Here is a 288,358-nt window from a genome sequence, read left to right as displayed (position 1 = left end):
TGCTTGCAGAAAGAATGACATGTATTGTGACTTGTAGGTCAGAGTTAAGGCACATTCTGCTTGGAAACTTTCGCACTTGCAGAAGCAACAGTTTTGTGTCCAGGATCTTGATAATCAGATAAGAGAGAAGAGAGCGAGCAACAGGAAGCACCTGGAGGGATGTGAAAGCGGCGCTTTAAGTGTGTTAAAGGTGTTAAAAGGTTGTTTACTGTGATGAGTAATATTGAAGAATATATATAAATAAAAGTCAAAAACCTGGTTCAGCGTGACTGACTGAATTGATATATTGTAGGGAGGACCTTGAGGGCCGATGGATAGATGCTAACACGCTTATACACATAATTAGGTTAATCCTTTTGATTACAGAGTCCCAAACATGATAGGTTGAACTAAGTTTGAATAATTAAGAGAACAGTTGATGAACATAATAAGTTAGGGAGGTGTAGTAGGGAAAGGTGTTTGTTTCGTTTGCAGGAGATTTTGGGACCACAGCGACCACAGGGGTGGCAAGACTCCAGGGAGCACCAGACCGAACGGAACCACCAGAGAGGGGCACCCAAAAGAAGCACAGAGCACCACAGTTGAACAAAATTTGTTGTTTAGGAGATTAAAAGCTTGTTAAGGTTAAATGTGAGCATAAAAGTAATGAAGAGTAATGAGAGCGACTTTAGTAATAGTTTCCAGGTTTTCTATGTTAGGTAAATTGCCCAAGAAATAGTGCTAAGACCGGATTTATGTTATCCATAGAGGGGGTGAGAAAACTTAACTCTACAGAGGCTGTTTCCAAAGAGTGATAAACGTAAGTAGGCCCTTTGACCAGGAAAAGCTAATTATATCTGTTGTTAGTAAACAGTAGTTATTGAGGGAGTCAGTTAATTAGTTTAACTAATAGAATTAGTTAAAGAGGGGGTCTGTTAGGTAATAAATATATAATCTTAAATGCTTATATGCTTATTATATTGGTTTATATAAGAGAGGCCCAGACTTCAGTCCGGCCAGGAGACGAAGGCCGGACGGGCCCCTTGGACTGTTCTGTTCATCTGGACGTAGTGTTTTCAGTGGGCGAAACGTTTCGTCACTCATCCAAGTGACTTCTTCAGACTGAAGAAGTGGCAATCTTACAGATCTTAAACTAAACCTGTTTGCCTTCCTGTTTGTCACTGATTTATCACACAGTGATCATTGCTCACAAAAGTTTGTTTTAAAAAATCTTATTATATGTATTTGACATCTCTATTCTTATGGGGCATTATTCTTGGGGCAGGGATAGCTCAGTAGGTAGAGTGGTGGCCCCATGATCGGAAGGTTGGGGGCTTGAATCCACTGAACAGCTACCCTAAGGTACCCCTGAGTAAGGTACCGTCCCTACACACTGCTCCCCGGGTGCCCAATGGCTGCCTACTGCTTCACTGAGTGAATGGGTTAAATGGAGAGAGGAATTTCCCCACAGGGATCAAAAAAGTATACATTATTATTATTATTATTATTATTATTATTATTATTATAGTATTGTCTTTTTGTACAGAATAGCACGCAGTGCCTACAAAATGTGTTAGACCAAAACCCTGTAAAAGGTTTTATGTCATCCTGTTAATGTGCCCTACATTAACAGGACTGGTAACTAACAAAATACTTTTTTGTGTTTCTATAATAGTTAACCCACCAATATATGCAAGGTCTTTAATCAAAATAGTGTTTTCAATGCTAAAACAAACAAGGTCCCAGCATCCTTGACAGGGCAGTGTTATTTTGTTCTCTTTCAGCCAAATATAAATAAATAAAATTTTAATAAATAAAAAGGGTGCTATATAACACAGTTCTTATACACAAACCTCACCTTGTCCAGTCTAACAAGAGCATTTAAGCTACACTCGACATGGACAACTAGCAGACAAGATCAAATAACCTTGAAATGACATTAGGAAACACAGTTATGGTAACATATATGTTTTAAAAGACAAATTGTTAAATTCATGCTAACAATCAGCTGATATTTTTGTAAAAAAAAAAAAAGATATATTAGTATAATATATTTAATTTAATCAATATCATTTTCATACTATGAACTTTTTTACAACTACCCCTAAAACTACACAGTTGAATGGAAATTTTACGCATTTTAAGTGTGCTTATTCTCTCCAGTATATTTGAGCTCTCTTCATTTCCTATGTCCACGAGACAGCCACATGATATTTTCAGGCCTGAAAAACCAGACCGTTCTCACTCCCAAGGCGCAATATCTCAACGTCCTGCAGCGTTCCTGTGGTGACTTTCCGCATTCTTATGGTACGCGCCAGGTTATAGATGAAATCCTGCGGTAATGAACGTTCCAGGCATGTATTCCAGCCCTAAACCTGACCTTATCCCTAACCATAACCTTATTCCTGACCTTAACCAGCACTTTAATGACGTTAAATAGTGTTTTCCCAAGCGATTTGAAGAAAATTAACAAACATGTGTGGATTGAGTCCAAACAATTTTCATATTTCCTCATTTTTTTTCCAATCTTGTCATTTAGGAACGTGTTGGGTGCCCGAAAACGTAATATTTTGACGATTTGTTACCTAGTGTAAAATGTTACGCTTTGAGAGTGAGAGCATGTTGGAAAAACATATCCAGATACTGCAACCAAACCGGTTTTACGCTCATTCCAAGTGGCACAATCTAAAACCAAAATCTCGAGCATAAAGATCCATGACAGTCATTAAGTTCAGTTTCTTGTTACCTTATGGAACATGCGTGTGACCTTATTTAATAACAAATGCGTCACAAAAGAGATTAATGAATGAAGCTATTATATTTAAAGAGCAATAACATGAAACAGATTGGATGAAGGAATGTGCAAGGGCATGGTGGTGATAAACTCTTGTTTAATCTAAAGATCAAACAAGAGAGAGCCGATCTTCCCCTGTGAACTTCATTATTGTACCAATACATGACTTAAAGTAACTAAAGTAACTATTTAAACCAGTTTTTGTTTGATTTCTTTTTCTCTATTTAGCCCCTAAAGTGCACACTTCAAATATGTAGGACGAAATGATGGATTTTTTGGGGGAATTTAAAAAAATGTATATGGTCTGAATTTTTGAAGACAGAATTGTTATCATGATCATGATCATCATCAGTTCTCATTTCCTGATGTGGGTGCAGCTGTATTTGACAGCTAGATAAGGTGCAAAGTGAAACTATGCAGTAAATCAGGCTTGTATATGCTTTGAGAAACCACATACACGTTCAGGGAAATGCTTTCCATATTGATCAAGGCTTTCCATCTACAGTTCAGTCATGTGTAGGCTATATTTATATTTTCATGTCATTTCAGTTGAGTGAATGAAATGCAAATGATTTCCTTTTGGTTTACCAAAACAAATTATTGAAGGAGTACCTTCATGTTGTGAAGTACACTGGTTCTAAATTGACTTGTGAATGTGAGTTAGTCTGTTTCTCTGTGTTAGTCGTCTTTTTACAGAGTGTGCGCTCCAGATTCCCTTTGGAAGGCAAAGCAACAATATGTTGGATGAATGGATAACTATACATTTATTTCACAAAGCCAGCCTAAATCATATTGGGTTTGCAGTGTAAATTCAAAAATACTCTTTTCTGTCTTCTGTTCTGAGAACTAAAGGAGGGTTTGGGATCACCTGATCCACCTTGATCTAAGCTTTATCAAAAAAGAAAGTTTTGAATCTCATCTTAAAATTAGAAAGGGTGTATGTCTCACAAATCCAAACCAGGAGCTGGCTCCACAGGACAAAGGGCAGAGAGCTGAAGGTTCTGGGTCACATTCTAAAAGTGCTCATTACTCATGAGCTTCTTGATCATGACTGCTGTAATAAATTGTAACCAATTAATTCCTTCAGCTGTGTCCATTAATTTTCTAGAATAAAACAATAATATATGAGTCTTTGTGTTTTCTAATCCTACAGCACCTTACTATAATTAAGAGCAAACATGCTGAATGTGTTCTGAACCAGACTGGATTTTAGTAAAAGGGATCATAAGACATTTATTTCCTGTAGGTATGAAGCCAATCTTTGCTTAGCCTAAAATTAAAATAACAACAACAACAACAACAACAACAACAATAATAATAATAATAATAATAATAATAATAATAATAATAATAATAATAATAATAATAACAAGCAAGAAGTTTCTTGAGTGATCTTGCAGCGTACAAAGCAGCACTTTAAAGGAGTGGTTGAGAATTTGGGTGTAGGGATCCATGCGTGCAAGAACAGGTTGTGTTGTGAAATGGAAAAATGCCTAACTGAATACTTAAAATAACCACATGCTGTATTAACAATGAGCCTTCGTGGCTGTGCTAAAAAAAAAAACAGCTCGACACAGGTTCTTCAGGACATTTAAAGTTAGCACAATTATGACCTCAGATGAGTCTCAAAGAATGCTGTAGATGAAATGTTTCTCACAGGAGGATCAGTGGTTTCAAAAGTGTAGGAGGCTGTGGTTGCCACAAGATGTGTAAAGGAAACACAAGTTGTAACCACACAATCAAGTAAAAAGATTGTGAAATGCCTGCCAAACCAAGCAGGCAATTGTTGTATAGATAAGATTAGATTTTCAGTATCCTTTACCAGAGAAACACTTGCAGGCGGTGAGATTTTATTTAGAACAACCAGTGTTAAAATGTTATCTGATCAATCAATATAGAAGCACCATGATTGTTTATCTATTAAATGAAAATTAAGGTTGATGTGAATGAATTTTAGGGGGGAAAACGACGTTTGAAACTGAATATTTGTCCTGATAATGGGTGATGATGGATAAACTGCTACCTGTAAAGTAAGCAGTCACTATTGAACATTAGGGCCACTCACATTAAAAAAGGCAAATGGCAGTAATTCCTAAATTACTAAGATTAAAAATTATGCCCACTGATATGTTTTTACATATGAAAGTTAAGACCACAGAGGAGTCTCGTAGATGTATTGAAGGAGGACATGCAGGGGGTTGGTGTGACAGAGTTATAGGGTGAGATGGAAGCAGATGATCTGCTTTAGAAACCCTTAAAGGAAGCAGTCAAAAGAAGAGTAAAAGTTAAGACTTTGTCCTGCGGTGCTTTACTTACAAGGTTTTTTTTTTAAGATTTTAAAAATTTGTCAAGCAAAATGTATAAAGTTTATATGAGATATTGTTTAGAATGGCTATGTTTAGATTTTACATAAAATCCTTGAATGTGATACACAACCTACACAAAAGAACACACCCACTTACACTGTACTACTGAGCGTTCAGACAAACCCATGGCGCAACACACCTTCCAAAATAGAAAGAGAAGAATCAGTGTAAAGAACAATAGCAATATCAACAGGGATTTGAGCGCACTGTACTCAAGCTTATATATGAACACACTGTCTCAAGGAATGAGGGGAAGAGTTGCTTTCAGATCACCACTAAAGTGTCTATCCTGACGTCAAGTTAGACCAAAGGCGCTTTATTTTTTATTGTTTTATTTTTATTCTCAACCACTTTCCAACCCCTTTTGATTTTGCCATGTCATTATAAAATGCATAAACACTAAAACAGTCCAGCTTGATGCATTGTCAAATAACTTTATTCTGCACTTACATAGCACCTTATAAATCTTAGCTTGGTTTTACTTGGTTTTCTCACTGAAACATTCAACCTCTCACACTAGTGACAGCAGAAATGCCGTGCAGGTGCTTGCCTACTATCGGGACTAAGGTGGGAATTAGTGTCTTTCCCAGGGACACCAGAATCTGAAATTGCTACACATAGTCAGAATCTGGTATAAACAATATGAAAGTGTGGATCCGTCCTGCCTTGTATCAACAGCTCAAGCAGCTGCTGGTGTATTAGCGTGTTGAATATTTAATGCAAATGCAGTTTTAAGGCAATGACTCATAAGAATATAAGAAGATAAATTTAAATATACTGCCTACCATTCAGGTTTATATATTGCTTCTTTTTTCATATGGCTTAACTAGCTGCCATGCTTTGACTAAGAGAATCTTCCAGGTTAAGCTGAATTTATTATTTGATCAAAGGAAATATACCAAAATTGCATGAGAATAATTTAGAAAATGCAGACATGTAAATTAAAGTGTGATAAGTGAAATTTAAAAACACATGTTTGTAACTCAAACAGTTCTCTGTAAATTATTTGAAGTTATCAGCTTACATTGAACAGGTTAATTGCCAGTTCTTTAATTACAGGTTAAGAACTGTCGTACTGTCACTTGGCTTCATTGGTATTCTGTTATGAAACCTTTTCACAAGAAGCAACTACGCCCAGTTTTGTTTACATAATTCCTTTGACAGTGACGCACAAAGGGACTGCTTAGCAAATAAAAATGTTTTAATAACTACTAGACATGACGCATAAAGTAATCTGCCATTTAACAACGGTTAATTTTTTTAATTTTTTTTCTTACAACAAAACCATTTATCTTAGTTTATGCGTATTTGGTTTCTTGTTTTGTTGTTTTATTAAACCTTGTTAATTCTCAGCACACCAGCAGTTTATTCAGACTGCTGTTAGTTGATCAGTCTTGCCTGATCAACTAACAGATGCTTTTTTGCATTGTGTTGCTAACTTTTCTCCACACGTATCATGTCAGTCTTTTCAAATCCTGCATCAGTTGTGATTATATTGATTAGATTTTTTTCAAAAAAGATGTACAAATGACCTTGTGAAATCATCACATGCATCACGGCACATGCATCTCTCAGGTCCTGTGTCAGATTTTTCCCCCTGTTCCTTAGGACACAAATTAAAGTATGTAAGATGTAAAATTAGGAAGTCCCCCTCTATTTTCTAAATATTTTCTTAAGTTTTGCTGACTCACACCTTACTTGACAAGCCACATTGAGATTGACTTGACAAGCCAATCTCTAAAGGTTGATGAGATGACTCAGTGGGTTTGTAATGAGATCTTGAAACTCCATACCAGTGAAGTCAAACATGAACGATTGTCGCTTTTAAATCTGGCGAGTTGACGGGTCTGGGTTTGTCATATAGCTCTCTCATTTGTCAAGTGGAATTTGTTTTATTTATTTATTCACTATTTTTTCACTTCTTTGCAAGCAAATGCAGAAAAGAAATTTAGTGAAGTAAAAGTTTGCTGGAACAAAATAAAGGAAAACAAAATGAAACTGTATAATATCTTTTTGAACAAACGCAAAAATCTTGAGTCACCCCTCAAATTACTTGTTATTGTTGTTACTTGATTTTATCTTTGACATTTTTTCATAGATTTAACTAAACAGCATGGGAATAAATGATGTGTTTTTGTGACAGGCTACTAATAACAAAGTGCCAAAAGATACCATTTAATCCTGATTCTTTGCTAAGTTGTCTGCTTTGTGTAGAAACAACACTGGTTCATCGTTTGACTTATGAGCATTTTTAATGCCATCCATCCATCTTCTTCCGCTTTATCCGGAGCCGGGTCGTGGCCTGGGAACGCCTTGTGAACGCCAAGAGATATAATCTCTCCAGCGTGTCCTGGGTCTGCCCCGGGGTTTTCTCCTGGTGGGACATGCCCGGAACACCTCACCCAGGAGGCATCCTTGTCAGGTGCCCGAACCACCTCAGCTGGCTCCTTTTGATGTGGAGGAGCAGCGGCTCTACTCTGAGCCCCTCCCGGATAGCTGAACTCCTCACCCTATCTCTAAGGGAGAGGTCAGCCATCCTTCGGAGGAAGCTAATTTCCACTGCTTGTATTCGCGATCTCGTTCTTTCGGTCACTACCCACAGCTCGTGACCATAGGTAAGGGTAGGGACGTAGATCGACCGGTAAATTGAGAGCGTCTCTTTTACGCTCAGCTCTGTCTTCATCACGATGGACTGATGCAGTGTCCACATCACTGCAGCCGCAGCACCAATCCATCTGTCGATCTCCAGGTCCCTTCTCCCATCACTCGTGAACAAGACCCCGAGATACTTCATCTCCTCCACTTGCGGCGGGAACTCGTCCTCAACCCAGAGTGGGCACTCCACCCTTTTCCGGCTGAGAACCTCAGCCTCAGCTGGCCTCAGATTTGGAGGTGACGATTCTTATTCCCACCGCTTCACACTCAGCTGCGACCCATTCCAGTGCGAGCTGGAGGCCATCACCCGATGAAGCCAACAGAACCACATCATCCGCGAAAAGCAGAGATGAGATTCTGAGGCCACTTAAGTGAAAGCCCTCCGCCGCCGGGTCTGTCCAGCGTTCTCCCCCGCCACCTGATCCAACTTACCACCAGGTGGTGATCAGTTGACAGCTCAGCCCCTCTCTTTACCCGAGTGTCCAGGACATATGGCCGCATCATTCCTCTGAGAATGAGTGAAAAAGCAACCAATGTTCAAAGAAAAATTTTGAAAGATCTTCATGAAGTCTACTGCTCATTACCATTTAAAAGTAAAGTACTACAAAGTCTGGCTTCTTGTAATAAAAACAGAAAGAAATGAAGGTGGCTCAAAGTGTCTCTCCAGCACTGTAAAATAAATAATTCATGAGTATTTGCCATTTGCTTTGGATAATCTTAACAATCTTGTCCTCTGTTGCATTCCCTTGAATAGTACAGACCTCTGGGAATTCCGCCTACATTTGTGCAACCCTGTGGACAGCTTTTTGTCTTTCTTTCAAGTCACCACAAACATCCAGGCACAAGATTACAGGGTACTCATTTCTGAAGCGCAACTCAACAGCATTCTTTGAGAGCCCTTTGCAATTAAAATGCTTTGGGGGGGAAAAACTATTGAGAAACCACTTATGAAGTCTGAGAAACCCTGTTGTACATCTAAGTACTGAATACCTAAATATATTTCTAAAGGTGCTACTGGCATGAAATTCTGTGGTCGGCAGCAACTCATCCCATCAAACAGGAAAGAAATCAGACCAGTAGATGTTCATATATTAAGTTTTGTGTAATAGTGAGAACTGACCCAGAGAAAAAGTATTAAACATGCTTACTGAAATGTATTTACTACTTTGTACAAAACACTTTGTTGGTGATGACAGCTTTAAGACTTTTGCACACAACTATATATAATTATCAGTTACTTACCTCAAGATGATACTGTTTTCATGACATGGATTTACCCCATCACACCTTTACCTACACATTACGCCTATTAGAAGTAATGTTAGTCTGATAAAGGCAAAACCATTAGGCTGATGATTTTTTTTATATGCATCTATGTCTTAACATAACTAAAATCACTCTTTTCAAAGAAAAAAATGGCAAAGCAGCAGCTTTTTTCATTAGACTACTACACAGATTGTTCCTCAGATCCAAAAAACAAACAATAAAGCACTTTAAATAAAAAAACAAAAACAAAAACACCACCATTGCTAGTGCAATGTGCAATGTGTGCAATGCATATTTTAATCTCATATTCCAAAATGTGGCAGCATTTCACTATGGTAATGACTGCTTCACATGTGAAGAATGAAAATTATTTGTGCTATGTATTATGATGACCTTTAACAGATGAAGGCTCAAAACCGGCTTGAGTATAATTTGAAGACGCACGTAAGCTGCACTCTTGTTCGTTAAGTTGTTTGTATGTGTCTTTTCTTTTGGTTTAGCAGAATTGTTGTTATGCAGGTTTAAAAGTATGCAGCAAGCCTAATCTCCCCTGAAGCGACAGGATCACTAATCCTGTTTGACTATCAGATGATATGTGGGGAAGTGCAAAGCAGAAAACAACACAGACATTGACACAACACTTCAAATAAAAGTTGTGCATACTGAGAACAAATGAGGCTTAATTATTCATTAGTTAATTAATGTCTGATGTAAAATTCAGCCAAATTATATCATGAAAGGTTTCAGTGGTTTAAGATACTTAAGAATGATCTGCTGATAAGTCAGACAAACACAATCTCAAAATTACGGTATAATCTGCTCCACTGTCTGTGAAGAGAAATAGGATATTTAAACTGATTCAGATATTATACAACTGGCAGGCTTTGTGTAGAAACTATGAAGTAGAAAATGGATCACTAAGCACAATACTGTGTTGAGATGAGCTTACTGCAACACGTGATCCCAGCTCTACACATAAATGATTGATCGAAAGAATCCCATATAACTTTGTGCAAAAGTCTGGAGCCGCCCTTTATTTCTTCATAGAGACAGACTTTGTAGCAATTTTTTTTATTTACTAGTCTTGAGAAATAGTATTCCAGGGTTTCCAGATGTCTTTCAGAGTTTTTTGTTGAACACTGACAGACACTTGACGCTGACTTTTGAGTCATTGGAGCATTAGAAAAAATGGCTCCTACACATACCAGACATCTTAGCAAAAGAGACTTGTACTTGCACTGCAAAAACAGCTCATTTGTCACCATTTCTTTATCTGAATCTATGACAAAGCCCAAGGATACAAATAAATAGAAAAAATAAAAAGTATGGGGGTGACTCAAGACTTTTTTACTGTATGACAGGATAAAATGAGCTATATGACAATAGAGACTGTTGGGATTAAATTATTTGAAGTGCCTCAATTCTATGCTTTAACTAAATGCCATATAACCATATAGTGTACTGTAGTATTAAGTGGACACGGCCCTGAAAAATAAGGGCATTAGACTACGTGTCCTTGGGGGGTAGAATGCTGTAGACTTTCGTTCTCGCTTGCCTGGGAGAAGGTAGATAACAGGGGACCATCTTCTAGTGGAAAGTTACTGAAAACACTGTTGTTTAGACTAGAGAGGGACCAGCAGATTGACTGTTTGATTGTAATTGATTGTTTATTCCGAGAAGAAAAACAGGAATGGGATATAACACTGTTTTATATCCCATTCCTGATATAAAACATTCTCTAACACTGAGAGAGAGAAAGAATGTGGATGTTTAGGTTTCATGACTTTGGAGAAATGGTCAGACACTTCGAGATTTGCCGGATACCCTCCCGTGCACATGTCCCGTCCGGAAGTTTGTAATACTCAAAGTGTCTATTGAATAAAGAGATTGTTGATTGAGCATTAAACACCAAGTGTTGTTTTTCCTTCAGCCCAAAGATCAAAGAATTGGGACATTCAACAAGACCAAGCACACTGAAAGACTTCCAAGCGATGCTTGTTATTGTTTGGCTACCAGTATGGTGTTTCAACACCTCAGTACAAACCTGTTGAGCCATCTCATCAACTTTAAGAAATCTAACAAATGGGGGTTGTCACATAAGGTGTGAGTCAGTAACACTTTGGAAAACATGAAGATAATAGAATTGGACTGAATAACGTTACATCTCATCTGCTTTTCATTCTGGGTAAGTTTCCTTTTATAGTACAATAATAGACAGCAGTCGTTGTTGTTTTTCCTTGTATGATGTCCAAGAAAAAGGCCTTGCTTGCTTTTTTTGTACATTTTGACAACATTTAAATTTAGTAGAGAAAGCAAAAAGGCAACAGATGAATACTGAGGGTACAGACTTTAGTCAGATTCAGGAGAATAGCATTTTAGTGAGAACATGCTCAAAGCTAAAATGTGATTGACTCATCAAATGCAAATGCCCATCATGCAAGAACTATTAAAAAAACAGCAGCTTTAAGTCTCGGTTCCAAAAGGTTAACTGACTTTTTTGTATAGTAACTTTTTTTGTTACTATTAAAATGGCTGTGCTTTTATTTTTGTTAAAAAATTACAATAATAAAGTAAACTGCTATTGAAATTGTATACAAGATCCTAACAACTGCAATAGCCGTCTTGTTTATCGGCACTTGAGAGACAAGTAAAACCGGCAACACCAAAAAGAAAACGCATAAACTAATTCCCAGCACTCACTGTGACTGTTGCTGTTGTTCTATTTTGAAACATAGTGACTCATTGACTTTTTGTTAGTCGATGTTAGTCTCATTTTGTTCATCATTTAAAAATGCAAAAATCACCAATAACTTACTGTTATTGACAAATAGTAGCAAACTTTTTGTTTCCTTAAACAGAAAACAAAGAAACATCACAGTGCATGTGTGTGTGTTTCAAAGTAACACACAGTGATTTTCTTGTACAAGTTACAGATAGATAGATGCACAGATAGACAGACAGACTGGAGACAGAAAAAAGGGAGTGTCTATAAATAAAACCTGTTGGCATGACATAGCAAGAGCGGCGCCTGTGATGTGTACAGTGGAAGAAACAGCTTCTTCAGCAGGGAAAATAAAGGCAACAAGATTTAAAGGGAAAACATAGGGAGGTGGACTGTTTGAAGGAAAGAAAGAAATGGTAAATGGCCTGTATTTGTATAGCGTTTTACTAGTCCCTAAGGACCCCAAAGCGCTTTACACATCCAGTCATCCACCCATTCACACACACACACACATTCACACACTGGTGATGGCAACATTGTAGCCACAGCCACCCTGGGTCGCACTGACAGATACATTTTCTTTTATTGTGAGATGGCTTTTTAAATACCCATTTTGTGTATTTTTGGATAGTCTGCATTTAAAACTACTCAAGGGAGACATGATAAGAATAACAACATTTGATCTTATTAAAAAAATACAAATATAAAACTAACCCCCTTATAGCAACAAATTGGCTACTGAGGCAAGAACAGTCTTTTTTTTAAAAAAACAAACAAAAACAAAACAGGATTTAACATGTTCATTTCAGCTGTAAAGTTGGCCATTTTTTATCATGGGAGTCCATGGTGCCTGATTAACTACCTTGCAAGAATGAAATCACCATTGGAGATTTTAAACGCGCACTCAATCGACCAGAAGGTCAACCACATACTCAGGGGTGCTTTCTATTTAACATTCACTACTAACAACTCACCAGTAAGCCTGCCCAATGTGGAGGGCCACGAGTGGCAAATTAATTAAATAAATATATAATTAAATAATCCATCACATGTGTCATTATTAAGATACATACATGTCTATTCATTTCATTTAAAACATCAGTGTACTTATTTGAAATTGTATTTATTTGATAGCACATTTTTGGGGTAGCTGTAGCTCATGTGGTAGAGCAGGTCACCTACTAACTGAAAGGTTGGTGGTTTAAATCCCTGTCTGCTCCAGTCTCCAGTCATCTGGAGTGTGAATGTTAGGTAGAAAGAACTTAAGAAAAAAAGTGCTTGTAATGAATGAGACAAGGTGTGTAAAGGTCTGTGAGTGCTCAGATAGAGTAGAAATACACTATATCAGAACCAATCCATTTAATGATATATTACATTAATTCATTTTAGCACTGGAGGCCCTGCGTAATTATAGGCCTACATTTGTACATAATAATTACAGGTTGTCAAAGCGTAGACCAAGTCTTGTTTTCTGCATACCACACAATGTGATTTTAATTATTGGGGGGGGGGGGGGGGGTTACGCATTCAATGCGTAAAAAATATAGCGCAGTCGGGTTAGATCGGCGGTAATAACAGTAAGCTTAAGACGCTTTATATTGTAAGGTAAGGACCCTACAATAACACTACTAATTTTAAAGGCATCAGTGGGTTTGGAGGACATTTTTCTAACGCGTAATTGACCAAAAATGTTCGAAAAGTAAAAAAAATAAAGCTGGACGATCACAGGGCAGCTTTTGAGACTAGCTAGTCCCAAAAGTCCATGTTTAACGAGGCAGCACTTTGTCAGCCACCAGGTACGCCAGAGGGGGGAGGGGTGGGGGGCGGTATATATGAAAAGAAAAAAAAGAAGGCTTGGACACTGCTAGCATAATGGACAGGTTTTTGACGGGGCTTTCACACAAACGCAAAGCAGGAGATGAAGCATCGCCAAATGTGTTTCCAAACCAACTTCCTTCCAAGCCAAAGACTAGAAAATATGGTGAAGCATATCTTCCCCTTGGCTTCACCTGCACAAGTGCCAAGGTAGGTCTCCCCTGCAGAATTGGTTTTCCCCTGCATCGGGAGCACGCGCTGGGCTGTCCAAATCACGGACAAACAGTATCCCACATTCTTGATTTTTAGTTCACAAACACTTCTTGTATAACTACTCCTGACATTTTGGAGATGTTAGCTCTTTATACAGTAAAGTTACAGCAGGATACAAATAATATCAGGCTGATCCTGCCACAATTTGTTCCCCCTGTCCAAATCACGGACAAACAGTATCCCACAATTGTTTATGTTTTTGAACCTATTTTGCACAGAGAGGCATTTAAAAAAAAATATTGATAGCAATTTTGAATATTATTACACAGGGAAAAAAAACAAACGCGATCATTTTTCTTGTAAAACAAAGGGGGGCCTAGCAAAAAAAAAAAAAATAGGTACGCGTTATTAAACGAGGCTATTTTTAATTTGTGCTGACCGGCGGAACCGGAAGAGAAAAACGCAGGGATTAGTGTGTTTACAACTCATAGCATCCTGGGTGCACTCGGCATCAACCTGCCATCAGACACATGCAATTTGCATTTGCAAGCTGGTGTGCTTAGCCTATCGTATAACAGCTTCTCTTTTTGATTTCTTTCCTGGGTTGTTGTGTAGGTGGTGGTGGAGGACTCTTGTTGTTCTGGAACCGTTGCAGCGTCGGGCCACCCACCATCTGTAGAAGTGGGACAAGGGAACAGATGGCGTATCCAAGCCGGGCTGCAGGGTTGCTGACGCTGAGCGTTCGTGCAGAACTGGAGATCAGTATCAATCATTAAAATAAAGCACTGCCGCCGTATACAGCACAGTGCGTTTTTCAGGGTTACCAATGCCAATGTGGTTGCGATAGAAGCGAGGGTGGGGGGACTGAAAGCATCGTATGTCGATCAAATTGAGGTGCAACGATCGGGCGACGATTTGACCGCTGGCATCAACTTAATCCCTTCTGACGTGTCTCTGTCTCGGTGAACAATGGTTGACAATCGCTACGCCACAGCTCTGGTCATCGCCTGCGTGTTGAGCATCATAGCCACTGTGTATCTGTCGGTGGCAATCGGAACGCAGCACTGGTACCAGTACAGCAGCCCCACGGTGCGCGGAGAGGCCAACATTTCCGAGTTGCGCTCGCTGTACGAGGAGTTCATAGACGGAGAATTCGATGAGAAAACCTACAGCGACACGCTGTTCCGTCTTAACGGGACTGTGGGCCTCTGGTGGCGGTGTGTGCTTGTTCCTGCCAACGCTCACTGGTACAAAGAGCCAGGTATGTATATGTGCTGACGTCAGTAGCACAGTGTCCTTGTAGCTTTACGTGTAGTTGGATCATTCACGTCTCAGATGGTTTAAACTATAGAGAGATGGCTTTTGCTGCTCTCTAATTGAGCATCTCCTCTCAGGCAGGTGTGACATATTCCCAGGCCTCTCCTCTGTTTTCATCACATCTCTATGCAGAGCATTTTATTTTGTTTCCCCACTACACAGACTTAGACAGGAAATCAATTCCAACCCTGTTCCTCCACTTATTCATTATAGGGTCACTGGGGGAGGGGGCTTGACCCTTTGCCAGCTGTCACGGGGCAAGAGGCTGTGTGCATCCCAGACAGATCTGCCTGTCCCCTGCAGGGCTGACACATACAAAAATTATTCATAGCTACAGCCAATTTAAAATCACCAGTTAACCCAACCCCACTAACTGCATGTTTTGGACTGTGGGAGGGAGCTGGCCTATTGGGAGAGAACCCATCTAAGCACGGGGAGAACGTGCAAACTCCAAACAGAGTGGATTTTCGCTTTCTGGTGCTAACGACCACACCAACATGCCATTCAATTTTAACCACTGTTGCCAATTAGTTTGATCACTCAGTTTTTTTGATCACCAATTTATACCTGGGCCTTACGATCACTTTCATTTGTAGGTGACAAGCCAACCGTACACTAGGTATTTCCTGTCGTGCTTAACGCTATATTTCTTTTCATAATGTGAGAAAGTTTTCTCAGGGCTTTCACATTTCCTTTACATTTTGTGTGCAGTTGTACAACCAGTTTCTCCACAGGTAGTACGAAACTCAGTGTTTGAAATGAAAATTTAATTCGAATGCACAGTAAATGGAGTATAAACGGGAGGCTGATCTCTTGTAGGTACCAAGACGGTGCTGGAGTGTCGAAGCTTCACTCTACCTCAACAATTTACTCCAAAGTACAAAGAACCAGGGAACCACAACAGTGGGGAGGACATGGTGCGCACATGTAAGCTCAGCCACAAGTTTATTCTTTTTAAAATATGCAAAAACCACACTTAGCTGTGAGAATATTCTATATTAGATTCAGCCTCTTGTCTAAGTAGTGCATTACTTACATCTGATGTTGAGTACTACATTAATCCCAGTCAGGGCAGAATCTTATCTCGCACATCCCTCTGTCTGTGTGTGCAGATCTGTGGAGGTGCCAGTTTCTGCTGCCGTTGGTGTCTCTGGGTCTAGTGGTGTTGGCAGGTCTGACTGGATTCTGTGCCTGTCTGTGCCGAAGCCTCACACCAACTCTTGGAATAGGAGTGCTTCACATGCTGGCTGGTAGGAGCAATGTTGAAATCCATACATGTTGTCAGACTGCGCAATTAAACATTTTAGTAAGGGTTCAGGGATGTAAACTTTTACATCTGAAAGTAACTCTACAAACTTTTTTAAATATAGTTCTCTCCATGGCTTGTTATTGCTTTTGTAAGGCATGAAAATCACAATGACATAATCTAGTCAGTGTTCATTTTTTTATGCACAGTCTGTGGTTATAGTGCATGTTGAGTCAATCTCACATTGTCATGACTGGGAACCAAGCAGATCTGTTGGCAAAGTGGACCTATCATGCACATTTTCAGCTTTTATTCTTGGTCACTAAGGCTACGTCCACACGTACCCAGGTGTTTTTGAAAACGCAGATTTTTCTATGCGTTTGCACCTTTCGTCCACATGTAAACGGCGTTTTTGGTCACTGAAAATGGAGATTTTTAAAAACTCCGGCCAGGGTGGATAATTTTGAAAACTCGAGAGAGAAACGAGAAAAACGGAGAAAACGCAGCGTCAAAGGTGTGCGCATCTTTTGACGTCACACTGTGCGCCACGTTATTGTTTCAGTGAAATGAATTTCTACAATACTGTTACTGTTAATTGTACTCTCTGCAGTGTTTAAATGCTTACATATACACACACAGTTACTGTCCCTCCACACATACTACTCGGTTCTGCTTCTATGCCCCAGCTTTGTTTACTTTTTCCCACCAAGGCTTCTAGACTTCTGATTGGCCAAAATGTCTGCACGGTTAGGAAGATATCGCCACCTGTTTCTTTGGCATGTTCCTAGCAGCGTTTTCCTTCATTTCTGTCTTTACGTGTGGACGGGATTATTTTTTAAAACGAAAACGGAAAATCTCCGTTTTCAAAAATACCCGTGTACGTGTGGACCTAGCCTAACAGAAACTTGATGAAACATTCAAAATAATCCTTATTTTTCCGTTCAACCACTGTCTGAAACACACTGTTTGCATTAAATTTAACAAGCAGAGTGTTTCAAGCAGTCTGGAGCTCAAGCTTTTAGCTCACAGCGAATACTTTTCCATATGAGAAGAAGGTTTCCATTAATACTATTTCCTAATAGTCGAGCTTTTTCCACATTAACCAATCTAATGTGAAACAAGCAGTGATGCTGCAAAATAATAAATATACTATCTGGACGCTTAGCATTTGACTTATTACGAAGTGAATATCAAACTATAAGCACAAAAATGTCTACCTAAACATAAATTTGAAATCTGATAAGTGATTAAACCCTAACTAAGTGTGTCTGTACGCCATGCAGGTCTCTGCACCTTAGCCACAGTGTGCTGCTACCTGGCGGGGATGGACCTGCTCCACAGGGTGTCGATGCTACCCGACAAGGTGGACGGCTCTCTCGGCTGGTCGCTGTACCTGGTCCTCATTTCTTCACCTCTCCACATGATGGCTGCCGCCCTGCTAGTGTGGGCGGCGCGCAGCCATAGTCAGAACTACTACCGCATGACTGCCTACCGGGTGGCATAAACTGATATTTAGCTCTGGATCTTAAGCCCTGTTTAGAGTCTGACACCAAGATTCATTTTCTTAATGCGTTGTGGGAGGTTTTTCCTCTACGTGTTTTTGTCTCTCAAGGATTAAGAATTTTTGCATGTACTGTACACTAATGACCCTTCTTGCTGCGTTAACAGATTTGATTTTTATCTCCTGGGGGATGGAAATTGTTTGCAAATCAGATTTACCAGAACAATATGTAGTATACGTGTGCTTCAGACTAACTTAAAACGAAGTAGAGAAGCATTAGCAGTGCCCTACTTTCATACAACATAAATTTAATCAAAATCTCCAAAGTGCAGGTCAGTCACATCGGAAAAGTAGATACATTGCGATTTAAGTTCAAGTTCTTAAATGACAGTTTACACAGGTTTCATGTGTACTGACTCCAGTTTTCCTTCCTTCTCATCCCATCTTATCAGATTACGGAGATTTTGTGATATTGCTGCTCTTCCTGTTCGTCATAAGGGCACATGCGTACAGCACATTTTTAAACATCTTTGATCTGTTGAAAATTGAACAGGATTTAATTTTATCTTTTAAAAACATCCCAGTTGTTGTCATAGTTTTCTTCAGTCCAAAATAAAGCTTCCATTGTAAAAAATATAATCAAGTCATCTGACGTATAATGGAAAATATTTTAAGTTGCGCAATTTTTGTTGATTTTGTTGATGACGTATTTTGCAAAGGAAGTCAAATTTGTAGGTTTTTTTAATTTAACAAAAAAAGCTGCACACTGACTACTGTTCCTTGATATGTGTGATTTTTATCATTTAAATGGCGCTGACAGAAGGCACTTTAGTGATAAGTAAGCACACTTAGTAGTAAAAGAAGTACTAGAGTCTGGGGAAAGTGTATTTACTGACCTCTGCTGGTGAAATTTTCTAGTCTGCCACACACGTGATTGCAGCTGAATGTGATGACGTTCCTGTTCGTTGCACTTGAAGAATGTGGCCACAGGTTTGTTGTATTTACAATGTTCCCATGACTAGAATTTAATTTAAAATTCTGTTTCAAATCCTCTGTTGTTGTTGTTTTTTTTACTTAAGTTTATTTATTTATTTATTGTTTATGGTAGTTATTATGTTCAGACTGTGTGTATAATTTGTTTACTACACGATGTATGTATTGCATTGCTTTGTTTGCTTTTTGATCACATTTATCATGTTGTGACTGATTTTTGTAGAAAAAAGTGAAAACCACAGTAGTGCTCATTTACTAATTTTTTTTTAGTTGAGCACATACATTCACAAAAGTAATTTTCTTAGTTCATATTTGGGTGTTTTTTGTTGTTTATTTGATCGATGTATGTCCCTCAGCTGACGGATTAATGTGCTGAAAAACAAACAAACTGTTTTAGTCTCATTTCCCTGGTTGGCACTATGAATGTACTTTAAAGGCCATATTATGATAAGCTACAGCATTTCTTTGCACCTAAATTAATTTCAAACATATTCTGACCATTGCTGTAGTAATCAGTAGTGAATTTCTATATTTTTAAAATGTAAATATTAAAATAATCACATACATTTGGAGAGAAAAAATACCACTATTACCCACAAATTCATGATATCTGTTTGTGAAATATCACTGCTGATAGAGATTTATGAGCTTCATGAATATCTGTGAAATGATGCACTGTTCGTCTCATTATGAAACACATTGTATTTTACACATTCACCCTTTAAATACTAGAAACTCAATCCCTGAATGCACACTACCATGTGTTGTTTGTGAAAGAGTGCTTAATCCCCCTGTTGTGAGCTGCAGCAGTTAATAACTGTGTATTTAGATATCGTGTGAGTGTGAACAAGCATAACACATGTCACCATTTCAATAAAAAGTTTTGTAAAAACTGAATTCAGTCATCAATCTCGTGTGGTTAACATCTCTTGATGCAAATTCCTGCTCATCAGCTTGTTGCTCCTGCTCCGCCTGCACTCGGATTGCAGGAATCATCACCGTAGCCCAACTGTCGCAGAGTGAGTCACTGAGTACATCCTGGACGCGGTGCCAGCCTCTTGCACGGCTTCCTTTTTTCTTTTACATTTGACTTGACTTATATTGACTTTGCTTGTACAGCCAGTTTCTCCTCAGGAAATAGAAAATACACCGAGATTTTAAAAAAAACAACAGCAACGTTTGAAATGAATGTAATTCACATGTACAGTAAATGGAGTTTAATGTGCTTAAACACTGAAATAACTGATCTCTTGTAGGTGCCAAGATGGTACTGGAGTGTCGAAGTTTCACTCTACTTCAACAGTTTACTCCCAAGTACAAAGGACCAGGGAACCACAACAGCGGGGAGGACATGCTGCACATATGTAACTTTAGCTATACTAGTGCATTAATTACATGTGATGTTGAATAATTACCCCAGTCCATGCAGAAGTTTGTGACATGCAGAGGAAGGTACTTAAATGCCTCATTTACTAATAATCTCACATCTCCCTCTCTCTGTATGCGCAGACCTATGGAGGTGCCAGTTTCTGGGCAGGTCTGACTGGATTCTGACTAAGAATAGCAGTTGTTCATCTGCTTTTTGGTAAGCGCAATATTCAAATGTCAACAGACTATATTAGTAAACAGTTTACTAAGGCTTCAGGAATGTGACCCAGTACATCTAAAACAATGTTCCCTCTAATTTTTCATGTGTCTGAGTGAACACACAAACTCCCTGAGCGATCCCTTGGACCACTGTGAGCAACAGTAGACGTGTGCACTGCGGTCACGGCAGCATCGAATCCATCCAAGTTACATGGTTTATTAAAATAATCAAATTACAGCATTTACATTTATGTTAGACTACTTTTAATTAACTGCTTTAGCCCACTTACAATGAAAATTAAAAACAATATTGTTCATGACCTGTATAGTATGTTAACACTATTGGAAGTAAAAATAACTTGAACTCCAATTTTGAAAACACAACTTTCTTTTTTTTTTTCTTCCTATAAAGCTCTGACTTGTATTATGAGTATGAGTCTGTGGTCTGGGAGAGAGTCTTGTAACTCTGTGTCTGCAAAATACAGTATATAATGACCAATGTTGGGCAATTAATTATATAGTTGCTTCTTCAAAAAAGTTACTGAGTTTTGCAAACAAAGTTTTTTGCAGCTGTTTACCTAAAAATGCAGCCAAGGTGTTTTTTTAAATAAACATTTCAAACTATTTACAGAACAATCAGCTGTTCTGCATCAAATTTGATGCCACACAAATTATTTGTGCCACTCCAAAAAATAATTTCTGTCCACTATGAGATAAAGGAGAACAACAGCCTGATACCTGCAGGCCTGACAACAGGAGATGTATCACTCCTGTAACACCTGTAACATTCAGCAGTCGCCTCATTGTTCTGACACACACAACAAAACTATTAACTACACTGCACACTAACTACACAAGATTTGTGCTAAATGTCGCAAGTCGCATGTCTCTGACATCTCTAAACACTCCTAAACTTCCCCCCTTCCTAAATATCTAAATGCCATGTTTAGGAAACCAAAATAATTTTTTGATTTTGGTTTGGTTTTACGTGGCCTATCAACACAATTTAAAAACTGGCATAAATTCCACACTTTTTCCGTCAATTGTTCCGTCTGTCCTGCTCACATCTCCAATGGTTGTACACATTGTCATTAATGTGGCTTTACTCCACATCAGCCATGCTGCTTTGCTAGCTAAAACACCGGTGTCGGCACATAAGCCTAGCCTGTCAACCACGTTGATTAGCTGCGAATGTGAATCGCATTATTGGCTGGACTATGGGATAAGGTGGCATTGTTCTAATCCCATATGGGAGCAGCCAGTCACTGACTAACACTGCAAAACAGAATTGTTAACGTATTTATTTTAATTTCAATTCAGGTTAGATTTCATTTCTGTACGCAGAGACCGTGCCGGCAGTGCGCAATTGCGCACGTGCACAGCTTAGAGGGAACATTGTTCTAAAAGTAGGTTATTTATGTAAATGTAATTTCAGTTTGACAAATACTTTCAAAGTAATTATAACATTGCAAATTATTTTGTATAATATTTTGCTTTATACCCAGCCTATTTTATGTCACAGTGAATTATAGATTTGCCATGCTAACTGTGGCAGCTAACAATATCAATAGTCAAATATCAAATGTCCATAGCTCCACAGAGTATGGTTCAGTCTGTTGATTTGTTTTACTTTTTAAAACAAAATGTCAAAAGGTTTGAAAACTATAATGATATAGCATGGTCACAGTGTCCATCTTTTATATACAGTTTGTGGTTGTTCAGCATGTCAGGATAGACGGGGAACAGAGCAGAGCCATTTTGAATGTGGACCTATCGTACACATTTCAGCTTGTAGTAGTCATCTGTAAAAGAATATCTTGGCATGATTCACAGTTGAAACTAATCCTTATTTATTTAGTTCATCCACTTTCAGCGTAACATACTGGGCACACCCCAAGTATAACAAAAACGCACATGCTTTTTGTCAGCTGGGCCAGTTGTTTCATAATGGGTCTTTTAACGTAGCTTCTTTGGAACAGACTGAAAGAATTTGGCCTCGGGAAGAACAAAGGCAGTGACACTGATTACTGTCTTTGCAGTATGTTCCCATGACGTCAGGGGAACGTACTTTGCATACATTTCCGTAATTGTTTCACTCAAGTTATATTTACTCATTTAGAATTTATGCTAGTTTTTAGGTTCAGATTGTGGTATAATTTGTTTACCCAGTGTACTTTTTTTTTTTTTTGATCATATTTATCATGTTTTCACGGATTTTGTAGAAAAGGGGGAAAATACAATAGTGCTCATTCACTAATTTGTTTTGCTGACCACTTACATTCAAAAAGTAATTTTCTTGTGAATTGGTTTTTAATCTGGTGTTTATGTTCTTTATTTGATCTATATATGTTCCTCAGTTGACTTATTAATTTCAAGGAACCTGAAACAGTACACAGTGACTGTACTTTAAAGGTCATATTATTACAAGCTTCTTTGCACTTCATTTTGAACATATCCTGATCATCGCTGTAGTAATCAGTAGTGAATTTCAATTTTTTTAATTTAAATATTTAAAATAATTAAATTGCTTATGAATTCATGCCATCTGTTTTTACACATTCAATTCTTACTAGAAACTTAATTCCTGAATGCACAGTGGCATGTCTGTGAAAGATCACGCATGCCGTCATTTCAATGAAAGCTTTTGTAAAAATTTAATTCAGCCATCACTCTCGTGTTGGGAACGTCTTCACTCCTCTTCTTCTGATGCAAATCCCTGCTCATTAGCTTGTTGCTCCTGCTCCGTCTGCACCCGGATTGCAGGAATCGTGATGCACCTCTTTCTTGCCAGGGAGAGAGCGATGCCCTTCTCGTAGTAAGCGCATTCGTTGATGAAGAAAGGATAGAGAGGTTCAGTGCCTTTATACCTCACTGTTTCTCCTGAGAACGTCTGGAACAGCGGGTCTTCAGGGTGGAGCAGGCAGAAGTCTCGGTCCTGTGAGGACAAGCAGATGGGTTAGGTGCTGAGCAGCACCTGTTGGATTTAACAGGATTAACCATAAATACATAAAAGTGCCATAACAAAGCTCCAGTGGGTTAAAGTGCAATATCATTAAGTGATGCTAGGTGCTTATTTTAAATGCAAATAAAAAATCATATGTCATATGTCAGGAGCTAAATTTAAGAAGTGCAGAACAGTTTAAAAATACAATATACCAGACTGATAGTTATGCAACCATCCCATTCTCAGTAAACATCTCTACCAAAGCCTCCTCAGGTTGGTTGTGTTGACAGATTTAATGAAACTCCCAGACATTTCCAGCACATTTTTATTTTTACTTCAGCTTTTTTAATACGCGCAGTCAGCTTTTTTTCTTATTTCAGTTTTCACTAAAGTTTCTTCAGTTGACTAAAGCTTAAAGCAGTTTAATCTATGTCGTCCACATTACACATTTCCCTTAAAAACCACAGAATGAAGTATAATGGATAAAGACATTTATTTATTGCGTTTATTTATTTTACTATTGAGGTTGGCATTGACCCAGTCAGCCTGCCTTTTAGCCACATGAATTAACTTAAAGTTGTTAATTTTTAATCCGGTCACTTTTGGCCATCTTTTTCCGTTTGGATTCCAAATAGGTGAAACAAAGATTTCAACTTAACACAAACCCTTGACAGGTATCATCTCTGGGACAAAGCTCCTTTCATAAAAGAGGCCTCACCTTGTGTTGTAATTGTTTAAGTAAAAGAAAACGCGCACTGACTGAATGAATCACTTCTGGACAGCAGGTGTGGCGACAGGCTAAATATAAAACTTGATTCATTCTTGCACAAACAGCTTTTGAGTTCAGACTGTGATTATTTTTCTTGGGACAAAGGGCCTTTCTTCTTCTTCTTTGTTTGCGTTTTGTAAATGTGTCGTACTTTATTGTTATAAAGTTTATGTTTCTGATGTTATGTGCGCCTCTTCATACTTTACAGCCTCCGTGGTTATGTCTAACTTACATAATTGCTTGGCAGTAATTCAGTGTTTTGTTCTGAGGAGTTTTTTGCTTTTAAGTGAAGGTATCTCAGGCCGTACCTGGAGACAAGGATGAATGGCTGCTGTGATATTGCGGGTCTCGCTGTCTCTCGGGTAGTCGATGTGTTTAACCATGGTGAACACGTCCACAAATCCTCCCTCAAACACATTACCTGGTAATAAACAGAGAAGGTGGTTGAAACCAACTGAGAGCCTCAAAGATGCATTGTTTCAGCTCAGCTCGTAATATGTCTATAAAAATGTACCTGAGTTAAAGAGGCGGATCCAGTCGAGCATGTGCTGGACACCCACTTTCATTGCTGTATAGATGTTTGACCTCACCACGCCGTGGGGCTGAGGGCCGATCTCCATGGCTGCAGATCAAGGATTTAAATTGAGAGTTATCACGCACTAATACCACTTTTGACTAGACTAGATTTATAAAAGCTGTAAAAACTTACCAAAGCCATGTTTTCCCAATGAATCAAGGGAATAGGACTCTTTGTTGGACACATCAAAATGTAGGAATCTCATTGGTGTATCTGGCATCTCCCTCTAAAAAAACCCTCAAATTTTAGCTCACAAACATGCAGGGCGCAAAGATTTCACTAAACTAAGGAGCTGGTTTACTCACTTGCAGGTGTCTAAATATGTGCAGGCAGATCCAGTCACAGTCAGAGTATCCGATGAAGCACAGGCCCATGTTGGCAGTGGTGTTGTGGAGGTCGCAGACCAGATCCACTGCCTCCGGACTGCCCTTGGGTCCTAGCAGGGCGTTCAGCTCTCGGGACCTGATAATCTCATAGGGGGCCATGTCTGAGAGGGGACCACTGGGGGATAAAAAAAATACAAAATAGCAGCCCGCTCTTTGATTTTACAACTGACACCGTGAGTGTTATCTCTGATCGCTGCCTTACTTGAGGGTGGCGTGGGTAAAGCAGCGGTTCAGATCAGTGTCTACGTATCGGCGACACTGCTGCATTGCCCGCGGGTTTGACAGCACCAGCAGCACCAACGCAGGCTTCGAGTCCTCCTCTTGCTCTTTCTTCATAACTTCTCTCTGCAGTTTCAGCAGCTCTCGCACCAAATACACACCGGACAGCTCGTTGCCATGGGTACCTCCACACACGGCGACCCGGGGCAACCTTGGCAAAGGCACCACCTGGTCTACCTCCATCTGACTGAGAGCTGAGAGACTTTCCTGACTTATTGAACACTGTAAAGGGACAATTCCAGCTTAAAGGCACTGTACTGTAAATCAGCACTGAGATCCAAGCCTCTTAAGGAGAAGCTTGATGTAAATCAGGGTGAACTGCCAGCTCAATATTCACAAATTATAGATGAATGAACGACAAGGAATCACACTGTACATCTTACCCAGTCTACCCCTCGCTGTTACCTTTCTCTTCCCTCTCCCCCTGCCGTTTACCCTCTTGCACCCTCTCCCAGGCTTTCATGCATTTTCACTGATTCAGCATTCCCATCCCTCCCTCTGTTCAGGCAGTTGCTGCCTGTTATACAAACTCTCACCGTTTCTCAACCACCTCCTGTCCACTGCACTGTACCACACTGTGTGGTGGGAAAGGGTGTGTCCCGAGTGTGATGGAGTGTGTCGGTCGCTTCCTGTAGTCACAGCATCAGTCAAGTTAGATGAGCTGAAAAGCCCCTCCCCAGCTTTCCCCGTATTCCCTGTTTCTCTCTGCCCTGTGTATAGGATGGTAGGTTCCAGTCTGCCTTTCAAAAAAAAAAAAAAACTGGCTAAAAATAAATCTGCTGGCATGACACAGCAAAGAGAGGCGCCTGTGATGTGTACAATAGAAGAAGCAACTCCTTTGGGAGCAAGCAGGAGATTTAAAGGGAACACACAGGGAGGCGGACTATTTATAGACAAGTACATATAAGAAGTCAAATAGATTTTCTATTATCGTCAGGTGGCTTTTCAAATACATATTTTCTGTATTTCTTTCTCTCTTTGTGGATAGTATACAAATTTATGAATAATTTTGTAATAGTTTTTACTAATTGTAAAAGTAGCTCAATCAGAACTGCGCTTCAAAGTGTTTGGATCAATCAAATGGGAAGGGACAGATAATTGTCACGCTATAAATGTAAAGAATAAATTTAAAGAAAAGACCTTTTGTTGGTGAAAGGTGATGAAAAGTGTAAGAAGTGTACATGAAAACTCCAAAAGCAGGAAAACCCCCACAGGAGGCTTGTTTTTACCCCTCTCGCCAGCGCTACTATGAAAATATACCAGTTTTGTTAACAAGTGGTTCATTTGGCTTATTTCCTCAGAGGGCATTTAAAGTCCAGTTTTATTTATTTTTATCAAGGTAACACACATCCATTCTGAGGCAGGAAATTTTGTGGTGAGTAGCACCCTCTAGTGGACAAACTATATAACAGCATGCCTGTACAAAGCACAATTTTTCCATTCAAACGTGATATTTATCAGATAATATACTCAGTGCTGACCTGTCAAATACACTAATCTGCTCCTCAGACTTTAATTTTGAACCTTTACGTGTAATTTGCGTTGCCATTATGTAGTATACATTGTGACTGAAATCCAGACTTTGAGCTTTAATTCAAGGGGTTTAGCAAAAGTTTCTTGTTTAGGAATTACAGCCTTACATATAAAACACAAAAAGTTATATAGTAACCTGGTCAACTGACTGAATGAAGTCTATTCCCGTATTATTTCTTTACAAATTAAACACATAAAAGATCTGGAGCTGAGTCCAAGTATTGAACTAGTGCTTGGTAGCTGTTCACTGGAACTTTAAATACAAATTCAAAGAGATGCAAGTGGAAGCAGCGTCATTGGGCTGAAAATCCCAAATAAACAAAAACACCTTCAGGATCAGCCAAAGCTTACACTGTGCACTTCAGTCACTTCCCCTTTCATTTAAAATCCACTGTGATAATGTACATTTAAAAGTTACCAAAATAAATAAATAAAACTATGTATCAATGTGTTTTAAAAACTAATTTAGTGAACCTTAAGAATGAAAACCTGGAAATGCAGATTTTAAAAAAAACAATATAAAGGTGCTGTTTGACATTAGAGCATTTATTTCAGTTTTTCTCTTTGTTAATACAAAATACTGAACAATGCCACGTCCCTCGCCCATCTGAGTCAAGTACTGAAACTCCCTTTTTTTGGAAAATGAAGACAGCCTACCAACATTATGAGGAACCAAAAATACAAGGGAAAAAAGTCAACCTTACTACTACAATATGAATTTCTATACATTTATAAAATCAGTTATTTGCAATGATTTTCAATTCTTTATTCTTCACTTTTTAAGTACACTTACAAACAAACAAAATTATGAAATGCACGCACACACTCACACACTCACACACATACATATATCCTGTGTTTTTGGTGTCAACATGTAGTTGCATATGTATGAACATGTATTTTTTTTTAATGTTTTCTTCACTCATTTGTCTGTTTTACAGTCAATACAAGAGCACAGCAAGTATCCTGCACTACTTAAAACCATTTTTTGTTTTGTTTTTTTGTTTGTCTTTTGTTTTGTTTTGTTTTACAGTAAACTTTGTTACCGTTCACTTGATTAACAAAATGTCAAAATATTATTCCAGCATTGTGAAAAAAAAAAGGGTAGTTTTATTATTTATTATTAAGGTAAACAGTTATAATGTGAGACAATTTGCAACAATTTTCCCCATTTCTTAATTACGTCTTCATATTTTGTACAAGAAACCAGCTGCAAATGTAAATATCGTATCCACTCAGGTGGGACGTAAATACAAGTGCAGGTTCTTCATTTCTAAGGCAAAGAAAGGGTTTTTTTAGGCCTTGTCACACTACAATTTTCACTGTCATACTTCCCACTAGGCCTTGGTAAAGAAAAATAACCTATTTATAAACATGATAGTGTGAAAGGTCATCTTTTTTTAAAGCACACTGCACTGCACAGGGGCCCTGTTGTCAAGTGATGGAAGAGCAGATAAGCAGTCATACATACGAGCACGCTACAACTTTCACTTCATTACGTTAAGACACTAAATCAGAGATTAACAAAAGAAAACTTGCTAATGTCTTGAAGGCCACCAGTTGACAGTTTAATGAAAATTACTTTTAATCATACCTGTATATAAATGTATATATTAATCAGGTTTTACCCCCCCGCCCCACTTTTTTTTTTTTTTTAGTTATTACCAAAGCAGACAATGCTATGGGTGACAACAGGAAAAACAAAAAACAAAAAATAAAACCCGAATCACCTCAAATCAAACACTCTTGATCTGAAAAGACTGAGCAAACTTGATTTGGAAGCACTGCTCGTTTCACATCCTCCCACTCATGCTCAGCGGGACAAAAGAAAAAAAAACACAAAAGCACCCAAACAGCAAAGAAATTTTCATTCCAGTCCTCTCAGATATGTGACAGCAACGAGGGGGAAATCAAATATGGGACGAGGGAGAGAAAACCCTGCTCTCCCTGTGGATCAGACAGCAGTGACCATCCTGGAGATCTCTTAGAACAGAGAGCAACTGGAGGGGAGCAGCCGTCAGAGAAGGGGAACAGCAGGCCTTTGATGGTGTCTCTTCACGGCACTTTGCAGTCAATGCCAAGATCAAAAGATGTTGGGACAGCTCTCCCAGCTCCCGCGCTCCTTAGCTTCCCAGTAGCCTCCCTTATAGATGTGAATCTCCTCACCTGTGATTGGGTCCTCGCAGCGCTCGAACCAAAGTGCAAGATAGCTGTCATGAGGTGCGCCTGAAAGACAGGGAAGGACAGAGGGGGGGAAAAAAAAAAAAAAAAAAAAAAAGATCCCCAGAAAGTTAATGAGCGTCTCACTAGAGCAACATGAATTTACACATGAAATGGTGACAGTTTAATCGATTTTTATCAAAAAAAAAAAAGAAAAGAAAAGAAAAGAAAAGAAAGAAAGAAAAAAAAAAAAAAGGAATACTTGCCTTTCAAGGAGGGATCAGTAACAGAGTCCTCATCGACAGCTTTTGGAAGACAAAAGGAGATCACAGAGAATCGTTTTACCCCTTTGTTCCATGATTTTCCCCATGCAGAGAGGAGAGGAGTGAAGCACAAACAAGTTCGATTCTAACCTTCTTCTGATTGACTCGAGGTGCGTTGGCTTGCGGCCTCCCTCTCTCTCTCACGGCGGGCGGTGCGCTGCTTCTCCTCCAGCCGCTGCTTCTCGGCATTGGCCTCGTCCCAGCGACCTTCCTCCATTAAGCGCTGGTCAGGCCGGCGTCGGCTGTCCGTGGGAGCCACGCCCTCCTCAGGCTCGTTCAGGGTCAAGGCCAAGGCAGTAAAGTAGTACATGGTTTCTGCTCCATCGCTGAGGAGGATGACAGAGCACAGCAGCGCTTTCAGTCGCACAAAACTACACCCTGATACTGGTACTGATGCCATCCATGTTTAGGTCTAATGTTTATTTCTGCTTCAGAAAGCTGTGTGCGCACCTCTAAATCGTAACTAATGCATTATGGCCCGGTTTTACTTTTTAAAACAGCACTTACGGTAAAGGGTTTCTTCTCCACAACTCTCTGGCTTTAAGGGTCTGATAGACCGTCTTCTGTTTGCCCTCAGTGCCGTTCTCGCCTCCTCGGCTGCTCTGCATCACCTTGGAGAACTCCATCTTCTCGTCCCATGTGCCCGACAGCACATAGTGCGCCTTTCCATCTTTATCCATTACCACACCTGTAACCTAAAAACAGAAGGGAGGGGAGGTTACCACAGAGAGCCAACGGAAGAGTAGAGCATCATGATCCATCGAGCACAAGCACAAATTTTACAACAGCAGTTTGGTTAAAATCATAACACACCGTAAGATGTTTTATTTTCCTGCTAAAGGGGTTTTTTTGTCAGAAGGAAGCAAAAAAGGAGACTGTAAAAGCAGCTAACACAATCAAATAATGTCATAAAGGCAAAGAAAAGCCTGTATATTAAAATTTGTCTGTTGGTTCAAACTTGATGCACCTACTGTGTGTGAGTTTTCTTTCAAAGCAAGTCAGAGAAAAACAGACTAAATCTATTCAGGTCTTCTGCATCTTTCTCACCTTTCTGGCTACATCCCTGGAGAAGTAGCTGTAAGGAGCAAACTTTAAGTGGCAGCGGTCTCCGGTGGTGTGGTTTACTACGTCTATCTCACCAGACTGGAAGGGAAACACAGGGATACACAGTGAGGAAGGAAAAATCACAAGTGGGGATGATATCGACTACATAAAAATTTTACGTCACACTCAAGTTAAAATGCTGCAACGCAATGCTCTTACTCTACTTTTTATCTGTAGAGTAAAAATTAGAACTGGAAGCAAAGAAATAGGGTATTTTAATGCTATGTGATGGCAACCAGCCATGGCAAATTCATTTATATAGCACATTTCATTACATGTGAACTCTTTGCGATTAACCAATAAAAAACAAATCAGACTTTGCAAAGAAATAAAATACACGGTAACACATACAAACACACAGAGTAAAATCCCGAGTCTGTCTGTGAAGGCAGGCATAGTTGCAACTGACCTTTAGGTCAGCAGGCAGCTTGTTCCAAAGAACAGGCGAGCACTAACAGAAAGCACCCTTAGCACACTCGAATCTAAATCTGAGAGGAGTTAGAAGAGCTGCTCCTGATGACCTGAGAGGTTTGAGGTTTGACCTTGTTATAGACACTAAGCAAGTCAGAGGTGTACCAGGAGGCCTAAAGACGGAGAGCTATATTAACAAAAAGGACTTTAAAAGGTAATTCTGTACTGAACTGTAAGTGAACTAAGTCACCGGAGTACAGATTCCTGGGTTGCTTGTTGTGTTTTAGAAAAATAGTCTCTGACAACAAATATCTATTTAAAAACAAAACAAAAATACAAAAATTTAAAGAGTAATGGACCAAGGACAGAGCCCTGAGGAACCCCAGATGCTACCAAGTGAAACTTGAAAACTTCTAAATTTTAGATAAGAGAAGAACCAATCGAGAACCTGACCTGTTAAATTAAGTTAAAGCTGTTAAACAAACTGACAAATAAATGGGAGGGCAGTATTGGGAAGGGCACCCTGCGTAAAAATCTGTACAGAATGAGTTATGCACATCTCTGATGACTAACATGTACACGTGTACATGCAGGAGATTAGATAAGTGTACGGATGTGCTGAAGTAAACCTTTTCAAAAGTTTTCTGTGTGTTTTGTTTTTGGTATCCACCCTGCATATTAATGTAATTGTGAATCAATGCAGTGATTAAAGGCGTCAGCAACTCTATTCAAATGTCACTTCTTTGTTAAAGTTACTAGCATGAAAACTTTTTATTGTCTCTCCATAAAAGACATCATGTCAATCATATCGTGGCAAAGCTGGTTGTACAAGATAAACCCATGTTTATTTTTCCTTGTTAGGAGCGTCATAACAAATCCTTTCTTGCTCTTCATTCCTGCCTCCTCTGCAGATCAGGCCTGCAACGAAGTGTCCGAGCGTCTCACCTGATCGATCCAAAGTTTTCCGACAATGATGTTGTGCACCGTGGTGTTAACTTTCTTCCATGTGTAGTGATTATTGCTCTTCTCAAAGACTGCATGAATTGTGCCTGTGACAAAGAAAAGAAATATAAAACAAACTAAAAACAAAAGCAAAGAAAAACCTTTGTTCATTAGTAATTACCGTTTTATGCTTCAACTAAAGAAAGGTGTGGGCTGGTACACTCTTTAGTCACTTATAAATTCTAATGATAGTTGTGTGTACATCTTTTGTCCTCGACACTATGGAAGACTGGTATGCTTTCTTTTCTAAACTAGCTTGCCTCTTACCCAAAGGCATAATGGAGAGGTATTTCCCCCTGAACTTGCTCGCAACTGTGATTTCTTGTCTCAACGTCCAGCCACGATCAGAGATAGCATGATGTGCAGCAGCAGGTGGGTGGTGACTCACCTGGAAAGAGAAAATGTTTTTCAGATGCAACAAAACATCAAGTCCTATTCTTTGTGAGTCTGAGTCATCCCTAATAGGTGTGACTGACATTTAGTCTCATAAATCTGACATGTGACATGAAAGCTATTACACACACACACACACACACACACACAATAAACCTCCATTTGATTTCCTCCTCTACAAATAATCTATTCAGGATCAACCAGTGACTTTAGATTGTTTTAGGTTGGTGTATTTTACGACAAGAAGGGGCAGAAATATGGCACTTTGTGATTTAAAAAAAAAAAAAAGTCGCCACTTCATGTCTCCATATTAAAAAACTAATAATAGTAATTCTGGTTCCCTGCCAGCATGTTCAACCCCAACTGCGCAGAAAAAGGAAGCAAGATTCTCTCCTAATGCCAAGTCAGTGGGATTTTTTTAATTCCTCCTTTCTGACATTCAATCTCTCTCTTGAGTTACACTTCTTGGTTGGAAAACTTCCATTCTCTTGTTTTTTTTCCTCCCTCACCTGCTCACATAGGGAGCGGTAGCCACTTTCTCTCTTGCGGTCCAACTCATACGTTTCTCCCAGCAGAGGGTTGAAAGGCTTTCCCGTGCGGTAGACTGTGGTGGAGTAGGCAGACACTGCGAAGGCGGCCACGTAGCACATCTGCTCCAAAGAGTTCTGACACTTTGCGGCCTTATCCAGCAACTCGTGGTACTCGAGGTCCTCAGACAACCGCTGCAGCATGGAGATGGGCTCATTGAAATTAACCTAGAAAGCAAAATGATTGAAATTTACTTTTATATTTGTGTTATGTATTAATTCCAGCAACGAACGTCACACATGGCTAAGATGTGGGTCTGAACCTGATTCAAAAAGCTAGACTGGGTAGAAGTGACCACAGCCTGATCTGTTCAATTCGGTTCTATACTGTCCTGTGTGCATCTGCAGCAGTGCACTGCTTCCTTCTGGAGCTTTGTTAGCACAGAGGAAGCTAATAGCAAAGAGTCAGCAGTTTTTGAGCCATTTCACACTTGCTGCAGTAGTTTGTGACTTAACCACAAACTGTGGTCAGGTTTGTGTTCCCTCTTCACTTCTTGGAAAGTTTTTATTACGCTTTCGGTGACCTTAAGAGTTGTTGTCAGCATATGCATCTGTCTCCACTCTGCTACACTCAATGTGAGCGAGGCCCATCACACACACTGACACTTGCTATGTAGTGTCACTTCAGTAAATGTATATATGTGTAGATTATTAGATAGGTGCAGGTATGGTTTGGGTAACGTCTTCTGTTTGGAAAGACCAAATAGAAAAGCTTTTAACAGAAAACCTGTATTGCCAATTTCTGAAAATCTGCTAATTTAGCTTTTGGCTTAAGCAAGACCCAAGCCATTTTCTAAACCACAACCATAGATGGGTCAGCAGTGACCTGGCGGGTAGTGTTGCTAAGCTACAGGAAGTCGACGTGTGTCAAAGTATCTCTGTAATGTGGCAGAGACAAAACTCTTTATTGTTAGAGTGGGGGCAGGGCGACACAATGGCAGTGATAAGTTGACAGAACAAAGCCAAATCAAACATGTGACCATTTATCTCAGCAGTGATCAGTCTGACAAATCAGTTTGTCTGGACTCTTATAAAAAGCCGTGATGGTAGCTCATTTTAGACCCACATCCTACAAGTGACCTACAGTCTACAAATAAACAAAATCTGGGCAGATTTGCCGATAAAGATCTTCAAAAGCTCTCGCAGAATGCTGACAACCCTTACACCGAAAAAAGGACAGGGATCAGTATCTACGTTCCAATTTCGTCACACTGAACTGACTGCTGCCAGACATTTTGGAGGCACTGCGGTGGCATTTAATGACGCGGTTAGCTTATCGTAGATTTTGTATTTTTACTGTAAACGCACACAAACCATATTTCCAATGTGGTTTTAACTTGGGGTAGGAGGGGTGTTAAAAGGCACCCAAATCTTTCATTAATTGAATATTATGAGTAAGACACAAATATTTTAACACGCAAACTCTTTGAGTCTGACTGTCCAAAATGAAGCTGATCAGACGTCTTCTTCAACAGGTGAACAACGAAGCACACATGGAAGAACAACAAGCTTTCAGTAACTCTGACTGGACGTTCAGTAAGAACAAGAAATCCTTACAGGCATCGGGATCTTAGACAGCTCTTTGCCGATGCAGTTTTTCATGATGCTCCAAAGGTTGAGGGAGTAGTTTGGTTTGTCTGGGATGCGTGTCCGCCTCTTCTTTAAGGGTACCAGCTCCTGGGAGGGGGACTCCTGGTTCATCGCAAGAGGCTCCTCGTTAAGCTAAGAAGCAGAAACGTTTATCAATATAACACGGAAATGTTTTTGATTTATTACCATAGCAACAAAATCATGTATAAAGAATATACATACAACACCTGTCCTACTGCAGCTTTTCATTCAGACTGTGTTATTTTAAAAGATGGGATACAGCATTATAATAAGATTTCAATGATTCGGACAGAATGAGGCCTACCGACTGATCATCTGCACACAATTCACTATTGAGGCCGCTGATATTACTGCTTGACCTTCTGTAAGAGATAAAAAAAAAAGCAAATAGATTCTGTTAGTGACGTGAACGTTACTAGTTAATCAGGTATTTTGACATATGAGGAAAGAGAGGCTTAAAAAAATGACCTGACACACACACACACACACGCCAATCTGTCATTACACAATTTGATTGACTTAAGATAAATACATACAGTAATGTGATACAAGGAAGTGGTCTAAATATATAAAAACAAAGACAAGCCACACACAAAGTCTTGGGGAAATCCCCCAACTAACTCCATCTGTCAATCTGTACCGACGGGTAAAGGGTAAAGATACCGACTTGTGAAACTGGGGGTCCGCAGGTACAGTGATAAACTCGGGGGCTTCTTCCATGGCATCAAAGAACTCATTGTCATCATCCTCATCACTGGCCTCACCTTTTCCTGGCCCAGCAGCACCTTAACACAAACAAACATCTAAGTTTTCCCTATACAGAAACTTAAAGATGATTCTCCAGGTATCACAAAAACAATAAAACAACATGTAATATAGAGCAGGTGTGTCAAACTCCAGGCCCCGGGGGTCTGTGTCCTGCAGGTTTTAGATGTGTCCTTGATCCAACACAGCTGATTTCAATGACTAAATTACCTCCTCAACATGTGTTGAAGTTCTCCAGAAGTCTGGTAATGAACTAATCATTTGATTCAGGTGTGTTGACCCAGGGTGATATCTAAAACCTACAGGACACCGGCCCTCAAGGCCTGGAGTTCGACACCTCTGATTCAGAGCATTTAAAGTGTTAAAACAAAAATTTAAAACAAACAAACAAACAAAACAGGAAGTTGCAATTCCTCACATCTGGTTACATGGAATCAGAATCAGGTAATCACTGGTACTGCTACTTGTAAAACTTGACTTAACATTTACCTGATAATTGCCAGTGGATTTCAAATTGGGGTTTAGTCAATAACGGAGTAATTAAAAAGTTTAATGAGACTGAAACTGATAATGTTCTTTTAGTTTCACATCTTGATTCTATTTTTCTTGCTAAGTGCTTGATCACAAGGACTCTCGTATGTCAGCCACAGAAAATCTTGGTCACCCAGGAGTTAGCATCTCCCTGGTTCCCCTGATAAAAAGCCAATGAAATTTTTCACAGGCTCTTGGATTACCACTGAAAAATATCTCTGTGGGAAATGAGGTTTAATGAGTTTTGTTCAGAAATCGAAGTCGAATGCAAACAGTTGGTGGCCCCACATCTTTGATTTCGAAAGAGTTGTACGCCACATGTACCTGATAAGAGTTATAATAGTTTAGTATTTTATTTTCATTTCATTTTGACTTTTGGTTTTGAATTCAGTTTAATTTCATTTAGTTTTCAGAATCGATTTTCATGTTTCAGTTTAGTTTTTGTTGTTTGAAAAATTTGTTTTAGTTTAGTTTTTATTATTTTCAGGGTTAGTTTACTCTTTTTACTTATTGTATGGAGGTCAGAAGTAAGATTTACAAAATAAGTGCTGGTATTACAATAAAAACTTTCTGAAAACATTAACTCACACTTCATTGTTATCTTGTCAGAATCACAACTTACCTTTATTGTCTGGACTAGCATTAGCCTGTGCGGCTCCTCTGAATGCTCGCTCGAGGTGATTGTGCTGTTTGGCCAGTTGCTCTAAAGTCTCCTCCAGCCGCACTCTCTGCTCACGCTCAGCCTGCAGGGCCTTTTGCCATCGCTTGCTGTGAGTTTGTGCCAGCGTCAAGAAGTCTCGGCACGCCTGAGAAGCATAACATTGAAACACTTTTCAATGTGTTTCATTGAAAACCTGCGCAGTAATACATAGACAAGGTCTTCTCTGGTATATATACATTATATATTAAAAACTCAGAGGTCAACACACTGAAGAAGGATGTCAGACTTACATTGATCATGGCGTTAGAGGTGATGCGGAACAGAGTGGCTCTTTCTGTGACCTGGCGAATCTTATCCCCAGCCTCCCCAGTCAGACGTAAACCATCCAGTTCTGCTAATGACCTGAAAAAAATATGAACTTTGGATGTTTGGACAATATGTAGTCAATTTACACATCAATGATTTTATAACAGGACTCTTCTGCAAATGGTACAAAACATCTGAATATGGCACTGAATTACCAAACCTACAGAATTATAACTTCAAATTTAGAGCTGTTTTTTACCCCTCACATAGTAGACTAGTAGAGACATGAGGCATAAATGAGACTGTTGTCTGAAGATTAAAGCAAAGAGCAAGGCAAAATGGGTTCAAGTCTGACCTCTGGAGGGCAGAGCCATGCTTTGAGATCAGATCGTTGCAGGTGCTCAGATCCTCCACTTTGTTGCTCAGGGTTCTGAGAGCAGACTGGACTTCTGAATTTTGTGACCCACCACCTTGTGTGATGCGTGGTGACGATGAAGGGAAGTCATCGCCCGAGTCATCTGTTAGGAAATCAAACAAAAGCAAAGAAAAAAAATATCTGATTAAAAAAAAGTTATCATAATTACTCCCGTGAATTATTTAAATAAATAAATAAATACACTTTCTAGCCACTTTCTAAGTTACACTGTTGAACTGCTTGTTAATATCAAATATCTAATCAGCCAATCACATGGCAGCAACTGAGTGCATTTAGGATTGGTCAGTGCGACGTGCTGAAGTTCAAACTGTGCATCAGAAAGGGGAAGAAGTGTGATTTAAGTGACTCTGAAAGTGTCATGACTGTTGAGAAGATATTCAGTGAGCAGCTGTTCTCTGGACAAAAAATGCCTTTCTGATGTCAGAGGTCAGAGGACAGTCAGACTGCTTCATCTGACAGAAAAGCAACAGTAACTGAAATAACTACTCTTTACAAGCCAAGGTGTGCAGAAGAGCTTTTCTGAAGGAACAACACGTCCAGCATCACATACAAATGGACTCCAGCAGCACAAGATCAGGCCGAGTGCAACTTCTGTCAGCTAAGAGCAGGAAACAGGGCTCGCAAAATTTCAAAATCCCTGGTAGCCCTTCGGGCAGAGACTCTTCAGTTTTTTGTAGCCCAAAATAAATTTAAGTGGCCCGAATAAAAAAGAGAGCAATTTTTTGATTGATGTTTTGTTTCCTGTTTTGTTTCTGTTACAATATTATACATTAAAGTATAATATTGTAACAGAAACAAAACATTAATCAAAAAATAGTTGAAACACAAATTACAACATTGTATAAAAATTACAATCATCAACTCAAATACCTGGTTCTAATTGAACAGAAATTTCTATGAACTTGTAAGAACTGTGTAGAACATGAATCAGTCTGTGTCAGATCCTGAATTTGAAATTTCCACTGAAGTCACGGGTAAGAGGCAAGTGGAACCAAGATCTAGGCCATTTGCTTTTTGACGTTTGCAAAGACTGCTAAATTTTGCCAGTGGTAGTTCACTCTTTGCAACATAGTAGCTGTTCTAAACAGATTTTCAGGTTTATTTTTAGTATGTTATTTGCAATTGGTGTTTGTTCTGGGAAAGATATTGCAGACTGAGCAATAATGTATTTCTTGCATTTCTCATGGGTTCTAATGGGGGCCTTTCTTAAAATGACTGGTCCCAGTAACAAAGGCGCTTGTCGACTCAGAAATCGAGGGAAAACCAACAACACACCCGGGAGAACATTATGTTATTTACACAGGTGCACATAAGGGGTCCGCATGTGCGCATTCGCTGTCAAAATAAAAGACGCGCACCAGATAAGAAGTTGCAACCAGCGTTTGCGTCCATATAAAAGGCAGTGTTTTTGTCCGCTAGAGTGGGATTTTCACGGCACATTCTGCGCCACATCTCTGTGCGTTCATCATTTGTTTGAAGCCAGCTCACCTCCTGCAACCACTTTTCCGAGAATACGCGCTTCTTTTGTGGTTCGGACTCCTTCTGACATTTCTTTGGAGGTGGAGGAACATCACAGTAATTGCTTAAAGGAGCTTCTTCGACATCTTTAAGAGTTCTAAACAAATGGCTGTTCTCCTCCACAAAATCCTATGTACGCAAACACGCGTTGCAACTTCTTATCTTGTGCACGTTTTTTATTTTGACAGCGAATGCACACCTGCGGACCACTTATGTGCAGCCCTGGTTATTTAGCTCGTCATATTGCAGCCACAGAAATTATTTTGTCCATGAAACCATAAAGCTGCACTTTCTTTTTTCCTTATAGTCTGATTTGTCATAACTTTTCCGTTTTGTGGTAAGCTTTTCTTTGGCTGTCACGTCTTCACCCTGACCTGTCTTATTTGGCTCAGCAGAACTAAAATATATATCCTGCTGCTTTTACACACGCACTCACATAACGCTCAGCGATTCTCTGCGCGATCAACCTCTAACATGTTTAAGCTTGCTGCGGGAGATTTCACTTGTCATGTTTGCGTAGTAAGCTAACGATTGATAACACGACGTCAGAGGAATTGGTGCGCAAATTATCATCACTCACCATTTAGTGCTGTCGCTCTCTATACACAGTTCGCGCGATTGCAAAGTGAAAGCAAAAAAACAAGCGCGATTTCAATATGTCATATATTGACAGTGGCTCACCGATGCCAATGACATAATTACCCAGCTACATTTCCGAAAGAATGCAAAAGCACTGACATATATTTTTCCTTCCTATGATAGCCCAACGGGCAGGGCAGAGATAGAGTTTGGTAGCCCGACTGGCAAAATCGCTAGCCCCGGGACGTCGGGCTAGCGATTTTACGAGCCCTGGGAAACTGAGGCTCCAATTCACACTGGCTAATCAAAGATTGGGACAAACATTGACCTGATGAGACTTGATTTCTGCTGCAACATTCAATGGTTCAGGCCGCTGCTGGTGTTTTTACTAAAGGTCCCAGAGTGTGTTCCATAGTACCAACTGAGCATCATTCAAACACCACAGTCTACATGAGTATTGCTGCTGGCTATGTCCAACTCTTTATGACCACAGTGTACCCATCTAGTACACTGCCTGGCAGGATAACACAGCGTGTCACAAAGCTCAAAACATCTCAAACTGTTTTCTTGAACACGACAATGAGTTCGCTGTGCTCAAATGAATCCAATCACCAGATCTCAAGCCAATAGAGCACCTTTAGGATGTGCTTAAACATCATGGATGTGCAGCCAACAAATCTGCAGCAACTGTGTGATGCTATAATGAAAATACAGACTAAATTCTCTGAGGAATGTTTGCAGCACCTTGTTGAAAGGAAAAGGGGCGTCCAGCCCAGTAGACACAAGGTGTACCTAACAAAGTGGAAATGCGTGTAAATATGTACAGAAGCACTAAATAATTCCCCTTAAGTCTGTTTTACCTGACTCTGCCTGCATGCGGACAGCCTTGGCTTTGGCCAGCTCCAGGGCAGTGATCCATCGCTGACGTTCCACCTCACAGCTGGCCTTGAGGTGATACGTTTGTGCCCCTCCATTGGAGATGACAAAGTTGCAGGCATCATCCACAGTGATAGTAGCTGTAGCCAAGTTGATGGTGCCCCGACACGTGTGACCCATCTCTGCCTGAGTCCTAATAATCAGAAGAGCCTCATTTGACTTTGGGAATAAAAAGTAACTAAAAAGAAAAGAGAAATATCCTTAAACTATACCAGTGTTCTACAGAAAGGTGTACCTGTAGTATGACAGCAGCCCATTGCTCAGCACAAACCACCTCCGCTGATAACCCTTGATGTAATTTGTCCACTTGAACACCCATCCTTTGTATGTGTCTCCAGGAGGGGTGGGAGTGGGGGTCTTGGCTTCTGACATCACACCCCCTAAACTTAAGCTACAGACTGGAGGGACCTTGAGGGGGAAGATGGAAAGTTTTATTATTTACATAACAAGACTGGCTGATACAGTAATTCAGTGAATCAATTAGGAGCCAGTTCCTTGAATTCTCAGGTGTGACCATTCTCGGAGTTCCCCAGGCAAGGCTTTAATTTAACTGAAATTGCTTTTGCAATGTGGGTGCACTGGGTTTGGAATAATCTGGTTGAGGACTAAGGTTGCAAAAACAGCATCTTGCTTTAAATCACATGCTTTCATCCTGTTTTTTTAGGCCCCCGTGTGAAGCCTTCTGGTTAACATGTTTGCATTTCATTCACCTTCTGATTACCTTTTTTTCCCCTAGCTCTCGATGTCATTTGTCAACCTCTGCTTTCCAAGGTGCTATATAAATACAGTCTTAGTATTGTGACTTGTTTCACCAGCACAACAATGGACAGAACACGTTTTTTTTTATAAAAAAGTTCCACAAATGTAATTCACTGAGCTCTTACAAAGTAAATTTTAACAGTTGTTATATAACCTGAATATATAAAACACCTGAATATCTCTGGATTTTAAACCAATGGTCCAAATTTAATGTTAGTTTGAACTGTGTGAAGTCAAATTCACATTTTCTGAAATTCTTAAACACCAACAATTTCACTTCTTTTCATTGACTACAACCCTACTTCCACGCTGAAAGTCTTTAATATTGATTATTAATGAGTGTCAACACTGATCTTTGAGTGTGGAATGACAGGTCAAAGGTCGGCCGAGAAATCAATACATACCGACTACTCGTGACACGTTTTACCAAAAATAATTATTATTTTCGCCTGATGAAGAGATTAAGAGGGAACTGACTTGTGAATAAAAACTTTTAGTGTTATTTTGTCTTCTTACTGATAAATAGTCCAAATATTAACAGTTTTGAGTCAGATTTGAGTCTAATTCAGTCCAATTCTCTTTTAGGGAAAATTACTGTAATTTAAGGGGCAAACAGAACAACAACAGGTTTTAACAACAGTAACTGGATAAATAAATCAGATAAATCTGAACATACTGACGAACTTGACAACAGAGGTTAGCCTACATTAGCCCCAGTTAAGATAATGACAGTGTCGGTAACAACAATTCATCGCTGATAGGAGCTTAAAGTGAATAAACTCAATCTGACACGATTGTCCCAAGTTATTTAGCTAGTGTATGCATATTTAAAAAGCATTGCGAAGAAGAGCAAATGCTAAACATTGGCTTCATCACTAGCTAGCTTTCAAACTCGCCGATGGCTAAATGTTTACCTTGACGTGTCCAAAATGAAAGATCAGGCAACCAGCAGCCGGGTGAAGTCACTGCTAACTCTGATACCCATACGACACTGGCTAGCTGAGGAGGCTAACAGACCAACACAAGGCAGCTAATGGGGCAAACAAACAGACCGAAGACGTCGACGGCAACAATAGTGCGACTTTAAAACGAAGTGACAGCAACACGTTTTATTGCTGCCCCTCAATATTTGCGTGTATAAGGTTCATTCTACAGCTGCGTACACCCACAAATATCTATAGCTAGCTAGCTACATCTAACTAGCCTAATGTTAGCTCGCTGGTTACACCCGGTGCAGCAGTGCTGGGTCTCCGTGTGGAAACACGCAGCTATGGCTAACTACGTTTAGCATTAAGCCAAACTACCCATCTTGACACATGTAATTCATTTATAAAGCAACAGTCGCTACACTGTTCACAGTTAAGGTAACTACGGTTAATACTTTATTCCACCAACAATGACTTTACATGTTAGTGTAACGCAACTGAGAGGAAAAAATAGACATTTACCCGTGAGGCAATAAAACATTGCGATTTTTTAATAATTACAATCACTGTTTTGTAATCGCTTGACACTCGTGACATGTAGTGGTATGTAATATAGGTGACTATAAACATGGCCGAAGTTTTCCAGAAGAAGTACAAAAATGCGACTCCGGTGGGACTCGAACCCACAACCTTTGAATGTCTGCATCTATGCCTAGAAGTCCAATGCGCTATCCATTGCGCCACGGAGCCACCTGTTGCACATGTTGAACACTATGGTATTTATAGTGTCAGTAGATCGAACTTGGGGTGATATTGTCTAAGGTTTTAGATTGTGATTTCTGGGGTTGTGAGTATTGTATTATAGCGTACATTGTGTATGAATAATGTGAAACTGAACCCTTACTTCAGAATTGAAACATCCTTTCAGACAATACCAAGCAATAAACGTTCATTTTCACCCTATCGTTTTAGAGAGGGCTTTCTTTTTTCATATTTTATCATGTTTTTAGATTTTTATGCCTTCTCTGCATGTGGGGAACCGAGGGAAACGCGAAACCCTGGGATTTTTAAAAAGAAAATGATCTCTGTGCGTCAATATGGTACATCAAACACTGGATGGCGCTACAATGCTGCATTAACCTGAATAACCCTCAAAAAACCACCAGAGTCGCACAATTTCTGGTGGAATGAGAAGCCACTGGATTTTAACCAAATTTACTTTGACAAACACAAATAAAAATCTCTGTACTTTATTTGCAAATAATGACAAGATCTGTTAAATGCAATCTCTAATCCTACTAAAGTACGGCTTCACCAAAAGGTAGATTCTGTTCATCTCGACGTAGCGTTTTCAGTGGGAGAAACATTTCATCACTCATCCAAGTGACTTCTTCAGTCTCAGCTGACTGCAGGTTTCCCCAATCTTATAAACAGTGCATTTGCACAATTACTGAAACTAGCACCACTGAAGGAACAATGGGCTTGGAGGTCAGTTCCTTGATCATTAATATGCAGATTCTTGTGACCATTGATCAACAACTACTGATCAAAGACCACTGATCAATGGCCATAATTACCATTCACAGATTTGGGGAATGGCTGCAATCACAGCATTGGAAGATGGCGAAAGATGCCCCCCTTCTCGATTCAGAGATGGCTTTCCATTTTCACATAAATGGTCTCCTTGACTCTGCGATCAAACCAGCGTTCCTCCCTGTCCAGGATGTTTACATCCTCATCATTGAAAGAGTGTCCACTGGCCTGTAGGTGTAAATAGACTGCAGAGTCCTGGTCTGACAAGGTAGCTCTTCTGTGTCGTGATATTGGCTTCGCTAGAGGTTGTTTGGTTTCCCAGATAAATAAATCATAGCAATCCTCTTGGCACTTAATACTATATTACTCTGTTTGTGTCGGGGGCCCGATCCTTGGGCAATGGGCTGGGAGGTGAGCCCATTGTTCCTTCAGTGGGCTGGTTTCAGTCATTATGCAAATGTACTGTTAATAAGATTGGGGAAACCTGCAGTCAGCTGAGACTGAAGAAGTCACTTGGATGAGTGAGGAAACATTTCTCCCACTAAAAACGTTACATCCAGATGAACAGAATCAACCTTTTGGGGATTTACTTACCTGGAAAATTGAGCGTGCATCAAGAAGATAAAATACGGCTTGTTTCAATGTAGCCATTTTAGAAACATTTCTGAAATTTTATTTTATTTTTTAGACACCATCACACCACTGAGCAAAAGTGACAAATGATATTTTTTTCAATTCAACTTTATTTATACAGTCCCAAATCACAACATCAGTTGCTTCAAGGTGCTTTACATTGTAAGGTAGAGACCCTACGATAATACAGAGAAAACCCCAACAATCAGATGAGCCGTTATCAGCAAGCACCTCCTGACAGGGGGAAGGGAAAACTCCTTTTTAACAGGAAGACACTTCTGGAAGAATCAGGCTGAGATAGCTGCAGCTCTCTGCCTGACTGGTTAGGGGTGAAAGGAGGGAGAATGGACAAGGACACGCTGTGAAGCCAGAGATTAATAATAACTAATGATTAAATTGAGAAATTGGTTTATAAACACATAATGAGTGAAAAAAGGTTAGTGAAGAAGAAACAATGCATCATGGGAAGCCCCAGGAGCCTACACCTATTGCAGTGTAACTAAGGGAGGATTCAGGGTCACCTGATCCAGCCCTAACTATATGCTTTATCACCGAGGAAAGTTCAAGACTAATCTTGAAAGCAGAGAGGGTGTCTGTCTCCAGACTAGGAGCTGGTTCCACAGAAGAGGGGCCTGAAAGCGAACACTTTACCTACCATTCTACTTTTAAATAGTCTAGGAATCGCGAGTACTGTCTTTGAGATGATAAGAGGCCTGATTATTCAAGATTGTTTGGGGGCTTTTTAAAAAAATATATTATTTCAACAATTTTAGAGTGCAATGTTTACAAATTAAAGCCATATTTTCAAATCCATTTTTAAAATACTTATTAAAAAATATAAATTATTCAGTGTTTTTTTTAACTAATGGGCCCCCAGGGTTGGACATGAATTCCTTCTACAGGAACATTGGCGTAAAACTCTGATAAATATGTGGAATTTGCTGTGGCAAACCTTTGTAATTAAGAGAGCAGCTGAAAGTTTTGTGTTCGTTTGTTTGTGTAACAATTCTGACCTGGCAGTTTGCTGCTTTTGCTGCATATGATGTTGTGCAGCGACGGTTAGAAATGAGAAGAGTTCAGAGAGATTTGAATTCCTCTGATAAATGATAAAGTGGAACAGATGTTTACAGAAGAGGGAGATGGGGATTCTGTGGTGTTAAAGGAAGGGATGGCAAGTCTCACAGATGAGAGTGTGCCCCATTTGGACTCTTCTGGGGACCAAGAACATGGGGAGGAGGGTGTAGCCAACTTGGCTCGATAAGGAAGACTGCTGGACAGCATTCAAACCCATTTAAATGGCCACAATAGACTATAAATAAATAAAATTTCAAGTGTGTTCCCTTTTCAACTTATCGTCGGGTCGCCGATGCCCTTTGAAGGGAAGGGTTGTAACAAGTGTCATCTGGCAGTTTGCTGCATTTTGCCATGTGATTGGCAGAGGAACTTGTGTGTGAGGTGAAGTCAGCACTCTTCTGTGGGAAGTTCCAGAGACGATTAACTCACTCTGGTGTGAGTGGCTATGTTGTTCAGTAAGAGACTTTTGCTGTTTTGTTTGGATTATTTATTATTGTAGGTGCCTATTTTTAATGTGTGTTGTTGGATTTATTAGTGTGGCCACAAGTTTTAATGGTGGAATCAATCAAGCTCTAGATCACCTGTGTGCAGGGAAATCCATCAATATTGTTGGTATATTGGGTGGTTTTTTTAGAGCTGTGATTTTGAATGGTTTCATAAAATTGATGTTTTTATTGTGTAACATTTTAATCGATAATCTTGTTTGTGTTTTGCAGCTGTTGTTGTGCTGCTTCTGCTGTCCTTTTGTTGTTCTTTTGGTTGATTTGTAATTTTGTATTGGTTAGTCCGTCCAGCCGTAAGGGCTGTTATTGAATGATTGAGAGTGAGTCTTGTAAGGACGAACTAACCTCTCTCTTTTTTGTTTTTTTCGTTTATTTGTTTGTGCCACTTCCTTTATAAACCCAGGTTGCAGGTCATGCATATCGCTGCTTCCCAGCTGTGCAGAGGTCCGAATTGTTTGCAGTGCATGCCCATAGGTAAATTGATTGCAGTATCTCTAGACTGGGTTTGCAGTGTAGCGCTATTTGCTCGCACCTTTGGTGTGATAGATCTCATGTGCAGCTGGGATGTTAGTAGAATGTGTTATAAGACCTGTCTGGGAATGAATGGGAAAATGTATATTTAATTGATGGAACAAATAAATCATGAATTTATTTTTTTTTGACATTTTATTCAACACCTTAGTGCTCCTTACATTTGTTTTAATTGACTTAAGACATTATACTTTAATTATACTCTAATAATCTTTTAAATATAGGACTTTGTCTTTCTGAATAATGTTCAGCTAAAAATACAAATAAAATAACATTAATAAGCCAAGAATAAGCGGAATACAATAAGTGTATTCCAGTATGTATAGTATATATGTGTATAATGGGCAATTGCAATGTAAAGGGGCGGTTAGGATACTCTATAATACAGCTAACCCCTTCGTGATATTGTGTAATCACAATGTAAGACAAAGAAACATTGCTTGATAAACCTTACTCCTAATATCAAGAAGCTTACATTAAATGAATGAATGAATAAATAAATAAATTCACATTTCCTTTAAAACTTCAAGTTCTTACTCTCTGCTTTTACTGTACATACGCCCTTACACTTTAAATTTAGAATAATGACAAAGATTTGGAAATTACGCCATATTGTATTACAATTGCACTGCATTATAAGGTGCTACCACAACATGAGACACAGCTCTGAGTAGTGAGCACAAAGACTATTTAAAAAAAACCCCTCTGCATATAACGATTTTTTAAAAAGACCGTATGTCAGCAAAATGTTTTAAAATTGTTAATTGTCATCAATATCTTTTCAAATCATCTTCATCTAAATTTGAGTTCAGATATCAGTTTGGGAACACGCATAAATCCTCCGAGAAACAGTCGATTAGGTTTTGAAACCCCAAAATTGATAAATTACTCCACATTTAAAGCCCTAATTAAAAATTAAGTGCTTAAATGCTAATAGCTTCAATTGAGGTTTGCTGATAGTTTGAGCTAACAGCGTAATAGCGGTCTGTTTTCCGTTTTTAGGTCTAATACGCTCGTCCCTTGGTGTTTTTATGTATGCACTTAAGGTGAATATAAACAGTACATATCCGGTCTGGCCGACGGGAATGTAGACGTAGACGGAGGATATCTCTCTTTACTCCTGCGTGTCTTTGACACATCCTGCCTTGAGCGGAAGTGTCTGGGATTCTGCTCGAGTCGTCGCTCCAAAACAGTCGTTTGTAAAGGGAGACGGGGACAAGCGGTGTCCGCATCTCTCCCTCCACCATCACCGGCAGCCGGGCTCTTTTTAGCGTGGCTTTATGAGCGCGGGACATGCTCTGTCAGGTTAGACCTCTGCCACAGCAGACAGGCGCAATTCCTAGCAAACTAACAAGAAGACAGCTGAGAATTGGATTAATAAATAAATAAATAAATCGGATTTTCCCCCCCTCTAATGAACACGTTTTTGTTATAGGTCTGCGCAGTCTACGTGAACGCTTGTCTGGACACAGGAGAGGATTAAGTTACTGCTGTTGGCGGCGGATTATTTTATTGGCCTCTTCTTGTCACGCCCGAGTCTTTGGTGATCCTTCTTCCAATTAAGGGAGGTCTCAAAAACCGCAGGTATGTGCGCTTTTGGACTGGAAGATAATAACGCGAGATGTGTCATTGTGGGACTACCTAAAACGGCTCCTTTGTTGCTCGTGTCTGCATTTGTTTCTTTTCAAAAAAAGAAGAAAAAAAAACAATTGCTGTCTCCTTACCTCCTATTGTGAGCAGACAATGGGAACACACAGAGAAATGGTGCAAGGATGCTGCATATTTACTAAATGGGTATATATAAAAATGAACATTATCGTGCAGTAAGATCGCGCTGTTTAATAACACAGGTTTAAACGCAGACTGGACGTAGTGGAATCCAGCAAACTGGATTTGGGGCGGTTTTATCCTCACGCTGGAGCCCTCTGTGGGCTTCATACCTGCTGATATGCCGTTTGCTTTGACCATTGGTATATGGCATATAGAGTTACTGCCTCCTCTCACAGCAGCTATGACTGCCCAACCCCCTTCTCCTCCCTGCACGGCATGTTTTGGTTTCAGGCGGATCATGCCCTTTTGTCCACTGAAGCCTGACTGTACTTTTCAGGGCAGGCTCCCAGTATGAAAGAATTTGTCCGCTGCCCTGGCTGCCACTTCTTTTTGTTTGTTTGTTTTTTTCACTGACCATATGAAGATGGTGAGGATTTACTAAACCAGCTGTACAGTAACAATGGCATTAGTGCAGAGTTTGGGGATTCAAAAGACTAAGACTACAGTTTTAATAAAGCATGCATACTCAGCCTGTTTTTATTTCTATGCAATTCCAAATATTTTCCCCATCCCAAGTGGGAAAGTGTAACTAAGTGTTTCTTGGTAACTCCTAAAAACAAAAATAATCTGTTTTCTTATGTGACACTCATCTTAAAAGAACAGGATCTTTATTTTTAAGTTTTATTGTCATTGCACATTCATTAGTTGTAGTACTTGTCCCACATTTGCGCAAAAAGAGAGCCAAGCAAATCACAGTAAATAAATACCATATATACAGAATAAAATATATATGATATATGCAGAAAATTAAATATGCAATATGCCTATAACAGCATTATATTTTTGGAGGTATACAGTGGGGTGTTATAATTGTCCATTTAATTGTCCTAAATATGGCAAATTCTTATTATTTTCACTGGAGCCTGAATTATATATTGCTGAGAGCTGATATCAGATATTTGCTGATATATCAGTATCAACATTTATATCAGGCCATAAATCAAAATTTAAAAACTAAAGAATAGATGGGAGAAACACCCTTCAACCATGCTATGAGTGCTGATGTTGCCTAGTTTGTCCACCAGTGGGCACTCTACAGCTTAACTAGAAGTGAAAACACAAAAACGGTAAAGTACTTAGTGACTATATACAAAAGAATATTTTTAAACTATCGTGATCTTATCAAGGACCAATAATATTATCGGTATGTGTATCGTTCTTAAAAATCCTATAACAGTTGAGATCTATTTTCCGTCATAAAATATACTGAAAAATTGAGATCTGAGTAGATAAAGAAGACATGTATTGTTGCTTGTTTGAGTTAACCTGCATTTTAAATAAGATATAGTCCATTTTAAAAGGTTACAATATTTCATTTTAGCCATATTTTACTGGGAAAAATATCTTCTTTTTTTTTCTCAGTCCAAATGATTAAACCAGAATTTCTTTTTCAAGCTTATTAGCTGTTTGGTTAATAATTATCCTGCTTATTTGATTACTGTTTGCTGACAGAAGCTTTTTACTTTTCAGCTGACGAGTTAATAATTTACTGTCATTCAGCAGCATCTGTCCATTTAAGGTTGCTGAATTGTAACTGTTTCGTCTGTGTAATCTTAATCTCCTCAGGTATGTCTTTCCGGCGAGGTGTGGTCAGGCAGAGCAAATTCCGCCATGTTTTCGCCCAGGCGTGGAAAGCCGAGCACTGCATCGATGATGTCAGAGTGTCCCGGGTGACGTGGGACAGTCCACTCTGTGCAGTCAACCCCAAATTCATTGCTGTTATCATTGAAGCGGGTGGAGGAGGGGCCTTCCTCGTGGTTCCAATCAGCAAGGTTCAATCTCCTACATTACAGAGTATTAGATAAACAGTAGATCGATGTTTCTTTCACTCTCCTACTAAAAGCATTATGTCACCAACTTTTTAACAGTCTGCTGCATGCCTGACTAAAGTACTTTCTACACTTACGAGACCATTAGCAGGACTGGATAATGCGTTAATGGTTGAAACGTTCTGTTTTTCTCTACAGAGTGGAAGAATCGACCAGTCCTGTCCCACGGTCTGTGGTCATGCAGCACCAGTGCTGGACATCCAGTGGAGTCCTCATGATGACAATGTCATTGCAAGTGCCTCAGAAGATTGCACGGTGAAGGTAAAATTTTCAAACCTTGTAGAAGTTCTGTGCTGGTGGTTTGTGGTCAAGTTATCTGTAATCTGACGTCCATAGGCATCAAACCCGCAACAACCTTAACCCACTAAAGCTGTGTTGGTCCTTCTTCTGCTGCTAATGAAAACACATCAGACTTCAGGGTGCAGACCTTGAGTGTGCTTCAAACTACTATAATAATTAACATTGTGTATGTAACACTTTCTTTATCATATTGTATGACTTAATTTTACTTATAATTGTAAAAGTATGTTAGTAGAATTCAGCTGAGAGGTTATGGGTCCCCTGGGTCCGTTCATATGAGGGTGTCCTGTAGTGTGTGGTATGGGGACAGAGGTCGTGTCATTTCTGAGGTTAGGTTGGAGCCTCGATCAACACTTTAGGTGCTTTGTCAAGTCATCCAAGAAATTCCAGAGCTTTTTTTTTTTTAAACAGTGATTATTCAGCTGAAGGAGACGACTGCCAGGGGTGTGTGCTTGGTTTGCAGCAGTGTTTAGGTGTAGGTAATATTGTTTCTCTGATCACAGCTGTGTAAACTTACGGCGAGGTCTCTGTAAAACAAGTTGGCATTCCTCAGCTGTTAGACACGGCTGGGCGAGGAGGGGGGGTTAAAAGAATGTCTCTGATTCCAGATAAATGATTGACGAGCACCCATAGTCTTTTCTTCAGGCACACCTTACCATTTTTTAACAGAAAGTAAATCACTTTTGATACTACTGAAAAGCTATACTGGGATATAGATACTGTTTAAAAAAATACATATATATTAACTAATAAAAATCTGAAATGTTGAAAGAGAACCTAAATGCATATTTAGTTGATATTGATAATTAAGGCCAGTGAAATGCTACGATTGACACCAAACCCAAATATGAAACTAAAGCCAACGCAAGCTGGCTTAACTTAGCACAAACACTAAGTGGGTAGTAGCTAGGCTAGCTCTGACCAAACGTAACAAATTAAGCTATGGAGCTACTTCAAAGGTCACTTCCTAAAATGCTTTTTTAATCTTTTAAAAGGTGTATTGTGCAGGACTAGCTAAGCTGGCTGTTTTTTTTTCCTTCTAACAGCCTTACTATTAAACAAAGCCAATCATGTCTTGGCTGTAGCTTTATATTTAACAGGTAAAAATAAATGTGGTATTGAGTAAATTTGGATGAAGAAATGATGATGTACTCCAAGTGCTGTCAGCGTTAATCTTGTTAAAATGACATTAGCGAGTTAGCGTGGATTGCCGTGTGCGTGGGGCTGCACGGCGTCAACACGTTAGCACGGTTAGATCGTTAACGTGTTAGCGCCGTGCAGCCCAATGCACTCGCTAACAGAGATTTGCCACGTTATTGCGGTTGTGGCGTTACAGTCATTTTAACGAGATTAACGCAAAAATGTACACAAAGGTGTATAAACTGGCAATAAAATAACCAATCTAAATCTTATATACAGAAAATGCAGGATTACAGAAATGCAGAAATGGATACCACAGAGTGTGCATACATTGCTGTTGCTGTCTAGCAGTGTGAAGCAGTGTGACAGTTCAACTGTTTAGGAGGGAGATGGTGAGGGGAAGGAAGGCTCTGATAGCAGTAAGGTTAATAATATGTCAGGAAAACTGTAAAAATTATACGACACACATATATATGTCTGCTTTATGTTGAAGGTGTGGCAGATCCCAGATGGTGGGCTCACAAGTCCAATGACTGATGCCACTGTGACCCTTGAGGGACACAGTAAACGAGTGGGACTCCTGGCTTGGCACCCAACTGCCTTCAATATCCTCCTAACTGCAGGTAGGACCATCTGTAGCATTGTAGTGCTCCCATTGTTCTCCTATAACCAAACATGGTTCACATCTGTGGAAAATAACAGTGATAACTTGCTATGACTGGTGTGTATTTTAAGTGTGTTGTGTAGAGAACATGGTCTAAACATTAAACTGTGCCACTGTGGAAGCAGGCTGGTGTAGTTTGTATGTTGCTTTACATATATTTCCATAAAAAAGTGATCTAAAACAAAGGGCTTGTGTTTGCACACTGGAAATGTATTGTACTTGAGTTTTATATGGTGAATTAAGGTAACCTTTGCCTTGAAATAAACATCCAGGGATCATTTTACCTTTTAACAAACTCCAAATATGGTGACAGTGAAACTCGAGGCGTAGCTTCCCCGTCCTAAACATTCCTCATTATCCAGATAAAAGTGACATACACCCGTCCATTTGTAAACAGTGAGAGTTGAGGAGCAGCTCCTGTCTTACTGTGTTGGTGTTCAGTGACAGCCAGTTCAAATACTGCTGCATAATACAAGTATGGAGTAGGATTTCCCTCCTAGGCAAGTCGCAGCATGTGATTAACCTGAAAAATAATTACACTTTGCTGAAAAGCTGCCAGAGCTGGTTTTCCATTGGAAATGTAGCCTACGCAAAGGAGGCACTACTATACGCACAAGCACATAAAGTAATGTTTGGCCTGCGGGATCCTCATGGCAGTGTAAGAATGTAAGCTATCCACTTATGTTAATGCATACTGAGAAGAGTGCATATTGTTCACGCTGCATTATTTTACCACCAGCTTTTTTAAGCAGCTCTGCAGGCGTTGTTGCTCCTCAGTATAAGTTAGAGTTAGCGACGAGAAAGGCAACACAACAACACACTCTATTATTTCCATAATAGAGTGAGATTAGAATTGTATTCAATTATATAACACTTTCAAATCACTCACATTAACTGCTGGTATCGTGATATAGCATCAAATACAGTGTATTATGTTATCTGTGTACAGTTATCATAATTATTTGATTCTTGATCGTGTCATCATGGCGAAGTGGCTCTGTTAATTGTTCACTTTGTCATATTCCTTTTGGGATCCACTGCAAGGACTCAGTCAGTTAAATAACATTGATAGGGGAAACATGTTTAAGTGCAACTGCTTGTTTAAATGAACAACAATATTTGCTACCAGGCTATCATTAATTGTACTGTAAAGGGGAATTAATCAAAAAAGAATATTGAGGTACTGACATCATGTCAGCGCCGCTGCTCTCACTCCATTTCAATTAAAATATTGGCCTGAAGACTCGTCTTTCCACTCTAGCTACATCTTCTTTAAACTAACAACACAAATAAATGAATCTTTTATGTGAAAGATCAACAACAATGACTTGTTCAAAATTAGGCAGGAAATGATGTGATTGTTTGTGACATTGCCACTGGTTGAGAAAAGTAACTACACCAGCAAGACGGATTCAACCATTTATAGGACACACTCCATGTACGACACATGTAGTTAGAAGTTGAGACTTGATGCAGAACATATCAGGGAGAAGGCAGAAAAGCCCAGTTTGGAATCAAAGAGCGAGCCGTGATACAATACGCTGAAAACGGCACAGATAAAACAAATAAATTTATATGAACATCTGCATCTGTTTATCCTCACATCCCTGCCCTGTACAATTTCAGGCTTCACGCCCTCTTCCTTGGATGTTGTCTTTCCCTCTCTGTAGGCTGTGATAATGTGATCTGCGTGTGGAACGTGGGCACGGGGGAGCTAGTGTACCAGCTTGATGACGCCCACCCAGACTTGATCTACAATGTCAGCTGGAACAAGGACGGCAGTGCGATATGTACCGTCTGCAAGGACAAAGCCCTGCGAGTCATCGATCCGCGAAGAGGCGCCGTCCTCAAGGTGATTTCACATTCATGCTGTCCGTGAAGATGTGAGCAAAGCGTGGAGCACGGCTCGGCTCTCATTTCTGGTATAACGCGTCAGTGATCAGCTTGTGACTGCTTTCCTAGGTCAGAGAGAAAGTCCATGATGGTACCAGGCCCATGAGAGCCGTGTTCCTCTCTGATGGAAAAATCCTGACGACAGGCTTCAGCCGTATGAGCGAGAGGCAGCTGGCTTTGTGGGATACTGTAAGTTTCTTGTTAGACGTGTGGTCTAATGCAGGTGAACTGAATTTTACACATGGAAAGGGTTTGAGACACAAAAAACATGTGTGATTGTTAAAGTAGGCATTCTAGTGATGTGAAAATGCTTTTATCTTACAGAAAGACCTCTCAGAGCCAATGGTAATACAGGAAATGGATACGAGTAATGGAGTTCTGCTGCCCTTTTATGACCCCGACACAAACATGGTCTACCTGTGTGGGAAGGTGAAGCCTTGGCATCATGTGGCAAATAGAAATTTAGCTTGTTCTATGCAGCGTCAATCATCGTGATTGTTTTGTTTTTTTGTTTTTAATCTCATGGCTTTCAGGGGGACTGCACCATCCGATACTTTGAAGTGACTGATGAATCACCGTACGTTCACTTCCTCAGCTTATACAGCAGCAAAGAGCCTCAGAGGGGTGCAGGCTTTCTGAGTAAAAGAGGTGTGGATGTCAATAAGTGTGAAATTGCCAGGTAAGAACAGTATGCGTACCCGTAGCTAGTAAAAACTACAATACACAGCTACTTCAGGAACTGACCAGTCTCCTAAAAGTGGGAAAGAATAATGCAGGATAACGTCAGACGGGACTTTCTCCTTGCTTTTTCGGCAGGTTTTATAAGCTTCATGAGAGGAAGGTGGAACCCATTTCTATGACTGTACCACGAAAGGTAAGGCACACACATACTTTAAAAGTGGACTTTATGAACTGCCTTTTTAATAGCTAATGAAGTTTCCATATTTCCTCTCCAGTCAGATCTGTTCCAGGGAGACCTTTACCCAGACACAGCCAGCCTGGAGCCAGCCCTCCTGGCTGACGAGTGGATCGCGGGGCAGGACGCGCCACCGCTGCTGGTCTCCCTGAGTGGTGGCTACACAGCTCCTCCATCCAAACACAGAGACACTCTCAGAAGCAAGCCCAAGCTCGTCTCTCAGGACTCTGGGACCGGGGCCGTCCCACCTTCCGCAGGGAACGTAGCAGCTCCCACGTCCACACCTACCTCTGCCGCCAAGGAGACAGAAGAAGAGACGCCACAGCCGACAGCGGCCACGAGGGAGACGGATGGAAACGGCGATAGGCCAAAGAGAGAGGTCGGTCAGCAGCAAGTGAGATGCTGATTTAAGATTTTTTGAAGCTATTTTTGACTTGTTTTTTCTCTCTCTCTCTCTCTTTTCTTTCAGGATGACGTTTTGAGCGAGCTGTTAGCAGAAATGAAAGCTCTGCGGGCCGTCGTGCTTGCTCAGAATCAGAGAATTGAGTTGCTGGAGAGACAGCTAGCACGGATTGAAGATGGGGATGTATGAGCAAGCGGAAGATTCACTACATTCAGATGGCTTTTTTTTCCCCCTTAAATCCATAGACCATAGCCTTACTAGAGTCAACAGTACCTTAAGCAGTGTGGGCTGAAGAATGTAGTGTAGAGCAGCAACTAATTGTGAATAAATAGGAGCTTACAGCTATTGTTTCCAAGACCACAATATGTGGGTGACAACTGGGTAAAGGATATCGTTGCCGCTGTGTGACGGTGCATATAATGCAGTTTTGATCTTTGCTTTAATTTCGAAGCACCCTAAAGGAGTTGCATCGGCACAGTTGCCTCAATTTGACGCACAAAGTTGTGTTGAAAAGGATTATATTGGAGCTAATGAAGGCTGACAGTCTATAGCAAAGCTATTAAGTACCTCCTGTACGTTTTTCTCTCTCTGACGCACTAACAAATGTAACCATTAGGGCTATTTAATCAGGTAGATTAAGCTGCTAAACTGTGATGTCATATCAAACCCCCGGTTGTTATCTCACTGCGTGACTCGTGCTTTGTTTTACTACTCCATAATAGAACACCACGTGTAAAGTTAACTGTCCTCGGCAGCGAGAGCTGTGTGAATGATGGCCGATGAGAGCGTAGCTGAATATTTATGTGTATTCGTAGCTGTGTGTAGTGTTTGCAGTCAGTGAGAAGGTGACACTTGTGATTTTGTACCTCATGTTGTCAGGCGAGAACAGCGTAAAGATAACACTATGTTACACTGTAACCTGTCATAAACACAACACAGAATTACTTTTTTTTTCTTTTCTTTTTTAAACACGCGGAAATGCCGCAGTGTCACACGACCACTCGAGAACCAATCAGGATCTGAGCAGCAAATGTCACATTTTGTAGTTGTTGCTTCCAATGATATGAAAGACCTGCAGACTGGGCATGGGACGGGAACCTTTTTTTTTTCCTTTTAAATATTCAACCTTACACTACAGTGACCGTGCAGCTAAGTCTGACTAAACTGTTCCAAATCTATTCCGGATTGCAGACCAGATTTGGTAGCAGCAAGAAAAAGGTTCAAGTGTGGAGGCTTTTCTACGTTTTTGCGCTTGTATTTGTGTTGATGAAAAAGCACTTTTAGATTTGTGTAGTTTTGTGTTTTTTGCTATTACATTTGACATTTACATTTAGAGCCATTAATCTGTTATTAATCTGTTCTTCTTACAAATGTAGAATAACATTGGTACATTCCACATAAAGACTACCCCTTTATTACTTTATTTATTTCTTTATGCACTGATGTAACATTGACTGTAAAAAAAAAAAGAAAAAAAGTAGCAGTTTTAATCAGACTACATTGTGAAAGTTCAATAAACATTAATTCTTACTTTATGTGAATTGGCCTTTTTCATATGAAGTAGTCAGATCACGGTGTGTGTGTGTGTGTGTGTGTGTGTGTGTGTGTGTGTGTGTGTGTGTGTGTGTGTGTGTGTGTGTGTGTGATCACATTCTACCAACAGAGAGTGGTCTGAAAATGAGAAAATGCTGAGTGAGCAGCAGTTCTGTGGGTGAAAATGTCAGAGGAGAATGGCCAGACAGTAGCTCAAATTACTACTCGTTGCAACCAAAGTATGCAGGAGAGCGTCTCTGAATGCACAACACATGGGGGTTATAGTAGCAGAAGACCACACTGAGTGACACTTCCTGTCAGCTAAGAACAGGAAACTGAGGCTTACAGCTTACACAGACCAAAGTTGGACAGAAGACTGGAAAAATGTTGCCGGATATTATGAGTCTCGTTTTCTACTGCAGCATTCAGATGCTAGTGTTTTAGCATAAACAGCGTGACAGCTCCCTTGTTTCAACAGTTCTGTGTGGGATATTTTCTTACCACACTTTGGGTTCCTTAGCACCAACCAGGCATTGTTACAGTGCACCCATCTTCTGCCTAGTACACTATCCCTAGTGGGATAACGCACTATTTCACAAAGCTCAAATGACCTCAGACTGGTTTCTTGAACATGACAGTGAGTTCAATGTACTCAGATGGCTTCCACAGTCTTTAAATCTCAATTCAACAGAACACCTTTGAGATGTGTTCTCAAAGGTTTCAAGGTGGCACGTTCCACCCTAAAATGATCCCTTGCCACCCTAAGTGCCACCCTAGTTTTGCATATGACAGTGTTGTTTATTAAAATAAGACAGCATTAACACTTTGAGCCTAGTTACAGTTAACCCTGAAATACACATTCTAAAACTGAATATATTGCATAGTGTTACCCCCCTCCCACCCACCATTAACAAATGGTTCAGCCCATAGTGCAGACCGGCTTTTTTTCTTGTTGTCAGTAGCAAGTGATGCCTATGATTGTGCCAAAGCACATTTTAAATCAACACCATGGTCATTTCAGATTTTACACACAAGAAACAGTGTGAAACTTAAGTTAGACATGTGTTTGTGAATGAGCCGCCCCATGGTGTGTATACTTAATCCATTTGAATCATTTTTTTTTTTTTTTGGAAAATATTTTTATTGAAAAAAGAAAACAACAGTACTTGCAGTTACCGAAATACAATCAACCTTTCTTCATTTTTCTAAGTAAATAAACTTATATATATATGAAAAAAAAACCCCAACGCATTCTAAAAGGAAGACCCCCCCCCCCCCCCCCCCCCCCCCGTCCCACACAGATCAACACAACCATCAAACATATTAGAGGAATATAACAGTAGCAGAAGTACATTTAAACAGGCAATACCTCTAGACTAGCAAAATAAGAGATAAAGGGTTGCCACTTGTGAAAAAATTTGGCTGTGCAACCTCTCAACGTATATTTAATTTTTTCAAGTTTTAAAAAAAACATGACATCTTTAAGCCACCGGGAAACAGTAGGATACTTAACAGACTTCCAATGCAACAATATTAGACGTCTGGCTAATAGGGATGTGAAGGCTATAATATCCTTTTGTGTGGAATCAAGTGTAAGTGAGCGATCAGGAATCCCAAATACAGCAATCAGAGGACAAGGACGAAGAGTTACCCCAAGAACAGTTGACATAATAGCAAAATACCCCGTCCAGAAACCTTGTAGATCAGGACATAGAAAAAACATGTGGCTAAGGTGACAAGGAGAACCATGGCATTTACATTTTAATCATTTTAATCATATGTAACACCTGCGTGTGTGTGTGTGTGTGTGTGTGTGTGTGTTTTGCCACCCCATTTGATTTCCATGCCACCCTAAGAAAGTTTCTCTAGATCCACCCCTGACACAAGATGAACATCAAGGACCAAAATCTGTGAGGAATGTTTCCAGCACCTTGATGAATATGTGCCATGAAGAATTAAAGCAGTTCTCAATGCAAAAAAGGGGTCCAATCCAGTATTAGCAATGTGTACCTAATAAAGGGCCAAGAGACTATGGTATTTGGGTTTGGTAACCGTGCCATCACCTGCTGCTTTGTGCATTTAAGCAGATGCACAAAACACAAACAAAACACTTTAACGTGTTGTACTTGACTGCTCCTCAGATCAATTAAAATTCCTCACATCCAGCAAAGGCCATTTTATCTGATTTGTACTAGAAAGCAGCTGGAGGCTTGTTAGAAAGGCTTATAACAACAATAAAAAGAATAACAGAACAACCTGTGATCTTTTTAGAATGAAAATCAAACCCAATCAACCATGCAAAAGCCTAAAAAGAGGCCACCCAGTTCCTCCTCTCATGTCAGCGTGAAAGTAACAATGTGGAGCTTTAGTATCATTTTGAAACGCAACAGCTCAAAGTGTTAACCCAAGGTTAGAACAGTAGATCACTGAATTATGTAAACAACACAAGAGTGCTTAACCCCCCCTCAAAAAACCCAAAACAACAGTTATGATTAGAGTTGTATAGATATGGATTTTCAGGGTTAACGGCCAAAAAATATCAGGTGCATAATAAGATAGAAAGATAATAGAAAAGTGAAATAGGAAACAGATGCAGGCTGGCTTTAGAGTGTAGTACAGTGCAGTATTACTGTACAGATTTGGTTTAGCTGTCTTTGTTGGGTGTAGGGGCTGTGGAAGGCAGGCCGGTGGAGCAAAAACAGGATGTGGCAAAGTGGTTTCATATTCAGCACAGCTTTTTGAACATGATGCACTCTTTTGATAGGTTCAGATATCACTGTTATAATATCTAATTAAGGCCTTTGTTTGGGGGTTGACTAAAAAGAAATCTAGATCAGGGTTTAGCTCTTAGGCTGCCTTCGGGTTCATGTACACCACCAGACTTGTTTTGTTGGTTTATATGTCCAATAAAGCAAAACCAAACCAAAATAACAAACTTCCAACTGAAAAAAAAAATTACAACTATATATATAAGTTCATTCACAGGCCTGTGTAACGAGTAATGAGACATGCATGTTCTGGATGTGTACTTCACAGACTTCACACCTGCAGTTTTCAAGTGACTTGTCAACCTCGCAAGGAACAAATTCAAATTTGCACCTTCCTCTTTCCATAAATAATTGTGCGTTTCCTTATCTGTGCTCATCACCACACCCCATCAAAGTCTCTCTTTAATCTCTGCTCTCACCGCCTCCTCAGAGGGCTTCAGCGAGCACTTTCTGCATCACATGTCATGCATCACCCCCCTGCTGTCTCTCTCTCTCTCACTTTTTTTCTTCTTCTTCTTTTTCTTCTCAGCGCGAACGCTGTCGCACTCGTTCTAACACACCCTAAATGACACAAGTCAGCCTCTTTGCCATTCTTCGCTCTCCAGCAACACAAACAGTATCTCTCACTCACAACTTTGGTAAGTTTTTCGGGGGTTAAGCTCATTTTTGCTGCGCACATCTTTTACACTGAAACTGCTTTGTCTGCTTTTCCCCTGTTGTGATTTTTAATACTTTGGATTTTGAAGTACTTGAAGCATTTATTTAATCTATGCTAAGCTACATGTGAGGTACAATTACAGCACCTCAGGCAATAATTTGCAACTTAGATCAGTTACTCTGATCCATTTTGGCTTTAATTGCTCTTTGTAAGTGGACCTGCTTTAGTTCTTGATTACTTTTGCAATAGTTGATGTCGGCTCTCAGTCTGATGAACGCCGAGTGAAAAAGTTTCCACCCATGGCGGGCTGACTGATGCTGTTCAATTATCATTTTGACAGGAAACCAGCAAACGCTCTGAGCGGTCTGCAAAGCTTCCTGTCATCCTAGTGAACACAGTTTAGAGTTTAACAAGGGCAGACTTCCTGTTACATCTCCAGTGTGAGTATGTATATAACTATAACCCGTGAGCCTGTGTTATGTTTTGGTAAAGATTGATTTAAAAAAAAATTCTAAATTTTAATGTGCAAAGAACACATTTGTATATGGAGAAAAAGTTTCAGGTTAACGCTGAGCAATGCATCAATGTTTCCTCTCGATTTAGAAAGCTACAATTAGTGATGCTTCATCGTAAATCGTGCAATATTGTGCACTTGCTGTTCAGATGATAGTGCATTTCAGTAGTACCATTGCCGGTTTTGTGCAGCGTTAAGTGATGTGAACCTCTAGCCATAAGCATGCTTTGTTAATTTATCTCTTTTTTAATTTCATGTTTAGATCCTGAGTATAAAATTCACCAATGGATCTCCTGATGACAAGTTCACAGCTGCTTTGAAAGCACCAGGAGTTTGTGACTGTAAAGTTCAGCCTGTAACTGAGACTCCAAGCCATCCGGGAATTTTTTTTCTTTAATTCAACTGTAACTTCTTCCTAAGGAGGTAATGCACATTTTTAATTACATTTAATTGTAGCAAAGTCAGATTTGTGTCGTTGCAAAAAGTTAAAAGTGGACTGACAATGAGTTCAGAAGCCCTACACAAAGTCTGTGACAGACTCTTGGTTTCCATGGTTTAAAAGTGCAAAGAGAGAAACAGCTTTCTGCTTTTGTGTTCCCTCAAGTGCACACACTGCATTGTTTTAAGTGATAAGGCACACCCTTGCTAAAATAAACAGTGAAAGCTGCTCTTAAAGCTAAAAATTTACCTATTTTTAGAAGCGCTTGTTTTTTGTGTGTGTGATAAACAGTGTTATTGACTTTCTTGGCAAGAGTTTGATAAAAAAAAAATCATATTACTGTCATATGTAGAAATATGAAGATGATGCAGACAGTTAGCTTTGCTAAGCAGTGTTAGAAAAAAACACACAGCTGTTGTGTTTGAAAAAAGGCCTAAAGCAGCTGTAAATCTTGCTTGCTATTTCTTTTTTTTAATTTGCACACAACGCAACTGTCAGATTTAGTTTGTTGTGTCAGAATTATTCTTAGCTGGTGTTCTTGGGACCGAAGCAAACTGTAATGCAGCAGACAACTGAAACAAACTTTCAAAAGTGGATATAAGTGCCAAGAATTGCGTCTTTGTCTAGAATTTTGAAAATTTCTAATTTATGCAATTTGATCATTATTTTCAGCCATTTCACTGCAGAATTTCAACTGGTGGATAAAGTTCACAGGTTTGACTCTTTTTGACTATAAGAGAGTCAAATTTATGAGTTAAAAAATGTCTTCGGAGCGCCTTTGTAAAATGAAATAATTGCAATGACACATGTTCATCCAACTTTAAACCACCAGCTAACCTCACAAGCACTTCTGCACACATTCAGACCCAGAACCTGCTTACTGTGAGGTGATTAATGCGCAGCTATCCGTTACAATGGGTCTCTCATTTAACGAATCAAGATAGACTATGAAAAGGACAAGGTTAGTTAGTACTTGACCATGGTTTGCTCCTGCTAGACCGAGCAGTCTTTCCACTGCAAGCTCCACCCACAGACACATTTTTAATGTTCACATACAAATCCAGATAAATATATATTACACCTCACACCCTGTTGGCAAGTTATTGATTGAATGCATATGATTTCACATTAAGATCATTCAAAGAGGCAAGCCATGGGGCGATCGTGGCTCAAGAGTTTGGTGTTCGCCTTGTAATCGGAAGGTTGTCGGTTCGAGCCCCGGCTCGGACAGTCTCGGTCGTTGTGTCCTTGGGCAAGACACTTCACCTACTGGTGTTGGCCAGAGGGGCCGATGGCGCGATATGGCAGCCTCGCTTCTGTCAGTCTGCCCCAGGGCAGCTGTGGCTACAACTGTAGCTGCCTCCACCAGTGTGTGAATGTTAGAGTGAATGAATAGTGGAATTGTAAAGCGCTTTGGGTGTCTTGAAAAGCGCTATATAAATCCAATCCATTATTATTATTATTGCTTGAAAGAGATTTTACTTGGCTATGTCGACAGCCATCTTCAAATGCCTAATGGATTTTATGAAGAAAAAAAATCATATAGGAATTTATACATCAGCTTTGGCCCTTGTGTCCACCTGTGACTGATTTCCTTATACTGCACCCTTCGTATTTCGCTAGTCTATCAGATTTCAGGCTTCAATTAAATGAAACGAGAATGATGTAAAATGTCATTTTTCTAATCTAACTCTGCAAGAATGTAAACATGTGTTTTCTGAAATCCTACATCACCAAAACATTTATGAAAATGAATTGATTCCCCATGTGTTCATACTTATTCTAAACCTCTTCTTTGTCCTTCCTTCAGGGATGGGGAATTCTGAACAAAACAGCACTCCATTGGTGCTGGGCCTTTTATTCCTCCTATTAGTCCTCCTTGTTGTGCTCTTTGTACTGTACAAGAAGCTGAACAGGGAGGCTAAAGGGGAATATACAGTCCGACGCATCGTCTACAAGGAAGGAGGTCTCAGGGACCAGGCGAGAAGTGCAGCGTTAGCTGTGGGGGCACGTCTTGGGGTCCAGCTGTGGCCTGGAAGTGATGAAGAAGAGGAAGGGGAGGAAATGCAGGAAGTCCAAGATGAAGAAGAACAGGTGGATAGTGGTGGTAGTCAGGAGAGTGACACAGAGGGAGATGAAGAAGAGGAGGACAACGACACGGACCGGTCTGGTAATGCTAAGGAGAAAGAAAGTAATACTTCAAATGATAACTCAAGTATTGGGAGTTCAGAGGCAGGAGAGCAAACCAAACTTAACGATGAGTCTGAGCCAGAGGGAGAGACGGAGGATAAAAGTGAAGAAAAGGAGGAGAAAGTGGGAGAAGAGCAGAGTAAAGCTGAGGCAAGTGGAGGGCCGGGATTGCTGATAGATCTAAAGCAGTTCTCTGGAAGTGCGATCTGGTCTGAAGAAGGTGGTGAGGGTAAAGGTGACGTGACGGCGTTGTGAGAATCACAAATAATGAATAAGACTGAGGAAACTGCCAAAATCAGGATTTCACAAACACCAGCTTCATCCCCTAAATGTCTCCCCACTGCAAATTCCTTCTATTAGTCTAAAAAAATTAAATTAAATAAAAGATACATGCACCCACCCATTAAACCCAAAGAGCTTTAAACTCTCATGACCTCACCGACCTTGCTTTCCTCTGGTCAAATTGTTTTGATGAATAAAGCAGTTATATAAACATACAGGGGTGCTCTAGATTGTAACTGTAAAGTGTAAAAAAACAATACTTGTTTATACTTTTTTGCTTTAAATGTTTATTTTAATCTACATAAGAAATTGAAAACTGGAAACTTTTTTTTAGTGTTTTCTGCTCTGTTTTTGTTGTTCTTTATGCCGTTTGTAGAAATAAAAAAAGAATAGTAATTAAATATAGTGAGAACAAAATAATGCTTTATTTGTTTTAATGAAAAACAAGTGAATGTAACCGATCAAACTTTAAGTCAACATACATTTCATATGGTGTGTAAATGGTTGAAAATTTAATAAACCACATACTGAAAATACGAATGAATTGTATACTTTAAAAATATATAAAACATGTAGTAATACTATCAGCGGAAGCATGTGTGCATAGCGTGATCATAGCATGACGAAGCTAAAATTCTTCCGTGTTTTATGTTTTTAGGGTTTTAGAGAAAAAACATGCTAGCGGTAAGCCACAAGTTTCCTGTAACCGGAGCAAATACATATAAATAACAATATAACTTTCAATATTAATGTCGTAATCATACCAAAATCAGCCACAATAGCGGTACAGCCATGAGTTACAGATAAATTCTCTCCTTGTTGATCATTCAGCCAATGGGGATGTAGCTCAGTGGTAGAGCGCATGCTTCGCATGTATGAGGTCCCGGGTTCAATCCCCGGCATCTCCAAAGATTTTTTCAACTTTTATTTCCGTATAAGTTGTAAATGCTATAAAGTGCAATATTGTAATAGAAGTCACAGAAGAAGTAAAAAATTTAAAGCAATACGGCATAACAATATCCCAAACACCGTCACCTCAATGTGTGCGCGAGGTGAGGTACGTTTGCGATTGGCCCAAAGCAGCCCGTGCTCGAATGTGATTGGACGGTGGATGCCTTGGAGGCGTGGGGGTGTTCATACACGCGAGTGTCAAAAATTTATTTTCGCCGGTCCAGTACCTGATAGTTAAGTGAGAGCTGGTCGATGGATGCATTTTGGATGAGCCAATAAGTAAAGCTAACTCCAAACTTAGTGTACCGAAAAGTTATTAGAGCGATTATGTAACACGGGATTTTACATCATTCTTACAGTGATATTGGTGGATCAATACTAAACAAACTACTCTACAAAGCAGTGTTTTTTTTGTTTTGTTTTTTTTTTTACAGGAGGGGACGATTTAACGGGGTAAATATTAAAAATCTATTTTTAAAAAAGAATCCTCCGTTTTTGGTCTGATTATTATTATTATTATTTTAAATCTTACAATTTACTATGAAAATCGGTTCATCACAGTAACCTAATTCACCACCGCCGCACCACCGTGAGCATCCAAGTTGCATTTTCTCCTCTCACCCAAACTTGACTGTGGCTGAGAATTGATTTCGGTAGACGTCACTCATCTGCATAGGGAGTAAAATGCAACCATCCTGGAAGGCTTCTGTTCTGTCTTTGCTTCCACGAAACGCTCTGTATCTCCCCCGTGCAATAAAAGGACCTAATAATTGCTGCACCTCCGAAACTACAAACATGGAAGGTACGGATTGCATGTGCTGTCATCCCGAAAGATGCACTTAGAAGCACAGATAGCACTGAAAACACATCTGGGTTGCAAACTGTCCAAGATGGATGCAGCGCCGCTGTGCGCAGGGCTGCGCGGCGGAGAGGCATCAGCGGGGTACCTTTAAACACCCGTCGCCCCGGCTTCTCCTTCATTTGTGCCTCGGTATTGTCATTTTTTGTTTTTGTTTTTGTTTTTCTGTCTTTCCAGGAGTAGGATGTTACTAGCATCCGCCGTAGTGGTATGGGAATGGCTGAACGAGCACGGACGCTGGCGGCCCTACAGCCCGGCTGTCTGTCATCACATCGAGGCAGTCATCCGGAGCGACCCGCGCTGTGGTAGTGTCGTCCTCGGTCAGGTGGACTCTCGCCTCTCGCCCTACATCATCGATTTGCATTCCATGCACCAGTTCCGACAGGACACAGGTGAGAAACGGGAGGGGGGAGAGGGGCGAGAGGGAGGGTGTGTTAGAGAGAGAGAGAACGAGCGGTGGTGGGGGGGTGTAATGCTGAAGCTGAGTCTGAGGTGGAGGCCTTTTTTTCTTTTTTTTATGCTGGCGGGTTGTTATTGATAATCATCCTGCAGAAGTTGATGGGTTTAGTGAGCTGCTGTGGTCTAAAGATCTCACTCAGTGACATAAATTGAATTATTTTCATCTTAAAATCTCAAATCATTGAATTGCCAGCTTCACCAGTTCAGTGACACCCCCCCCCCCCCCCCCCCCCCTTCCACACCGCCCCTAGATTTGTGCACTCCAGCATTGAAGAGGTTGGATTTTGAAAGGTGTCAGCTCTGAAGTGAGTCATTCCTGGCAGGAAGTGTGTGCTTGCCCATGCATGGGAAGGTTTTCATTGCAAAACCCGGCCCTCTGTATTGTCTTCCAGGAGACACAAGAGGTGATCTGCCACAACTTCACCGAGCAGGCCAGGCAGGGTGGTATAAGACAAAGAAGGGGATTGTCAGACCCCCCCCCCCCCCTTTTCCCCCCCTCTTTTTGGCAGACACCCCAACATTGGCCTTCTCTCAGCACTGGCTGATAAAAGCTTTTGTGTGGTTTATTTTCTAAACCCGAAACCAGGCTGAAATGAGGGAGACAGGCAGGGTGCCCCAGTCTGAAGAAGAAAAGCAGTAGCAGCAAGAGAGGAGGAGAGGAATTTCAGGAGTGCGAGGACACTGAAAAAATGGGGTTGACAGGAGCAGAATTCGTGAATGAGCCCATATTATTATGCGTCTGTGCGTGGCAGGCCTCGTGTGCTCAACAGTGCTTTATGTTTTGTGTGTTCATTAGTAGTGTGCAATGTTAAAGCTCCAGAGTCACAGTTGTGAAAAGTGTTATTTCACAGAATTTGTACGGTTTTCTGTTTTTCCCTGTTATTGTTGCCAGTGAAGAGGCTCTAGTGTGAAGCATCATTCTTAACGCAACGTATGCAGTGCTGTCGGAAGCCGGGATTTGATGTGGGGAGCTTTTACAGTATAGAGACTCTGTGGAGTTTCTCTAGACACCCAGGGAAAGCAAACACAGTCAGCTTTGGGTCGGATCAAGGCTGCCAGCCAATCGGAATTCAGAACACCATGTGCTGTTACCAGGGGCAACCTGTTTGCCCAAATTCTTAGCAAGCAAACACAGACATGTAGAATTTGTTATGGTTGTAATCTACTTGTCCGCAGCAAATTGTAGTGCATTCGCATTCCTCGTCTCGCGTCTACTTTTCATCGCCTGGCGTCATGTTGAGCAGACTCAGTGAAAAGTCGCTACGGAACTTCATATTCACAGTACAAGTCTTCTTTTTAATGTATACTAATATAGTTTACTGTTCAGTAATTCAGTCCATTGTGGCGTGTTCTTCAGGTACCCTAAGACCGGTGCGACGCAGCTTCTACGACCCCACATCAGCGCCAGGCCAGGGCTGGTTGTGGGAGTGGGAGAACGACGCTGGCAGCTGGACGGCATACGACACTGAGGTGGGCATTGCAATCCAGGCAGCACGCGACCGTCAGCAGCCCTGGCTGGACCTGGCGCCGCTGGGTTTCTGCTACCTCATTGACTTCGAAAGTATGACCCAAATCAATGGGCAAACGCAGCGCTGCAGACGCATCCAGCGCCGTTCTGATCTGGCTTACCCGCTGGTATCTGGGCCACTACCCAAGTCTCACCATGCCTGGGGGCCAACGTCCATGCCTGGACACGGAGGACTTCTAGGTGTTGATGTATCTGGAGTGGGCATGGGGATCCGGATGAGTAGCAGTGGGACTGGAAACGGGAGTGCGTACCCCAGCGGGGCGCTCCCGGCTTCAGCCATCACTTCCTTGGGACAGCCATGCGCCTGTCAGCAGTGTATGCTGGTGCTAAGTGTCAAAGCAGGCACTATGTCGACCGCTCACACTCTCGGTCGAAGACCACCACAGACTAAACCACCAAGTCCCAAACTAAGCAGCCTGCCCATCCCAGGAGGCTCTTATTCACTAACCCTCCCTCGGCCTCCAACCCTGTCGAGGTCGCTTTCCCCCCACAGGACATCCATGGTTGGGGCGACAGGTGGATTCAACATAGGTGGTATGGGAGGTGCAGGAGGTATGAGCATGGTTGGTGCTAGCAGCGTTGGCACTACGAGCCTTGGCTACGGAGGAGGCTTCACCCATTCTCTTTCCCTTCTTGGGTCAGCCACAGCTGGTCTCTCCATCTCCTCCACAAGGCCCCCACCTCCTCCTCTCCCACCACCGCTGCCACCGCCCCCCCCACCCTCCACTACGCTATCATCTTCCACCACCTCCACCCCTCACCCTTCCACCTCTGTCTCCTCTCTCTCCATTTCCTGTTCTGCCCCCACAGCACCTGCCTCAGGGCCACCTCTCATCTCCACAGCTACATCCACCTGCACCCCGTCACCTTCTGCCCGTGTCCTGGGTCCGGTGTCTTCATCCGGTGCTGCCGCGGCCGCTGCCTGCGCGGCGCCCCTGCCACCTCGGTCTAGCCTCGCAGGGCTGAGCCGTCCCGCGCTGCAGCGTATCGCCATGGCTCAGTCGCGTGCCCTTATCGCCTCTGGGTGAGTAGAAATACGCTGTAATGTTTCAGCACCTGTCTCTGTACGCAGAACCTGCTCGTATCCTGCAAAACCTATCAATGATGAGAACCCTCTCACTCACTCCACACTTCAACACGTCAGCTGTGAAATTAAACATGCCTTCCACACTTCTGAATGACAGGCTTATGTGTTTTTCTGAGCTTCTCTGTCATATGCTCTGTCAGCAAAACAAAGGTTGTAAAGTTCCTGTAAACCATGTTTTCAGTACATGGAAATTTAACAAATAACTTTCTAAGGTACTTGTATTTTTGTCACAACAATTTCACATCTGTTTTTTCACAGCCTGCAGTTCCTTGGTGTATTTTGCCTTGCATGCTCTCCTGGTATATCATGTGAATTGTTTCCAGATAGACCAGCAGTATAAAAATGCTCATATGATATGAAAGGTACCTACAAATCATGATCCAAGCACTAACACTATGTAATACTAAATACATGAAATGTTTCTGGTCATAAGATCTCATGCCAGTTCACTTTACACAAAAAAGCCCAATCAGGCATCAAGACATGTAAAAAGAAAATATCTTTAGACAGCAATTTCCTATTTGTTTGGGGCTGTCATTACGCCGTGACAGCCCCAAACAACCATGTCTGACATCGATGCTCATTAGTATTTCTGAGCCTTTAATCTTTGTGACAAAGTCCACCAGGCTCAATTACTTTCACGGAAATACAATGAAGGGCATTCATAGAGAACAAAGTGGGCTCTCTCAAGTGTTTGCACATTCCAGAGATTAATCACGCAAACAGCAAATGGTGGTAAAGCTCTACAAACACACAGTAGCACAAGTGTAATCTTAAATCAAAGTAAAGTGAGGATGTTGTCAAAACAGCGTCATGAATAGTTCGTATCTGTCACTTAAATAGAAGAACTCTGGTATTCGTTGCTAGTCTTTCAATTAATGATGACCTGATCCAGCTTTTTTTCCTCTTTATGTGTAAAGAAACATCAGGCTCAACTTAAACAGCTTTTATAACTTTGTAACATAAAATGTAAGAAATCCAGAATTTACTGAAATGTTGTCGCTGAGGACAGTTGTTGACTCTGGCTATATGTCTGAGCTTGTTTTAAAAGTACAGAATGAATGTAGGACCAGGAACCTGCCTGGATGTACTCATGATGGATAAAAACTTAGTTTGCAAGTACTTAACTCTAAGAGATGGGTTGGTAAGAGTGTTCAAGCTTGATTCACAAAGCAGATTTACTGAATTGTCTGGATAACATGGTTAAAAAACCCTTTGGTACAATTAAATATAAAAAATGTGGATGTGGTGTAATGTGATGTAAAGATACTCAAAGATGCATCAAGAAACATTTTTGAATGCTTGTAAAACAAGTCAGGGATGTCCAAAACGTGTCACTGAAAATCTTGATAAGAATTTAGAAAATTCCAGTAAGGAACATTTTAGTGGACAGACATCAGCTGTGTAGCTGCTAAAGTCGTAATTTTAAATTATTGTAAAAACAAATTTCTATAGTAAAATAATGAAAGTAACGTTTTGTCAAGTCACTCTACTGCCTGTAACTGTGCATCAAACAACATCATGGTGACCAAAATAATTATGGTAGCTAGCAGCCACAGTTATCATTAAAATAAAGGCCCTTGTATTTTGACTGAAGACAAGGAGCTCCCAACTGCTGATTGCACTCCTGTTTAAAATTAAACAAAATAAATAGATATATACATGCAACCAAATGTTTTCCTGTAATATACTGAAATCCATGAATCTACAGCAATTTCTATACATGTCATCTGGAACTTTTTGCATGGTGTTAGCTGTAACTTAAACTAAAAAGTGCCATGCAGTGGGAATTTATCTAAATATTTGCTAATGAATGCAATATATCAGGAGGATTAATGGTATAAAAACTAGGATTTAAAAATAGGCATAGGCGTTGCCTTTACTGCAGCACCACTCAGCAAAGAGTATACATACAATTAACAGTAACATGCTGTAGTGTCGCTTTATGACCGCATGATCTTCCGGTGTTGACGAACTGAGTGCATGAGGATTAATGAAGGAAGTCGCAGTATCCACGTGTCGGAGCCAGAAGGCGCTGGTTAGTTGGATGTCTGTTCATGGTCAGATGGAGGTGCACTGTTCTTGCTGTATAACTAGAATTTTTTTAAAAAAAAACACCGTTGTTGTGTTTAGTTTGCAGCTGGAGTTGTTTGTGGCGTTCACTGTGACTGAGTGAATGTCTCTTATTACTTAGGTAGCTGTTTTATATATAAAACTGCAGACATGCAGAGAAAATGCATGCGTGCATACTGCTCTGCATAGACCTGGTTTCTAGTTCCAAACATTAGACACATAACCACACACTGAAAAATCATTTCCATGTCACCTAATCCATTCGTGCCCCAGCACAGTGACCCAACTGTCTGAATCCTGGCATTAACTGAAACAACCTCAGTGAAACACCAGTTTTTACACCAGCTAAGCCTCAGATTAACACCAATCACAGCAGGATTAATATTTCTGCCTCGTTAATCTCTGCATTTTGTGTCAGGCGAGCTGTATGACAGAGCAATTCTTTAAACATATCAGGTGAGAGTCCAGCAGATGGTCACACCTGCTGCTGCAGTAAAACCACCGACGTCACCGATTCAGAATCGCTCTGATCCTGCCAGCCTGCTCACTGCTTTATCCCCATATCCATGAAACACAAGCGCGGTCACATCCAAACTGTTTTAAACCCGCTGAAACCAGTCATTATTTAAATCCATTGAAATGTGTGGATAATTAAGTTCACCCTTTTTAAAAAAGTAAGTAATTAAGAAAGTACAACAATCAGGAGTTATTGCCCCTGTGAGGCATTTAACATCATTGAATTGCTGCTTCACCTTCCAGTGGGACCTTTCACCTGCTGTGAAATAATATTATTCACAGAAGGAAATTACATGTCATTATTTTTAGCAAAATGAATTCTGCTGGGGGATTAGGGTAAAGTCTTAACAGAAATTACTTCAAATTGTAATTTTTCTTATCATTCAAAAATTTAAACTGTTACTGTTTGACACTACTCGGCGCCACGGTCCTCAGTTAATTTTAAGGTTGCATTCATTATATAGAGTAAACTGTCAACCAGGCTGTATATGAAACATGGGCTTATAGTAGTAAATTGTCAGTCACAGAGTAACCACACCCTAAATCATGCCCATGTACAAAATGATAATGATAATAAAATCATGTAAGAGGATATTTTCCAGACTTGTATATAGTCAGACTTCCAGTTTTGAAGTCTTAATTGTAGCGTGTTGGCCCCAGCAATTATGTTTTCCTTTATTCTTATTTTTCTTTTTGTGGCAAAGGATGGTGAGCTAAATTATCCACTGATGTTAGAAAGCTGCATCCAAAAATTGTAAAGGTGTAATGCGCAGAAACAGATAACCTGCTAAATAGTAATGAGTTAGTAATAAGATAGAAGTTCACTTATTAAGACTTGACTACAGACTTATTGGAATTTCTGTTAGTATGATTAGCTACCATTTTCAGATAACTGCATTAAGATTTCTCTACAAATGCACTTGAGATACCAGTTCAGTGACTCAGTTTAGCTGAAATGACGCCTAGCAAAAAGCCGCCAGTGTCACCATCCATCTGTTGCACTTATACAGTTTAGTGGTTAGTCACACAGACCTAGCGACCAGTCAGTGAGCGCCTTGGCAACTTTTGGCCACTAGGGAAAAATGTGTATTGAAAAATGTGACTGGTTACTGAATGCTTGCATGAAACAGTTGCAATGAGTGTGTTTCACCAAAACCATCCTTGCAGTTGCATTGGTTGCAAGCAGATTGCTAAATTCATTGACTGAAAGATGTCCGCTTGACTGCAGCTGAAACCAACACCTTTCCAAACTCACATTTTTCCATTTCTGGTTTGCATTGCACTCTTCAACCAATCTCACTGAGTGACAATGAGCAACCTCCAGCAATCCCCCACCAGCTGGTTGGCCAATACATTTTCCCTAATGACAGGTATGACTGGAGCCTTCTGAGAGTTTGTTATGAAGAGGAAGATTAAATAGAGTTGCCCAAACAATTTTTTTTGTACCAACTAGTAAACATTCCTGTTCTAAAGCTGGTAAAACATTAACATGGAAGTCTCTGGGCTTTTGGCGCCAGCGTGAAAAGGTATGTGGGTTATCACTACACTGATGACTTTTTGCCTTGCACATATCCTCTTTTGCTGTCATTGGGTCCAAAATATTTATCTGTTGAGCTTTAATTATTCAAATCTACAGAAGAGTTCAAGCTGCAGTGAATTTAACCAAGCAGCTCGCTTTTACTTTCTGAAGAGGATCAAGTAGAATTTCTTTAAGACCGCAAAAGATGAGCACATGCTGCAGTAACAAAGGAAGCACAAGACACATGTACATACAAACTGTAGCAAGAAAACATGATGACAAAGTGAGGAAGTGTGGTACTAGAAGATGTTAAAGAACTCTCATACTGGATTTAAACAGTCTGCTGAAAAAACAAAAATATTATAGCATTTATGCAGTTTAGTTAAAAAATAGTACTATGCAAGTTTGTTTTGTAAAAGAATTTCCTTTAGAAGATGGATTGATGAGCTGTTGTTGAGAGTTTGCCTGCAGTGAAATTGAGCAGATGGTTTGTAAGTGAGGCGTTAGCGTGTTGGGGGTCTTCAGCGTCACAGATGCATCACAGTGACGAGAGTTTCCGTTGGTCGGCGCACCTGCTGGGGGCCCTTTCTGCATTTTCTGCACTGCCTATGCTTGTCTCCATAAAAAGTAACGTGTCATCATTCGAGCCTGATGACTGGATTTACTTCTCCTTCGAGTTTTAATTAACCAATTTGTTTATTAGATTTGATTCAGGGTGTGAGCTTGTGTTGCCATATGCGGTGGCTTGTGCGTTTCCATCATCCAGTGCTCCAGATGGACTCCGCTCTAATGCCGATAGCTTAACCGAGATCAGAGAAACGTGACTGGCCGACACGCTCCCGCTTGTTTTCTTAACCTTTCTCCACTTTTCTTCCACCTCATACTGCTCACTTACTCCCGCCGGACACACAAATAAAATGCCAGTCAACATTTACCCGTTAGAGATCGAGTCGAGTTTTCTTAGTCACGTAAGGAGCATGCTCAGAGGGAGTTAATACCACAGCTAGGACACTTTGTTGGTAAACAAACAAATATAGAGCCACAGCACCGTGTAATCAGATTGACCAGTACAGGAACCTGAACAGTCCAGTAATTCCTTACTGTGAGGTTTTCCATGCCATCATCACATCATTTACTTAGAGAGGGAAATTACAGGTTTTTTTCTTGTCTTTTTTACATTTTATTATGTATTCTATTAACTGTAGAATAATCTGAGCTCTTCTAGTCACACAGGAGTCACTGTTCCTCAAAAGCTCAATTTTTCTTTAGTGACTTCAAGATAAGCAGGTTCAATTCTGCATATGTTAAAATGACTCCCAGATTTGTCATCACATCTATCTAAAGCTCTGTCCAAAGCTTTAAACATTTCACTTTCTTCTAAGTCACGATCACAAATAAGACGTTATATGAATCTATATTAAGTGAAGAAAGTATCAGTCATTTATCTTCAGCTCTAGAAATGCATTTTGAATTTGATGACTACCAAAAACACAATCAAGTTATATAAAGGAATAAAAGTACTTGAATTATATAGGGCAGGGCCACATACAGGGTAAGTCGACCTTAATGTAAATGGGCCAGATGGGTGAAACCCTCCTTTCAGTCAATGTGCAAGTGCAATTTCAACAGCACATCTCAGTTTTTCTACGTGATAAAGGAGTAAAATTACAGAAAATGTTCTGCCCAAACTGTCCTGTATTTATAAACAAAGTTTTTGTTGATTGAAAAAAAAATCTTTGAAATCTCTATAAATAGATGATGAGAAACAGAAACTTTATTGTTTACACTCACTTAACTACTTTGGTGTAGTATGAATGGCTGTGGGGGAGGGGTTTTTTTATCAGCAGGAAAAGCTTGAAAACTTAAAAGTACAGTTAAAAATCCAAAATGTATGCCCTCCTTCATATATCCAGTGGGCCGGATTGGAGTCTTTACTAGGCCAATTCTAGAACCAGGCCTTATGTTTGCTTTTGTAGTCTTACTCGAAACACTTTAGACTAGAAGCCACATTTTCAGTCATACGCAGAGTCCTTTATTTTACACTCTATATCTGCTGTGTTTACCCCACATGTAAACCAGTCACCCTAACATGCATGTCTATTTTGCTGTGGTCAAAACGACCTGCTGAACTTCAAACTGAGCGTCAGAATCAGGAGGAAAGATAATTTAAGTGACTTTGATCATGGTGTGGTAGTTATGTTTGTGATTTTCAGATTTAGTACATGTTGATTCACTAACGACATCAGAGTACTAAATCAGCTTTTTAAAGTCAGAGGGATTCTTTTGTATCGCCATATTGTAACTCGTACAGTCACCAACCTGGTGCTGCCTTATGGCAGCCTGGCAGTGTGATGTAGCATCTGACAGGTAATCCCTGCTGTAACGAATCGCTGGCCTACAACCAGAGTTTAGCCACCAGATGGAAACAGGTGGATTAGGCCTATAAAAGAGGAGAGCGATCTAACACCGGCACACAGGCAGAGGAAGAGGGAGACGGGGGCAGACACACTGACACACTAAAGAACAGAAGAGTGAGAAACGAGTGGAAAGGAAGCTTAAAAAACGTATCATCTGCGTATCGCTGCTGGAATATTTTTGACTCGTATTTGTATTTGTATTTTTTGGCACTTTCGAGCAAGAGCGATGACTGTTATCAAAAGTGGCAGACCGTAAGTACGCTCCTCTGATGGGTCAGACACAGCCGTGATGTTACTGCGCTCACTGCAGACTCTCCCTGTGTGCTATACACATTACAGCTGTGCTTAAAGTTACTGTAGCATTTCAATATGTTCATAACAAATTTGACATACTAAACAGCATTTTTAAATATCTTGAACTAGTGATGCATCGATACCGATACTGGTATCGGGTATCAGGGCCGATACTGTAAAATGTGTGTGTACTCATACTCGTAAAAGTTAACCGATACCATGAACCGATACTAACTTATTTCATTAATCAGAGGGTGGCTTGTCATTTTTGTAGTTTTTTAGATTGGCCACTAGGGGGACATCCCGCGCTAAACAGGCACAGGGTTAGGCGAGTGAGACTGGTGGCTCCAGATAAAAAAAGAGAAACTGGAGGCTGCTGTAGCTAGGCTAAACAAAATGTCAGCAGTGTGGACCGGAACAGCCAACTTTAACTCAGGTTTTGGAAAAGCGATGAAAAATGTCAAGAGAAAATCCACGGGCAGTTAAAATAACAGAGGCTCTGACTCATTTTATCACTCTGGATGACCAGCCAATGCCGGTCATGGAAAACAGAGGATTCTTCTCAGCATACTCGAGCTGCGATATGAAATTCCCAGCCGCCCACACATCAGGGAGATAATGGTGCCAAAACTTTCTAAAGAGGTAAAGACAAGCAGTGTGTGCGCGATGTCAGTCCTCGGTTTAACGGCACAGTGGACTGATGAGGAGTTTGTTCGTCAATGCCAAATACTTTCGTTATTTTGTTTGTTTGTTTACAATTGGACACTCTGCAATAATTTAAAAGTTTATTTTATTCTCAAACCTAATTTGTATTTATTTTATTCCAAACAGAAGTGTTTATTTATTATTCTGAAAGCTCGAGACAGTGCCAATAGTTCAGTGATATTTTGTTAAATTACAATGTGGAGACTCTGCAATAATTTAACAGAAGTGCTTATTTTTCACTTAAAATTTATTTGTGGTCATTTTTATTAAGATTTTATTTATTATCGGCAGAGAATAAAATAAAACCTGTCTTCCAATTCATTGCATTTGTGTGTGTGTGTGTGTATGTGTGGTAGAAGTATCGGTTTTTGTACTCTGTATCGGCGAAGTACTCAGATCCAAGTATCGGTATCGTATCGGTTTGAAAAAATTGGTATCGTTGCATCCCTATCTTGAACAAAAACTGGAGGTTAAAATGAACAGTAATGTCACCTCCTTGTATAAAAATCAAAGCTGCTTTTGTTGGAGTTGATGGATTTTAGCTTAAAGTGTTTATAATTTTGTGATCACCGACCCTGGGATATTACAAGTATTGTTACTGAGAAAATAAAGCAGCCAAGGCTCTGGTGCTGCCATTTAATCCCAAACATGTGTGGCAATTATAGGGCAGCATGTCGATCCATGTTTGTTTCTCCACTTGACTCGGCAAAAGCTTCTTAACCTGCTGACACTAAGTAAGGTGGAGGCGAGCATCTGCTGTATCTAACTGCACCTGTTCACAGGTGACTCATCAGATTTCTTCAGTCTGCGTGGAGGTGACCTGGCCTGTGTCAGCGATCAGTAGATTCATACAGCTTTGTTTTCCTTGTTGCAGAGTGCCAACAGTTCCAGTGAAGAACCTGAATGGATCCAGTCCTGTACATCCTGCACTGGCAGGTAACCTATGCTAACTACCTGAATCAATCCAAATGATTTAGACTGGATCATTCTCATAACACAAGAGCTCATCCAGTTTTGTGTATGCAATAGGAATGTATGAGTAGTATGTCTCATGCCCCCTCTCCTGGCTATATTCAGGTATAACAGGCATCTTGATGAGCGCAGCAGGGCTTCCTGTCTGCCTGACCCGCCCTCCCAAGCTGGTGCTTCATCCTCCACCTGTCAGCAAGAGCGACCTCAAACCTGTCCCGGGGTTGGGGCACTGCTGTCGCAAGACCACAAAGAAACAGGCCCGGAAAGGTGAGCTAGTTGTGATTTGAAGAAGAGCAAATGTGCTTTGTGACTATAATGGAATTCTCACTGAATTTTGTGTTTCTGTCTGTAGGCAAGACTCCAGAGGAAGTGGTGAAGCGCTACCTCCAGAAAGTGCGAAATCCCCCAGAGGAGGTGAGTTCTCTCCCTATGAAGGGCATTTATCTAGCAAGTCTGTTTATGATGGACACATCATAGCCTCCAGCAACATCACTTAGAAATCTAACATATAGAACAGAGCCCGTGTTTGGGACAATAATGACCAGTAAAATGATGTTGGACTTTGATGGGATTCATTATTAATAACTTTTAAAATACTTTCAAAGCAAAATACAGCAAAAACTTAAAATATTGTTTTAAAAATTTCTCCCTTTGAGGCTCAGGACTTATACTCATGATTATATAACTGAAAAAGTTGGGAGGAAAAATAACCACATCTGCACTATTCTCAGTTTCAGGAGCAAATTACATAGTAGAGTTGTTTTGGTGTTCATATTTTTACGTGGTAGAAGTGTAGAAGGCGTACTAATGCTACTCAAAGCCATGACACGCGCTGAAAGTTGTTGGGAGGTGATCAAACATTAAAAAAGAGCTGCGCAGTGTAGCCTCAACATTGTGTCGTGATATTTTAGGGAAATTTGTGACAACGATATTTCTGATGATATAGGGAAAAATACCTGAATAACATTTTACCTTTAATTGCAGCTTGTAGGGAGCAGCATTTATTATAGTGCAGTAGTAGTGACACAGCGCAAGTCAAATGTAAGCACTCCAATGTCTGGAGTCACTGGATTACAGATATGTGATAACATAAAATACTGGTATTATCTCAAACAGCATGAGGTGGCACGTGCTGATAATTTGAAAATCTTTCTGCATTGGACAGAACTCAAACTTTATCTTTCTATGTCAGGATTGCACCATCTGTATGGAGGCCTTGCCCGGACCATCGGGCTACAAAGGTCCTGGTGTGGGTGGCATCTCCAGGGCCGAGTCGGTGGGTCGTCTGGCACAATGCGGTCACCAGTACCACCTGCAGTGCCTCGTTGCTATGTACAATAACGGCAACAAGGACGGCAGCCTGCAGTGTCCCACCTGCAAGACCATTTACGGAGTAAAGACTGGCAACCAGCCACCCGGCAAGATGGAGTACCATGTCATCCCGCACTCCCTGCCTGGCCACCCAGACTGCAAAACCATCCGGATCATATACAACATCCCTCCTGGCATCCAGGTAGATTCAGTATATCGGTGTTTATGTGGTGCTAGCAGCAAAAGAAGCATAAATGCGTCTCTTTTTGAACGAAGTGACAAACTGTTCTTATTCTGGTCTTCAGGGCCCAGAGCACCCAAATCCAGGCAAACCCTTCACTGCACGTGGGTTCCCCAGACACTGCTACCTTCCTGACAGCGAGAAGGGACGCAAGGTAAACATAGAAATGTCTCTTCTTTTGAATTTCAGATGGGTAAGATGGTCATATATTAACACGTGTTCTTTATTAACCCTTTCCAGGTTCTGAGGCTGCTTCTGGTAGCGTGGGATCGTAGGCTCATTTTCTCTGTGGGTACGTCGAGCACTACAGGTGAGAGCGACACGGTCATCTGGAACGAGGTGCATCACAAGACCGAGTTCGGCTCCAACCTCACGGGCCATGGGTACCCCGACCCCGGCCACTTGGACAATGTCCTCGAAGAGCTCAAAGCTCAGGGCATCACCGAGGAGGAGTGTCTACCCAGAGACTGAGCAGAGACATTCACAGCACTGAAGACACAAGAAGATACCAGGCGTGAGTCTTTAAACACAATCCTGGGACGGGGATCCGCAGCTAGACGGACCAGTTCTTTTCAAAATGTGACGAAACGAACAGAGAAAACTTTTACACCAGATGATGGAGAAGGACTATAAAACAAAAGCCCCAACAGAAATAGCTTCAGCAGAATTTGCTGCGACTCAATTTTTTTTTCTCTTACGACTGCATGAGTCAGTTTTGATACGTACGTGGGGAATCATTTTCTTTCCCGATGCAGTAATGGTGTCAAGGTTGCCGATGTTACTCAGTGAGACATTTGAGACCACTGTGCACATACGAGTCATTGTTAGTTTGTGGGGGGAACAAAAACTGTCATTTATACTGTCAGACTTCATATCAAGAATGTAACTAACTGATTTTGTTTTTCTTACGTGATGAAGTGTTTACCACTCCTGCTGCTGCTGAACCGAATGGAAGTGAAATTTAAGTCGTTTTTAAAGTGTTAGTCCACAAGCAGAAGCAGATAAATCCTCCAAATGTTTGACTGGATATCTGAGCATGGATATTTGCTGACCTCTAGTGGTACTTTTCCAGAACTACATTCCTTTTTAGGTTTGATTTTTAACTTGTGTTCTTGTATGTTATGAATACTTCATATATTATATTATATTATATCAGTTCCATTAATTCATGTTTTTTATACTATAATTTCACATTTTGTTTAATATGCTGTGTTCCATTGTATTGTTTTTGGGTTTGGCTTGACAGACAAAGACATGGGAGGGAAGTTTAGATAAGCTGCTGGTGTACCAGAGTTTGCCTGATACTTTATATGCCATTTTCCAGCCCCTTTCTTTAAAAACAATCTTTTTTTTAGTATTTTTCTATTTAAGAAATAAGCTGACATTCCTGAATCCTTTGGCCCTGAGAGCATGGGTGTATTTAACAGCTTTCTATGTCTTCTTGTATCTGCATTAATGTTAATGACTGATAGGAAACCCTATCGTGGATTAATCCATTACCCCCCTAGGAGGCGTAAATTCCCCAAAAGCTAGGATTGGACCTCCTGCCTGAGCTCAGATTTGCACAGTGTTTTTTACTTAGTGTCAAAAGGAAACAGCTTGTATCTACTGTATTTTTTTCTCCTTTTATTGTGTAGGATACACACCAGCCTCAAATGCTCTAATCACACTACAGAATGTGGTCAGCGGTTGTATTTGTCATGTTTTGTGTTTGCCATGCGCGGTTCTAAAAGACTATCTTGATGTGGGTCCAGCTTGGGCCAAAGTGGTCCACTGTTATGTTAAAGAGAAATGCAGCAGTATGTGTCAACATACTAATGTAGGCCAACATCAAAAGCATTTTTACTTTATGATATTTTATGTATGCACTGTATTCTATGTATATGTTTTATGTGCATAAATTTGCATTAAACATTTTTCTAAGGTTCAAAGAGAAAGCCTGAAGCCTCAACTGGTTTCTTTTTTTATTTTTAAGAAGTGATGATCAAGTCTGACTGTTTGACTTTCTTGGAAGGTAGCTCTTTAAACTTTTGTTTTGCTAAGATAAAAACTTATTAAAAACAGGTATATTAAAAACAAAACAAAAAACAAATGATATCGGGGTTAAATTTTAGTGGCTTTTGATAAGAAGCAGTCCCGGTGTGTGACCAAGGACAGTAGTAATGTCTGTGTTGAGTCTGTTAACATTAGCAGTGAGTTGTAACACTGACGCTATTAAAAAGTTAGCTAGATATTACAGCTTTACTTATTAAATAAAGTAACTTGTTATTATAGTTATTTTTGTGATGACAAAAATTAACACCATATTTCTAACATTTGTTATATTGCTCAGGGGAATTTAGCTTACTGTAAGTGTGCTTCGGGATGCGTTGACTTTAGCTAATTTTACAGCTAGTTGATATTGGAAGCATTTATCAACTTTCCCACAAAATTTGGTGCCAAACAATTGTAAGTGAACTAAAAGTTATCCTAGCATTAGCACCATTCTCCTCATTGGTGTGTCATGAAGGTTGTAGAGCTGCGTTTAGCTAGCAGGTATGTCTGCTCTTTGCAGCTAACAGGTACTTTCCACTCAGGTACAATTTACATGATGCTTTTTTTCAATGCTACCAATAACAGGCCACATGATATCACTTAAGACAAAAAGTAATCTGAGCACTTCAGTAAGTTACCTGTTCCACCACATTCCTGAGTTCCTCTGTTGGATTGAGATCTGGTGACCGTGAGTACATTTGAGTATAGAGAACTCATTGTCATGTTCAAGAAATCAGTTAAGGATGATGTGAGCTTTGTGTTCCTGCTGGAAGCAGATATCAGAAGATAGTTACACTGCAGTCATAAAGGAATGGACAGGGTAAGCAACAACACTCAGGTATGCTGTGGTGTTTAAATCCCTGCACCATTAAACCACTGGCAGCCTGAACTATTAAGGCAAGATGACTGTACCATCTGAATGCTGCAGCAGAAATCAAGGCTCATTAGAACAGGCCATTTACCATACAGAGTGCATGAAAAATAAGCAGCATGGCTTATAAAGGAGACTGGATGTATTCGATTTTAAGTTGTTCAGTTTCTCCTGAAAACCTTTGTTAAATCGGCTGATAAGACATTTTAATCCAACATTTGATCATTTCTGAAATGCTTTATGTGTGAATACAAACTACACTGTGAGGGAGGTGAAATTAGAAATGAAAGATTCCTTAACGAGATCTCTGAGTATGGGTTGTTTACATATATACAATTTATTTATTTATTTTTACCAAGTGGCTCTATTTTACTGATCACTCACAACAGTGACTTCTGCCTGCAGACGTGAGCAGTGCATCAAAGAGTTTATCCGCAGATTAGTCTGGCTCCTGGATTACTAGTCTGGATTACCTCCACCTTATTGAATGAAAAAATGCACAATGGTAACTAAAATGCAATCATAAAGGACCGCAGAGAAAAGAGGGGGGGGGGGGGCAGACGTGATGCTGAAATAAGCCGAAGTGACAGATTATTTTTAATATTTTGAGGCTCATTTTGAGACTCAGTCAAAAAACGATAAACTGTTTAATCCGGAGCAAAAACGCGACGGGGCAACGATTGCAACCCTTTCAAAAGAATCTTTTTAAGTGTCAGTCACATTTCTTCAAGCACTCCGAGAACCTTTCACGTCAACTTTCGTTTGCGTTTCCATTTCTGCAACGGCAGAGATTTATCTTAAGTGACAGATGTGATGGATCAGGCAAAGCTGCCAATTAGCGGTATGAACATGCAGCGCCCGCCTGTCAGGTTAGTGGGGAGCAGATGGGTTAAAGATCTAATCAGCCTGCAACTGAGTTAAGCTGGACGCAATGCAGCTAATGGCACTAATGCACCTAAAGCGAGAATACATGATGGTTATTGCTGCATTGCCAGTTTTAAGGTGGAAAAAGTAAAAGAAATAAAAATAAAAATGTGGGAGACAAAGCAGGGGCTCAATTGCTGCCAACTCGCTGTCTGTGTGTGAACGACGGTGTGGCTTCAGTGCGTAAATGCTACTGAGAGAAACATGAGACCAGGGGAGGTAGAGGGAAAGGAAAGAAATATGCACATAAACTGGTTAATGCGCACAGGGGCAGGGGAGAGCCGCCCTTTGCAGAAACTGGAATGGGGGTGGGGGGAGGGAGTCCCCAAATGGTCAGAGAAACCCTTTCTGCAGGGGTCCATTGTCTGCTGACCATGACTATGAAAAGAAAGCTGTTTACAGGAGACAGCATGTTGTGTTGCTTCGACGGTTGCCTGCAGTTGATCACTACACGTTGCCGTTTTGTCTGATGTCTCCCTTTTGTTATCCCCACCTAAAAAAAAAGTGCTTCACAGCTTTGCGGTGCGATGCCTGGGCTTGCTTTCTCAGGTCTGAATTGCAGGCTGCGAGTGTTTCTGCTCTCTTTTTTCCCACATCCTGCCAGATAAAGCAAATCCTCCCTCTCCTCATCTCAAAATGACTTGTGTATTATTAAAAGCTTTTAAATGGAGCAGAGTGCTGGCTGACTACCAAATCCACTGCCTTGTTGCCAGGGAAACACATACCCATGGTCTCCACTCCTCCTCCTCCCTCTCAGTGCTTTTTTCCCCCTCCCACCCCTCCTCCCCTCCCCGGAGGCTCATATTTCAAAACCATCAGCAGTCTTGTGCGCTCACACTGCTGCCTTTCAACTAAAAGCTTTTTGTGCTTCCAGTGAAGCAGAATGGAGGGGAGAGAGAGCAGATGGGAGTGGTTAGAGGAGAGGGGAGGGAAAATAAAGGGCCTCCCTCACCGTTGCCAGGGCAACTTGATGTCACGGTGACATCACGCACCACTAAAAGCTTTTAACCGGATTCCTCTCCTGCCTTAGGCCCCATTTTGAGTCCTCTTTCAGCTAGACTAGGGGGAAAGGCACAGGCAGGGTGGTGGTGTGTGTGTGTGCCTTCCTGCTTCTATTCCTCCATTACTGGAGACTCAACACGGCTCTTTAGCACAGTAAAAGGCTTTCAAAACCAACCTCTAAAGCTCTGCAAACAGAACCAGCACAGGTCAAGAGAGTCATTTAAAAAATTTAAAAAAAATGGCATCAGAGGATGGTTTCAGCTACCTGATGCCAGGCCACAGTGAGAAACACAGACGGGCCCCGAACTGGACCGATGGCGAAATGAAAGCCCTCCTGTACGTGTGGGAGGAACACCACAACGAGCTGAAAATGAGCAAGAGGAACGCTAAGGTTTACGAGAAGATGTCCCAGAGGTTCTTTCAGCTGACAGGAGAGCAGCGCTTCAAGGAAGAGATCAAGATGAAAATCACCAATATGTCTTTTCAGTACAGGCAAGTGCAAAACCCCGGTCCAAAGTCATGGCTCCAACTGCTGCATGACCAACCCCCCCCCCCAATTTTTTTTTTTGTTTTACATTTTCTCTGCTTTAACAGGCGACTGAAAGCTACAGTTGGCGAAGGCAGCGAGGCGCCAGATTGGCCGTACTACAAGGCCATAGAGAAGATCCTCTCCAAGCCGCTGGAGAACGGCAGGGTGAACTCTTTGGAGTTTCAGGCCTCTGCAGCGGGTCCCTCCACTTCCTCCCAGTCGACAGACAACCTGGTGCCACAGTCAGAGGAGGGGCTGATGGGATTCTTGCCAGAGTACACAGGCTCCTCGGACGAGATGGAGATCAAACAAGAGCTGGACTCGCTGAGCTCTGATAGTGAGCACACACAGGGCTCCAGGTAACAGGAAATAGAGGAGACACACAGTGCATGTGTGTGTCATAGTGAATATGTGCACTTTTGAAACACTCATAAAGATAATAATAGATGAACTGACCTTTGTATGCTATTGTTTCAGAGAAGCAACCCACCAGATATACAGTTTTATACAGTTTTCAGCTTGCCAGCTATAACTGAAAGTGACTACCTTTCCTCAGCTGGGTTACTTGTTGTTATGCTTTATTTAAACCTTGAATGGTAAAATTATATACACGATTGCTTTTTTCTCTCTGCGTTTTAACAGTTTTGTTAGTTTCTGTAAAGTATTACTTACTTACTAATAATCTGTGTAGGTCTGTCTGTTCCTCTGATCCACTCCAGACTTGGTGACTTTAGCCATAACAGCTAAGTGCTAAAGTCTTAAATTCACCCTAATTCTTTAACCCTAAAACCAAGCCTTAGCCCTCAAATAAACTTTTGATGGGCTGAAAAATCGTCACTCTGATGCACTAAAATTCAATCTGGATGTGTTTTCTTGTCATTATTGTTGTTGTTGCGTTTTGCTGTGGTTTGCCACAGCAAACCACAGCAAACGCTCACTCATGCTTAGGGATGGGCATCGAAAACCGGTTCTTGCTGTTTCAATTCCTTGGAATTGTTTGCCAGTTTTGCAAACGATTTCCTTATCGATTCCAGTCGCCCCGAATGACGTCACCACGTTGTGGAGCGTCATTTACCTGGCAGGAAACATGGCGGCTCAAACGCTCAAAAGTTTGATTATACTTTACGAGAATGGATGACAACAGGGCAACTTGCAATACTTGAAAAGTAGATATTTCATTTAAGGGAGGAAACACTACGAATATGCAAAAGCATTTGCTCACAAAACACACGATGACCTTAAATGAATGTCGTGTTTTTAATTCCGCTCCGGACTCGTGAATCTCAACCCAGCAGCAGCGGTAACGTTTGCACGTCCTCTCCCGTTAATGCTGCAGGTAAATAATCAACTAACAGTGCATATTATGTTAGCGCGATCTGCCTTATTACAAAACCTGCCATTACTGTGCATTTAGGTGATGAGAGAGAGAGAGACAGACAGAGTCTGGCTCAGATGCTGGCAGTTCTTGCTGCAGTCTACCGGTAGCGTCTCCTTTCAGGCCAGGATAGACGAATGTCACCGAGCAGTGACTAAGTTTGTGGTAAAAGGCTTGCACCCATTTACCACAGCAGATGCCCCCGATTTTCGGTAAGTGAATGTGTTTAATTGTAGGCAGGGACATTACTGGATATTCTTGTGTAATTGCTACAGAATATTTTATGTTATACTTTGTTATTGCTACAGAAGAATGTTTATTTTATTATTTTACATTTACAATTTTTTTTCCTGGGGACCCTGTGACACCCCATTGAAGAGCCGTAGGCTGTGGATCTCTTAAGATCTCACTGTTGGGTTTGTAAGGCCATGTTACTCCTAAATTTCTATCTTGTTCAAAGAGACGATATAAAACAAAGTTCTAAGCTAATCGACCTTAGTGTTCTCCTTTTTATAAAGAATCGATAAAGAATCGAATCGTTAAACAGAATCAAAATGGAATCGGAATCGTGAAAATCTTATCAATACCCATCCCTAATCATGCTGCTTCTCCAGAAAGCTGCAGCCCACAATCTGCCTGTACTGGTTAGGCAAAATCAGAAACATGCATCCAGCTGATGTGTCCTCAGGGCTGTCTTCTTATTAAAACTGTGCCTCTCAATTGTCTGTCTTAATTGTCAGAAAAATCTGTAGATTGTAGCTACCAGTAATAAGCCATGTTTCACTCCCTTTAAATGCCGTCCAGAGTAGCTGGTTGTAAAACACTTGCAATGGTTTACTTCTATGATTTCTGCCTTCGGCGCGAGGAGCCGATGCACACACACCAATGTTATGTTGGAGGTCGTTGAACTAACCTGTGAAAATGCGAACCCAGTGTGATCTCTTCTTACCAGGCACTGCCTGCTCTGAAAGGTTCCCCTCTCTGCTCCCCCAGCTCACATCCTATCTTGGCCAGGAAGAGGAAGGCCAGCAAGCACCTGTCCTTGAAGCGGAAGAAACTGCGAGTCTTGCAGGCTATGCTGCAGCAACAGAAGAGGTCGAGCCGGGCCATGGAGGAGATGTGCAGGGAGGTGCGTCGAGCCGTGCACCAACAGAACCTCCTCCAGGTCCAGTGCCTGCAGCTGCAGGAGCGCATGATGAACCTCCTGGAGAAGATGATCCAGCTTCCCGCCACTGCATCAGCCACATGGGGTCAGAGCGGGGTGAAGGATCCGGGAAAACCATAAAGTGTTTTTTGTCTTGTTTTGTTTTTTATTGGGGGGCATTGCCTCACCTATAGCCTTGTTGAATACAAAAAAAATGATGTATTTTATTTTGGCATTCCAGGTTTATCCTATTGTGAGTAAAGCTCTGTGTAGAAATGGTAGAGACAGGCACGAATACAGGCTTTTACCATTTCTGGAGGAGCATCATTTGTAGAAGATAAACATGTTATTGCATTTGTTAGCACTTTAGCATAAACATTAAGTCAGGCTCCACTGTACATTTTCATTTTAGGAACAGTTGTATGAGATTTCTTGATAATTTGCCAAGTACCCTAATAAAAATCACTGTGGGAACAACAGCCATCATTTTTTTTCTTTGCCAGGATAATTACATGTTACATGGGAGGTCTGATGCCAAAACAGGGCAATTTGTAGCAACCATGAACCAGGAATTTAGGCGGTAATCCCCACTGTTACTGCAGTCATTTGGTAAAGAGCTGCCAGCAAATGGCAACACAAGCTGCTTGAGATTTCTCAGAAAAAGAAACCTTAACTATGTCTTTTTGTGCAAAATAGTAGCTTTAATGAAACATTCCTGACTTTCTTTTGCGTGAGAATGTGACAGAGTGATTGGTAACCTTGATATTTATAGTGTTATACTGACATCCACATAAAAATTTCTAGGAATATGGGTTATTAGTCATAATAAGACTCTTGACAAGTCAGACAGATTCTTCTATTTGTATCATAACAAAGACACTGATAGTGGCTAATCAAAGTCATATAATAGCATTTTTACAGCATTTAGTTTTAGGATTTGATATATACGGAAGCTTTCATTCAAGGCAGAAACCCTCAGATTTGTTTCTTGAGAACTGACAACTATGCAAAGATAACCTGCTGCTGTCTTTCACTCTAACATCCCCCATCTCCGTGACTCTACAGTACAATTACTGGGATGCAAAATACACAGAGGGTGGAGGCTGACGTTAGCTGAAATATTAAGGTCTTTGCCTTTCAGCCCATTTTAAGAGGATTTGGAGAAATAGGGGGGATTAGGCTAGTTCCATAACACATTACACCAGCTCAAAGGAAGTCACTCCTTCATGAAAATGAGAAAGCAACATCGTTTGTTTCCTTATAACACACTGAACTGTGTGGCCTGTGTTTGGATAGTATGCTCATTGCTCACAGCCGTAATAAATAAATCATAAAGTCCAACGTCATTGCATTAGACTTCTAATCCTGTTGTTATATAGTGGTTTGTCAAAACGGCTGTCAGCTTCTTGCAAATGAGTAAGCTACACCGCACATGAGTAGTAAGGCCAGGGGTGAGGCAACCGTTGCAGCCCTTTGACCAGAGTTAGTGTTTACACACCATCCGTCGTAAAGAGCCGCAGTCGAGTGGAGGGGAAGGAGTTAACCAGAGGCAAAGTGGATGAGACATACTGCAGTAACCGCAGAGTCATATGGGTAAGACCTTTTTTATTTTTACTTTTTGGTTTTTAAGTGATCAACTTATCACCATTGCATGGGCAGTGCCTTTTAACTTTCATTATATTCCTCCTTTTAGACATAAGTCAGGGGTGAGTCTCCAGAGAACTTTCTGTGAACTGAGCAGAGTTATTTATTAAAAATATCATATATAAATAAAAAAAAGTACATACATACTTTACTTTACTTAAGGGAAAAATGAAGCTTGTCAACTGCCATCATTGTCAGCCAATAGCGTCACTCCCACTGTTTGAATATTGAACGCAAAGGCGATGCTGATTGGCCAGTGGGAGGAGTCACATGTTCCGGAGACGTTACGCTGTCATGGTTACAGTGAAAGACGCTTTGTGATTTCCGTGGTGAGTGAATGGATGGAGGTGGTGCCCTCGAGCTCTGCCATATGGAGTACCGAATCACTGCAGGGAGAGAATAGAGAAAAAAAATGGACGCGTGAAGCGGAAAATGTAAACGTGGTAGACTCGTGTTAACGTAAACGTAAAACCCGTGGGCTTTTTTTTTCTGGCACAACTTTAAAAGCAGGTACTGTTAATTTTTTTTCTCGATAAGGTCTTAATTGTTGTCAAAGTTTCGAGCTAAGTTAACATTGTTTGTCGCTTTAAAGTTGCCAAAACTCTGAAAAAAGTCAAGCAGGAGCTAGCTTTCGCTATTTTTGTTTCGTTTTTTTTCCCCTCATAAAATGACTCGGGCGGTGACTTAAGTGTTGGAACATTTAAAAGCTGTGGCTTACCGACACCAGAGTCCTTCATTAAAGTGGTGGTGAGCAGGGAGCCAGCTGGCGGTGTGTTTTGGGGAGTGGGTGGAGGGGTGACTGGGAGTAATATGCGAGCTGTTTGCACATAAAAGCTGCCTCTGTTTTAGCTCAGACAGATAATTGCAGAAATAAGATTGATGTGGACCGATGTGGGTTGCGTTACTTGGTTATTAAATGAAACTGATTAAATTAAATTAATTTGTTGACTAGGTGAGAGCAAAGATAGAGCTAGAAAAACACCCTGCTTTTTCTAACACTACTTAAAAAAACGATGTTATTCTGTTTTCAGTATCTGGTCTTTACATTATTTATTAGCAGTATTCATCAATAAAATAACCATTTAATGTAATTAATAAAATGTGCTGTAGAACTTCTCATTAGTTTTCACAAAGAACTCTAGAGCTGTCGTTTATTGGCAAGTATTTTTGACATTTTAATGCATGAGTTGTAATTTATTAAGTCTTTGAACAATTTGATGTGGTGGAAAAACATGTCGTCTTCTTTACTTTTTGTCCTTGTGTTTTGCTTTGTGTTACCATAAGATGACAACAACACAATAGTGTTGGCAACGGGCAAGTGTTTCAGTTCCCACATGCGGCAACAAAGATGAGGATACAGGGACAGCCTGAGGGCGCGAGGAGGCGTCTGGATATGAATGCATCCGGTGAGTTCAAGAGCGTGGAGGTCATCCGTGGTCGGGCTGGATATGGCTTTACTATTTCAGGACAGAGGCCGTGCATGTTGAGCGGCATCCTGGAAGGAAGCCCGGCATACTTGGTGGGGCTCAGACAAGGAGATTGCATCATGGTCATCAATGGAAGTGACGTGTCTACTGCTTCTCATGAGGCTGTGGTGCAGCTGATTGGCAGCTGCAAAGGACCCCTGTGCTTGGTGGTGCAGGCTGAAAGCCGAGTGTTGGGAAACCCAATCCTTAATGATGTGAAATTTGGGTTTGCTCAGAAAAGTGGCGTTTTCCAAAAGGCAAGTGTTTTCCGCACCGTCTCAGATGACTCAAACAACTCCTCCTTTAACGCGAGTTGTTCGGTTGCCGCCAAACAGAGGCCGGTTTCAGAGCCGGATATGTCACAGTGGTCACAGCAGTGGAGTGCTTTAGCTGAGCAGCCAAGGGAGGAGACTTCCACGTCTGGGGATGCAGACTCTGTTATTACAGACGAAGCCAATCCAGACTGGGGTGTTTTGAACATGACTTTGGTGGTTGGCTACCTGAGCTCCACAGAGCTGATTTTGAACACTAGTGAATCAGAGGACTGTTCAAAGGCCATTCTGGAGAGAATCCGACAGCTGGGCACTGAGCAGGACACCCATACCCTGGTGATGATGAAGATCATGTTTGATTGCATTCGTCTTTGTGACGACGCTGGAGCTGTTTTGGCAGCTTTCCCTGCTGAGAACCTGGTCTTGGGGGCTGTGTGTACTGAAGACCCACGTTTTTTTTGCCTGGTCACCACAGGGCATATTATTAATGGCCGTGTGCCAGAAGATAGTCCTCTGCGTGCCTCCTGCCATGTTTTTTTCATTGACCCAGATCTGGGAAATCACAAGGATCACACTGGGATTGCTGGCCGTTTTGGTTTCAACTGCACTCCAGATCCAGATGCCTCGGGCTGCCTGGAATTCCCACAGACTCCCCAGGATGTTCTTAACTTTGTAACAGTACTTTACAGCGACATGGGGGAGGCTGTGGAACGACTAAGAGTGAAACTGGACGCAGAAGCCCACGAGCATGCCAAGGAGAACGTCAGCACTGCCAAACGTGGCAGTGCCAGCAGCAATGGGGACAGTGGTATTGGAAATGTTTCTCCCCCTGAGGAGAGAGCGGACAGGGATTTCCCTTCGGTGATCCAAAACCATCCTGGGGCCCACCTCCCCAGCTGTCCATGGGATTATCCTCCGGCTGAGGGCCTCACCCCAATAACCCTCTCCAAGAATGGCCAAAAACTTAATCCAGAGAACACTACCAGCACAGATTCCCTTTCAGAGTCATTACCTGGCCCAGATTCTTTAGTTAGCTTTTATGGAGGACCCCCACCCAGACTACAGTTCCAGTTCAAGCCCCCACCACCTCTTATGCGTTTGGATAAAAAAACAAACTTCTCTGGAGATCCTCTCAGAGGGAGCCAACGGTGGTTCTCAAAGCCAAAGTGGCCAAAAGTCATGAGTAGTGATCCGGCACCATGTGAAACATCCAACAACTGGCCCTCACACAATAGTCTTAGTGCCAGCACCAATAACCTGCCACCTCCAATGAGCCAGATACCCTCGGAAAGATACCAGTCAGCTGAAGTCATGATGCTGCCTCCCAGGGAGGAATGGACCAGAAAGTTTGTAGAACAGAGACAGAAGCAGCAAAAGGATGGCAGCACTAGAAATGTAAGTAAGACACTCTTTCTTGTTTTGTTTTTTTCACTTTAAAGCTGCAATCTAAAGAATTTAAAAATAAACATTTCTTATGCTGCCATTGAAGTAGTTAATAAGGTTTATGAGTATGTATAAATGACCTGTGATCTAAAATACAGGTTTCAGGCATTTAACTTCCACAAGAGTCAAATATGAAAAATCATATATTTATCATGTTTTTTTAACCCAAAAGGTTAAAATTTCTTGATAGTTATTTACAAAAAAGGGCAAAAATGTTAGAAAATATTTTTTTAATTTCACGTGTGAGGGGGCCATTATATGCTTTCCCCCCCCTTTTTTTTTAAAATCTCGTATGTACTTTTAAAATTGCAGATGTTCAAATTAAAAATGGCACACAGCAGCCCAACTACCTGCTCTTTGTATGCTGCAGCCAATCCAAGAAAGTAGTTTTAAAGGGGAGGACGTAAAATAGTTTATTTCAGACTGAGAATGAACTGAGCAACTGCACCAAGGCCCATCATCAAATTAATAAGGATTATTTTGAGGTGTGAGTCATGCAAAGCTCTACCAAGCTAGAATGCAAGTCAGAAATGACGTCCCTGTAGTAGGTCTTTAATATGTCCTCTTGAAGTACCCGGTGATGTTTATAGGATCTTTATAGGTGTCCTGACAGAGACATTTTATGTGATCAGCAACAAGCATGAGGTGTCCTGTCTTTCAGAAACTCTTTAAAAATTTTTTTTTTTGTATTCTTGTTGAACTAAACGCTTTTACTTAAGTGCTGTGCAGATTTCTTTGCTAAAATGTAAAGTTTATTATTCCTGTCACCTTGAGGCAAGAGCATCTGCTTCTGTGCTTATAGTGGCTCTGGAAGTATTAAATGCTCAGAAAGAATTGAGTTTCCCGACATCAAGGGGGTGTTAGTAAGTCTGTTTTTGGTGGCACCTAACATGAAATAAAACACCACTGCTCAATGCTCAGTTGGTGCAGTGTGTCAATTGAGCTCAGAAAACACCTGCTGAAAGTTAATGTGCAACTCTATAAAGAGGTTTTTTGTTTTTTTTTTTTACTGTTGGTTTCCTCTTTGTCCACAAGATGTCCCTGTGTATCCATGAGCTCCAAGGACCACAATTACTCGTCTAAAGTATCTCTGAAGTCGGCTTTTTCACTAAGCAACAGACTCGAATTAGTCAGCATGTAGGCGATCTTGTGTTTGTAAATAACTTTGTAATCAGGGACACATGCAGCGGGCTTTAGATTAAGTTTGGCTACAGAATGATCTCATGTGATATATTTTTTGAAGTTTTTATTTAAGTTTATTTCTTTAAGAGAAGCATTCCCCTGTGTTTCCAAGTCAGAGCTTGATTGCATCTTTTCCCAGCAGCTTGCATTAGATCAGAAAAAAAGACTATCTTGAACAGGAAGCCAGACAAATTACAGGGTAGAGCCCATGTCATGCAGCAGTAATTATCTGCAAGCAATAGACACAAAACCTCTCCAGGCACAAGAGTATGCGGTGGCTGGTTAGAATGCAGTATCTTTAAGATATTAGCGATTGTGTTTCCATCTGCAGTCCGAGAGACTGTTACATTAGTGTGCAATTATATCTGAATGTAGAATCACCAGGAGAGAAATCTGTCACATCTTGCGCATCATTTTAGATTCCCAGAAAGATGTGTTTGAACAAACTCATCTCAAATTCAATTCTTACTTTGCTTATACTGTTACATTTCCATTTTCTCCTATCCGCGAGTAACTCCATTATCTTTGACTCTCCGTGCAAAAACACATCACAAACACTTCAGTTCTCGGAAAATTATGACATTATCTCCGACAGTCATAGCAAATGTCGTGTTTTACAGTTAAATAAGCAAAAAATTTCTGTAGATAAATAGATGTCAGTAACAGTAGTTTAACAGTTACTAAGTTGTAGTTTGGTAACTTGATTTTCTAGGAGAGACAGTGTCTTGTGTTCAAAAGTTAAATCAGTAATGGTGATTTAAATACTCTTGCCTTCAGGGTTCCAGGTTTTGGGGTATAGGCGCTATTCGTGCGTCTAAACGTCGTTCTGCCAAACGTCTCAGCCTGGCGCGATCGCTGGATGACCTTGACGTAAGTTCTTTTTCCTTCCTCACCCTTTGTGCTATGAATTTGAAACATGGAAAGTGTTTTTTCATTTTAATGCTCTGATGGTCTTCTGTCCTTCCCATTCTGGTTGGCCTGTATGTACAAAAATTACCTTATTAATGTGGACGTTTGAACCATACCCCCTCCCTTTTACACTTCAGCTTTTTTTTTCTCTTCTTTTTTTTAACCTCACATTTCCGTTGCCTTGAACTCTGTGTTTGCAAGGGGGGGCTCACAAAGTGGTCTTTGTGTAAGCTAGAGGCATGTTCCTGTTTGTTTGGTGTCACTAATGAGCGCTGCTGCACGATGGAATATCATGCTCACATTTTCTCATATTGTTTCTGAGGAACCCTCTTTCTGCGGTGGGTCTGTGCATGCACGTATTACTTAGGCACACTGATTCTGATTCATATTCACAAAACTACACACACACGTGCTCTTATGTCTTGTAATTGCTCCGAATGCACACAAACAGTTGCAAAAATGATCCAGAAAGTGGCAGACTGTATTGTGGGTCCACATAGGAACACACTTGCACTGGGCAGGATCCACATTGCACTCAAAACATCACACCACAAATCTGCTCCTCAGGAATGTTTCAACACACACTAAAGAGCGCTGTTAATAATAATAAAATGTTTACCCCAAGATGTCTTCCTTCTTTACTGTTAAGCTACTTTCTTAATCAGCTATAGGTTATAATACCCCACCTCCTACTTCGTCTCCTAATCCTCACTGTATGTTCACATGTACGAATCTGAGTAGCTTTTGTTTTTAAGCGAGGTTACAAACTTTTACCAGTAAAAAAAATGTAAAAAATTAAAAAGTTTATTTTTATTTTATTTCATAACTTCTTGTTGGCTCTTGTGCAAAGATTTCCTCACCATGCGTGGGTCTAACGGTGTGTTTCATTGTTTACTTTTTATGACTTACCAGAAATAGCTAATTACTTTGCATCAATCAAGAGTAAAATTGCCTCTGAGTATGCCATCACCCCTAGCAACTAAGACATCTCTTCTCTAGTACTGTTATGAGGTGTCTATTCCTGCTTGCTGTTAAATTTAAAAGGGGATGTTTTGAGCTGTCATATACTCTGCTTATACAAAATAACATTGGCTGAATAGAAAGGTAGGTGTTCTCATGCTTGAAGCAGTCTGTGAAAGTATCTAATCTCTTCCCCTTGTCTCTCAGCGTTAGTTTGATCTGTTACATTGTTTTGTAGATCTTTGATATCTTTGTTTATCATCTCTATGCTGGAGGGACCTGCAGTGGCACAAACAAAGAGAGGCAGGCTTAGGCTAGTCTCAGTTGGCTCAGTTAAATACAGCATATGTTTGATATGTCAAGTGTTGATTATCTACAGACAAGAGTACTACATGACTTCTGTTAGTAATTACATGCTATCTAAAAGATAACTATAGCTTCATTGTCTGAAAAATGAAGCCATTGTAAAAGAGCTTTTAAACTTGCATTCAAAACAGACAGCGGGCCTATTTGCTTAAATGCTAGTTTCAGGAGATTTCAAATAAAACAAGGTTTCATTTTGTAAATTAAGAGTCAGAAAGGCTCATTGACTAACAGCTTTTCAGTCTCAAGTAGTTAGTTTTCCTCAGTTTTGCACTCACATCTACATCGTGCCCATTACTCCTGGTTTTAAAACACCAGCAGTGCCACAGTGAAAATAATGAGTTGTGAGTATCACAATGAGATTTCACTAATTAACGGGTAATCTTATGGTGGCTGTGTCCATGTTTTATATATAATCTATGTAGGGACACTATAAAATGACAGAAAAATGGAATACAATGAAATGAAAAAATGTAACTTTGCTTGTTTTAAAATATAGGGCTCATTTTTTGTGCTATGCAACAATATAAAACAAAATGGACAGGGGCCCGTTTAACGATTCTTTTAACATCAGTGTGAGTATTTCCAACTGACGACATAAACGCCTGTAGCTTAAAGCAAAATATTGCTCATCCTTGCTTAAATTAGAGCTGAGCTTCATAACAGGTTTGTTTGTCTTTGTTTCATAATGTGCCAAATGTTTTCAGCAGGTGGCAGTTTAAGACCCAGACTCTGTTTTACAGAGCTGTGCTTCTACATGCAGAATGCAGTTTGCATAGGTCCTCCTTTAATAAGATGTCTATATGATGATATATAGCTGCATATATTGTTCAGCATTAATGGTGCCTTCACAAATGTGTGTTTTACCCATACCACATGCACTAATGCACTTCCACAGATCGAGCCGTATGATATCACTACTCTTTAGTCAGTAGGATGTGGTGTGTGTGATTTCCAAAAATCCCAAATTCAAATTTTCAGTGATAAAATCTGTTTTTAATCTGTAGTTTTAAGTCACGGTACTGCTATACATTTCAAATAATAAGAGTTTAGGGAATTTATGGTTTTCAGAGACTTTTGAGTGTGCACCTCGGGCTCTGCTCTGGATTTTAATTTCACAAGCTTTCATCTTGCAGTCATGGCCAGATATCAGGTTTTCTATAAGCAACTCTGTTCTCCTATAGCAAATTAAAGCCATCCAATGGCACTAATTTGGTTCTTATAGACTTACACATATGCAGAATTGGGTGATGCCTCTTAAGCACCAGATTTGGAGAATGACCTGTTCCGGAAATGATTTTTAGCATGGGAATCTTTGAAGAATGAAGTGAAATTTAAGGACTTGTTTCCCCCCTACTTTGAAGGTTGTGATCCCCTTCAGACACAGCAAGCTGATGCACTGTAGGAAACTCTTCACCTCAGAAGACTCTTTAACCTCCTAAGATCTGGGCTCTTCCACGGCATTTTTAATTTCTCTTTGATATTTGGGTATATTGGGGCCCGATGAATGTAAAAACAAAGAATTACCAGATTTTTTTTTTTTTACCTTATTTTTGTTTTTATGAAAAATTAGAGCCACATGTGAGGATATTCGTTTAAAATCTTGATAGAACAGTAGCAGTATAATGTCCTCATAAGTGGATAACAGGCCCTTATAGAGCAAAATTGAGTATTTTGGTCTAAATAACCCAAAATGTGATGTCCAGGTTAATACAGGGAGAAACTCCTGTCCAAGTGTTTGGTTTCTGCAGGATTTTCTATCCTATCACATACTTGTGTATAGTTGTGAAGGACTGTTCTCATAGCAAGCCTTTTCAGAAAACATACGATAAGCTCTTGTTCAGTGCATCTGGACTCACAAGGACACTGTGAGGCTCTTTACGAGTTCCCCCTCATGGATAACTTCTGTATGCGTTCTTTTGTGGGTGTGTCCATAACAATCTGAAACTGTGGGTGACACAGTGGCCAGAAATGAGCATACTTCTGGAATCTTTCCTCACACGGCTCTGACATGTCATAGTAGTAGCAGTATTGTTGCTTTTCAGTGCTTGCCTTCCTTCTTCACCAGAAGAAGAAACTGCTATATAACCCTGTGCTTGTGTATGTGGTAATTCATTTTTTTGCCCCTGCTGCTTTTCCCTTAGAGACTACTCCGATGCTAAGCTTTTCTTCGTGCTGAAGAGCGTCCTGTTTTGTACATCCTTGTATTATTTCTCATTCAGAGCCCCACTGCAACCCCCCACCCCCACCCCACGCACCCACACACATCCCACTGCTCCGGTGCTGTAAGCCTGTGTCTCACTCATCACACACTCAGCTGCAAACAGATGCTTTGCGCCCTCCACGCTCAGCAGACGACAGTGTGTTCAACTTTGCAAAGATGACACCATTAGCTGACTGCTGCGACTGTGCTCAATCTGACTATGTTCGGAGGTGTTGCGGCATTTGAGAACATCTGTTCCTGCGAGCCGTTAATGGTTAATGCGCGCCGTTTGATTCGGGTAAATTTGCTGGGGAAATTTGTTGCCTCTTTGCTCCGTGCCTGAAGTTTCTCCCTCTCCTTTCCTTTTAGGTGTGGAAACATTAGCGGCTCTTGTTTACATGATTGTGGGTAAGAGATGTATTCTGTGGGCGTAGCAGAAACCCAGACAGGGCATGAAGACACATAGACGGAGAGGGAGGTAAATAGAGAAGGAATGAGGAGGAATTCACAGCAAAGAGAGCGAGAGAGGGAGGGAGAGAGAAAACGAGGGGAGGGATATTGATAGAGAGAGAGAGATAGAAAAGAGAGAGGAACCGGCAGCAGAGGAAGAGAGGGGGAGCTTTTGAACTCTCAGTGGCTGTCAGGATTTTCGGCTCCTCTGCACGCTCTCTCCTCCCTCGCTCAGCTCTGCCTCTCTGCACTGCAAACACAGACTCGCACACGCACCGCGCGAGATCCAGTGGATGGACTCTCTTACACACACCAGGCGTGTGGAGCAGCGCTGAAGACGGGCAAAGCACACAGCGCCATACATGGAGCAAACTTTAACGCTCAACTCCGTAAGTCACAAAAATCCTGCCACGCGTGCTATTTTTGCCCATTTGGTGATGGCACCTTCATCTTTCACACTAGGGATATCTTGGCTGCCACACTGGTACTTCTTCTTTGGGCTCTTTGTAGCTCCTGTTGTAGCTTTCTGAGCAGCATACAGTGGTTAGCTTGTGTGGTCTGTCAGAGGAATGTTTTGACCAGTGCCAGCTGAGACTCCCATGTGCTGTGTGACACACACTACACTGCTGTATGCAGGAAAATGTGGCATTGCGTCTAGATCAGGATGCACGACGACTTTAAATTAGATGTCGTACTGAAAGAGTTTTGTTAAGTGACTCGGAGGCTTGTTATTGTAAACTGCATGGGGCCTTTTCAATGAAGTGCGCTCTGTTGCACTTGCCCCGAGAAATGACCCTTTCCGCAGCGAGTCGGCAGCACCGGGAGAAGTTCGATTGAGCTGAAGCGACGTTGAGATCCGGCGTCGTCGCTGTCGGATGGTATTAAATCGGCAGTGAATTCTCTGTAGCTTTTTATTCTGAGGGAGTCATCTAACAGCCACAGTTTAGTCTGAACTTGAAATGGTTGCCTGTGGTTTTACCTTGCCCTTATTTGCTTTGTGCAGGCATGTCTCTGCGTCTGATTCACCAGCCATCTCTATAACATATCTTTTCTAACACATTTCACAACTACTTTCTTTGGTAATGTGGAATCATACATGAAACTAAGCTTTAGTGACTAGTGATTTAGTCATAGATGCCATACTTCATTATGTAAATTTGTGCCCTATTTTTTTGGTTATTATTTTTTAATGCGGATGTTGGGAATTGTGAAGATGAGCAGGTACCGAATCTTCCTGTGAATTAGCAGTAGTGTAAGGAGAACACGACACACTTTTATGTCTCTGACATCACATGGCCAGCTCTGTTAGAGTGGGTGGACAGCTGTGCTCACGATATTTGTCCTTAGGCTACACACACACACACACACACACACACACACACACACACACACACACACACACACACACACACACACACACACACACAAAAAGCCAGCAAACAAAAATGGTGCATTAACACAATAAAAGTTATTTTGCTGTCCAGCTGCTCGGCGTTGGAATATGCAGCGGCCTTTAACCAGCTGAACAGATGTGGCTGCGGTTGCTGACTTTGCTGTTTGACCCAACTGTAACCACGGAAAATACCCGCTGCCTCACCATCTCTGAATGCAGGCGTACTGCTGCTCCACTCTTGGCTGTTGTCACACCAACATTATGACATCACTTAGCGACATTTGAGACTATGGGAGTTAAAAAAAAATTGTTTTTTTAGTTAACCACACAGCCCTTCATCAATGCCTGTTGATTTTGTATGCGTGAATCAGAACGCTCTGAAGCTCATACATTCCCCTCTCTCTGTTTACCTCACTCACTATTACTATTATTATACTTATCTGCTTCACTGAAAAGGAACCTACTGCCAAGGGTGTGGAGGTTATTCAATGAGGAACGACTCTAGAGCTGCCAGACTTTTTTTAACCTCCTTGGTAACAGTTGAAACATGTCTGGTGTACAGTGGACTGCTCGTTGTGTTCAGCTTTTTACCTCTCGCATGAAGCTCAGATAATGCCGGGGCATGTTTACTTCCCCTATGAGACGTTGAGCAAGGCTGCAGACAGGCTTGGAAAGTTAATATTGTTGGCATCTTTTTGGCCTTGTATTGGCACAAGATGATGCCGAACCAGGCCAAGGTCTTGTCAATATTACACTGTGGGAGTCATAAATATGGCCCACTGGTGAAGCCTAAACACTGACTTTACCTCTTAAACATTTTTTTTAACATCATCTTTCTCTGGTCAACATCAAATGTGGTATTTTCAAAGCCTGGTTATTGCCTGATCTTGTTATTTTTGGCTGTGTAAAATACCACTTATTACTCAGTTTGCAACCTACATGTGTTAGGATGTTTCCAAGAAAAGGTTAGCCAAATTATGTAGTGCTAGATCATTCTCATATTGTGTAGTAAAGTTGACTTACTGTACCCTTTCTCGTTGTTTTCCTTTTTAAAATGTGTATATTGTTGCAGTGGTGGATGCCCAAGTTAAATATGGCCAGAGTATTGAATAATTAGGTCAGGGTACATACAAGTAACCTCGGTGAGTCAAAAGCTCAGGCTTCAGGCCCCTATAAAATTCCCAGTTTGAGAAAGTTTTTCAACTCTTGGCTCTCACTGATGTCACAGAGAGGGGGAAATCCCTAATATGGTCATCTTCAGAGCACAGCTTTTCTAGTTAGGAGGGGCAGCCAATCAGAAGAAAGTCTTCCAATGATGGCTGCATCAAGGCCCAGTATAATATAAATAAAGATTATTTTGAACTGGCAGTCATGCAAAGCTGCTCCAGTAGATGCAGTTAAATGATGATGGTAATTGTTTTTATAGGTCACCGTCACCTTTAAACAGAAACTGACTGATTGTTTTCAAAACAGAAATAACTGTCTGACCTATTTGTAATTTCACATTTGTGAGCTTTACCATACATCCTTACAATCTAAAGGACATCTTATAGCTGCTAGGCCTGAGTGATAAACATTGGACCAACTTGCCTTCACTTCTTTCCCATTTCACTAAAGTGGCTTTGGGTTCCCAGCATGACCAAAGGGATTAGACAGAGGGGTTTAAGGTCAGTAGGACTTAAAGAGGAAGTAAAGAATTATGCTACTTCTTGTATTCTGCAACATATGGCCTTGTTACATTTCCAGATGGCAAATAGTATTAGTATAATCTTATCGTCATAAAACAAATGTAGCCATACACCCAGACTTTTCAGAAAACTTAAAAAAAATTTTTAGTTTGGTAAAAAACTGAAGGGACTGTGAGCTAATTATAGGTGTCTGGTTTCAGGTTGGAAAGTCCATTTCTGGTGGTTTTTCTTTCTTTCTTTCTTTTTGTGGAAAAGAAAGGGAGCAGCAGGAGGGTGTGGTCGCGTCTTATGTGGTTTACTCACCTCCAGCCCTCCAGGCTCATGTGTACACAGCCCTTTCACTGTGATAATAAACTGCTGTGGGAAAGGTCCTGATCACTGGTTTTGGTTGCCTTCTCTGAAGTTGGTCTGTTTTTGTGGAGTTCAGCTGTGAATTGTAAATCGAAAGGCTTCTCATTTGTTGCTTATTTTGTATGCGGCCCTGCTTTAACACTGTGTTACTTTACAACAAATAGAGTTGAAGTCATGTTTTCATGTATGCTTTTAGGCTTGGTGGTCAGACCATTTTCACACATGATGGCAACCTGTGTAATTAATTTTATTACATTTTCATCATTACACAGTAGCTCTGAATATGAGAATGCAATATCATGCATGAAACTCTATTTATCTCGACTATAAGCCAGTTGATGATCTAATGGTTAAGAATAAAACAGGTCATTGCTTTCATTGCAATTGTGTGCCTGTTTGGTTTAAAGGCCTCGTGTCTAAATCAAACAGTACTTTCAGTAGTGAGAACTGATCTGACAACACAATTCTGACCATCTAACGAGTAGAGCAAAAGCAAAGCAGTAGAGTAAACACATCCATTTTGAGGAATGCTAGAAGTACCTTTCAGCTTTTTAAAAAATAGCAACAAGCGCACAAGCACACGAGTCGCACCACACAAACCATACAAATGCCAGTTTAATCCAGACAGAAGCAGAGCTTTACCCATCTGCTCTGACTAACCTGTAATTATTGAGGAACAGGCAATAGATTACTGCTGATCATTGGGATTAAGAGATGAAACGCAGCGTACTGACGGTCTCTTCCATGTAAATCACTCATACAAGTCTTTGAAGAGATAATTTGTTTACTAAATGGAAACTAAGTGGACCCTTCATGTGGCTAATAGCCAAAGGCCAGACATGTGACATTTCAGCAGCATTATACTGTTATGGATTGTTATCTGTTTAAATAAGAAATCGTTTCACTTAAACTTCCCAGAGGTCAGTAGCACAATGGAAATGTTGGCTTCCTACTCACGCTGGAGGATGAAGTGATCTTTGTATGCATGAATAACACAACAAGCTTAGATCTAAATTTCTAAATGACATTTACAGTATCTTCAGCATGTTTTTTTTTCCATGTATGTTTTTGTTTTGTGTTTTAATCTAAATTATTTCTGTGGAATAAGCAGATGGCGAGATGAGATGAGAGTCTTGATCAAAAAGACGATGCTTTTATTCTTTTCCACTCCTCTGTTAGTATAATGGAATAATTACACATTAACAGAGACCTTTTGCTGTAATGGTTTTGCCAAGTTTATATCTAGAAATAGTGGGGAAGAAAACCAAAAAACATTTTATTTTTGTCAAATTCAAATGCTGAATGGTTTGAGCGGTGTTTTTAGCGATGTCACATGCCTTCTAACGTCATGCAAGAATCAACAAGTTTCAAAACTGTCACTGTAAAATCAAAACTAACCAAGAACACGTGAAGCTCAGTTGGATCACAAGTCCAGCCTTCTTTTCTGGGCCTTATATGGCAAATAGCATTACTCAACAGTGCATGACATTAAGTCACAAATATGACTGTTTGCTCTGTACAAGTCATCAAATATCTTCTTCTCTGAAGGGTCTGAGTGTGGTTTCACAATCCTTGAACCACAGACATAACAGCGATACCAGATCGTACGAGACGGTCATTGTGTTCGTGTTTTTCCCATTCCTGCCCCTTTTGCATCACATAACCATGCTGACCTCATCAGATCCTCGCTAATTTGATAAGACGGCCTTGCAGATTTGTCGTGACAAATAAGATTATCACAGTAAAAACATTGGATCCTCTAAAAATCAAACACAGTGTTGCCTGTCAGGAGTTTCATAATTTTCCAAATCAGTCCCTTTCCTTGTCTCCCTACACTCCTTGCATGTTTGGAAAAGAGATGTCTTCCCTCTTATCAGCTGCCGCACCCTCAACCTCCCTCCCTCAAAAGGAAGTTGCCTTCATGCAAGGCGCTTTCTGATGTTATTTTCAGGGAATAGTTTGTCGGAAGCCACAGATAGCAGGCCTAGATTATTTTCCGTCTTGGGTCAGGGTTGGTTGTTTGAGAACTTACCATGCAATTAGTCTTGTGACAAGCAGCACTTATTGCTGTTGTAAAGCCTGTCTAGAAATCTTTCGTGTGTTGATTGAATTAAGTAGAAGCTCAGCACTCACACAAAACCTATTCACTTTGTGGCAGCAGACGGCTTCTTCAGTTGTGAATGCTGAAGCAAAGAACAGAAAAATGCCCTTTCTCAAGGCATTTTAACATGCTTTGTTCTTGTTGTGTGCTGAGACGTGCTCACCTGGCCGCAGAAGGTTTTCCGCCCGAGGGAGGTCAAAGGGCAGGAATAGACTTAAAGGGCTGAGGAGGGCTGTTCTGTGTCCTTTGTGACAGGAGCTATGGATGACTCAGCTCTGCACCAAAAATAGCTTCTAATTACTGCATGACAGATTTTATCCTTGCTTTAAAATAGAGTCCCACTTATATTGGTTTTTTTCATGCCATTGCTGATTTCTAGGGAGCAAAAAAGTTCCTGATATCTCTCTATGTGCAAATATTCTTGTATATACTGTATTTGCTCTCACGACAATGAGAGAATCTGGTGGCTCTGTTAAGTTCTTGTCCACTTAGAAGAAAATGCAAAATGACTGATCAACTTCACCCTATGTTGAAACATTTTTATCCTGATAGGAGTGGTCTCTTCTAGAACCATAATGATATATTGGCATGCCAATATATTGGTCGATATTAGCGGTTTTGTAATATGTGTAATTGTTGTCTGTTGTGGTTGTATTGAGAGTGTCCATGTGAGGATAGATAAATGACGACTGCAGAACAAATCTACCTATGGGTACAAAAAAAGGAACCTGAAACTGTTTGGCGATAGATGGGTATCTGTATTTATGATGGACAAATTCTAAAATTAAAAATGTAAAAAAAGAGATGGGAGACGCACCCTTTAACCAGATTATGAGTATTGACATTCCATTTGTACACCAGAGAACACTCTATGGCTTGCTGTAATAACAAAACAAGATTATGTTTAGACCATATTATAAGGATTCCTAACTAGCTACACATACCAAATGTTTAAATCGGATTTTGTATTTGTTAAGTAGTTTGTTATTTGGGGTTTCACTTGCCCAATAATGTACATTTATTTAAGAAGAATAGAAGTTCATACATTTCAGTCAAATAAGGCAACAAATAGGGGAGCCTCATGTCACACCATAAATTTCTAGGTAATATAAAAATCTCATATCATGACATCAATGATAAATCAATGTCATGCATTTATGTTTGCTAGTGCCCACAACAATGAGACAAGCCCAGACATGTCTGAGAATGAGAGGCCTTTGTCAGCCTCCGGTGACAATTTAGGACTGAAAAAAAGGAAGCTTAAATAACCTTAAATAATAAACTATACTCTGCAAAAAGTAAACTGTAAAATGTTTTCACCAGCTGAGTCGAAAACACAATGTTGACTCAAATCAGGCTATGATGGCACATGATGAAGAGAGGTGCTACTAGCTGGTGATGTTACTCAAATGTTCAGTATTTGTTTTTGTTTGTAAATGTATGTAAATGTCATATGTCATCATTTCTTTGAGATATTGCAATCTCATGTCCCACTGCTAGTAACGATGAATGAGGGAAGGCGCTATAAGCATTATTTATACTGGCTAGCAAAGGTTGACTCACTTAGTTTATGGTTTCAATCGCTATTTTTAAGATTTCCTGAATACAGAATGAAACTTATAATTTTGGGTGATTTTATGTAATCCAGCCCTTGCTTGGTTTAAAACAGCAGCCAGAATACCAAACTCAAGACATTAAAAAAGAGTCCGATAAACCATTTTCACGCTGCCTACGTCCATATTATATTATACAGTTTCTAGTTCTATCCTTCCAAAAACAAACAAAAAATAAGAGTAAATTTAAAGTAAGATGAACTGACAAAGAGTTGTAAACAATGCCAGAACACTTTGAAGGTATACAGATGGCACTTTTATGTTGGTTTCTCTATTCATCGAACAACTCTGCTGGATAAACTGTGCAATACCACAATTTTTACATTGTCCCAACATAATTCTTTACATTATGTTTTGTAAACTAAAGAGCAAGCACAAATGCTGACATCAGTAAGATAGACAAACCCTCTCCAGCTGACATATCAGCGTGGCTTTACATGAAAGCGTACACATTGAGCCTTTTAGTTCTGCACTACAGTGTAAAGTACAAGAAGGTACTTTCATCTGCTCTGTTATTTCCCGTGGGGTTACCATAGCGGATGGATCCGCATATTTGATTTGGCTCAGTTTTTACACCAGATGCCCTTCCTGACGCAAGCCTTCCATTTATCCGGATTTGGGACCGACACAAGGACACAAGGACTACACTAGCTTGTGATATCCTGAGGTTGGGTTTTGTGTCTCCACCATCATACCACTAAAGTATACAGAGAGATTATTGTGCTCAAACCTTACAGCCCAAATCTTAGTTGTTTGAGACGTTCCTGGAGCTGTGTCAGCCCAGTCTAAAATCATAACAATTTTCACCTGTGAGCAGCTTGTCTTATACATCTCCCTTTTTTCTTTAAATTTCTGGATAAAAGCAAGCTCTAGTAAACAGATTTATTAAATTACGGGCAGACATTGTTGCAAGATTTTTTTTTGTGCAGAATCCTTTCAAAAGATCCAGTTTAAAGCACAGTTTGTTTGTTTCTTTGGGAAGTGTGAAGTGCACACCAGATGATGCAAGGCTTTGTTCAGACCAGTAAATGCAGTTCCCACATTCACTTCAGGAAGACAACTTCATTAATGCAGAGGGCATACTTACGTAGCAAGCTCTGGCAGGAAAAAAAGGACCATATTTACAAAAAACTTAACTAAGTGACATTACGTGTAGTTGTTTTGCTACAACTTACAGCGAGAGGCTGTTTCTCTTAGATAAATGAAGGTGCAAATTCCTTGTGGATTAGTTTGGAGCAAATTGGTAGGTCTTGGAAGCATGCACTGCGTGGGTGTTTTGCTGCTGCATCGGTTCACAGTACCAGGTGCTAAAAGCCTGGGTGAAACAGGATATAAATTGTAGGGTTTGTGATTAAATAAATTCACTCTAAGCCTGTTAAGGCAGTGACTGCTTTGAAACAACAATTCAACAAATGGATACACAGATTTTCCGGGATTTGCACTTTAAACACATTGAAACGCAGGATTGATAATAACATACCAACCTGGTGCGTGTGGCACTGAATGGGGTAAATGGGGTAGTTTCATTTGCATTTGAGTTAATAAACGCAGCTGAAGATGTGCATGATCTCAAAGCAGATTCATCAACATGTGCTGCTTTTTATCTCCTGCCTCAAGATGCCTGCAAAGATTTAAAATGCAGAAGAAGGAGCTTTTGGCACAGCATAAAGCAGCTATGGGCAACAGGTACTGCTATGTTGTTGTTGTTTTTTTCTCATAGCAGACTGACACATTGAGTAGGTTTTCTTTAGTCTGAACATCTACTAAGACAGCCTTAAGCTTCCTGTCTGACAGCATGTCAAACCTGAGTTTGACTGCTTCTGAAACTTTTTAAAAAAACCATGCCAGGTGTGTGGAGGTTAAAACGCACAACTCAGGTTTTGATACTACAGGAAGTGATATATGTGTGTATATGTGAGAGAAAGGAAGGAGAAACCCAAGATGTGCATTCTAGTCTATTTGAAACAATACTCAGCAATTTCTTTCCCTCATTTCTATTTGTTTTTAAATGCATTTACATACATGAGCGCACACCCACTCCAGATATCCACAAGAATGCCACTACCATCCCTAACCCCAAACCCAAATAATCAGCACAGCCATTCAAATTAGATGTTTAACTTCCAAAGCGATCGAGCATGCGGAAATTTAATAAAGAGGAGAAATCTACCATGCAAACCAAGCTGTTAATGTTGCTGAAATGAGTGGATGAGATACAGTGTCTATTAAGTCCAACAAATGCTAGGTCATTTGCCGCGGGAAAACCTCAGAATGAGCAACTCCTGCTTTAAGAATAATAGCGGGTCTAAAAACAGTCGACATGTTGATTGTAGAGATTTGCCAGATATGTGGAGGCACAGTGTTGCAGCAGAGCAGAGAGGAGTGATGGCAGATTTGAAGGGGAAAAAAAATCTTTTTCTGGTACACGAGCTTTAATAGCCAGCAGAAAAAGGCCAGTTGACACGGCTGCTATTTGAAGTTTAAGAATAGCGCTCTGTCACAGCGGATAATGAAGCTTAGGGTTCGGCTTGTGGACTACAAACTTTTATTTTGATTAAACAAAATTCATATGGTCTCAATTTGAGCTGACTGGGTCATTCTTGTCTCTCTTTTTTTTTTTCTTGAGTGAATTGAGAGCGAGAGGGAGCGAGTGCCCCGGCTGGAAACAAAAGAGGGGGAAGGCCGGTGTGGTTTTCACATAGCGAGCGCGTGTTTTTGCAAGGGGTATAAAAGGGGGTTAATTCATCTGATTCCTTCATGCCACTGTGGCAGAGGCTGTATGTATTGTCAAGCGGGTTGCCGTAGCAACAGCTGCAGAGTAAGGAAATCTTTCTTTCCTCTCTTTGCCCCCCCCCCCCCCCCCCCCCCTCTTTCTCTCGCTTTCTCTCTCTCCCTCCCTCCAGTACCTTGTCAGATTTCTTCCTCATCCTCCCTCCCTTATTCCCTCTTCCCAACTTGTACAAACATGCTTCGCAAAGTTTTGGGTGGGGAATGTTCAGGTATGCGTTCACACACACACACACACACACATATTCTGTCTGCGTGCCGCTGGTGTTGCAGACTAGGGAACAATGAGTCTCAAAAAGAGACTTTCCTTCAAGAGGACTTGGAACTTCAACACTGTAAGTAAACAGTGGCTTGCTGGCCGAATCTCCTCTTCCTCTCCTGTGTGAAATGAGGAGACTGCTTGTGTTCACTCAGCTGTTTTTGTCATTAATCTCCCTCTTTGTCGCTCTTCGCACTCTCTCAGTCAGAACAGCTGTTTGAAGCGGCAGGGACTTGTCGGCTGTTTTGTTTTGTGGAGTGCTGGAATTGGCCATTATTTGTGTTAAAGTTTAGACCAGGCTTTTTGTACAGAAGTGTGAGGAATTTCTGGAAAGGCAACGTCTCGACCCAACTTTTTGAGAGCAGAGAAGTGCCTAAACAAGCTCAAAAGATAAAAGAAGTTACTTTTTAAACATGTGAAACACACTCTGTGAGAGGTGATAGCGAGTGTGATTAACTAGGTGTTAATGGAGTTGGTCCTTCAACCATTTCACACTGATAAAAGTTTCAGTTGTGGTAGATCACAAACAAAGATCTGTCGGTTTGATCCTCTACGTTCCTTCAGCATGTGGTGTCTTGAGATGCCAGACTGTATGGTGTGGGGGGCTGTACCCGAGTAAAGCTGAAAGAGTGGTTTCCAGCTGGAGAGCCAGATCGTGCTTTGTTTAGAGCCAGCAAGCTCGCCATGACTTCAGTTGTGATATTGGCCATTTGGTTGACAGACTTGCAGCTTTTTAGGGGAATTCCATTTGGGAAATGGGGTATTTTCACTTTTGACTCTATAAAAGGGATCAAAGAGGGCCTGCAGTGCTACTGCGCCACCCACAGTGCTCTTGCTGGTCACCAGAGGTGTCAACACAGGAAGGAGGTGTTACTGACTAGAGGTGCCAGGGTCATCACTTTGGCCTCATTGTTAGAGACTTGTGGGCAAGGAAGCAATAATGAGTTGGAAAAACACAACACACTGACATGTGTGCTTGTGTGTGGTCTAACTCCAGCAGCAGATATCAATTTCGCTTCTTATCTTGCCAACTTTTAGAAGTACACATTTGTACATCTGTCTTTGTATTTGACAAAAAGCTTTTAGATAATAAGTTAGTTTATTCATGTATGGAACCACTTCTGCAGAAATCATTATATTTAAAAAAAGGAACAAGCTGAACAGCCACATATTTGGTGAACCCAGTATCTTGAATCAGATTTTTGACCTCTTGGTTTAGACATGGATGAGATTACAACTCCACTGACTAATCAGCAGGCCAGTATTACTGGCTGATATTAGCTATTTTTTGATCTATTGTTGTTTTCATTATAACTTCTAATGAAACTTTTTGAAATAAGGAAGCGATTGGGAGAAAATATCCTTCAATCATGTTATACATAGTTGCATAGTCTGCCCACCAGAGAACACTCTGCACCTTCCCTGTTAAAAGAATGCCGCAAAAACCAGCTGATCTGAGGTGAGTTGAGCAGAGAGTGTATATAAGTAATTAACTAAACATCCAAATTTTGGGAAAATCTGTTGATGTTTTAAGTGTCTGAAAGAAAAACAAATATCAGCCAGTATATAGCAGTTTTAAACCACCAAATATCGGTATCTGTCTTAAAAATTCTATATCAGTCATGCTCTAGATGACATGAAAATGTGGGCAGAGCTTCCGAGTCTGTAAAATGAGACCAGTGCAAACCTTCATAAGTTCTAATGGCCAGCAGGGGGGTGACTCTTCAGCTTGCAATAAGAAGTGCAGTTGTATAAAAATGGGAAATGCATGTGTGGAAAAACGACACACATGCTTGCATATGTGTAACATCAGTAAGCACTTTCCTGAACAGTTTATGTTGTCAATAATTAGTTTCCACTCATAGCACATTAACACTAAGCTGTATCAAGTAAAGTGCACTCCTATTTACAATAAAACTGAGCGTAAAGCAGAGTATGCTGTAGGGTGGAACTGCTGTGTGATTAAAAGGGGTAGGAAAGTAAATTGACAGGCATTTATGTCTTCATTATACTTTAAGTGACCACAAGTCCGATTTGGTTTGCTTGGGTCCGAGTGACATAAACTTCGTCATCACACTGTGAGCCTGAGGTTCCTGTGGATGTCCGTTTGACCACGTGGACTTTACATTACAATGCTTCGACCTCAAAGATGTATAATAAGTATGACTAATCAGGTTGTGGTGTCTGTTCGTGCCGGCAACAGCGTATAATCAAGACTTAACATAGCAGTTATTTTTGCATGCAATGCCTCTATCTCGGTTTAAAGTTCGCTGTCTGGGACCTTTCTACCTCGTGAGCCACAGCTAACCCCCAAATCACTGATGTAAGAACTGCGTAAAGAACAGAGTCATTCGACTTCTCAGTGAGTTACTCTCCTCCTCGCTCGTCACATCCGGTTTTCAGACCATCAAAATGTGGCTAAACGTTCAACTTTGCTGATGAACGTTTGGTGGTTGAAGGTGGTTATGGCACAGTGATGCAGTCTGTGTATTTTTGGGACGATCGCATAGACAAAACAAGACATTTGAACCCACCGCCTTGGGCCTTGGAAACGTCTTTATTTTGACAACTCGCTGTTCCATTTCAAAATATGATGCGAATTTTAATTAATTTGGATAATAATTTATAATGTGGCTGTTAGTCAGATAAGATCAAATAATTGGGGTTTTGCAACATTTGAGTTTATTTGGGTGCTTTAAGACATTTAAGACTTTTCTGTCACTGGGATAAATCTGTCATGATTGTGGTTGGAACCAGGAGATTGCAACAAATGTCACAAGCGAGTGATTTACGCTGCTCTCCCACTTTTTGTGTAATTTCTGCTCTTGCACAACATGGATAGTTATCTAATTTGTCATCCATATAGATGTGAGTATTGAAGCACCGAGAATAGCTAAAATGTTAATTCTGTTTTCAGTATTTAACCTTTTGTTTGGTCAAAACCAAAATTCACGTCACAGTTTTTTTTTGGGGGGGGTTTCCCCTTTTTTTCTTAAACTGGACTCCAGCTGTGGTGCACTATATATTTAAGGTTTGAGGTTTAGCTGTTTTTAGACCCATAGGAACAGACAGATGGAGTGGGTGTTCTCTCTTTTCTCTCTTTCTTCTGTTTTGGCTTCACGTTGGTCCTCATCCTACCCACCCATGATTACTGTACACATGCAAGCCACCACACAAGGGGTGGCTTTTTTGGGTGTTGACGATTTAGGGGTTGGACTCAGCAGCGGCAGAGTTGTAAAGAAGGCTGTGATGGACAATTAGTGGTTTAGCGGTCTATGTCTGATAGAGCTTTTACATGTGGTCATTCCCAAAATGGAAACAAGCCGTCACGTCGGTGAGCATGACCGATCCCCCTAGTCTATGTGCATAAAGTGAATAGGTTGCCATCTGAGGTTGTGCTGAAGCTGACTGATTTAAAGCTCCTAATTGAAAAATAAGAGTTTATACAATGAGTATAATCAGAGTGGGGGGACAAAAACAGTCGACGTTCATTGTTTTCGTTGTTTATGTCACTCCTCTTATGATATTACAGCTCCACAATACAGAATTACGTGAGTGTACCAAAGCACAAAGTCTATTTGCTGCTGAAACCAAAGCTGGAGCGTGGCAATAAGAGCCTTGTTAAGTCGTATTTATCAGCTCTGAGTATTCACACTTTGAAGTGGCAGCTCAGAAAACACTCCTCTGGAAATAGTGCCTCCTTTTCAGATGAATCCTCCAACGCATGCTTTTTTTTCTTCTTTTTTTGGAGTTTTCTTGGACAAAGCCCTAAGATTCTGCCTCTCATATCCTCCCCTGCATGTAAATATATATTTATGCAGTGGCTCTCCAGTTTGCACGTTAAATCTTTCTTTATTAGTGGGGTTTACACAAGCCTAACGCCGAGGCAGTGATTTTAAATTGAAGTATTGCCAAGTTAATATTCACTTATCCATGTTAAGCTCAGACATGGGTGGTGTTTTTATTGAGCCTTATTCTCTGGCTGTAATTACACTCCAATTAGGGCTCTGAGTACAAATGATTTCCATTGGGATAAATAATATGTGGATTAATTCACAATCAATTCATCTTGCTTTGTCTCAGCTGAAAATGTGAAGATGGTCAGTCAAACCAGTAATCAGCTGGGGATTCCTAATGATAATTTCTCTCAATCTGCTTTCAGTGTATGGGTTAGTTCCTGCAGCTCTACATAAACAATAATAATAATGGATTGGATTTATATAGCGCTTTTCAAGGCACCCAAAGCGCTTTACAATGCCAATTCTAAACTTCTAAAAAGATGTCCGTGCCCAGTAGGGGAGCTTGTGTCATTTGCCTTTCTTAGGGACATCTACACATGCATAAAACTGCCACTCTCCAAATTAGCAAGTGAAAAGCTCATCGTTAAGCAGTCTGCCTTGATGACTCCTGATCCTGTGACTGCAGTTAGCAGGAATGCGCACGTTAGTTCAGAGCTGTGGGTGGGGTACCAGTGTGGAGGTGTGAACAGCTGTCCGTGGTACGGGGGTCGAGATCCACCCACATAAAGTAATTGTGTAAGCTCCCCCAAGGTCCAACCCTTTCCAAGCAGCACACTCAGTTTTACTTACAAACCAGGAGGACACACAGCTCACAGGGATGCCTGAATGGACAGTGCTACCAGCACAGCATTCAGCCTCTTATGTCTGCGCAGGAGGTCACGAGGGCAACTTCTCACTCATGTCTCTCTTTGTTCTCTTCCAGTCTGCTGCTTCATCAGATGGTGGTAAGTGCAACTCTTTTTTTTTTAATGAGAGTGTGGAGAGGAATTCAATCTGTGTGCTTATGAATATTTACAATCTTAAAACTGAAGTCTTTTTAGCATTCATCGTTTGGTTCATTTTTGTTGTTTTTATTTCACATTTTATATTCCGCCCTCAACACAGAACTTTGTAGCTGCTCAATAAAGTGACCTAATAAAAAGTCTTTTAGCAAGCATGATGTATTCACTGTAGGCAGCATGCCTCGTTAACAAATGTTGTTTACCCAGCGTGGTTGGGTTGCTTTCATGGCTAAGCTTGGATGCTGTCTGGTCTTCCCTTTCATAGCAGTTTTAACAGCGCTTGCTAACAGGCTGACCGAGGCTGTGTTGAGGAGTGCAGCTCCGCTTCTTTCACCGTTGATGTGGATCAGACATGCACGGCTGTTTGCTTTCTAAAGCTGTCTCATTAGCTGAGCAGCCAACAGTGTAGTAAACATAGGCCCTCAGTCCTAATACAATAAGCCAAGTCCAAACAAATAGCTTGTCAGAAAACCTCAGACCAGGACTCATTTGACCGTACTGTTAAAATAAATATGTTTACTCATAATTTATGGAAAACTAGTCTAATTTTAATTGGACATCTACTTTAACTAGGATGTGGTGTAGGCTTGAAAGGTCATACAGAGGCCACCTTATGTTTCTTTCCATTTGAAATGGGAATTTCCGAGTTCCCAGTCAGAATTTTCAATGGGAGCAACAGCCTCAAGTGGGACTTCCAACTCAGAAAGTCATACCTCCATTCCAGACACCTAGGAACCCATGAGTGACATCACTTCCCAGTTAGGTTGTTCCAGCTGTAATGTTAAAAAAAAGAAAAAGGAAAAAAAAACCCATTTGTTTTGGTTCTTAGCACCACAGAGCCTGGTATTGCTAACAATACAGCATAGTACTTTTTTTGTGTGCTTAAAAACAGCACGTCCTTGGATAGAGACTTCAGTGGTCTGCATATGGCAAATTTAGTGAGTCACAAATACACAACAGTGGCAGAAAGGATTAAAGGTTTTACAGGTTTACTACTGTTTACATTCACTGCTACTATCTTAGATTGTTAGCTAGCCGTGGGTGGTGCTGCCCTGACTTAACAAATTCAGACGGTGTTCCACATTCAGATTCCAACTGAGAACTTCCAGCTTATTTTGGAAGGACCCATCAGAGCGGCACCATTGAGCCCGACTTAACAATCCAAGATGACGGCTGTGCTTTTAAACATTGGTAAAGCAGTTTGTGCTGCTGTACTATTTGTACGTTTGCAGTCAGTACAACCACTGTTGTGTATTTGTGACTCGACAAATAAGCTACATGCAGACTGACCGTGCTCCACCCGCGAAAGCACAGTTTTTAAGTGCAACAAAAAAAAAACTACTGCATGGTTTTGCTAGTGATGCTTAAAGTGTTCCACCTCGCCAAGGAGCAAAATAAATCCTTGGTTTTCCGACACATTCCGGCTACTGGAATGTGCTCAACTTGGGAGTGATGTCACTACCCGAGTTAAATAGAACGCAGCCTTACTCACAGTCAGTGATGTCATCTGCTATTTAGAGTTCTTTTATTTCGTTTGCAGATCTAGCCCACTCATGCAGGTGGATTGGCAAGATAAAGATATGCAGTACTACACCTTACTTGCCCCTGCTACCATTCCTTTCTGAAATGTAAAAGCAACCGCTTAATTTCGGTCGCCTGCGCCAGCGAATTGACTTTCCACAGAATGACAACCGTGTATGTGTAACCAATTTGGCTGAGACCCTTTTTGTTTTTTTGTTTTTACTGTGCGCTCCTCACTCGATTTCCTCACAGCTCTAAAGTGGCCATCTGCCGCCATGATAGCAGGTACTGTGTAAGCCGAGGCCACCACTTTAGCTTTGTACCAGCTCCTGTATTGTCACCCACACTTCCCTGTGGCCTTCCCTGTAATCAGCTGTGTCGCCTCTTTCTTTCCTCCTTTTTATCCTCTGCGCTCTCTTTCTGCTGCTCCCTCGTGCAATGTGAGCAACCTCTGCTGTGTCTTTGTGCACTTCTTGCCTTTCTAGTCTAAAAAGCTTTAGGGTAAATTTTCCCCTCTCTAACAGGATCATTAATTTTCTGACAAATTGTGTGTTCTATCCTTTATTTCAGATTTGCTTCAGCTAAAGGAAAGGAAATTTTTGAACAGGTTGTGAGAATTTTGGGTGGACTGCATGAATAGCATTAGCACAAGCGCCAGATGTGATTGATGTACCTACCTTTGGAAATTTCTGATTAACGAGGATCTCATTTCCATTTGCCATGGATTTAATTGCAGTCCAACTGTAGCTTTCATTCTCTAAAACATTCGGTGAAGTTAAAACTGCTCAAAGGAAGTAAAACATACAAAACACCACTGTTATATTTAGAAAGGGTGAGAGGCCACAGTGGAGAATCTAGCTCTGGTAGCCCCCCTCTGGCTGGAATTACCCTTTAGCATCCGCGCTCTCTAACCTTTGCACTGCGCTCTCCTGTCTCGCAGACTATAGTGGGATCCAGCTGCAGAGCTGCTGCAGCCAGAGCAGCCTGAACAGTAATGGCAGCCTTCCAGGAGCAGGCAGCAACCGAGGGGCTCCAGAGCAGCGTGTGGCCAGCTGGTCCTCCTGCTTTGAGCGTCTCCTCCAGGATCCCGTGGGTGTGCGCTACTTCTCGGTAAGCTGGGAGAAAGAATCCTTTCGGAGGTTATCAAGAGTGTTATTAAGGGGTTTGCTGAAAGCAAACTGTGCTTTAGATTTGAGTCACTGATGTAGATCAAAGTCCTGTAACTCCAGATGTTACTTTTGGGGACTAATGAGCAAAAAAGGAAAGAATATTTTGAATACTTGAGGCATTATTTAATATTTCTGAGATTAATAGAAACAAGCTCCAACTGCAACATGGACAGACGTGTTAGCAAACACTTCCAAATTATCTCTCTGCCAGTTTATTTTAGTTCTGTACTTGTTCAACTGATGACTAATATGCATCCATTTTAGCTCAATTCTGAGCTCCACTGTCTTCAGAGGGAAATATTTACATCCAGATGTACTATTAATATTAGTATTAAAGAGTTGATATATATATATAGTGTAAAAAAAGCTGTAGTGTGATATAAATGAATTCTTTTCCGTCTGGTTAAAGTGAAGAGCCATTTACCAACACTAAACCCTGGTGAGTGAGTGAGTTTATTGTCATGTACCATTTCCTCCCACATAAAAGATGTGCTTTTGAATTTAGCCCACAACACCTTCAGAAAGCTCAACATTAAGTTCTTCCATCCCAGAACCACCTCCCTCCTCACCTTCCCTCAGCACTGATCAGAGCGGCGCTCGCCTACACCATCCTGCGCCTACACTTACACCAATCTTGTTACATTACACCCAGTAATATCTGCCCGCTCGACTGGTCTCAACAGCAGCAGAACTGGAAAGATGAGAATGTGATCACCAGTTGAGATCACATAGACAGAGGAAAAAAAACCCTCTTTTACTGTGTGTTTCCACAGGAATTTCTCAAGAAAGAATTCAGCGAGGAGAATATCTTGTTCTGGCAGGCCTGTGAATACTTCAGTCATGTCCCTGCAACAGATAAAAAGCAGGTAAGCTACAGTGTGCAGCTGCAGATCCAGTCACAGTTTTGTTTGGGGGCCCACTGTGAATTGGTGGATTATCCCCTTTAACCAAAGATACAGGTCATACTAAAAAATATGAAGTGTTTAAGACCTGAGTTTTCTTTTTTTCCATAAATCATTTGTCACACAATTAAATAAGTATTATTTATATATTCTATTTTAGCTTGACAGTCTAGCATACTTTAAAGCACACTGCTAATTTCCTATAACGTATGTGGAGCTTTTATTTTGAATGGTAAATGGCCTGTATTTGTATAGCGCTTTTACTAGTCCCTAAGGACCCCAAAGCGCTTTACACATCCAGTCATCCACCCATTCACACACTGGTGATGGCAGCTACATTGTAGCCACAGCCACCCTGGGGCGCACTGACAGAGGCGAGGCTGCCGGACACTGGCGCCACCGGGCCCTCTGACCACCACCAGTGACTCAAGATTCAGCTACTCTAGCTAATCTACGTACTTCTCTCTAAAAGGTTCAGACTAAACCCAAGCTGCTCACTTAGCTGATGTAGACTCTTAAACTGGACTTTTGAAAGGGAAACCAAAAAGAGAGGGAAGGCTCTAACATGGTGTGGTCGTATGCACTGCCTACAGACGGCTTTACAGTTGAATCTACATCATAGTTAGGTAGCCCCCCTGAGACCCTACAAAGTAACTTACGCCATGACCTGATGTGCACGTACCTGGAAATGTAACTACATAAACGCATCTACGCAACCGGCAACTATTGCACTTTTATTACTGAGATATTATCAACAATGACTTTAGTATAAGGAAGAAGTCATACCCTCATTATGAAGGTTCACAGGGGAATAAAAGCACAAGAAAAAGTGAGAACCCCGGAAAGAACAGTGTCCCAGGATTTTAATTTCTTTTTATTGTGGCTGGCGCTGCATATACAACACTTGGACATACGCACAAGGTCATTAAGAGCGTGCAAAAGTATAAATGAATGCTGCCAAAGACATAAGCCACTTACCCAGGTTACAAGAAAGGTTCTAAAAAGAGTTGTGCATACGTCTAACTGTAATAGATATCGCTTACATGTAGCTGATTACTGCACTAGGGGGCAGTGTCACAAACAGCCAGTATGTGGGCTAAGTAAATTTTTTGGTCCTTCAGCCAGCCATAGAAAAGGGCAAACTTATAACATGCGAAAAGCTGAAGTGAAACTAAGTGTTAAAAACAGTCAAAAAAAGTGCTGCGGCCACCATCTGTGCTTCTCATGCTTTATTTTGGTCTTATTTTGGATTTTTTTTGTGCTTTTTCCCATTAACTCCCCTGTTTCGGTCCACTTTTTCAACCAATCACCTTCAAGCTATGTAGAGCTGCATGGTTCTGGGTTGTTTAAGGACTGCATGCAAGCATGTTTCCATTAGATGCATACCCTTTTTGGGGGGGAAATCGCTAAACAAACCATAAAACAAGCATGATGGTGTTTGGGTCACTGTAGCATAGCATAATACACACACTCATCACATCTTGAGGGTCATTTATTTGCCTCAAATGCATCACTCAGAAAGCTGGTGCATTTGGCAGCAAAATGTTCTGTGGTTTTTCTTGAAATTCTCAACAATTCTCTCCTGCAGCTGTCCCAGAGAGCAGGGGAGATCTATAACAGCTTCCTGTCCAGCAAGGCCACCATGCCGGTCAACATCGACAGCCAAGCCCAGCTGGCCGATGACGTCCTAACCTCCCCAAGGCCTGACATGTTCAAGACCCAGCAGCTACAGGTAGCAACGAGACAGCTGTTGAGTTTATTTATTAGTGTTCCAAATGAGGCAGCGGATAAATAATGCGGTGCTCCCGCAGTAATCAAAACATTCAACAAACAGTTTGACTTTTAGTGACAGGCCCTTTGTGAGAACCTCATTTGAATTCTTCAGTTGTTTGGTATCAAGCTGAGGATCAAGCCTTTTCTAGACAGTATTAATGGAGGAGGGATTCTGCGTGCAGTAGGGGGTTCTGTTCTCATCTAGCCTTTAGTCACTTAGCACAAGCATATTGGCTTTTTTTTGGTGGCCATCTGCATTTGTTTACAAAAGGGCTCTGAGGCTTTACCAGAGAGATAAACACAAACTGGCATACACCCACAGAGAACCTAGCACATACTGTACACACAGCCCCATAGACACACAGTCAGAGATCTGTATATTTTCAGTGTGCACATGAGTATGATTAAATTTTAACCGTTAAGGCCGCTGTCAAAACACGAGCTGTAACCATATGTTAACACTAGCAGCTTTTTGTCTATCGCACATCTTCTCTTCTCTTTTTATTTAGTTATGTTTTTTTTTTGGTCCAAATTTCTCAAATCCTCACTTGCAATGTCTTACTCATCGCCCCCTCTTGCCACGTCTGCAGATCTTCAACTTGATGAAATTTGACAGCTATTCGCGTTTCCTCAAGTCCTCCCTCTACCAGGAGTGCATGCGTGCTGAGATGGACGGTCAGCCCTTGCCGGACCCCTACCAAATCCCCTGCAGCCCCGCCCCCTCAAAGCACAGTGCCAGCTCTGACCGCTCCACCTTGTCGACCCCCAAAAAGGTATAGCATTTATTAAAGACACCTCTCACGGAGTTGTGCGGTTGTTGTCCAGACTGACGGATAACGGGTCTATTTGCCTCCCAATCCACAGGACGTCAGAAAGCAGCGCTCGGGGAGGTCACTGAATGAAGACTGCAGAGACGAGAGCGCCGACAAGAAACGTGGCTTCTTCTCTTGGTCGCGCAACAGGAGCTTTGGGAAGGGTCCAAAGAAGAAGGACATCGGAGACATTAACCTCGGTAAGGGGTGAACTGACAACGGTGAATGTTTCAAACGTCCCCGACACAAACGTCTGCAGTGCTCAACTGTCCTTGAATAAGACACCAAATCAGTGCCAGCTCCAGGGCTGGAGTGAGATACATGCAGGGTAGAAGTGAAGAAACACAGCTGGAAGTCTCTCACACACTGAGAAACACACAGACGTACCACTGGTACCCTGGCAAAAACATACTTGTTGCGTCCTGACACACTGAGGAGGCCCAAGGAAGGGTTTAAAAGATAGTCTTAGTGTTTTTTATTGTTTTGTTTTTAAGTTGTTATTATGTTTTGGGTTGATTTTATTTAAGACTATGATGCAAAATGGCCATAAACTTTAATCTTTTGTGAGGTTTTAAAATCAACTACAATTCCGTTTTCTGACTTTTAGGCTTACATCAGTAATGATTACTTGTAGTTTCTTTCTCATTCTCATTCTGTTCTTACTTAATGTGACTAAATATACATTTTACACTCTCTAAATGCATTTGTCCTGAAATGAAACTCCAACTCCCACTCATATCCTTTATTTATTCTCTTTGATAAAACGCGCCTTTCTGTTTGCCAAAATCTTCCAGTGACCAACTTCGATACTGAAACACTGTTATTAGTCATATTACACGTCGGTGTTGCATATTGTAAGTGTCATGTAAAATGAGCAGTGCGCTCATGTCTCTCTGACGTGCACTAATCTGTCGTACTCTGCGCTGCTCTGTGCAGATTACTGGGGCAGTAATGGGAGGAGGGAGTCCCAGGGCTCCTTGTCATCCGGTACCAGTCTGGAGATGCCCATTTCCTGCTCCGCTGGCAAGATTGAGGTAAGACTCCTATGGACAGGTCACCATGGCAACACAGAGCTCAGTGTCTGGTGAAGCTATTATTATAGGGCCACAGCAGTTTTTTATATACTTCTCAAACCATGGAGTTTTTTTGTTTATGGGTCACATGGAAGAAAACACACACACACACACACACACACACACACACACACACACACACACACACACACACATATACATATATATATATATATATATATATATATAATATTAAAAAGTATTTATTTTTTATTTTTAATTCTTTGACCATAGTCTGATAATCGCCACTCGGTTGGAGCGTGGGAACGTGCTCCCAAACAGTGCAGCGTGCTGCTACCCAACGGCTCCTGCTCTTCTGTCAGCCTTCGGCCAGGTGCCTCCATCAGGGAAGTCCTCCAAGAACTCTGCCAGAACATTAGTGTCAATGTTGCCGCCGTTGACCTTTTCCTGGTGGGAGGAGATAAGGTGAGAAGAAACTGCTGACAAATGCTGCATACATCTGCTGCTGCTGTCCCAGTAAGCTAAGCACTGCTACAGAAACAATTTGAGCGGAGTTATTCAGCTGTGCTTACACTAAGAAAATAAAATGTAGCCTTTAGGAGTCTCTCCCAAATAGAGACTTTTGACGTTCTGTAGAACTTATCAGAAGGAAAAAGACAAAGCTTTGGTTCCAAAAACTATCTGAGAGTCATCAAAGAAAGGGTAGAAGAAACACATTATCTCACATAGAGGTCACATTCTGTTTACTGCTTACTCTGACTGATATAGGATTTTTAAGACTGATAGCAATACCAATATTCGGTTACTTGAAAAGCCAATATGTTGGCAAATATTTCTTTTTATTTTCAGATACATGAAACAGATGTATTTCCCTAAAATTTGTTATGTGCAAATATTTGTGATTCCTTACTGACATAATATGACAACGCAGTTTAAACGTTATCTTGTTACAACGATTCACAGATTACTAATTTACACTCCTTGTTTTGCTGGGATCAGCTGATTGTTGCATTTGTGGCGTTCTAAAACTGTTGCCAATACAGATGCTCCAATGTGTCCTCTGTGGACAAAGTGTGTAACCTCTTAAAATTGTCTTTCATTGGCCTTTAGAAATACTGATACCGATAGATCAGAAAATGATCAGCCTTCTGAGAAGCTCATCTATGCCAAAACCCAGTTTTCAAAAATCTAATTTTAAGATAAAGGATTGCTTGTGTCATGCTTAATAATATGAAGCAGGTGTGCTTCCAGGAACCCCCCAAAGAAGTATTAGCCCTATTGATATATCTATCAGGCACTGGATAGTACAGGGAGGTGTGTCTCTCTAATATAAGCTGGGGCACCCATAATTATTCAGTAAAAGCTGATGAAGTTTGAAACAGTGAACATGATAATCATTACTTTGAATGAGGAGAGTGTCAAGCTGACATTTTTCACAATTACAAAAACAAAACAAAACAAAAATGCACATAATTACTAGAGATGGACCGATCCGATATTACGTATCGGTATCGGTCCGATACTAACCTAAATTACTGGATTGGATATCAGAGAGAAATTAAAAAATGTAATCGATCCATTAAATATCAAAAAAGCACCTCACAAAACTTGTGACATGGCGTAACTCGGCTCATAACCGTAGCACGTCGGAGCAGTGTGCGTCACGTGATAGAGCGGCTGTGTGTATTTGTAGCCTCGCTAGCAATCCGGCATTTCATCTCCGAGGAAGTGATTCCAGAGAGAAGTAAAGCAAGTGTGTAAGTTCGTCTCTGAATGTTTGTAAAGCATTCCAGCGTTAAGCTTAACAACTGATATATATGGAGCGACTGCCTCTTCTCTCTCCCTCCTTCTCCTGCTGCTACTTCAATCATGAAACTGATCAATGATCAGCTGATCGGCTTTTCTGTCGTGAGTCCGTCTCTCTTCTTGTTTTTGGCCCACTTCGCGCCAGAAAGAGGAAACCAGAGGCTGAACAACAGCAGCATGTTTAATCTGTTGTTAGAATTTATTTAATATTACTTTGTACACCAGGATCCTTTTCTAGGTAGCTGACGGCTGGTAACTGTGCAGGGGCGGATCTAGCAAAGTTTAGCCAGGGGGGCCGATAGGGCATGAACAGGGAAAAGGGGGCACAAAGACATACTTTTCCTTCTTATTCTCATTTAAAATGTCTAGCTTTTAATAAATAATTATCTGACTCTTACACCCAAAGTTTTAAACTGATGTAAAAAGTATAGAAGTCCATTACTGTATATAGTAACTGTTAAGTCTAATATACCCTAGTAAGCTATAGTACTTTTTCCTTTGGGAAGATACCATCTGTGCAGTCTGCAGTTCTGTTGAAGAAAGATGTTAAATCAATTTAATCTTGAAAAATAATTGATATCTGTGCATTTTTTTTCCACATTGCATCAAATTAAAGTTAATTACGTCGATTAAGCATCATGAGGTTGTGGGGGAGTTTGCAACCTTATTGGTTAGGTTGCTTACTCTTTAAAATACCAGAATAGGGAGGATGGAGTAGGTTTAAGTTCATTAGATTGATCAGTATTGCTGAACTATGAAATATTTTGGGTGCAGTGTACTTTTTACATACAGGTATAACAGAATAGCTTTAGTGTTTGTTTGTTTTTAAACTTGAGTATGAACTTATACAAAATGCAGCAAGATAAAAAAAACAGTTTTATTGATTAAAAAACACTATATCGGATTCATATCGGTATCGGCAGATATCCAAATTTATGATTTCGGTATCGGACATAAAAAAGTGGTATCGTGCCATCTCTAATAATTACCTTGAAAAAAGAACTTCAGCAGGCCGGGGTGTGTCTTGTGACTTTATAATTTTTATGTCATCTTGACAAAATTAGTGTACACAGTTTAAAGATGATGGATGTATAAATACCACATACTGCATGAATGTATGCACATTTTATGTGTTTTTATTTGATGTAGGTTTGGGAGAGAGCAGGGGTGGAAGGTGAGGGGGGGGGAGTGTTTTTACTACTGCTGCATATTACTGTGAAAACAAATCTTTGTATGCTGCTGCAAAAACAACAAAAATATTGTTTAAAAAAAGATGATGGATGTGCCGCAATCTTGGCCGTGTGACCTCGTAAAAAGATGACGGAGAGAGAAAGAAGCAGAAGATTTTTCACTAGGCCGTTAATTCTAACAGCAGCTCGTTAGAGGTGCATGAAAAGTCACTGATTCTAATAACGGCGAGAATGAGGTGAAGTGAAGTGTGATGATCAGGGCTCAGTGTGAAACAGAAGCCTCGTACTCGAGCTAAGATGGCAGATATTTTTCATATTTCCAAATCCAGACACTTAAATATTTGGGTACAGCACACCTGAGGAGTCCTTGTTAGCAAATATAAGTTGTGAAGTGAATCAAAAAGAGAATTACAGACAATTTGTTTTTTTCATTGCTGTTTGTAGCGCTCAATGCTGTGTTTGATCCTGGCTCTTTGTGTGCTGCTAATGTGCAGTTTTATGCTTTTTTCCCCTCTTAGCCTTTAGTGTTGGACCAAGACTGTATGACACTAAGCTCCAGAGACCTGAGACTGGAGAAGCGCACATTGTTTAGGTATGAACAACCGATCAGTGTTCCCTTGAGTCTGTTAATCGCCTTCAGTTTCTCATTTTGCGTTTCTGCTTTCATTGCTGTCACATTTACTTTGATGCTCTCGGCTCACTGGTAGGTTGGATCTGGTGCCCATTAACCGCTCCGTGGGGCTGAAAGCCAAGCCAACCAAGCCAGTCACTGAGGTCCTGCGGCCCGTGGTGGCCAAATATGGTCTCCACCTCGCTGATCTTGTTGCCAAAATAGTAAGTTGTCCCCAGTGCCTTAATCCTTTTGAAGCTCCCGTGTGTCCAGACAGCAGCCTGTGTAGTGTGTGACTGTGCCACAGGGTGGAGTATCATGGTTAGGGGGGTAAAACGACCGCATCCTTTTCCATCTCTACACAGTGGTTAGCACTCTGACTCAGCCCAGCCTGCTAAGACGAAACACCGGGGCTATAATTAAGAATGACGACACTCCTCAAACATGCCGACTCTCTACTCCTCCCCCTAAACCCCTGTCAGATTTATTTTAGTCCTGTGGGTTTCCAGGCATTATAACTGTATTATACAGTAGACCAGAGCTGAAAGGTGGTTTATAAACTAAGCAAAGGAACACGCGCGGCAGCAGTATTTAGATTTCCGCACAACAGGTGAGGATACTAACATGTTGACCTTCAAATTTTGTTTTATAATAGAGCGGCGAGACTGAGCCTCTGGATCTGGGTGCCCCCATATCGAGTCTGGACGGCCTGCGAGTTGTGCTGGAGCGAGCAGATCCCTGTTCAGTCAAAGGTAGAATGGAACAAAAAAACAAAAACAAAACTGGTTTGTCCTTTCTCATCAAGGTACCAGAAAAATGTAAATCACGCCCACCTCTGTCATCCTGCTGATTAACGTGTACGAGTTTTTGCAAGACGTCTCTCTCATTACGCCTCAAGCACCCTCTCCTCCCCTCTCTGTCTCACGCTCTTCCTCATCAGTTTCTCACCCCAATGACTTTTTCATGTACACATCTCTCTGTTTCTCTCTCTCTCTCTCTCTCAAATAGACAAATCCAAGTCTTCCTCCTTAAAAAGTCACCCAACCCGGAGTTTTTCTGCGACAGTGAGTACTCGTCACATCTTTATTCTCACACAATGATAAAAAGAGAGGTGTTTTTGTCTTTTTCTGCTGCTGCTTCTGCAACATCATTTAATAACATTATTAACACTGAGCCAATGCTAAGCTATCAGTTGGTGTTTACTTCCTTTTTTTATATTATTATTATTACTGTTATTTTGGGGTCTTCCTCTTCCTAACACTGCCTATGGCTGACTCACTCGCTCCTGTTTTCTCCGCTCGAGTTATTGCACCATATGAAGGCAGATCCTGCTTAGTCTGGATTCTATCAGGGTCCTTAAAGACACACACCCGACAGATGGACCAAGCTCATCTTTACCTGAAGGTCTCATTAAATCTGGACAAACTGCTCAGTAGGGTGCTTAGCAGCTCGTGCTTAGCTTCGCCCCATCCCACCCCACCCCTTACGACCTCCCCGCACACCACATCGTCCCTCCATCCCCTTAATAGAGTGCCTTGTTATTGTTGAATCTGCAGGGAGATGAGAGGTCAGCACCAAAGGACTTTTCTGTGAGGCCAAGTGGACCAGACTCAGCACTCCCAAGGGATAAGAGAAAACAGAAAAAGATTAATATAGATGAAGCTGAAGGTAAATCCCCCTTTTTCTCCTTATTTGTCTTTCTTTCTTTTCTTTTTTTCAACTTGTGGTGGAATTCTTAGCTTTGCTTTGCCTTTAGGACTAACTCGTGTCTTTGTTAGTTCCATGAGGGTTCTTTTCTCTTAAGAGGAGCGAGGCCGCTCTGCTGCACGTCACACTAATCCTATTCTTCCGTGTGTTTGGAAACTTTCAAGTGAGGAAATGTGTTTGAACTGTGTTTTCCAGAATTCTTTGAGCTGCTGAGCCGGGCGCAGAGCACCCGAGCCAACGACCAGCGTGGTCTCCTGAACAAAGACGACCTAGTGCTTCCCGACTTCCTGCGACTGACTCCGCCCACTTCCTCTGTCTCCATGTCCTCTGACCTGGCCTGCTCCACCCCCAACTCCCTGAAGCCGATTCGAGAGAATGGCATTCCCTCCCGGAGCCCCCTCACTTCCAGCCTACGCTCGGAGAGCCTCGACTCCTCTCTTAGCTCCAGTGCGAACGGACACTCCAGGCGGTGCCTCATGCCGCCTCCACGCCACCCAACCTTCGGCACTCACATGTCCCCCATCCTCCGGCCCTCAGACACCCGTCCAACCCTCCGCACCGTGGAGGAGGACGCCAACACCGACCTGACTCTCATCGGTGAAGGCGACATCAGCAGCCCCACCCTGCTGCCTCCTTCACCATCCCCTGTGTCGTCCTTCGATAGCAGCCTGCCTGCAGCCAACTTCACCCCGCCACCGCCCTGCTCCCAGGCTAAAGACACGGGTGAAGAGGGAAAGTCCAGTTCAGGTATTTCTGCAGTGTAACAACCTAACACTCGGTGTGTTTGCGTGTGTGCTTGTGCGTGTGTGTGTTGTACATGCATGTGTGTGGTCAGGAACAGGACCACTTTGACAATAAAACTCCCTCTACACTGACTCTGATGCACTTTAATGACAAATTGATATCGACTCTTTCTCAGTTTGCCTGATTCGTCTTTATCAAGCTCAGCAAAGCATGTGTGTGATTGTTCATGATGATTACACTACTCAAGATTGATCTGTAAATAACGACCTGTGTATTTTGTTCCGTGAGTAACGTTTACTTGTACATCACCTCCCTCGCCACAAATTGTTGAACATGTGACTGACATTAGCGGATTTCCAGTGATATATTTTGTCCTTTTGGGTGCATGCAAAATGTGACTGATTGCAGATCTGTTGAATATCAATGAAATATACACAATGCGTAGAGATTAACGATCAATATTTGACAGTTATGTGGACGCTAGATGTTGTACCGAAGGTTAGAAATCAGAGGAGAAAAAAAAAAGATCAGCTTTCATGTACAAAAAAAAGAAAATTGAGCCAGACTGCTGCACAGTATTGGACCTGCAAATACCTAACAGTCGGTACATATAAATGCTGTATCCCTATCCATTCCACCTCCTCTAGTTAAGAGCAATTCAACAATGTCCGTGTCAAAAAGCTAGATTTTTTTTTCTTTCTCTTTTTACGCAATGCTACAAATCCGGTGAGCCATTAAACAGCTCATGCTGTAGCAGTTTGAGTAACGGTGAAAAATTATTAGTCATTGGAGGACAAGTGCTCCTTGGCGTTCGTGACATTGTTGAAGTGCCTGTCATTCTTTACCAGGCTCATTCGCTCTCTAGGTGCCTGTTTGTAGATAATCACTGCCAATAATCTCTGTACCTGTGATTGAATAGATCTAATAAATGTTAGAATTGGAAATCACTCTCGTCTGTCTTTTTACACGTTTGTGACATCAGTCCCCCCCCCCACTCCTCCCCTCTCTCCCCGCCACCCGCCGCTTGTCCTCTCCACCTCCACATGCCTCCTCCTGTTCTCTCTTAGCTTTTTTTTGTTTAATTTGTTTTTTCTTTTTCTGTTTTTTGTTGTTGTTCTTGTCTTGTGGCTTCCTCCTCTCATCAGCTCCCACTCCTCCGTGTCCTTCCTCGTGCGCGCTCACACAGTGTCACTGCTCGCTGGGTGTCTTTATTTTTTTTACTCCTAGGATCTCTCGGTGTGGTGTGTGTTTATTCGGTGTCGTTGCTCAGCCGACCTGCTTCTTGTTGTTGCTGTTGTTGATGATATAACACATATTACTTTTATTTCTTTAAATTGGGCCACTGCTGATCGTGTGTGTGTGTGTGTTTCGCATTGGGTTTGCAAAGCTTTGCCTCGGCATTGGTTCATCGTGCTCTGAGTGCATGGCCATCTCCCGCCTTTATGTGTTTTTTTTCCCCCGCTCCTCCGTGCATATGTGTGTGTTGTCTGTGATGCTATGTGAAGTGAAGTAGTGATTTGATCTGTGACAGTGTTGCTTTGATATCCTACATGTGATGATCGCGGCTTTGAGTTGAAGCCTTTCCTGACACGCTGTGAAGTCGTCAGAAAAGAAGATAACCACACTCCTGTGTTCCAGCTACAGAGCAGCTCTGGCTGCTCTTTTTGATGCACCTCAAAGCACTTTTTTTTAAAGGGGCACAAACATGACCTTATTGCCTTGTCTTCATATCTACGCTTTTAATGCAAAGCAGGGCTTACACACACAAGATGAGGAGGATAAATCGAAGCTTTTTCAGCTTTCATACAGCCTCATTCCTCTTTTCTGGTTGCTAAGCACATCAGGCTGATTCTTCCCACCACCGGGCGCCATGGTAACCTTATCCACGAGTTGTCTGAGCTACAGATAGAAACTGTCACTACTGGTTTTCATCTATCTCCCTGCCTCTTTCTCTCCGTTTCTCTTTTCTCTCGCTTGCTAGAACGGGAGCAGAGCAGTGATTCGGTACGGCCACGCTTTTAGCGCAGTTTGCCACCTTGGTATCACCGAGGCTGTGCTGGGATCTGTACAGCGCACAGCGAGCTAAAACGCCTCCACTTTCTCACTTTTTAGATTTTATGAAGTTGTTACATTTGAGTTTGGGTGGAAAGTTAAGCTCGCTGGCTTTCTTTATAAGTTTAAGACAAAGTAAACCACCCACAGAGTACAGTTGCATCTTTAATTCCAACTGCAGCGAAGCCAATGTTGTGCAGTAGCAGCGTTCCTTTTCTTTTATCTGTCATCCTGCTGACTTCAGGCACTGCAGAGATGTCTCCTCGCTTTCTGTATTACTGTTAGACTGACGCCCTCTGCTGTTCTGAGAGAATAAGAATACAGTAATTGCTGCTTTGGTAGCTCGACATGGATCTCATTTTAATGTCATGCAGAAAGTCAAAGACATCCTTTCTACAGCAGCAGAAGTGCATCACGCGGTACCATTTTTCACATTTCCTCTAATTCTACTGGAAAGTCACCAGTGTGCACACATGACAGTTACACAAATATCTTGAACTGCATATAGTTTGAATCCAAAAGAAGGCTAAAGTTCTTCAGTGATCTGAAGCTTTTAGTACCTTTAATGGGCACATCAGTCTAAATTAAAGCCCTAATTAAACTATAAAAAACAAAACCAGAATGGAGAACCAGGGCTGAACTTGATGCTCCCTCTTACTCCACGGCTCTGTGGGGAATAGAATGCCCACTAGGGGGCGACATTACACAGTGTATCTCTACGCAGCACTGATTCAGACTCAATTTAAAGTGTGTTTAGTTAAGTCAACAATAATGCTGCCCTCTTCATAAACAAGAACAGGTGGCCATCTTTGTCTGAATACTAAGCAATAAATTACAGAAGTGAATAATTCAGCAAGTTCACGACAAGAGCTTGTTTGTCCTGAGTTTTCTTTTTCTTCTTATACACTCATGCTGAGGGAAGATTAAAGGATTCCTTGGGGTAGTTGAGACTCTATCTCAGGGCATTACAAAGTGCTTTGTAATGACTCGATTTCAGCTGCCTGCACCTGAGGCACCATGCCACTGAGCTGTCCTTCAAGCCCGCTTCACCCGTTTCTTCCTCTTCTGTCCTCGAAGCCGACAGCTGCTGATCCCCGGGCCTGCCTTAGTATCCATCTGGCGGTCAGAGGAGAGCTTGATGTGGATCTTTTGCAGGGAGACTAAGTGAGGACCGGAGCTGGTTCCGTTCCATTCTGGCTGCTCGAGCTCAGCGCCCTGCTGCCGCCATGGCTGCTGAAAGGAGTTGCCACAGGAGGAATGGCCATGTTAAACAGTTGTGCCTCATTATCACATGGTGCAGAGCAATCAGCAAGCACACTACTGAATACATGCATGAGAAGCGTGTATGTGTAAATGGTAGAAGTGCACACACCAGGTCCAGAAATTACATTTGAGTAATGGCTGCATGAGTTTGATCTCCCATGACTAAGCAAAATAAAACTTATGTTATAAGCAAAAACCATATTTAAACCCTATCTTGTAGGTTTATTGTGAGTAGTATTAAAAGGTTTAACATATCAGTACAAAGCCAGGTGGCTCAGTCAGTGGTCTTTAACAAACTGTGATATTAACAACCTCACTGTGGGGGCTGAGAACAGAGAAGCCTTTCCCAAATTTTCTAGTTTGTGACTAGAGCTAAAACAAACTGCGACTTCATTATTCTTTTGACATAAATTAATTTTTATAGCTGATTAATTGTTCCAGCCAGGCTAAAGTTTGTCTGTAGGTGTGAGGGTTTGCTGTGTTCCTCTTCTGTGATTGTGGACTGAATTACCCCCAAATTATTTTGTACCAACAGAATAAGACTTTAATTAAAGGTAGGGTTCGTGAAAACCTATGTCTTCACTATTTTCTCTCACATTCTATAGATTGCGTAAAATAGCCATTAACTATTATTTAATAATTGGCCTGAACATAATCCACTTGTATTGCCCTATTAGCAAGCAAAGCAAAATTCAAGTAACACTAGAAATGCTTTGTAAGCAAAATGAGGTAAAACCAGCAAACGCGAGTGCTGGAAACTATTACACAACCGGAAAAGTACTTGTAGGTTTTCTCCCCCACCCCCCAAGTATGATTGTTCAAGCTGTTGCAGGATAGTTGGGTTTGCTGAGGGTCTATGAGGTCAGCTGTTGGAGCTCACTGACAGTGTTTACATATATATCGGACAGCAACGTATAACAGCCAGTCGAGTTCAGAGCATCTGTGTGTTGAAGTGTAGTGCTTATGTCCGTGTGTTTACAGTCTCTGGAGGCCACATGGTTCACATGAGATGTGGAAAGTTTATCACCCGTAGTTGTAACACCAGCATCAAAAAGAAACGCTGGCTTTGTGGCTTCTTGAGTGCGCTTGCATTAGCGAAGAGAGGGGAAGTTTGAGCATGTTTTATTTATTATCCTGTAGGGGACTCGCGATGAAGTCATGCATCTCTGGGGTTAAAGGAAATAAAGACAGTAATGTTCAGATGTATCGCATCAGATTTTATTGCACTGAATTACTGTACAGTACATACATTACAATGTACCTTACAATACTGTACATATTTAATCCTGTCAGTTTTTAGTCCGATCTTTCTGACGAACCAGCTATAAAGTTGAGCAAGTTTAAGCAGAAGTGGTTATGTCATCAAGTCTATCATGACAACAGCTGGGATGATTACACAACTATAGAATGCTTAAAAAACAAAAAAATAAGCCCACTATTCAACTTAAAATCAAGCAAAGTGGAGTTAAAATGTGCACTCGCACGGTGTGACAGATTTTGCTTGAGTGCTTTTGAAATCTGGCCGTCAGCCAGTGTAATGAGAGGTAAAAGAGATGTGAAGGCCAAGAATGAATAGTTTTGCACATCTGTGCAGTCACTCCTGTGTAAATGAACATTTTTGGAAACCACATTGATTATCTAAAGCTGCACTCAGTGTTTCTGTTAAACAACAGATCAACATATAAAGTATAAGGTAAGAGGAGCTGCACTGAGCCCGGTGTAAACGGACTGTACCAAAAAGATGAAAGTAGCTACCCAGACAAAACAAATTACCAAGTTATTGAATATTGGTTAACACCAGCAAGCATGGTTGTCAAGCTGCGAAACTGCACAAAATGTGTGGCTGCACATCGCGCTAATTAGATAGCTGCTAATTAGATAGCCACTAATTAGTGCTAACAAATTAATTAATACTTGAAATTTACCCACCGAAAATGGAGTGCAGTGTTTTCAGGCAGGCTGTTTGTACATTATTTGTCAAAAAACCCCAAAATGAAATGCTGTCAGGAAGAGGAAATTAGCTGAGTCCAAATTGTTTAACATGGCAGTCTCTGGGGAGTGGAGTCAGCTCCAATTGGCCATTAATGGAACTGCGGTTTTTTAGCACTTCCTGCATTGACTTCAGAAAGCGGGTGTAGCTTACAGAGTATTAGGATTTCTAAAGCGTGATTATACCTTCTGCTTGGGTCAGACAGGGTGATGGTCCGTGTGGACATCCATGTGTTTCACTTTTTATTTTTGTGGCTCATCCATCTACTGCTAACTACACGCGCGCCTGAGGCAGTGGACTTCAAACAAGTATGATTACTTGGCTGTTGGGTCTGCTTATTTATTTCCCAACATCATCCTGCATATAACGTTAGAAAACTATTCCCCAGGATCTTTTGTTGGTGAACTTGGTGGACATGGGCGCTCACACTAGAAGCAATTTGCCTATTGGCTGCTTTTTAGTTGACGGGTGATCACTGGTGGACTTTCCAGGCTTTGGTTGCTTGTCCTTCATTCTTATTGGTAATCTCACACCTCAAAGTTGAGAAAGGTTTAACTTGGCACCTACCTACTTTTTGCATTCACTAGCAGAAATTTTGTTCTCTGTTGCTTACAGTTACTGAATGTCACTTTTGGTGGTCTGTGGTTGCCATGTTGGTGCTAGTAACTTCCTGGGTGGACAGCACTTTAAAGTACAGTAAATGGTTCCTTATGATGTTATATAATTTGAATGCAGAATGGGCCATCCCACCCATCATCTGCAATATCCAAGTATCTCTTGGATGTCCATTATAAATCTTATATCTTCCATGTTTTGTTTTGTTTTTCTCTCCCTTGCACAGAGGCGACAGAAACGATCCCTAATGCCAAGTCACCTAAAAAAGCCAACGCTGCACATACCATTCAGGAGGTGATGGATGTGGAGGGAGTACATCTAGAAGAAGGAACAGCGGAGACATCCCAGGGTGAGGACTCTGAGCTGAGTCTGAGTTTTCAGGGCTATGTCGCCGAGCTGCGACAGTGCCAGAGCAAAATGAGAAACGCCCAGATGCCCCAGAACGGCCGCAACCCACCGGAGGGCCAGGACTGCAACACAGATCTTTACAAGGCCACCATCGTCTAAAGGGACTCCCCCCCCCCCAATCCCCACTGCTGCACTTTTAAAGCCTGAGCGACTGTTGTTTGAGGAGATGTAGTCGAACAATGTGCTGCATGTACAAGTTGTCAGTTTTCTTTACTAAAGCATCAATATTATGGTGATGGATATTGTATATTTGTTTAAAAACAGTTCAGGCATCTTGTTGACTTCTAGTACCGGTTGTAATTTTGGGACAGTGATATGTTTTGTTATTGGTATGCTTTGATAATTAACTATTTTGAGCCATGTTAAGCTAAATAATAATACCACAGAAGAAGCCTGAAACTCACTTTGGGGTACCAGTTGATAATAATTGTACACAATTTAAAAAGTGGAAATGACTGAGAAATAGGACACTGCTTGATAAGAAGCTGCTTAACATCTTCTAAACAAAAAAACAATGTAATAACCGGCAGCCTTCTGGTGGTGGAAACCAAAAAGTTAAAGCTCAGGAAAAACGCTTGTTCAGGTTCTTGATAACAATTTCGAAACCATCACCAAATGATTTAATGAGCTGTTAAGCTGTTTGGGTATATTGAGTTTTACATTAAAGTCCCAATTAACTGTCCACCCATTACCTTTTTCTGCTAGTCTTGCGCTGAGAAAAGTTGTGAGATGCAATTGAAATAGCAATGATAATTTAAAAATCTAGAAAGTAAAGCTTGACTTTTGTTTTACGTGTCCTGATTAGAAAGTAGGACCACATGCTAGGAGAGGACTCTTAGATATTTGACTATTTCTTGTTCATATTGTCTTCCTGTGTTGTACAGATGACACATAACAGTACCTCTATTGTCTGTACTTTCTGTTTCTGTGGTTGTGAGGTTGTCCAAATTGTTGAACAATTAAAAGGCTTCGATGGCTCTACTTTCAACCAACTGTGTGTCTTTGCTTTTGTGCTTTCATCGGGTAAACGAGGGGGGGAAAAATACTTCAAATGTTTCTTTGTTGTTGTATCTAATCCAAAGTCTTCATTTCATACTTGGTATATTTGACCAGCTCAATGTGTTTGCTAAGTCAGTTAGAGCTGTCAATAATTAACAACGTAGTCTTCAAGGCTGAACGATTTCCCATCTGGAAAGTTCACCTTCACTTGCTACTTATGTGCTAGTTAGAGGCCCAGCCTCCTCTTTGTATTTTTAGCCCAACATCTGGAGGAAGATTATTACAGCTGGTGAAAATTAGAGGTTAGATTGCATGACTGGGGACTTTGACTTGATACAGCATGTCACTGCTGGAATGCTGACAAGATATGAAACTCTTGGATAGTTGACTTCCATGCTTTACCTGATTTCAGAGGTATTTTCTTTAATGAGTTCTTCTTAGGAACAACAATTCCTTTGAGGTCCCAAATTATCTTCCCGATTAGACATTTCCTTATCTTGAGATGTTATTGAGCATAACACCTGTGAATATTTTACAGCAGACACTACTTTTCATAGTCACACACACTTATTTCACTTGTATTTTGCAACCTTCAACTCCAGATTTAGAAAACTCATTGTGTACATTTCAGGACAGAAACCTTCTAGATGACAGATTACCTGAAGAGAACTGCAAACTGAATGAAGGGAGTGCTGACAGGAACAATAATGCTTGAAAATGCACATTAAAGATAAATGTGCCTTACTTCTTTGTCCTTGTATCCCCAAATGGTCTATGGTGAAATGATTAGCAAAACTGAGATAATTCCAATCACACCACAGCAGCTCAGTGAATTTATTAGACTGACATGGTCAGGATGACTTGCTGAAGTTTAATCTGAGTATCAGAATAAAGCAGAAAATTGATTTAGGGACTTTCATGGTTGATGTCAGATGAGTGGAGCTGAGTATTTCAGAAACGGCCGATGTGTTCCTGCACTCTCTATGGTTCATAGAGAACGGTCTGAAAAGAGGAAATATTTGTAAGTGACGGGTCTCTGGGTGGAAATGTCTGGAGAATAGCCAGACTGGTCCAGGTGGATACTAACCACTCATTACAACCAAGGTATGCAGAAGAGCATCTTCAACAACACTTCCAACCTTGAAGCAGATGGCCTATAGCAGCAGAAGACCGCACTGGATGCCACTCCTGTCAACTAAGGAACTGCCAACAGGAAAGTGATACTGCAAACAATATCTCACCACAACTATTGGGACAACAGAAGATTGGAAAAATGTTGTCTCGTCTGATGAGTCTTCGTTTCTGCTGCGACATTCAGTTGGTAGGATCCGTATCTGGCGTAAACGTGAAATCAATCCCGAATTGTATCCGCGGTACAGACTGCACCACTTAGTGAGCACCATTGAGACACCGCAGCCTACCTGAGTATTGTTGCGCTCTATGACCACAGTATGTCCATCTTCTATTGGCTGATAATGTGTCGTGTCACAAAGTTCAGATCATCTCAAACTGTTTTTTTTTTTAAACACGACGATGAGTTCACTACTCAAATGGCCTCCACAGTCATCAGATCTCAATCCAATAGTGCATCTTTGTTGTCTATTGTGGTAGCACGGAACATTGGCATCGCGGATGTGCAACCGACAAATCTGCAGGAACCGTGTGATGCTGTCATATCCCGCGTCGATATGAAGCAAAATCTCTGTTAAGTACAGAAACGACGCACACCTACACCACAGGTGAAAGAAAAGCTAAAATTTGGCGACTTTAGGAGAAAGCAGTGTTAAACCTAAAAGGGGTAAGGATTGAGCGGTATTACCTCTCTGCCTGCCTCTGTCTCAAGAAACTTCTTGTTTCTTTCGTGAGTCGATAAGTCGTAATGATAAACCGTGGGCGACCGCAGAGGGGGAGCTGAGGGAACACCAGCCGGGATACAGGATGCCTCAGCGTCAGACAAGCCTAATGACGCAACGGGTTTACTCAATACAGCTTCAACTTGTGAGGGACAGGATAATACTTGCAGGATTTCCCACGTTTCCTATGACCAAAAACGGGCTGAGGACTCTGACACTGACAGATATTACGTGACAGGCACACGGGAAATAAGCTTAAATAAGCTGAAATAAGCACCAGGGAAACATCAGATGCAAACTTTCGCGATGGCAAACGCCGTGATGCTTTTTCTCTCGTGCGTTTTCGCAGGAGTGGTAAGTTTTAGCCACACTTCTCTACTCAAGTGAGTCTGTGCTTATTGTTATTGCGTGTTTTTGAGAGCGTGAAAGGAGTGAAATAACGTCTCTCCCTTGATTTCAGCACACATTAGCACCTACATATGAAGCAGAGACGGTGAGGAAGAGCCATACAGGCGAGTTTCTTTTTGTTATTGTTTGTTTTTGTTTGTTTGTTTTTACTCTGGTCCTAAAATAATTTTTTCTATATTATTATTATTATTATTATTATTATTATTATTATTATTATTATTATTATTATTATTATTATTTCACTTAGTTGGTGCTGCTGCACTCTTAAGTCCTGAGTGAGCTGATGTTTGCATAGGTGTTACCTGTAGGGGAGGGGGTGTAGCTTGCTTATGGATTTTTGTACATTCATTTGAAGTGAAAGGGGTCTTTGTGTGTGAAAACCAGCGAGAGAGTGGGTGGGTCGGGTTTCCAAGACAGTTTCTGCTGCTAATGTTTTGTGTTTTCCCCTTTACGTCCTCTGCAGTTGTTACCACCACGGGCAAAGAATGTAAATTCCCTTTTCGTCAGGGTGGAAGGATTCATCATCACTGCATCACTGTCCTGTCCTCAAGACCATGGTGAGTCCTTATTAGCCAGCCTGTGTGTCTGGATCTACTGTTTTGGTTGCACAAACAGTCTGTAATGTGTGTGTAATCAAGTCAAAACACACTGTCAGATCTCTCTCTCTCTCTCTCTCTTACACACACACACACACACACACACACACACACACACACACACACACACACACACACACACGTTGTTTGATACGCATGATTTGAAATTTTTATTCCACAAAATGTAAAAAAAAAATCATTGGATAATTTACAGATTATTTGATTGCATAGTTTGTATTGAACTTATTTTCTTAATACATCTTTTATTTTTTTGCTGTCTTGATGATGCGTGTTTATCATTGCCTTTGTCACTTCCCACTTAGTGTTGTCACTGTATATTTTAATCTACCACAGCGACTTGAAAGCAGCTCCCGCTGCTTTTAAATGTGCTAATTAAATAAAAGCATCTAGCCTTGACTTGACAGTACCCTTAGCACGTCAAGGCACATGTAGCAGAAGAGCATCGTGACTGATGGAGCGGAGTCAGGCTGTGTGTTTTGATTGCTTGATAGTTAAGAAACAATGAGCCATAATCTTCCCTTTTCAATCTTAAACTTACTGTATACACACAGGTCAGACAGTTAGCTACACATGCATGATGCAAAACTCCGCGGTGCTTAAATGATGCTCATTTAGTACTAAAGGACCCAAAGAAAATATCCGGTCACAACATTACACCGCCACCACCATCAGCCTGAATCATGGACTCGAGGCACAGATTCATGCATTCATGTTTTCTACACCAAATTCTGAGCCTACTCATCAGACCAGACAGCATTTATCTTCTGTTGGCAGGCGTTTGTGAATTGTAGCCCAAGTTTCCTGCTTTTAGCTGACAGGATCATGTGTTTTTTTTCTGTTGTTGTTTTCCATCTGCTTCAAGGTTTGACGTGTTATGCGTTCAAAGCAGTCTGGCCGTTCTCCTCTGATCTCTGTTATCAACAACACATTTTCACACAGAGAACTGCCACTCAGTGGATATTTTCTGTTTTTTAGGCCAGTCTTTGTAATCCCCAGAGATTGTTGTGCTGGGATATTCCCAGAAGATCAGCAGTTTCTGAAATACTCGAGCCAGCTGGTCTGGCATCAATACCATGCCACATTCAAAGTCACTTAAATCACCTTCTCCCGATGCTCGGTTTGAACTTCAGCAGGTTGTCTTGATCTTGTCTACATGTCTAAATGCATTGAGCTGCTACCATGTGAGGTCGGGCAAAATATCGATATTTTCATATATCGTATACCGCTTTCTTGTAGTACATTTATTGATGTACTGGTTTCAGACATCAGTATATGTATTCATTATACCAGACACTACTTCAGTCTTTGTGGTGGCAGTTATCAACTGAAGAGCTTAAAATGAGCTTAAGTGAGCTGACAAACAAACTCTTTACTTCTTTAAGTATAGTTCTTCTTGTTAAGTCACACAGATACGGTGTCATAGATGACTGTCTTGCAGTGGATTACAGTATTACTGGAATATGTCTGTGTAAAAAATAAAAGCCAATATATTTATATCAGACTTTTAAATTCTATAACTTTAAAAGAAAGCACCGGAAACAGTCAACCTTTGTGGGGTTGGAAGATACAAAGTGCAGCTTTCTTCTCAAGGGAGAAATGTAGAGTTAGTGTTCTTATTTCTAATTGGTGGATAGTTCCTGGCTTTTTGCATGCCCTTAAAAGAACAAACACACTGGTTTTTTCCATCACTGCTGTAATAGTAGTGATTTGTACACTGATGCAGTGTCTTTGGGGTGTGTAGTCACACCTGATTACAGCTCGCGGGGATGAGGGATTTATGCGACAGTGCCATCTGATCACAAATTTTAATGAGGTAATGAGCGAAAAGGCTTTAATAAAATGCTTATTGCTCAATTGCTGCTGGGGCCTGTGATGATTTTATCATAATACAGTGTTATCATTATTAACTGTGAAGATAAAATGCAGAGGTACTCTGTGAAACTGCAACTATAGCTGAAGTTTTGCCGTTTCACAGCGTTTATCCCGAGGGTGCATAAACAGCTGCCTCAGTAAAACCATCATGGTGCAATTTGTTCTTTTTATTTAATCGCTTCAGATTGTGACACAGCAACAATCATCTTATGATTTTGGAAAAAAAACAAAACAACAGGAGACACGCTGGCAGGGTTTCAGTCTTCACTACTTGGAAATGATGCAGAAAGGGTGGATGTCAGCAAGCTGGAGCAACGTTTATGCAATTATACATGGGCCAATATTTTCTGGTCCACCTACATGTAAAGTTGCGGCGGTTTGACCCTGCATGTTTTTGTGATGTGCTCATCAGCTCACCGTCAGAATGGGTTTGTCATTGAGTGTTGTAGTTACAGTGAGTGGAGAAGAGGTATGTTAATGTTACGCAGGTTAGATTAGTGGATGATTGACAGAGTTAGTTAGTGTGTGTTGGCAGAAGATGCAGCGTTCTGGAGCAGGGTGTCAGTACTTGTGGGTTTGATTAAGGGTTGGGTAAAATCCTCTGCACATGGTTTACGCAATTTTATGTCACAATATCTATATGCCCAAATCCAACAGTATAGCATGACTAACCGTCAGCTAACTTACACGCTTAGTCAGGATGCTTACTAAGGTTGTAATCAGGGTGCGATTTGTGAAAAAGTCAGAGACGTTTGATGATTTATTTATTTATTATCTATTTATTTATTTTTACATGAAAATAATTCAGAATAAGAGTGGTCCTGTATACTCCTTTATACAAATTCAGAACAAAAACATCGAACCATACTTAAAGAAATTACAGAAACTTGCTTAAGAGAGTTCAGGTTATGTTGAAGAATAAAGGTGATCATACCAAATATTAACTTTCAAGCTTGTTAGAATTGTGCAGACTCTGTTTTTGGCATATTTACTGCATTTGCTGACTTGCAGGTAACTCTCTTCCTGTTTCCTTTGTCCCAGGTGCTCTCTTACACACAATTTTGATCGGGACAGGAAGTGGGGTTTCTGCACACCAGAGAGAAGCCACCCAAATGGTTAGCTCACCAAACCAGCTGCAGATTGAATTTCCACTGCTGTTTAATTAGAAGCTACAGTGTTGCGGTTGTTCTCCTGCTGATTATGTTTTGATGTTTTGATTTCAGTTTTTGTCCACACTTCACGCAGAATCACAGATCCGTGTCAGGCGAACCCGTGTCAGAATGGAGGCGTCTGCACAGCGATCCCACACAGACGCACATTCGAATGCTCCTGCCCTGAGAGCTTCTCTGGGAGAATATGTGAACAAAGTAGGCACCTTTATTAATATTCTATGAATTAAAGGCATAGTGCTTGTCATCCATTCATATTTGGTTTTGTCAGACTGTCTTTTTTTGACTGTTCCCTGAACATATTCACATCAAAGTGCACGTTAGGCAGCCCGTTCTCATTCATCTGTTGTCCACAGATGTAAACCAAAATCAAAAGCTTGCCAGCTAAAAACTCTGTAATCAAATTCATGTTTAGTAAAGGCAGTTGAGTGTGAAGAGTTAACTCCTTCTTCTCTGGAGACCAGTGAGCCACATAGAGAGGCTATATTTGTTAAAAATGCTCAACTGTTGACTTTTCAGAAAGGTTGCAGATTGTGGGTCATTATGCAAAGAGGCCACTCATCATACAATGACTAAATTGGTGTGGCATTTGACGTGCTTCATTTCTGTTACATCTGCTACATTCAATAACGTTGTAGTTTACTGGCTCACTGGTAAGTGCTGTTATTTACACTGATTTACAGCTTTGATTAGGAGGAAAATTGCTGTCAGTAATTGTTGGAGGTTTTAAAATTTCACTGGTGACAAGAATAAGGATACTTTCATCCACAGGGCCCAACGCTGTTCTTTGTGAGCTTACCTTTTGTTAACAACTAAATTTGGAGATTTTTCATAGATAGAAAATTTACATTATAATCTGGACTCGCTGTGCTTGCACAAGGTTTTCTATGGGAGTCAAAGAACATGCTAGGTTATAAGGCTGCCCTTATGGTCCCAAAATACACTCGCAAAAGAGACTTTTGATCTTAATTTCCTGCATAAATAAAGGTTGATAAAAAAAGGAAACAAACCGTGATGACAAACAAAAGCATAACAGTCTAAGTTCACTCTTGATTATCACAGTATTTAAGAGCCTGTGTACCAGTTCTCCTTGGCTTTCAACCCCACCTCATGTAACCCTGTTCTGCCGCTGCCAGTAGCACCACCCCATCTGTTAGTTCCAGAGATTTACACATTTACAATAAAAAAAGATTGTGGCCGATGCCAAAAAGCTGCCATTAGCAAAGCACCACAAAGTTGCCGTGCCCAAAGGTGGAATCACTGATGTCTGACGCAATAAATTCTCCAATGACTGGCAGCTGTGATTATCAATTTTTGTAATTATTGGTTCCCAAACTTATCTGGGCAGGAATTAAGGCGGAACTGGTTACAGACCAGCAGTGACACAGTGATTTCTCTCTTTTTTAGCAGCAAATGTAGTTTGTTTAATTGACTTTAAATTGGTTTAGCTGCATTCAGCTATATCCTTACACGCCACTGACAGACGTGACCTGATGCTATCAAGATGACAACTGAGCAATCTCTATTTGCTGATATAGACACTGAGATGTGATTGAAAGATTTGAGTGACAGTCTTACGTTCGCCACGGCCCTATAAATGCGGCATACGCTTCAAAATAACATGACGTGTATAACATTGAAATGACATGCCAGTTTCATTTAATCTGTGTTTTCCGTTAAAATGCTGCTGAAATTTTGCGTGATTGCCTTCAGGCCAAAATAATGGCAAATCAGTTATGAGTCACCTGTAAACAGGTTTCACTTTTCAGCTGAAAGCAAAGCAGTGAAAGAAGATGGAAAAACACAGAAAAATGGATCCATCGCAGCAGCTCAGCCATCGGAGATTCGCTCCGCACGCTCCATTGAGCTCTTCAATCTGCTCTCCCATTTCAGCCCCGACGCCTTTCATGTGTTGTGTCGGCTTTTTCAGAGAAGTGCTACGAAACCGTACACCTGCGCTATTATGACATCGGAGAGTCTTGGGGACGAATTCACCTCCGTAACGTGGAACAGTGCACATGTGTGGCAGGGGAAATTAAGTGTGAGAGAGTCCACTACACGAGTAAGACATGCTTTCTGCTTTTGTTGTTCTGCTCTGAATGTGTCCAGTTTTCTTTTTCTTGGCCATTTTTTGCTATTGTTGGGGTGATGAGAGCAAAACTCAATACAATAGGCTGCAATGACTTCAGCGCTATTTGCTTTGACAGCTGCTTGAATTGATGTTCAAATCAGCGAATGACAAACGAAATATTGCTACATGTTGGAATGTTTTGGGGTTTGTTTGTTTTTACATTAAATAAACATAAAGATAAAAACCTAGCAACCTTAGCAACTCATATAATTTAAAAAAGTATTATACAACTTGATCTCAGGCCTCCCAAAAAGTATCAGATCTCTTCCTAGCCTGAAGAAATGTTTTTTTTTCACTCTCATAAGAGGGGGTTTGAAAGACGTGCCCTACCCTTTCTTTGATCACAGCTCCATAGTTACAAGAGTAACTTTGCATTGAAGAAAAGGCAGATTATATGACTCACTGTGACTCAGGAATGGTGTTTTAGGACACACCCCATGGGTCCATAGGGTGCTTTCATCTCAATGGGGGGGATGTTCACGGGCGTTTAGCAGATTCCCCTGGCATAAAGGAGATACAATCAGAGAGGTATTTTCATGCTTCTTCAGCTGAAACTGCTTTTGTCATGATGATAGGGGCTCAGCTTACAGGAGTCGCAGAACTAAAAAAAAAAAAAAGTTTTCTAGCTTGAACCTGACCCTTAATGTGCTTTACATTGTTTTTCTTCAAAGCACATCAGGACCGCTCACTTTCAGTAAAACCCAATAAACTCATGGCATCTCTGATCCCCAGCAAATTTTCTGTATGTTATATTATTTCACAAGAGGCTGCTCAGACCCAGATATATTACATGTACATAAGAACACAGATGCATGGGTGAGAGCGAACCAAAACCAAAAAAATGAGACCGGGAGATGTTAGTAAGTCCACCTGAGCGGAACTGTAGAGTCAGGTTAAAATACTCAGAGGTTTCTTTTGCAGTTTTCTTTTGGTAATCTAAGATTTATTGATAATTACATTTAAAACCTGCGTAAGAAAAACCATGATGGTGTAGCAATGCTAATTATTGCTGAATAAATGTACTATTACAGTGATTTCCAATGATTGATGCCACAATACAGAAGTTTTAAATAGCGAGGTCAGTGTATGTCAGACTAATCCCTGTGAGCCAAAAGCTCAGGCTTCATACTGCTCTAAATGCTCAGTTTTACACAGTTTTTCTTTTCAGACGTGGCCATGCATGATTTAATACATATAGTACATATATAAAACGCATACATACATAATACATAATACATATATATTATATACATATATAATTCATACCTCATACACAGAACAGCAGCAACCACCTAAGTGCTGTTTAAGCTTTCTCGTTATGAGGGGCAGCCAATCAGCATAAAGTTCCCTTAACACCCCAGTCGCACACGTCTTCAAAGTAAAAGTTGTACAACTTATGTTCTCTAACACTTTGCAACTAGCCGGTGAGTGTTTGCAGATGAGTCTGTGGCTACCACACAAATTACTTGTGACTACAGCAAATTGCTAGTGTCCAAAAAGAATCACAAGGAAGTTTTAATGCATCAACAGCAAGCAACAGGTCAGTCAGGCAATACACTTTTTACCTTAGCAACTGGTGGTTTCCTTGGTTTAGTTCCAACCGGTTGTTCCAAAGTGTAAAAATTGCAAATGTCTGGCCATTTGCTACAATTTTGTTGGCATCTATAGGAATTCTACTTCAGGACTCTACATTAACTGCTTACATTCAGAATTCGGAATCTCATAGATTTGAAACAGAAATTCCTCCAAAGATAGTAATGTAGGAATGGCAATTTTAATAGTTGCAATTTCCCAACAAAATGACCTAGGTGCTCGACAACCTTTTTATTTTACAGAAATATAATCAGAATACAACAACCTGGCAACCAGTTGAGTCTAGTCACCTAATGCAAAGATACACGCGGTAGACGAGTTGGCCTCATTGACACAGACTGACTCAAATTGATTGCAACATGTTGAGAGTCTTTCTGAATTTATAAATTAGACAGCAATCATTTGGAAACGATTATGGTCTGAGTCATACTGCGATTGATTGGAGACAGGTTGCCACCTACTAAGCAATCACCTTCAATTGACCTGTTGGTTGCTACAGTTACTTGCAACTGTTTGTCATATGTGTAACAAATTCACTGCAAACACTCAGGAAGGAGGTTGCCACTGTATTTTTATTCTAATGTGACTGAGTCACAAGGGAGATAAATAATAAACTGAGGGGCCACACCAATGCTCTTTTAAACTGTGCATAGCGACTATCATAATGGGTCCGTTAAACAAGCTAAATGTTAATAAAGTTTTGCTGAAAAACAAGCATTTTAAAGAGAATGGCATTAGGATGTGACAGTGTGTGTCTTGATGTGTCCAGTGTGCCGTACAAACCCATGTCAGAACGACGGAACGTGTCGACTGATCGTATCCACCGGAAAGGAAGTGTGTAACTGCAGGCATGGCTACAGTGGACCTCACTGTAGTCTCGGTGAGTCATACGCTGAGTGCTACGTTCCTGTTCATTCAAATGGAAATGCAAAATTTGCAGAAATCTGAGCAGAAAGCACAGTTCACATGAAATGATGTTTGTATCGGGCTAAAAATAGCAGAGGGCAGATTTTCTAGTCACTGCAGTCTGCATAGAGCCAGAGTCTTTGTCATATGCGAGAGCAGATGTATGGAATCCTCATTGTGTCACGTATGCACAGACGCATGCTCGTGCATGTGTGGATGACAATAGTTTGATTAATGGTCACAGGTGAGGGCGTGCTGGTGAGCTTGTACCCAGCTGTCATTGACGCGTTCAGAGAGAGGTTTTAAAACGTGTTCTGACTCATTCTGAAGGGAAGAGAGCTGTCATCGCACACACATATCTGCTGCATCGGGAGTTTGTGTGATCGCTTTCATATTGTTTACATACCTGTGTTTTACTGTGGTTACGGCTGGGATTATTTCCGTGTCTCTCTCTCTCTCTCTCTCTCTCTCTCTCTCTCTCTCTCTCTCTCTCTGTGGCTTGTGTGAGCAGAGCCAGAGACAGAGTGCTATAGCAGCAGGGGCACAGGTTACAGAGGCCTGGTGGGCACCACCGTGTCCGGCGCCCGGTGTCTGCCGTGGAACTCAGACCTGCTGTTTGATGAGCTCCATGTGGGCACAGTGATTGCATCACCTGTTAAAGGCCTTGGGGAGCATGCCTACTGCAGGTGTGTGTGCTAAATCATCCTGCCTTAATAGCAGCTATGGTAGATTTTCTAGTAGTTGTTTCTCCAACAGTTAATCAAAATGAGATATTAAAGCCTTTGTCGGTTGCTGTGCTGCAAACAGTCTTATCTGGAAGGCCACATTTCTATATAGTTTGCACATAATTTCTGTTTGAAAGCTGCAGTATCCAACTTTTTTTTTACCCTGAGCTAGCAAAAACCGTATGCTCCTTATCTGTCAACTCCATGTGTCAACTCTTGTCATTCGTGTGACTTACGAGCACATAGCTACTGAGGAGAAACCCTGAAACCATCATGCCAAAAGGCTTATCTCTGGCACATTCACTCTTAGTCCATTCCTTCCTGCCTTCTTCCGTCAGCTGATTTCTTACTATGACTTCTCATGAGCAGGAAGACATACTGACAGCAAATGGCACGTTTCCCAAATTGTCCCAGGCCAAAGCAAACAATGGGACTTAGACTTACACCCAGGCTCGGACAGATCATTAATTATTGGTAAGATTGCATATTGCAGCTTTAAAACTAAAACCTGAATCCTGGTTGTTAAAACGTGAAACGAATGTAGAAAGAAAGCGAATTATCCGGGTGTGAGTGTGTGGATTTGAATGGCAATGGAGGCCCTGTGAGACATTCAGCTAATGAAGCAATATATAAAGATAGGAAGCAGCGAGGCTACACGCACACGAGCACGCACACACTCTGTCCGTTGTGTATCTCTGTGTGTAGAAACCCAGACGAGGACAAGAAGCCTTGGTGTTACACAATAAAAGACAACGCCATCTCCTGGGAGTACTGTGGCGTCCCCTTCTGTGTGATGGCTGCGTGTGAGTAAGCAGGACGCAGGGAAGGAGTTTGTGTGCAGAATGTAATTATGATGTAATTGAGGTGGTATATTGGAGTGTGGATATGCTTTAGCATAAGATTAAGGCATACATCTGTTAGCTTGACCAGACACCTGAGCTGTTCTGCAGTTTAAATCTGTACATATTCTAATACCAACCATACCAACCATATCCAACTCTTGGCTTAATTTTGTTTCCTCATTAAAAGTAGCAGATTTATTTAGCTGCCACTCTCTGAACATTCATTCCATCATTACAACATGCAATAAGTAATGATCTTTCACAAAGGTCACGCAGTGCAGCAGCGTCTTCTCTCTCTCGGCCTCGTTCATATGACATTGACACTGACGCTCCTCATTCGAGAAACATTTCTCGAATGTGGAGACTTATTAAATGCCTTCACATTTAATTAAAATCCAGTTTTAGATTTAAAATCAAAAAAAAGTGCAGAGAAGGCAGCTAATCTGTGCCGCTGAGTCACGCTGCTCTCGAAAGTTAAATTCAGCCAAGCTGACTGGTTTAGTGAAAGAACTTTTTTTTTTTTTAAAGGAAAAACATTGTCTAGGTTAGATATGGGGGAAATAATAAAACATTACTCACCCTGAATCAACATGTCACGTCAGGTGGAGCCAAATGTTGATGTGGTGAGTGGGGTTTGGCACAGCTGTCTGTCTGTCATGATGCCAGGGGTATGCACCAAATTCATAATCCTCTTCCTGATCATCCTCAACACATGATTTGCAGCAAGAGGAAGCTTTGCCACACTGAACGTCATCACCTTATAGAAATACCTATTTTTGTTTTTTGTGCTTCTTGCAGGGGGAAATCAACCAGCAGTAGATTCGAAATTATTCAGAAGAGGTATTTAGGAAGCTAGTAAAAAAAAAAAAGTCTAAATTAAGCTAGTTGATTGATTTGTAGTTTCTTATCTGTTAGTATCTTTTAGCTCTTTTTAGAAAGTGGCATTTTGCTGTGTCCAAGTTAAGCTGAAAATAATCCTCTGTTTGAACTTTTCTCAGCTTCTTCTCTGAGGTTTACTCCATTCAACGTCCTGCCCACCATTGAAAATCCCAAACCCTTCAAGCCGGCCAAAAAACCCTTATGCGGGACAAAGCACAAGAAGAGGTTATCGACAGCCAGAGGGAGGATAATGGGTGGAAATTCGTCTCTGGAAGGTAGTCATCCATGGATGGCAGCCATTTACATCGGACAGTCAGACTTCTGCGGCGGCACTCTCATCTCCTCTTGCTGGGTCGTGTCTGCGGCCCACTGCTTCTTCAGCAAGTATGTATTGAATTCTACCGCTGCAGAGGATGTTACACACATTAGTGGAAAAAAGGCAACGCTATGAGTTTTTCCAGCCATTTTGACCCCTCTGCACAGTGTTATCTCTTAACCTTGGAAAGTGTGAGTCTTTTAAGAAATTGTATCCCCTTTTGAGTCAGTCTATGAAAGACTAAAGGAAGCTTGACAAAAAAAAGTCACATTTCTTGAATTTTAAACAGTAATATATTCTCTCTATATTATATAACAAACGTGTCTAAATATGCATGTTGTAATGTTTACATGCAAATGTTAACACCTTCCTCTGATGTCAGTAAAACAGATTTACTGTTTACTGACATCCACAAGTTCAAATCTTTAGCTAAAGCAACTGAATGTTGCACTGGACCTACACAGCAGAGTGCATGTAGTAAAATACAATATATGGTATCTGCAAGGCTTTCTTTTTAAGCCCCATGTCTACTGCTACAACTGTGTTTTAGTACAGTTGGGGCATGATTGGATTTCTTATTAGAAAGTATTAATTAAAATTCACAATATAAAATAGCATTATCAACACCACAGGGGTTTAACTATCTTATAGCCAGCATGGTGCTTTAGGAAGGAAAATTACAGAATTAAGTGGATTTTTTTACAGCACAAGTGACATTAAAATCATTAGATTTTAATTATTAGACTTTAAAGTAGTGTAAAAAAAATTTAAACTGATTTTTAGCCTAAGTGACGCAGTGGTAAGAATGCATACCACATGGCTAAAAGATCGGTCAACTAGTCTGACTCCCTTTGTGTGTCACTGTTCTCTTCCTGTCTATTGTTGCTACTATGGTTCCTACAGGTGTAACAATCATGATAAGAATGGTCTTTTTCCCATCTTGAGTGACCACATTTGGATGATAGGATGCTGTTCTAAATTATCAGCTAATGATTGGTTGGTAAGCTTGGTTAGCATCCTGTAGCTATATACCGCTCCTGGAAAAGTAATGGCTAAAGCCCCAGACACACAGGGCTAGAGACCAGTCACTGAATCCTTAGCAACTGCCAGTCACCAGCATAAAATGTGAATTAATTAGTGAAAACCTCTTTGTTATTACTTTGGTTGTGTTTTCAACTTGTCTGCAAACACTTTCCAACTACTTTGCAAACAGCAGTAAGATTTTACAAAGTGCGATGCCAGAAATGGAGACTGTTTCTGGTTTGCGTTGCACTTTCTCCAAGTATAAGTACCGCTTTGCTAGCAGTTAGCAATTATACAAAATGCTGTCTTTCATGCAAACTGCAAAGAATCTGCTTGCAGCCAACACGTTTTTTGATACAGCATCGTCTTTGCAACTGAGTTTATCTAATGAGGGCTAGCAGTCTCCAGCAACCACTCACCAAGTGGTTGCAAAATGCAGTTTTCCTGAGTGACACGCAGTTATATCACATCCAAAAGGGCAGGCAACTCTCAAGCAATGTAAGCATAATGCCAAGCAAGGGCTGGTTTAAGGCACGTCTGCATTTGCTTCACCTTTTAGACCTGGAAGCTATATTCTCTTTAATAATGCATAACTTTAACTTTTGGTATTGTTTTGTTTGCTAGCAAATTCATGCGTTCGTCCATAGTTTGCACTTAATACTCGAACTCGTATGCAAATACTCATCGACTACTTTCCAAATGGCAGGAAAAACACCTGTTTAATTGCAGCATTTGGAAGTTCTGCATTGGCTTCCTTTTTCACCCCCTTAAAGGCCAAATGTGATTGACTGTGCTGCTAAAAGCTCAAACAAATGTTTTGTGACGGTATTTTGGGTTCTCTAATTTTCCCACCAGATTTCACGAAAAACAAGGTGAAGTACTCCAGTTACCTCAAGTTTATGTTGACTTGATGAGCTTTGTGAGTGTGGACTTTGGTATACTAATGAATTAATTAAGAATGTCTTTCTTCAGCCCCCTGAAATCTCAAATCCGTGTGGTCCTGGGCCAGCATAGCTTTAATACCACCGGTCCCAACACCAGGACATTTGGAGTGGAGGACTACGTCTTTCCAAGGCACTTCTCAGTGTTTAACCCAACACTGCATGACATTGGTAATTATTTAATGCATACACACACACGCACACACATATGCCAGTGACTCACATAAACTGGAAGACCTCTTGTCCCTGTTCAGAAACACACAAACCCACTTAAGAACCCAGTCTGTATGCACAGCTGTGCTTCACTGAACAGCTGTGTCCCTCTGCACCCCCGCAATAAAAACACGCACAAACACAGATGCACACATATATGCATATTGACAGTTGGGTGTGGCATTTTCCCGAGGCGAAGTCAGCCACTTGCTTCATACCTTTGCTTCATTTCTTTGCCGGTTTTATAACATTTCATTTCTGTTTGGCAGTTCTAATCAAACTGAAGAAGCAGGACGGGCGATGTGTGAAGAAAACCCCGTTCATCAGGCCCATCTGTCTCCCAGACAAAAGCATGATGTTCCCCGATTACTACTGCTGCACCATTAGTGGCTGGGGACATACACAAGAGAGTGAGTAATGAGGAGGTCATGGCAGAACTGTGTCATTTCCGTTTTGTCACGATGACAACTATTTACATTCGTGCATTGATCACAGGGAGCACATTTGTCGTGCACCTCCAGTGAATGATTTATTTGTTTACACGCTTAAACCGTGACGGTGGGGCCAAAATTGCTTGCGCTGCTATGTGTCTTTGAGAAAAGTTTCAGATTTATTTTTAACGCACATAAAAGAAACATTTTGTCACTTTGGAAAATAGTAATTTGCTTTAATCTTGAGGGCTAAATCTGTCACAGCCGGGAGACGATTAGCCTAGCTTAGCTTAGCATAAGGACCGGGAAAAAAATATGGGGTGACAGCTCGGTGTTACTGGACTATCTAACACGATGACTCATTTGTGTTTTATTTGACAGAGGGAATGGGATACTCCACTCTGCAGGAGGCTGGAGTAAGACTGACTCCTCATGATAATTGCAAGAAGCCAGAAGTGTATGGCAACCATGTCACCAGTGACATGATTTGTGCAGGGATTAACGGCTGCGTTGATGCGTGCCAGGTAGGAAAGCATTTTGAGGACTGTCATGTTTTAATGTAATTCTGCCAAGGAAGTGCTGGTGTCCTAAAACAGAGTCCCATGATAGAAACGTCTTTTTTAATTTTAAATTAGCTCCTGGCTCAGTGTTATATTTGCAGTTGAGACACCAGATTCACCAGCACTGTAGAGCTCAGCAGTGAGGTCCTGGAAATAAAACTCATAGTCACGTTCTGATTATGAGCCATAATACTATAACTATACATAGTAGAGCTGCTGCGACATCGTGAAATGATGATATGTGTCACAAGAAACCACAGGTCTATATGATAACAACTTTGTTTTTAGGGAAACAAGTTTTATTTACAATGTCGTGAAGAAAGGAAGGTTAGAAGAAGGTTAGAAGTCGTTTGCTGTAAATTCAATGAATTGCAAAACATTATGGGATGAGTAGTTCCTTCACTGTTTTAACTAATCATTTTTTTAAATTTTCCTTTAATTTTTTATCTGAATCTTTTCCTTTATAGTCATGATTCACCTCATAGCTGGTTGGCTTGGTTAAAAGCTTAAAACTCTATATAAGGCTTTTCGGAAACATCAGTGGAGTAGATCCATCCATCCATTCTCTTCCGCTTATCCTTATCAGGGTGGGAAATTCACTTGGGAAAGTGGGCGATTGAGCGCAATAGTGACAATATTATGGCTTATTATCAGGTTATTTATAAAGAATATCAATAGGACTTTTCTGTCATTACATATTTTTTTCATTTCAGATTCTGCTTCACTTATTTTACTCTCAGCCAGAACCAAAAAGCTGAGCATACTTTTTACATTTTTTTTATTTTATGGTATATTTTTGTTAGTTTTTTTCTTTAATTATTTAACAGTATTTTAATTAAGAGTTATATTGTGTTCATTATTGGTGTTTTATATTAAACACCTTACTCTAGCTTACTCTTTCCCAGTGTAAAAATAATTTGACATAAAGACCAGTACCGTACGCACCTCTTGGATCTCTGCGTCCATACTACTTCTAACTACACTCTTACACACTGCATCAAACAAACTTTGATGCATAGTCATGTGATCCCACTGCAGGTCATTGCAATTATATGAAGCTGCTGGATGTTGGAGATATGAACTACTTTGCTTCATGAAGATCACAACATTTCAACCAAAAATCTATTTTACAATGACAGATTTTAGAGTTTAAAAAAAAAATCAACGTTACCTTTTCAACATCTCATTTAATGCATGACTATACAAACTTAAATACACGTGAATTTAAGAAAGAAGAAAACAAATGTCTTTATTTCACTGTGTCTGGGACGGTACAGTACTTAACCTCCCGCCTTGGCTCTGTTGGGGATGACATCAGAGGCCAGGCTCGAGGTTTCACAGTAATGGAACAGCACTTAAGATGGCAGGAGGGATTCCCCTGAGTGAAATGTTGGGGGAAGGCAACGAGGGTCTCAGTGATATTCAGAGATGTCTGTGGTGTGACATTACCCCCTCATCCTGCTGTGTAAAATATTTGAACTCCTTCCTGTTAAATGAAAGGAGACAACTGACTGTTTAGCTCATAGGTAGAGAGCAATTTTGAGGAATATATTCATTTTTGAGTGTGTGACTCAGCCGTTTGTGTGCCTTCACTGTGATCTGCGTGTATATTCATGTGTACATCCACTTGTGCGTTTCCTCAGGGCGACTCCGGGGGCCCGCTGGCTTGTGGGAGGAATGACGTCAGCTTCTTGTACGGGATCGTCAGCTGGGGGGAGGGCTGCGGCCGCTCCAATAAACCCGGAGTTTACACAAAAGTAGTGAATTACATAGACTGGATCGATTCAGTGATCAAACGCAAACCCAAGCCTTCACCAAACGACATTACCTGGAAATAACCTTTCGTGCATGAGATGTTTAAAGATATTATATATGAACTTTTTACAATTTTTTTATTATTGTAAAGCTTCTGGAAGTTTATAGGTTATTTGTTTAACTGTGAAATATTTTGAGACTGAATAAACCTTCAATGACTTTCAGTGACATCAAACTTTGAGTGTCTTTGTTAAAGAGCTGTGATTTGTTGTGAATGTAATTAAAACAAGCCAGTCTCAAGGTTCACTTACAAGCTGAATACTGTGATGTTTTTCTCCAAGTGGACTTTTCTCTGTTATCATGAGGCTGGATTTTCTGAGATTTGATATGTATTGTTGTTCAGTTCATTCATCAGATATTTCTCTCTTTAGTTTTTTTTAAAAAAAATTAAGTATATAAATGGGCTTTAGAAATAATACATGGATTAAAAATAGCTCATCTCAAGGTCTTGAGTCCTTTTACTGTACTAGTTAAGCACATTAGCTTTGAAACAGTGAAACAACTCTAAGAAAATAACAGAAACTGGGTAAAAAACAATATATATTTATTGCTGATATATGTACAATTACATAAAGAGACTGTATAGACTTGATGTGGTACTTTTAATATGCATAGTTCAGTTTTAAGGTTGTTTTGTGGATAAACTTTCCAGATACCTAAAACTATGAAGCCAAATACAGAAAGTAGCTCCAAGAACAACTGAATGTAAAGATAATAAAGGGGCATTAAAAGCTTAAAATGACCTTAATAGGTCCAGAGACACTGAGTGTATGTGATTAGCTCCAGGGTCTGGGAGACCTTGGGTGGCACCAAACACACCCCTGAAGTTAGACTGCCCTGCTTTGGTTCTCAAATCAATGAAGTGCACGGATACAAATTATCTCGGGGTGTGGGTGACCTTTTTTTCTGGAAATTCTAAATACACCTTCATGGTGTTTGGGTGTTTAATCCATTTAAATTGAACTTCAGATTGCTTTCCTCCCTTGGTGTGGTTCTTTTGCACAGGTGTGCAGACTAAAACAACTATACCAAGGCCTTTCAGAGGAGGTGGACCAAACAAACTGCAGAGCAGTTCGCGTGTGAGAGTGCGATCTCACCTCGATGCAACCCAGTTACCAGGTATACACTAATCAGCAGAATGCCACAGAGGTACACTGAACATTATTGGCTGAAATAATAATTAACAGAAAAATATGAATATTAGGACTGAAGTCTCCATGTTACCACTCGTCCAGAATACACAGCTGTCTTCCTGTTTTTGCTCTTGCTGCTCCCACAGCAGATGTGTGGCCAACAATCAAAAGGAAACTTTGCGTTTTTGCAAACTCATCAGCTGATAAGTGGGCTAGAGTAAATGAAGTATATGTGTATCAATGAGTACCCCTTCACACGGTGAATCAGTGCCTCCTGCCTCTTTTACTGTGCAAAGGTTTTGTCCATTTTTTGGTCACATCTACTAATATACATTTACACAGGCTGGTGATATGTCCACAGTTAAAATCCTTATAACTTGTTTAATTGTCAAACCTTTTTCCAGTGGTTTTGTGTTTTTTTCTGGTTGCTTTCCATTGACTTAACCTTCAGCCCAGTGTACTTCCATTTGATGCAATTCAGACTCAGATTTATTTATATAGTGCCAAAACACAGCAACACCTCAAAGTGCTTTATACTGTTAAGGACCTACAGTATTTTGAAGAAAACTCCAACGATCCATCACAAAGTGGTTGCTTTGTGACAAAGCAACCACTTTGTGATGGTGGGAAGGAAGAACTCTCTTTTAACAGGAAGAAACCTCCAGGCTCAGGAAGGGGCAGCAGTCTGCTACAACCGGTTGGGTGGAATAAATTAAAAGACAAAAACAGAGCACAGTGAGACAAAAACAGACAAACAAACGAACAAAAAACAACCCACAAATCCTGGCAACTGCTTAGTTTAACTCATTAACATTTTGACCCCACATGAACACAAAAGGGTGGTGCTACATTCAATGGCCACTTTATTAGAAGATTAGTACACATATTGATCCATACTGATATGATAGCACTACACATTTGCTCCACATGCATCTCCTCAAAGGTGCACTGCTGGATTGAGATCAGGTGACATGCGAGTACAGTGAGCCGGCTCATTGACATGGTGATGTTTTCCCGCTGGATCATTTTTTCAATCTTCTGTTGTCCAATGTTGGTGAGCCCATGACAATTATAGCCTCAGTTTCCTCCCAGTGTGGTCTTCTGCTGCTGTAGCCCATTTGCTCCCAGGATCACAATGTTCTTTTATGCTATTCAAGTTACTGTTTCCTTCCTCTAATCTCATCAACAAGGTTAAAAAGGATGTTTGGTTTTATTCTCCGTGAATCTTAAAGATGATTGCTGCCCTGTGATTGGTTGATTAACGAGCTGTTGAAAAGGTGTACCTAATAAATTGTCCGGCGAGTGTATATGTCTAGTTTGATGTATTAACGTGCTCGGTTTTACTGTTAGAGTGGCGTGTGGGATGTTAAACACGCGGGAGAGTCTCACTGTACCAGCCCAGGTGGCAGCAGCAGCATGGCCGGCAGACGGACACACAGGCAGACAGACAGACAGATACTGGTCATGCCATTTTCCATGTGCCTTCCTTGCTGGGGGGCGAGTTTGCGCCCCGCTAGAGGAGAGCGCAGCTATTTTGAAAGTGACCCCTCATTCAGGCAGCGACTCTGCAGCTGTCAGGAACCATGACTGAAGATGACGGATTCTGTTGTCGTGGAGGGATACGCCAGACTCAGAGACGGGAAAAAGGTTGCTTTTACTTTGTCTTAATATGCGGATATCTCCTATGCACACTTTGACCAGTGCTTTAAAAACCCCCAAAAACTTTTCTTTTGTTTCACAGTGGAAAACTAGGTGGCTCGTGCTCCGCAAACCGTCGCCTGTAGCAGGTAAAAAAAAAAAAAACCTTAAAAACGAGCTAATTTTGTTTTTAGCATTTCTCGCTCGCATTGTTGTTTTGAAATTAAATCTGACAGCGGCTACACAAATCTGCCGCGACAAGCTGGAGGAGGACAGTGAGCTGGTGTTGCACTGCTTGTGTTTTCTGTTGCATGAGAGCTCAACAAGCCTCGGCTTCAAAGGGCCTGCGTTTGTGTTCAAATACACAGCTTTGACCCAGGAGGCTATGGCGTCCAAGGAGGGACAAAAAGACCTAAAACCTTTAAAATAAGGCTTACTAGCAAGGTTGAAACCTGTGGCTGCTGTGTGACAGTTTTGCATGAGAAATTCAATACATTTGAATTTCAAAATCAACATGTGTGCAAACCACAGTTGGTATTAAAATACGTGTGTGTGTGTGGGGTGATACTGCAACTTGTGTTGTAGATTCGATACCAAGTAAATACGGGGTCAGTGTTGCCGATACTTTAAAACCTAACCTATAAAGGCATTTTATCTAGGGGAGATTTGGTGAATTGTTGTTAATTTGTAAATTCTGAACACTAAATCAATGATTTTAACTTTTCCCAATAAGTAATTACCAGAGCAAAATACAATTATTAGGTTTTCGTGCAGTTTCGTGCAGATAAACATTTTTTTTCTTCTATTTTGCCTGTAATGTAAATGTGCCACTTTGGGGAAACTTCAGTTGTTTAAATGTGTTATGGGGTATAAATAAAATAGACGTGACTGTCAACACAAAAAAGTCAAGACGTTTTTAACAGTGGATTTTTGACATATGTATATTTTTTTTCGTTTCCAAAATAATAATAATTTATTTAACACAGTTCAGCAGGCTACATACTGAACTTAGTGGATAGAAACAAAGTATGGAGCCTATTATTGAGCTAGTATCAATCTGACACCAATACCAGAGATGATATTGATACTATCCACACTTGGATCAACTTGCCCACCTCTAGTAAAACCTATATTACACAATGGTTCTGAAAAAGAGCTGAAACATTAGCACAAGCTAAAAGAATTTCATTAAAAGCTTTTTAGTGACTCTTTGCAAACGTTTAACGGTGGGATTGTGTTTTAAAAAAACGGGAAAACTGATGCCAAAGGTGCTTTTAATCCACACACTGTCTTTTTCCCCATGCTGTAAACTCACTCTTGAAAGCTTTTCTGCACAGTTTACTTTTTCTTTTTACACAATTACATTTATAAATTATTTATTTTTACCATGTGTACTGCTTCTGCTGTACAACAGCAGGCTTTCAGATTATTTCTAAAACAACATCACACAAGCTTCAAACCTGTGGTTCTTATTTGATCCCATCTTCAAAGCTAATGTGCTAAAGTCTGAGCCAGAGACTCGCTGTATTTTAGATGTACCATGTGAACAGTCATGCTTACCTGTGAGGCTTCGGCTCTGCGGAAATAAAATCTAGTAGTCATTATATTTGCACACATTTTCAAATATTTTATGGAAAAGTGAGTGGATTTAGCGTGGACTTGTATTTGTACTGCATTCAGTTTTACCACAGAAAGGTTTCTTGGGTATGTTGCGCTGCACAGCTCAACATGCTCCACAGGTTGGAGTGAGGCTGAGTGCTGCTGCTCTTCAAATCTTTGATGTCATGTTATCCCAGCTGTCTGTGCTCATGCCTCAGTTATGCGAGTGTGTGTGAAGGAGAGGGATGATACACGGACCCACACAGTGTTGTTTTGTCAGTTGACACTGATTGTTTGAAAGGTGGCAACAAACAGAGGACACTACAGTAGCTACTGTGGGTCAAAATACATCCTGTTAGTAACTGTCAATGTCATTTGGGGATTCCAGTATTGACTTTACTTATTTTTTTTAATAAACTGTTACATCTAAAAAAAAAAGAGTAGAATTTAATAATGTTTTAATGCAGACTGTGTTCTTCTGTCTTTGTTTCGTCTCCTGCTCATTGTCTGTCCTGCAGACTGCCTCGTGTTGCTGGTTTTTAAAGACAAATCAGAGAAGGTTCTCGGCAACAAGGAGAAGGCGAGCATCACCTTGGAGGAGATCTGCGGCTTGGAAGCTGGACAGTGGTATGAGGGTGTGGCTTTTACTCTGACCATCCTCTGCCTGAATCAGGCTGTTTTGCTGGGCTTTGACAGCAGGGAGGCCCTGCAGGCATGGGACGCCCGCCTGCGATATAGCCTAGGAGAAGGTGAGAAGAAACATGAGTGTGTTTGTTTTACTTGTGTTTAACATCCAGAGTTTCTTTTTCTTTCCCCTCAAAACCTTTCAAGGAATTTAAATGATGATATTTGACGTTCCTATCCAGCTGTTCAAAATTACCCCCGTGCAATCATCCACATGCTTCTGAACCAATTTCCTACATAAACAAATGATTTTTGTCTTTAATGAATATCTGTTATCTACTATCATACTACGTTTGTTGTCTAAAGTGATATTTTAACTCTAAAGCTGTTTTTTTCATGTCTGATTCCTCTTAAGAATGTCATTTAGTCAAGCACTGACTCTCTTTAGTGTGCATATTGTTTACTGTGTGGACTTGTTATATAAGTTACATGCATCATGAAGCAATAGGAGCTATTAATAGCAACGAACTGTTCAGCAGGTGGCAGCTGAATTTTACATCAGCATTAATGACAGTGCTGGGGGACCTGATTGTGTGGAAGAGGCCTAAGACAAATTGCATTGCAGTTGTTCCTTCCAGTTTGTCGTTTGTTTTGTGTTAAAGTATGCGTGTGCATGCTTGGACAGATGCACTTGTGTCTGTTCAGGCTTGCATTGAGAGTTAGATAAGTGTGTGTGTGTGTGTGTGTGTCCTAATGTCACTGAGTGGAGTGCATCCAAGCTGGCAGAAATGTCACCTGCCAGCCGCTGGGCTGAGGGCCACCATGCACAGAGCTTTTGTTGTCTTGAATCCTTTTTAACCTGAGCGATGATGTGCCGCACCTGGCCAACATGCCCTCGTCGCCGCCTCCGTTATCAATCTCCCTGACCAAGTTTGTTCAAATCCGCGAAAGTTTTTGGTTTAGTGTTGTTGAGGAAGATCCACAAGATCCACACTTGCTGTGTGCGAAATTTAGCAAAGTCAAAGGCAGAAACGCCAGTGAAGTGTTGGGATTCGCTCTAATTTTATACCCGACTTTCTTCTTTTTCTTATTGTTGAGACTCAGACTCATAAAACACAGATGTCTGTGACACGCTTTGATTGATTGCGCTGGGCTTTAGATCTGAGCCCGTTGTGCTCGGCTTGCTGATTTCATTCTGTCTGCAGCTGTTTCTCCTTTTTATTTGTGAATGAAATCAAATCCATGCTGAAGTAATCATCGTGTGAGGACACTGTGTTTTCTGCCCCTTGTGAAGCTTTTCTTCTGTTTTTGTCAGTATGCAAAATTACATTGACCGTTGTCTTTCCATTACTCATTAGTTCTGCAATCCTGCTCACTTTAATCACAGTGAATCCCAGTAGGCTGTTTGGTGGTTTCTTTGATGGTTCATTAGGACAGAGTTGTAGAGCCCTCAAAAAATTCCTATAGAGATAAACTGCAGCCATTGACTGTATGTAAAAGATGGATGCAGCTAATGTTGCACCCTGTTTGTGAGCTTGCAAACGGAAGATTTAGCTAGCAGCCATCTTGTATTTTTCTTTTGATAAGGAATTTGAGCCTGAAGTTATCATTTAATGCAAGGTTAGCAAACTACATCCATAAACTGTATATACGGATACATGTGCTCATCAGTCATAAGTAACAGATTAATAAAATAATGTGATTTCACTCACAAAAACAGGAGTACTGTCTTGACTTTTAAGTACAGTTAACCATCACAACAGTGTGTGTTATTTGTTAGATAATTGCAAAAAACATCCTACAAAGAAACAATACCACTAACGAGGTTCAGTACAATGGCTTTAATCAGCCCAAATACTATTACTGACCTAGCTGCAACATTATGCTCCAAAACACAGCCTAAAACATGGACGTAGGTTCTAGGTTGGAAAAATAAAGCTAATATAAAAGTGTCTCAAACCTGCATTCTGTCTTAAAGACACCAGATGGACAGCTTTAGTTTAGTTTACTAGTGTAATTAATTTAGTTAATTCCTTTTTAAATCTTTGTCTTGCTCTCTGACAAAATGAATGATTATCCGTAGTATGCTCATTGGCTGATGACTTATGATTGACCAGTTGTTAGCCAATGAGCAAGTGGATTTCAAAAAGCAGGATGCATGGGGATGGGCAGATCTGACTGTGAAACTCTTTTTTTTTTTTTTTTTTTTTTTTTTTTTTTTTTTACTTATTTGTCAAATATTTTTATTGAAAAAAGAAAACAACACAGTACTTGCAGTTACCGAAATACAATTAACCTTTCTTCATTTTCCTAAGTAAATATACTTATATATATACATATACATATACATATACCCACACTCTAAAACAAAGAACCCCCCCCCCCCCACACACACAGATCAACACAGCCATCAAACATATTACAGTGATATAACGATAACAGAAGTACATTTAAACAGGCAATACCTCTAGACTAGTAAAATAAGAAATAAAGGGTTGCCACTTGTGGAAAAATTTGGCTGTGCAACCTCTCAACATATATTTAATTTTTTCAAGTTTTAAAAAAACATGACATCTTCAGGCCACTGGGAAATAGTAGGATACTTAACAGACCTCCAATGCAACAATATTAGACGTCTTACTAATAGGGATGTGAAGGCTATAATATCCTTTTGTGTAGTATCAAGTGTAAGTGAGCGATCAGGAATCCCGAATACAGCAATCAGAGGACAAGGATGAAGAGTTACCCCAAGAACAGTTGACATAATACCAAAATACCCTGTCCAGAAACCTTCCAGCTCAGGACACAAACATGTAGCTAAGGTGACAAGGAGAGCCATGGCATTTATCACATTTATTTTCCACTTCTGGATACAATTCAGAAAGTCTAGACTTAGAGAAATGCGCCCTGTGTATGACCTTAAATTGAATAAGTCCAAGACGAGCACAGGAGGTGGAAGATCGTACCCTCGCTATAGCCTGTTCCCAAGACTCCTCATGTATTTGAATTCCTAGTTCTCCTTCCCATGTATGCTTAACAATAGAGTGGTTACTAAAAGACAGGATGGTATCATAGAGTTTCGAAATGGTTGACTGTGAAACTCTTACTCATTGGCTAAAAACATCTTAGTCATAGTTTGTTAGTTTGTTTTCCGTGAAACTGCACACCAGTTTCACGTAAACCTTCATGAAATTTAATTTTTTTATTCATTATGACACAAAACGAATGACTGAGCCCATAAACCCATCAGAAAGCTTTTAAAGATGTCAAGTCAGAAAGCCATTTTCCCGTAGACTTTTTGTTTGTTTGTTTGTTTCTTTACTTGCTTGCTTTCTTTTTTTAAATACCAAGATAGAGATTGTGAAAATGCTAATCCCTAGCCTTCAAAACAGGACTCTAGAAAACCAGTCGACGATGTTATATTAGCTACGTTTTATACCATCTATGCCTGCCACTTAAAGTGGCCACACTTTAAACAATGGAAAACAGAATTGGAGAAATATATTCAGGGTATATCAGTTTATGAAAACAATTATCTCTTCAGAAAAAGTGTTTATGCAACCTTCCTGGCTCTGAACAGTTCTACTCTAAACTTGAATATTTTAACATGGTTGCTGTGTGGATTGAATTACTTCTGGACCAGCCCCAGTGGACACTTAAGGTATTGCAGGGTTTCTGTGTTAGCTTTATTTTTCAGCCTCATACCAAAGTGAGGCTAAAACTCTTACAAAATACCTACACTTCATTATACCAGAGGATGTTTTTTCCAGCTCCCTCTTGCTAATTAGCTGCTAGAAGCTAATGTTAGCGATGTGTTAGCAAGCTACTATATTTAGGTAATGTACTTGCAAACATAATTACTCATAGCTTTCTAAATGGTGCATATTTCACTGCAATGCAAGTCGAACGCTGATGCATCAGATTTACTTACAAAAATATATTCACCCAGAACGGACATTTGGGTATTTGAGAGTGACAAAATAGGAGGTATTTCGCAGCTTATGAAGAAATGTGTTCAGGGTTATTTGCCTCATTTATGTGTTCCTCTTTCCACTCTTTCTACTTACTGTAAAACTCATTTACAGTTATTGAAATATGCGTTAAATTTGAGGATCTGTGTGTTTCTCAGTTCACAGATTCAGTGTTGGAGTCTTACCAGGGACCAAGTTGGAGAGCGGGCCTGCAACTCTCCATTTGTGCAACAATTTGTTGGCTCTTGCTCGGGATGTCCCTCCTGTTATTATTGGCCACTGGAACCTTCCAGACCTGCGTAGATATGGACCTGTACCAAATGGATTTGTGTTTGAAGGAGGAACAAGATGTGGCTACTGTAAGTTTATAGCTGCTTAATTATTGTCTGTTTTGTGCAACATTTGAGTGTGTTAAGTTTATGTAAATGGGTATTAAAATAATATTTTGTGCTTGGCAGAGGGTTTAGGGGATAATTAGCTATTAGGCTGCACAGTGACAAAGAAAATGTCATGCAAAATTTAATCACTGATTGTAAAGTGAGGCATCTGAAACACATAAACAGTAAAAGACATTAAACAAAAATGTAATAATGTTAAAATAACAAAATTGGAAGAAAAAGCGCATGAATGTTAAACCCCGACAGTGAATTTCAAAGAAAATGTGCTTTTAAGAAAAGACAGAGAGACTCAAGTATGACTGCGTTAAACATCTCCATCCTTTCATAACATTAATATCTCTCCATCATTAGAGGCTAATGGCTCATTAAATCACGATACGTGCTGTGGTTTGTGTCTCTCTCTCTCTCAAAAAACCAAAATAATCACCGGCTGTGATTTGCGGTGATTCATGCTTATCTTTCTGCCTGTGAAAGAGAAGCTCTTTCTCAGTACAATAAATCTGACTCAAAAAATATGCTTTATAGCCTGAGGAAATATAGCTAGAAGAGGAGAGGAAGTTTGAGTCTTTGTTATTGATGATTAGTTTGTCCTTGCCTTACTTTTACAAATGTGCCTTGTGCAAAATAGAGTGGACCTAAAACCTTTTTCCTGTGACAGGAACAGTAAATAGTCTGCCGGAATAATATTTTGGTCCAGCAGTCCAGAGAAAATTAATCTTTCAGGCTCCGTTCTTAAGCGTAGAACTTCTTGGATGAAAACTCATCCTGCAGCGAAATAATAATTCAACAGTTTTTAATGTTGACCATGCTGCTGTCCGTACGATTGGGCTGATGAATAATTTATCAAACGTGGGCATATGAAGAGAGCAACAAACAGTATCCTCTGCTGCGTCCTGCAAACAAATTTGACTTTTAGTACTTTGGTTTAGCGCTTTTAAAACCCCGTGGTCATCTGTTAAGCATCCGTGGACCTGATCCTGTGTGATGCTCAAACTTTGAATTTGCATGTTTACATGGAGAAGATTGCTTTAAACATCAGGATTAGTGGGTTGAGGTCAGTCACTGGGTGTGTTTTTTGCTCTCTGGTTGTACATCTGGCATCCCTCGGGCGGGCACGTTGAGGAAGATGCTCAGTGGAGTTTCATGAACCAAAAAAAGAGAGTGCCCTCAGCAACTACATGTGCTGTTATCGTCACGAAAGACTGTATGGTCCTTGTTTTCCTGCTTCCTTTTTGAAAGGCTTCTTATAGAAACTTTTATCAGGCAGCTGATGGTGTGAGTTGGTCCTTCGTCTTTAGATGTTTTATTGTAATACAGAATTTTGGTTTTCTTTAGTATATTTAGATTTTAGGAAGTGTTTTCCTGACTATGATGATTCCTGCCATGATTTCCCAATGTAGGAAGATCCTATAGTGACTGTTTTCAAATGACATCATGTCATTGCAGAAAGTGCAAGCAAAGCATTAAGTATAATAACAGTGTTACTATAGCAATGCAAATGAAACACAGTTCTAAAACCCCTTCCACCAATGGCAAATCCCACCAATCCATCAGTCTGTAAACTATGTTGTGTCAAACATAAGGCCCAAGGGCCAGAAACGGCCTGGGAAACACAAAGGAGTACATAGATTTTGGAAGCTGTGTTTTCAAAGGTTTTACAGCCTTTCCTACAGATAAAGACTGGCACCATACCAAAGTAATTAAATAATTTTAAAAACTATCCACTATAGAAATTTCAGTTCTTTACAATAGACCCACAGTAAAACAAACAAACAAAAAAATAGAAATGAAAAATTTCTGTGAATTAATGAAATAATTCAGTTTTGTAATTACAGGAGAGTCTGAGCAATGAGCTACCAGAACCTTTTCTGTAATTTTACACATTTATTTATTCATTCTGGCAGATGTCTTCCTTTTCATTATCTTATTAGCAGCTTGTCATTATCGAGTCCTACTGTTAAAACTACACTTCTATTTTGTGGATTAGTTGTAATAGATTTGTAGTTAAGGGTCTTTACACTGACACAAAAGAGAGTTTTTCTATTTTGGCCAAATTAAGATCAAAGTGTGCTGTATGTTGCACATGATGTGAAATGAATTTAACATCTCAGCTCAGTGGCTCTAAACTGACACTGGAAATATGTTTTGATTTGTCCATATAACCTACCAGAAATATTGTTGTCTGGTCATTACTGATGAATCAATATTAGCTATTAGATAGCTAAAAAGCAGCCACTATTGCTTTAACAAATGGGAGCGTTACTGGCCAGTTTGGCTCAGCATTACACAGAACGTTATATATTTAGCACATTTAGCACTGGCGTTCTTGTCATGCACTTTAATCTTGACAGAAGTAGAAGGGATGTGTGTAAAACCATTGCTAAAATGCTTCAGTGGCAGATCTTTTCTGTTTTTTACTAGTTAAAGTGCTCCAGCAGATTGTCTGTGTGGCTCTCAACTGCTCAAAACTGTCAGTTTGTTGTTTTTTTTTTTTTAATCTTTGCAGGGTGCTTTGAATGTTCATAGATTAAAACAGATGATATATTGAAAGGCTAGTGCTGCATTTGTATGGAGTATCCAGTTTCTTGGAACGGTGCTTCACCCTCCAGGACTTCGAAAGCTATGAATCACACAGTTGTGTCATTAAGTAAATCACAGAGCTGTCCACACTTTGCTTTTCCAAACTGTGCTCATTGGAGCATTAAAGCAGCAGATGAGCAGATGTGAATCGTTACTTCTGATCAGAATTTCCAGAGTATAATCAGAGCAACAATATGATGCAGATATTTTAAGTTTTGTCGAAGCGCCTGGCTTTTTAGTGACGTAACAAGATGAGTACACAATCATCTGATCACACGTGTTTGGTTAAATCTGAGAGGAAATTGGATTTAGATTGATTCCAAACCCCACAACCTTTTGGTTTTTTTTGTCTTTTTTGCCACATAACCCATTTTAACACTACACAGTAAAAAGCATCTGGAGTAACGATGTCACAGCACATGCTAGGTATCAGCTTACCATAAAGACAACACTTGAATCCACACTGCTGTCTGCTCAGCTGTGAAAATGGTAAGAAACTGAGTTGGAGTTGCTCTGCTGGTCAAACTATAGGGTGACACGTTCTAAGTTGTCTGTTGTTCTCATTATGCTCTGTATGGTACATATGGTACACAGGCAGCTCCTTACCTTTGAGTCTGTCCATTTAGTCTGTAGGTTTAAGGTTAAAAGGGTTTTGTTCTTGAAATTGCAGTTTTATTGAGTGAAATTAGGTTTGACTTTATTATGTCTTAGTCAAGCCCTGCGACAGACTGGCGACCTGTCAGGGGTGTACCCTGCCTCAGGCCCTAAGACAACAAGGATAGGCCCCTCACAACCCTGAAAAGGATAAGTGGAAGAGAATGGATGGATGGATGAATGGATGTTTTAGTCGCATGCTAGAAGAGCACATATTCAGAAACTTCAACATGTCACCTTAGAGATGTCATGTCATACATGTATTTTGGCCTTGTGGCTCTTCTGTTTTTTAAATAACCCCCTTCTTTGAAGTATTATGTAATCACCCCACTTGGAGGATGTTCATTCAACTCTTTGACTTTGAACCAAATAAACAAACCACCACAGATGTGACGCAAATGCACATTTGTTTAAAAGCCAAACATTCTGGCTTCATGAAACATGCCCCAAACAAGTTAATTTAATTATTGATCTGTTTTTCCCCAGATTAAGCACAGAGGAGGGAAAATATGGAATCACTTTGTGATTTGGATGTGTAAAACAGACACTTTTTAATATTAAATATAGTCAGCAGTTAAAAGAGCGTTTGCAGACCTCAGCAAGCTGCTACACCCGATTGAGAGGAAGCAGCTCTCCAAGAAGAGAGCTGTCAGTCAAAAGGATTATACAACTCCTTGTTTTTCCCCAGTCAGCTGTGTCTAAGAAAAGTGCAAAGTGTTAAGAGTAAAAAAGCAAAATTTAAGGGTAGATGGATGATGTCAAAGAGTCAGAAGAAAATTGAAAATGCTCAAAAAAAAAACAAAAACCCATAAATGGGCAGAAAGAAGAATCAGTGGTTTTGTGATAAAAGTGTAAAAAATGGGATCGCCAAAGGAAAGCCAGCATTAACACATAATGGGAAGAAAACAAGGTTAGAGTGGGCGAACACAATTGTGCGCTGTGGATGATTTGCTAAGAGTCACGTTCAATGATGAATGTGCATTTGCCAAAGGGGATGATGCTTGGACTTTTTTGTGGTGCCATAAAAAAGATGAAGGCCTTGAGAAATTAAGCAAAAATGGAGCAGGAGAGATGAAAGTCATTACCTCAACAGTAAATGCACAGGTGTAGACTGCTTTACGTTTTTCTTATTGCACTGAGGGCGTGGTTTTGGTTATGATTAGGATTAGTTTTCGACATCACGATGATGACGATGCGTCTTGTTGTCACAGAAGAAAGGAAATGCAGACAGACTCATTGACATGCTCAGCACACAGTCCAGATCTTAACCCAAACAGAAAATTTACAATGTCTGGAAAAAAATGTGCCATTACACAAAAGTATTTAATTAGTTTGAAGTTTGTTTCATGAAGTCAGAGTTGTTCAGATAGTAAACAACAAAAGGAACAAAAAACAACACTTTATCACATCTGTGGTTTGTTTATTGCTGCAAAGTAAAAAAGAGTTCAGTGAACATCTGCCAAGTGTGACGACTTCATGTTCTTTGCCAGAGGTTGTAAGTTTTTCCATGTAGTCTAAAATTCATATCCAGTGGCATACACTCCAATAAGGCCACATCGGCTAATAATATTGTATAGCTTATGTTTAGGTCGGGCTCTGAATACTACAGCGTATGATTACAACGCAGTGATCACAAGAACGGAGACGCTGTGACTCATGTGTAATATTTTTTACTTTGTTCAGATGTTCTTCATGTACTTGCTTTTTCCTTTGAGATGCAAGATTGTTGAAATTCTGCTTTTGATTGCTCGTGCTTCCACAGAAATGTAATACCAAAGACCCCAGGTAACTCAAAGTACTCTCTGAATGACTCACATTCAAAAGCTTCAACTCGACTCGACTCATTTTTTAAAAAAAACAGGTCATGACGCTCTTTCAAAAGTGTTCCGGTGGCCTTTACTGCTTCATTAATCTGATTTCTAAGCTTTGATTTTTGCTCTGTGCCTTTTTTCCTGTCCACACACTTTTGATCACGTGTAATATCAGTCAAAATTCAAAGAGTGGGCTTGCTGTGGCTGCTTTGAATTGCTTAGAAGTGTAATGGAGATCACGCAGCGTGACAGGCAGCAAACTATGTTTCAGTCGTTCTTGTTTGTTCGTTGCGTTTTATTGACTTGGCAGATGAAGCATTAGAAAAACATCTGTTCAGAACAACAAGAAAGGAAATGATTCATAATCACCCCTGCTGTGCCCAAAACTCAGCAGCATGCATCGCTCTGGAGTTTTCCTTAAGGTCTGTTTGAACACGTCGGGCCGCGTGCGTCCCTGTGATAAGATAACGTTTGAAAAATTCAACAGATGTGAAACTATTAAAGTGAAGAGGACCGTATGTGAACACCTGGAGGGGACAGACAGAGACATTGGAGCATTAAAGATACATGTTGACCCTCCTGGAAACATGACATTTTTAAAAAATTTTTACATTTAAGAACCAATAAGCCTTCAGTAGTCTACTGGCTTATCATAAAGAAGGTCAAACACTGCTTTACTTTTATACAGAAAAGGGGGAAAAGGAAGGCTGCATCTCAGTGTTTGTGTGCGGCGAAGGCCGAGCATTCCTCTGACATGTAATCCCTCGGCACAGTTTATCCACAGCACGGCGAGAAGTGATTTAGCTGTGCTGGGTGTCTCACTTTTGGTTAGAGCAGCTGTAGAACTGCATGCTGCATTTGTCCTGCCTTTTGTCCACGCCATGGGCGAATGGTCATTTAAGTAATGTGTAGGTGTGCGTGTGAAATGCTTAGCGCTGAAGTGACAGATGGAAAATAATGGACGATTAATCAAGATGAGAAATCTGTTGGATATGATACTTTATTAAATCACAGAATAACACAGGATCACTCAAAGAGGTACATGAGAGAAAGTAGCAATTAGATTTATACCTAAAATTGCATCATCCTTCAGTAATTATTATCAAGTAAAAGAAAACCAAACAAAGGCTAATAGCAGAATACAGTTTTCGTGGGCACAGCTATTTCTTACAAATGTGGCACCATTTAAGGGGAAATAATCAGGCTTTCCAACTGTATAAAATTTATTTCCAAGAAGCATTGTTACAACAAAGAAATGATCAACCAAAATCACACTTTGGTTTCAGTTTAGTTGCTAGAAAAAGTAGAAAGTATTATTGTTCATAAATATATATAATGTCCAAAACATACGACTGCACATAATTGCTTGTTTTTAACCCCATGTGTAAGCAGCCAGCAGTAACAAGTTGTCAGTATAATAATTATTTTGTAACCCTTTGCTGTACCAAAGTGTTCAGAAAAACGATTTTCTCTAAACGCAATCAAAATGACCTCTCAGTAATTAGTGCTTTTATAGTTTTGTTACTTTATTTACTTTCTTTATTTGTCGCTGAATTTTATCGTCCTGGAATAGTTAAACTGGATAATGTTTACATGCATTTCTGAAGGTTGCAAACATGGTAGTGAAGGAAATCTGAATTTCACTTTAAAGTAATTAAAGTTTGCTAGACTTTCATCTTGAGCCGTTTGGATGACTCTGCTGCTTTCGAAATAAAAATGCCAACCTTGGCTCTCGGCGCTTGCTCATTTACACTTCCCACTTAACAAAGTTGGATTTTATAAGCTGTGTTACTTTGTATGGATGCTGTGTTTTTATCACCTCTTGGAGCAGAGACCAGAAGGGTCCATTTGAGTTGTTTTCATTCCTGCAGAGATTAATGTGAACTAAAAAGCTTTGCCACCTGTTCTTTGTTTTGTTTTGAATGTTTGTTTTTTTGGATTTTTTAATTTTTTTGGTAATCGTGCATTTAGTAGTGTAACTAAAATGCAGTCACCTATCAAAACCAACGTGTATATAAATTTGTAACGTTGCAAGATGAACGTGTATGAGGTGAGATACCACTTAATCAGCTCCACCTTCAGCCGCAGAATGACACAACAACACTTGTTGCACTTGCGCAGGCCGTTGTGCTGTCAGAGGGAGGTCAAGAGACCTCAGGAGAACGTGACCTCTCTGACCTCTCCATTATATTAAATCCTCCTTTATTAGACTCTAAATTGTTGAAATAGACAAACTGGGAACCATAAAGAAAGAACTTTTTTATTATGTAATACTCTATAACCTTTCTTCCTGAAAAGGTTCATGTAGTGCTCGTTTACATATACTACACACTATAAATAATCTGTCTATGTCTATCTGTATCTATCTGTATCTCTATGCCTATCTCTATATCCATTTCTATATATCTCTATCTACATCTCTATATCTATCTACATCTATCTATTGTAACAAATTCCACTTTTAGGTGGTATTTTATTCAGGAAATAATTTTTATATTGATATGAAAAATAAATCATTTGATTTCATAAAAAAACAATAATAACTAACAGATGCTCTTTGATTAATTGTTATTAATAGCAGCTGTATTTGTAAAATATCTGAGTGGTCCATGATTCTGGCGAGCTGTTGACTTTCCTTGTAGAACCATTGAGGAAAGTTGTGGCTTGGAGTAAAAACTTTATGTCCCACTTACGTAAAGATTATGGCCGCCATTTTTTTTTTTTTTTTTTTTTTTTTAAACATCAGAATTAAAGCTGTTCTCACTGGTCCCGGATGAAAATGGTGTTGCCGTAATATTAATTTGCTCATATAGTAAGCTATGAAAACAGAAAGGGTCAAAAACATCTTATGACATTGAGCGCATGTTAGCGTGTTGATGTTAGCACTTACCTCAGAGCACTTACCTAAGTAACCGTTATGAAGCTATTAGAATGACTGTCCTGGTTTAAAAGTAAAAGACAAATAGTTTTTAATTTTAAATAGTAACCAAATATATCTCAGTTTAGGACATTTTGATGGTAGTTGAAAAGTAGAAATGTTTTTTTGCAAAATTGAAAAGTTTGTCTCGTTTTACTGATTTATAGCAAGAAACAGCCTGTTCTTTTTTTATTATATTGGCATCACCAATGTTGCACTCTTTCTTGTTCATCATTAACTGTAAAATACACTTTCATAAATTAGCTTAAAACTAATGAAGTCTATTTTCAGGGGCTGGTGTTTTTCTGCTCGCATCTGCTGAGAGCGAGCAGATCAGCTTTCTATTCGACTGCATCGTCAGAGGCATCTCCCCCACCCGAGGCCCTTTTGGACTGCGGCCCATTTTGCCAGGTCAGTATCAGAGGTGTTTCATATTGCTTGGCTGAAAAGGACTGAAGTTATACGGAGGGGGATGTTAAGATGAAGGAGTAATTGGTTTAAAGCCGTGCTTCTTGGGGAACGCAAACGGCTCGCTGACTTGTTGCACTAAAATTTAACTCTTAGCCTTTTAGCGGAGGCTGGGGGGAGTGACTTCTGAGAATTCCTGCCTCGAAGACAAGACGTGGACTTCTAAGTATAAATACTAAAGTCAACATTTACCATTATAATTTTAGCTACCTCTGCTTGTGTTGCTTATAGAGATTCATCATGGCTGACATGCTCTAGCTTCCTGAAATCCACCCATTTTTGGCAGAATAAACCCAGAGGATTTCTTTGATGATGGATACGCTTTGATCTGCCTAAATTATGTCTGGCAGCTGTGTTTTGGTTTTTTTTTGGTTTGTTTTTAAATGCAATTACATAAATCCCCATGAACCGATTTATCATTTTAGTCAAACGTCCTAACCCCTGACTTAAGTGATGAATGTAAAGCTGTAGGTCACCTTAAACTTCAGTAAGAGGATGACTATTATACTCTGATTAGGTAACAAATTCAATTGTATTCTATGTATAGTCCAGGGTGAAGTGCTACTGGTGGGCACGTTAGAGGATGGATCTAGTTCCAGATTGCTGTCAGGTTTCAGTTTGTGAAAGATGCCAAGCACCAAAGTGTAAATGGTTCTTCTGTTCCTTTGCAATCTGCTGTGAAAATCTGACACATGTGTTGTCTTCACTAATGGCAGTTCTGCCTTTTGTGATATTATATCACTATTTATTTAAAATACAGTAGTGAAAGTAGATGAAAGGAATTCATCAAAAAATGTGAAGTGAAAAAAGTCCTGTGCCCTGTGAGTACTGTGAATCATTTCTTAATCAGAAATCAGGCAGTTGAGGTAATTTTAAGGTGCCAGTGTTAGAGTGTGATGCTCTACTTTTTTTTAAAATACTAACTAGTAAGTCTGAAGACTGAAGAATCGATACATTATTTATCAGAAACATGACAAATGCTACGTTCACACTGCAGGCGAAAGCGCATCAAATCCGATTTTTTTGACCCGATTTTTTTTTTTGTCACTTTTGTATGTGGTACTGAATCCGATACATATCCGAAGTTTTAGAAAGTGACTGCTGTTTGAACGGTCAAGTCGCATTACAGCCAATTACCAGCTCCGGAGAAGACATCGCGAACGCTTCCTGGCCATCCAGTGTAGATGTCAGTGAAACGTGAACATTTTATTTGTACTGCATATTCTGAGATTCTGACGGAAATCTGCAACTATCCTTTGAAGCACCGCTCCTCTCTAAAACAGCATTAAGGATCATTATTAGGTTATTTACAAATAACTTAAAGCAAAAATTGGGAAACATAAAGTCCGAAGTCTTTATATTAAGGGCCATCAGTCAAACAATGCTGTTTGCTCTGGGTCTAAACAGAGCGCGTTGTGTGTGACATCTTCTTTTGCGCATGCCGGCCGCTTTGAGGGTTCACACTAGAGTGCGTTTGCTGTCGCATTTTATTTGTAGTGTGAACACGCAGACAAAAAAATCGGATTTGATCAAAAAATCGGAATTGAGCATTAAGACCTGCAGTGTGAACGTAGCCTAAGAGAAACAGAAAAAATGAATTCTTAAGCTCGTTTGAGTTTGGTGTTTTAGTCAGAGATGTTTTGATTTTATGGCGTGAGAAGCAGTGTTGATCAAGTTACTTGAAAATAGTAATTAGTTACTAATTACTGATGACTTATTTTCAAAAGTAATTAGTTACTTTATTACTTTTAAAAAAAGTGATGCACAACCTTTTATATGCTATAAAGCAATAGACCTTTCAGGCCAATTCTATTTTTTCTGCATAATCCATCATAGAAAATTGAATCAAATGGAAAAATCTCTTTATAAAACTCGTTTTATTAGTTTTAATCTTTTAACTTTATGCACATTGAATCAAGAAAGAATTAAATTATATGCAGAAATTTATTTAACATTTAAACCTATTTTCTGCATATTCCAGCATATAAAATAAAATAAAATATTTTTTTGTGTCTACACTCAAATAGATGCAAATAAATAAAATCATAGATTCAGCAGCACTAAGTCCTGTTGCCCTTAAATCTATTTTCACCTGTTTAGCAGGAGTGGGGCCTGTGAAGGTTTGCCCAGTACCGCAGCGTTCATGTCAGTGGGGGGATCTGAGCGTTTCTCTGTGAATTTCACATTCCCACCGCAGCGTGCTCGGTGCTTGCTTAGATTTGAAGTTTAATTTTTCGCTGTAGAAAGAACTTTTATTCCCACGCAGAGTGAACAATGTTTTTGTCGCTTTTTACTAAATCAAACGCAAAGTATTGTCACTACTTCTGAGCTTTAAACGCTGCTTGGTCGTACTCTCTCCTGCACTCCATATTATCCACTGTTGATCTAAACACGTCTGTTGCTGCCACGGATGTCGCACACTTGTACGTCATTGTTATGAGACACTCTCACAAACAAAATCAGGGTTTAGTACCGCAGTAATGCAGAGTGCTTACGTTAAGTAACAGTAATCTAATTACTGTTTTTCCAATAATAATCCCTTACTTTACTCGTTACTTGAAAAAAGTAATCGGATTACGCGTTACTGCCCAGCTCTGTTGAGGAGTGACCATTTTTGAGTGGGAGGCTTCTGTGCTAATTTATCTCGCAATGCTTGCTAGCTTGTTGTAGAAAGGGCATCCATGAATTGCATGTGTGTATCATATAAACACCAATACCTGCTAACAAAGTTTGACTGACTGTACAAAATGGAGCACAGATCTCTTGTCTTTGTCTCATGGTTACCGTTCCATCCATCCAATCTCTTCCTGTTATCAGGCTCACGAGGAGGCATGAGCCAATCCCAGCTATCATAGGGCGAGAGGCGGGGTACAGTCTGTCACAGGCCTGTTACAGTTACATATATATATACATATTTATGTAAATGAAAACTGGTAATAGGAGGAGATTCACTTGTGATACAAACTTATTACTTTCATCTACATTTACTGCTTTTTCTTGAATTTTGATTAGAGTGAAGATTTAAGATTGGGTGGGCCTCATGGGAATTTTCTGGTTTTTAAGTGGGCTGAAACATTCTCCACGTTGGGAATGGCTGTGTAAGATTATCTGAAAAAACATGCACAACAGGTCCAGTAAGATAAAAAATAAAATATAAGTTGTAATTTGGTACAGCGTCATGATCCATGTTATATTTGTTCAAACATTAGATACAAAACAGAAAAACCTGAAGCCATTCTTGGATATGTTTTGTATTTTACATTTCCCCATATTTGGTCACTTCCTTTAAACGCTTTCAAATGTTAGATTACGTGTTACTGAAGTGGTTAAACATTATTTGGTTCCCCGCTGTTTCCTGCAACACTTTTGATTTTCCACACTAGCAGTTACAAAAAAACCAAAACATTTCTCACCCAGCCTCCAACTTAATAGGAAATGTTGAGAGAGTAGCTGCAGGGCCTTGTGGATATTTTGGTTTTCACACATCTTACCGCCCAATCGCATGTTGAGCTCATATTCCTATTATTGTGATGCATAGTAGAATAAATAGTAGGGAGGATGTGGGTTGGGGTGGGGGTGGAGGGGTCAAAGTCATGGTGGCAGAGCAGCCAAAGCCTCCTAATCGCTTCGGGCATGTGTGTAACCTCATCCACAGCATTCCACTGCTGCCTCCCCCCATCATTCTTGGTCACAGTGCTCTTGGCTCTCCCCTCCCCTTTTTCCTCATCTTTCACTTTGTCTCATCCCCCTTCGCAGTCCTTAACCGCGCCTCTCGTTCTCACTTACCTTTCACCTCACAGTCCATGTCCGAGTCTGTCTGTGTCGCATGATTAAATCTCTGTGCTAGCTGCTATTTTGATTAATTGCGGTTAATGTTCTTGGCTTATTAATGTGTCTTTTGTCCTTGGATGCTCCAATGTGTCAACCTATAGTTTTCCTGCTTTGTGTTTAGTTCCCAGCATACAAATTGTTCCTGCAGTGCTTCTTTTTTGCATTTAGTCATAAGTACGTTTGTGTGTAAAGATGAAACATGTAAAAGCAGGTGGACAGGTAACCTACATGCATTTTAAGCTGTCAGACAAGGAAAAAAACACCTCAATTGATGAAAGATTATGTAAAACGCTGATGGCTGGTTAGATTCACCTTCATATAGGGCTAAACTAAGATTGACATTTGATCATTTGTACTTATCACTGTAGATTTATTTCATGTGGATTCTTTATTCCACAACCAAAGACATGAAGCCTGTTTACAGTCTGCCATCTTTGCCAACTTCTGGAGCCATAAAATCCAAACATGGCCAAAGGGGAGTAACCCTGAAGGCCTGAACAGAGCTCAGCTGGGATGTGCAAACCTCAAAAGTATTGATGACCTTGATAGATAGGATACCTGTCAGTCAAGGAAGCATGACCTGAGGCTGGCTTAGTGCTTGTTAGAAGTGCAAATGATTTTCACTTAGTTTAAATTTAGCACACAAAACAGCAAAACTATGCCTGAAGTGAATCATCAACTTAAATATGAGAATAAATTGATACAAATACAAACTCCTCATTTTACACTATATACAATCTGAAATACTAAGTGCAGCTGATTCAGTAGCAAAAACCTTACAGCATTAACTTGGTGATCATTTTCTGTATCAGTCTCTCATGTTGTTATGGTTAGGCAGACCCTTTTTCAGTTTCAGCATTTGTTTATGCACAGCTCTCTTGAGGTACTACCACAGCATTTTAGTCGGGTTGGACAAACACATTCTTTTCCTTTTCAGACATTCTGTTGTAGATTTGCTGCTGTGCTGGGGATCATTGTCCTGTTGCATGATTCAGTTTCAGCCAGGCTTGAGCTTTAGACAGATGGGCTCTAGAAAACTTTGCTACACAGAGGAGTTCATGGTGCCAAGATCCTGAGGTCTGCAAAACAAGCCCAAATCATCACCCCTACACCACTGTCATCGACAGTTGGTATGAGGTGTGCTGATGTGCTTTGTTTGGCTTTTGGCAGACGTGCACAGCCAATAATCTCCACTTTGGTCTCATCTGTGCAAAGGAAATTGTTCCAGAAGTCTTGTTCACATGCAGCTTTGCAAACCAAACCTCGCTGCCATTCTCCTGCAACCCTTCCAAACACATCACACTTGTTGAGTCCTTTTCTAAATGTACTGTTATGAACTTTGACATTTAACATACTAACTGAGGCCTGTAGATTCTAAGATGTAGTTTTTTTGCAGTTTCTACAGTATTGCTTCAATATTCTGTTATACTGCCACAATAGGGGATGCTCATCTTAAACATGGCCAAAATTTCAAGTAATGAGGTTTGTGTATGTGCCAGTAATCTCTGAGCCAAAAGCTCAGGCTTCAGACTGCTCTAAACACTGTGATGTCAGAGGATATCTCAAATATGGTCGTATGAGCACTGAAACTCCACCCAGCTGCTGTCCAGACCTTCTGTTTCTGAGTGGCAAGCAATCAGAAGAAAGTCGGCTTAAAGGGAGAGGCTATAACTGCTTGTTTCAGGCAGAGGATGATCTAAGGGGTTACAACAAGGCCCTAACTTTGACTCATGCAAAGGTATGTTGTAGTCCAGTAATGTAAGCATGGAGTTCAATCAGAAACAGGAAAAATCCACAAAAATCTACAAAATACTTAAAGGAAAAATAATGGAGGAACCTCAGCCTATATGTATAAATATAAATATATGTATATGAAGAAGCCTGCTTTCTCAAGCGGCACCATTAAAGGAATGTGTGGTCAACATGTGGGGAAAAAAGACTCTGCGACCTTTTTCAAACACCTTTTTAGACACTCCTGTACACTGGAGGTCAGTACTCATCACCTGGGATTTCAGACTTATGGTATATTTACCACTTTACTGATGCAGGATTCAGATGGATATAAAAAATATATCAGCCCAATGTTAGAACTGACCTTGATGGTCCAAGGCGCATTAGATTCATGCACTGCCGCCAGCAGCAGAACGCGTACCAGCAGAGCCACGTGGCAGCACTATTAATACACCCCTCAGTGTTGCACAAATACTGCTAGGTGTTCCCCTGTGTGACCCTTTTCTCTGCCTGTCCAACAGCACGCTACACTCAGGGATCAAATAATAGCACACGTCCGCAAAGTTGTTTACTCCTTTTCACTTACACCTTGTGGCTGACACTGTTTGCTCGTTCACAGACAGTTGAGTGAGACCGTTGCAGTTTAGAGTGTCCCCTCTCATGTCTTTAGAGTAGCTGGATGTGTTTTCGCAGCTGTGCCCGTGTCACCGCCGCGGTTCAGCTACGTCACATTTGATCCCATATCTCATTGACAGTGTCGAGATTCATCACACTTAGCACTTACACTTCATTTTTCTCTGCCCGACTTTTCATGATTGAGATCATGCTGGCTGCTATTTATAATACAGCCCTTTGTTTTTTACAGATCCCAGTGGCAGCCAGACCACTTCAGAGGAAAAGCTGAACCTCGAGGCCCAGGAGCTAGAGAAACGACTGAGCATGCTCTCTCATGGGAGTGGCACAGGTAGAAAACACGACCAAAGTTTTTGGGTGCGCTGGCAGGTGCTTTGATTTATTGTTCCGTTAAGTGGAAGACAAAAAGACTGAGGCAAAGACAGTGCGTCATGATTCCTTAATGTGCTTTGTTGATGAAAGCAGTGTTTTTGTTGATTAAATTCGTCAAAGGTTTAATTATGTTCTGCTCGTCTTGGCAGTCTCTTTGACTTACTGCCCGTCTGCTGGGGGCGACGACCGCAGCATTTCCGGTTCTTCTGACACTTCAGACACCAGCCACTCAGACTGCAGCATTGGCAGCCGGCTGGGAATTTGGACTGAACCGGCTTCCAACCCACCTGAAAACGTCAGCCACACGGGCGCTAAAGTGCCACTGCAGATCAGCGAGAAGCTTTCCGCCAACCAGGGAGGTGGACACCGGCCTGCAGCTAAGCCGCCCCGGCAACTTCAGGAAATCGGTCGTCAGAGCTCATCAGACAGTGGCATCGCCACTGGCAGCCATTCCTCGTACACTGGCAGTTTCTCCTCCTACACAGGCAGTCTGGATATGACCCCCGGAGAGGACTTTGGTTCTTTTTTAAGCTTGCCTCCACATTTGGCTCAAGATCTCAGCCCTTGCACTTGCCCTGCTGTTCCTGGACATGACTACCAGGTGCCAACTTCACTTAGGTATGTCTATGACACTCCCAGGAGTGTTTTACAGGAAGCAGGTGGAGGTGCCAAAGACAATGAAGCCTCCGCCGCAACTAAAGACCCTGCAGCCCTTTTAGGGTTCACGGCAGAGGCAGCAAAGCAGGACAAGAGCAGTGCCACAACCCCTGAGGCTCACTCAGAAGCTACTGAAAGTCAGTCAGTCAGTGAACTCTTGCAGGGCCTTTCAGTGACGAATAAGAAAACCAAGGTGGCACCCTCTAGTGACTCTTGTAATACCTGCACCTCCCTCACTTCTGTCTCCAAAACCATCGTGACCATCTGCTCTGTATGCGGTGGAGTTAAGGTAAGTGGAAACACAAGTATTCTGTTTGTTTTCTGGCAAAAGGGAATGTTGATCAGATCTGGGTTAAGCAAGCGTAGCTGCTCTCATGAACCATCTGTTTTTCCATCAAACTTCAAAAAACGAAGGCAAAAAAGTCATCAGTCCTGTTCAAATGGTCTCGTGAACACGCTCCATTGTATAACCTGCTGTCACGCAGTAGCAGCTTGTGTGCACAGGCTTTATCATCAGTGTATCATCTGTTCTGTAGCCCGCTTGTCAGTGTGACCTTTGTGGTATCGTGCGGGCTGACGGTGATGCCGCGCTGCGTTTGGTGTCAGAACAACTAACAGTCCCACGGCCCATCTGTCCAACACGTTAGTGTTTCTGCACCCAGTTCAGTTTTACACTGTCACTGAATATGGCAGATTCACACCTTGTAAGTTATGAGTGACTTGCAATTTTCTATCCTTATTACACCTCTGCATCTGTATATCTGTGTATGCATATCTAGGTCAAAACACACAATCTTTATTTAATGCCTTTAACGCCCTTTAGGCTCACTTCAAGGTGTTTAACTCCGTGCGTGCTTCACTCGCCTGAGAGCGCCGAACTATTTTGCTGTTTTTTTTTAAATACTCAAGTACAGACTTTGGTGGTATTCTTTGTTTGAGCTTTGGCTTTGGCTGACTTCTTCTGTGGTGTCAGAGTTGGTGTGAATTTTTCTTTTTCAGAGTGTAGTCTTTGTAAGGGGTACAGCTGATAATTATTTATCTTATTAATGAATCTGGGGACTATTTTCACAAAACTTTTGTGCATATTATGTGGATAAAGTACTTATTGTAATTCATTCAGGGCTAGAATTGGAGACAGTTTGGCCTTTTTTGCTTTTTCAGAATTGCATGATACATAATGCATGTTCTGATTGGCCAGCGATGGCTTAAGGATTAATCATTTGTTGCCTTTTGGAGTAACAGGGAGTTATACACATATACAGTGCATTATCTGATGGCTTGCTGCTTTCAGGTACAAAAGTAACTGCGGGTTTTTTCTGTTCCTTATTAGTCACTTTTACTCAATACAGAGAGCTCCACCTGCTGGCAGTGCATTTATTTAAGAGTGCAAGCTGCATTTGTTTGATTGGCTAGATAAAAAAAATAAATCAGCTCTGTATTTTCCGTTGGTCTAAAATATATAAAATATCTAAATATATAATTTTGAGTCATTTTAAAGATTTTTGTTCTCAAAGGAAGCAGTGGGCTTGTGAGCCATAGCCAGGCTGTTGAAGCGTGAAGTCCCTGAGTCACTTTTGTTCTTTTTTATCAACTTTGTTGACAAAAAATAAACTAAAATGTAGGTCATTGCGAGCCTTTCCCTCATATTTCAATACTAGAGTGGACTGTTAAAATAAAAGTCATTTTTTTTCGTCAATATTTCACAGGGGAGTCCATACAGCCCTTGTAGTTCTTCAGTGATACCTGCCACACCAGGTAAGGATACTCCTCTGAAGTGCATGCACGCTGCGTGTGGTTTCTCTTGCATGCATAAACGGTTTTAAAGCACGCTGGGGAAAAAACATTGATGTAGCAGCCACAGCTTGCTGTTTTGATTTGGGACAGAAATCAAAGTTGTTGTAGGTTTTTTTTTTTTTTTTTTTTTTTTTTGCCTCCAGAACATCATATTTTCAATCCAGCAGATCAAAGTGGTGACAAATCACCATGCAGACCCAGTACCAGTGAACACGCTGTTGCGGAGATGAAAATTCAGGAGACCTCTCCTGGCTCAGAAATTGTCCACAGTGCGGAGATGCCAACTGTGAAGATGAGTGAGGAGTCACGGCTGCCAAAAAAAGGAAGAGAGAAATTAGCCTGTCTTTTAGCTGATCTGCTCGGCTTTCCAGGCACAGATAGCCAGCCAGAGGCAAAGACACACAGATTGAACCTGTATGAGTCAATGAGCCCTGCTTTTGGTAATGAGCTTAATTTGGCATCAGCAGTACCATTGCAAGACAAAAGAGCTGTCATTTATGAAAACTGTTTGAAGTGTCAAGGAGAGCACTGCCAGCCTCCACCACGGGCCGTGCCCGCTCAAAAGTGGCGCAACAGGAACATTTCCCCTTTAAAAAGCTTTCCGACTTGGCTGCACCTGAAGAAAAGCCAAGAACATCCAGCTAATGAGGAGTTACTGTACCTAAACGATTCATCACTGAGCGCGGATGGGCAGTGTTGGTATGAAGAGATAAATGGATCGACGGTGACCAGTGAAGGTAAGAGGCCACCTTCGACAGTTTCCTCTTCAACTGATCGCAAACTTCAGATCCTTGGCTGGCTTCCTCTTTTTCCCCATTCTGTTTCTTTTGAGGATATTTTTCTGTCCCATTCCTTGTGTTTCTCTCAGTAAAACCACTCTTTCTTCCTGGCTTATTTTCTCTTATCAGTCACTTGTGTTGCTTTGTAGAGCTGAGCTTTGAGGTGAGCTTTGCCGCAAAGTTGCAAAATCAGGAATGATAGTTTATCCTGAAGACTGTCACTGTGCACCAACTCAGTCATTTACAGTCAGTCTTTTACCTGCTAGAGCAGAGAGAGAGAGAGAGAGAGAGAGTCATGTCTCAAATCAAACACAGCAGATTGTGTCCTTTTTGGAAGTTTGCAGTAGTTAACTGTGATCGTTAACTGTTGTTGTGGTTGTGGTACTTTTGCATTGAAGATGTTTACGTACAACACTGAACAAAGCCACAAAAAGCCTTATGAGCAATGCTACTGTTTGATAGCAACTACTGCTGTCAACAACGTCCATAATTTTAGCTTCAGCTTTAGCATTAGTAATACATCCTCTTCTCATGGTGGTCTCTTCACTGCCTCTACCTCTGTAGTTAACATGGCAAAGGTGCACAGAAACCAACACTAAACAGTTTGACCATTACGTTACATTGCCTGGGTATTTCTAGTGCCATGCATGTATTCTCGCAGAAGTGTAATAAAAAATGACACAACTTTTAGAGGGTTTATACGCTCACTGGCCACTTTATCAGGTACACCTTGGTAATACTGTGTTGGAGCCCCTCGTTTGCCTTCAGTGCGTTCTGAATTCTTCATGGCACAGATTCAACAAGGTGCTGGAAACATTCCTCAGAGATTTTGGTTCATGTTGAAATTATAGTGTAACACAGTAGCTGCAGATTTGTTGGCTGCACATCCATGATGGGAAACTCCTGTTCCTTCACATCCTGAAGGTGCTCTGTTGGATTAAGCTCTGGTGACTATGGAGGTCATTTGAGTACAATGAACTTATTTTCATGGGAATGTTTGAGATGATTTGAGCTTTGTGACATGGTGTGTTATCCTCCCATTAGTGTACACTGGTCATAAAGGGATGGATATGTTCAGCATCAACGGTCAGGTAGGCTGTGGTGTTTAGATGATGCTCAGTTTGTACTAAGGGGATCAAAGTGTGCAAAGAACATGTCCTCCATACCATTACACCACCGGCAGCCTGAACTGTTGATACAAGGGAGGACGGATACACGTTTTCATGTTATTTACACCAAATTCTGACCCTTCAAAACTCATCAGAGTAGACACTGTTTTTCTAATATTTTAGTATCCAGTTTTAGTGAGCTTGTGTGAAGTGTAGCTTCAGCTACAACAACAGTGCCATGTCAAATGTCTCTTAAATCATCATCTTTCTTCCTCATTCTGATGCTCAGTTTAAACTTCAGCAGGTCGTCTTGACCATGTCTGAATGCACTGAGCTGCTGCCGTGTGATTGGCTGATTAGACATTTGTATCACTGATCAGTTGAACATTATACCTAATAAAGTGGCCAGTGGGTGTAAGTGGTCTCTCGTGAATTTAATCCTGTTTACAGAAAGATTAACGAAGACTTTTTAAATGAAATGTCATCTGTAAAGTTTTAAAAGTTTTTTGTTAGCACAGAAAGATCACTTTTTAGGAAAGGAGTAACCATTTATTAATCTATTGTTGGAATTATATATGTGTGTTATAAGTAAATTTTAGGATGGGGCCTGTTATTATTTGTTCCACAAATCAAATGATGACAACATGATAAATTTCTTTTCTTTTAAAGATATTTATATCTATAAATATTGACAGTAAATGAAGCCAAAATGACACATCTTAAACATTTTAACAAAATTCAGGGTGCAATTTCTGTCCTTTGCACATTATCCATGATTCATACTGAGTAACAAAAGGATCCTATTTAACTATTTGTTCTTTAAAAGAAAAAAGAAAAAACTCTTAGTATTGTGTGATGATGAATCAAGCCTTTGTTGTTTGTTCTCACCACTCAATCTGCACGAATTCCTCCATTTGCATGGAGAAAATTGTGTCCGCTTTGGTTCACAAAGTGCATTTAAAGAAAAAAAGAAAAGAAAGCAACACAATGTGGTATAATTTTCTTCCGATGAGTTACAATAACAAAATGCGTTTTTGATTCTTATATTTAAAATGCACAATATCGTCTCTTTCACCAGACAAAAGGCTTAGTAGTAAAGAGGAAAGACGCAGAGCCGATCCTGCTTATGAGATCATGGAGAGTCGGATGCTGGAGAGGAACCCAGAGGTAGACACATCCAAAACACTGTAATCCGCTTTACACTATCAACAACTCACACATTTTTACTTTGCAACTCATTGTGCTCTTACTTCAGCTAAGCATTTGGGGGAAATGTCTGATATCATGAGAATATTAACTGAATACACAGAATAAAGGGCAACCCATAGAGGTTTGTTATTAAGAAGCTTCAGTAGTAAATCTGAAATTAGACATGGAAAAATATGTCCAATAAGCATTTTGTAGTTTTGAGCCTATTGTCCTGATATTATTAAGCATTTGGATTAGAATAAGCGAGTTTAAGGGTTTGTATTTTCTCTATAATGAACTGAAGTTTTAGCATGAAAACAATGTATTTAATGCACTCGTTCTCGTGTGCTTGCTCAGTTTTGTGACAGTATCTTGCATGATTACATCACTATTATGTTTACAAATTCTCTCCAGGATATAGATTTTATATACAGTCGTGTGTAAGAGAGTTTTTCACAGTTGTGTGAAAAACATACACAAGAACTAAGAGGGTAAGCAGCAGCCGCAAATACACTTGATTACGTGATCATCATCAAGCATGAACAAAAAGCAGACGTTTTGGCAGTTTCTTGGTTTGATGCATAACACACAGGAAAAGATATCAGCAGTGATCTTAAACAAGCAGTTGTTGCTGCTCATCAGTCGGAGAAGAGTTCTGGGGTATTTCAAAACATTTTGAAATCCATCATTCTGCAGCAGACTATTGACAACCAGAAAATACTCAGGATGGCTGGAATTCTTCCCAGGAGTGGGCTTCCCAGCAAACTCACCCCAAGGTCCGATTGTGCAGTGCTCAGAGAAACTGCAAAAAGCCCAAGAGCTACACCTTAACGGCCTCAGTTAGGATTTTAAATGTTAAAGACATGCAACAGGGCAGTGATCCCGAGCACAGCAGCAAATCTACAACAGTATGACTGAAAAACAAAAGAATCAAGGTGCTGCAATCATCCTGTCAAAGTCAAGACTCCACCCTTAATGAAAGGATGTGGTGGGACCTCAAGAGGGCTGTGCATAAATGATCTCAATAGTAGATCTCAATGAGCTGAAGTGGCATTGTAAAGAAGTGTGGGCCAGAATTCCTCCACAACAATGTGAGACACTGATAAAGTCACACACGGAACAGTTACTTTCACTTACTGCAAGCGTATTACATGTTCATGTTTGTCCTGTGCTGTCGTTCTTTTTTTATGTGACTGTAAAAGATGGCTACCATTATGTCACCTACTAGTGTCTGGACTCTGTATTTTTAAACTTTAATATTAACATCTATAGCGGAGAGAGTAAAGTGCTAAATATCATCATCATCATCATCGTTGTCGTCATTTATTTATATAGCACTTTAAAAAGGCACCAGGCAGACCAAAGTGCTGAACAATACAAAAACAAAGAAAAGCATATCAGGTAATGTTAGCATTTAATGCTAACAGTTCATCATACAGACATGGGTAAACTCACTAAAACTGAAGCACAATCTTATTTAATGCTCTGCACTGCAGTGGGCCTAAAGTTCATGGTTATCTGTCTGTAGCGATGCTGCACAGTGTTCACACATGTAAGATAGCCCTGAGTTCTGAGTAAATTCCAAATGTCTATAAATACTCCTCATGTGCCCACTGAACAGTCATCGTCACACTTATGTAATAAACTTATGTCACTCAGTGCAAGTTATAATCAGCAGTGCTTACTTTAATGTGTGTTGCAGGCACAGGAAAAACACAAGTATGAACTAATGGGCAGCTACGGCCAGCAGAGGTTCCTTCAAGAGACTGAAGGTGAGTGAGACTGACGCCAGGCAATCAACATCACCAGGCTGTTTCAGCGATTTGGTTCATTTTTTTTTTTCTTCAGCCAGGCTATTCAAACATATGCAGATTTTCAAGTCCGTAGCGGCACAAATGGATTTTTCTTTTTCTGAATGGACCATTTTCGTTTTTTAAAGTGCTCTGAACACTTTTCAGCTGTGCATTACCCAGGCTTCTTACAATAACCGGGCCCACTTACGGAAAGTGAATTAAATTGATGAGTCATGCGCCTGAATCAACATCGCTGTAAACCATTACCTGTTGCTTGAAATGAATAAATAAAACGAAGCTCATTCAGAGTATGAAAAGCAGACTGGCACTAAGCATAACATCCACATGGCTGAACATAGGAAGATGTTATACCTCGGCGCGCTCGCCATACACCTGCTTGACTTCAGTCAGGGCAGTGAACTGTAATGCTGATGGGGAATTGCCTTCATGAAGTGGCTATTACTACATAGCACATGAAGCGCATTACAGAGACTCTCTGCAAGCACCAGCTGTCAGATTAGTTTAAACAAAGAGGGAATTAGCACTTTATTACATGTAAAATAGTTGTGCCATGCAAACTAGTTTGTATGGAGAAATTTGTTGCTGCTAAATGTTTAAACCTTTTCATTGCAAATTCGCACTGTAGTAAAAGTCACTGTATGGAAAAAAGCTACACTGCTTTAATAATGTTGAGCTCTGGGCTCTGGGGAAGCCAATTGATGACTGATGGTGTCTGATTATGAGTTTTTCTATCCAGGTCTGTCTATCTTTTACTGCATTGGCAGTGTGCTTGAGATCATTGTTATACTAAAAAATGAAGCCTTTCCTGATGCTATTGCGTGGATGATAAAAGTCTGATGTTACTTTTTGTGTTCATAATTTTATCAATTTTGACAAGATCCCTACACCACTGGCTGAATTATAACTCCAAACCAGGACAGAGGCTCCACTGTATTTTACAGGGTTCCACTCAGCTGACCTCCTCTATACATACTGATAATTTAAACTTTTTAAAACATGAATGTGTTTTATTTATATAAGACTTTACAAAATGTGTACAAAAACAAACATAAAACAAACAATTGGTAATGATAAAAGAAACACTGAAGACCAATACACTGAAAATGTTAGAAATTTGAATATTGAGGAAATAAAAGAGAGATATGTGTCTATAGTATATACATATGTATTAAAACAGGACTTAAAGGAAGTGACTGACTCCATGACTAGTTGGTTCTGTTCCTGATCCTGGCCTGATTACCACTGAAATTAAAGCCGAACCTCCTATTTATTCAGATAGGGGCGTCGAAATAACTGCACAAATAAATACGATGGCTACTGTGTGGCAAAACTTCCAGACACACTTCTCTTGTAGATAATGTAAAGTAGTAAAAGGATATGAGAGAGTATTCACTCTTTGAACTTTAAGAGTTATACTGTTGAGCTTTTAGCGCACATTTTACTAATGACCTGCTTTTAAAGGAAAAAGTTCTAAGAAATTTGTAAAACTTTCCAAAGCAGTTCCCTTTTTGTTAAGTTGATACTAATTAAAGAAATGCTATGCAAGCGCTATAGCTTTTATTTGTTTAAAAGGAACCGTAAAGCCTGAGGTCCAAATACCAAATTAATATTAAATTAATGTGATGTTTACCCGAGGTTAATTTCAGCATTTGGCTGTTTTGTTTTGTTTTTCCTTTTTTTTTTTTCTTTTTTTCTTTTTTTTTTTGCACATCATTGTGTCCTTTTGTTTCTTTCCAATGTGGGAATGAATACACAAAGGGACAAATTAGGGCTAAACAGAGGTGTAATTTAAAATGGCATTAATTTACCCCATCTATGGTTAGACAGATAAATCGCATGCAAAACAGACAACGGCATGAGTCACAGTCTTTGCTATTTGGTTTTTTTTTATGTCTTCATTGGCATTTTATCCAAAGCCATAAACTCGAGTTACGTAAAGGCCCATTGTGTGCTGAGAAAACTCACAGATGTGTAACCAGAGAGTGCAGTGATGTGTGACGGGCTGCCTCCCCTGATATGAGGCGAGAGGACAGTTGTCAGGGAACGTTTGGCCACTTAAGCATCCCACACCCAGAAACATGCCCTCAGTCAAACACACACCTGCTCTACAAAGTCCCAGCAGCTGTCGCAGTGTGGCACCAAACCCATCAGTCATTTTCACGTACCTACACACAACGACTCACGACTCCCTCGTCATCTTTCCCATCATCCCGCTTCAGCAGACACTTAATGGATGGGGGGCAGACCGGATGTGGCTAAGTCCAGCAGCTAAGGTATGTGGCCTTAGTGGAAGATGAGCTACAGAAAAGCTGTTTTATGATTTAAGAACTTTTCATATTAAAGCAATGCACACAGGTCAAATAAATAAAATATCAGGTTTGAGGCATTCCAGACTTTGCAATAAATCATAGCACTATGTGATGAAAAATGCAAGCGGACACACACATGCTTGCATCACGAGTGCATCACTGTATCAGAACGCAGCTAAACAAACACAGCTTTGCCCGTGGCACTTTAGATGCTGCTGTGTTGGTCATTACATGTTACACATTAAATGGTTGGCTTGGAGAGGTGTGAATTGCACCTAAGGACAGTTTAGGCTAAACACTGCTAATCCATTTCTGAAATGATATTTGTAGAACCAGCTCATAGCCATTATGTTGTCTTTAATTATTTAAATTTCACTGTTTATTGAATTTATCTCCTACTCTTTGTTTCCCACTGAAATACTCACACTGGTGCTGACATGAAGAGAGTATCTCATTGATATTAAAATGATTACCACCAAGTCTCAGGTGGGAATTAATACAAATACACCATATTATGCTAAAGCTTTTAGCTCACAGGCAGGAGCTTCTTTCCAAGTTCAGCGGAAGAGGCATCGTAATCAAAAACCTGCCAACGGCGTGACACCAAAGTAAGCAGTTAGTTTGAACCCTTGAATTACTTGAATCTTCTTTATAATGTTGCTTTAATTCATTGAGGTTTCCGGGCATTTGTTTAGGCACAGCTCTTTATGTACCTATCACAGTATTTCAGTTAGGTTCAGGTCTGGACTTGGACTCATTGCTTCACCTTGATTCTTTTCCTTTTCAGCCGTGCTGTTGTAGGTTTGTTGCTGTCTTTGGGCTCATTGCCCAGTTGTTTGAGTCAGTTCGAGACACGCTTTGGCTGTCAGACAGATTGCTTCACTGGAATACTTTAGTACACAGAAGAGTTCATAATCAGGTCCCATGACTACCAAACAAGCAAAAATCATCATCCCTCCCCCTCCGTGCTTTACGCTTGATACAGTGCAGACATTATCGAAAGAAGATGGTTTTCCACCTGAAACTTTGCAAGGTCTAAACAGTATGTCGTCTATAAATCTGTGTATTATTCAAATAATATTCTTTGACATGTTTTCAAGATTACGCAAAAACTGTCAGGCCAAGTTTCATGAAACTATAATTTTTGGTGCAGATCTGAATAATTTCTTTAAAAGGGGCCACCTTTGCTTTGGTGCCCTCCAAGTTTTGATTTCTAAAAATCAGCCTTTACTAAGGACCACATAGACTACACTATAATAAATAGGATTTTGGTAGGACCGTCTTTGTGGCTCGTGCACATCTGTGATGTAGTCTTGCTCTCAAAAACTCTATTTTAATTTCACACACCCGCCTCTTCAACTTTTTACATAAGTTTATCACATCAAAAAGTGGATGTTGTTGTCCTGGTGAAGGTCTCATTTAAAGCTGAAACTGGAGAGGGAGAGAAATGGTAAGGTGTTATAGTCAAAGAAAAACAAACACCTACACTAGGGCATTTTGCTTTCCCATTCCCAAAGGTTTCCACATGCATACGTTGCCATAAATTGTACATTGTGGGAGGTTTACAGGTCTTTGTAATCCTTTTCGTGTACATACCACAGCTTAGTGTCCTTCTGCAACAATAATGTGGGAAAGGTGCAAAACCCACTCACCCTGAATACACAGTTATTATCTGAACTGTGTTTTCCATCCAAAAGCACTTGACTTTTTAAGCTGGGGGGTCACTAAACTCTGTCAGGTATTGCCTCTAACTTCTCCCCTGGAGGTTTTGCAAAGTGTATTATCGAGACGTCCCCCGGCCTTAGAGCTGCGGGCAAATCCACTGTTGTAATGGAAGCCATTATAAAGCACCACACTCTTCTGCAAGGGCTGGTTGGTGTCTGATCAATTAGGTTAGACTTTGCCAAAGGCTGTACCCACTGAGACTTTGCTGGCGTCTAATGGCTTCTCACTGATTTTAAGAGTGTCCCCTGGGGTTGATGCTTCTGAGCTGCGGGTAATGGCCACTGCCTACTGCCATTTAGGAAGAGTCAATAGCAGGGGAAATCTTTTCTTTCCCAAATGTTGTCTTCTATACAATCTGTATGCCAATGGTAACGCATCTGTGACAGGGTAATTGCAACAAGAGAAATATGAATCCATGTTGGCACATATATAATACTGTAGGAATCCATTGTTTTATTTACTATAAGACGGTTATAGGCATTCTACTACAGAGTCCACACTTTGATTAGTGTTTCTGTTTGTAGTTGTGAAATGTCCTCAACCAAGCTGCTTTGTGTTGCTTTGACTAATAATGACAGAAGATAAAAACAATCTTTTCTGTGATCCAGATCTACTCTTTAATCTTTAAACATCAATGCACACACAGCAACGGACTCAAAGAAAGGTAAATAAATGTTCACAGGCTCAGATCAGCAGTGTTTGCATTGTTAGGAACACAGTGCGTCTGTAAGGGTCTGGGCTTTTTGAATTCTTTTTGTTTTCTTTTTAGTTGATGATGAAACATTTTTTGTTGACATTATACTTGAAAAAGATAACACAGGCTCTGTTTGTGTATTGTAGCTCAACTATGATCCTTGAGGGTAAATCAGGGAAAAATGTATTTGCATTGGTGTGTTTTTCAACAATTCACTCTTTTTTGGGGGGTCAGATATTAATATAAAAACAGATATTGTTTTTCCCTAAAATAATTTCAAAGAAATTATATATGATTTACTGTTTGGACTCCACTTTGTACACAATGAATACGAGACTTTGTGTGTTTTTTCATATTTTTTTAATAGTGCTGAAAATAAAGTGAAACTATAGTATTAAATAATTAGTTAATCATTTGATCAGTTTTGCATTGCATTTCAAAAATCAGCAGATAAAAAAGATATCCATGAACAATAGGGATGGGAATTGTAAACTGGTTCCTGTTCCCAGTCTTCCAATTCCTTGGGATTGTCAGTCTGCCTGCCAATTGATCCCACTTATTGTTTCTTGCACTCTTGCAACGATCAACTGTTTTCAGTTCTCGTGTCAGAGGAGGGAAATGGCGACACAGTCTAGAACGTGGATATGAACAAAGACGAGATAAATGGTCTTTGTGTGCAACGTCGAAAACTGCATCCAGGACAGAAACAACCACATTATGCCAACACGCCGCAACACGTTCTCACTCCCAAAGCGTAACATTTTACGCTAGGTGACAAATCGTCAACATATTACGTTTTCGGCTGCCCACCACGTTCCTAAATGACGACCTTGGAAAAATGAGGAAATATGAGAACCGTCTGGACTCAATCTACACATGTTTGCTCTTTTTCTTCAAATCGCTTACAAACACGCTATTTAACGTCATTAAAGTCCTGGTTAAGGTCATTGCACTGGATTTCAGCCATAACCCGCCGTGTACCATAAGAACGCCGAAGGTCTCCTTTCGCGTTCCTCAGGAATGCCGCGGGACGTGACAAAACGTCGGCATGTTATGCCTCGGGAGTGAGAATGGGCTGATTATGCTGCTGACTTTTTTCTTTTTGGAAGCAGTAATAAGCCTGCAGGGCCTGTTCCAACTTTCACAAGTTGATGGAATTGCCTTATCATGATCCAACACCACTGGCAGAAATACAGCCTCGAACCATGACACAGTATTCGCCATGTTTTGTAAATGGCTATAGATACTCACTGTTGTCTCTATCTCCTGAACTTCTCCATGTTTGAACAAAAACATTTCAGCTTTAGTTTCATCACTCCATGAGGCCCACTCCACTGATTCTTAGTTCAGCTGTTGCATAATTCGGATACTTTAGCCTTTTTCTTCCTGTTTCCCTTCTTTAAGAGTGGCTTCTTGACAGCAACGCTTCCACTTAAACCATTTCTGATGAAGCTTCAGTGAACAGTCGATGGATAACCTGAAGGCCCATATGCATCTCTCAGGTCCTGTGTCAACTCTATGTTGGGTTTATTAAGGACTTGAATTGCAGCTACAGCTACAAGGACTGGAGTATATGATGTGTTTATGATAATCATTGAGTGCAAACATGTGAGTTGGCACTGTTGTTATGTGGTCACTGCAGGCCATAGTGTACGACTTACATGCTCATCAAACATTCAGTGACCCCTCGTGCTCTGTGATTGAGGATAGATTAGAGTCCTTCCTTCCACGCTCTGAGTTCAGTTGGAAAACAGTCCTCGGGTCTCAAAATCTTTCCTTTTTTTAAGTTATGGACCGCTAAAGATGAGAGGCAACATCTGGCTTGCTGTCAGCACGCAGTTAAAAAGCCAGCATCTGTGATGGTATAAAGGGTCATTAATGCACATAGCATGAGTAACATGTTTGGAGGCACCACTAACAATATGTTGAAAAATAGACACAGCTTTTGGAGCAACATATGCTGCCATGCAGATGATTTGATTATCAGGGAAAAGTCCAGCCTGCGATGCCAAACAACATTCTGCATGTTTACAAGAAAACATCAAAGTGAAGGTGTCTGAAAATTGGATGTATCCAATGTATAGATCGGATTTGGTGCATTATGAAACAATGAATTTTAGGTGAGTCTGTGAAAATGTTTATATTTCAACATTATAGTAATTCTTTCCCTTAGTTCCCAGACGCCGTGCTGATAATCATGCCCCTGTCCCAACAAATTTAAATGGGCAAATGTGTTAAAAACAACAAAACAGATATTTATACATCGAAACTCTGATAGTGTGTGACTGGCTCATCTATTTTGTGCTTGTAGACAACTTTTTGTACCTGTCATGTAAGCCCATCAACCGGGTTAGATGATTCCTATGAACAGTACTGCAGTACTTGTTGTAGTAAAACCACAAAGCATGTAGATTCATTTAGCTTTCTTGACTCTCATTTACACAAAATTAAAGTGACAGCAAACGTTTATATCACCGTTCAGGAGAAGTGATTTTCACTGGTCTCTATTCACAGAGCAGTATTCAAGTTATGGTAATTTCAAGATATCCTTGAGTGTACTGTACTCTGGTTTTGAAGGTTGCAGCTATCACTGCATTAATGCATACCCAGGCACCACAAAAAAAAAAAAAATATGTGATGTGTGTCACAGAGCTGAAATATGCACATATTTTATGTAGTGGTTGTTCTGAAGCTGTATCACTGAGATGCTGAACTAATCATTTCTGCAGCCAGCAGAAAACTTGACTGCAAATCTGCCTTTTTCAGCTTTTAGCTTTATGAAGATAAAGCTGTGAGCTGTTTCTTGTGATTTGAAACTATTTTTCCGGCACAATTAATTAGATGTGCAATCCACTGTAGGCAAAAAATCTGGCAATAATGTGTGTTTGACAGGGAAATCAAAGAGGTTTGGGTGTTCCTATTCAAGTTTTAATGAACTTTTGCTAATAGAAAAATGAGATTTTGCTCCATAAACCCTCAGATATTTGATCTGGACACGTTCATACACTATACAGCCACATGACAAAACAGCTTGATGATGATTAAAAGAACAATTGAGTTTTACTTCCTCAAAGCATTCTGTGCTTCGAGGACGTAATGTGTAGCCCATAAATTATCTCTGGGGCATATCAGCTAATTTCACCATAATTAGTCTCTGGGGCGGGGAGAGAACCAATTCATCGTGAAACGCTGTGTTCCTGTGCGACTGCCGATCCCATTAAAGCTACCGTTGTTTTTACTGCTGGAAACAGTATTGCTACTTGTGTTGTGGACGTCTGTATTTGAATAAATCTAACTGACACTGGGCTGCAGCCTGGAGAGCTGCTCAGACTGGAGGGTAAGTTTGGCTTTTGATTAAGGTTATAATGACAAAAACAAATCCAGTTTCAAAGAAGTGTCAAAGTGTAAGTATGGTTCAATTTAATCTTTTAATTATTATCAGTTCTGAGAAAGACTTGATTGGTACTGTGTGCCGGCATAGCCCGTTTGAGCTTGTCTCTCTGTGCCACGGGAATCCTCACGACAGGAAATCTAAACATGGGCTGTTGCACTCGGGCAGCATTTATCATAATAAGAAACACAAACTGTCTAGAAAACACAAGTGAATCTAGAAATACGTGTAGTGTGTGTTCATTGTGCTGAACCCAGGTGGCATTGTTCTTTTATGTTTTTAATAGATTTTAGTTGACAGTGAAGGCTTGGAGGTGCAAAAAAAACCATAGCATATTATCAACAGGACAAATTGCTTGTTATTTTTAGTTTCTGTGGGGGATTTTTGTTAAAAACAAAGTGTTCACACGTTAAAAAAAGAAAAAGCATGACAGAAACGAACCTAACACCGTCTGAGCTTAATTTACTCTCGCATTTTCAGGGGCCGTGTTTGTGTTCCCCCCAGAGGCTCCGCTTGCTGAAAGACCTCGCGGTGAAGGTGTGACGTATGTGAATATTCCTGTTAGCCCCACGTCCAAGAAGCAGCTCAACTACATGGAGCTGGAGCTGCAGGATCCTGTGCACGGCACTAAGGCGGCTGCCGCACATCTGCCAGCTCAGAGTAAGGAGGCATGAATATCTTCTGGTTAGTAAAGGAGATAAACGCCAGATAGTTGGTGTCTGAGGGATGAATGTTCTGCTTTCGATTTATACATATAACTGCAAACGGCAGCTGTGAGGAACAGTCAGGGTGGACACTTGGAAAATTGTCATGTTACAAGATTATAGTTTAAAGGATGTCACCAAGACTGTGTTTTATTTGTCCAATAAGAGCATTAATCTGCAGAGAGCTTTTTGATTGGTGGTGCAGAATTGCTTATTGAAAGCAGGTTTAAAGGGAACTGATCTAAGAAGAGACGGTGGCAATTCACTGCAACCACCACATGATGCTGTAAGCTTAAGTATAGAACAGAAAAAGTTTGTCTGATTAATAAATCTTTAAATTTTAATAGGCTGGGTATTGAAGTGCGCTGTTGTCTTTTTTGGCACAAGGAAATGTCTTCAAGACCGGCCGTTAAACTGTCAAATATTACAAACTGAAACAAATTCTCAGACTTGTGTAGTTATTTTCAGTCGGTCTGCAGCGCACGTCTTCCATTAAACTTTGAACAAACTACCAAGAAATGTTGTAATCACATTTATAACCCACAAAAGATGAATCCTAATGACTCTGCTAATCCTGAATTTTTATGTCCACCTCAATGCACTTCTTTTACTGGCTGCATGTTACAGCACCACCAGCTAGTAAGCAGGAACATTTGTCCAATGTTTTCATTTAGCACCAATTTCCTGTAAAACTTCCTTACTAACCTAAGCTATAGTTTGTCTTTAGTGCCTGTTACCACCATGGATTGCTGACAGTGTGAAAGCTGCCTGTCATAAAGCTTGTCGTGGGACACATTGCTGTGTAACCCCAGGCCGCGTGATCAGAGTGCGCAGCACATCCTGCAGTCTATCCATTTTATTTATGCAGAGCAAATTTAAAACAATGTTCATCTAAAGCTCATCAAATGCCATTACAGACAGAAATCCAACAATCCAAAGATCCCCTATGAACAAGCACATGTTGGCGTGAGGGGAAGTGGACGAACTATTAGAGTTAGTGTTAGTCAAATCTGATGAACCACGTCCTGCGTTTTTAGAGAGTAAGCTGTAAAATCATTGTTTCCTTTTATTCTCTCTTCAGATTGTCTTTGTATATTTGTGAGATTTTCCCAGTACTGTCCAAAATGCAAATTGTTGAATTTTAGAGACCACCTCCTTGATTTAAGAAACAAAATGACCTCAGTAATGCCCTGATACTCATAGTGTGAGGTATTTTTTGCTTTTGCTCAATGTGCAAAAGTGTTCTGCGCAGCCAACAGATGCAAAAGAACCAACTTATAGTAAGCTGGTGTATCAGCGTTACGCAACGATGAAAGCCATTGTAGTTACATATTTATGTGTAATTCTATTCGACCTACTCAGAGTTACTGGAATCGCTCGCAAACAATTGAGATGATTTCCTCTCATCTTGGTAAAAGACAGCTGAGTCCTTGTCATCGGAGCCGTAATTGACGGACAAGTTGGCCGCTAGCGTCACTGCCCTCGAGAATACGAACAGCGCGGCTCGAGCTCTGACATGAGGGAGGTTAATGTCTAATGTCAGCAATACAGTTTATATCCCGGCATGCGGCCTCATTAATCTGTCACCTGGGAGGAGGAGTGTCCTATTTCGGCACTGAAAGGGGGTCGCAGGGCATTCAGATCACAGCTGTAAACTCAGTGGCCCTAATGGGACCCTCCTCCAGGGACTATTTATGTGTTGTGAGGAGCCGGTTTTGATGTCCTCAATTCTGACACTGTAAGGCGACAGGACTCTAAGAGGAGACGCATTTTGGTGCACGAAGACTGATTTTGTGGGTTTAAACTCTGACATTTTGCTTATATGATTTTCAAACAAGGTATACATTATGGTAATGTGCATATGGAAGACAGTGCATGACATGAATGTTAAAAGCTTCAGCTAAATCATTTGCATATGATTTGTGTTGTGATGCGCTGTCTCATTCTTGAAGCAGGCAGACTGGCAGCGAGGGCAGAGGTGTGTGTGTGTGTGTGTGTGTGTGTGTGTGTGTGTGTGTGTGTACCGTATTTTCTGGACAATAGAGCGCACCTGTATATAAGCCGCATCCGCACTATTTAAAAAAAAAAAAAAAAGATATACAAGTCCAGGACATTTTCAAGTTCGGGCCACCTGCTTTTATGTCCTCTGAAAGCTTTTCTCGACTTTTGGCATTGCATGAGCTCTTCCCGCTGCCGCCTCCAACGTCTCACTCATACGAACTTCTTCGTGTGGTTTCCACGATGAAGGGGCGAGGATTTGAAAATAATTAATAATAATTACACCTTTGTATAAGCCTCATGGTTCAAAACCTAGGAAAAAAGTAGCGGCTTAGAGTCCAGAAAATACGGTGTATATATGTATGTATTAATGTTTTAAGATGATCTAGGAGTGTTTTTTGTCACTTCCACAATTAACCCTTTAAAGCCGGTGGGAGCGGGCACACTCCGTTTTGCGTAACTATTTTTAAATCCTGGTAGCACTGCAACCACATAAGCTAGCGCAATAATTTTTGTTGCATATGAAACCAGAGGAGTTGTACTTACATCTTATGCCATTAGCTTGTCCTCGGTCACGGTTTCCTTCCACATATAGCTTTGCAAAAATTGCATAAAAACCACCTGCAGCAACAAAAACATAATATTCCAGAAACACGCTTTGCCGATCCGATCAGCTGTTCATAACACTTCCTACGTCCATCAGCGCGAACTATTGCATGTCCGCCATGACCTGGCTGAAACCGGAAGTAATGTCATTTTGCGGAAATGTAGTTTTTTTTACCTTCAGGGCCTCATGAGCCTATACTGGTGTTTTTAAAGGTTATGTTTGACTTTATAACTTTCTGTGTCGTTTCTGGGATGCTTAGAAGTCAAATTACACTGCTGGAAATAGTTTATTTTGATGCACATGCTGTTTTTTTTTTGTTTGTTTTTTTGCAAATTTGCACTATAATATTTATTTTTGTTTTTCATGCAGTATATAAAAATTGGTGCATTTAAAAAATAAAACTATGAAGACACTCAAAATAAATTTCCTGTGGTAGGAAACTATTTTGTGCAACTTTTTTGTATTTACAGTTTTGAGGGATAAGCCTCTTAAATTTCTCTAACTAGAAATATATGTTAAAAAAGCAAAAACGATTTTCGAGTTTATTGCACTTTTTTGCAATTTATGTAATTACTATGCACTTAAGGCAGACATATTATTAAAATTTGGGCTATAATGGTTGTATTGATGTATAGCAACTTGAAATGCTCCCAAAAATGGCTCCACAGCATGTAAACATATAATATAAGCTCTGGCGGACTTGGTTCTATGGTAGGTCTTAAAGGGTTAATGATTCAAGTTCAAGAAATAATTATATCCCCTAACAATTCATTTCCATAATCTTGTTGACAAAACAATGTTGGGATTTAATGAAAAATGCCCAAAGACATCTGCAAATGTATAAACCAAAGGGAAACAAAAGAAATATTATGGAGTAAAATTTATAAACAACACTTTGCTGATGCCACCTTGCAGCCTTTTATATCAGGAAAGTGAACTTGTATACTTGTATATGATTGATGGCTCATGAAGGGAAACCAAAGCCTTAGGCTAGATGCTTATCTCCGACTTAGCTAGGCTAATCAGTCGCTACAGGTAGGAGTGAAAGAATCTTAATATTATAAATGAAATCATAATTTAAAACTACATTTTATATTTACTGAGTTTATTTTTGTTTAATATAAAAATTTGATTGATGATTTGTAACATTTAAGTGAGAGAAAAAGGCAAAAAAGCTAATTAATAAAGAAGGTGGGAATTTTTTTTTCACAGCACTGATATAAGAAAGCAAAATTTATTTATATAGTGCTTTTCAAGAATAGTATAAATTGCTTCACAATGTCAGACAGTAGAGCATTAAAACAGCATAAAAGGATAAAACCAAATAAAAGCACGTTTGCACAGGTGGGTCTTCACCTTCCTTTTAAAGGTATCAGCAGTGTCAACAGATCTTTAGTCTAGTGGAAGTGAGTTCCACAACATGGCAGCGAAAACCTCCTTTTATCCTCGACTTGGACTGAGGTACAACCAAGAAGCATTGATCAACTTACATCAGAGACCTAGCAGTTATGTATGGATGTAGAAATTCACTAATATAGGGAGGCACCACAAAGAGCTTGGAAAGTGATAATCAGAATCTGAAGTTGAACTTTGTGGTGAGCCAGTTTAAAGAGGGCAGAATCAGTGTCACAAGGGACCTTTCAGAGTAACTGGTGAGAAACCTTATGGCAGCATTCTGGGCTATCCAAGGATGCGATCCAGAGATAATTTGGTCAGCGAAAGTAATAACAAATTACAATAATAACAATAAAGTGAGACAAAATACACAATTGGCTGCCATCTGGTTATTTATAAGACAAATAATTTGGTAACATTGAATGACATGTACAACTGGGCATCATCTCAAACAATGATATGAGATGTCTTCAAAGAAGACAGGCCCCAAAAATGAACCTTGGGGCGCACCACAAGATAAAATAGTAGAAGAGGACAGGAATTTAGCAGAAGCGCCTGAAAAGCTTCTGTGAGTGAGGTAAACGTACGATATGATATTGTATGATACTGATGCACTCGTTGGAATATTTCTAAAATGACAAGCTAATTTTCAAAATTTCCATTGTCAGATTAATCATCTAATAGTTTCTGTTCTGTCTGTAACCACATGCAGCTGGTTTTGTGTGCAGCACAACACTGATGAATAATTAAATGGTACAACGATTGAGTTAAAAGAAGTCCCACTTTTGTGTCTTGACAGGAAAGAGCTCCACCAAGTACGCCCAGATTGACATCACTGCCACAGAGATGGCCCACAAAGTCGGCACGTTGCACGCTCTGGGTCGGCAGGAGGGCCTGCACACTCTGGAGCTGAGAAGAAAGGGGACGCCACATTGAATTTTCCTTCACTCAAACGTTGATCTCAGCAGGATTTTCTTTCACAACAGCAGAACTACAACATCAGACTATAACATTAGCAAGAAACGTGGCTCTGAGGACCTTACTGTGGGATTCCTTCTCTATTCTGTTCCATCTTTTGAATACAGATATCTTTGAAAGCAACCTCAGTTTACAGAACCCAGAATCCCAGAAAAATGTATTCCGTCCAATGTCTACTTTCTTAGATCGAGACTGTAGTCACAAAGGAGCTGGAATATGGAGCTGGCTTTAGAAAGGTTTGGCTCTTAGTCATGAGATTTCACAACATTTTTTTGTGAACTCCAACATCTCGTTAAATGGCATTACGCTGCTCCTCGAGCTCCAGGCTCTCTAGAAGTTGGATGAGCAAACCCTGGGCTGAGTCAGGGGCCTCACTAATACCCCAGAGCAAAGGCACTTCACAGCTCACTCAAGCCATCACTAATTGTGTGCTGTTTTTGTCCTTGTGTGGGTAAAAAAAGAAAGGTAGGGTGTTGGCAGGAAAGGAAGTGGAAACAGTGTTTGTTCTCACAAGGAGTTCACACACATTTATTCCTCAGTAATCTGTAATTCCATATGTAGTTGCACATAACTCTTTCTGTGTTTCAAATTTAGGAAAGCTTACCAGCCGGTCTTACTCAGAGCGATGCAAAATTCAGAGCAGCTTGATGCGTAAAAAAAAAGAGAGTTTTTGTGTAAAAGTAGCACAAGTACTGTATTTTCTGGACTATAGAGTGCACCTGTATATAAGCCGCAGATATCTTTGTTGAAAAATTAGATATTTACTGCATGTACAGAACGATTTTGTACTGTAAATGTACATGTATGTACCTGAACAGATTCTTTCAGTGCCTTTTAACAGCAGCAACTTAGCTGATTAAAACGAAACAGAAACAAAAGAAAATAACAGGTATTTACTTACCTTCATTTCTCCTGTGTTTGAAACCACAAGTCACTTTAATCATCTTCGCTAAAACCCATGAAGTCGTCTTCTTCAGTGTCGGAGTTGAACAGCCTCAGAAGCGCTTCGTCACATCTGTCTCCATCAGTCTCCATCAGTCTCGCTCTTTGTGTCACTGTCATCCTCCGATGAAGCGTAGCAGTCCAGCCTTTTGGAACCCGTTGGTGATGGTGGATTCTTTCACAGCACTCCACGCTGTTAGGATCCACTGACAGACATCAGAAAAGGATGCTTTTCGCATGTGGCCAGTTTTTTTTTGAATGACTTCTCACCACTTGTCATCCAAGTCTCCCACTCAACCCGGAGTGCAGCTTTAAATGCCCGATTCACACTGATGTCAAGTGGCTGCAAATACTTTGTTGTAGGTTTAGGTCCAGGTTTAGGGCCTGGATGGCTTGGGGATAGAAGCTCCTCTTGAGTCTCTCTGTCCTTGCCCAGATGATGCGGGACCTTCTACCGGATTGCAGAAGTTGGAACAGTTTGTTGCCAGGATGGGACGGGTCCTTCAGTATCTGCGCTGCTCTAGTCCGGCATCTCCTGGTGTAGGTGTCCTGAAGTGGGGTGAGAGCAATCCTGCAGCAGCGTTCTGCTGTATGGATCACTCTCTGAAGAGCTTTTTGGTCCTTAACACAGCTGTTCCCAAACCGGGATGTGATGTTCTGTGTGAGGATGCTCTCCACAGCGCCTGTATAGAAAATCCAGAGGATCTCTGAAGAGACCCTGAACTTCCTCAGTTGTCGTAGGTGATACAGGCGCTGCCTAGCCTTTTTGGTCTGGACCTGAATGTGGGCAGACCATGTCAGGTCTGAGGAGATGTGGACACCAAGATACTTGAAGGACTGCACCCTTTCCACTGGAGCTCCATTGATGATAATGGGCTTGTAGTCTCTGTGCTGACTCCTTCTGAAGTCCACCACCAGCTCCTTGGTCTTGCCGACGTTCAGCTGGAGATGGTTATCCTGGCACCATGATGCCAGATGGACAGGTTTTTACGTCTCATAAATCTGAAACACCACGACGGCCCAGCTTTGAAATCTTCAATATTAATTTCGCAGATGATTGTTTTGGCTTTCAGTCGGATCTGTACAGTGAGAACACCTCGGCGACCTGCTCTCTGTGTATTCACCCAGTCCTCCAGGACATTTTCAAGTTCAGGCCACCTGCTTTTATATCCTCTGAAAGCTTTTCTCGACTTTTGGCATTGCATGAGCTCTTCCCGCTGCCGCCTCCAACGTCTCACCATAGATTCATTGACGCTAAGCTTGCGTGCAGCAGCGTGGTTTCCTTCCTGGATAGCAAGATTGATGGCCTTCAACTTAAAACTCATACAAACGTCTTTGTGTGGTTTCCACGATAAAGGGGCGAGGATTTGAAAATAATTACCAGTTGGTAATTTGTTGTGCGTGTTCTGTCTGCTAAAGAAGAAGTAGCATATTCTTCTTTGCATTGATTTTTCGTCTATCTTGTTTTTGATTCCAATTCCGGTGAGAGCACCCCTAGCAGTGGAAGAAAAATCCACAGAATAGCCGCGCCTTTGTATAAGCCTCATGGTTCAAAACCTAGGGAAAAAGTAGCGGCTTATAGTCCAGAAAATACGGTAATGGTTCTGCATAACACTTCCACTCTATGCGTGGTGACTCTTGTTAGCCTGGCTCTAACCAATGGGAAAAAGATCAGTTGCTGCCATACATTTTCCCTCCTGCTTCCGAGTTCATATACAATTGGGTTTAATTTGGGAAAGTCTTCATAAATAATGCAAAGCTAAGAAGAATTGTTTTTGTTTTTTTGTTTTTTTTTAAATCAGTGGCTGTTTTTGTCAAAATTATATTATAAAATGGTTTTTTTCTAATCACCTCCCTGAAGCTATTAGCATTTTTGTTATTCCATACTGTGTGTCTGTGTGTGGATATTGGCATTTTACTGCAGTATTGAAAATAGCTTGTATTTGTAGCGCTACTCATCTTGATAAAGCCAGTATTGCTTTTTTTTCATGTTCTATTCACATACCACTGTTTTGATTAGCTGTAAATATATTTTCTTTCTATTTGGGTGGACTGTCATAAAATGTGAAGGTGTTTCTGTACAGTAAGCATGTATGGAAAGGGTTCGAGGATGGCATCTGCTTCCTAAGGATCTACTTTTTTTCATGTGATACTATTTCTCTTGTAAATTATTTATGTTAACACTGCTTTGATGTGTTCTTTCTTTTTCTTTTTCTAGAACAACAGTAGATCTCATATGGCTCTCCCTCCATGTACAGCTGTAAACCTGTTGGGTACCATATTATATAAATCAGCCTTACCATTGATGTGTTTGCTTCATTCAACTGTAACACCACTGGTTTATAATGCAGATAGCACAAATAATATTAATACTGATCATCTTATTACAAACTAGCTATACATATCTAACTTTTTTTATTATCATGCTGGAAATGTTTTTTTTCTGTTAACACTGAAGACTTAGGCTTGAAAGCTGAGTCAGTAACACTAAGGGTGCAGCTTGCAGACACTCTGTAGCTCTAATTTTTACTCATTTATTACAGCAAGAAAGACGAGATGTTTTGATAATTGCTGGGCAAACTGGGAAAGTAAAACATAAGTAAACAGAGAAGTATTACATTGATAATACATTGAGCATAAATGTCCAGCTTTATGTGCAGAAAACGTGAACATGCACAAATTAATATATGGTATTATATGTCACACTGCATTGATGGACAGAGTTTCAATAATGTGAGGTGATTACGAAACGCTCCTCCATGTACAAATTTGACTTAAAAGACTTAGTAGTCTTTGCCCAGATTTGAAGTCAGTCATTAAATAATTGGAAAAAAAAAAACTGCAAAGGTGCCTTTATTGATCTGACGCAGGAATATCAGCCAAAGACAGACATGATAATGGAGACTGCCCGTGTGACCTCATCATGCATTAGCTCATCTGCTTAAAGGTTCAACATGTTGTGCATTCAGAGATACTCTTGATTTTTACAAGTGGTTATTTGAGTTAGGGATCTTTTCCTATCAGCTCAAAGCAGTCTGTCCATTCTTCTCTGGTGTGTCCAACAAATTGACAGAATGTAATGTAGTCAGCAAGGGTAAGGTTATTAAACGTTTAATTTTAAGAAACTGTCTTACCGAGACCAGATATTGATTAATCTGAGTTTCAAAGTGGCAATGCTCTAAAACTCTGATGGATGCCAAACTTCGTTTGTGCCTGAAATGCAGTGTATGCATGGACTGAGCCACAGGTCCAGTGCGGGAGCATACACTAATCGTCTCCAGTCAAAACATCTATCCAGGAAAGGATCTGTGAGCTGCTTGCCATTGCAGGAGCTCTGGGAGAGAAAGTTCCCATACAGTTGCCCATTATTCTCAATCTAAGCTGCACATCAGCCTTTACAAATTTCAAATTAAAAGCTCCCTTACAGAGAGATTATCAATGGGGATTGTTCCCGCTCCACGTATTTTTAAGGTAGTCGTATCTTATCCACCAACTCTTAGTGAAAAATGATTAACAGTGACTTGTCACAGACTTGCACCCTGTTCATTAATGTCACTGAACTGGAACGGAACCATATGGTGCAGTGAAGTGTTTCATGAAAACTCATTTACCTTAATAAATTTAAATGGAGAGAGCTGTTAAATTCATAAAGCATAATGGAATGCCTCTGTGGACAAATATTGATATAAATAAATTAATGTTAATGCCATTGAGAAAGTGGCAACAGTTTAATGAACTATGCAAATCCACAGACAGCTTGTAATTGCAGGACCTGCTTTCAAAGAAGGAAAAGTGGTTTTAATCTCTCCCACTGTGCCTACCAACAGCGACATACACCACAGGCCTAATTCAGGACTACCATCTGTCTGCAAGAGCTGGAGACCTGGGACTCTAGATCTAGATTTGCGTGGCTTAAATTACTTGAGACTTCTCTACCTGAAGATTTCCCTTGCAATATTATGTGTAGGTGTTGACCTGAGGAAAATCAAAACTAGTATTTACACCACATGAGCCCATGAACGCCAGTCCACCATCCTGATTTTCTGAGTCCAGGAATGAGTTCATATAAAAAGGGGCTGTGCTGGCACTGGATGCTTAATCACACACGTCGGCAAGTTAGGAAGCAGACTTTTAAAACAGGTAAAAGCAACACATTTGCAGCAGCCAAAACCTGGAAGGAAAGCTGGAAGAAAATGTTCAGCTGGGCTTATCTATATCACTGCTCAACATTAAGCCACGGGTAGATCTAAATAGAATTGTCTTCCCATTAACTTAATGTGTTGCTTAGATACTGTTCTAAGCAACTATTCCTATGGCCTCCCGGGAACATTTAACACCGTGATGGTGTTAAATGTTCCTGGGAGCACGTAAAGAACAAAAACACAGTTTAAAACATGAAATAGTCGTACTTACAAATTGTATAAAAGGTGAACTAGTAGGCTGCAAGGCTTTAGTGCTCTTTTATGTGTTGTTGTACAGAGGCCAGGTGAACAGTGAAGTAATTTTGGAATTACAGGAGCTGCAGCCATCTAGAATAAAATGAAGCAACAATAAAGTTATTTATCCTGACAATCTGTATTCCTCATCTATCCCGGACTTTAAACCCTTCATCAAGCCAAAAGGTTTCAAATTGTCTATAAAAAAAGAAAAAGGAGCAAAATGTCCAAATGACATTCTACTGAGAAAAGACTGCATATTTTTCCTCTGGGCTTGGTTTTAAAGATCTTTAGACTTGTTTGACATGCCCCGAAAGTCATCTTTTATGCTAGACTTGAGACTCGACTTAGGACTTGCTGTAAAATCTTGAGTGGCACTTAGGACTAGACTGAAAACTTGACACAGGAATTCAAAAAATTTACTTTTCAACTTACTTTGAGAAAACGCAAGGAAGTATTTACACGTAGTTCACTACAGTTCACTGACTCAAAACCATTAGTCAGAAGCCAGGTATGACCTAAAACGTCCATTTTTACACATGCAGCCAGTTTCAAATGTAGTGGCTCTGTAGTGTAGTGGTTTACACATTTGCCTAGCAAGCAAAAGAACCCCAATTTGTTTTAAGGAGGATATATAAAGGCTATATCATTAAAACTGAACAGAACATTGAATGGAGTAGAGCTATAGAAGTGCTGATCAGTTAATCAAGTCTATTTGATAGCACCTGACTTGTACTTAAGCTCTTAATACGGGCGACTGTGGCTCAGGGGGTGGGAAGCATATCTGTAACCGGTAGGTCGCCGGTTCGATCCCCGGGCTCTCTGTCCTGGTCATTGTGTCCTTGGGCAAGACACTTTACCCTCCCGCCTACTGGTGTTGGCCAGAGGGGCCGATGGCGCGATATGGCAGCCTCGCTTCTGTCAGTCTGCCCCAGGGCACCTGTGGCTACAACCGTAGCTTGCCTCCACCAGTGTGTGAATGTGAGAGTGAATGAATAATGGCATTGTAAAGCGCTTTGGGTGCCTTGAAAAGTGCTATATAAATCCAATCCATTATTATTAATCCCTATGAAGCATCAGGGGACCACATATTTTTTTCATATGTTTTGTTACTTAAAGCCTTAGAACTGAAAGAGGGTTTACTTTCTTTTTCCTGGGCGATCGTGGCTCAAGAGTTGGGAGTTTGCCTTGTAATTGGAAGGTTGCCGGTTCGAGCCCCAGCGTGGACAGTCTCGGTTGTTGTGTCCTTGGGCAAGACACTTCACCCGTTGCCTACTGGTGGTGGTCAGAGGGCCGGGTGGCGCCAGTGTCAGGCAGCCTCGCCTCTGTCAGTGCGCCCCAGGGTGGCTGTGGCTACAATGTAGCTTGCCATCACCAGTGTGTGAATGTGTGTGTGAATGGGTGGATGACTGGATGTGAAGCGCTTTGGGGTCCTTAGGGACTAGTAAAGCGCTATACAAATACAGGCCATTTACCATTTACTATGACCGATGGCTGTGCCCAGGAGGTAAATTAATGTGGTCTTCACTCCAAAATATTTGCAATAACTGTAAATGCCACTGTTTTTAGATTTACATGGGCTACAGTGTGTTAAATACAGACAAAGGCTATGTATTAAAATCCAGGATCATTCAGCTGTGTTCCTTGTGCCTGTTCATTTATCTGAAATCTGGTTCTCCGCCTCTAACTAAATTACATCTACTGAATAAATAATTAGTCTAATTTGCGTCACCATTCTTATACTTGTCAGAAAACAAATTCAAACAACTCCGTCTGTTTATTTATTAATGTAAGGTCATTTTTCTCCCTCTGCTTTGTGATACTTTATCATTGATGTTGCTGTTTTCATAGGACACATAAAACCTAAATGTAATAAATTACGCAGAAACCATGCAAAGCCATCGTGTTAAAGGCCAAACAACAAATTATTGTGCAATGATGATTCTTCAGGAACATAAAGCCTTAAAGAGTCCGCTGTCTGCAGTGGCTAATACAGCTGGAAAAGTGGGTTGATTACTGCAAACATTGATTAGGAAATTTTCTACATCATAGGGGTAAAAAAAAGAAAAAGCCCAAATGCGACACCTTAATGAATCTGTAGCAGCACTGTGTAACTTGAAGCTGCATTGATCAATATTTTTCTCATAACCACGAATCAAATGAGTATGTGTGAAAAGCTAATGTTCTTGGTGAGTTTCTCGCTGGAGTTTCTCCTTTCTTTGTCAAAATCTTTGTCAGTGTTGACAGACAAGGTTAATATCTTGCTGGTGAATAAAATGGAATATTTTGCACTGGAGGAATAGATAGAAGTGAAGAGTGTAGACATGTGGTGAGAGCTTGGAGAAAGTTAATGTGTTTCAGACATCTGATTACGATGCTTCCCTCTGGGAGGAAAGTCTGTCCAACTGGGAGGAAACGATGGTTAAAAACTTACAGTATCTCTACAGATCTCTAGCTAAAGAGATGATCTTGTCTGGCCTGGGAGCGCCTCGGGATCCCACAGGAGGAAGAGAAAAGCTTTGCTGTGGGGAAAAGGATGTCTGGAATATCCTGCATAGCCTGAAGCCACCATGACCTGACTTTGCACAAGTGGATGAATTTAGCAGTGGAGGAGCAGAAAATAACAAATAAAGTCAGTCTTTTAAAAAAACTATTTAAGGATTAAAGATCCTGTACTCACTGATGATATGCTTTTATCACTCCACCACTATTTAAAGCCTCGTCTATAAGTGGAGCATGAAGCACAGAAGGCTTGAGGAGGTCAGCTCTCTCAAAGACAGCTATATCTCAGCATGAAAAACCCAAAGTGGTTATTTTAAGAAGAAACCCTCCAATATCCCATCCTGGTGTATCCTACTACTATCTCCCTGTTACAGCATCCTCCTCTGGCAGCCCAACACCACTCCACAGCACCAGCCTCCAGCCTCCTCTTGGCCTAATCTACCATCTATGTCACCTAACAAAGAGCACCATGCCAGAGGCAATGAGAAAAGTTGGATAACTAAGCAAAGGAAAAACACGTCTCCTTAGAGGGCAAACCACCACTATAGGGGAGCACCACCTCCAGCTATGCCCTCATCCCAGCAGCTCATAGACGGTATTGTTGTCAAACAAAACATTGGTTACACACTGTAATCTCAGAGGAATTTAGCTATAGTTCAAAAAGTTTTGAGCCCCCACAGCTCAGTCTGTATCTGTCAAAGAACTAGGGTTACAGTGTGTAACCAATGTTTCGTAAGCATCCAAACAATTTCCAACTAACTCAATATATTAATCTGACTACATGATACAGTTATTCACATACTTCTTTCTTCTTGTTTAAATCGATTCCCATTTTCTGTTGCACATATTTTCATCAACTTTTATCTGGCAAAGCACAAAAGACACTGAAATGTGTTGACTTTTAGCTTAACTGACCTTGCCTTGCTGTACGCGGGATTGAATTAAAGTCATTCAAAGAGAATATTTTACATTATATTAAACAGTTCACAAAGGTGAGGCTATGTCTCAATGAGACAGTTTGGCAAAACCCGAAAGTATTACATGGCAGAAGTGTTGAGTCCGCTAAGCAATAAACTACAGTCTCTTAACTCATGATGCACTGATGCTTGATCCCACAACCTCAGAGCATCTAAGTAAATGTTATGCATCCACAAATAGCAGCTGATCAGTTTATCTGTCGGAAGTGATTTGTTGCAATGGTCAAAGCCTGCAGGGTTTGGTAGCATTTCCAAACGCCAACCCAATAAACTCGAGCCACTGACCTTTTTGCTCTGGTCATTGGGCCTGGTCATTGGCCTTGTTCAGCCCAACTCGATTATGACCCCTAATGTCTCACACAAACACATAAAGAGCCTCTTGCAGTCACTGCCCACAAGGCATCTCAGGAGGAAATGCCTTAATTTTGTTTTTTTTCTCCTTATGCAGCCTTCATTCTCATTGCACTGCAGCTGCTCTATCGCCTGACGCTTTCATTATTGCCTTCTTTGTGTTCACTTTCAAAATGTGCTCATATGCTGATAAGAGTGTATTATAATTTGCAATAATCACATTATAGCTTAATTAGAGTCTTCCAGGCATTAAGCATGGTGATTTATAGACAGCTAGGAATACAAACATCATCATTATCTCTGCAGGATCTTATTTTTGAAGGCTGAAAAAACACACTGACACACACATACACGCCAAACTGTGCATCAGCGCTGGTACAGTAGCTCTTTAATGTGTTCATTCACTCACCCTGAATATTTCTCAGTGTGCTGGGTGCTGAGTGTTCATTTCAGGGGTTACACGTTGCGTAAAAGTGGGCCCATAAATAATACAGCTCCACTGAAGTTTCTGCAACAAACTTTCTTATAGCCAGTTGTTAAAAAGGTGGATTTGACTGAGAAGAAGATAATGACAGTATTGTCTGCAGGCTAAATGTTCTCTGTTGGGTCTAATCACCCCAACATAAAACACATTAAGATGTGAACAAATTCGATCTTTCAATTCTCAATCTCACATATCATCAGCTATGCAGCTGCAGGCTGGACTCACTCATTTATAGCTTTAGGACAGATGATTAAGGTCCCAAATATTGTTTGCCTAACACTGCCTTGAGCTTCAAAACTTTGTGATATTGCTGCAGGAGAGGTGCGAGGAATGGACTAGCAGCTGCTACATTTTACTATGTGTAAAAAATTAGCCAAAGCTTTAGCAAAGTCAGTCAATTTGTGACCTCTCCTTGGCGCATTCAGCTGAGCTGCGATGCTGTAGTAAGCTTTGTTTGGGTGTGAGTTATGTAACGAACCAAATGGAGGCCTGTTATTTCTCTGTCATATGAGCAATGAGCATTCAGCCAAACATTTCAGCTTATAAATCGATGCTTCCTTATGAGGCAAAGACAACAAAATTGGTCAAATGGTTGACAAAAACAATAATCAGCTTAGTGGCACCACTTTAGCACAAAAGCCCATTTTTTCTCTGAAGCCAGCACCACTTTAGCCAAAGAAAATAATTTCCATGTGCATAATTTATATGCATTTTGGAGACAAAGTTAGAGAGGCAAGGCTGAGATGGTTTGGGCATGTGCAGAGGATGGACAGACAAAGGATGGTGAAGCTACCAGGCAGAAGACCACAGAGGAGGTTCGTGGATTTAGTGAAGGAGGACATGGAGAGGGCTGGTGACACAGAAGAGGATGTAAGATTGGATGAAATAGGTACAAACAATCAGCTTGGGGGTGAAGAAAAGAGGAAGCAGTAATTATATCTTTGTTGTTGTGGACCTGTTTGGCAACCTACCAGGAGCCTACAGCAGACATCAGTAACAATAAATATGAGACTGAGCAGGTCAGACACAGCATGAAATAGAAGAGGTGGGTTGCACAGTGGCTTGTAGATTAAGCAGAAATAATATAGGCAAACTAAAGCAGCTTAAGTAACATTCTCTGTGTGAGATTGGTTGGATATGGAGAGAGATTTACATGCCCAAACTAAGATTTTCGCCAGGTGCTAAAGATAATGTTGCTGCTGGCATGTTTGCAGAAAAAGGACGCTGTAGATACTTTTTTACTTTATAAATGTAAAAAAAATATCTTCTCTCTTGTCTTTTTAAACCAGCAAACATTCCCTTTATTGTCACTTGTCTTTAGCTTATCGTTAATCAGTTGAAATCTCTCTGTGTTTGCCTGGATGATAGAAATGTGTCAGAAAATTAGCTTTTTCATGCAGACTAATTATCGCAGTCACAGCTGTGTGACACAGTGTGACTCATCCCAGCAGGATACAAACGATCTTTTAAATGGCTTGCTGATTTTTTGAAAAGTTATCACGTATTCAAAAAGAATGGGAAAAGGAAATCTGAAAAATGATGATGATTGTGAGCGACGTCTATTACCTTCTTGGTACTTCGTCCTGCGGTTTTGCTTGTTTTGCTTTTTGACACTACTTGGGATGTATTTTCTTCAATTCAGCTGCTTCCCACCATTAAAGTAAACAGTCACTGTAAAGTGTTTTCAAAGCAGCTGGGGGCGAGAATTAGCAGTCGAGTCCAAGGAAAACATGTATTTTTAAATAGTAAATTAAAAAGCTGAAAGTCTAATACGGTGCATAAACATAGATTTTATTTCCGCGTCATTCTCTAATTTCTGTTTTTTATTCCACTCGTCATTATTCCCAACAAATACACCCATACCCAGAATATTCTCATCACTTTTGTCTGACGTGCTGCCAAAATCAATATTTTCACTGTATTGTGATTAAGTTTGGATTACTTTTCTTTTATTTACGGAAAGAATCTCAAGTATATTAAATGAGAAGTGATGATATCTTTATGCTGCAAAATAGGGCATGCAGCACTTAGTGCCCTATTGAGCTTAAAGGCCTTGACCCTGTGAAATGTGACAGCAGGTCTGTCTGATCTTTGTAAACATCACATATGATGAGGTGAATGAAAATGGCATACAGCACCATCAGGAGTGAGATCAGAGCAGGGGCCTTGTTGTTGAGTTACATTATGTCTGACATTACGTCTGGCGCTCTCTCAGTAAACACTCTGTCATCTGTCTTTCCAGGCAGATCTTGTGGACCTTTGCAGGCTTTAATGTTTAAAATATCTCTGCATAGTATTTGGTTTTATAGTCTCTGCTTTGTTGAGGCAAAGCCCCAGTTGCATTCAGACGTCTCTCTGCTCAGCTGATAATTAACTGTTATCAAAGATAAATAGCTTACTAATGTCGCAGATGGGGTTAAAAAGTTGAGAAAATACTGTTACCTTTAGCAGGGGTGTTTCTTCCCTGCTGGGCTTTCAGTAAACTGAAGGGGATCCCGGCACATTTGTGTGAAGCAGAAGCATGACCTTTGATTAAACCTTCAAGGCAGATGAGACACTCATCACACTTTCAGAAAGACTTGGCATTTTAGAAATGAGTCACAAGGTTTCAGTTGAGTGGGCTGGAAGGAGAAAAAAAGACAACCATTGCTCAGCGAAATGTTTGTAAGATTATCTTTGTTTAGCCAGTGAAGGTGACTTGTGTGCAGATACTGTCCAGCTGACGATGTTAAGATGACACTTCTAATCCAAGAGGGAAGCTTCAATTACTGATAATGTCTTTTGCACTATTGTGTTTTTAATTGCACAACAGGTTCATTCATCTCATTTGATGCTGTAGCTGTTTTGCTCTCCTGAGACTTCCAAAAATTAAACTATGTCATCGTCTCACACACTTTCTTAATCACTATATTTTCAACATCTGGAGTTAATCTACAGACATTTTTCCCATCTATTTTAAATAATAGTTTGGAATTTGGAAAAAAAATACAAATTTGCTTTTTGGCCAAGAGTTACAATAAAGTTAAAATAGTCTGACAACTGGCATTTCAAGTGGTTGTTCTGCAGATTGATCCACAGCTGAATACAGTTAAAGTTTGCTGTCTAATATGTTATATATAGACTTGGGGAGTGATGAATAAATATCCCTCCTGGAGGCTGCAGGTGGATGCTGGGATAGTGGAGTGGTTAAAAATGAGAAGTGAGAAATAATTTTTTTATCCCATAATTTTGAAAAAAGATAAATTGCATAAAAATTGTAATACAGATAAATTGTATTTCTGGAGCTGTCCTTGTGGCAGTGGGCCTGAACGAGTCTGTTAAAGAAGGTGCTCCGCTGCCTGCCCAATAGGTGGTGCAGAGGGTGGTCAGGTGGTCTGTGATGAACAACAGCTTGATCAGTGAACTCACACAGAGCCAGCCTTCCTGATCAGTCTAGTCAGTCTGTTGGTGTGATCAACTCTAATGGTGCTCCCTCAGCAAAGTGCACAGCACTCACAACATCTTATGGCACACACTGAAAGGACTCAGGATTTGTCTTCCAGTTCAGCCTGTGATCGATGTAGACGTTCAGGTACCTTCAGGTAAATATAGCGATCCTCAACATCTCTCTGACCTTTTTCACATTCAGAGGCCCATAACTCCCCCTTCCAGACCACTTCACTCCACAAAATCATTCACTTGTGCTCTGTACTCCTACTCTCGCCCATTAGTTATACATCCAACCACTGCAGAATCATCAGTATTTCTGTTGGAAAAGCGTGAGCTGGAGAGATTCAGAAAGACTTCAGAAAATCCATATAAAAATGTCTCTTTCACATCTGCAACAAATTTCATTTACCTGAGCAAGTAACTGCTCCCATACACAAAATACCCTGCTTCAAAAAATCAAAAAAAATCAATATAAACTGAAATTTCTAACTTGGCACCTTTGCAGTTAGGTTTTTATATGGGATTACTGAACAAAAGGTGCTTGTTTCTGAGCCTCAGGACGTGCTGGAAGGCATCTTTTTTTTTTTTTTTTTTTTAAACTTTGAGACAGGCAAAGTACTTTTTCCCTCACTGCTTCCAGTGTTTATGCTAAACTAGTGTAATCATTTTGCGAGTGTAGATATTTGACCTTACTTTAAAAAACCTAATATTTTGTCAGCTTAATTTATGTTCATTGGCTGATATTTGGAGGACTTTTCTGTTTATTAAAGCAGGCTGATGCATTGGATTAATTTGCATTCACTTGCATGAAAGCAAATCATTTAGTTTCCGAAAATGTTAGATCAGCTGCATCAGTTTAAGGAGGGGATGTCAAGCTCATTTTACATCATGGATCACTTACAACCCACATTGGTCTTCAGTGGGCCGGATGACTGAAACTCCCCTCTCTGTCTGTAAACAAGCATAACTACACATTTAATCCCTGAGATATTGCAAGTGCACTTTCAACAGTACATTTCAGTTTTTCTATGATGAAGTTGCTGTAATGAAAGAAGGAAATCTGTCAGCATGGCTTTAAGTGTAAGAAATATTATGTGTAAAATAACAGAAAATTCTGGCTTCGTATTTCTCAGACTGCTAATTCACATAAAATTCCTTATTTTTACTATTTTGTTTACTTACAGCAACTTCTCTGTTATTTAAATTACATTTAAAAATATATCCATGCTGTCCATCCATCATTTAAACGATCCTACTGACATAAACTCACTGCGTAACATTAGAAGTCACTTCTCTCCTGTTTATGCACTACTGTGTGTGAATCAGTGGAACAAGATGAATGACTTTCCTCTGACAGTGAATCGGCTGTTTAAGGCGGTATTAACACATTTATAAAAATATTGGTGCTCGAGGTTAAGCAGATTCACTCATGCTGTTGCTTCAGTGTGACTTTGATTTTACTTTTGGTGTCTCAGTGAGAGATGGCATACTGTAGCGGTGCACGATTATCTGTCATCACAGCTGGAAATAATGGGCAAGTTAATGGCAAGACAGATCGACATTTAACATGCTCTTTTAAGAACTGCAGGCCCCTTTTATGTCTTTGGTGCTTGGCTGAGAATACTATATAGAAAACCTGATATTAACTGTGTCTGTAGCTGGAAACGAGGGGGCATAATGGAGGTAAAGTGTAAAATACAGTAGCACATTGATGAAACAGGAACATTATTTAGAGTAGCCTGGTGCTGAAATCTCTCCACGTGTCTCTGTTTTCTCTTCACTTGAACAAGAGGATGAGTGGGAGTTGTCACAGCAGGCCACCTCAAACAGATTTGCACATGGACCTACGCAAAAAAAAAAAAAAAAAAGAGAAAAAAAGATGGGACCTCTTTCAGCAATTAACACTCGTGAATAATTGGAACAAATAGATTTGGATGCAGGGTTTCAAAGAGTGCCATTGAAATAGCCTGTTCACTGAAGATAATGGGCTGGCTTACAGTAGCCGCAGTAAAGCCTCGGACATATTCCACTTTGATGAGGTGTCACTGCAGACTCGCAGAGCTGATGATCAGCGAGAGACACAGTAAAAGGAAACCATACCAGTGGAGACAAGTATCAACTGTTAGGTTGTGGATCTGCAAATGATGATATGTTTCACTGGTAATATTTCAAAGCTCATAAGATAAGACATTTATTTGTGTGGGAGTTTTTCCAAAGCTGCAGTATGACTTTGATCCACAGATTCGTATAGTAGCAGAAGGTAGCACTTCTGGTTGCTACCTTATTTCCCCAGGGGGTGTCCGGAGTGGATCCACATGTTGATTTGCCGCAGATTTGACCGTGGGTGAGTTTCCAGTTCCAACCCTTCCATTTATACAGTGTGCTGACGCCCTGAGGCTGGGTCTCTGTCTTCCTCCAGGCTCAAACTAGTGATGTTTTGGAAGGCAAATCTGTTAACCAGGGCGATTATAAAAGACCACCTCCATCCTAACCATCACCTCTTCAAAATCCTGCCCTCTGGAAAACGGTTCAGATCCATCAGGTGCAAAACCAATAGACTAAAAAAAAACAGTTTCTTTCGGTGGGCTGTTTGAACTCTTAATGCAAAGTGTGAACAGACTTCTTTTCCATACAGTCACTCTGTCGCTGCTATTGACTATGTTGCTGCCATTCTCTGTACAATATTCTGGCAGATGTGCAGTTACCATACCCATCCTAAATGACCATAGCCCTTTCACCCCCACAATGTTTCTGTGACTCATACACCATGTATATAGTTTACTTATTGCTTTTCTTTGTTGTATATTAATTTCTTTACTTTTGCACCTTTGTGGTCTTGCTACCTAATTTCGCTTTTCAAGAAACTGTACAATGACAATAAAAGTTCTAACGAATACATCATAGGATGCTAGCACATATGATTGAATAACTAGTTTGGGCAATTTTTATTTTTCCTCAGCATTATTTGAGGAGACCATTGCCAGAAGTGCCCTGGGTGGAACAACTAAAGACTAACAGCAGCTCTAAAGCTCACTCATTATTAAACATGTGGTCCTACACAGATAGTTATATGAAATTTTTTATTTGTGGCTTTAGGTGTTCAATCAGCAGCTGTACAATTTCTTCATTAACAACGGTTTGTCCTTATCTTGACAGGCTAGCCTTCTTGCTTACTCAGCTGCTGTAGCCTGGAAGCCATTCCTCTTCCTAGAGCCTGACCCTAGGATGGCTGCCACACCTGTTTCCCATTCCTCATCTCCACTGGATCACTCTCAGCTTGTCAGAATGGAAACCTTGCTCACCTGGCTGTCTGTAAACTTGTGGCTGCTGTCTGGGTCTGCTCCCATAGATGAGTCCACCTATTCTGGTTAAAAATTACACAGTGGTGTTCAATGGCAGTTTTCTTGTTGCAGATCTAATTTCCTTTTCAAAACACCATGTTAGTAACTAGTAAGTGGAATAAGGGTGTGAGTGTAAGCAGCTGAATTACATTTTGTCTCTAGGGTGGCTGGGCTCAGCCTTTACTGATACCACGATGAGCTGATCTGGAGAAATCTTGGATTAGAACCTCTGCATCTGTGTCAGACTGAACCAGCTGAAGAGGTTCAGTTTCTGGTTCAGTAGACCAAGAATTTGCCGGAGAGTGTGCCTTGAGATCCTGTAGGAAGAGCTGGAAATTGTTGCAGAGAAAAAGGATCCATTTTCTTCTGTTCATCCGTTTCAGTTCTCTGGATGGAGCGTTGGAGCCTGTCCCCTCTGTCAGAGCAAGAGACAGGGTACAAACTGGACAGGTTGCCTGTCTCAGGGTTATTACATAGACAGACAATCATTCGGTCAATTATGACTCAACAATTTACCTAAAAACAATCTTCAGGCTGTGGGAGGAAGCCAGAGTGGGAAAAAATACAAACTCCACACAGAACAGCCTCAGGTTGGATTTGAATCCTGTGGTAACTACCACAGCCTGTGCCAGCCCAAATCCAAATGGCTTTCTAAGAAAGACCCGCAGGTACTGTTTAGAAACCCAGAAAAACTCAGGGAGACTTTTGATTACTGTTTTGGTTACACTGCGGGGAATTACTCCAAGCTATGAAAAGTGCCACGTCAGAATAATATAACTACAAAGAGAGCAAAGGGAAAGCAAAGTCATTATAAAGTAATTATCAGACTTAGGAGTGTAATTAAGACACCAGGCTGCAGGCATATAGGAGTCACTTACTGCTTTGCACTGCAATCAACAATACCGGAACAGAAGTAGCAGGTGTGTGTGTCTGTGTGTATATGAAAGTAAAAGTAAAGCTTCACGAGGGAGCACACTGATACAGAGACCACCCCATTATAATTGCAAAGTTTGGTAGCTGTTTTCCAATCTGCTTATAAAATGGGAAATCAGATAACCACAGGCTTCCTGGCTGTCTTGATAGCGGCTTGATAATGGATTGAAGAGGGGGACAAAATCGATACGGCTGTCCCTACTCTGGGCCAGGAAACCATCACCAGAGAGCCCACTGTACCTCCACGAGGAACGGCCTGGATTGCACAGTCCTCTCAGAAACCCCAATGAAAACGAATGCAAGCAATCTATCAAAAGCAATCAGGAGGCATTTGCAACAGTGAGATTCAGTGGCGAGTCATTCTTTTTCCATTTCTGCAAAAATGCCACATGATGTCTGAGTGGGGGTTTCATCAGTGGTCGGCTCTCTTTTGTAACTGGAATCCAAAGTTTAGGATAGACTTGCAAAAAATGTCATAGTGTTCAAATAGTACGCTCTCTCTCCTAATACAGACTGGCTCAGCTTTCCACAGGAAGCAAAAAAAACAATGTGCATTTATACACAGATCAGGTAAAGTAGGAAAGCTTGAAGCTAAAAAATGTTTTTAAAAAAATCAAATTGCACCTGAGGCTCAGGTGGTCGAGCGGGTTGCTACTAATTGGAGGATCAGTGGTTTTGAAACCCTGCTTCTGTAGTGTGCATGTCAAAGTGTCCTTAAGCAAAACGCTGAACCTCAAATTGCCTCTGAACTAGTGTGTGACTGTTCGTGTGATCGCTATGAAACACTGTGTGAATGCTGCTTGGGAGGAGAGAAAATGCTTAGATCCATAAATATGTGGACCTAAATCGTTTTTTGGGGTAATTTGTTATGGTATAGTAAGTGAACAGGCCACACTTAGCCATAAAACTGTTGGTGAGTCACCTGTGAAAATGGGGGATTGTGTATAAAAAAGGCTGTAATTCTTAAAAGGTCAAAGCAATACTTTTGTTAAACCACCTGAATTAAGAAAGCCTGAAAAGGCTGAAAGTTTGCACGTCAATGTCACCAAAAAAAGATCACAAATAATGTGTACTGTAGCAACTCTAATTATCAGTCCATTTGCTAAAAGATACATTTTTTTTACCCATCTATGACAATTTATTGAGTATAAACTAATTTGCTGGGGAAGTTCATGACATTCTTCCCCAAATCACACGACTGTCACATGACTTCAGACTCATCTTTTAGATTTTTATTTTCACTGTTGACTGTTGATGTTCACTCGCTGTTTAGTTAGTTTCACTGGCTTGTTTGGTGGCTTGTGTAAAAATGTCATCCATGAGTAGACCTGGCTTTTGTCTCTTTCTCTCTCCTGTCTCTGTGCACGAGTGTGTAGGTGGAACAAACCACAGTCATCCAGGAGCAGGCTGTCCTGGGAGGAGCCAGGCCGGCACACCTGTTTTCCATCTCCAGTCACTGCAGTATTTAAACCTACTTGTTGGCAGATTGTTTACTTACTTCAAGCTGTTGTACAGCATCTGTACTCAACCCCTTGTCTCCTTCTTCTCCTCTGAGAGAATCCTGTTTGGTGTGCTTGCTGGAACAGTCACTGCTTTTCTTCCCTGACTGCATCAGAAAATCACTAATCTGGGGTTTTAACAGAGAGCAGTAAAAGTAAAAAGAAAAATTAATATATTTATTTGAATACTGAGTGCACTCTCTTTGTTGCTGTTTATTTCTGACATGATTACAGCTCTGAAAATGCCTTCCAACACTAAAAGCATTAAAGATTACTATTCTATAACCTAATAAAGGAAATGTGAAAATCAATTTAATCTGTCTGCAGAGCAATGTGAAATTAATTTCATTGATTGAATAGGCGATTGATGATAAATTTGATGATAACTTTCTACTCTGCTCTAGTAGAAACAGTTTGAGCAGCAGATTAGAATCAAGAATAAGTATATTTCCTGTATAACCAGCTGCGTGTGTCATATGGAAAATCCCGTGTTGCACAGTTTGCGTTGCTGTAACTTTCCAGCTGTGTGGCATCTTCTGCACTACCAGTAGTTAAAAGAGGGCGTCTACTGGACATACGGGAGTGATCACAACTGATAACAGCCACTCGGGCTTGCAACATTCAAAGCAGCTGCTTAATTGTAAGAACCAAAGCATAGCTGTGGCTAAAGACACAATCACAGCAGCAGCTTCATCTGATGGTCATAATCACAGCTATTTCCAGCTTCAAAAGGCTTTGGCAGCAGTCAGGGCTAGGTTAACAAGGGCTTATAATGAGCTAACTGCAGATGCACAGACTGGTGGATTACTGGTGAAATATCAAAGTGCAGCTCAGGCACCTTCTTGTTAAATGAGAATGCAAAATTTATGGTGGAGTAACACGAAAGTATGGCAAGAAATTGGGATTGGGAACTACAAGGTAACAGTTAAAACACAGTCGTGGTGATAAGAGAGTACACTCTCTTTTGATTCTGAGGTTTTACATGTCAGGACATAATTTAAAAACAAACAAACATCTGATCCTTACCAGGCAGAAAAATGAACATATTTGAACAAATCTAACCTCATATGAACAACAGCACATAAGATATTACACCATATATTTAATAAATATATTTATTAAATATTAATTATTTAATAAGCAGTGTGCTGCCTCCAGCAAAATTCTGATAATTAAATCCACGTGATTATTTGATCAACCTCTGTGGAAGGGAAATCTTGGCAGTCTGCTGGTTTGGAGCATTCAAGTTAGTATTAGGACCAACAACACTAAGGAGGAAAGCCATCAGTGATCTTAAAGAAGCAATGTTACCCATCAAGGTGAAGAAAGATAGGTGGGCATTTCTGTCGTGATAAAGGAAATTCACAAGACAGTTGTCAGTCTTACTAGAAGGGTGCTTACCCGCAAATTCACCTCAGGTCAGACTAAACGTACCTCAGAGAAACTACAAATACCCAAGAGCTACATCTCATACTCTACAGTTAGCATGTTAAATGTTAAAGTTCAAGTCAGTGCAATTAGAAAAATACTGAACAAGTATGGTTTGTTTTAAGGGGGGAAGGGGGAAGTCCTTCAAATATGGCAGCACAGCTTAGATTTGCACAGAAGCATCTGAATAAACCACAAGGTTGATACAGTCATCCAGAAAACAATGGCCTTGAGTTCTTGTTGCTATAGGTGGTTCTACATGCTGTATTTGTTTTATACACATTATACTTCTACATTTGTAATATGTTACATGATGATCATCTCAGGTTGTATTTGCCTCATTTCATGACCTGAGAAGAGCTACACATTTTTTTGAATCTGCAAATCCTTTGACCTGAAAGAAGCTCTGTTTTCTTTTTGGCACAGCTGCACAACATTTTCCCGTGGATACATGGATTTAGTGTTATTTCATTCCACTGCTATGTACACTCTCTGGTGTTTCTTTTTCCTTGCCTTTTAACAGTTTTGAATTTAATTTCATCTCAAGAATGAAATGATTACACCCTTAATCTGAAATGATGATGATTTTTAATTAGTGTGGAATAAATGTGCACAGTTTCATTAAATTAGAGGAGATGCTTTGTTTTAGTTTTCCCCAGACTTTATCTGAGCGCTGCTTTCTCACTTCACAAAAACACAACTATTATGCAAAACCTATTTTGTGCTCGTTATCCTTTTGCGCCACAGTTCAAGGTGAGCATTGTTTGAGGCAGAGGTTATTAATATATGCAAATTAACAATATGGAAAGTGTTTCAATGTAACATCAAACATCCACATGTCAAGGTGCCATAGTCACACGTTGCCTGATCTGAGGCTAAGCTGGTACGTTTTGCCATTGAAGAAGGAGAGTCAGCATTCACAAAACCATTCCTCATAATGCTACAGTAACCACCCTAACACTACCATGTACCTCAGTAATGGTATGATGATAAATGTCATGCGGCTTGAGGCTGGTCAAATATAGAAGGCTTTGGAAGATCACATTGGTGGATATAAGCAGTATTTTTAACATCAAATGCTTAAAATCTGATATTTTGTTGCTGTCTGACAATGCCATTGGTTCCTCCTGTTGGTGGTGTGAGACATTGTTCACACAACCACAAGAGGTCACTTTTCAAGGTCACTGCCTTTTTATTTTAAAGTTAAAAGTTGTGCTAGTCCAGTGCACAGAAACAAATTAATAGTGTTCAGTTAAAGACTAATAAAACCAATAAAAGCAGAATTTCACTCACCAAAAGTTAAATACAAAGAGACTGTGACATGTTCCAAAAAGACACCAAAAGGTAGAGAGATACGACTGGGTGACTCCAGCTAGTCGAGGTGAGCCCTGGCAGCGCCACCTGCCCATGTTGAGACACCTGTCAGTCAAAGGAGTCATGCACCTAACTCCAGTATCCAGATGGATGACTTATAAAAAATTCAGCCACTGTAAACATGTTATGAAGAGGGGAACTATCCATCAACAGCGATCCTTTTTGTTTTTTTAACCAGCCTGTAAAAATGCTTTTAATCCCGTAACGTTGGGCCTTTGAAGACAGACTCGATTTTAAAGCATAAATTCTCTCTGAGGGCCACCAGATTGCGATAGCTGTGGTTGCAAAACATTTTCCAGTTCTAAGTTTAAGGGAAAGTTGAGATCATTGGTTGACAGCCTATTGATCAATCACCAGTGAGCATGCAGTCTCACAGTCGGAAATGCTCTTCAGACTTCAAAAGTATGGGCTAACATCATAGTAGCTGCGTCTATGTTTTGTCAAGTTGTTAAAAAAAACTGTAGTTCTGCTGTGAAACTAGTTGTGGTAGGACTCAACTTATGCAGTCAAAGAAGTGCAGGAGACTGATGTTGTCCAGTGTAGCAAGTGATTTATTCGCCATTTTGTGACCCAAACAATATTTACAAAGAAACAAATAAGAAACTCAACTCTATAATTAACTCAGTTCAAATAAACATAACTGAACTTAAATCAACAGAAATTAAGGTCAAACTGCACACAGCTACACTGACCCGAACCTTTCCTGAAACACCTGAGTTCTTCTGCTTAAATAGTCCACTTAATCAAACAATTTCTCTTCTGGACTATTCCATTCAGTAGGTAGATACGATGAACATGATTATATTCAAGTCTCTACTACTCCTCTTTACTGGCAACATGAACTCTGGTGTAATCAATACATATTATAACAATAAATCTACTTCTTCATAAACCCTCTAAAATCAACTTTATTAAATTATAAGAGTTCTTCCCCTTCTGCACTTGGTCTCTTCCTGTGACCTCAGATGAACCCAGAAGCTATAAAGCAGGAAGTAAAACTACATTTCCTCCTTTTGCTTCTGGAAGACAGGTAGGTGAGTTCTAAACAATACAAATTAACAGTTGAAATAAATAACATGTTAACTTAACAAACTTGTAGGAATTGATTTAAACCAAGATGTTATATTATATAATCTGTAAAAGTGCAAAACATAAACAAACCCGGGATAGCAGATGTTTGCCTATTGCAGATTACATGTGAAATATGGTTAACTCAAAACAAGAATGTTAACTAAGAATATGGACAAATGGTCTTCTCACCCACTTTGTCACACTAGTGGAAGTGCAGTTTTTGACACCTCAGTGCTGGTTTAATTTGTCAGCTCTGTAAAGGGGTTTGCAACCAGTACCTGTGACCAAATTAGTTTCGCCACTCATATGTTCTCTATCTTAGATGTGAAAATTCATCGTTCCTTTGGTCCAAATGGTTCTTACAGACAAAAACATTAGTTTAAAAATGATTTAATAACAGCACTGCCCTTAGATAAAAAAAATGTCTGCCTTCAATACGATGAACAAAGAAGGAAGAGGCATCAAAAGATGCTAAAAATAAATTACATTCACTTCTTGTGGGAGTTAATATTACTTTTAAATGAAAATTCACATGTGTGCAGGATGCAAATTAGGTATCCTTCCCTCGTCCTTTGTTCATCAGGTAGTGAAACCCATGAAGCAGCAGGCGAGTATTCAAGCGTGGCAGGTTGGAGGAGTGTTGGGGGACAGGCGCAGATGTACCAGCTCTTCAAAGAATGACCTCTGACCCCCTTTTAACCCGACTCCTCTCTCAAAAGTCCTTCAGGCAAACATAAAAGCGGCAGAGTTGAGACAAGGGACATGGGGGAAATACTGAAAATGCTTCAGCTTGAAAGGATTTGTTTATGCACTGGAAGGCAAAGCAGCTGACACTTATGAGCAGTCAGATTGTGGTAATGTTGGAAAAATAGGCTTTTTTCACTTCACTGTAACATTAGGACAAGTTCATTTGCATGCAAAATAGAGATGTTCTTCTCGAAGCCTAAATGCACGGGAATAAATATTTCATGATTGTGGAAACTGTTGTAATCTTTAAACATGTCAGCCAAAGACTTGGTGTTTTTAATCTTTGGAGAGAGAGTGGCAACTCCAATACCAGCCAGCAAAGAGCAGATGGACACTTGTCTCTTCTGCAAGCGAGCAAGAAAAGCTCTTTACTGTTGATGCTTAGGCTTAGTGGTGTAACTTATCTTTGCCCAGACATGGTTAAGCACTTAAAGGGAACTGCTGTTTGTACCATAGAGGATTTCGGGCATCTTGAAGGGAAAACACGCAGGAATGTAAACCTGCAACATCGCTCGGTGATGTAACCTCGTTCAAAGGCGCGATAGGTCACTGAGTAGTTTGATGGCACCCAAAAGATATGCAGCAACATGCAGTCCTCAGATCCTGATCCAGCAAAGCACCTGTGAGATGTCATGGATTGGAATTTTCAGCACACACAAACATTGTTAAAATGTTTTGTGAGAAACACCAAATATCTTTTGAAAGAAGTAAGTAGATATTTAATAGATTTAGTAGAGTTCAGAGATCTGTTGACTCACAGCTGAGGAGCGTTGAAGCTGTCCTGGTGACACCTATTGGCTCAGCACTTTACAGAGACACCTGTATGGTTAATTTCTGCCTCCCTCTGTCAGAATCACACAAGTTAAAGTCATTGTGCTCCAGATTCAACAAGGTTAAAAATATCTCTTTACATTGACATAGGTAGTGTTTTCTGCTAGTGACCGGGTTGGCTGTTAGATCCCAGGATCCTCCACATACTGAAGTGATCTGGGGAAACTGAAATCCAGGTGGTTCCCATAGTCAGGCTGTTGCCACGAACAGGTACAGTACACCGTCTGTAAAAGAACAGACCATTTGTAATTTTCAAAAAATAAAACCAATTTCTGTTTGCTTGACATTTAGCCCCATTCACAAACATGCATCCATGTTTTGCCGCTGCATGTATATTTCCTGCTGCATAGAAGCAGTGAGCAGGTGCTTTTTCCATTCGAAGCAGGTAACAGAGTTTAGATTCACATGAAAAATTAATCCACAAAGTGGTCTTTTCTTCAGCAATTAATCATTTTTAAATATTACACGGAGACGCACAGAGCTGTTAGCTAAAAAGCTGCAGGCACCAACTTCTCAGTAACATAATTAAGTTTTATATGAGTCATATGCAACATTAGAGTGAGCTGGTTATCATCTACTCCAGCTCCATATTTTTTTATTTTTGAACTCTAGCAATGCATAATTCACAGATATTAAGTTCTTTATATACCGAGGCTCGGTGCGGCCTCTCAGCTCATCTGCTTGAACTCTCTTCTGATTCGTTGCCCCTCATAAATATAAGGTTTGAACAGCAGGTGGGTGGGGCTGTGTTTAATGCAGTCTGAAGCCTGCATAGCTGGTCATAGTTATTTAGAACTTTGGCAATGTTTAACATGACAATATATGTGACAGAAAATAAGGAAAAACATAACAGATTCCTCTCAACATCAGTCACGCAATTACTACAAGCTGCACTTTTTGAAACTGTGACATGCATGCATTATTCTCTTGCTGCATGTGTGACAAAGTGGCAGAAACACTCAAAGGGCTCGTGTTTGGTGAGGTTAAATAGTGGCGAGATGTCATTTTCTTTTACCCTCATTTACAAGTGCAGTTCCACCCCCACCCTATCTAGGATATTTGGCAAGAAAAGGCAATAAGAAATGTTCTGCACATAAAAATGTGATTACTGATATGAAGTGAAAGCAACATCTCTTTATTAAAGTGCACAGAGGGGCAGAGGAAAAGGCTCGAGATCCCACTGCACTCCATTTTTAATAATATATGTAAAAGATTTAGAAAACCCTTCAATTAATTTGTGAGGCAGTCCTGTACTAAGCACTTGGCAAAAAAAAAAGAAAAAAAAAAAGATTAAGAACGAAAACGCAACATAATGGCGTCGATTGTGTGTGGTGTTAGTTATTAACTCGCCTTTGAGAGTTTTCCTCATGTGCACACATTTTTCGCCCAATCATACAAATATTAGCTGACATTTCAAGGATTCAACTGCGATCTTCTTTTCTGAGCCTGGCCTTTCCATGGCTTGACATTTATCCCACACTTGATTGGTTGAAGGAGAAGTGCTCTAGCCTCTTATACGCTACCTATTCCTTGTTCTCCTTGTCTCTTTCAATTAGGGACTCTGCCCTTAGGGCTGCCTAGAAAACGCTCTAAGGCTTCAAAGCATCTTGCTTGGCCTCATAAAGGGCACAAAATTTTAAATTCATGGCATTTCTGCCTGCACGAAAACCCTTTGGCACGCAGTTACAAGTCGTTATGGCAAATCAAGCGATGTGTGCGGCACTGCTGACACGGACTCGCTAACAGTTGTGTGCGACACAAAATGTTAGAAATCATGAAACTTCTGAGGCTCATCAACGGGTTTGATTTTAATTAAATTCGGGGGAGATGAAATGCATTCTGTGCACAATGTGTGATGATTCATAACAAGCCTAATCAACTAATAATCAACCAAGTGTGTCCCTTTTATCAGTCCTGAGGCATTGCGACTACATTTGTAACCAAGCAGCAAGATTGAGAAAAAAACGAAGAGCCCATTTCTCTTATCTAACGGTGACACACTTAAAAGTCAGAGACGTGCTTTGTAAAAAAAACACTCATGTTCAGTCTTATTTAATTCGATGCAGCGTGAGAAAATTTTTTGTTATGGTACAGCAGATTCATTAAGGATACAGGCAACCTGGTGGTATAGGTAAAATGTCAGTTACATGTCAAACAGATCGTCGCTCCTGGAGGTGCTTTGTGAATGCCCTTGAGAGGACAATGTTCACCATCTCCTGGTTGCTTGACGCCTTTCACTGTGGGGTTTGGATCCTCTTCCTGTGCCTGCATATGTCCTCTCATGGAGATCCAGCTCCATCCAACAGGACATACATGTTAGGCTATATGGTCATTCTGAAATGGTTGTGGACAACCAGTGGAATAAGAGATGTATGATTGTAGTCTAAAGCACTTTTAGTGGTAAAGAAGACAAGAAAAGCTTTAGTCCAATTCTATCTTAAGTACAAGACACTGGCTGTACATCACAGCTTCATTTTTATTAAGTATGTACGCACAGCTGTACTAAATTAATACAGCTGATAAAAGGAGCAGATAAAAGTCTTTAAAAGATACTTGAATGTCAAATATATAAACTGAACAATAAATGTTCCAGTATTTACTGACATGACTCTATTTTTTGTGGTATTATCTAATATTCATGTGTGAAAGGAAGTCTTTCTAATCCTAATGATGATCATAATGTAGCTGCAAGATGCTATTAAACTGTTACATGGCGATAACCATCAGCTGACTAAGATGGCTGTCACTGCCACGTTGGAGAGTGGGCTCCAGGGACTGTAGCATTAGCTGGGCTAGACTGAACAAACTCAATCTATTGTGAAGATTACCATGAAGCTTCGTACAAACACTCACTACATGGTCGACTGGTGCACACTCATGATGTCTCCTGAGGAGGAAATGTTAAAATCTGATAATCTCCATCAATAAGTCTTTTTTTTCCCCAGCACCAACCTCTAGTTGGTGTAGTTGGAATATTTCTCCAGGCTTTTGTGGAGGGTTCAGCTTAAGATAAGATAACATGACCTTTATTAGTCCCACAGGTGGGAAATTTGCTTTGTTACAGCAAAAGTGCAAAGTTATGTAGCAGAAATTAGAAAACACTGGAATGGAATAAAGTAAAATAAAATACTATATATAAAAAAATAGAATAATATATACAATAGAATAAAATAGAATACAAATGCTATATACAACTGAGTAAGAAAATACAAAAGTACAACTTTGTCAAAAAAAAGAGTTGCACATATAGCAGTCTTATTGCACATGTGCTTCTAACTGCTTCTAACCCTAACGGCTATTATGTGTAACTTATGATGCTGTTATAATATCCAACACCTGCTACCTGGTGAAGCTTTAAAAATTTGCTGTAGAATCTCTAGATTTTAAGAAAACTGATCCTGAAAGTCTCAAATACCGACGTCAATGTAGAGAGTTTGTGCTTTAAGCCTAACTAATGTCTGAGGTGAAAGCCATTTGCTGTGGGATGTTGATTTCTCATCCTATAATTGTTGTTGATGCGATTACTAATAAATGTGATTCATGGCAGGTCTCGATGGCCTTAATGATTAATCTATTTACCTTCTGGAGTCAATTAACGGACCTTTTAACCCAGTCTCCACTGGTAAAATTTCTGTGATGCAACAGCAATCAAATTCTAATTTGGTCGCAGCCTCCCACTGCAAAGGAGCAGCGTCACTAATGCAGGCGCCAGGCAGCTGAGTTAAAGATCTATTAGTCTTGGCTTTCTGAGTGTTATGATCAGAATGAGCTATTGTTGTTAAGGGAATTCAATTTGTGCAGCGACTCTGTTGCCTTTCAGGAACGGCGATGGGGAGAACGCCGGCACGCACGTGCTTTTCCTCGCTTCGCCGGAGTGATTCAAACAAGTGGCTTACTGCGGGTGAGCAGATAGAGTTGTGAGACATCAGCGGGATGGCAGTGATTCATTATTTCATTTTCACGCAGCGTCAGACATTATTTACACAGATGGTTCAGAAGACCCACTGATGTATAGCACGGCTGAGCCGCTCACAGCTCAGTGAACTGATAAATCAGCCTTGTTTGGATTATCCTCCTTTTTTTGCCCAAATTGGGAAGAATGTCAGGGCGTGACGTTGTCAGCCACTCCCTTGCTCAAATTTTCAATTATTTTAGGTAAATTCAATAATAATTCATCTTCAGAAAGCATAACTCAAATGTTGTAATAGCTCAATGTTCAGAATGTTCAATAACCTGTGTGCGATTTTTGTGAGGTCCCTGAAATTCCCCAAATCTAAATGCGTTCCATTAGAAGTGAAAAATATTCTTGGAAGTCATAGTCAGCATGCTCTGTGAGCAGTCTATTTCAAATTAGATTGTTTACGCTTCCCTACAATGGTTTCTTTAATCAGTTTAAACAAATTCAGGGTTGTTTTATCTCTTTCGGTATTCGATAAGAGCAACATCCACTTAGAGATAAAGTGCCAGCTATCAAAAATGATCAGTGTCTGTTTTCGCAGATAAAGAAAAAAACTCCTAAACTGCTGACAAAACTCATCCTCTGAAGCTTGCAGCAGAGTGTTTCAAGCCAGCACACACAGCCCATTACCACAGACAAGTGCATTAATATTAATCTGCTATCTGCGGCGGGCCGAGGGAAAACCCAGCGTATTGTTAGTGTAGTCGCCTCCTCTTCAGTGTGCATCTCTAATGCTGGCATATGTTCAATTAAAACAGCTGTGATTAAAAATAATCCCATGCACGAATGTTCCATCTAAACGGTCAACAGATGTACAGATGTGAAACTCTACAGCTCTGTTTCCTTCATCCTGTGAACAGTATTCAGATCATGAAATGTTTTATTAAGGTGTCAATGCATTCAAAAAGTTACATAACTGCCTGCAAGGCGCTGTCCCCTGAGCGCTCCTGCACTTGCTGAGTGTTACGGTGTCACGCAGCACTTATTCGAGGTAGCCATAATACAGTCGAGACAGATGAGTTTGCAGGCCATATGGTAACACAATCTGTCCACAGACACACATATAAACACCTGCCAAAGCACTCATGAGCGCCTCTGTTTCCCCAGGACCTCATTTCTACCGTGATGAAACATACGGACACACTGACCAACTCATAAAGCCGCAGCTAGTACTGATCCATAAAGAAGTAAAGAAACGGCATTCTTATTGCATTCAGCATGTGACAGAATAATATAGTAGTCGACATTGTTACTTTGCATTTTCAAGCAGGACATCTGAAGAAATGTGATTTCTTAGGATGAGGAGTACGATTTACAAGCATTGCTCCACTCCACACAAATTTGGCCGGGATTTTTTGGACGGTGTACATAAATCTAATCAAGAGCAAAACAAGCTCCCACTCTAATAGGATCCAGGACCTGCTCCCTCTCAGGACCTGCTCTCACAATAAGAGTGAGAGCAGCAGAGCAGAGCAGAGTGGATGTGGACGTGACATGGCATGGCACAAACTAAGCCCATTGGATAATGATGGAACTGCTAACAACCCTTGGTCCCTAGTGGAGGTACTAAACTGGTAAGTTGGACTAACTACTAATGAGCAAAGTTTAGCTACATTAGAAGCTTGTCTAAAACATATCTACCGCTTTTGCTCCTGTTGGTTGGAGTTTGCAAATGCAATAAACACCACAGCACTTCAAACTCTCTTAAAAAGAATTCTTAAAAAGCTAAAGCTTTACAGGCGTGCTGTTACCACACTTTAGCCTATGTCGGCTAGAAAAATAAGAATACTGCTGACTGACAGGACAACTTCAGTCAGATTACGTACAATTATACCGCAGATAAAAAAAAGTATCTTGTTCTACATCTGTCTCCAAATTGTACCACTTAACAGTGCATTTATTGCAATGTAGCTCAAGTATCACTGTTACCACCTGTTGCTCCTTTTAGTGGATGTCATTCGGTGAGGCAAGTGAAATTCATCTGACCATGCGCTGAATTGCACTCACATCACCTGGCTCACTTGTAGATAGTTTAAGGATGTTGATATGTGCATCTGATTTTATTTAGCTCCCATTTCCTGCCCACTGGATTCAAATGATGAGCTAATCTGATGCTAAAGCTGCTGCTGAAGTCTGAAAGTCCTGTCTCGGTTTACACTCAGCGATGTAAGATGCACTGGTTGAACTTGACAGTGAATGGTTTGTCTGTCTAACCAGAGTGTCTACGGAGCTCACTCTCTCTGGCACTTTTACATGTCTGGATACATCCTAGATTTCATTCTCAGTTACCTCAATTACATTTTAGCTCGTCAGTGGGATATGAGTGAATGAGGGGAGGCTGACATAATCATATAGATCAGGGGTTAACTGATGGCACGACCATAGCTGGACTGGCCATCGGGCATACAGCTGTCGTGCCAAAGTAGGTATCCCCGACAGAATTTGTTTCCCCTGTGCTGGGAGCACGCAGGAAGTACTGATGCTTTCATTTTGTGAAAAAGTGAGAAATTAGTATTGTTACATTACCATTCAGTTTGAGGGTTACAACAGAAAATTATATATTTATTGCTCACGGGGTATCAGATTAGATTATTTTAACAAACCATTAACTTTTTGGCTGATAACTATTTTTATTCTCCTCTAACTTTACTATATAAAGAGCTAAAACCTCCAAAGTTTCAGGAGTAATGCGTCATAATAAGAAGTGTTTGTGAACTAAAAATCAGCAATGTGGGATACTGTTTGTGCGTGATTTACACCAGGGGAAAAAACTGTGGCAGGATCTGCCTGATATTATTTGTATCCCACTATAACTTCGTTGTATAAAGAGCTAACATCTCAAAAATGTCAGGAGTAGTTAGTCATTATAAGAAGTGTTTGTAAACTAAAAATCAACAATGTGGGATTCTGTTTGTCTGTGATTTGGACAGTCCAGCGTGTGCTCCCGACGCAGGGGAAACAAATTCTGTCGGGGATACCTAGTTTGGCACGACACCTGTCCGAGTGTCAGGTGAACTGAACTTCAGGTAAGAAGTTACGACCTGCAGTCTATCTGGGTCAGATATAAACCAAGTTTAGGTGGAGTTTATTTTCGTTGTGCTGACTTTTTACAGTCAGTTACAATAACTCGTACTGGGTGCTAGCTGGCATGACGGAGTTTATATAGCTGGGTGGGTGCTATGATGTTACTGACAGTGAACTTTATTTTATTCATAAGGTTAGTACTAGTAGAGTTGTCAACCATCCCGTAAAAATCTTAATTGTCCTGCATTCAGAGAAAATATTACGCATTTCGTATTGAGCTGAGAAGGAACACAGTTTGTCCCGTACTTCAGCTAGAATGAAAAAAGACAAAAAGTTGGAGTTATTCTGCGTCTTTACGCTGTCAGCTGCCTCTTCTTCTCTCATTCAATCATGAAAACTGATCAATGATCAGCTGATCGGCTTTTCTCTCTTGTTTGTTTATCGCCCACTTTGCGCCAGAAAAGGAAACCAGTGGATGTCGCACTAAACAACAGCAGCACGTTTAAGCTTGATCAGCTGTTGTTAGAATTTATTTTATATTAATTTCTAGTATCAGCTGATGTTTGCTGGAGCCACAGCTGTAAAAGCTGCTGGTCATGATGTCGGTTTGGTTATGTGGTGAGAGGGAAACATGAAGATGAAACCAGGAGATGTCCTTACTGAATCATCAGAGCTGAACAGGTGATGGAGAAACAGGTTTACCTTTTAGGTGACATGAATGAGTTGAAGGGAAGTTATGAACTGTTTCTGAGAGACAAATAACACCAGGATCCTTTTCTAAGTAGCTGACAGCTGGTAACTGTGCAGGGGCGGATCTAGCAAAGTTTTGCCAGGGGGCCAGGTAGGGCATGAACAGGGAGAGGGGGGCACAAAGAAATACTTTTCTTTCTTTTTCTCATTTAAAATGTCTAGCTGTTATTAAATAATTATCTGAATCTTACAACCAAAGTTTTTATCTGATGTACAACATATAGAAATCATACATATACCAACAAGACAGAGTATATCACTGTCACAGCAGCGTTTGTTTTCATTCAAAGACTTTATGGCTTTAATACCTGGTGGGTCGGTCTCTAGTCAAAATGCCCGGGCCGATTCTTTGTCCCAGTCCAGCCCTGGGCACGACACGCAGTGAATTAATCTGACAGGGTGCATTAAAAAATAAATGGCCGGCCCAGCAGTGCACATTGCAAATTAGCTCGCATAGACACATTAGTTGTACCGCTTCTTAATGACGGTATCTTAGCTAACAACCCCAACTATCAGATTCAACTTGTAATTGGCTAAAAATCACTCAGCCTGTTGGTGAGAGGGACGTTGCTAACTGTCAGTTTTTTCAAGCGATGTTGAGATTTCCACATTCTGACACTTCAAATGCTTCAGGAGCTCAGCGCAGCAACTGTTAATATAGAGCGTTATTAAATTTAGTGCTAATGCAGTTATATGGCACATTGACTTCTGAGGAAATTTTAAATGGCACTCGTCATCAAAAAGGTTGCCTACCCCTGAGATAGATGATTAGAAATCAAGGTTTGTTGGTATGTTCGGAGTACAGTCATGTGAGAAAGAGAGTTTTCACAGGACTATGCATTCCTATAAAAGGCAAAGTATACCCTTCGTGTTTTTATAGTAATTAATAGGTTAAGTAGCAGAGTGACCACCTCTATAAAAGCATTTTTGTTAGTTTCCTAGTCTGGAACTCTTTTGTTAACACTTATGTTGACAAATGCCACAGTCTTTCCAAGACAATGTGTCTTGCAAATTCAGTCCAAGGTCAGAGTGTGCAGTGCTCTGAACCATTGCAAGAAGCCTAAGAAGACTGAAAAAATATGTCTCATTTAGAAAGGTTACTAAGAGAAAACCTCACTTCTATTAAAAAAAAAAGGAACATGGCAGCACAGCTTAGGTTTGCCAAGCTTAGATAAGTTGCATCTGAACAAACCAAAAAACGTTTGGAACAATGTCCTTTAGATAAGACCAAAGTGTAGCTGTTTGAGCGTGATGCAATCAAACAGCATATCAGCACAAACACCCCATACCAACAGTAAAGCACGGTGGCAGAGCAGTGATGATTTGGTTTGGTTTGTAGCCACAGAGTCGACCATGAACTCCTCTGTATACCAGAGTATTCTAGACTTGATGTGTCTGTCTGAGTGTTATGATCAGGACAATGATTCCAAGCACAGCAGCAAATCTACAAAAGGATGGCTGAAAATGAAAAGAATGACAGGATCACAGGACACCATCAAAGTCAAAGTTTAACAAAACTGAAATGCTGTGGTGGACTCTAAAGAAAAAGCTGTGTATAAACAAATGCTTGCAAACCTCAATGAACTTAAGCAATGCTGTAAAGAGGAGTGTCTCAGTATTCCTCTACAGACTGATAAAGTCAGGTTGCATCAAGTTATTGTTGCTAAAGGTGGTTCTAGCAGCTACTGAATTGTGGAATGTACTTGATTTTTCAAAAACTCTCTTTTTCACAGGACTGTATGACGTAGTAATGTTTATGGTACACTTTTTTGAACATGCAATTCTTCACTGGGGGTAACAGTCATAGTGACAGTGCTGGTTATGTCTTTGTTGGTGGAAAAACGATCTTTATTTCCATTGACAAATGAAATGATGAATGTATTTTGTGAAGATTTGATGTTGCTATGCATTTTTCTTATTCTTTCATAAAGGCAACTATTCTACAAGCACTTCTTATCCCTGGCTGCCACACTGTGCACGGCTTAGGCTGAGTGACATGAATGCCTCACAAGGTCATGAAATCAGACAGAGCATATGGTAAGTGTCCCTCTACGAAGAAGTCGAAGAATAAAACAGAACATGGCCCTGATATATATATATATATATATTTATTAAGATTTAAAAAGACTTCATAGTTTCATGGGAAAATAGTGGTTTGCATTAGCTTGCATGCTAGGGATACTAGTAAGTATATTTTATTTGACTAAAAAACTAAATAAAAAACAAGGATTTTTTAATTACTGAGACAAAAGAAGTTATTTTATTTTTATATAATTTTTTATGATGATTTATTTGATTAATATAATCACAATTTATTCATCTCTGCTGACATCACTGCTGGTAGAGATGTCAGCAGAGAAAATAATTCTAAATGTTGCTTATTTTTACTGTCAGTGAGATATCAGAGAGGCTTAAAACAGGGAACAGGGAAAAAATACATAAAGAGTGCATGAAATTGAGGAGTCCCCATAGCTCCTTCATCCCTTCTCTCTTTTTTGCACATCATGACTCACACTGTAAAAGGACAGTTTGTATGTGTTTGACTGAAATGGAAAGACATGCATTATCCTCAGATCTGCAGATCATGGCCGGCTTGAGCTTTTGAATAAAAACCACATAAAAAAATAGAAAAGGAGAAAAAAAGAAAAAGAAAATCGCTGAATATATTTATCAAAACTCAACCCACTTGAACTAGTCTACTTCAAAACAATGGGAGGCAATAGACAGCGTAAACAGCCATTAGCTAATGTGCAGCCAAACAAGAAACCTATTGACATTTCATTTGCATGCTAGTCCTTGAACAAATATGGAGAAATTTATCATAACAAAGCAAAGAGCTGTCACACACAGTCAAGCTGAGGTTGCATTCAAAGGGGTGTCATTTAATCAGGCATGTCCACTGCCTGATTGGATGTTTTGTTTATATGTTTTAGAAAAAAAATACACTGACTCACTCAAAAATATTATGTAAACCTCATTGTGCAAACACATGTCTATGATTTGCACGTTGCTGTAAGGCTCAAAGATTCAGGCAAATATTGATTTTTATGCAAAAAATATTTTCCATGGTAAGAAAATTGACTAAAACTAGCTTTTTGTGTTCTTATCTTACACATCTATCAGGTGTTCTGCTAATTATAGATTATGTCCAGAACAATTACACTCCCAATCCCAACAGAGTTTGCAAATCCCATAATACTGCCTTTTACAGAACACAAAACATATTTAAAATGTTTAAACTGAGAAATTTTACGTTTATTTTTAATTGGATGGCAGCAACATGTCTCAAAAGAGCTGGAACACCGCCTTGTTTACCACTGTGAAGCATGCCTGCTTCTTTTAACAAGCTTCTGAAAACATCTGGAAACCGAGGAGAGCAGCTGCCGGAGTTTTGGGAGAGGCGTGTTGTCCCTTTCTCGTCTGATACGAGATTCTAGCAGCTCTAGATGCTCCAAATGTTTCCAGTTGGTAAAAGGTCTGGACTCCCAGCTGGCTAGTTCAGGACGCAGACTCTTCTACTATGAAGCCATGCTGTTGTAATGGATACAGTGTGTGGTTTAGCATGGTGTTCCTTACTTTAAAAAGATGTTTTAGATGAGCACTTATGTTGATCTACAATCTGATGGTGTTAGATGGCAAATGCTGTTGATATGACAGTTCAGCTCCTATAGGTATCTCCACAACATTAGTGATGCAGGCTTTTGAATTGAGTCTTCTGCTTTTTAATCCAGAGGACGCGGTGTATGCGCTTTCCAAAATGAATATCAAGTATTGATGAAACTTTTGTTTGATCACAGAATAAAAGCCAAAAATAAATGTACGTCTACCCTGATATTTTCAAAAGGTCTAGGCATTAAGAGGAAAAGAGATAAGCAAAAGATTTCATTCATAAAACCATATTTTGATATGGTGCAAAAATTAACAAGAAAACACTTGTCCAAAACAGTTGGGCTGGAAACCCCCTGTTGAAATATAGTTTATACCACCAGTCCTACTAAAAAGAATCAGTGCAAAATCCCTGTGAAACCAGCACGAGACTGGACTCGTGGGAAGTAGGGCTGGACTACTCACTCTCAGTAAACATCCATCAAAGTGCATGACACCGCTGAATACACTGCTACGATGCTTTGAATAGCTCATTACTTATTAGTTTTATTGGCTGCTAGGCAGTCAGCTCATTGATCATTAAGACTGGATTCAGATGGTGCTCTGGACTCACACTGAGCTCTAAATTAATGATGCTTTTGATAAGCTAGGCTAATATTTGAAACCAGAGATAGATAAGTAAAAGTGTTGTTCCTCACAGAGATTGTAGTGATGAGAAAAATCTCTTTGCTGGACACAGTGAGTGAATTCTAATATCTGAGGAAATTTCCTTCATGGATAAGAGTTTGTGCTTGAACTTTTTTTCAGTTTAATGATGTATATATATATATATATATATATATATATATATATATATATGTATATGTGTGTGTGTGTGTGTGTGTGTATGGGGAAGGACAGGCCCCTGCACCAGAAATCCTACCAGTGGCTGGACAAAGCTGGATTAAAAGACAGCACAGAGGCACTAATCATGGCAGCACAGGAACAAGCTCTGAGTACAAGATCCATAGAGGCTGGGGTCTATCACACCAGGCAAGACCCCAGGTGCAGGCTGTGTAAAGATGCCCCTGAGACAATCCAGCACATAACAGCAGGGTGCAAGATGCTAGCAGGCAGGGCATACATGGAACACCATAACCAAGTGGCCGGCATAGTATACAGAAACATCTGTGCCGAATATGGCCTGGAAGTTCCGAGGTCAAAATGGGAGACGCCCCCAAGGGTGATGGAGAATGACAGAAGAATATTGGGGTGATTGTGGGCGTTTGTCTTGTAATCGGAAGGTTGCCGGTTCGAGCCCCGGCTCCGACAGTCTTGGTCGTTGTGTCCTTGGGCAAGACACTTCACCTGTTGCCTACTGGTGGTGGTCAGAGGGCCCGGTGGCGCCAGTGTCCGGCAGCCTCGCCTCTGTCAGTGCGCCCCAGGGTGGCTGTGGCTACAATGTAGCTTGCCATCACCAGCGTGTGAATGTGTGGATGATTGTGTATAGTGTAAAGCACTTTGGGGTCCTTAGGACCAAGTAAAGCGCTATACAAATTCAGACCATTTACCATTTACCGAGCTAAGATCCTGTGGGACTTCCAGATACAGACGGACAAAATGGTGGTGGCTAACCAACCGGACATAGTGGTGGTAGACAAACAGAAGAAGACGGCTGTAGTGATCGATGTAGCGGTTCCGAATGACATATATATATATATATATAACCAGATATTTACATGTCACTGCAGTCCCAACTCACATAGTCGACGACCCAAAATGCCGACTCGAAGTAAATTGATTACATTTAAACTTTCCATGTAATTTTGTTACACAGTGTAAATCATTTGTAAGTTGGTCAAATGAGATTTATTTGATGGGTATACATTCAGTTTATAGCAGGCACAGTTTTCTTAATGATTTATTATTTGGATAAATAAAACTTTGATTTGATATATTTCAGATGCATTTTACTCAGAACTATTGCTTCAACTATATGAGGGCCAAGTGTAACGTTTCAGTGTGATTTCACACCATGTGGACTTTTTAAAGCTCACACTTGAGTTTCTCTAAGATGCAAAATTACTTTAATTGACCACAGTCTGACTCAGTGTGGTTGTTAGCTCAGTTTAATACCACAAACCTACAGTCTGGGATGTGTTATAGAGGTTTTAGAGATACATCTCCTGCCTGGAATACAAAGTATTAAAAATATAACGTCACTGATCACTGTGGCTGGTCAAAGACACTTTAATCTTCCTACAAATGTTTTTTTAAGCTCAAACTGACAGCACTGTGTAACAGCACTTCTTTCCTGCATATGTGACAGATTTTCTGATCTAATGTCAGACTCTGGTTTGTTGGCACAATGACGGACACTGTGCGGGGCATTAAAGGGAAAGCTGGAGCAGCTCGATATCAGACATGAATGCTTTTCATAGACTTTCAAAATATGGAAGGGATGACAGATGCTGTCCATGAACACTGCATGCATATTGCATTTGCTGCAGGTTACAACTGCAATACTTGAGAAGGCACAAAATGCCACATGTACTTGTTTCCCAGATCCATGAAATCCTCCAGTTTCACACTGCTGAATGCTAAGAGCTGCGGCACACTTACTATGAGAGATGACGACATGCAGTCAACAGTTAATTGAAACACTAAATTTTCAGCAATAAATGTAAAACTTCACAAGGCAGACTAAGATGGCGTTGTCAGCTTGGCATCATATTTCATAAACATTTACAGCATCATTAAGGCTGTAATGATTATTAATGATTATTAATGGTTTAAAACACCCACTTTTAAAACACTAGATTTTTAAATATGTCAATTATGTGGAAAATAATCACTTTATATCTAAAATGTTCTCCAGTACTGCAAATGGTTATCTTAATTTTAATAACTGGTTTATAAAAAAAAGCCTCTGATAGATTTGTAACATAACCTAACAGGACAGATTTTCTTTTGTTTTTTAGCTTATCAGAAAAATATATATTAATGTGCAATCACACAACAACAACAACAACAACAAAGAGAAAAAAAATCTCAAATAAAGAAAATAATAACGAAAAAACAATGAATGTTTGGAGTTTGTGCTGAACAGTTATAAAAATAGTTGTTAATCAAGTTTGGTTCGTATATTAAAAGTAGACATGGTAGATGAACACTTATATATTGTATATCTTATATTGTATAAAATGCTTTATACAACAAGCCACATTCATATCCATTCATACTTTTTTCTATCCTTAACATGAGCAACATACAAAGATGAGACCAAATCAGTAAACACAAGTCATTAAATATTTACCTATGTAAACATCTCATGGATTATATGAATGTTCAACGATGCTTTCTGTTTTGATTTTCACGCTGACACCAGGTAGGCGTGAAACCGGCGAACACTGGTCTAATACAGCTCATTCATTAGTCATTCATAACTCCTGACTATGCTGAAGACAAACGCTTCAAATGTTATCAGTACATTAAATACACATAATCGGCTCGCATCATCAACACATAAAACTTCTGTCAAGGTCGGCAGATTGTTTTCATCTAGTAATAAGTTTTCGGGAAGGCTCAAAATCAAATATATTCAGTTTAAGAGAAACATATCTGCAGTCAATTTGTAGAAATCAGTGATCTTTGTAGATATTTGATTGCAGCATGTACTGTAGATGATGAGATTTCGTGCAGTTTTATGCTGAGGATCATAATTATGAAGTTGTTCCACTATTTGAGGATGCTCTTTCTAACGCCGATCATGTTACTGACGTGTAAGTCTCAAAATGCTCTCCAGCTCTGTCTTTATGTTTTAGTACCACTTACTTGTTAGCTTTTTGTTTCAGTTTTCATCACTTTATGTGAACTGTTACTGCAATCAGATTCAAAATTAGTAACATTTTTCATGCAATAGCAGAATTTCACAGTTTAAACATGTTGCCTGTTGTCTGTATCTATGGTAAATAAAATATGGGTTTACGAGATTTACAAATGACTCCATTCTGTTTTATTTACATTTTTCAGAACTAAGCTTGTAATAAGCATTTTTTCTTAAACTGTAGGTAAATAAAGCTATGTACAAGAAAAGTCTCATTCTTTTTCTTTCATGGGTGGTTGCAATGCACATCATTAATTTTGTTTCTTTACATATTTTTGTGAGTTAACACAGACACATTGTTACATTTATAGGATGCAAGTCTTACAAAATAACTTCTACTCCTTCAAAAAAGAAAGTTTTTGGCTTTGAAAGTAAAATGAAGATGTTTTTAAAAAGTTTCTTTGCCTATTGCTGATTCATATAGTCTCTTTGTGTAAAAATACGCATTTAATCTCAACTTTGAAATGCAAAATCAAGTTTTATACATAATTATTTTCCAGGTGTGTGCTGTAATATCAATGTATAAAACTGATGACTAGAGAAAGAAAAGTCATGATTAAAAGCATATTAAAACAATGATTCTGAATGTCGTGATTATCATACTGGAAACCAAGTTTGACTGTGTTACTCTTCAAGGCAAAAAAAAGTAAGCTCCTGAGATGTTATATCACATACTTGACCATCTTATTTGGTAATGTAACCCAGTGAGTTTACACAACTCAGTAACGCACTACAACATTGTTATTGTTAATTGTGATTCATCATTACTCTGTTAATCACTGAGTTGATCAAAAGTAAATCAATAATAAAAGATAAATACTATAAATATAAGAATAAAACCCAAAGAGTATATTTAACACCCCTACTGGTTAGGAAGGAACAAGCCCCGCCTTCCCCTGCTCTGTACCGCAGTGTTGCCAACTTAGCGACTTTGTCGCTATATTTAGCGAGTTTTCAGACCCCCTAGCGACATTTTTTCTAGAAAAAGTCGCTAAAAAAAGGCGTGAAAGCGCATATCGCTTTTACTCTCAACAAGCAGCGGGTGCTGTAACGCAGTCAGTTCTTCTTTTACTCTTATGCTGTTTTGTGGATCAGGTTTAAAACTACTTATAAACACACACACACACAAAGTAACTCCACCAGAGTGCCTATTTCGGGTCACTTTTGCCGGTCCAAGCCTGGGTAAAGGAGCAGGGTTGGAATTGTGACATTACAAAAAACAATAATTGCTAAAAGAAATTTAATTTGTAGTTCTAAATAAATTTTAAATGCATTTAGGACGTTTTTTGCTCACTTTATGTCTCGTCCACGATGTTATTTCTCTCTCCAGCAGCGTAGGTTACAATTACATTAGCATGACCAATTATGCAAATTAGGTGATGACGTCATTTAGCGACTTCTAGCGACTTTTAGGACAACCAATAGCGATTTTCCTTACTGAGGAGTTGGCAACACTGCTGTACCGTCACGTGCTCAGACACAGAGAGAGACGGAGGTGCATGAGACCATCGCTGATTTTCACCGCCAAGCTTTTTGCTGAAAAATAACTATTAACTTGATAAATTGAGCAAATATCCATACTGGAGATCTGCATGGACCTTGGAGAAACGGACCTGATTTGTTGTGAACATTTTGGACCTTGAAACCATCGCGGTGAGTCAGAAGCTGTTAAGCTAACCTTGAAGCTAAAAAGCTAACAAGAAGTTAACGGGGAATATAATGACCCAATTTCAATGTTGTAGATCTGCACGGGAGCGGATGAAGTGGACAAGATCCTCTCTGAGAGTTGAACATTAGAAGTGTGCTGGTGAGTTAAACTGGGACTGGGCGAATCAGGCTAATTGAAAAGCTAACTAGCCTGGTGCTTATAGCTGTAGCTGTAGCTGACCACGTTTTCACTGTGGGAGAACACACGGGGTTTCCCACGGAGTTCAGCCATTCTGAGCACTCAGCTTGTGTGCTGATGATATTCTAGTATTACTTGTTGAATATTAAATGCACTAAAATAAGATGATGGAATAAGTTAATTTTGATCTTAAAGGTCATGAATTTACTTTATTTTTGTTACATTTGATGCTCGAGCGGCACTGGATAGATGTCCGTGTGTATTCTTACTGTGCTGATACGTTACCACATACTGTAAAACTACAGCCTGTGGGTTTTTGTATATTCTTTTGGTAATTTTATTATGTACATTGAGTGTAAATAATAAATTGCTTCATTGCTATGCAGTGTAAAGCAATGCTCCTGTAATTCAGTTAAAGGGCAATACTGTAAAAAAATAATCTACCATAGTTTATGGTTTATTTCTGATTTCTGATAGAAATGTGTACCTTGATGAATAAGCTGATTGTGATTTAAAGATTGCATTCATGATGAAGATGCACTGTATAGACTATAGTTAGAAATTAGAATTAATGTTTTGTGCTTGTTTTGTTATAGCACTTGCATTATTTACACATATGGCCATGTATATCATTAGAGTGTGAACTGAATTAGTAATAGTCCTGTTGTTTACAGGCTAGGTTTTTTTATGGGATCGTGAGACCTGGATTTCTTCCTGACGAGGAAGATGGCGAGCCTTTCCCTTTGAACCGAACCACAGCCATTCCGAGTTGGCCCAGAAGGGCAGGTTGCTCTTCTCTCACGAACAATTGCAACAGTGCGGTAGGACGAAATCGCACCAATCACAGACTTTTGACCTATTGGATTTGACTTGACTGAACACTGACTATTAAGCCGGCAAGACTGACATATCTGAGCTCAGATAGGACCCTGATTGTTATTATTATTGCTGTCACTGTATTTTATTTTATGTTTTCATTTCTGTTCATGAAATGCTGTTAAATTGTTGCTAAATAGTTTAATACAATTCATAGCAACTTTACCTGTGGCTCCAGTCATTCTTCTCCACGCAACTCACTTATTCCCTCCTACGAATCTAGCTATTGGCCCAATCTCTCCATCTTACTTTAACTTTCCCTACCCTATCCTGTACTTGGCTACAGTAACTTTACATTCTCGTGGGATTTGCTGATATCTCTTTGTCTCTCCAACACGACTACTGAAGTATACACACCCATCACGAAGAGCTGTTCTGATGATGCCGGTATATCTCCCTCTTTCTTTCTGTTTCCTTTGTGTTTCCTGGCTCTCTCTCTCTCCTTGCCTGTATCTGTCTAGGTGCGGTGCCAGGTTCCTTCCTGTCAGGCCAGTCAAACAGCACTCCTGAAACTCATCCACTCAACAGGGCTCTGCAGTATTTAAAACCCGGCACGTCTCATCGTTTGATGCCAAGTTGTTCAGTCCTCCTATGTGGTACAAAGTTGTTGTTGTCTAGCTTTCCTCGAGTTATCGTTGACCTCAGAGTTATCCTCACTTCTTGGTCTCAGGTTTTCTTCCTCTAGTTGTCAGTTTGCCAACTGACAAGTAGACGAGCTTTGCCCAGCTTTCCATTTTCCATTCTCTCTCAGTAAAGATCGCCCGTCCCGCTCTCTGCTGCACTCTACGCCTACTGGCCATCCTTGCTCTCCACTCCCTTCAGCAGCCGCAGCTCTGTGCTCCATCCTGTGCCAGCCAGCCACTCTCATGCACTCACCATCTTCCTCTCCACTGGGGCTCAGATCCAAATTAGAGCTATGTTTGCAAAATTACAAAGACCTTGTTTCCCTGTGATGTTGAGAGCCTTTGGGCTCTGCTTTTGGTTCAGTTTTCATTCAAGTTTATTTTTGGACTCTTCTGTTGACATTAACTGTTAAGATTAGGTCTCTATAACCTGTTTGGGGACTCCTGCTCTTCTTGTGTGTGAAGACTTGAAGATTTAGTGGGGTGTTAATCACAGGGTGTTGCTTTGTGAGCTTAAATTGTTTTATGTGTGTATTTTATATGAGTGTATACTTGTATATACATTATGGAATTTAAAATAAGTGGATAGGAACAAAAAAGTCTATACTTTATTCTATCCTTTTTGTTTAAGTATGAAGATATACATGATTTTCTTGTTATTTGTGTTATATTTACATGCTTGAAATAAAACTGAAACTCTATAAAATCTAAGAAAAACCTCTAAGACTGTTATCATGCAAAATATCTGTGAAACTTGTTAGATGGTGGTATGTAATCTCAAACACACAAACACAGAATCATATTCCTTTCAAACACGTTTGGACAAAATAACGAGTTTTATATGCAAGAAAAAACTGCAGCTTCAAGCACTCCGTGGTTTGTTTCGTGAAGGGTGTGAATGATGAAGATGTTTTAGAGCCTTCCTGACACGATGCTACTGTTCATAACAAAAGTTGTCATTAAACCTAAATGACTCACAAGAGGTGATTTTTTTTTTTCTCTCAGTGGTTTTCATTAGCTATAAGCAAAAGTCATTAAAAATAAAACATCAGAAGGATTGAACCCTGCCGAAGTCACTCTTCTATTTAATGAATATAGAATAAATGCAAGTTTCCCTGTTAAAAAAAATATGTTTTTCAAAATCTGTAATTTTTTTATGTTTTAGTATATACTATTACAATCATGCATGCTCATTTTAAAAGTTAAATATGTTTGAACTAATCACAGTGATCGTTGTTGTAATTCTATGGGATTCAAATCTTATTATAATTCGAAGCTTCTAACAAAAGCAAACTTGACAGTAACAAATTTGAAAATCTGCTGGACCAACTCAACTCAACAAGAAGTTATACTGAAACAAAATCAAGTTTTCAGAAATTAGAATTTTGCTTTTGATCCATGAAAACAACAAACAACCCTTCAAAGCTTAGTTTCCATTAAAAAAAACTTATTTATTTAAATATATTTCAAGCTTCAAAGGTTCAGGCCACTCTGACCTCTATTGCAGATGAGAGTGTCTCAGGCAGGTATTCAGGTAAGTATTAAGCATGCTTTTGGACAGCTTTCCTAGCAGGAGGGAAAAGACAGGTGAAAGAGTACAGAGGAGACAGAACTTGATGCTACATCATACACAGAACAACAATAGGGCAACAAGTGAAAGCCAGTTTTAAGTACTGCCACCGATCGTGGGTGGAAAACAGGTGCACCAGCTGGAGACTTCCGGAGACCACGTCCACCACTGGAAGAGAGTGGTTAGTAACACCCACACCAACTGATAGAAGAAAGAGAGAAGACAGATCTGCACCTGGAGGACAAGTGGGGGGCAGGGACATGATAATGGCGGGATATTCATCCCTGTGAACCAAAAGATTCAGTTTCAGAGTACTTTAAATGCTCCTTTTTGCACTGTATGATCTGTATGATGACTGATAACCAAACCAAACCTTCTGCTTGTGAGGAGTGGCCATGTAGAATAAGTCAATCAAGGTAAAATAGCTAGTTTCAGACAGACAAGGCCCAGTGTCAGAGAAATGAGGGTTATTTTGAAGTGTGAGTTTTGTAGTGCTACTCTACAGAATCTAAGACAGAAGTACAGAGCTGGAAATGAGCACAAAAGATCCACTTTATGGACTAGCCTCCTGCAAAAGTCAGATTTAGGTCCAACTGTGCACTGCACCTGAAAGCACAAAGAGACTGGAGGATTGTGATTGGAAGTTTATATACAGGTTACTGTGATTAAAGTAACTAAGTGTTAAATCCACCGTATGACCGGTCGATTTTTAATCAAGCACAGAGGGAGAATGAACCAAAATGGGCTTTTTTTTGCCTCTTTATTCTCGTGGATAATAGTGACACATTAATATTGTCAAAATCTCTTTCCTGACACCAAACATGTAAATTAAATAAATAATTCTGAATTACTATCTGCAAATAAATGTTGAATTAGGGCTGCAAGGCTTGCCATCCATAATGACTGGCCCACAAAAAGGTTCACGCTGGGCTTTCAGTCAGTCTCGCAATTTCTTGTCACACCTCGCCGATGCCTTTTGTGCTCATTTAAAAATATGCCGCTCATTCCTCTGCAGCGCTGCAGAGACCATTTCTGCTCTGCTTGAGGGACTGCTGGGCTCTGAAGTCCAGTCAACGCTGCTGACCCCAAGTTGTAAGGACACTGAAGCTGCTATAATAGATTATTCACACATTGAATATTCTCTTTCCAGTCTTAATAATTTGTTGTGATATCAAGACTGTTTATGGTAATAGTGGAAATATTTCTCATGCAGAAATAATCTTTAAGGAGATGCAGATGTGAAGTGTAAACTTTTGATGGAAATACTTGATATCATGGAGAAGAGAGATGATCATATGTATGATCGTCATATTCTGAAATGCATCCTTCCACAGGGTTTTCTTTCTATGTAGAAGGAAAAATAATTAATCCAATGATGAATTTGCAAGTTTGCCCACTTACCAAGAAATGAAGTCTCTAATTTAATGGCATTTTCATTTTGATGGAGAGGGACAGAATAGAAACCACATTTTCAGAAAAACACTTTATATAAAAGTTATAAACTGATTTGCAAGCCACTGAGCAAACTAAGTTTTCCATCCCTAAATAAAATATGACTTAGTAGTTGGTGGAAAAACTCTTATTGGTGAGCACAGCTGTAAGATGTTTCTTGTATTTGGTCTCCAGGTTTGCACAAATCTCAGGAGGGATTTGGCCCACTCTTCTTTACAGAAACTCCCTAAATCCTTTAATCTGTGACAGTTCTCGGTCATCCAGGTCATCGTACTCTAAGGTGCTTGGAAAGAAAAGCCTCTGGACTTCTTTAGGTTCCTAGAAGATCTTTCACCTCTCATCTGAGAAGCTTCTTCAGTTCTAAGAGCAACTGGTGAAGAGTCCCAGATTTTAAGCCCTGTGGGAGTGTCCCCAAGAGGGTCATGGACCACACCAAGCCACACCTTCACACCTTAGGTAGAGGTGATTAGGTAGAGGATCAATAGGGGGTCCATGACCCTCCTGGGGACACTCCCATAGGGCTTAATCTGTGACTCTTCACCAGTTGCTCTTAGAACTGAAGAAGCTTCTCAGATGAGGTGAAACATCTTGAAGAAACCTAAAGAAACCAGACGCTTGTCTTTCCAAGCTAAATCCTTTCTTACCTGCCCCGTGGCAGCTTGAACCTTCAGTTCCCTCCACAGACTTTGTATAAGTCTGAGTCTGTCTAGGCCACTACATGAACTTAATGTGCTTCTTCTTTAGCCGCTCCTTTATTGCCTTGGTGGTATGTTTTTGGTTGTCGTCATGCTGATAGACCCACCCATGACACGTCTTCAGTGTTCTGGCTGACGGAAGGAGGTTCTCTTCCAAGATTTTACAGTACACAGCTCCATCCATTGGGCCTCAATGTAGTGAAGTTGTTCTGCACCCTTATGAGATAAGATTTTGGTGAATGTGGTCCAAACTGCCTTCAGATCATTAACAAGCTCCTCCTGTGTAGTTCTAGATGATCCACCACCTTTCTCCTGATCATCCTCATCCCATGAGGCAAAATCTTGCACTGATGATCAATTTATATTTGTTCCATTTCCCAATGATCACACCGATATCACCAAGGACTGTTCATTTCTTTGCAATTGAGCAAACAAACAAATTCAGCAAGGAATCAGATAATTATTTCCCCCACTGTACTCTAAACTAGACAACAGTCAGCCAGGCTGTGCTCGAGGCTTCCACAGAGGTAAATCAGAAAACACCTAAGAGGCAATTACCTAACACTATCACTACCTCACCAAACAGAGGGACTCGTCGAGGAAATCCATCACGCTGAATGAGTCCTAAATGTGTCCCAGTTTTATAAAAGGTAAACGTCAGTATAATTGGATGTTTGTGATGAAGCGGCACTGACAGTTTGCAACACAACTGGAGGCAAAGATTAAGCACTGAAGTATTTCTCCTGACTAACTCTACAGTGTCAACAATTTCACAGAGACAGATAACCATTAGTCATAAAAGCATTGAGACTCAGAAAGAAAACAAAAGGCAAACAGAAGTAGAGCAGACAAAGTTTTTTTTTTCTCTCTTTTTGATGCACCTTAAGACACTGTTTAACCAGTAAAGAGCTACACAAGTAATTTTCATATGAACAAGGTTGACTCTTTAAAAGCAACGGCAACTGTTTAATATGTAACACCATGTAAAATTAAGAAAAAAAGGCTTTCTAAGTGACTACAAGGTGCAGTAGATTTTATGCACTTGATGCGATTGCTTCCCATTAAGTTCATGAGACATAAATTTGGGATTTTATAGCCTCGTTTCTTTTTATGTTTCTCTGGGTCATTTATTCAGTTATAAAATACTGCACTTACAGATGCTGTGTTTGTGTTTGCAAAAAGACATCACAGTCTGACAGCTCTACAAGTGCTGGAATAAGCTCATCTCTCTGGGCTGTGGCTGAAAAGTTGTCATTAGGACACGTCAGACTCTCAGCCCCTTTAACTGCTGTCTCTTGCAAAATATCATTTAAGAACTTCATTGTTCAAATCTCTTAAAGGGGGTCTATTGTGCTCATTTGCAACTCCACGATTTTATTCTCTGACTCTACTAGAGGGCAGCGTGGTGGGACCATTAGCACTGTTGCCTCACAGCAAGAAGATCCTGGGTTCGTCTCAACATCTGGTTAGGGCCTTTCTGTGTGGATGTGTTCTCCCCATGTTTGTGTGGGTTCTCTCCGGATACTCCAGCTTCCTCCCACAGTCCCAAGACATGGAGTTAGTGAGGGTTAGGTTAACTGGTGATTGCTAAATTGCTCATAGGTGTAAATTTGAGTGTGAATAGTTGTCTGTCTCTTTGTGTTCGCCCTCTGTCAGGCTGGCAAGTTGGGCTAGGGATAGGGGGATAGCCCCCCTGTGACCCTGATATGGATAAGTGGAAGAGAAATGCTAGCATAAAATTGCTTTTGCATTCACAGTTCAGAATTATCCTTGTTTATTCTATACTAATCCTCCTCTGTTCACCCACTCCATGAGACAAGCTGTTTTAGCTCAGATTAAACTTAAACTTTCTCCTGATTGGCTGAAAAAAGGTCTGAACAGCAGGTCTGAGATGACCAAATTAACACTGTCCACTCACTGGAACCAAAAGAAAAAAAAAGACCTGCGAAACTAAGTGTTTAGAGCAGTCTGCAGCTTTTTGAAACTTGTTTGATGTTTAATATGAGTATCCACTAAAAAATATACAGCATATACTGCATGACAGAAAAAAAAGGAAAAGCATAATATGCCCCTTTAAAGGAAAACCATTCCTACTCCCAGTAGGAATTCCTAGTAATTATGGCTGAATGAGAGGCATTATTCCCCACCATCACCGAGTTCCTTAAACAAACAGGAATCATCTTTGCTGTCAGCACATCACTCCCCCTGGACACTCCACACATATAAACCCGGCAGGTCCTTGCTACCTGAGAGCTAAAGCTGCAGCACATTTTTTGATACAACACCAAATAATGCAACTTTGGGTAAAGGTGTGAATTTTTTAAATACAATGCAGTTTTTTCTTTGTTTTTTGTCTGGTATTTCACAAAAAAGTGTAGGCACACATTGATAAGATGTGTGCCCACTCATCTGCGAGGACTGGGAGCTCTTATCACATTGATAAGAGCTTCCAGTCAATAATTGAGAAACAGGGAGTGCAAGGCAGGTTAACTGCTGAAATATTCATGCAGATTCAAGGCAATACTAGGAGACAGCGTGAAAGTGCTGCAAACTTGCTACTACTGTCCTTCCTCTCCTGTAAAGACACGAATTATAATTTCTTGGTGCTCATTTGGGGAACTGGATTTGGTGAAGTGGAGCTTTGAACTAGAGGTGTGCTGCTCACTGGTTTGACTCCCTGGGCGAACTTTTAGAATGAGGTAAGATGATGAGTCATGGTCTCACCTCCTTCTGGAACCATCACTAAAACACTGCCAAGGCCATTTTTAATGTACTAAAGCTGCATGATTACATCTTTACCAACCAAATGGATGCTATACCCTAAATATATTATTTTTATTACTATCATTGGGGAGTAAATGAAACTGAAACCATCAAAAAATGACATATTAAGTATTTCAGGGCTCAGGCTTTGAAAAGAAACTCAAAACTTTTTACTGAGAAGAAAGACACAAGAGTGTTTAAAGATAGATAGACATAGAATTGATGGGTAGACATGATATCATCCCCTTTTTGCCCCTTGATTTTTACAAAAACAAGAAAAAGAAACAACACAGAGAAGCTAGAAGACAAATGTATTGTTTTTTTTCCTTGTCCATTCAGTATACTTTGATTGTTCAAACATTTAATTAAAAATAACCAGCAAAGTATAAAACACAAATTCATTTATATACTTATTTTAAGTCAGCTGGTGTGATGAGACACTTGGACTTGGTGCATGAAGTACTTCTAAGGAGGATGACTTTGCATCAATGGGATGCTGCTGAGTTATTGATGTAGATATTAAAGACACTGGTCACATTATTACATTTGTAAAGTGGTTTTACTTCAAACTTATTTTCATCGCCTTTTCATTTTACTTCAGATGCTTTGACTAAAGGTTATGTTTCTACTAGATTTTCAACAGTTGGCATATTATTAGTCCACAGACTCAATCACATCTTTCTGGTCTTGAATATAAAGTAAAGTATAATTGAGTGATGAATGCTTTTGATCGAGATCAGTGGGTGTCATGATTATCAACTCAGGCATCTCTTCATCTTAAACCTATTCAGATGTATTCTTTAGTGTATACGTGCGTGAAAGCGGGTGGATGTAATGTTTTATTTTTCGGTTTTCCTATGTATGTAGGAAGGATTGCAGGATTTTTTTTGTGCATACAAATGCGCTAACTGAGGTTGAAAATATAATTCCGTTGCAATCTGCTGAGGAAATCACGTGAGTCTAACATTGCTGCCCCACGGAACAGAATTAAAGCTGTGAAATTCCGTCTCTTGCGCTCATGTTTTCGTATAGTTGGTAGAAGTAGCTGGCATTTTGAATTTTTTAAAGCTTCTTCACAGCCAAGATGTGTTATTCGTATTAAAAAAAAAAAGATCCCATGGGGCGCCGAAATGTTAACACTGGCATAGCTCCAGGCATCTTTTATTTTTTTTTACCTGTTAACATACGTGCTGTGCATCCCCCTGTGGTACTGCCAGATGTTCAAGTATAACCCACACCAGTGAATGCAGGTGTGTGTGTGAGGGGGTGGGGGGGACTGATGTAGCGTGGAGGTGTGTGTACGATGAGGTGAAACGCAGTAGACCTAGCAGCCTGCCTCTCAGCAATGAGCTCAGGTCCAAAATCCCAGCTCTCACACTCCGCCTCCGTGATCTCCTCAAAACTGCTGCCACACACACACACACACACACACACACACACACACACACACACACACACACACACACACACACACACACACACACACACACACACACAAATTAAATCCTGTCCGACTCTTGATCACACTTTCTTTTTCTTTTTTACATTTTATCTCAAACGGCCTGGCTGACTGTCTCTTCCCTTAACGGCCATAAACAACCTTTAGGACTCTGCAGCGGGGAAATAGTTGATGATGATGAGTGCAGCAATACTGACCTCCAGTGAGTTGAGGTTTATTAAAGAGAAGAGGAAGTCTTTCAGGTTTTATAGACACTTGAAACTCAACCAGCACGTCAATATACAGAGTTCTCTCTCGCTCTCTTATCGACTTATACATTTTCACATGTTATTAATACTATTAACATTAATATTTTTGCATAGGTTTGAGATCATCTGGACACAGCCTTATCACATTCCCACAATATGAAAATAATGTGTGCCGGGGGCGGGGCGGCAGTGGGTGAGTTTTATGAGAACAACACTTGGGGCATCATTAAGAGCGAGAGCGCACCATGCTGAAGGAAGGGGAGCTGCGGCTGGATGTCATTCAACTCCTGACGAACAGGAGCCGTGACAAAACTATACCAAGGGTGTCTTTCCAATCCAAGCAAGTTGTCTTGAGACACACCCGATCAACAGGCTGTAAGAGCCTCCAGAGACTTCGTTAACTGGGATTTTATTTAATTTTTTGCGTGCGCCCGTATCCATGTCGTCAGATTTGTAAATTAACCACGGAGGAGCGCGTTTCTGATGGACTCTAATGACAGGAGCATTAGAGATCTGAAAAGAACTGACAAAATCCAACCAGGATATACACACACACGCAAATATATGTAATAATGGATTCGTTCAACGCCAGCGGAATGGATGCGTTCACGGTGATCCATTTAAATTCCTCCTGGACGCTGGACAGTGGATATTCTTTAGCAGCGATAGCTGGCATCGCCGCTCTCGTAAGTTTTCTCATTCTTTTTACCGTTGTTGGAAATATTCTTGTGGTTATCGCTGTGTTAACGAGCCGGGCACTGAAAGCCCCCCAAAACCTTTTCCTGGTGTCTCTGGCCACAGCGGACATCCTGGTCGCCACTCTCGTGATGCCGTTTTCTTTGGCAAATGAACTCATGGGTTACTGGTATTTTGGAAAAGTTTGGTGCGGTATTTATCTGGCTCTGGATGTTTTGTTTTGTACTTCATCTATTGTGCATCTGTGCGCAATAAGCCTGGACCGATACTGGTCCGTTACGCAGGCTGTAGAGTACAACCTGAAGCGGACTCCTAAACGCGTCAAGTGCATTATCCTGGTCGTGTGGCTTATATCTGCGTTTATCTCCTCTCCGCCGCTCATATCTATCGACAGCAACAGTGAGATCAGCTCTCAGCCTCAGTGCGAGCTGAATGATGACACTTGGTACATCCTCTCCTCCAGCATCGCGTCCTTCTTCGCTCCCTGCTTAATCATGATCCTGGTCTATATCAGAATATACCAGGTGGCCAAAACCAGAACCAGAAGCATGTCAGGAAAAAAACCCAGGCCAGATGGCGTTACACAAACTGAGAATGGACTGAGCAAAGCCAACTCCCCTTTCCACGGCGAGAGGGAGAACGGTCACTGTCAGTGCCCGCCTACGCCCAGCCAACGCACCGTCACCGTCGGGCAACAGACTGAGGAGGCTGACATGGAGGAGAGCTCCTCGTCAGAGGGCAAAGGTCACAAGCCCCAGCTGCAGGAGTCCCAGAGAGCAAAGAGGATCAGCAACAAGAAAAGCTCGCTCTCCAAGCAATCCACTCGCATCTCCAGGGTCAGTAACAAGTCCATGGATCTGTTCACCTCCAGGAGGAAACGCCGTAAGAGCTCCCTAGCCAGGAAGAAGATCTCCCAAGCGAGGGAGAAGAGATTCACATTTGTCCTGGCTGTTGTCATGGGAGTGTTTGTTGTTTGCTGGTTTCCCTTTTTCTTTAGCTACAGCCTGTATGGCGTGTGCAGGGAAACCTGTAGGATTCCCGACCCCCTCTTTAAATTCTTCTTCTGGATTGGCTATTGCAACAGCTCCCTCAACCCTGCCATTTACACCATCTTCAACCGGGACTTCAGACATGCCTTCCACAAGATTCTCTGCAAGTCCTGGAAAAAGTCCTTTTAGCTGTGAAGCAGAGCTGCTGCATCACTGTGACAATCTTACATGAAATATCAAATTGAATTGATAAAAAACACAGGAAAAAAAGGAAATCTGTTGTGTTTGTTATGCCTCACTTATGTCTCATGGTCCTGCTTTTCCAGTCATGACAGCGTGCACCCTTCAAGGAGTCCCCTCAAGCTTCAGCATAGATGTTTTCATTACAGACTTCTCACAGGCTTTCCCAGTTTGATTAATGTGCACCAAATGTCTCTTATTCTCTATGAACTGTGCTGTAATTCTGTATTAAAGGACCGATATTGATAAAGCCCCTGCACATCCACAAAAGATGCACAGGGGTGATTTATGTGCCAGGACAAACCCCCAGTTCAGCTCCGTTTTTTCCATTCCATTAAAATTTTATATCTTTTGAATACTAAGATTTTCATCACAGATTTTCTCTTGGGTAATTAGATTTAACCTATTAATATTATTTTACACATTATTGAAAATATGCAACCTACAAGCACAAAATGTCATAAAACCAGATCCTTGACAAGACAGAGTCTTAGTGTGGCGTTTTGAGAAATATGCTCAATGGACTTTCCAACAGAGTCGGTTCAATTCAAATTTATTTATATAGCACCAAATCTCAACAGTCACCTCAAGGAGCTTTATACTGTATAGTAAGGATCCCAGAATATTAGAAAGAAAACCCCAACAATGAAAATTCGATGACAGTGGAAAGGAAAAACTCCCTTTTCACAGGAAGAAACCTCTGGCAGAACCAGGGTCAGGCAGATATCTTCAGAAACTGGTTAGCAGTGAGGAAAGGGAAAAGTTAATGCTCTTTTTAATGGACAACATAGAAGATAAGAACATAGAAGATAAGAAGATAAGATGTCTGTAAATATGTAGCATGTTTGTTCATAAGCACTACCTTGACACAGAAATTTAACAAATTCTCACTGAAATTAGCACATTATATACGTTTTGTTAGTTAGTAAAAAGAAGGCTTTCTATTTGCTGGTCTTCAATGCACATAACAAGTGGAAACTAGAGAAAGTTAGTATTGCCATAAAACTGCCCCCCATCATCAAAAAGATATATGTGCTTCATTTAGCTATAGCAAGTGTAGCTAAGCTTAGCTAAACTAAGCTAACCCGCTGTAAGCTGATACAATGTACTGTAACTACTGCAGAGAAATTAAAGTGATACTGATCTTCTCATCCAAGCCAGCAACAAGTCAAAGAATATTTCTCAAAATGTCAAACTATTCTTTAAAATGTTATTTAAAAAACAAAACAAAAGAAAAACAAAACTGTTAGTGTTGCCTGTGTGGTCAGTGCTGCACTTAATCTGTAAAAAAAAAAGAAAAGAAAAGCTTAAATTTATGTAGCACAAAACAGTTCATCCCCACTGTGCCTGGAACTTTCTGGCTCCCTGAAATGATGAAGCCTTTTGGAGGCTGCCCACCTGAATCCTCATACACTCATGCACCTGTGGTTTCCAACCTTGTTTCATCGCCCTGCAAACATCGCCCTTCTGCTTATATGTTTGTTTTGAAGTGAAACCAAAACAATTCTCCTTTCTTATTTGCCTTTTTAAAGGACATATTTACTGTTTTAAGGCAATGAGGGCTGATATTTATGTACAAACATGTTTGAATCTTTGACCTTTTTGAGAAAGGCAAACAGGTTGGACGCCATTAGCTTAAATTCAACCATTTGGTTCGTTTGTTTGTTCAGCTTCCTTGATGCTGTTGGCCATGTTTTCTTTGACAGTTTTTGAACATCTCTGCTGAAAATAGACTCTAAACGGGACTCTTTTTGTGTCATTGTAGGGTCTTTACCTCACAATACAAAGTGCTGTGAGCCAACTGTTGTTGTGATTTGGCGCTATCCTGGGTTTGGTTGTCATCATGGTAATTCACAAGTCACACTGAGATATATTAAAGGACAACAGCAGGATAAATCACTGCCAATTACAGATTACTGGGTTTGACATTAAAAAATGAAAAAGGGTAATTATTTTCACAGTAGCCCTAAATGACTGAGCATTTCAGATTCAATGCATTCATTCTGCATTTATTTTCCAAGAAACTACCTCTGTTTATTTGCTGCTGATTTTGGAGTGACATCTTGCAAAGTGCATATTTTCCTCTGCTTAAGCTGTCTGCTGTTGTGCAAAAATAAAAGATGACGAAGTCACCTGGTGTTGTGAATTTGCAACACAGTGTCTCATTAATGGTCAAAAACATGGGGAGAAATAGTTAAGAAGCTATCACGAAATGATGAATGTTATTGTGTTTTTTTTATATAAATATTTATATTCTAATCAGATGACCACTTTTGGATTAAACTCACAATAGTCTTTCTATCTATGAATGCATCCTTTGATCAGATTCAAATTCAGCAAAAGTTGATCCATCCGAGAAGTTTACTTTCCATCCGATAAAGAAAATCTCCATTTATGCAAAGCCAGCGAGATCCAGGGTTTTGTTTGACTGTGTTGTACAGCATTTGTGTTAACAGAGTCCTAATTAGGTGGAACAGTTGCACGATCCAGAACAAATTGGTGACTCCAAAACTGCTCATTATCATTATTTACCCAGAGAATTTAGCCCCAACGTGTTCAATCAAACTTCTCCAAATCCACATATCGTTCAGCAGTTTGAAATCCCTGAACATGGCAACGGGTGGGTGTCATAAAAAGTGTTCAGTCCCTCCGATGGACTGAGGCCATGTTCATTTCAGCGTGTTGGTGACCTTTCTGCACAATAGGTTTGATGTTGGTTCTGGCAGTGTCATAATCTAATACTCCCCAAAGACCCTGTGGGCAAGACTGAGGTGAAACTAAATTCTCCACACACCAAAGTCCTGTTTTCCTGCTGCTTTTGTGCCGTGGCTGAGTGTGCACAGCCAAAAGCCATTTGTAAAGGGTTACGAGCCCATCTGCTGTTTGCAGTCACGAGAGATTTATGTCCGAAAAAAAAACACAACAAGAAAGCAGTTTCCCAGCCTGTATAATTGTTTCAATACAGAGGATACGCAAGGAGGTGCAGAGTGGTTGATGAAAGACAACAGTCAAATATACCACCAGAAGGACATACTGGTGCCAAGCAAAAAAAGTAAGTCTTTTTTGCATTAATGCCACCATAGCAGGAGTACAGGCAATATCTGACTAAACTGCTCTAGTAGCAAAGACACCCTTTTTATTACTTTTGAAAAAGGCTGGGAGTGGGTTTACAGAACTTTTTCTTCATATTTCTACTAAATCTTAAGAAAGTGAGTGAACAAATATATAAAAAGCTGATCTAAAATATCAGGTTTATGAATAAGTAGTGCAATAAACTGAGAAGCTGGGAGAAAACGTGGCATAGCTGTGAACCTCACCAATAGCTGTGTGAAGTGATGCAAGAAATTAAAGAACAAGCCATATTTCATCTGTTGATGTCCAGCTGACATGATCATTGACTGGACTGTTTGTAATTACCAGGAATCTTTTACCTTCCTCCAAACTGTATTGACGTGGGATGGGGAAACCAAAGCAAGTTTCTTCATATGAATTATGAAGAAATATTTGAATTTGTTACATAGAAAAGGAAAGTTTTATGTAAATAATAAATGGAACATTATGTATCACCCATTATCTAGGGTTGGGACACAAACGGTAGAGTATTCAGCTTTTGTGGGATAAGATATGCATATCATTTACATAATATGTTTAGTCGAAAGACAAGAATGGACATAGGAGTAAACCTCTGTGAGGACCTGCAATGGCACCATGCTAATCTTTTTTTTATAAAACGTAGTTAGTGGGTTTCCTCATAAAGAGCTCCATTGGTGTTGTTCTGTCTGTCTTTTATAGGTTTGGTAAGTACACTGCTTTCCTACCTAAGATAAATAACATGTGTCCTTAAGAGTCAAAAGCAAAGTGGCTTAATGGGGTGTGTGATTGATTTTAGTGATTTATTGTTGCTTTAGAAGTCAACAGTTAAAAAGAAACTGATTTGTGAAAGGAAAATGTAATTTGTTTCTTCTGTGGTTTGTAATTTGTATGAGGGTTTAGGTATCTCAAACATGTTAAAGTGCATTTTAAATACATTTTATGGTTACATTGAGAGAAAATAATCAGCAGAACACAAAGCAACTGAACCGATTCTACAATGAACCTGTCAGATTGAACAGTGCTCACATGTCTTTAATAGCTGGTCCCATTTACAACCAAAAATAACAACCAGCAGACAAACATCAACATTAGCAATCAATTGGAGTTTATATTCTGGCCACATAATGAATGTAAGTCCAATATTCATCCTCCTGAGGGAAACATCTCAGCCTTTAGCTGAAGGTCGTTCCATTATGCTCACCAGATAGTCAATAGACATTGTCTGCTTGGTGTTTTGTAGGTAGTTTACAGTCATTTTTATCATAGTATTAAAAGGGAAACAGTAAGGCTGGCGTTCATGGTGGGAAAGAAGCAGACAGTAAAGCTGTGAGTCATAAAATCAAAACAAGGAGCTAAAAGACACTAAAACGCTTAAAAGAAGTGACGGGAAATACAGAGTTATGAGGTACTTTTGTCAGAGTTTCTCAGAGTTTGTCATGAAAAGCAACAACCTTCATATTGGTCCACAGTGAGGAAAACCAAATCAGTCCAGTGACTCATTTTTTTAAAAGTCTTTTTAGATGCATACCCAAGCCTGCTGATATATTTTTGCTTTCAATAAATCTGCTTCCCATTGTTTCCACTCAGTAACTACTCCTCCACAGACACATTGTCAAAACTGTGAGGTTCTGAAAAAGCTCATTTTTAAAGGGGATACTCACTCCTTAGAGAATAATGCAAACATTCTATGTGGTGAAATAATGACATTTGTCTTTATTATTATTAGATTATGTATTTCTGTTTGCCAAGACATGCATATTTTAAACTTTAAAATATAAAGGATCCCGACACTGCTTTATATGCACAGTACTGCATCTGTGGTAGATATGAAAACGAGTTCATCTGGTGGATTTTAGCATCGGCACATGTCTCATCTCTCTTGGCTGTAGCGGACAGTTTTGCGGTACTTAGTTTGTATCACATTTTGTTCAAATTTCCGTTTTATGGCTCCATAAAAGTGAAAAGTGAATTAAAAAAAGACAGCTCCAGACTTAAGTAAGATGAAAAAGATAGATGCCAAACACGTGACATACAGATAAATATTTATTTCAGATCAATGTACATGTTTTTTGTGAACTCCGTTTCTCCTTTTTTCCTTGTTAATATTCTCCGTCTTGTAATCGAGCTTCTGAGCGAGAGTTTTGAGTGTTACAGCATCTTTCCTCAGTCAGATGTCGGCATCCAAACTACAAAGACATTAAATCTAAATTTTACAGCTGACAGCTCACACAAAAATCCATAAACCCAAGAATGTGGACACGCATTTTTTAGCACTTTAACAAATACCGCATTATGCAAAATGTGAAAAGACTACAGCCATGAAAATACATTTTAAACACATGAAGATATCTACTCTGAGCGATTAGCATATCGAGTGGTTTTCGGCTGCTTTATGGGTACATTTGCTGAGAAAGAGACTTAAGATAAAGCAGACAGGGTTTCTCGTGTCACCTTTAAACCTGGCAAATTTTGTGGAAGATGAAAGGCCTCAGAGTCTTGTGGATATGATGTCGCCACACCTGACCGGCTTCAATTTTCTGCCAGACATCAGACCCCAGCAGTGAGAAAACATGGGCAGGCTATCACGAGATTGCAAGAGCACACCTTTCCCAAACCCCTTTTTGGTGACTGAAAAAGAAAAAAGGAAACCTGTTTCATCAAAATTTACGTTTACCTTTGAAAAAAAGTTTCCTACTTTCCGACTCTCTGAACAGCAAATGCATAAATGCTCAGTTCACTCAAGAATCTCTCGACAGCTGCAGAAACTGAAGACACGTCTCACAATCTTCTAATAAGTCTTTACACCGTCGCTATTTAGTGTTTACCACGCACTGACTCCTCCGTGAGATTTACAAGATGCTGCATAATACAGTGTTTGACGTTAGATTGTTATTTGATGTAAGACGGTGGGGTTTGCTTACCAGCAGCAGAACGTTCTGAACTTAAATCCACATTTCAGTGTGATGAATTAGCCTGTTTCATTATGGCCAATAATGCATCACATTGCAGCTGTCATAAATAATGATGGAGAACACCTCAGACGGCGTTCACTAACTCCCTCACAGCTGAGCTCACAATTCGCTGCCTGTGCAGAGAGCTGTCCTGTCAAACAGCTCTGATATGTAAATGACTCAGCTGGAAACAGACTCGACTGATTTTCTGTTCAGTGGAAATTACTGTTTGAGGCTTTAAATTACAAACCTCTCCAAGAATCGAATACCTCAGCTGTGTATTGCACTTTAAATAATTACAGCTAAGGATGAACACAGAGCCAGTGCTTTTAATATTCTGACAACTGGAACCAAAAACCCTGTTTTTTCCTTACCTTATGAACACTTCATTTCCAGTTTTCTCTACATTTACTGTGCTGATGACTCCTGTTCGTTTGGAACAACAGGGCCCCTGAGGCAGGTGCTTTAAACACACCTTAAGTCACTTTTGGCTTTTTGTTTACGCCTGTAAGCTCGTCCAGCCTCAGGGAAGGGAGTGAAAACAAACAACATGGCTGACACTGACTCTTTTGCATCTGTGAGTTTAGTACCAAAGCAGTTATAGCTGTGGCAGTAGTTATAACAGAGTGGCAAAACAGGTTTTATTCAAAAGGAAAAAATATTTGCATGATTATGGGTGTTGTGCTGTGTACTGTAAAACTATGTTCACAAACTCCACATAGAAAGCAATGTCATCCTGTAAATGTATTGCCCTTCTCTCTACTGATTGATATGACATGAGCTATTATGGAAACTGAAGGGGGTTTCTTTTCTGTTGCACAACTGCATGCTCTCAGTGTAGTAGATCTGCACTTGGATGTAAATTAAGTGTCTGAGCAGCGGTTATAGCTCAGGGAGCATGGATAAGTTTAGGGTTAGGCGCTAGGAGTTTAGCTCTACAGCAGTAACACAATGAATACAAATTAAGAGCCAAGGGCAGGACTCGGCAGGATCTATACTGGTTTTCTATCATATGTGCTATAAAACCAGTTTTGGAATACATCAGTAAATACAAATGGAGCAGTTCAGCTATAGTCTTTGGATAACCAGCGTGTTCACTTATTGTTTTTGAAAGCAGATCTGGATTGCGAACTTTTTACAGTGAAACTTATAAAAGTTTAAATATTTAGCACTTATTCCAGATCTTATACCTTCTCTGGCTGAGGTTTTGGCCCATTGAGGGCAGTGAAAACAAGACAATGAAAAACGCATATCGCTTGACGAACATGGCAGTAACTTTATCTCCCAGGTCAAACCTAGCCTGGTATCTCCAAAAGTTGATTCTGTTCATCTGGACGTAGCGTTTTCTGGGAGAAATGTTTCGTCACTCATCCAAATGACTTCTTACGTCCAGATGAACAGAATCAACTTTTGGAGATACCAGGCTAGGTTTGACCTGGGAGATAAAGTTACTGCCATGTTCGTCAAGCGATATGCGTTTTTCATTGTCTTGTTTTCACTGATTGAGAATGCATCAAGACGTTTTAGCCTGGTATGTCTGCAAAAACTCAAAAACTACCCCACTGGACGCTTAAAGGTGTTGTTGACAATATTTCAATGTCGGCCAGTCAGACTGTCTCTTACAAAGTGTGGCAGCGAGAGAGAAACAGTGATGACACACACCCACACATGATGGTGGTGGTGGTGACTGAGAGCTCTGAAGCTTCAAGATTACAAGGGAAATCCCAACTACGCCGATCTGGGAATTTCACCCAGGAAATATCCCATTCAAAACTGTACCAATCACCAAAAAGCAGTGTTGGGCAGTAACGGAATACATGTACCGCCGTTACGTATTTAAAATACAAAATATGAGTAACTGTATTCCGTTACAGTTACCGTTTAAAAAGGTGGTATTTAGAATACAGTTACTTTGTTGAAATAAATGGATTACACGGCGGTACTTTCCTGTTTCATATTGTGGAGGGTCAGGCCTGTTTGGGTTTTGTTTGACAGCTACGTTCTGTTGTTCCAGGCGGCAGCGTTACGGTTGCCATGGTTACAGGGTGACGGTCTCTCTCTGCGTGTTTCCTGGGTGAGAGAGCGCCTGTTGTTGTTGTGCTAAGCTAACAGGCAGAATGCTACAGGTATACCTCTAAAGAATGTAGCATCATAGGGAGTGTAGTCCGTGCTGCAGAGAGAATGGACTGCCATACACGTTATGTGTCTGTGAGCGAGGGAGGGAGAAAAAGGAAAAGTACGAGCTGTCATCGAGCAAAAACGGGAGCTGGAAGCATGTAAATATAATAATAACCACTGCAGCCAAGAAGAGTGCCAGACGAGCCCAGTTGTAAGTAAGCTATTAAGACTCGACTGTACACCGTGTTCGTGTTTTCCTCCAAAAACAATAAGTTCCGTTGCAGCAGCCTTTCAACGCCTCTCTCTGTCTCTCGCTAGCAAAGTTGACCCAGACAACAAAGTAAAGCTAGTTTTCGGCTACGAGCCCGACACAGAACCCACCATATTAGCCAGAGGTCCCTTTACTACGGTTCGGAGCCGCGGACCTTCAGTAACAGTAATAAATCACATTCACGTAGTTGTAAACAGCATGATAATATATTAAGTAATCCAAAGTATTCAGAATACGTTACTCTCATTGAGTAACGTAACGGAATACGTTACAGAATACATTTTGGGGCATGTATTCTGTAATGGAATACATTTTAAAAGTAACCTTCCCAACACTGCCAAAAAGGCATTCAGGACCTTTATTCCTGAAGACAAAGGTGTAGTTCAAGTCATAAAGAATTGAAGATTGACGATTATCAAAGACAGGCTAATATTACCAAAGCCTGCTTACATTTACATTCATCTATATGTAAATTGCATCTGATGAGATGGATTAGAGGGATGTTGTATTTCTCTGGATCATTAGAATCAGTGCGACTTGCTCCCGATCTCAACTTTGATTGGAACAGTTCAGTGTGTGCTCAGTTAGATCAGCAGGATGAGTACTGGCCTAAAGTTGTTTGACTCACATTTGTGTTATGTGGTTTTGTTAATATAGAATAATATTAAATAATTCTTTGACACCAGGTTTCTGCTGCTAGAAAGTCTAAAAAGCACATCCAGGCAACGTTTGAGAAGAATACCTGCTGACCCTGAACTTACGCCTCTGATGTTTTATGACCTTTTATTCAGTTTTAAAAATTTACTTTAATTTTGGAACTACTTTTCAACCAAGGCTAGCAGTCCAAGTGTCAGAGCCATCAGCCAATAGTTATTCAATGTTGAAATGTGTCATGTGTGTCATGCTTAACTGCAATCAGTGCCCAAAGACTAGACTCAGAGAACTGATCAGAGTTTGACAGTGATTATTGAGAAGACGGACTGAGCAATCAGAGAACTGGGAAGTGGCTCAGGGGGGAGTTTTCACTACTGAAGCATGGCTGGAGTTTCCGTCGAAGAGGCGAGCAGGTGTTAACAGCAGCCAAGATGAGACAGGTAAAATCCTGCAAAGTTTGTAATATGACTCTGAGGCAGTAGTTGTTGTTTCCAGTGAGGAAACAAAGGATTCGGTGGAGAGGCAGGTGAGTTGCAGGTAAGTCTTTGGCTTTATTGTTGCAGTGGCTAATGATTGTTTGGTTCAGAGAAGTTAAAGTTGTTATGCTTTTTAAGCTCCTCTGGTTAATCCGGGTCAGTATATTTGAAAGTTTCACACAACCAGAGAACAAATGAAAGCTTGATGAACCACACAAGGATTTAGTAAGTCACAAAGCCTATTTACCACTATGATTGAGACAATAACCTGCCGGAGAGTAGCAGCATCAGCTGATCCTTAAACATCATGAGCTGTTTAGCCAGTGAACAGCAGGTGTGGGAGAGAAGGAGAAAAGACAACTGTGAGGAAGAGCTGGCCCATATCTGAGAGCAAGAGCGAAAGGAGACAAAAACAGAGACCGAGAGAGGGAGAAGACAGAAAACATCAAAACAAAATAATCCTGTCCAGACCATAAAACGTTTGTTAGATATCCTAGTAGCTTATGAAGTAAAACTGGCGCTTTGGGGGGATTTGTGTTTCTGGATTTTTAATTAAAAAAAAAAAAAATCGGATGTCCTCCAGGTTCTAGCCACTCTCAGGTTTGAGTCTAATTACCATTTACAATAAAATGCAAACGCAAATTCATTAACTCATTTTAAGAGAGATTTTAATTGTTTATTCCAACAGAAAAACCACCATAACCCAAAATCCCAACCCCTAGAGACTGCATCTGCTCCCACACCAAAAGCATAAACAAAATATCACAAAAAAACGAAAAATTAAAAAAATATAACAGTTTGAACTACATCAATGAGCAAAACAGTTAAATTCTAACTATTAAACCTGGCCACTATCTATTAAGTCCTCGTTACTATATGGCTTAATAATTGATTAAACTATTGATTTATTTTGCCTTTCAGTTGCATCAGGATGAATAAAACTTCTTCCCCGCTCGCCCCTGCGGGCAGTCTATCCTTCAAGCGCTATCAGAGGCCTGGGAGCTCGAGGGTCCTGCACAGTATCTTAGCTGTGCTCTTTTGGACAGAGATCTCCGATTGTGTTCCCGGGATCTGCTGGAGCCACTGGACTAGTTTGGGAGTCACCGCACCTAGTGCTCCGATTACCACTGGGACCACTGTTACCTTCATCCTCCACATCTTCTCCAGCTCTTCTCTGAGCCCTTGGTATTTCTGGAGCTTCTCGTGTTTCTTCTTCCTGTTTTGGCTCCAGTTGGAAAGAGTCTCTGTTTATCTATACATGTCAGGACCTCTGTGTTGTGATTTCAGAATAAAAATTAACCTGTTAAGACCTTTAACACAGTGTTCATTAGTTAGAGAGGCTATGCTTGGATTGTTCTCCCAAGGTCACAGAGTTGCTTTGGTACAAGTGGGAAAGAACAGAAAATGAGTCACATTTCTACATGGACCAAAAAGGTCAGTCAGACACTATAACGGTGCAAGCTTGTAGCCAGGTTACAAGCACAAAGTGCTGCAATTCATCCGCCATGTCTATACAGAAATAAAACCAAACTTTCCTTTAAGAAAAAAAGGAAAAGAAAAACGGAAAAAAAGAATCAATTGTAAGGAAAATAACAAAAGCAGCAACAAAATGACTTTAAAAGCCGTGGCGATAAGCAAGGCCGTAACCATGGAGTCAACACTGGGACAAGTACGCAAGATTTTGATTATTTATTTATTTTACAATCAATTTTTATCCTTTTGTGTTACATGTTTGCCCTTTTCCTTTCATTGTATGTACTATTAATCATTAATATTTATTCATTCATTTTTCTCACTCACTTCCATGTCGTTTTCTGTCCGTGTCCACTTGGCCTCTTAAAGCCGAGTATTATTAAGAAATGTGAAGTCATCTCTTTCACTGTTATATATATAATTGATGTTAGTTGGTATGTTCTTGATTTCTTTTCTTTTTTCTGTAGTTGCCCATAAAATCAGAGGATATCACAGCTTCTGTCCTCTTGCTTATAATGGCTCTCCCAAAATAAAGGCAAAAAATATAATAAAATACACAAATAGATGAAGAGATGTTGTGACCAGCTTTATTGCTGAAACGAGGCAGACAAAATACATGATTTTTTAACATCCCAATGATCCATTCATTGTAAATCACAATCATTCCCCACCTTTAATAAAAATGTATACTATGTTCAGTTATCAGAGTCTTGAAATTCAAAAGAACTTCAAGCATCAACAGAAGAAAACAGATTATTTTGAACAGGGTGACACAGATACTCAAACTTTAAAGCTGGGATAATGCTGCAGAACTTTGTTATGGTATAAATGTATATCCACGAAATCCATGGTATAAAAATGTAAGCTGTAAAAATGTATTTGGGCTTCAAGTATGTGTTTCATACTAAAATAGAAAGCATTTAGAGCTTGATGTTGATGTTGGAGGGAAACGTTGTGATAAACACTGCAGTACATGAATATCCCTATCATAGGTTGTGCTGGTGGAAGTGGACTCATGACAGCCGTATTTCTGTAATCCCACCATAAGCAATCCTGTATTAGTGGTGGAAAGTTGTGTGCAACCTGTCACCCGCACAGAGGATGGAGTCTTATCCTTTCTCGGCTGACTTAGTCATTAATTTAACTGCGGCACGCGATGTTTGTCGTTTGATCGCTGGATTTGTTTCAGCACCTGCAGATCCATCGCTGTAGCGATGGTTTCCTGCCTTATGCCTCCAATCCAATAAACAACAAAGCTTCTTTCTGACAAGCAGCAGAAAGCGCGATAACTTGTTTGTTAGATTTCAGTCTAATCAAATTTCCCTGAAACTTAATGAATATTAAAGCAACTCATCTCAAACTAATGAGACGAGTTGACTCAAACTCATCTCATTAGTCTGAGTCAGCTGCTGACTTTTGTGCCCATCTTTTCTTTTTTTTTTATCTGAGAAAATTTGTTGACTCAAGCCTTTGCATTTAATTTTCTCACAACGGGCAAACAAATTACAAATGACTGTAGAAGAAAGAGGAGGTTGGAAATAGGAGCACAGAAGAATTATTGATATCGCTCCACATCCACTGCTTTCTGCACTAAGGGGGGAGTCAGCCCAGGGGCCTGGTCTGGGAATTTAAGTTAATTGAGTGCCACATACCTCTTCCAAAACCACACAGGGCGAGTGTTCATCTTCCATTAAGAATTATTGCTGCTGAAACATCTGCTTCCCCCCCAAAATGAATATCAGACAGTATGTTAAAGGCTGGATCATCGGGGAAATCAGCTGAGCATTGAAGTATATCCGTGGGTTTTCTGGGTTGAAAAGTCAGAAATAATCCTTTTCAAACTAGTTTAACCGTACTTGCATTTTGTTTTTGTTTTTCTTCTAAAAAAATCCTTAATATTCCAACAGCAGTATAAACACTGCAACAGCGCGAATGGAAGAAAATGACCCAACCACCATCAGCTGTTATTTGACTGCTTTTCATGAATATTTATCTCCCAAACACGGCCGTTAAATCTTCACAGGTTCGCTCTTTAACGATACAAAACAGACTTTAACTGAAACTGCTGTCTGGTTTAACATATGTCCAGTTAGGTCCATGATTTATTGGATTAAGACATTGTTTAGGTGATTTTTACCTTTGTACACCACCATGGATGGAAAGGCTCCTGTGATTCAAGGGGCTTCACAAAAACTTTTCATTAACTCTTTAGGAATTACAGCCTTTCTTCTACTTAGTCCCTCATACTGAGAGGCTCGTGATTGGACAACTGACTGATGACAAGTGTCATTGCCAGGTTAGGGCCTGTTTTCTTCTTATTTTATGATATGAAGAAGGGATGGCTGTAGCTCAGGAGGTAGAGCAGGTCACCTACTGATTGAAAGGTTGGTGGTTCAGTCCCTGGCTTCTCCAGTCTGCTTGTCAAGTATCCTTGGGCAAGATACTAACGTCAAGTTGCTCTCCGATGCATCCATCGGAGTATGAACGTGCGTGAATGTAGTTAGAAAGCACTCAGTATAGAGATAGCGCTTGTGAGAATGGGTGTGATTGGGTGAATGTGGCGTGTTGTATAGAGTGCTTTGAGTACTCCGGGAGAGTAGAAAAGCGCTATATAAGAATCAGTCCATTTACCAAACAATATATGAAGTTGATCCAGTTCAAGATATTTAGTATTTTATAGCTTTTCACTGTAATTTGAAACATGAGGCCCAGAGAGATGAGAATGCAAGTGAAGCAGCTGAAAAAAACAACAACATAAACTTGCAAAGTCCTTGAAGTTCTTTAAAATTCAAACATCATTTTTGTGGCTAACTGAGCAAATGCCCATTTACAGCATAAAAGCCGGGGTGACAAGGCTGAAAGCTGCTGAGCAAGTAAATAAGTGAACCATTTGTCAAGCTGGTCATTCAACGCTATTAGTGCTACTAAAAAAAGAACGAGAGAGAGTGAGAGAGAGAAAAGCAAAAGAATAAAGGGGCCCAGAAAGGTCCTTGTTTTACCTACAAGAAAACAAGAAGTTCTCAAGCATCAGTTACTGAAAAACAATGAAAGTGAATGAACACAGGTGTCAGTGGAGTCATTACAAAATCAAAGGGAGTTTTTTCCTTGATTACACTTTAAAGTGTGTCGGGAAAGAAACACAAAGCTTTTTATTTCTGTTTAACACTTTAATATGTTTGGAACCAACCTTGGACTTTAAAAAATAACAAGAGAACAACGATGTGGGAGACTGAAAGTAAAGTGCATGGAGGTTTGTAAAAATTCTCTCGCAAGTTTTAATGTTTTCAAGTGAAAACTGTCGTTATGTTATTGATTATATTGTTACTAATGTTCAGTCTTTAATGCAGCTTTTTGCATCTGTTAAACAAGGATCTGCAAGAAAGAAACCAGACGGAAGCAAAACACAAGCAAAGATGGATAATATCTTTATTCACACTGGTATTCAGCTGTTTCATACATCTATTTTATTATGTTAATAATCTTAATATTCTTTTTATTGCACTTACTAATATGGTGTTTACAGCAATTTGAATATCCCCTGGGATTTATTAGGGCTAACATAACCATAGCTCTTTCATACTGGGCTGCATATTGCAGTGTGCATATTTTCACATTTTAATACTGAATAATAAAAAGAAATCCAGGCTCTCCCCCAAAGACCCTGTATCTGTTGTAATTCTGTGCTTAGCATTTCCTCATTTCTCCCACGCTGCAGCAGAAGGCAGCAAAGATAATAATTGTATTTCTGAATCTCTGAGAAGAAGAAAGACAACTTTCTCTTGCTTTTGAATGCCATTTGTGGACTTCTGATGAGCTGTCAGTCAGCGAAGAATTCAAGGGGTCCCCTGCTGCGTTTCTTCAATGCAAATCTATCGAGAAATTTGTGGTCCCAGTCTTAAAAGTTTGGGCACATCCATCCAATCTTCTTGCATATTCACACTGCACCTGCTCACTAAGATGAATCGCTCAACGGCGTGCCAAACTTCCAAGTTTGTGACATCTGTGTTCATTGCAGGAGCCTTTTGATGTCCGAAAGCTCATTTTTTACACAAATTCAGTCAAAGCCGAGCTGATCAAAATGGCTAAAAATCTAATTTGATTAAAAGTGACTTCTCTTGATATTTTTGTGGCAAATATATTGCAAGATTGGATAAATAAAACTAAACCACGCCCTCTGTGTTCCTCTAATGAGATGTTAAATTTGATGCAGCCATATCAGGTAATAATTATAGTGCTGCTTTTACTTTTAGACGAGTCCTTAAAGGATAATTACAACATCAGTTGCAATTTACATGAGGACTCCCATGAAGGAAGTAACAAGTCATCAAGCATGAATGTACATATGGAAGGCATTGGCTACGTTGTAAATGGATGCATGAAAGTAAGAGGGAAAACCCTCAAGGCCATCCAGTGCTCCACGGCTCCTTAATTACTTGGAAGGCTGAAACTTAGCAGACGGAGTGAGACAAATGAATCTCTTAATCAAGACCTACAAAGCTCTGTTTATCTGTAAAGAAGCTCGCCGACAATGATGCTGGAAGCAACACGGTCACGTTCAAGAAATGGGAAATGGTTTAATATTTTAATGTGATGGAGTTTTTATCACAGGGTGTGAGTTGTTTAGCAGCTGTGCTTTTGTAGCCGGTCTGGCCTTAAACTCTGATTGCCGTTAGTTCTCTGCGTTGTGTTGTGTGAACGACCAGAGGAGTCAGCTCTCACTTTGCCAGCTGGGTGGATTTATTCACCCAGAACTGTTTAAAATAAAAACAAAACAGTACAGCGACTTCATTTTACTTCATTTTACTGCATGAACACCTCTCCTCAGCGGGGCCTCTAGGCGACTGAGGTGCAACATCACAATAAAATCTAATTAACAAATAAAACTGCTAAAACACTAAAGTGAATTTATAAACATATATAACAAATGAAAATGCACTGCATCGTGAACATATAGTGACAATTACCTCATCAACAAAATTATACTTTAGGGAGACTTCATTTACCAGTGGCAATTTTACACATTATTTTAGTTACATATATCTAACACTAAGTTGAAACAGTGAACATGAATCACAAACAAATAAAAGATATAACCAGTTCATATGACACAAAAATAAAAGAGGGAGCTCACATACCTGTTTAAAATAAAAACAAAATAGTACAGCGACTTCATTTTACTGGACTTCTGCATGAACACCTTCAAGGAAGAGAGAAGGATAGCGGACCACATGAAAAGCCACCTGCATGCTCCTATGCTCTCATCTGAGAATGGCTAACTAGCATGTTACAATAAAGTGCTGTACTTGGCAGAGAAACAATAATTCACACTAAAACATCTAACAGAACTGTGAGACAAAACGCACAAAGGGAACGAGCAGTGTTTGAATTACTTTTAGTTACTTTAACTGTGTTTATTCGCTCTGTAACTGAGAACACTAGCATATACGCTCACCTCTCCTCAGCGGGGCCTCTAGCAGTGTTGCCAACTCCTCAGTAAGGAAAATCGCTATTGGTTGTCCTAAAAGTCGCTAGAAGTCGCTAAATGACGTCATCACCTAATTTGCATAATTGGTCATGCTAATGTAATTGTAACCTACGCTGCTGGAGAGAGAAATAACATCATGGAAGAGACATAAAGTGAGTAAAAAACGTCCTAAATGCATTTAGAGTTTATTTAGAACTACAAATTAAATTTATTTTAGCAATTATTGTTTTTTGTAATGTCACAATTCCAACCCTGCTCCTTTACCCGGGCTTGGACCGGCAAAAGTGACCCAAAATAGGCACTCTGGTGGAGTTACTTTGTGTGTTTGTGTTTATAAGTAGTTTTAAACCTGATCCACAAAACAGCATAAGAGTAAAAGAAGAACTGACTGCGTTACAGCACCCGCTGCTTGTTGAGAGTAAAAGCGATATGCGCTTTCATGTCTTTTTTTAGCGACTTTTTCTCTAAAAAAAGTTGCTAGGGGGTCTGAAAACTCGCTAAATATAGCAACAAAGTCGCTAAGTTGGCAACACTGGCCTCTAGGCGACTGAGGAAAATAGCGCGCAGCTACAGGAAGTGACTTCGTGGGAAGTCAAAGGTCACACAAACAAAATAAAAGCTCCCAAAATATAAATACAGAAAATAAACATATATAAATAAACACATATACATAACCAATACTGACAAAGCAAGATAACACTGCAGTATGGATCTTTGGTGAAATATAAATTATTTTTTAATACACCCGTTACACTTTCATGCTTTTATTTGTGTGCACTTCTGATGGTGAGCAAAGGTTCTGTAGCTAGCCTCTAGCAACACAGCTGCACATTGAGTCAAAGATGTGATTTGTCACTGATGATAATCTGAAAATGCTGACTGAGTGTGTACCTGTTTAATTTACCTGTTTCATTAAAGTGGACATGACAGGAGTTCCCATTGCCACCATCAAACCTTTCTATGCTAATGTGCTAAAGGAGTTATTAAAAAAACGTCTTTGCACATCACTCTAATGCCTCTACATCACACTTGTTTTCCCAGAAGTAAGAGGAAACTTTCAGATGGTGTTTACTTGCAATGTTTCCATACTACATAACTGATCCCAGAGCAGTGAATACAGAGCATAGAACATATATAGAAATGCTACTTGTGTGTGTAACCTTAATTTTATTTATTTGTTTAAGATCAGGTTTGATTGGTGATTCTACATGTGTATTATTCGTGTTCTGGTGACCTCTTAAGTTGAAGTTTGACAAACAAGTAACCCAGGTAGTTAAATCTAGTTTCTACCAACTGCGTCAAATCTGCAAGGCCAAGCACTACATAGAAACTTATCCATGCTTTTGTGACCTCTGGATTAGACTACAGTAATTCCCTTTACTTTGGTCTCCACTCTGCCCTTCTTAATAGATTGCAGCTTGTCCAGAATGCCGTGGCACGCCTTTTGACTGGAACTGGAAGGTTTGCCTCTATTTAGGGTTGCCAACTCCCTGAGAAATAAATAAGGGACACCTCGTGGCCAGGGCAGGGCAACCCAGTTGTCTTCACCCTTCCCAGTGTGGTGAATTTTTTAGCTCTTTTTTTGTGTGTGAAATTATTTTTTTAACCATTTGACTTGAATTTGATTTAAGTAGATGCATATTCTTTGTGATATCAACACATGGGAAACAAAAATCATTTAGCCATTTATTTTTAGCTCAAAATGACAACATTAACACAATAAAACAGGTCTCTTTCTTAAACAGAAGCCTGTCATGCTTAACTTTTTAGAATAAAAGTAAATCTTTCTTTAAAAGAACTCTGTCCTGCTTAACTTAAAATTATATAAATTAATAGAAAACAATAGAAAGAAAAATATTCTTGTAACAGTGCACATTTAGTGCATTTAGTGCAATTGGCTTCAGCAGAGGCATTATTTCAGCTTTTGCTCCCGTTTGTAAACCCACTTGTTCCCATGATTACACATCATAACTCATCATCATTATTCATCTATGTATTACTTTTATGTATTACTCATCTATTTGTTGTAATCATCTATCCTTGCAGTTGTTTATTACACAATATATTACTCTATTACCCCAGTCCTTGCTGACCTGCATTGGCTCCCTGTCAAATACTGCATTGAGTTTAAAATTCTGTTGCTTACCTTTAAAATCATAAATAATACTGCACCGTGCTATCTCATTGAACTCCTTAGTCCGTATATCCGTATATTGACCGAGCATTTTCGGTTAGTTAGTTCACATTCCCTATATTTTATCCCTATGTTATTTATCTTCTATTAATGTACCACTGTATAAATACCCCCACTTTATATTTATGAATACTCAGTAATTTTATCTTCTAAATTATGCTCTGATGTTTTATTTCTTATTTTATCTGTATTTTTTGTTTAACCAGTATTTCTCATGTGTTAGCTTATTTGTACTCTGTTATGGTCTTATATCTGAGTACTTGAGTACTTGAGTAACTTCATGTGTCTGAACCACACTGACAATTCCTTTATTTTGGATATATAGCACAGTTACAGTCAAAGGTGATGGCCCGCTGCAGTATAGAAGAGGCATCTTTGAAAGAAATCATTTACATTAAATACTTTTTCACGCTGGCAGACGTAATTTTGCACCAAATGCGAAAGTTTACACACAAAAATAGATACACAAATGGGGTGCTACTTCAAGAAACAGATGTGAGAGACAAAAAATGTTTAACATCACACACGCTCTTCTAGTAATTACCCTGCTGAGTGCATGTATGTGTACGACGCATCATGAATAGCTTGGTCCTGCCCTGAGGTGAGAGTGGTTTTAGTCAAAGTTAAATCAGTTAAATCTTTTTGGCACGGCTGATGGTAAAGTACAGGTCAGGCACTGAACAAAGCGGGAGCAAGAAATGAACAGCCTTGATATTACCTGGAATAGTGAGTGAAATTACATTTTCCTCCTTTAAAACCTTTCTGACGGCGTCTCCAGTTACCGTTCCCGTAAACCATTACATCGCAATAATTCACATAAAAATTGACGGGACCATAAACAGCAAAGAAAACACCAGCTATTGTGTTACACGCTGAGAGCGGAGCATGATGGAAACCCACCCCAGAGGTGGTGAACACTCAACGGCATCCCGTGGCTCAGCAGCTCCTGCTTCGATAACACAGTTACTTCTGGGGAAACATAATATCAGTTATATAATACAAAGAGAATCACCGTGTTCAGTGTGTCTCTTTCACTATTCGGAGGATCTGTGAGGACAGTCTGACTCAGTTTACAGCTCCGCTCTTTGATTTATGACACCCTCTCAGATGGAATGAATTGTCTTCATTAGACTTTCAATGCGGCTGCTGATGGCGGGATGTTGTTCCTGCTATCGTTGATGTTATCAGGTAATTGTGCTGTTTTTCAGAGTCAATAAAGTGAATGTCAATTTGTGGTGTCTGCAAGCTGATTCAGGTGAAGACGACGCTAAAACAGAGAATGGGTGCTGCTGATGATTTCCTACAGTTTCTCATGACAACATTAAGAGCCAAGAGGCCTCAGTCGACTCCTTTTTGATGATTCATTTGGATAATTAGGCTCAAACTTTAGCATCACGGCTCTCTAAACCTTTCAGTTTCTTAGTGAGGTGATTTAGTCGTCTTTTTGTGTACGCTCCTTAAATCAAAGTCCTCCTAGTTCTAAGGAAAGGACAGCCTCTCTTTAAGAGCTGTGTGCCTGTTCAGTGCAGCAGTAAAAGAAAAAAAAGTCTATTGTCAGGGATTTCATTTTGTTCATAGCCTCTGGAGAACAGCTATTATTCCTGCACCTGCATCAGATGTGGATGTTATCTCTGAACTCCTCACTGAGTGCTTCCTGCTAAGGTCAAATAAGGAGGATGGGGTTAGTTTAACAAAAAAAAAGAAAGACAGATGATAGAAGGTATAGAGTCCAGATTAGAGGCAAAAATAAATTTGCCACACTTTTTTTTTTTTTTTTTTGTGCTCTGCAATTTGAAGCACTTGATTCTGGTGCCATTTTTTCCCACACTGCCGTCATTTCTCAAAGAAAACCAATTTCTTTACCTCATGCATAATATAATCCCTACACTCACACAGGCAGTGTCAGGATAGGAGGGCAGTGGTGAATAATTTAGCAGCATGAATAAGAACAAGTCAAGGTCTCGGCAGGGATGGACTGATTGAGTGGATGGCAAAAAAAAAAAAAAATGATAATCTGCCAAAATGCTACTATTATGCATTAAAATGATCTATCGCTGATAAGGATTTTGCAGATTTTCTACAGATTTAAACTGCAAATGCAGCATAATTATAATTGAAAAATTACAAAATGCTTTAGTCAGCAGAAATCAAGACACTTTTATATTATTATATTCGGTCTTTAATATGAAGGAAATGTTAATGACAAGCATTAAATTAACATATTCAGAGCACAGCTTGAAATGATGTTCAATGGCAGGAAGAGTTTCACGAAGTCCGCAACAATAGAAGAGGTAAACATCGGGCTCTTAATATCATGCAAACAGAACAAAGTCATCTCTGTCTAGACTCGCCATTTGTGCACAATCACACTGTACAGACTACTCGAGAGATGCAACGCACACATACCAACGTCTCTGCTAACAGGAGGAGACTCAGAAGTGCAACAATGCCACGCGATACGGGATTTGAATTTTAAGCGAGGGAACGCGGTTCTCAAATGTTTCCAACAAAGAAAAAGAGGTCACTGAGTGTGATAAGAGATGTCAGTACCCGGAGTACAAATTGAAAACAGAAAAACTTCTTCCAACCCTCAAGATGACATACAGTAATATTAAAGCAGCGAGGGAGGGTGTTTACCTACATCATTAATCAAAATGGCATTTTCTGCTCTTTAATCGTGGATGAATTGTCCTCCATACCACCACACACACAGAGACACAGACATTGCAGTCAATGCTGCTCCAGGCAGAGTGGAAAGCGATGACTTAGTGTGAGCCTGTGATTAACTTTTAGGTCTGCGACAGGTACGCTGGCCACCTGAGGCCTCCGTGCTCTGTCAGAGCCAGGTGGAGGGTTGGGGAGGCGGGGATAAGCGGGGGTGCGCATCTGCAGCTGGCAGAGCAAGTACCTCAATAAAGAGCCGGGCAAAGCGAGGAGACGGCGCACAGTCAGGTGGCGAGTCTCTGCACCATCTGGGAAGCTGATAAGGTGGGAAAATCCATTGTTGTATATGTTCCCTGAAGCCAGAGAGTGTAGGAAGGTGCTGTGATGCATTGTGAGAAGCAGTGTTGGTCAAGTTACTTGAAAAAAGTAATCAGTAATTAATTACTGATTACTTCCCCAAAAAAGTAATCCCGTTACTTTACTGATTACTTATTTTCAAAAGTAATTAATTACTTAGTTACTTAGTTACTTTTTAAAAACATGATTTACAACCTGAATAGGTGATAAAGCGATAGATCTTTCAGCCCAATTCTACTTTTTCTACATAATCCATCATACAAAATGTAATCAAATGGAAAAGTCTCTTTTTAAAACTTGTTTTGTTAGTTTTAATCTTTTAACTTTATGCATGAAGCAAAATTTTAATTATATGCACCATTATCTGACTGGAAGAAATTAGTTTAACATTTAAACCTATTTTCTGCACATTCCAGCACATAATAAATAAATATATATATATATATATATATATATATATATATATATATATAAATTTTTTTATTTTTTTTTTATTTTTTTGTGTTTACACTCACTCTTTCAGATGCAAGTAAAACACAGCAGAAAATAAATAAAGTCAAAGACTAGCGGTCCTTTTGCTCTATTTTCACCTGTAAAGCAGGAGTAGAGTAGGCGGAGGTTTATCCTGGTGCAGGTGTGCTGCAGCGGTCAGTGGAAGGATACCGCAGTTTCTCTGTGAGTTTCCCATTACGTCGTAGCTACTCGGTGCTTGCTTGGAAGTTTAGGGTTTTTTTTTCGCTGTAAAAAGAAGTTTTCTTCCCACGCACAGCGGACACTAATGTTTTTGTCACTTTTTACGGAATCAAACTCAAAGTAAGGTCAGTACTTCCACGCTTTAAACGCTGCACGCTCATACTCTCTCCGCACTCGATATATGATCCATTGTTGATCTGCACACAGCTGTTGTCACGAACATCACACTCGCTTACGTCACTGTCATGAGACATTCTCGCAAGAAAATCACGGTTTTAGTAACGCAGTAACGCAGCGTTCCTACGGGAAAGTAACGGTAATCTAATTACCGTTTTTGCAATAGTAATCCCTTACTTTACTCGTTACTTGAAAAAAGTAATCGGATTACAGTAACGCGTTACAAGTAACGCGTTACTGCCCATCTCTGGTGAGAAGCTTCCAATTTAGCTGCACAGAAGGCAAATAATGCACAGGGATGAATTATGACAAAGGTGCAGGTCTTCTTTCAATCTTTCAGACCCTTAAGGAGAATATTTGACAAATGTGTTTCTTATGCAATTAAAAAGTAAAGAACAAGGAATTAAAACATTAAAGCATCCTTCCACTTATCTGTGTCCAGGTTGGGGGCAGCACTCTAAGCACAGACCCTCAGACCTCCCTCTCTACTACAGCATCCCCAAACCAGCCAAGGCATGTGATCTCTCCTGCATGTCCTGGGTCTGTTCCAGGGCCTCCTCCAGGTAGGACATGCCCACCTCAGAGGTGCCCTGAAGCATCTCAACTCTCCTTTCAATATGAAGGAGCAGCAGGAGCAGCTCCACACTGAGCCCCTCGCCAAAGTCGCCGCTGTGCCCAGCAAAAACACAAAGAGTGACAGAGATCAAGGATTCCCACATTATACAACGGGAGATGCTGTGATTTAGTTGCTTCCTGTTTTCTTTCCTTCTACAAATATAATTCTTATGCAGAATTTTTGCCTGAGTGGCAACATTTGCTTTTTAGAAAACAACTGCAGTAAGTCAAGGTCACCCTAAAGTACTAGCATAAACAGTGAAGGGTCGTGGGAACACCATAGTTGGGCATGCGATACAGTCAATGCTGTAACTGCAAACTAGACTGATGAGGGAGAGAAGAAGGGGGAAGAAAGGCAGGAGAAACTAGAAACATAAATCCTAAAACTGGACATTAATGTGCATTATTGAGTCCTTTTGTTAAGAAGTTTTTTCATAACCTGCAGATTCTACTCATCAAAAATCAGTTTTATCAGCTGTCACTTCAGTGGTTTTCAGTGTGGATACTCAGTAGTACAGCACATACTGTGTGCCACTTCAGAAACGTGACGACAGCTCATGTATCAAGGCCAGAAAATCTGCAGAGTCTGTGTTGGTCTGTGTCTGCTTAAATAAGATGTTCTGCTTTAGAGAGTAAAAAAAACAAGATTTTCTTATGCATGGTGGTGCTCAGACTGCTGGAGAAAAAAGGCAGATGGAGCGAGTCTTACTGGACTCTTAGGAAATGCCCAGCACAGCCGATCCCACCCGCACACTGATTTAAAAAAAGAAAGAAAGAAAAATAACTTGTTGATATGAAAACCCAGTAACACTAATTTGCATTATGATGGAAGTGTTTTATTCCTAAAAGGCTTCTTGCACTTACTTATTTTTTCTCCCTCTCTGTCTCTCTCTTCCTCTCTGTGCACGAGAACCTCATGACAGGAGAGATTCCCCGCCCGAGCTCTTCTGAAGGACTAATTTGATTTGATAGGCTGTGGAGACAAAAGACGGGCTGCGTGCATGCGAAGGAGCTCTCTGTCTCCTTGTAATGAATTAAGCTGCACATCATGCACAGCAGCCTAAACACAGCCTCGGTGTCAGACATTCGCTCTCCTTTCCTCCAGACGGCCGTGCATAATTGCCACAGGCTCATGTTCGTCTTAATTTTTAGCCCAGGTACTTGTGATTCAGCTGGAAAAAAGGCATGTCTGTTCAGAGTCCAAACTGCTCTATTTGCCTTTGCCTGGTGATTTCAGTGAGAGCTCACTTTATTGTGCCACGGAGCAGCTGGATAACTCTCACCGGTTCAAGATGTCAAGTGATGGATTATTCAGATATGAGACTCCAAAATCTCCAACTCTAAAGCAATTTACTTTCTGAAATAATGATTTAAAATGTGATTTTAAAAAAAGAACCATGGTGATTTACATCCTGTATAATATATCAAAGGCAAAGATCTTAACTCAGCAGTGCTCATTCCCTGTAAATGCCACATAGCAACAATCTATCCACTGTAGTTTGCAGACTGACTTCCAAAAAAGACACCTGAAAGTCCCTGTTACCATGTTCACCATTAGGAGATTGAGAAGATTATCTGAGCGTTTGTCCTGTCTCATGCAATACACCTGGATCCCATTTACCACACACAGGCACAGCGGTCTCAGGTAACAGATGATAATGTTACTTTGGTGGCTCAGACAAACATTTTGAGCGATGAGGCTCTCCCATCATCTTCTAGTAAATGAACCATTATGGAGCTTCCCATTGATTGACTTTCGGATGGCAGCGGGGCTTTACAGCCTCTCAGTGGGTCATTTCTTATCTCAGCACATAAGAAATGACCCACATCCAGATGTAAGTACAGACCTAAATATAGAACTGTGCATGCTAATGGTGGAATAGAAGGTCATAGGTTTAAAATTTATAGAAGGAAGTCTTTTGTTGCTTTCTCATTCTGAATAAAATATTTTACATTTCACTAAATTTAGTGTGCTGCTGTGTTAATCACACGTTTAAACACCTTTAGATCTTCTTGTTGCTTTATGAACTGTAGTTAAAATAAAAATCCTACATGTGTTTTAATTATTTACTTTGTATTTTAATAAAGAGTGAATCTATGCTAATCCAAGTTTAAACACCACTTCCAAAGTTTTCAAAAGCCAGTCACTGACCTCTCTCTTACTGTGCATTTGTTATGGATGTTGCATAGTGGTGAATTAGTCTGTGTTAGTCTGCCGAGGGGCACAGCAAGAAAAAGTTAGTCTAGTCACCAACGTGCTGTTTCATTTATGTTCCACCTTTAAATTGTGTTCAAAAGTCAAGGTTTTTTTTATTTTATTTTATAAACAAGCACTTAATAGGTTTTTGCCTAAATATGCACAATCGCTAAAATTTTTATGTTACAGCATTTAAAGTATGTCATTTGTTGAAATAAGAGCAGAAACAGACTGGCGTTGCTCAGTAGTGAAAACCCCATCCATCTATTTTCTTACCTCTTCATGAGCTTTCAATGCTGTCTGTCTCTCTGTGATAGCCAGGATACACGCTACCCCGGGATAACACAGCCATTCACACCTACAGCCAGTCTAACACACACGCCTTCAGACTGTAATAATACAAAAGCTGATTGGATAGTCAGTCAAGTAATAATAAAACTGTGTGTGCACAGCCTCTCAATTTAAAATAGTTTCTCATTATAGTTTAGCAGTTACATATTTTATGCATTATGCAGTTTGAGCAGGAGCTGTGACTTAGTAAGTGTCACACTGCCACCTTGCGACATAAGACTGGTATTACAAACCTGAACTCGGCTCATCTTCTGGATGAATCGGTGGAGTACTGTCCTGCACTCTGCTTGGAGATTGATCTTTGCTGTAAAGATCACGAGCACCATCTTTGTCCTTTAAATAGATCTCTAAATGTATTGAAATGAAATAACTGAGCATGAAAGAAAGACAGCTGAGGTCAGCCTAACTGATCGCTCATTAACCCATCCACAGGGTTCTCTGATGGATGTAAATCATATGATCTTTGACTGGACTGGGGTGTTAGAAGTGGCTTTCCCCCCATCTTCACTAAAACACCAACATCTCTTTGAGAAAAATGCTGGTCATCCAATCAGTTCGGGCAGTCTGTACCAAAAAGCTGATCAAGCAGCAGGTGTTGCTTTTTTTCCCCTTTATTTTTTCACACGTGCAGTTCCTATCATGTGTCGGTTTAAAAAAAGGATTGAGTAGTAAAATTTAGAGCGCATTCAAATTTTATTTGAGAAAAAGAAAGATAAACAATAAACATTGAGAATTTCAAGCGCTCTCTTCTATTATCCTTATTTTAAAATCTAATTTTTTATTTTATAATCTAATTTTTTCCCACATTCACATCACACTGACCTTTACTGCCCTCATCCGGCAGACAGCGGTACTGTCAATAAGACAACAACGCAATCGTTTCTTTATTGCACTTTTTTTTTTCACTTGTTTCGTTGTTTAGTGTATTGTAATACGATGCTTGGACAGTTACTTATCTGTTTGTTTCAATGAATGCTTTTCAGTTATAGTTGTGTTTCTTTACCCCCCCCACACACACACACACACACACACACCTTTTTCATTACAATCAGTGCTCACTGTGCTGACACCACTTACACTAGTCAAACTGAACTCTGCAGCCAAGCAAAGTTTGGGTTGCGTGATCAGGATTTTCATTTTCCCTTGAACTCGTGAAGTGACACAAACCAGAAAAGCATTCGTGTTCAGCACTTTCAGCTGAAGGCGTCTCTTTTCTTTTCCCACTGCACTGCGGAATAACCCGAAACAGCTGATTACAGTAAGATTTCGGCCTCCCAGCCTTGAGAAGGCTCCAGGCGGTGTAGCAACCTCCATCGCTAACTCCCTCTGAAACAGCCTCAAATTAGCCCATTGCTTTCATGTCCCAGAATCCAAATTATTAGCACAGATTCCCAAAGTGAAGGTGTGTTGGCCTCATCGATTTCTGTAAGGAGGAACACATGAACACATGTTAAATAAGCGCTTTTGTTCAGCTGCGATTAACTTTGCGACTTGGTCTGTTTGGTGTGTTTGTGGAGACAGAAAAGCAAGTTCTGAAAAACTTTTAAAAACACAGTTGGACTGTCGATGAGATTCATAATAATTTTCCCATCTGTCAAATATGTTGGGAATGCATTCAAACAACATGAAACACTGATGTGCTCACAGCTTTTCTTGAGCGCTGACGGTGTGAGGGAGCAATAGAAACACCCACGTCTCTCTGAGCGGTCTAAAAAATATTAACCACAAGTTTAAACATTTATTTTAAATTTTAAAGTGAACTAGAAGAGGATTTCAGATTCCTTGTAGTTTTATTATAATAATAATAATTATTTTAATTTATGTGCAATTATGTTCTTTCTACATAGTACTATAAAAACAGTATTTAGGATAAGACTGGAGAAAAGCATTGGGGGGTTTATTTGTTGTTTTTTTTTGTTGATTTTCGTGTGTGTGTTTGTGGGGGGTAAATTAGGGTAAATTGCTCCGTATAAAACTAGCAGAAACACATAAAATACGAGACAAAAAATGCAGAAAAGCCCAATAATATAAATAAATAAAAAGTCTGATCTCGATTCTTTTGTCGGTGTATTTGTCTTGTTTCAAAAGGTACATAAATTATTATTATTATTATTATTATTATTATTATTATTATTATTATTATTATTATTATTATTATTATTATTATTATTATTATTAACTGCTTGCTAGTTTCTTTGTTTTTCTTTTGTTTATTTTATATTACTTTCTTTTTTCCTCACGGATTTCATATCACCTATTATTTTTGTAAGTCTTAAAAAAATCTTAATGTTGTTCTTGTCAAATTAAAAATCTCCCCTTTCGAGTGCTTGTGAATATTTATTTAATTATTTATTTTCTAGGATCAAAGAGAGCGTGTGTTGCTTTTTCAGCTACAATGTTTCCAGTTCCAGCCAATCAGAGCCGACAAACCAATCCGCTGCTCACTGTTCACTACAGTAAAATTAGTAAGTACTGTGCTGTATTATGTAAAAATGCTGACCTGCTCTGCTTCACTTCACTTGTAATGTTCCGTCTGAGTGACGTTTTTAAAGTTGGACCAACTTGAACAATAAACAGTACAGAAAAATAAAAATCTTTCCCATGGAACAAAATAAATTATAATTATTTTTATATATGTAGCAGTTTGATGCTGGTCTTATAACCTGTAGGGTCACGCGTTTTACAGAAAGGCCAACACACAAACATTTAAGACACACAAACACTTGCAGGACAAATCAAACCTAAAAGTAATCAGCGTTTGTAAATGGTTAAATTCCGCCACCTCTGCTCTTTGCTTCTTTGCTCCTCAGTTCAACTTGTTGTTTGTTGGGCCTTGATAACACTGTGAGTTGGTTTTTTTGCGGAGAAAAAAAACCCCTCTTACTAACCAAAAACAGAAAAATAAATAAATAAATTAGCCTCCGTCATCATGTTTGGGCGGTGACTGGAGTCCAGGTTGTGGGTTTGAGTCCCCGGGCAGCAGCAGTGAGGTCACCAAGAGGACTTGCGTGATAAGAGGAGCAAAAACGAGACTTTCTGTGGAAATCTGTCCTGTAGACACGCATTATGGACTTCTTTCATCTTTCATACCGCTTCTGGTTTTTCTTGCTGTGCCCCTCGGCATGTATGTTTAATCAGACGTCCCTCAGACTGCGAGGAGACCTAGCTCGACCCCAATTTTAGAGAAACAGACAGTGGACTTGCATTTCCTACTTTATTTATTTTGAAAGGGAAAAAAAAAATTATTATTATTTTTAATGTATTTATTTATTTACTTTAAAGTTTGTAGGATATGTCTATAACTAGTGTTTCCTGTTATGACTGTATAACTACCTATCAAAAATACTGTCATCTCTGTCAGTGTGCTCTTTTAATGATCGTGATTTAAATTCATTTTAATTTCCATTACATGAAAAAGCCATAAAATCACTGGAAACATTTGAACATTATAGTTCTATTAAAATCGGGCACTCATAGCTTCCTCATTAGGTGTAATTCCGCGGTGTGTGGTTTGGGGATCCCCGGCAGGCAGCACTGACTGCAGCTCTAATAGCCTGAGCACTCCCAGCTATCCTTCAGGGCCATGATTTATTGAAAAATATGGACCCTGTGTATAAGCTAATATGACAGAAGTGCTTTGACCTTGGGGGGCAGTGCACTCTCCACGGCAGTCAGCTGCTACCTTGAGCGCGCTTGGCTTCTTTCTCACGCGATTTCTCTGTTTGAAGGTTTTCATCTTCGGGTTTTTCCCCTTGCTTTTATAACAGATTTATTAACGTTTGCATGTGAAAACAAAGCTCAGACCCCAGGGTCACATCGAGTGCAACCAGGGCACTGCTCAAAAAGGGCACACAAACATGGACAGAAAGCTCTATTTTCAGGATCCTTTTAAAAGTATTTATATTTGAGCGTTTTCAACAAGTCTTCCTTGATTGTCCTTTTCAGGAAACAGAGGACGATTTAATTTTCTGTCTTCGTAAAACTTTACAGGTCCCTTTTATGCGTTTCACCGATTTCCCAACTATAAAAAACTAAACACAGTCTTTTTTATTCTATTTATATTTCATGTCGACATTTTTTTCTTATGGTTTTTCTTAAGGTTAATGCGTTATTTGCTCATTTTTGCACTTTTTTCTCCACTTCTGCGATTTTCATGAAACAAAGATAAGTACCAAATGTCAGGAAACTGCCAACATCTATCTTCAAACAGAGTGCCTAAATCAGGCTGTGTATGGATGAGCCTGCACTGACATCACATACTGTCTCCTCCAATAAAAGCTCAGACTGAGCAGTAGTAACCTACTTTCTAAATTACTCAGCCTCCCAGAAAGGCCCATCATCACCACTCAGTTAAGTACGCCAAACACAGGCTCTGTTTCAACACACTGGTGCAACCAAATCAGCGGGGATTTGATTTTGTTTCTACTTAAGCAGAAGTACAGATACTTTTGCAAAAATAAATAAATAAATAAATAGGTTGAAGTTGTGATTCTACATTTTTACTCAAGTAAAAATAAAAAGTGGAGGAAATTTATCTTCTGGAGTGTTTCCAAAGCATATTAATGAAAAACTAAATCTTCTACAAGCGATTTTGTTAACTGAACCAGAACTAACCATATTATTATAATAATAAAAACAATATTATTAAAAGGGAAAGTAAATTTTATTTCAACCGAAATTCTAATTTTAGTTAAATCACAAAGCTTGAACATCTGTTACATAGAACACAAGCAAAGAAAAACAAAAGGGAATAAAAACATTAGCTCTACCTTTCTACACTGGTGATTCTGCTTTCCCTCCCAAAAACATGAAATTGCATACAGTCGGGGCTTTTAAATAGGAATCGGGGGGTGGAGGAAATCTAAGATGGGTTACAACTGGTGCAGTGTGAGGAATAAGACACTTAGAAACAAGCCTCACACATTTCTGTTGTGAGCTCCAACAGATTTTGTGTACAAGCTGTGATCAGACGAGCTGTGCTGCTGCTCCTTGTGGATTTAGCTCGCTGATTTCAACAGGATAGCAGATGTTACATGAGCTATCATGGGTGGTACAAAGGTGGACTTCAGTGAGCGAAGCTAATCAGCTTAAATTTAAATCGATGTCTGCTACCCTTGATGTAACCTCACACTGACCATGAACACCACGGCCACTCTGCACCAGCCCATTATAGTTTATTATGGAGCTTTAAATTTATCAAACTAGAAAGTTAAATCTAACGGTCCTTACATTTAAAAATACGCCTTCTTCTTCTTCTACCGTCTCTTGTCTTTTCTTACATCTTTCTCCAAGCTGAAGTTAGCTCTTGTTCTTTTCTCTCCCTGAGAAATACAGCAGCTGTAGCTTCAGCTAGCATCCCAATGCATAGTGGTTTAAATGATGCATAATTACAGATTTTTGTCTATGTCCTCTCATCACGTAAGATTATTAGGGATTCACTTTCCTGGATGATTGAGAATGCATCAAGACGATTATTAGGGATTGTTTTTATGTGTTTTTTATCTTTTTGTTCTCTCCGTGTAAGTTCAAACCAGTTTGATGAGTGGAAGGTGCACAGTCATGTGAAATAATCAAAACGATGAGCCTTTCTTTGAAACGAAAGATGTAGAACCTAAAAACTTTTGTTTTAAAATATTCGCGAATAAAAGTAAAAATTTGTGAGAAAAAAATAAATATTCAATTATAGCACAGGATACTTGGAAATTTGATTAAAGTTTAAAAAAAGTATTTGTACTTTATTACTTTATTACTAACTCTGAAGATAAAGATATAAACATTTAGTAATCCGGTATAAACCATTGGCGTAAACATATCCCACGTCTAATTACAGCTAAAGACATTAGTGGTGTTACAATTAAGCTGATGTTTTCTCATTGATCTAATGGCCCATCAGCTGAGATACTTGTACTCCACAAGAAGTGCTCGGTTGATTTCCACCCCAGCCCAGAGGGATGAAACACGTCTCCAGTGGCTGAATTTATCTTAGGTTACTTTATGTTGTGCAGGAAATGTGTGGATAGTCCATAAATGTGTCATGTCTGAGCACAAACAAACAAACAAAAGATGGGCATTTTTTCTGAAGGTTTTATGTGTTTATATTTGCACTGATGGGTGGGGATATGTGGCAATAGCCCACAATGTGCTTAAAATATCAAGCGTTTCGCTCCTTTGTGCTGAACTGACAAGCTGGCTCTAACAGGGGTTAATTTGCCGTCCAAGGGTTAAACAAACAGGCATCACTAGTTTATTTCTACCGAGTCTTGGATTTGTTTTGCTTTCAGGCTTCTGCCAAGTAAAATTCAAACAAGCAAAACTAAAGACAGCAAACTCATTTTTCCTAACAGATTTTTGTGTGAGAGCGTAAAAGCTTTTGCAATAAAACAAACAACTCCCAGAATGCCTTTTGGTTTCTTCCAATGAATTGGGCTCAGGGTGCAGTGAGGTGAAGGCTAATAGGGATTAAGCAGTAGAAGTATGTGTCAGTTTCGATGGTTGTAATCTGGAGTGTTCTTTTTGGAGTTTCTGAGCAGGTATAAAACGCAGATTAGGAAGCATTTCTGATAAGTGACAGCGGAAGCCTGGAAGTCTGTTTTCATGCAGGGCCCAGCGCTGACCCATTTGACACAAACTGCCAGAGAAACGGCATGCTTTAAATCTCATCTGATTGGTAGAAATTTGGTTCTTGAAAAGACAGAAAGATGAAAAAACGAAGGTGAAATAAATCAATAGTCGACGGCGATTCCTGCAGGAGAGCCTGAAAGACCAGACAACGTCGTCAATAACTCTACGCTCCATGTGGCATAAAGGGGCCTTCTGGTTGACTGGCTCTTTTAAGGCCGACCTAAGATGTCTGGACCTTACTGACCTCATATACACTCCTGCATTCTGGGCCATGGCTTTGACCTCAACAGTTTGCATTGACACAGTGGCCCATTATAGTGCCAGAAATAATGATGTGGAGGATCCCCCAGCAGCAGACTATTAATGCACTGATTCTGATGATGTATACTGAAAGACAAACGTAACTAGCAGTAAAGATACAATATTGGAATATCATCTGAATACGCTTTATGATGATTTATTTCTGGACAGGCTGTGCTGGGGAAATCAAAGCAATCTTGAGGACTGGATTTCTTATTGTTTAATTGAAAACTTGCTCAAGCAGCAAAAGGCCATTGGTTTGAAAAAGAGAGAGAGAAAAGCTGGCAAAGTGCAGCCCCTGAGTGCAGTTTAAGGGGATTTGGGTGCTTACATTTCACGCCAGATAAATGCTAATCTTATATTTTTTTTCTGTACTTTGCTACATTTATCAGGCAGCTTTTGTCACTTTTAAGACTTCATATAAAAAAAAGCAATGGACGTGTAAAATATTGGCACCACAAGCTGTCAGACAGCAAGAAGCAAATGCTAATTAACATAGGCTATATTAAATATGTTAACAAAATAGGGACCCTTCGCCACAATACTTCTGATACGTCAAGCTCATTGATAACAGTACAGGACATGCAATCACACATCTTTAAATTATAGTATTAAATCTTTTGGGTGTCTTCTCACACTGCAAATAATAGTCTAATACATTTCCACAATCTTAAATTAATGAATTCAAAATGCTACTTTAGGAAGCAGAAAAAAGAGTTGTTTATCTGTATTAGTACAGAACGTGATCTAGAGGTTGGGTTCTTCATTGCATAATCTGTACCTTATGCCAGCCATAATTAAGTGATCTTGAACGTACCTCTGTGCTGTTCCTCAAAATGGGGCGAGACAGGACAGGAAGTGTTATGTTAATGTTCCAGCGAGGGGTCATTTTTCAAGCTGGCCCAAAAGCACCTGGCTGAATCATTGTTGGGGAAAAACAGCAGATGTACCCAGATATGTCGACTCCTCCTGTAGGCTCATACAAGCATCAGCACAATTACTTGGGCCCTCCATATTTTCATAGCTCAGGAAGGAGGTCAAGAACAATGGGATGAAGGCAGATTATGCTCTCTGACAAGCCTCCACGTGTGCTTTTGAACTACTGACCTATAAGTTCATATAGAAACAGCATCTTTCTAAATTACCTAATGTGAACAGCAAAGCCGCACTATTAAGGGTCCTCATGAAAACAAGACGAGGGATAAGATCTCATTCACTCATTTGTCAAGTGCAAAGTAAGTAAAATGTCATAAATAAATAACTAAATGAATTCATGCATGAAAAGGGTGGAGATAAGTAGAAAAGTAGTTTCTGCTAAATGTACATAAAATCTTCTTATTTGTTGAATATGTTATTTATTAATATTGAATAGTTGAGGTTAAAAGGATATTGAAATGAAAAACATACCAACTGGTTACAGTGAAAACATATTTCCAGCTTGGTAGACGTGAAAGGGTCCCACGTGAGCGTCACATTTTCTGTGACTGTTGTAAAAGTTTTCGTTATTTCACACAGTTGGTTCCTTTCTCATTTCTTGTGTTTTTGTCACTGCTTGAAGTGGGCTGGACTTCATTAGAAGTTCATGATGTCATGCTCCTGTGGACCAATCAGAATCCAATTCAGCAACATTTGAATGAGAAGGTGGCAACATTTGTGAGGGTTTTGGTTACTTAAATGAAATGTTATAAAAACAAAGTCCTCATTAATATATATATATATATTTATATTTTTTTTCACAATTTTATAGAGATTGAAATCCTAAAAGTTGGATACTGGTGTTTTAAACTCTCCCATTAACAAAGAAATATGAATGTTTTCATACTGTTGGACATTTTTCATTTTAAAACTAAGATGTATTTAATAACAACAGTTTCAAACTGTGAACAAAATTGTGAGATTTGACATGTTACCATCACAACTGCTGGCAGTAAATGAACATCATCACACCTTACAGAAAGCCAAATGCATTTCTGGGATTCTGTTACATTAATTTAATCACATTTTTTAAACTGTAATTTGGTAATTAAGTTCGTACTTTGTGCAAATTAAGATGCAACTTCATAACATTTACCAGAATTTATGGTTTACCTTTTGCCCTAAAGATACTTATCAGTTCCTGATGATATGTAAAATGTAAGAAGGACCAAATAAATAATAACTGGGAGTTTAAAAAGGACATATATACAAAATTAAACTGTATTTTTTCTATTGGTGTTTACCTACACAGTATATTTAAATGAAGGAGACACAAGTGAATGAATGAATAAATGAATAAATAAATAATATATTTTTAAAATTTAATGAATACCTTCCAGATACATTTTTGAGTGATGGCTGGAGAATACGCTTTGCCACTGTACTCTTCTATTACACAAAAATGAAGGATACTCTATAGTGCAGCCAGCACCCCCAATTGCAAAAGTGTAATTACAAGGTAAGAACAGGAAACACGGCTTGTCCTGGCCTTTAAAACACCCCATTATTAAATGGAAAATACTTATATTTGTTTAAGTAAGAACCACTAAGTATTTTAGATACTTATTTTATTTTAGATAGATATACTAAAATCAAAAGCATTACATGGTAAATGCGGGAAATTGTACCATAAGTGGTGGTATTATGAAGCTTTAAAAATGTTGGTGGGGGTGTTACACACTTTTCTCTGAGAAGTGTTTGTTGCTCTTTGCTTCTCTTCTCTAAAGTCTGATCAGAGATTTGAAGATTTGTTTCCATTTCTATGTTCACATTCTTTCTTTCTGGTTCTGAATACATGCTGTATTCTGGTGTGATTCTTTCAAGTGCAAAAATATGTAGAAAATAAGGGTAAGTACGACAAAGTTGATCAGCACGTAGCCTGAAAAAAATCCTGCAGCCTGGAATGTTCTGAGCATTAGTTCAAGGCTGCTTACAGATGAAAGTAAGCTTTTCACAGTGTTTAAATCCTATTACAACTCCAAACATGGCTGTGTTTGACTCCGCTGTTCACAGTTTCATAGCTGACTAAGTATTTTCCACTTTCAGCATTAATTAACTTATTTTAAGTTACAGCACACAGCCAGTCCATCTATGGGCACCCAAGGTGATGCAGGGCTTCTCTCAATAAAAAATACATTATTTCTCCTTGAATAGTCGAATGTTCATAGGATTTGGAAAGAGTTCTTAACCGTGGTCAAATACTTCTGCCTTATCCTAATTTTTGCCATATTTGAAGTTCTCTTGTTATTGAACTTGATATAAAGCTACTCACTGATCTGACTTTTAACCCTCTGAGGCAGGAAACTGGGACTGTTGTCGAGGGCCGCATGAATAAGCTGAACTCAGTTCTGCTCAATACTATTTTGTTCTCATTATAAGTGTATTGGTGCAGCCCTCCAAAACAGTCCCAGTTTTTCATGTAACCAATTGGGAAAATGAGTTGCCCACCAATCAAAGTCATCACCAGTAATGCCCCAAATGTAACCTAAACTCTAACCCAGTGCAAGCAGAATATGTCACTTTTTTACAAAATGTAAATTGTTCTCTGAAGTTATACTTCAGATCAAACTGCACTGAGAAATACAGAAATCTGTTTTTCTTATTGTTACTTTGCTTCAGTTTTTAAGGTTCACTGAGTTTGACATTGAAACGCTGTTTTTACATTATACCCATATTTTGAAGACTGGATGTTTCCTGTGCTTACCTTAAGCTGAGGTTAGCTTGGTTTAGCTGAGGTTAAAAGATGGGCTTGTAAAACTTTGTCACATTATAAGGTTACACATCTCACTGGTGTTACAACACACACAAAATTAATTTTCAAAAAAGCAGGCTGCTTCTTGTGTTCAGTAGGTGCTTTGTTTTTTTTTTGTGACAAACGTTTTTGTATCCAGAGATGCTGAAGTTTTGAATGAGGATGTCTTGGGGAAAGCAGTTTTTTTATTTTGCTTTTATTTTTAAAAGGGGAAATGACCCGCAAACCTACTGAGAACTGATTTAAACAAGAAAACTAATTTAAGATAAACTAAACTTTTCACTTGACTAGAGATTCCGCTTTGTCACAGTATGGTAGAAGTACAGGGTTAATTGAGCGCAGTAAGAGTTTTTTTTTTTCCTCTGACGCACGTTGTTTATTTGCCATGAATGCCACATCAGCAGCATCTGCTTTTTATTAGCATTAGCGCACAATGATACAATTATGATTCATACTCCTCCTATAACAGTACATCATGCTTAGTCTTGGGATTTTCTGCTATTTTAAGAAGAAAAAGAAATGTTTTACTACGGTTTATTTATGTTTATTATCCCTGTTTTATCTAAAGGCATATAACTGGATGTTAGTAACCAATGAAATAAAATATAAAAAATAGCATTTCTGTGGGAAATGTTTGCTTTGCTGTGTCATTATGGACAAGAAAGTGAAACCTGAGTGTAACAGAGTTATTTTGTGAATAGTAAATATAAAGTGTGCATGGACAAAAGTAACCAATAGGCGGTACTGTGCACTGTGCCATTCTTCATGGAGCTTTCTCCATCTCCAGCCCTGAGGACAACACCGTATCTCTGCCTTGGTTTGCTCCCTAATTGACCTAAATACAGCATCTCTGCGGTCCCTCAAGGCAGACTATCTCGCAGCCCACACGAGAGCATACAAACTACGAGACCGTGTCCGGGTATTTCCTGGAGTAATTCCTCTTCGCTTTTTGCCCTCAGCTCAAACCCGAAACGAATTTGCTTTGTGTATCTCGTAACTGTAGCAGGCTGTCCTCACATGGACTGCGTCGGGATGGTCTGCGCGCAGAAGACTCGTGTGGCCCGAGATAAGACGCCTTCCCAGGAATGACAGTATAAAATTTACGTCTGGTGGATTTTAAAAGGGTTTTTTTTTTTTGTAACGGGCGGAGTCATAAAGTCAGCATGTTGGATGATAAAACACCGATACTGAAATCCGGTCCTCCATCAAGAGGTTCATCTTTTTACATTGAGAATTTGCTGGGAACTACAGGAAGACGTTCTTCAGCCGAGGAGCGAGCGGAGACTCCGAGCTTCAAACTTACTGGTCACGACCCGGGATTGTGTTCGGGTCTGGAAACGAGGCGTCTGAGCGACACTGACAGGTCGGACGGGAGCGGAACATTTGCAAACACAGCGAATGGCTGCTCGAGAAGTGAGTTTGCTCCTGACCGTCCTTTTCGTCCCATCGAAAAGGTTACTGAAAATAACAAATGATCGTTTTTGTTTCGACGATTTGTTCCTTGTTTGCCGCTTACAAGATTGGGGTTAAAATATATAACTGATTTTATTATTAATAAACAAACATCACCCAAACCCCCACATCTAACATTTATGATTTATGCATCTCGCTTTGGGGTCTCAATGGGGCAAAAGTGGACTTGACACATGGTCAGGGTTCACTGTCCCTTCCCCCGTGCGTAAAACATCCCGACTCTCCGATTATCAGCCATGTAGAAGCCAACAGCATTTGGCATCTACACAACGATCTAACAACAATCTCCCTCTTGTTCTTTAAATAGACCCGCAGCGAAGAGCTGATGCGTATTTATAATCTTGGAGAGGACAGGCAGCATGAATGCGAGCAATTCCCCGCTGTGGCACAAATCTGACAGTGTGTAGGATGATTTAAAGTAACTTTTTTTTTTTCTTTTTTCACGACATCCTTTGCAGGGCTTCTTTGCAAAACCAGCCGCTCGCACGAACACGTAGACCCCGTGCTAAACAGCGAACGGGATTCCCCAACTTTAACGGGAAAGGCGGAGGAGAATGACAAACCAGCCGAGAAGGAAGGCGACGGTCTGACAGACGAGAAGGAAGAGGAAGACACGCGCTCCTCTTGCGTCTCTCTAGGGGACAGCTGTGACACAGGTGAGCTCAAAGTACACGTAATTCATTAAAAACGACACACAAAAAAACCCAAATAATGTCTTGTGCTCTGCTATAAGCACGCATGCGCCGTTCTAGTATACACTTACTCAAGCGAAATATTTTTTTTTTTTTTCCAT

At 40.2% G+C, this 288,358-nt stretch overlaps 12 protein-coding genes, 1 long non-coding RNA gene and 2 other non-coding genes across 27 annotated transcripts in view; 12 read left to right on the top strand and 3 right to left on the bottom strand.

The window, feature by feature from the left end:
• The first annotated feature begins 14,263 nt into the window (after positions 1 to 14,263).
• Positions 14,264 to 19,764, top strand: LOC102786133 (claudin domain-containing protein 1-like). Its single transcript, XM_006807733.3, has 4 exons — positions 14,264 to 15,071; positions 15,947 to 16,054; positions 16,240 to 16,377; positions 17,657 to 19,764. The coding sequence occupies exons 1-4, from the start codon at positions 14,780 to 14,782 to the stop codon at positions 17,875 to 17,877; spliced, it is 759 nt and encodes a 252-aa protein (XP_006807796.2). The 5' UTR covers positions 14,264 to 14,779; the 3' UTR covers positions 17,878 to 19,764.
• Positions 19,765 to 23,129: 3,365 nt separating this feature from the next.
• LOC102785851 (N-acyl-aromatic-L-amino acid amidohydrolase (carboxylate-forming) B-like) lies at positions 23,130 to 25,992 on the bottom strand. 2 transcript variants are annotated; one of them, XM_006807732.3, is made up of 7 exons: positions 25,946 to 25,992; positions 25,333 to 25,631; positions 25,050 to 25,245; positions 24,877 to 24,970; positions 24,682 to 24,789; positions 24,476 to 24,588; positions 23,130 to 23,389 (listed from the first exon to the last, which is right to left on the bottom strand). In XM_006807732.3, the coding sequence occupies exons 2-7, from the start codon at positions 25,590 to 25,592 to the stop codon at positions 23,144 to 23,146; spliced, it is 1,017 nt and encodes a 338-aa protein (XP_006807795.1). In that variant the 5' UTR covers positions 25,593 to 25,631; positions 25,946 to 25,992; the 3' UTR covers positions 23,130 to 23,143. The 2 variants fall into 2 exon arrangements, with proteins under 2 accessions (XP_006807795.1, XP_087695476.1); XM_087839350.1 differs by lacking the exon at positions 25,946 to 25,992 and having other exon boundaries at positions 25,333 to 25,832.
• Positions 25,993 to 27,467: 1,475 nt separating this feature from the next.
• Positions 27,468 to 42,261, bottom strand: LOC102785564 (oxysterol-binding protein 1-like). Of its 2 annotated transcripts, XM_087837215.1 has the most exons (17): positions 41,939 to 42,261; positions 40,501 to 40,673; positions 40,190 to 40,398; positions 37,152 to 37,314; positions 36,781 to 36,892; positions 36,452 to 36,635; positions 35,201 to 35,318; positions 34,838 to 34,895; positions 34,480 to 34,644; positions 32,845 to 33,090; positions 32,210 to 32,330; positions 31,886 to 31,989; positions 30,473 to 30,568; positions 29,933 to 30,120; positions 29,516 to 29,751; positions 29,369 to 29,407; positions 27,468 to 29,168 (listed from the first exon to the last, which is right to left on the bottom strand). In XM_087837215.1, exons 2-17 carry the CDS (start codon positions 40,635 to 40,637, stop codon positions 29,026 to 29,028), a joined length of 2,319 nt encoding a protein of 772 aa, XP_087693341.1. In that variant the 5' UTR covers positions 40,638 to 40,673; positions 41,939 to 42,261; the 3' UTR covers positions 27,468 to 29,025. The 2 variants fall into 2 exon arrangements, with proteins under 2 accessions (XP_087693341.1, XP_087693345.1); XM_087837219.1 differs by lacking the exon at positions 29,369 to 29,407.
• Positions 42,262 to 42,612: 351 nt separating this feature from the next.
• trnar-ucu (transfer RNA arginine (anticodon UCU)) lies at positions 42,613 to 42,700 on the bottom strand. The gene is given in 2 exon segments: positions 42,613 to 42,648; positions 42,664 to 42,700. It is a non-coding gene; the product is annotated as a tRNA-Arg (tRNA).
• Positions 42,701 to 47,389: 4,689 nt separating this feature from the next.
• On the top strand, positions 47,390 to 56,706 carry coro1b (coronin, actin binding protein, 1B). The gene is made up of 12 exons (XM_006807730.3): positions 47,390 to 47,529; positions 47,660 to 47,808; positions 49,621 to 49,826; positions 50,022 to 50,144; positions 51,817 to 51,946; positions 53,658 to 53,839; positions 53,950 to 54,069; positions 54,205 to 54,309; positions 54,414 to 54,559; positions 54,697 to 54,754; positions 54,837 to 55,175; positions 55,266 to 56,706. The coding sequence occupies exons 3-12, from the start codon at positions 49,623 to 49,625 to the stop codon at positions 55,386 to 55,388; spliced, it is 1,530 nt and encodes a 509-aa protein (XP_006807793.1). The 5' UTR covers positions 47,390 to 47,529; positions 47,660 to 47,808; positions 49,621 to 49,622; the 3' UTR covers positions 55,389 to 56,706.
• A 3,345-nt stretch (positions 56,707 to 60,051) lies between these two features.
• Positions 60,052 to 64,119, top strand: LOC102785085 (uncharacterized). Its single transcript, XM_035915279.2, has 4 exons — positions 60,052 to 60,138; positions 60,499 to 60,598; positions 60,935 to 61,095; positions 62,922 to 64,119. Exon 4 carries the CDS (start codon positions 62,924 to 62,926, stop codon positions 63,554 to 63,556), a length of 633 nt encoding a protein of 210 aa, XP_035771172.2. The 5' UTR covers positions 60,052 to 60,138; positions 60,499 to 60,598; positions 60,935 to 61,095; positions 62,922 to 62,923; the 3' UTR covers positions 63,557 to 64,119.
• A 300-nt stretch (positions 64,120 to 64,419) lies between these two features.
• On the top strand, positions 64,420 to 64,491 carry trnaa-cgc (transfer RNA alanine (anticodon CGC)). Its single transcript has one exon. It is a non-coding gene; the product is annotated as a tRNA-Ala (tRNA).
• Positions 64,492 to 65,131: 640 nt separating this feature from the next.
• dtx4a (deltex 4, E3 ubiquitin ligase a) lies at positions 65,132 to 80,452 on the top strand. Of its 2 annotated transcripts, XM_006807728.3 has the most exons (9): positions 65,132 to 65,336; positions 65,571 to 65,785; positions 67,210 to 68,404; positions 76,866 to 76,927; positions 77,069 to 77,230; positions 77,316 to 77,377; positions 78,156 to 78,476; positions 78,580 to 78,669; positions 78,756 to 80,452. In XM_006807728.3, the coding sequence occupies exons 2-9, from the start codon at positions 65,578 to 65,580 to the stop codon at positions 78,984 to 78,986; spliced, it is 2,331 nt and encodes a 776-aa protein (XP_006807791.1). In that variant the 5' UTR covers positions 65,132 to 65,336; positions 65,571 to 65,577; the 3' UTR covers positions 78,987 to 80,452. The 2 variants fall into 2 exon arrangements, with proteins under 2 accessions (XP_006807791.1, XP_006807792.1); XM_006807729.3 differs by having other exon boundaries at positions 65,132 to 65,785.
• Positions 80,453 to 83,310: 2,858 nt separating this feature from the next.
• On the top strand, positions 83,311 to 86,862 carry msantd1 (Myb/SANT-like DNA-binding domain containing 1). Its single transcript, XM_006807727.3, has 3 exons — positions 83,311 to 83,838; positions 83,941 to 84,234; positions 86,244 to 86,862. The coding sequence occupies exons 1-3, from the start codon at positions 83,585 to 83,587 to the stop codon at positions 86,533 to 86,535; spliced, it is 840 nt and encodes a 279-aa protein (XP_006807790.1). The 5' UTR covers positions 83,311 to 83,584; the 3' UTR covers positions 86,536 to 86,862.
• Positions 86,863 to 87,895: 1,033 nt separating this feature from the next.
• Positions 87,896 to 132,858, top strand: LOC102783667 (regulator of G protein signaling 12). 3 transcript variants are annotated; one of them, XM_087837196.1, is made up of 18 exons: positions 87,896 to 87,987; positions 89,323 to 91,171; positions 93,179 to 93,271; positions 112,201 to 112,222; positions 114,741 to 114,910; positions 115,743 to 115,835; positions 117,460 to 117,603; positions 118,235 to 118,417; positions 118,509 to 118,656; positions 119,393 to 119,490; positions 119,764 to 119,955; positions 123,005 to 123,078; positions 123,194 to 123,320; positions 123,752 to 123,848; positions 124,105 to 124,160; positions 124,653 to 124,764; positions 124,999 to 125,550; positions 131,694 to 132,858. In XM_087837196.1, the coding sequence occupies exons 2-18, from the start codon at positions 89,387 to 89,389 to the stop codon at positions 131,972 to 131,974; spliced, it is 4,227 nt and encodes a 1,408-aa protein (XP_087693322.1). In that variant the 5' UTR covers positions 87,896 to 87,987; positions 89,323 to 89,386; the 3' UTR covers positions 131,975 to 132,858. The 3 variants fall into 3 exon arrangements, with proteins under 3 accessions (XP_087693322.1, XP_006807787.2, XP_006807788.2); XM_006807724.3 differs by lacking the exon at positions 87,896 to 87,987 and adding an exon at positions 88,348 to 88,548; XM_006807725.3 differs by lacking the exon at positions 87,896 to 87,987 and adding an exon at positions 88,561 to 88,785.
• Positions 132,859 to 134,869: 2,011 nt separating this feature from the next.
• Positions 134,870 to 151,332, top strand: hgfac (HGF activator). 5 transcript variants are annotated; one of them, XM_087837170.1, is made up of 15 exons: positions 134,870 to 135,081; positions 135,188 to 135,239; positions 135,599 to 135,692; positions 138,666 to 138,739; positions 138,870 to 138,991; positions 140,687 to 140,855; positions 143,287 to 143,397; positions 143,935 to 144,109; positions 144,854 to 144,951; positions 145,789 to 145,830; positions 145,989 to 146,253; positions 148,181 to 148,320; positions 148,632 to 148,772; positions 149,175 to 149,317; positions 150,997 to 151,332. In XM_087837170.1, exons 1-15 carry the CDS (start codon positions 135,019 to 135,021, stop codon positions 151,189 to 151,191), a joined length of 1,884 nt encoding a protein of 627 aa, XP_087693296.1. In that variant the 5' UTR covers positions 134,870 to 135,018; the 3' UTR covers positions 151,192 to 151,332. The 5 variants fall into 5 exon arrangements, with proteins under 5 accessions (XP_087693296.1, XP_006807783.2, XP_006807784.2 ...); XM_006807720.3 differs by having other exon boundaries at positions 138,848 to 138,991; positions 140,724 to 140,855; XM_006807721.3 differs by lacking the exon at positions 145,789 to 145,830 and having other exon boundaries at positions 138,848 to 138,991; positions 140,724 to 140,855.
• Positions 151,333 to 153,773: 2,441 nt separating this feature from the next.
• Positions 153,774 to 197,738, top strand: LOC102782507 (protein Dok-7-like). Of its 3 annotated transcripts, none has more exons than XM_035915266.2 (13): positions 153,774 to 153,948; positions 154,043 to 154,088; positions 156,057 to 156,287; positions 160,292 to 160,492; positions 168,785 to 168,904; positions 175,389 to 175,487; positions 175,678 to 176,474; positions 177,892 to 177,940; positions 178,144 to 178,716; positions 180,946 to 181,034; positions 182,758 to 182,827; positions 191,469 to 191,648; positions 196,492 to 197,738. In XM_035915266.2, exons 1-13 carry the CDS (start codon positions 153,895 to 153,897, stop codon positions 196,626 to 196,628), a joined length of 2,646 nt encoding a protein of 881 aa, XP_035771159.2. In that variant the 5' UTR covers positions 153,774 to 153,894; the 3' UTR covers positions 196,629 to 197,738. The 3 variants fall into 3 exon arrangements, with proteins under 3 accessions (XP_035771159.2, XP_035771158.2, XP_035771160.2); XM_035915265.2 differs by having other exon boundaries at positions 178,123 to 178,716; XM_035915267.2 differs by lacking the exon at positions 191,469 to 191,648 and having other exon boundaries at positions 178,123 to 178,716.
• A 39,911-nt stretch (positions 197,739 to 237,649) lies between these two features.
• On the top strand, positions 237,650 to 240,500 carry LOC148104273 (uncharacterized). Of its 2 annotated transcripts, none has more exons than XR_015718656.1 (3): positions 237,650 to 237,871; positions 237,961 to 238,025; positions 238,724 to 240,500. It is a non-coding gene; the product is annotated as an uncharacterized LOC148104273 (long non-coding RNA). The 2 variants fall into 2 exon arrangements; XR_015718655.1 differs by having other exon boundaries at positions 237,652 to 237,871; positions 238,739 to 240,500.
• Positions 240,501 to 248,322: 7,822 nt separating this feature from the next.
• On the top strand, positions 248,323 to 249,859 carry LOC102782212 (alpha-2 adrenergic receptor). The gene has a single exon (XM_006807718.2). The coding sequence runs from the start codon at positions 248,323 to 248,325 to the stop codon at positions 249,622 to 249,624; it is 1,302 nt and encodes a 433-aa protein (XP_006807781.1). The 3' UTR covers positions 249,625 to 249,859.
• A 37,080-nt stretch (positions 249,860 to 286,939) lies between these two features.
• The window catches only part of LOC102781919 (homeobox protein HMX3-like), a 3,402-nt gene continuing 1,983 nt past the window's right edge, over positions 286,940 to 288,358 (top strand). Inside the window, exons 1-2 of the mRNA XM_006807717.3 lie at positions 286,940 to 287,505; positions 288,024 to 288,221. Of these exons, the coding sequence (XP_006807780.1) occupies positions 287,256 to 287,505; positions 288,024 to 288,221 (448 nt within the window). The 5' untranslated portion in view covers positions 286,940 to 287,255. The remainder of the gene's footprint in view (positions 287,506 to 288,023; positions 288,222 to 288,358) is intronic.

Source organism: Neolamprologus brichardi, chromosome 3 (genome assembly GCF_056152115.1).
Source record: "Neolamprologus brichardi isolate AB-2024 chromosome 3, ASM5615211v1, whole genome shotgun sequence".
NCBI lineage: Eukaryota > Metazoa > Chordata > Actinopteri > Cichliformes > Cichlidae > Neolamprologus > Neolamprologus brichardi.
The sequence above is the reverse complement of the archived record's forward strand: the minus strand, read 5'-3'. Positions and strand labels throughout refer to the sequence as shown.

Bases quoted from the DNA above. Each gene is read 5' to 3' on its own strand.
- dtx4a (XM_006807728.3), top strand. From the start codon at position 65,578: ATGTTACTAGCATCCGCCGTAGTGGTATGGGAATGGCTGAACGAGCAC. The intron at 65,786-67,209 runs GTGAGAAACGGG...CGTGTTCTTCAG, and splicing joins CCAGTTCCGACAGGACACAG to GTACCCTAAGACCGGTGCGA. The intron at 76,928-77,068 runs GTAACCTATGCT...GGCTATATTCAG, and splicing joins TGTACATCCTGCACTGGCAG to GTATAACAGGCATCTTGATG.
- LOC102786133 (XM_006807733.3), top strand. From the start codon at position 14,780: ATGGTTGACAATCGCTACGCCACAGCTCTGGTCATCGCCTGCGTGTTG. The intron at 16,055-16,239 runs GTAAGCTCAGCC...CTGTGTGTGCAG, and splicing joins GGAGGACATGGTGCGCACAT to ATCTGTGGAGGTGCCAGTTT. The intron at 16,378-17,656 runs GTAGGAGCAATG...TACGCCATGCAG, and splicing joins AGTGCTTCACATGCTGGCTG to GTCTCTGCACCTTAGCCACA.
- coro1b (XM_006807730.3), top strand. From the start codon at position 49,623: ATGTCTTTCCGGCGAGGTGTGGTCAGGCAGAGCAAATTCCGCCATGTT. The intron at 54,070-54,204 runs GTAAGTTTCTTG...TTTATCTTACAG, and splicing joins AGCTGGCTTTGTGGGATACT to AAAGACCTCTCAGAGCCAAT. The intron at 55,176-55,265 runs GTCGGTCAGCAG...CTTTTCTTTCAG, and splicing joins GCGATAGGCCAAAGAGAGAG to GATGACGTTTTGAGCGAGCT.
- LOC102785085 (XM_035915279.2), top strand. From the start codon at position 62,924: ATGGGGAATTCTGAACAAAACAGCACTCCATTGGTGCTGGGCCTTTTA.
- LOC102782507 (XM_035915265.2), top strand. From the start codon at position 153,895: ATGACGGATTCTGTTGTCGTGGAGGGATACGCCAGACTCAGAGACGGG. The intron at 176,475-177,891 runs GTAAGTGGAAAC...AATATTTCACAG, and splicing joins CTGTATGCGGTGGAGTTAAG to GGGAGTCCATACAGCCCTTG. The intron at 181,035-182,757 runs GTAGACACATCC...TGTGTGTTGCAG, and splicing joins TGCTGGAGAGGAACCCAGAG to GCACAGGAAAAACACAAGTA.
- LOC102785564 (XM_087837215.1), bottom strand. From the start codon at position 40,637: ATGTCAGAAGCCAAGACCCCCACTCCCACCCCTCCTGGAGACACATAC. The intron at 37,315-40,189 runs GTAAAACAGACT...ATTTCCTAACAG, and splicing joins CCGCATGCAGGCAGAGTCAG to ATGACTCGGGCGATGACTTC. The intron at 33,091-34,479 runs GTAAGGATTTCT...TTTGCTTTCTAG, and splicing joins TGTCTAAGATCCCGATGCCT to GTTAATTTCAATGAGCCCAT.
- msantd1 (XM_006807727.3), top strand. From the start codon at position 83,585: ATGGCATCAGAGGATGGTTTCAGCTACCTGATGCCAGGCCACAGTGAG. The intron at 83,839-83,940 runs GCAAGTGCAAAA...CTGCTTTAACAG, and splicing joins AATATGTCTTTTCAGTACAG to GCGACTGAAAGCTACAGTTG. The intron at 84,235-86,243 runs GTAACAGGAAAT...CTGCTCCCCCAG, and splicing joins GAGCACACACAGGGCTCCAG to CTCACATCCTATCTTGGCCA.
- hgfac (XM_087837170.1), top strand. From the start codon at position 135,019: ATGCAAACTTTCGCGATGGCAAACGCCGTGATGCTTTTTCTCTCGTGC. The intron at 144,110-144,853 runs GTGTGTGTGCTA...CTCTGTGTGTAG, and splicing joins GGGGAGCATGCCTACTGCAG to AAACCCAGACGAGGACAAGA. The intron at 144,952-145,788 runs GTGAGTAAGCAG...TGCTTCTTGCAG, and splicing joins CTTCTGTGTGATGGCTGCGT to GGGGAAATCAACCAGCAGTA.
- LOC102783667 (XM_087837196.1), top strand. From the start codon at position 89,387: ATGAGGATACAGGGACAGCCTGAGGGCGCGAGGAGGCGTCTGGATATG. The intron at 115,836-117,459 runs GTAAGCTACAGT...TCTCTCCTGCAG, and splicing joins CTGCAACAGATAAAAAGCAG to CTGTCCCAGAGAGCAGGGGA. The intron at 125,551-131,693 runs GTATTTCTGCAG...TCCCTTGCACAG, and splicing joins AGAGGGAAAGTCCAGTTCAG to AGGCGACAGAAACGATCCCT.
- LOC102785851 (XM_006807732.3), bottom strand. From the start codon at position 25,592: ATGGAGGTAGACCAGGTGGTGCCTTTGCCAAGGTTGCCCCGGGTCGCC. The intron at 25,246-25,332 runs GTAAGGCAGCGA...TTTATCCCCCAG, and splicing joins TTTACCCACGCCACCCTCAA to TGGTCCCCTCTCAGACATGG. The intron at 24,589-24,681 runs GTACATTTTTAT...GTTTATTACCAG, and splicing joins GATCCGCCTCTTTAACTCAG to GTAATGTGTTTGAGGGAGGA.
- LOC102782212 (XM_006807718.2), top strand. From the start codon at position 248,323: ATGGATTCGTTCAACGCCAGCGGAATGGATGCGTTCACGGTGATCCAT.